This window comes from Patella vulgata, chromosome 1 (assembly GCF_932274485.2).
Source record: "Patella vulgata chromosome 1, xgPatVulg1.2, whole genome shotgun sequence".
Classification (NCBI taxonomy): domain Eukaryota; kingdom Metazoa; phylum Mollusca; class Gastropoda; family Patellidae; genus Patella; species Patella vulgata.
This window is the reverse complement of record NC_065879.2, coordinates 84,559,472-84,847,829: the sequence shown is the minus strand read 5'-3', so window position 1 is coordinate 84,847,829 and position 288,358 is coordinate 84,559,472. Positions and strand designations below refer to the sequence as shown.

Here is a 288,358-nt window from a genome sequence, read left to right as displayed (position 1 = left end):
CTGGAGCAGCAACTTCCATACACAAACTTGTTGTGATGACATCAAACAAGGGGAAGTAACTCGTTCCAAATATATCATCTTTTAACAGATCACAAGGAAATATTCCACAGACTTTGCCTTTGAAGTCATCAGAAGGTTTTGACCAGGGTTGACTGAATAAAAAAAAATATAATACAGTATGAGGAAGGCACTGACTAAGTAACCGCGGTGGGGGCGAGGGCGGGGGTTGTTGGTTCAATCTCAGGGTTTGCTGAGAAAATTCCTTGGAATCGGCGCAGGATTTAGATGAGCGGAAATGAAATGGGGTTTAACGTCCTACAGTGATAACTACCTGTGGATCTTTTACGTGCATGCCAATATGTACACGGGACCTCGGTTTTTCGTCCCATCTGAACGACTAGACAGCTGCCCTTGCCCTGCACCTCTGATATTTAAAAAAAAAACCAGATAAAATATTTTAAAAGATAGATAAAATAAAAAAAGAGATAAAATATTTTAAAAGATAGATAAAATAAAAAAAGAGATAAAATAAATTAAATATAGATAAAATACATATAGGGTGGGGGGTGCAAATCTATCAACTATTACAGCTGTAAAACATCTATTGTTGACGATTCTGAATACCAGTAATATTTAGCTTATTGGCTATTACAGCAGCTTTAGAAATTACGTTTGTTTTATTTTTTTAAATTGCTTTATCATTAACTGTACCATTAGGAGCGGCATCTTTTGGTTTAGTACAAATAATATCTATGAAATACTTGCGTTTGGCAAGAACATGATACTAGCAGTAGTTTCATTTTACTTTTACAAGGTTCTTATAACAATTGTTGAGTTGCCCAACGTGCGTGTTTCTAAATTCAATTTATTGGTCCAGCTTTCTGTTATGTTTCGTAAAAAAGTAGTCTTGATTATCCCGGCCTGTTAATCAAACATAGAATGGTCGGTAGACTGGATAAGCGAGACTACTTTCAAAACAAGGGCACGTAGCCTATTTTTTACTCACATGTGCTAGGATGTTATGGCCGACATTCGGAACCATCTTTCAGTGTAATATTTATGGATGATTAGTGACTATTAATGTTTGAAACTGATTTAAGGCTTGGTGTATATATAGATATTGTGGTGTAATTGTCGAGATATTTGGAGATATTTATTTATGGTGGGGCACCCTTACCCTTGATAGTAGGAATTTCGTTAAAAATTTATTCGTAATCTTACCTTTTATCGCTTAACTTTGCCAAAAATTTAAAAATACTGGAATACTCTTGTTCACCAGATCCAAACAAAGCATCATACAGATATTTTCTATTAACCGTTGAGAAGTCTGTTAGGTATATATCTTGAACAAACGGAACTGCAGGAATTACAGAATGTGGAACAGGACCAGTTCCAATGTCCAGTAGTCGTGTACCCTTCACATTACCTAAATATTCAACATTAAATTTCAGCGCCAAATGATATCATTACCTTTACAAGTTTAAAATATAGCCACATATAGGGCGTGGAAATATGCCCACACAGCAGCAATGTCTCTACACCAGCCTCTCCGAAAGGAAAACTTGGATGTTGATCAAATTTGATATTTCGGCAAAAGGAGGATAACCCTGGAACTGAAAGCCGCAGAATATTGAATATTAATAGGGTTCGTCTGCTAACGGCCACAGTGCTTCACATGAAATTTGAAAAGAATCATTTAAAAAATGTAGCCTCTAATGCGTTCACAAGGTTTTCGACAAAGGGTGGAATAACTTCAGATGGAAAAGTCATAATGCTTCACACCAAATTTGAAAGGAATCTTGCCAAATATGAAGTCTACTCTATATCGCGTCCACAAGCCCATTGTTGACGGACGGACGGACAAACAGATAGGGTCACGACATAAAACGCCCTCAATGATATGTGGGCGTATAAAAAGAGAGAGAGAGAGAGAGAGAGAGAGAGAGAGAGAGAAATGGGGTATAATGTCCACTCCACACAAACTAGGTCATTTCGGTACTAACATATGGTTTTAATTTTATTTCAATAATATGCTTGCGCGTAGGGGTCTTTAGCAGTGGGAGGAAACCGTAGGACCCGGAGAAAACCCACGAGGTTAGACAGGCGATCCTACTCCTTGTCACGTACAATCGGGGATTCGAAACCACGCCAGTTGACTTAATGACAGACCTTATGATACAGCGCGCGTGTGCTAACCATTCAGCCATCCAACCCTCCATGTCGAATGAAATGGGTTTAACGTTCTATGTCTTATAAAAATTGACTATAATTTCATAGTTTTTAATTACATGTTGTTAACCAACCACCCACAGATCTTTTAATGACAATAAATCATATACTTTATTCAGCTCGACGCAGTACTTAAAATGAATAGATACAGTTCGTTTAACTTGAATGTAGATATTATATATCTATGTTGCATATAATATATAGGATCTTTCGGTTGAATCATATCATAGAAGTATCTTATTTCACAGTTTTACGTATTTCTCGACATATAAGATGTCCTTGTTATATTGTTCCATTTAGCCTTTTCTTGTTTCACTTGACTAAACAAAACATTTTGAAGAAATGTAAGCTATTATGGATTGAACAAAAAGCTGATAAATGTTGATGTGTGGAACATGCTCGAACAAATCTCAGACACGATATATGTTTGATACTAGTTGAGCATCAGAACAACATGGTTATTTCATTGGAAATGGGGCGCAAATACCCAAAGGAGTCGGACAAACTCTAAACCAACTGCATTTCCTTCACTGTGCCCCTTCAATGCCCGTCTATCTGTGGAATAACATGTACATTATTTGTATCCGTTAAATTTGTGCGGTTTATATATTTGATTAATATTATTATTCACCCACACATGGGTGGGGAGTGATAATGTCTTACCTCAAACAAATTGCAAAAGAAACCGATATCTCGTATCACATGTGACTGATGAAACATATGCCCGAAACACATGTCACGCTAGACACCTTTTATATAAATTACACTGATTGTACACTGATTTTAACTTACCCTGACTTTAAATGTTTTATCTATTAGTGAATTTAAAGAAATTTCCGTTTTTACGAAAAATAGATGATATAATTAATGATCGATGAACGAAAACTGACACACAATCCGGAATGGCTCTAGACCAAAAAAATATGGAATGTCAGGCATTTATTTTGCTGACTAGAAGGCAAAAAGGTTTTATCTCCCAAATTACTATTTAAATTTTAATTTTTCACTTTACCCGTCTGCACAAAAAGATGGCGTCTTTGTACACTTGGCGTCATATTTTCATGACGTCATATGAAATTTCTTGCTTCACAGTGTTGTCGCAACTTTATCTATATACGGCCTTGGAGGCTAGATGTAGGGTATTGGAATCTGCTCAGGTTAGCCGAGTGGGGAAAACATAATTACCTGTTTTAAAGACATCGTGTAGACCCTTTAATACAAAGGGTGTTAATCCATCCTCGATTGTATCGTCTAAAACAGTATAATACGAGTTAATAAACGTATCAGGATCAAAATGAGTATTATAATGTTCATCTCTCAGTAGATTGCTCTCCTCCATAGTAGTCAGTTGGTTATGAAGCCTCTGTTAAATCAGGTCACTACATTAACTATCAAATATCAACTTGACTTTTTCCCCCATCAATAGATGCCTTACAAACATTAACTATGTCATATGGAGCACACTGGTTTATGGATGTTGTAGTTACACAACTGTGCTATCCTTCAGTAGGTCGATTATAAGTGGTTAAATGAAATGAAATGAAATGTGGTTTAAAGTCACACTGGGCTAATGAAGACGGGCAAATGTCATTCAGTGTGCTATGATATAGCGGAAGCCCAGGGGGTCAACCCAGCTGAAAAGTGTACCAATTGTCTCTTATTTGGTATAAATGCATATGCATATCTGATATCATCAGGGGTACCCCACCACTAGAAATGTCTGTGGGATTATTTTTGTATTGCCTGAAGATGTACGGTACACTGCTGTACGATTTTCATGTGGTACACTTTTGAGCTTATCTAGCCTAGTTGGGGGTGGGGGGATGACATTTTGGGCGTGGAATACCACACCCACCACCAGATACCCGGGGCAGACTTACATTCTGATGATACCAGATATGCATGCCTTGATACCATATAGGAGACAATTGGTACACTTTTCAGCTAGGTTGACCCCTTGGGATCCTGGTCTATTAAGTGCAGAGGGACTGCACCACACATAATTTACACAAAAGCAGATATACGGACAAAACATATTACGCAGAACTCACAAAGAAACTTACAATTCAAATAAAGTGAATGGATCCGGGGGTTAGCCGGAAGCGTCCACTGCGCTGTACAGCCCCGGGCCTGTACTGTAGTGACACAGACTTCACTCAAATTTGAAAACAATCAGGAATAAAACCCAGAGAAACCATTGTGTAATGTCAGCATGAGTCATGAAATGTGCTATATGTTACAAGAAATATGAATGTAAGCATACTGTAGTAAAATTTAACTATACAAGTAACCACATAGGTGAAATGTATAAAAAAAAACCAGATAGTCTAAAACTAATTAATGTTCTAAGTCAATTAAGAAATGTTTTATATACAGCACCACTACGGCCTGATCTTATTTCAATGTCCAACTGCAAAGGTTCCGTCACGTGCACACCATTGTGTACTTGGAGTTTCGTCTCATCTGAACGACTGGGCAGTCTTCCTTGGCGCGCCATCCGTCTCGACTTTCATTGATACCGATGTTACTATAATAAACAAAGTCTTGATTATCCATTTTTTAAAATTAAATAATAATTAAATTATTAACTGCAAATCCTGTTTAAATCCGTTAAAAATCAAAAACATTCAATGGCCTAGAGAGTTGATTATGGGCTTGACATGTGAATAAATGTCTGATTAAAAATTTATAGAAAATTTGTGCCCAAACGAAAGAACTGCAATAGGCAGATTTAGATCTTGACATTGCATGGCGTATAGGGGCGCCGGATCCCGGGTACCAGGATATACAAATGGGGTCTACATGTATACCCATGCCCTAATGATGAAATTTTCAACCTTTTTACTAGTCAATTCATTTGTGAATAATCAGGCCTTTGTCTCTTTCATTATCATGTATTTTAAAGGGTGTTGGAATTTGGAATGCTAGAGGCGCTCTAAACAGCGTTCTTGGAACTGAAAAATTTCTAAATTTCTAGAGGCCGGGGGGAGAGACCCCCCCCCCCCCAATCTTTTGGTATCCGGCCCGCCCGCCGTTCCGGAGCCCCTGGTATGCCCGTCTTCATTAATCCAGTTTTTGCAAGGCGGGGGCGAGCGATTTACCAAAAATCTGTTACCTTCTTAGTAATGAAATGAAATGAAATGAAATGGAGTTTAACGTCCTACTGTTCTGCGCCTAACCTGGGCTAATGAAGACGGGCATACGCCATACAGTGTGCTATGAGGGAAATTTTGCCCGGACAGCGGCACTACGGCCTACTCTTATATCGAATTCCAACTGCCAAGGGATCTTTTACGTGCACGCCAATGTGTACACGGGACCTCGGTTTTTCGTCCCATCCGAACGACTAGACAGGTTTCCTTGTCAGCCCCTCCGTCCTGCATCATTGACAAGGGAGAACCACGCCGGAAAATCTGGATGAACTTTCTCGGCCAATGCAGGGATCGAACACCCGACCTCCAGGCTAGCGAGCTAGCGTCTTACCCACTTAGCCACGTGATCCCCACCTTCTTAGTACTCCGGAGAAGTGGCAAACGAAGATTATTCATATAATACAAAGTTATTATTTGAAAGCTATCAAAAAAGGTTTTAAAATATAAAATTAAATAAAAAATGATTCATGGTCGAATATATTCTGGTTCACGATTATCTTTAGAACAATATCTTTAAAATCCTTCTATTAAAAATGTATGTCTTGAAAACAGAAATTGATAATAAAAATTGTGCTGTGTTCAAGGCAGCTGTATAGAATTGAATTACACGTGCATATTGAATGAAATGAAATGAAATGAGGTTTAACGTCCTACTGTAGCGTTCTGCTCCTAAACTGGGCTAATGAAAACGGGCATACGCCATACAGTGTGCTATGAGGGAAATTTGACCGGGCAGTGGCGCTACGGCCTACTCTTATATCGAATTCCAGCTGCCAAGGGATCTTTTACGTGCACGCCAATATGTACTCGGTTTTTCGTCCCATCCGAACGGATTGTCAGGCCCTCCTCCCTGCATCACTGACAAGGGGAAACAACACCGGAAAATCTGGATGAACTTTCTCGGCCAGTGCAAGGATCGAACACCCGACTTCCAGGCTAGCGAGCCAGCGTCTTACTCGCTTAGCCACGTGATCCCCCGCATATTACTGGCCAATAGAAGAGCATAACATCAATCTGATTAAAACACAGATCCTATTTCAATTTGTTTTATATAGTTCAAAATTTCGTTGTTATATAATAGGTGATGTGAGATATTAGCCAATGAAATGATCTGTTACGACGAGCTTTTGGTGTGAGATGCACGGAACTGTGGGTAACTCACTAGAATCATCAACGCTTGCTGGTTAATCAATATTTGACGTCAAAGGTCAAAAGTCGCTCGTATGACCCCTGACGCGACCTTACACTACAACCGGTCAGATCTTCATGTAGTAGAGGCCGTCGAAAGTATAAAAAACGAAACGAAATATAGATCTGTATTTTAATCAGAATGAACCCGCAGTTAAAAATTAAATAAAGTATAAATTGAATTGGATTTGACAGATATATGTATATGTATGTGTGGTTATACTGAAACAACACAAGTGCCATCGAAACCCCCATAGGTACAGAAGATTACATTTTAAATTGATGCTGGTAACAGGAGGCAGACAATTTGCACTGTCCGGTGATAAATTACCTAGCCCCATTTTGAATACCTACACAGTCGACGCATATTCCTACCTATGCCAGCTTAGCCAATTTCATGGTGGGGGTTTGATTCAGAAGCTGATTTCCATCAAATTTAACAATGCACAATTACATCGCATGTGAACTCGAACTCTTTAAACCAAGAGCGAGAGCCACGGTGGCCAAGCCTGGAGGTAGCTGGTTCGCTCCCGGCGATGGCCGAGAAAGTTAATCGAGATTTTCTGGCGTGTTTTTCCCTTGCCAGTGGGTCAGGACAGAGGGCCTGATAAGGACAGCTGTCTAAACGTTCGGATGGGACGAAAACGGACGCGAACATTGGAGTGCGCGTAAAAGATCCCTTGGCATTTAACTTTAAATCAAGAGTGGTATTTGAATGTTTGAATGGTTTTCAGAATTGTTAGCAGTCGTATATACGAGAAATGAAATGAAATGAAATGAAATGGTGTTTAACGTCCTACTGTTCTGCTCCTAACCTGGGCTAATGAAGACGGGCATACGTCATACAGTGTGCTATGAGGGAAATTTTGCCCGGGCAGCGGCACTATCGCCTACTCTTATATCGAATTCCAACTGCCAAGGGATCTTTTACGTGCACGCCAATGTATACACGGGATCTCGGTTTTTCGTCCCATCCGAACGACTAGACAGCTGTCCTTGTCAGGCCCTCCATCCTGCATCACTGCCACGCCGGAAAATCTGGATGAACTTTCTCGGTCAATGCAGGGATCGAACACCCGACTTCCAGGCTAGCGAGCCAGCGTCTTACCCACTTAGTCACGTGATCCCACGTATATACGAGAAGATATGATTTAAATAAATAACGTCATATCTTTCCATAATTAAGATAGTTCACCCGGGAGAGAGAGAAATGGGATTTAACATCTTTAGCAGTGGGAGGAAACCGGTGGACCCGGAGAAAACTCACAAGGTTGAACAGGCGACCCTACTCCTTGTGACGTACAACCGGGGAATCGAGACCACGCCAGTTGACTCAATGGCAGATCTTATGATGAAGCGTACACGTGCTAACCATTCTGCCCCCCTCCATGTTAACCCAGATATGACCTAGTTTGTGTCAAGTGGACGTTAAACCCCATTTGTTTCTCTGTCTCTTTGACTTCCTCCCACCGTTAAACTAAAAAGATGACATATGTTAGTACCAAAACGATTTGAAAATAAATCGGGTTATTTATTTCACCAGGTACTACCGGCTTCCCCCTACTTACCCGAACCGACATAATATTAAAAAACAGGAGCCACGGTGGCTAAGCGGACAAGACGCTGGCTCGCTAGCCTGGAGGTCGCGTGTTCGATCCCTACATTGGCCGAGAAAGTTCATCGGGATTTTCCGATGTGGTTTCCCCTTGGCAGTGGTGCAGGACGGAGAGTCTGACAAGGCCAGCTTTATAGTCGTTCGGATGGGACGAAACATCGAGGTCCTGTATATGCATTGCTATGCACGTAAAAGATTCCTAACCCTTGGCGTGCACGTAAAAGATCCCTTGACAATTGAAATTCGATATAAGAGTAGGACATAGTGCCGCTGCCTGGGCAAAATTTCCCTTATAGCACACTGTATGGCATATGCCCATCTTCATTAGCCCAGTCGGAGCAGAACAGTAGGACGTTAAACCCCATGCCATTTCATTTATAATCCAAAACAATATTATTTACGATGGAAATAAACAAAACAAAAATTGTCTCAATAGTGAAACACAAACATATTGGATCTAAGACAAGAATAAAATAGACACATTTTGTTGCTGTGATTGAAGGAAAGTATTTAACACAAGTGTGTCTTTTACAACATTTTGCATTTATATTCAATAACATAAGGAACAATTTATATATATTTTCAATAGCATAAGGGACAATTTATATTCATATTCAAACAAGTGTGTCTCTAACAACAGGTGGGACATTCTATATTTATATTCAATAACGTAAGGGACAATTTATATCTATTTTCAATATTATAAGGGACAATTTATATTTATATTCAATAACACAAGGGACAATTAACATTTATTTTCAACAACATAGGGAACAGTTTTTATTTATATTCAACAACATAGGGGACAATGCATGTTTATTTTCAGTAACAAAATGGATAGTTTATATTTGTATTAAACAACATAGGAGACAATACATACATGCGCAATACCACACGGTACAATTGTATGGATACACAATTACTGAGTTTAATACTAAGCGACGTATATTAGATTATGCAACAATTTGACATTTTTAATATACTTATCTTTGTTGCATATTCTGTATATATTTGCCTACTAATCACATACGTGTATCTTTTGCTTGATAAAGACGAGAGTATCCTCCTCGAAACGTCGCTTAGTCTTAAACTCAGTAATTGTGTATCCACAAAATTGTACCTTGTGTTCAATTACTAAATGACAATCAAAGAAGATGTGCGCAATCCCATTACGCGATTATTCAGAATCCTTAGTCTCGATAATCCAGTCTTCGCGCTTGGCAAAGGTTTAATATATATATATTAAATATAACTACCAAAATGTTTATAGGCAATTGCTGTTTCAACATAAATATTGCAAATTTAAAAAAAGAGAACTGTAGACAGATAAAAGCGGCGTGGATTTTGAACTTATTACGTTAAAACCACGTTATATGAACGTCGTTTTGTTGTGCAGGTTCCATCTTGCAAATCGGGAAAATTTTCTAACATAATGTATCCGCACTTTAAGATTTTAATTTAAAATTCTGAAATTAATTTAAATCTTGAACCCCTTCTATTCACGCCACTGACAATACAATTACGCTGAAAAAACGTTATATTAACGTCGTGTGTTATGCGGGTATCTTCTGAGCAATCGTGTCCACACGTTTAGATATTAATGCAGAGTATAAACCGTTCAGTCAGCGGATAAGTTAACGTGTAACAAAAAAAAACATAGTAGGAAAATATTTCTAACGAAGACTGTGGAAAATAAACACCGAACTAAATCAAAATATGTAGTGTGGTCTATCTCGATACATAAAAAAACCTTTACTTCGAGGATCCCCCTCCTTGCTGACCCAATCTTCCTCGGTTTCTCAATACTCTTGACAATCTTCTCCTCAAACGACGATAAAATCGGCTCCTGAAACGTCGACTACGACATCGTCCACGGAGGAATCTGAATAGGGTGCAAGGCCTTCCAGGCGGGCCAGGCCTTCCAGGCGGGCCAGCTAGGCCAGGTGGGCCAGGTGTTTGGGCAGGTGTTGGGCTTGCAACCGCAGCTGTCAATGGGGTAGTAATCGGGCTAGTAGTTGGGCTTGTAGTTGGGCTTGTAGTCGGGCTAGTAGTCGGACTTGTAGTTGGGCTAGTTGTTGGGCTTGCAACCGCAGCGGTGGTTGGGCTTGTAGTTGGGCTAGTAGTCGGGCTAGTAGTTGGGCTTGTAGTTGGACTTGTGGTCGGGCTTGTAGTCGGGCTTGTATTCGGGCTAGTAGTTGGGCTTGTAATTGGACTTGTGGTCGGGCTAGTAGTCGGGCTAGTAGTTGGACTTGTAGTTGGGCTAGTAGTCGGGCTTGTATTTGGGCTTGTAGTTGGACTTGTGGTCGGGCTAGTAGTCGGGCTAGTAGTTGGACTTGTAGTTGGGCTAGTAGTCGGGCTTGTATTTGGGCTTGTAGTCGGGCTAGTAGTTGGGCTTGGAGTTGGACTTGTGGTCGGGCTAGTAGTCGGGCTTGTAGTCGGGCTTGTAGTCGGACTAGTTGTTGGACTTGCAACCGCAGCGGTTGATGGACTAGTAATCGGGCTAGTAGTTGGACTTGTAGTTGGACTAGTAGTTGGGCTTGTAGTTGGGCTATTAGTTGGGCTAGTAGTTGGACTAGTAGTAGGACTTGTCGTTGGACTAGTCAGTGGACTTGTAGTTGGACTTGTAGTTGGGCTAGTAGTTGGGCTAGTTGTTGGGCTTGTAGTTGGACTAGTAGTTGGACTAGTAGTTGGGCTTGTAGTTGGACTTGTAGTTGGACTTGTAGTCGGACTAGTAGTTGGGCTATTAGTTGGGCTAGTAGTTGGACTGGTAGTAGGACTTGTCGTTGGACTAGTCAGTGGACTTGTAGTTGGGCTAGTTGTTGGGCTTGTAGTTGGACTAGTAGTTGGGCTAGTAGTCGGGCTAGTAGTGGGGCTTGTTGTTGGGCTTGTAGTTGGACTAGTAGTTGGGCTTGTAGTTGGACTTGTAGTCGGACTAGTAGTTGGGCTATTAGTTGGGCTAGTAGTTGGACTGGTAGTAGGACTTGTCGTTGGACTAGTCAGTGGACTTGTAGTTGGGCTAGTTGTTGGGCTTGTAGTTGGACTAGTAGTTGGGCTAGTAGTCGGGCTAGTAGTGGGGCTTGTTGTTGGGCTTGTAGTTGGACTAGTAGTTGGGCTTGTAGTTGGACTTGTAGTCGGACTAGTAGTTGGGCTAGTAGTTGGACTTGTAGTTGGACTGGTAGTAGGACTTGTCGCTGGACTAGTCAATGGGCTTGTCGTTGATGTTGCGCAGAATGCACAACATCGATAGGTTTTGGTGAAAGAACTAGAACAGCTAGATGCTGTACATGATTCATCTGGGTCATCACCTTGTGGACATGTATCTGAAAGCAAAATAATATGCGATTAAAAAGACATTTTTTTAAAAGCCATATAAATATGTTAAAATAAACCTTAAAACACACGTAATCGAACTTGTTAAAGAATAACCCGTATTTCACTATTGGCAGTTGAGAAAATGGCAAATACAGCATCAAGTTGAAACTCATTATCCTTATCTTTTTAACCACAGGAACCACCGTGGCTAAGACGTAAGACGCGGGCTCGGTAGCCTGGACGTCGCAGGTTCGATGCCGGCGTTTTGTCGACAAAGTTCATCGGGATTTTCGGGCGTGGGTTTCTCTTGTCAGTGGTGCAGGGCTGATGGCCTGACAAGGACAGTTGTCTTAATGTTCGGACGGGACGAAAAACCGAGGTCCCGCGTACACATTGCACGTAAATGATCCCTTGGCCGTTGAATCCGATATAAGAGTAGGCCGTAGCGCCGCTGTACGTCCAGGCAAAATTTCCCTCACAGCACACTCTATAGCGTATGTCCGTCTTCATTAGCCCAGTCGGAACACACACAGAGAGAGAGAGAGAGAGAGAGAGAGAGAGAGAGAGAGAAATGGGGTTTCACGTCCACTCGACACAAACTAGGTCATTTCGGGACTAACATATGGTTTAATTTTATTTCAATAATTCGCATGCGCGTAGGGGTCTTTAGCAGTGGGAGGAAACCGGAGGACCCGGAGAAAACCCACGAGGTTGGACAGGCGACCCTACTCCTTGTCACGTACAACTGGGGATTCGAAACCACGCCAGTCGACTCAATGACAGACTTTATGATACAGCGCGTGCACGCTAACCATTCAGCCATCCAACCCCCCAAGTCGGAACAGAATAGTAGGACGTTAAATTCCATTTCATTTCTTTCATTTCATTTCTTTCATTTCATTTCTTTCATTTCATTTCTTTCATTTCATTTCTTCTCATTTCTTTAACCGCAAAACTTGACAATAGATACAACCCCTACTTCCATTAGTTAGACTTAGTTTTTAACTATAATAGTTATCTCTTTATCTAATCCCCCATATATTTAAGCAGCACATAGAGAAATAATTAAATTTTGATTTTCTTTAAAAAAATATGCAATGGTATCTTTTTACCTCACTTATAGTGGGTGGTTCGTGTAGTGGGTGCGTACGGTGTAGTGCTTCACAAAGAAAGTGTAAGAGTATAAAACTTTCGGTAAGGCGTGCAACTCCATTGCCCATGCGTAACCGGGAGTTATACCAACAAAATATGTTATCTAATACTAAAAATATCTAATACTAAAAATATGGTATCTAATACTACAACATGTTATCTAATACTATAAATATCTAATACTTAAAATATCTAATACTAAAAATATCTAATACTAAAAATATCTTATTCTAAAAATATGTTATCTAATACTAACCTAGATTGTCGGGAGTTACAGGAGCATTGACACTAGACACGCACAGGCCTTCCTCACACCACTAGAATAGAAATTCCATAGTTTACGTTAAATGACGTAGACATTTATCACTAGGTCTAATTAGGTCAGTGACGTTCCTTAGAAACCACCCACCATCCCCCATAAAAGAAAGAAGAAAGACAAATTAACAAGTGCGATGGACCAGGAACTGGCCTAGTCTAGGTCACCCAGAACCCCCTAGTCTTCAACGTACGGAGGGTCTGGGACCGTTGTCAATATTTGACGAAAAGTTCCAATGTCAATGCGTAACCTGGAGTTTGTTTTTTTATGTGGTTGATTATCCAGTAGCTTTGGCCAAGTCATGCAAGAGTTGTGGTTGATTATCCAGTAGCTTTGGCCAAGTCATGTAAGAGTTGCACCCCTTCCCGCAATAAATCCCATGATTCTTGCATTATTATAAACACACAAGAATCGTGACGACGAATTAGGATTAATTAAAAAAAAATAGATATGGCCCATGAAGAAAAAATTTACAATAAAAAAATTTAAGAGTGTTGGATATTGAACTGGCAATGCAATCAAATAGATTTTCTGAAAATTGCATTCTTAAATTATCTTGTTTTAGGACTAGTTACCTCCCTTAAACTTTGTTTATGATAATGTAAAAGACCGGATAATCTAGCCAATGACCTATTATTCTCAAATGTTGACAACGCACCCAGGCTAATATTCGTAGAACATTTTTATGGATGATAGAGACTACAACTGACCACGTTGTTAGATGAAATTCAAAAATCTAATTCACGAATAGATGCCGAATTGTTCAAAGAACATGCATGCAAATTGTCATGTCGATCGGCCTTGAATTGACGGAAATGAAATGAAATGAAATGGAGTTTAACGTCCAACTGTTCTGCTCCTAACCTGGGCTAATGAAGACGGGCATACGCCATACAGTGTGCTATGAGGGAAATTTTGCCCGGACAGCGGCACCACGGCCTACTCTTATATCGAATTCCAACTGCCAAGGGATATTTTACGTGCACGCCAATGTGTACACGGGACCTCGGTTTTTCGTCCCATCCGAACGACTAGACAGCTTTCCTTGTCAGCCCCTCCGTCCTGCATCACTGACAAGGGAGAACCACGCCGGAAAATCTGAATGAACTCTCTCGGCTAATGCAGGGATCGAACACCCGACCTCCAGGCTAGCGAGCTAGCGTCTTACCCACTTAGCCACGTGATCCCCTTGAATTGACGGAGATCTCCGGTTCGCTCCATGTGTTGGTCAAGAACGTTCCTCGGAGTTTTCCGATGCGGTTTCCACTGGTGCAGGTCTAAGCGCATGACAGGGAAGAGTGTTTAGTCATTCGGAGCGGATGAAAAACCGTGATCCCGAACTGTATTACTTCGACCCGATCTTGCCTGCAATGTACAGCGATTCTTCCACCCATCGGCAGTACTTTCAGTCAGGGGTGATTTTGTCACAGTCCTGGAGTTTATTTCATTTCAGTCTTTCGGATGGGACGAAAAACCAAGGTGCCGTGGACATATTGGCGTGCACATAAAAGATCCCTTGGCAGTTGGATTTCGATATAGCCATAGCGCCGTTGTCCGGGTAAAATGTCCCTTATAGCACACGACTGTATGGCGTACGATCGTCTTCATTAGTCCAGTTGGAGCAGAGCAGTAGGACGTTAAACCACATTTAATTTCTTTTCAATATACAAGTGCGCATGAGGAGCGAGCACCATCTGTCATTTGGAGTATCATAGGATTCTGTATTAGGAACGATCCTGTTTACCTACTTTGTAGTTGCCCGGGTGAAATTTCCTTCATAGCACGGCCGGTTCTTATTTCATTTTATTTCATTTTTGGATTTAGTAAATTTCAAAATTGCACTTACTTTCTTATTGCCACAAGTTGTGTGTCTTTTGGCAAATATAGCACCACAAGTGTTGGTCACGACCTTGGCACAGTATGTCAAGTAACACAACTGGTCGAAGCCTTCACCATCACTATATATAGTCTATAAACAAAACAGGCATAATAAAATTGAAGTTATAAATATAAAATCGTAGCTATAATATCAAATTTGTAGCTATAAGTAGATAATAAAGCAGATATAATTTGGATCGTCTGAACTCTGTTTAGTAAGGGGATTATTTAAAAGTCAAAATACGGGTCTGAATACGAAATTCCAGTTATCGTATACTGAATGCTTCACCGGAAAGTGTTTGTCTATCGCTCTTTGAGTATTAGCTATTTAACTGGCACATTCATGATTACATGATTTAGAAGAGATAATTAAAGTCCTCTTTCGTTTGTCCAAAGCAATATATCGCTATCAAATATTACCTAATTAAAGAAAATAGACTACTTTCAATTTATTTTATTTAATGCTAGATCTGATTAACCAATATATTATATAGAAACATAACACTAAATCCCGGTCATCGTGGAGCCACGGTGGCTAGGTGGTTAAGACGCTGGCTCGCTAACCTGGAGGTCGGGTGTTCATCGGGATTTTCCGACGTGGTTTCCTTTGGTCAGTGGTGCAGAACGGAGGGCCTGACAAGGACAGCTGTCAAGTTCTTCGGATGAGACGAAAAACCAAGGTCCTGTGTATATATTGGAATGCACGTAAAAGATCCCCTGGCAGTTGGAATTCGATATAAGAGTAGGCGATAGTGCCGCTGCCCGGGCAAAATTTCCCTCATAGCACACTGTATGGCGTATGCCCGTCTTCATTAGCCCAGTATAGGAGCAGAACAGTAGGACGTTAAACTCCATTTCATTTTTACGGTCATCGAGCGATTTTTCTTATTGTATATGTGCTTGCTCCATTCTCCATTATTGTATGCCAGGTTGATTTCCGCTCATGTCGAGTAATATTTGTGAAGAAATGTTTATGAAGAAATGTTTTGTATTTGGAGATTTGTATTTAGAAATTTGTTGCTCGAGATTTGTTTTTCGTTGTATGTCTATGATGAAATGTAAATGTAGATTATTTTTTTGATTTATATTAAAATACAAATAAATTAAACAAAAATACATTTTACAAATCTGATATGACCAATGTATTATTTGTAAAAAAATTATTGATTTTAAGATACAAATGTTAATATTAGTGTACAAATGTCAAAATTCGACAACAAATGAAGAAATAAAAATTAAGGAGTATGAATTTTAAAAGAACTAAGAATTAAGAACACTGAATAAAGAGCTATTTGGTCTTCCATAATCCACGGGCTGAAATAGCAGAAAAACGCGTTTCTGGCATTCAAATTTTCCAAATCTTCTTTGGTGGGGTGGGGGGTGCGTCCCTACACAGTAAGCTCCGCTCCTTCACCTCTCACAGAGGACCGGCGCCGACGTCTGTAACCCGAAATTTTTTCGGGCAATTCCGGTTCTGCCCCCTTACAGCCATCGAGCCCGTACGCTTATGACGACAGAAACTATGCAATTACTACAGTCGTGGCAATACAAAGCTTAGTAAGTCACTTTTAAAAAAAAAGAAAATACCGCATAGCTAGTGTTTGCGCAAAGAATCCGCCATAATGTAATGACTGACTACTGTTATAAGACGATAAACCACGGTAGGCCACTTTTTATTGGTTCTGGCTTGCCTGTTTGTAAAAGATGTGTTGATTGGTCAGCCATCTGGCAAATGGGGGAAGGAAGGAAAGAGCCAAAACCAGAGAGAGGGTGGGGGGGAGCTTCCACTCGACACCAACTAGGTCATTTCGGGACTACCATATGATTTAATTTTATTTCATTCGCTTGCGTGTAGGGGTCTTTAGCAGTGGGAGGAAACTGGAGGAGCCTGAGAAAACCCACGAGTTTGGATAGGGGCAACCCCACTCCTTCTCACGTACAAGCGGGGAATCGAAATCACTGAAAGACAGACCTTATGATACAGCGCGCAAGTACTAACCATTCGGTCACTCCCCAACCCCCACCCCACGCACACAGACAGACACTAAAGACTGGACCCACACTCTGACACTACAGACAATATAGTAGTCAAGAGAACCCTTATTTACTCACCCTACACAAAGAGGAAGCAGGCCCGTACACCATTCGACACTGTTCATCTGATTTATATTCCTGACCAGCATCGGTTGTTGGTACCAAGGTATTGGCAGCGCCGTATCGGTCGTCACCAACACATCCTAGGCTATTAAATAACAAACATATATTCTAATTAACCTTAATTCAAAACCAACTAGGTCATTTTGGGACAAACCGAGGATTGGTAGGCATCCTACCACTTGACATGTATTGGCAGATCTAATGATCAAAAGGGGACGCGATAGACCACTCAACCACACTAATCCCACGTTGGAACAGTGTGGGGGAGGGGGGCGAAGAGTTAGCACGTGCGCGCTGTATCATAAGGTCTGTCTTTGAGTCAACTTTTGTGGTTTCGATTCCCCGCTTGTACGTGAGAAGGAGTCGGGTCGCATGTCCAGATTCGTGGTTTTTCTCTGGGTCCTCCATCCCTGTGTTAATCCCGAATGACCTAGTTTGTGTCGAATGGACGTTAACCCCCGCCCCCCCTCTCTCTCTCTCTCTCTCTCTCTCTCTCTCTCTCTCTCGCGCGCTCTCTCTCTCTCTCTCGTTTCTGTTATTAAGCTTGTGTTTTAACTGGATAGCTCCAACTATACTTTACCCCCCCCCCCCATCAGCAGATCAGTCTAGCTGGGTTTAGCGGATATGATTTTAAAAGACGCTGCTCTGATTGAAAATAATTCGAGGAGACGGTCGTGGTCCTTCGCATCAGATTAAATAAATTACCTTCAAACATTTGCAGCCGAACTCAACATACTTGCAGTCGAATTAAGAATCTTTGCAACCGAAATCAAAATATTTGCTTCACATTATTTGAGAATATGAAACTTATACTCACGTGGCAAAGTAAAGCTTGAAAACTGCTATAGAACAGGAAGAAAAGGTCCAGGGACGATTTGCTACAGCGACTGAATCAGGGAAGCTGAGTGAATCAGACATTACAAAATTATCAGCATTATCGCATCCCTCGTCCGAGTCATGATCAACACTGAACCTGAAATTAAAGTAAATTAAAGTAAGTTATTGATAACCTAATCATTAAAACTGAAATTATACATCTAACCTGAAATTAAAACAAATTATAAATAACCTATCCATTTAACCTGAAATTAAAGTAAGTTATTGACAACTTATCCGTTTATCCTCAAATTAAAGTAAGCTATTAATAACCAATGAATCTAACCCGAAATTAGAGTAAGTTATTAATAACCTATCCAGCTAACCTGAAATTAAAGTAAGTTATTAATAACCTATCCATTCAACCTGAAATTAAAATAAGTTATTAATAACTTACTCATCTAACCTGTAATTAAAGTAAGTTATTAATAACTTATCCACCTAACCTGAAATTAAAGTAAGTTATTAATAATCTATCCGCCTAACCTGAATTAAAGTATGTTATTTATAAACCTATCAAATGCTTTTCAAACTCCATATTCATTTAAAAACGTACCATCTTGAGAAACCAGCAAAGAATAATTTAATGCGCATCTCTCACTGAACGGAGCTGTTACGTATTTTTTTGTATTCCTGATTGTTTTTAAATTTGAGTGAAGTCTGTGTCACTACAGGCCCGGGAATGTACAGCGCGGTGGACGCTTACGGCTGGCCCCCGGATCCATTCACTTGATTTGATATTTGTTTATTTGGTACAATGTCTATTCTCTGTTTTGTCCGCCGGTTTAACGTGTAGATTTGTTTTTTTCGTGTAGTGCGGTTATTTTGCACTTACTATTAGTGATCACGTGGGATTCTTCGGGGGAGGTGGGGGAGGTGGGGGAGGTGGGTGGGGGGGCGGGGTCTTGTACACGTCAGCCATTACAACGTCGCCCAGTGATAAATAATAGCCGTATTTCATACAACTTTTCAGTATATATCGTATGTAAGATCCAAATCGGCTTATTGTAGTTCTTTATTTTGACTTCAAATGTTATATAATCTTATCATTTAAACATTTATTAAAATGACGAGCCCATAATCAAGTTGGAAATAAAATGAAATAAAATGAAATGGGGTTTAACGCCCTACTGTTCTTCTCCGAACTGGGCTAATGAAGACATGCATACGCCATACAGTGTGCTATGAGGGGAAATTTTGCCCGGGTAGCGGCACTACGGTCCACTCTTATATCGAATTCCAACTGTCAGGGGATCTTTTACGTGCACGCCAATGTGTACACGGGACCTCGGTTTTTCGTCTAATCCGAATGACTAGACAGCTGTCCTTGTCAGGCCCTCCAATTCAAGTTGGAGCAAATGAAAAAAATAGTGGCACGCCTGGTTAAATATATATGAAAAATATTTGAATTTTGCAAAGCGAAAACATAGACGGCATACAACCGTAGATATAGGCTAGTCAATAGACACCTAGAATGACTCAGACTAAATAAAGTCAAACACGGCTATGAACTTCCTTTATCGCAGTATTTCGAATTTCATCAGTCAAATAGCTGGCTTCTTTATTTTATTAGAGAGAAATTTTCTTAGTGTGCTGTTCCAAATTTCGCGGCACACCCAGGAAGACCTCGCGGCACACTGGTTAAGACTTGTTGTTAGTTAGTTGTATTTTACGTCCGCTTCCACCGAGGTGATATCGCAGACTTACTGCTCCAGACCTTTTATAGCAAGAGTGGTCAACTCTTTATGTAGCGATGATATATTCAAACGATATTTAAAGTCGGATAAACAGTGTGACCTCTCGCGGGTTCACAAGATTAAATCGCGAATTTTTCGTACAATTAGGGGCCATAATCTAGGAACTTACAGTTCGATATATGCGAATATTGTCATTGTTAAAGGCTCAATACCACTCTTGTTGTAACTGAATAATATGTCCCAATCTTTATTCTGGTCAACAAATTGTACTATTTTACAGTATTCCAATTAATTGATGATACAAATTTCATCTTAACACACCTGATTTAAAAAATTGGAAAAATTCAACTAAATGATTTGAAAAGCCTAACGTAAACCTTTTCAAATGTGACTTGGATTTAAAAATATTTTCGAACCCTCTGGACAAGTAAAATAGGATGTAATGGATAATTTACACAACAGGTAGGACAATTAAACATCTAATACTTAGAATAAGGCTAATATTTATTTACTAGAGCTGTCAAGCCAGCAAGAGTGTTATTGTCCCTTTAACAAAGTCTCGGTTATCAACTTCTGCGGTTAATCATCAATTAGCGTTGAACAGCAGATCGGATACAAATCCAATGAAACTCGGACACATAAGATGGCATCGAGAGTTGATTGTGGTCTTTTCATGTTAATAAATGTCTAATTAATAGTTTTTATAACATTTCAGGCCCCAAGAAAGACCTGTAATAGGCAGATTTACCTCTTGCATAATGTATGTTAAAGTTAATATTACCCATATTAAAATGACCTGATATTCCTGACTAGAATTGATATGAATTGGCGTGTAACGTCCAACTTTTATGCACCAATGTCTAAATTAAAGATACATTATGGGAGATTCGGTAACGAGTTGGTAGTTCTGACTATAATAGTTAAGAACTAGATAATGTAAAGGCAATTTGCTGAAAATTTCATTTAAATTGATCCACTATGAACCGAGAACTAAGCGTTTAAAATTTCCGCCTAGCCTCGATCATCCTTACTAAAGTCAGTACGATAAACAGCATAGTTTCGATTATCCATTTAAACGTTAAATCGTGAAGGAAAGTTATGCAGTAAATCGGCTCATAATCCACTAAAGATCGTAGGCTAGGAATGCCATCTAGAGTTGATTACGGTCTGGATATGTTAATTAATGTCTAATTAATAAAACTAGATAACATTTCAGGCCTAAAGAAAGACCTGCAATAGACAGATTTAGATCTTGCATAATGTATGTTTAATTAGACCGATAATACTCACCCGTGACCGATTTCGTGAGCCATCGTGGCGCCTACACCTCCAGTATGGAAGTTCTCTACGATGGATGTAGCAATATTTCTATTAGAACGTGTTTCACACAGTGAACCCAGATTAGCTCGCCCTGTTAATAAAATTGAATGAATGAATGAATGAATGAATGAATGAAAAGTAGTTTGACCATTTTCAGGCTTACACATATTTTAAAACGTATATTTATGATCGATAACAAGATTGATGAAAAGTAGTTCGACTATTTTCAGAATAACAGATATATTTTATAACAAGCTTGATGAAAATCTTCTTGTTCCGGCGTGGTTCTCCCTTGTCAGTGATGCAGGACGGAGGGGCTGACAAGGAAAGCTGTCTAGTCGTTCGGATGGGACGAAAAACCGAGGTCCCGTGTACACATTGGCGTGCACGTAAAAGATCCCTTGGCAGTTGGAATTCGATATAAGAGTAGGCCGTAGTGCCGCTGTCCGGGCAAAATTTCCCTCATTGCACACTGTATGGCGTATGCCCGTCTTCATTAGCCCAGGTTAGGAGCAGAACAGTAGGACGTTAAACCCCATTTCATTTCATTTCATTTCTTGAACCTTGCTCAGGATTTTAACCGGGTAGAGTATATTTAAGAGTGCAGTCCCTTTACCACAGCCAGCCATTTCCCTCTTTACTTATTAATAGCATTAGGTCTATTCACCAAATATTAAAGGACAATATTGGCGTCAGTCATTATTACATATGTGATAGAACTGGGTAAATACATTCCAAATATAATTTTAACACAGAGATTATTGCTACGGGAGATGTGTAACAAGCACATGAAGAAACGGGAAGTGACGCCAAACATGACAAACACGAGTTGTCCTTCTATATAACTGACTGAAGTAACGAGCGACAATAGGCAAACGATCGAATTTCATTTCACTGATAATTCCGTTGAAGTTGAAAAGTTGTTATATGGGACGGTGAGAAGGTATCTCACAATTCAAAAATAGAATTGGCTGTCACTAGATAAGGGACACGAGAAAAATCGTTAGTTCAGTCAGTTATATAGAAGGACAACTCGTGTTTGTCATATTTGACGTCACTTCCCGTTTCTTCACGTGCTTGTTACACATGTCCCGTAGCAATGATCTCTGTGCTCACTGTAACAGACCGGTTCATCCAGAACACGTCAATGATAAGAACTCTTCCAGATCCTAGTGTAGTAAAGACAAGTAAAACGAAATTTTGATATATAAAAAACGAAACGAAATAGGATCTGTGTTTTAATCAGATTGAATGAAGACGGGCTATGAGGGAAATTTTGCCCAGACAGTGCCGCTACAACCTACTATTATATTAAATTCCAACTACCAAGGTATTTTTTTTACGTGCACACCAATGTATACACGGCACCTAGGTTTTCATCCATCCGAACGACTAGACATTTTCCCTGGCCAGTACCTCTGTCTTGCACCACTGACAAGGGGGGGGGGGGGCGCATCGGAAAGTCCCGCTGAACTTTCTCGGCCAACACCGGTATTGAACACAGACAGTACACTCACCTATATTCCCGGTTGAACCACCACTTGTTAAATCATATCTGAAAGAAAGAAAAGATAACTCTTCAGTGACAAAAGCAGTGCCTCGTATCATTCAAATTCGAAACTATATTGAACAAATCGTGATCATCAATTCGTTCAAATTTAGATTGGAGTAGATATTCTCCGAGTGATATGCTGTGTACTTACTTACAGCTACTATCTGTCAAATGATATAGAGTTACTTACCCTGTAAAGAACATATAATGATCACTAGGCGGCAGTACGACAGCACCAGGCGGATTAAAGGCGAAAAATTCAGTAGCATCTAAAGAACTTGAAGAGTCAAGATTAGTTCCGGATTTTAAAGGCTCGGAAAATGTAGAATCAGCAACCGTCTGAATACTAAAATACAACATACCATATATAAGTCTCTCTCTCTCTCTCTCTCGATCGATCGACATTTAACACAATAAAAGCGTGATTGAATTTAAACAGGTAAATACGACACATCAGGGGTTTTGGGTCCTATGGGTATGCATAAAATGGGCTAATGAAGGCAGACATACGCCATACAGTGCGCTATGCAGGAAGCTTTGCCCGGGCAGCGGCACTATGGTCACTCTTATATCAAATTTCGGCTGCCAAGGGTTGTTTTACGTGCCGCAAATGTGTACTCAGGACCTCGGGTTTTTGTCCGATACGAACGAATAGACACTGTCCAGTTAGCGAGCTAGTGCCTTACTCATGACTGAAGCAATGTTAACCTATATGCTAACTAAGGCCGAGATCTGAGCTCCCTTTTTGACCAAAGATAGATTTTTTTAAAAAAAACGAAAGACAGTGCGAAGCAGTGTTAACGGCTATCAGCCGTTATTATTTGTGCAGGAAACATTGTAATTCTCTTACCTTTAGAATGACAAAACCTGATATAACAATGTTGATGTCTATAGATGAATCCTGGTCATTTACACTATCATATCTTATCTTCATCTGAAACATAATATTAAATGGCATAAAGCAAACAGGCATAAACGTCTTTCGTAAATAATAAGAAAACAAAATCTGAGAGGTATGTTTATCAATCAATGAAAAATACCAATTTTGATTGATTAAGTCATAATAAATCTTTAGAAAATAATATATTTATTTATTTATAATTTATAAAAATGTTAGTAGTTACCATTGTTAATTTTGTTATTTAAATATTAATAATGGTACAGTATGAACTATTAATGGTTACCTGTTCTGCATAGTAGCTATAAATTAAGGTCATCTCCGCTACTGTATTGGCATCATTGTTACTGTTTCTCGCCATATAGCTGAAATAATTCAACATACGATAGAAATTGCAGAGATCGTCTATTTCGCATGATGAGGTTGCGTGTTTCATAGCAGGGTGCATAAATATATTGCTAAAAAACTTGGGATGAATTCGTGAATTTAGACGAAGTCTAACTAGCCTATTATAGATTTTGGTTTTTGTGATTTTCTTCGAAATGAAATTACAGAAGCAAGATAGAGGCGCACCCATGATCTCTTCTTCACTGAGTGTCCATTTGGTTTAATTAAAAGCTACATAAGGAATGTCTGAAGATGAGTTCATTTTTAATGCCTGGGGCCGCAGATTTTCGAACCATCTCAGACGCATGACGCTTTTCCTGGCCAGCCCCTCCGTCCAGCATCACTGACGAGGAAAAACCGGGTCCGAAAATCTAAAGACCCAGGAACATCTTGGTCAGAGTGGTCTACTCATAGATCCAACCCGGGACCTCCTTGTCAGTGTGTACGTGGATTGTCCGACCGTGTGAATATGTCTATGAATGAACTACCATGTATACACAGAGTGTACGTGGCCTACCCATCGATCCAACTCAAGAAGAGGATTGTCCGACCGTGTGAATATGTCTATGAATGAACTACCATACACAGAGCGTACGTGGCCTACCCATCGATCCAACCCAAGACGAGGATTGTCCGACCGTGTGAATATGTCTATGAATGAGCTACCATGTATACACAGAGTGTACGTGGCCTACCCAGCGAACCAACCCCAGACGAGGATTGTCCGACGTTGCGAATACGGCATATAACCCATGCATCGTTTCTTACTACATATTTTGGATCGTCTAGAGGTTGGTTGGCTCTGGACTGGCTACTGTTGTATCTTTCTTATTAAGGACTTCACCGTTGTCTTTTCTCATCATACCGAAATCAAATAAGTATCAAGAACAACGATAGTGTTTTCGCTAAAACTTTTTATGTCACAACAGTTACACAGTAGTCTACATTACAATATTTAAAATTAACACGTCTTTCTCTCCAACCCCAGTCCTGTAAAAGTCTAACCAGCGTGGCTAGACCCCGGAAACCACTACATCGTCAAATAGTCGTCTAAATAACCCAATGTGTGTCTGACTATTCTAGCCCCCACACCAACTTATTTATAGGTGCCTATTCTTTTGTCTGTGGTATTTACGTAAAAGACTGATAATAGCTAAATACCAAATATGGAATGGACATGCACCCCAACCTGGATATCGACAGGGTTTGTTACCTAATTTTGTCAACAAATATGATATATGTTTTATAAAAAAGAAACATGTAAATGACCAACATGCTAATTAATCTATAGCTCAGTTAAAATATCAAAATAACCAGCATATACTTTCTATATTTTTGGTTATGAACTTAGAATCAATAATATGAAAGATAACACTATTGTTTCAGCCATCATATTTCTCCATTCTATGTCTTTAGACCCCATGTTCTGTTATTGTCACAATATTTCATAAACAATTTAATTTGCTTTTCAGAATAAACTTATACCATAGCTAATATCTTGGCAATGGAGAATAATTAATCAAGACCATAATATTATTTTACATATGTAGTCTTTAGCACAAATCCCTGCCATCCATATTAAAACGTATGTCCATGACTGAACTACCATGTATACATGTAAATTTATACTTGACTTACTAATTGTAATCGGCTACATCAGTGATCAAGGCGACCTCTACAGTATATGATGCAGTCTGTCGTTTGACTCTTCTGTGTACGTCTCCTAACAACTCGTTGATTTTATTAGCTGCTCGTTTCTTTCTGTCATCATCTAGAAATAACAACAAAAGGCCAAATTGTTTCAATATTAGTTTATATGTCTTGTATTTCTGTACAGTTATAGTTCACGTGGAATAAATATTGCCATTTAGGTTTCTTGTCACAATTTCATTATTTATTCTACGAGATTAAACGATATACAATAACTTACATTTTAAAAATACATATATGCAGTAGTGTGTAGAGATCATTGCTACGATAGATGCATAATATAGATTTCAAAAAACGGAAGTGACGAAAGCGAAGGAAACACGAGTTATCCTTCTATATAACTGACAGAAGTGACGAGTGTTAACAGATACACAGGCGAATTTCTGCTCACTAATAATTCCTTCGAACTCATCGGGCTTACGTGTGGTTGTATGGCTATCCGCTGTAAAGACAAGATGATCAGTGTATTGGCCAGCTTTGAGAAGGGAGAGAGAGAGAGCGCACCCCTTTTAATTTGGACAACAATGACAAATATCAAAGAAATATCAAAGAAACTTATTATAATTATGATTTCACCATCATTTGATTGAACCTCCCTTCCCGGAAATAGAAAATGGATGTTCTGCCAGCCTTTGTTTGTAGACCGTTTGTAGTTTTAGGCCGTTTATGCTTAAAATCGAACTACTGACCAACATCGTCGCCGTATTTCATGGGGTGTACTTCCATGACCATGTGGTTACCATCGTCATTATTAGTTCCATTCGATGATGTATCTCTCTTGCTTCTGGGTTCAATATCTACCACGACATTACCTAACTGAATACTGCCACTCTGTTCCAAAAGAATCCCCCCAAAAACATTAAACATACATTTATGGAAGACCAAACAGCTCTTTATTCAGTGTTCTTAATTCGTAGTTTTTAAATCTTAGTCCTTAAATCTTATTTCTTCATTTGTCTTTATGTTAAAATACAATTAAAATACAATTAAAATACAATTAAAATACATTTTACAGATCTTGATTTTAAGATACAAATATTAATTTTAGTGTACAAATGTAGAACTACAACAACAAATGAAGAAATAAGAATTAAGGACTGTGGATTAAGAAAAAAGGACTAAGCACACTGAATAAAGAGCTGTTTGGTCTTCCATATACCTTATGCAAGAGCAAAATATAAACTATTATATAAACTATTAATTAGACATGTATTAATAATAATAATGTGAACATTTTGTATAGCGCTATTCCACACTGACTGTATGCTCAAAGCACATGCAAAGAGTTCAGTTTTCCACAATTCTAGCATCAATTCAAAGCACATTTCTAAACATAGCGTTGGAACAGATAAGTCTTCAATGATGATTTGAAAATTGATAGGATTAGGCAGATTATTCCAATGTGAAGCTGCCAGATATGAAAATGATTTTGCTCCAAAGGTTGTTTTAAATTGTACGTTGGTAACTGTAACTGAAAAGGCCACGAAAAGACCATAATCAAATCTCGATGTCATCTTATGTGTCGGATTTTCGCTGGATTTGAATCCAATCTGCTGCTCAACGCTCATTGATGATTAAATCCGAAGATAGATAACCGAGACGATGTTTTTTTTTTATCGTACCGACTTTAGTATTGATGATCGATGCTAGGCCTAAAATCAAACGCCAATATCTGGGTACAGAGTGGAGCAATTTGACTGAAATTTTCAGCATATTCCTTTTACATTATCTAGATTTTAACTATTATAGTGAGAATTGCCAGCTCTTAATCTAATCTTCCATGATTTACCTTTAAAGCATTCAGTTTTATATTAAAACGTAAGGGGCTCGCGGTGACTCGGTGAATAAGACAATATCTCGCTAACCTACAGGTCCCGTGTTCGATCCAAGTGTTGGTCGAGAAAGTTCATCGATATTTTCTGGTGTGGTTCGTCCTTGTCATGGATGTAGGACAGAGAAACTGGCAAGGACCAACACATAGTCGATCGAATGGAACAAGCAACTTCGGTTCCGTGTACACAATGCGTCCACGTAAAATACCCCTTGGCAATTGGAATTCGATATAAGACTAGACTCTAGTGCCGCTGTCCTGGCAAAATTTACCTCATAGCACACTGTATGACGTATGCCTGTCTTCATTAGTCCAGTCCAGGAAACTTTATGCACAGGGTCTTTCCTGTGGAAGGAAACCAGACTACCTGGAGTAAACCCACGGGGTTGAGAAGACACCCCTATCTCAAGCCACACACGCTCACGCCAGGGATCGAAATCACAACCGCAAGCCAGAGGTGACCAGTCAGCTAGATGTCGAAGCGTGACACTCTAGACCACTAGGCCATCCCAAACACTAAGCACACGTTCAGACTTTTGTTCAGTATTTATTCTGCTTTCAATTAATAAAATTTATTTTTATTCTTTATGTGTAAGACAGGTGTGAATCGGAGAAGAAACGCATTACAAAACAGCATACTAATTTTTGTATATGGCGGCCATTTAGGGCAGAGATCTATTCCGGAAGAATGAAGTAGATGGATCTCTGTGTGCAGAAAGGAACATGCTCCCATTAAAGTATGTCAAGAGCCCAGGCCCCAAGTTCACAAAGCATTCTCAGACTTAAGTTGAGAATTTACTCAACTTTCAATCACTGCTTATGAGAAATATCTTGGTTCCAGAAACACAGAACTTTGCACATAGTTTCTTATTGATGTATTTGATACATTGAAACAACACAAGTTTTATAAAGGGCTATAGATTAGTTAATATAATGAGAACAATTTTGAGTAAATTCTTAACTTAAGTCTGAGAATGTTTTGTGAACTCGGGGGCCAGAAGAAGAACGATCTAAGTCACATTTTTGTCTTTTCGAATAAAAGGCAAAACAGACTTTTAGACGAGAATGCTTGACGCGAACAGAACAACGAGTGGGTTTAATTACAACTTCAAAATGATGTTTAATACGAATCATAATTACCAGTACACCAACTGACTTCCACTTTTCAGCCAAATTAAGGTCAAATAAAGGGTACGATGGGCGTATTTGTCCGGTAGGTCATTTCAGAAGGGCCTTGGTTCGATGTAACTCCGGTCGTTTTTACCTGAAATCGATTGTTCCACAGAAAGCTTATACAATTTGCTAGCAGATGGCGCCATTAATTGGGGTTCCTTAAAAAAGTGACTTAGATCGTTCTTCCCCGGGGCTCATCGTGTGTTATTGGTTTCTTCTATAACAAAAACGGTAAATATACTTACAAGAGTGTATTTATCGGTTCCCGGAGCACTTCTATCAACCATAACAACAGCTCGTCGACTCCTATCAACGTATACAGCTGAATTCTAAATTAAAAACAAAATAAAACGTTTCAATATAAAAACAAAGCATGGGTAATTGCTTATGCATCTAGCTAATCAGATTTGTAATATAACAGCAACAGTTCAATCCAAAAGATAACTTTTAAAAATAAAATCAAATATTGTTTATTCATCTAGCAGCAAAACTTTTGTACAAACTTTAAAGTGAAATGATATGGGGTTTAACGTCCTTATGCTTTGCTTCGACTTGGCTAATTAACATAGACATATGCCATGCAGTGTGCTATGAGGAAATTTTGCTCGGGCAGCAACACTATGACCTATTCATACCGAATTCCAATTGCAAAGGATCTATTACGTGTACGCCAATGTGTACACGGGACCTCCGATTTTCGTTCCATTCGAACGACTAGACAGTCGTCCTGCACTATTGTTCTGCCCCGGCTGAGATAATGAAGATGGGCTTACGCCATACGGTGTGCTATGATGGACATTTTTGCTACGGCCTACACTTAGGGTTCTTTTACGTGCACACCAATATGTACACGGGGCCTCGGTTTATCGTCTCATCCGAATGACTATTCGATGTTCCTTGACAGACTCTCCATCCTCCACCAGTGACAAGTGAGGACCACACCGGAAAATCCCGATGAACTTTCTCGGGATTGAAATCTGGAGCAAATATCATACTAACTGAGCCACTGTGGCCCCCTTCAAACTCTAAATTACAAACATAGATCAAAATAAAGCATCCGTGAATTATCTGTAAACCCAACGCAATAGATGTGTACTAGACGACAACAGTAAGTCCACCCACAGAAAACTTATAAAAATCAAAACGAAACAAATGTTTATTATATCTCACTCATAAAATTTGCAATGGTTGCATCCAATATGAACTGGAGAAAATATATCTATATAACTAGACAGCCAGATTCAAGTGGCGTAATGAACCAGCCACCCATGACATCTAGAGTTTTATCTAGGACAAAGAAATCGCAACCTTCGATTTATCTGGGGTAACAGAGCTGCAAACGTCGACAACCAGGTGTATCTGGCACAAAGAACATCTTAAAAATTTCGAGAAATAGGCTTATCTGGGCTAACGGAGCTGTAACCTTCGATTTATCTGGGGTAACACAGAGATACAACCATTAATTTATCTGGAGTAACAGAGCTGCAACCGTCAACAACCAGGTGTATCTGGCACAAAGAACAACTTGAAAACTTCGACAACTAGGCTTATCTGGGATACCAGAGCTACAACCTTCGATTTATCTGGGGTAACAGAGTGGCAACCTTCGATTTATCTGGGTAACGAACACAAAACCCTCAACAACAATATTTATCTGGCGCAAAGAGCAACTTACAACCTTCGACAACTAGGCTTATCTGGGCTAACAGAGTGGCAACCTTCGATTTATCTGGGTAACGAACATAAAACCCTCAACAACCAGATTTATCTGGCGCAAAGAACAACTTACAACCTTCGACAACTAGGCTTATCTGGGCTAACGGAGCTGTAACCTTCGATTTATCTAGGGTAACAGAGATGCAACCTTCGATTTATCTGTGGTAACAGAGCTGCAAGCGTCAACAACCAGGTATATCTGGCACAAAGAACAACTTGAAAACTTCGAGAATTAGGCTTATCTGGGGTACCAGAGCTGCAACCTTCGATTTATCTCGGGTAACAGAATGGCAACCTTCGATTTATCTTGGTAACGAACATAAAATCCTCAACAACCAGATTTATCTGGCGCAAAGAACAACTTACAACCTTCGACAACTAGGCTTATCTGGGCTAACGGAGCTGTAACCTTCGATTTATCTAGGGTAACAGAGATGCAACCTTCGATTTATCTGTGGTAACAGAGCTGCAAGCGTCAACAACCAGGTATATCTGGCACAAAGAACAACTTGAAAACTTCGAGAATTAGGCTTATCTGGGGTACCAGAGCTGCAACCTTCGATTTATCTCGGGTAACAGAGTGGCAACCTTCGATTTATCTTGGTAACGAACATAAAATCCTCAACAACCAGATTTATCTGGCGCAAAGAACAACTTACAACCTTCGACAACTAGGCTTATCTGGGCTAACGGAGCTGTAACCTTCGATTTATCTGGGGTAACAGAGATGCAACCATTGATTTATCTGGACTAACAGATCCACAACCTTCGATTTATCTGCGGTAACAGAGCTGCAACCTAACCTTAAACCACCAGGTGTTTCAACCTTCGACAACTAGATTTAAATAGGCTAACGCACCAACTAGATTTATCTGGGAACCTATAACCATGGGGTTAGTTCCATGTATACCTACTCCATGGCGTCGATTACAACTAGTGGGGGTGGATGGCTGAATGGTTAGCGTGTGCGCGCTGTATCATAAAGTCTGTCATTGAGTCAACTGGTGTGGTTTTGATTCCCCGGTTGTACGTGACAAGGAGTAGGGTCGCCTGTCCAACCTCGTGGGTTTTCTCCGGGTCCTCCGGTTTCCTCCCACTGCTAAAGACCCCTACGCGCAAGCGAATTATTTAAATAAAATTAAACCATATGTTAGTCCCGAAATGACCTAGTTTGTGTCGAGTGGACGTTTAACCCCATTTCTCTCTCTCTCTCTCTCTCTCTCTCTCTCTCTCTCTCTCTCTCTCTCCAATTACAACTATCAAAATAACTTGGTCTAAATTACCTTAACATCGTTGGCTACTTCAACAGTCTTTCCATTTTCTACGACGTACGTCGTCAGTCCAGCACTTCGGGTAAGACGTAAAACATGTGCGTCCACTGGGGAGTCAACCTGGAAGGCCATATTCTCCGGCATGTGTCCAAGATCTCTTTTAGCTCTGTTGTAATCATGCTGCGAGGTTGACAAAAGGCTGATTTTCATAGAAGCTGTGCAATAGAATAAAGAAAATGAATTAGAAAGACTGAAATGAAATGAAATGGGGTTTAACGTCCTGCTGTTCTGTTCCGACTGGGCTAATGAAGACGAGCATACGCCATATAATATAAAATGTTAATAGGAATCTTTTGGATTCGCCTCAGTTTTCGATGATCAATATGATGTTTTACCTGTATATGATGAACTTAAAGTAGCTAAGTCTCTAACTCAATATCATCCAAAGTCTTACACGTTGAAAATACGAATTATTTGTCAATTTAAATCAACATTGATGTTGTGATCTTACCAGGAAAAGGCAGGCTTCTGATATCCAATATTTAAGACAAAAAATAAACATTTTACCATTGATACGCGAATCGTGTACCATCGTGCGTTTTAGCGTCATTTGCAACAAGTGACCAGAAAGAACGAGGCTAGACATATTCAACTGGAGAGCCTGTTCAATAGACTGGAATAACCAGACGCTAGAAATTTCTATAGGGTTGAGACACATGCCTTATTTCGCTGGACATAACTGATTTGAAATTAAGAGTCAAAACGGAAACAATTGAATGTAAATCAGTTTATATACAATCAGCTTACATTATTATATGCGTTGCGACCCACTTGGGTCAATTTCTAGGTCCCAAATATTAGCGATTTAGCTCCTTTAAACTTAGAATAAACAATTAGTATTTACAGGAATGGAATGCAGATCGGTCGAAATATTCAAAACTTAATTATCATAACCTTTTCACCATTGCCTTATCACAAAAAAGAATATTTTATCAAATATCTTAAATCATAATTACTGTGTATCTCTATCCAAATTTAGATGGGTATCACATAACTTGCTAAACGAAACAAGAACATACGAAAGAATTACCAGAGATGATAGAATTTGTAATTAATATGCAATTTAAATGACAATGAAGATGAATATCATTTTTTATTCCTTTATATTATATTATTCCTGTATATTATAACGTGACAAGGAGTAGGTTCGCCTGTCCAACCTCGTGGGTTTTCTCCGGGTCCTCCGGTTTCCCCCCACTGCTAAAGACCCTACGCGCAAGCGAATTATTGAAATAAAATTAAACCATATGTTAGTCCCGAAATGACCTAGTTTGTGTCGAGTGGACGTTAAACACCATTTCTCTCTCTCTCTCCTTTATATTATAGAAATCATCCTTTACTCCAAAAAATTATAGATATTATGTCCTCCACATCACCAGTTATTTTAAACTCATTAGCCAAATATATACATTTATCATTTATTAAACGTCAGTCTATTCTAGAAGCTACTCTTCCCTAGAATTGTACATACTTTTCTAACTTGTTTTGTATCATGAACACCTTTACAATACATATTTATTTATTTATTCATTGTATTTGCTATAAGTTATGTAACTTTCAGCAATAAAAAATTACTTACTTACTTAATTACAGTGTGCTATGGGGAAATTTTGCGAGGGAAGCGGCAATATGGCCTACTCGTATATCGAATTCCACCTGTCAAGGTATCTTTTACGTGCATGCCAATGTATACACGGAACCTTGGTTTTTCGGGCCATCCGAACGACTAGGCAGCTGTCCTTGTAAATTTTGACTCTATATTGGAAAGCATCAACAGATAATACCTTGCTCCGACTGGGCTAATGAAGACGGTTCAATATTAGAATAATCAACAAATAGTTTAGTTTTAATTTCTATTATAATATCAATTATTTCAGCTTATTTTTCAGAAGTTCTGAATTATAAATAATTATTTAATTATGTGCTTTATCCTTTATAAATATTCAGAAATGCGAAATATAATTTTTTTTTTTTTTAAAAGAATGAATGAATATTTTTTAAAATAATGAATGAATAAATATTTTTTAAAATGAAGAATAAATATTTTTTAAAATAACGAATATATATATATTTTAAATAATGAATAAACACTTTTCAAAATAATGAATAGATATATTTCTTTTAAAATAATGAATAGATATTTATTTTTTAAAATAATCAATGAATATTTTTTTAAAAAAATGAATAGATATATTTTTTTTAAAATTATAAACCTGTAACAGTAAATCTCTTTGATCTTTGGGGTATATTCTATGCCCGGAATAACTTGCGGTCTGAAAGTGGGAATTCTTGGATATTTTCATCTTGCGTACATGTAAACATAGACGGTTTATAAGTCCTCGACTTCGGTTATGCTGGAGAAGAAAGACTTCAGAAAAAAACCTCGATAGAAAAACCTCATCCTGCCGGCCTCGGTTTTTCTTTTTCTCGGGTTATTTTCTTCAGTCTTTCTTTCCCCAGCATAACCTCGGTCTCGTGCTTTATCCTACACATAATGAATGAATATTTTTTTTTAAAAATAATGAATAAATATTTTTTTAAAATAATGAATAAATATTTTTTTAAAATAATGAATAAATATTTTTTTAAAATAATGAATAAATATTTTTTTAAAATAATGAGTGAATATTTTGTTTGCAATCAACAAACAGTATAAATCAATCTTCATCTTATTATTCACAATTATGAATTTAAGAAAAAAAAATCATTTAGTAATATTTTAAATGAATACTACCTCTATCGTCAATGTCCGATGTCTGTCCTAAACAGACTAGTGTGGCTGATAGAAACGAAAACGTTAGCCAATTCATTTTGGCTGTAGAAGTTTTAAGATAGGTCTGACTGATTTAAAAACTGGCAAGAGTCCTTTTATAGCCTGACTGCTCGGATTTGACGTAATTGGCATTAGTCAAGGATGATTTCCTAAACTTATCGTATTCAACAATAAATAAAGTTTAGTCATTTAGATTAAATTTCCAATACTAATAATAGTAGATATTTAGATTAAATTTATAGGTTCGAGCGGAAAAGAAAATCCCAGATCTAGGTGTGAAGTAAAAACAAATATATCCCCAAGGGCATTTGCATATTTTGTGGGTGGTAAACAATTTTCCCATTTATGTATGGCTAAAGATTAATAAATGAAATGAAATGGACTTTAACGTCCTACTGTTCTGCTCCTAACCTGGGCTAATGAAGACGGGCATACGCCATACAGTGTGCTATGAGGGAAATTTTGCCCGGACAGCGGCACTATGGCCTACTCTTATATCGAATTCTAACTGCCAAGGGATCTTTTACGTGCACGCCAATGTGTACACGGGGCCTCGGTTTTTCGTCCCATCCGACAGCTTTCCTTGTCCGCCCCTCCGTCCTGCATCACTGACAAGGGAGAACCACGCCGGAAAATCTGAATGAACTTTCTCGGCCAATGCAGGGACCGAACACCCGACCTCCAGGCTAGCGAGCTAGCGTCTTACCCACTTAGCCACGTGATCCCCGATTAATAAATGAATGGAATGGCACGTCAGCTTCAACCGGGCTGTATTGTACCAAATATATTGTGAGATATAAGACAGGCTAAATCATATGAAAAACCAAAATAATAAATATCATAGATTATTTTTATGAAAAAAATAAACATTACAAAATGAAATGCATACAATGTCTTAAGATGAAATATTGAAACATAATGATATGGGCTAATGAAGAGAGCGAGAGAGAAATGGGGTTTAACGTCCACTCAACACAGACTAGGTTTAATTTTATTTCAATAATTCGCTTGCGCGTAGGGTCCTTTAGCAGTGGGAGGAAACCAGAGGACCTGGAGAAAACCCACGAGGTTGGACACGCGACCCTATTCCTTGTCACCTGCAACCGGGGATTAGAAACCAACGCCAGTTGAAAGTTGACTCAATGACAGGCCAATTATGATACAGCACGCACGTGCTAACCATATACCAACACCCACCCACCCCACCCCCGGACTAATGAAGACGGGCATACGCCTTACAGTGTGCTATGAGGGAAATTTTTACCCTACCCTTATATCGAATTCCAACTGCCAAGGGATCGTTAAGGTGCACGCCATTGTGTACACGGGACCTCGGGTTTTCGTCCCATCCAAACGACTAGATACCTTTCATCGTTGGGCTCTGCGTCTTGCCTCTGTTACAAGGGGAAACCACGCCGGAAAATTCCGATGAACTTTCTCGGCCATTAGGATATTAGACCCCATATTTCAATTCATATTATGTAAAGTGTGTGGGAAAATACTATGTGAATGTCAGCCACGTGTGACTCATTTGATCGAGGACACATTGGCCACATGACCACCATTCTGAACATCTGAGACACGCTACCTGCGGAGAAGTATCTCAGACACAGTCAGTAGCCATGATATCCATATCACGTGATCTACACATCACAGATCATGACATTGGCGTCAATGGGTCAAGAGGTCAACATTGTAAACAATAGGTTTATCTTCAGCATTGTGTCCGTTGCACCCATAAAGACTATATAATTCGTACAGTCCCAACATGTTCTCTCCAATGATTTTTCACAAAAATAACATCTACAACTCATAGAATTGACGTTGTCTTCAATGACAGCGTCTGCGAGGGTTGTTCATAGAGGCCGCCATATTGCACTATTTTGTGCGTCGGTCGGGTCTATTTCAGATATACACAATCAATTCTGTTGATGTTTTTAGCGTTGAGATTGACTAATAGTTAATGTGTTTCAGTTCTAAAACAAATATTTTAAACTTTTACGCAAATTTAGAAAATAGCCAAATTCTGGCTGGGATTACTGAGCAAAATGGCCATTCACTGTATACGTGCGAAACAAAAGCTAGCCACCAATTAATTTTCGTACGTTAGTTACGTACGCATGACCACATTACTAAGTCTACCAATCACAATACTTATAATAAGGTGCCGTAAGAAATTCAAACGCCTTCTATCTTAACCCTTGGACCTTAAAATCCGCTAGAATAAGACCCATGCTAAAATGAACAAGCTGAAAATTGGTATAATATAATACAAACAATTTACACACTTCAAATTTTTTCTGACGTAGACCTTTAATTTTATTTATGTAAGTCAGTCAGTGGTGTACTAATTGACAAATCCCCTTTCCATTCAACAAAACAGGTTTGTTTATTCTGTCCAGGATAATCGAGTCACGACACAGGTCACTCCAACGTTAGGGTGCCCCGTGGCCGAAACTTTTCCCTACTAAAAGTTGTACTCGACACGTTCAATGTGTACGCTTCAGTGAAGTAACTCTATTTGAATCACAGACGAGTCTCGGGCTCTTTGTGTGACACTTTGTGTCTATAAATAGCCACAGCACGTGAAATTCTCAACACTTGTAATAACTATTACAGACGTAAAAAATCTATTGTTGACGATTCTGAATAGCAGTAATATTTAGCTTTTTGGTTATTACTGCAGCTTTAGAAATTACGCTCGTTTTATTTTTTAAATTGCTTTATCATTAACTAAACCGTTAGGAGTGACATTATTTGGTTTAGTAGAAATAATATCTCTGAATAACTCGGGTTGGGCAGGAAAATGATACTAGCAGTAGTTTCATTTTACTTTTACAAGGTTCTTAAAACAATTGTTGTGTCGCCCAACGGGCGTTATTTGTAAATTCAATTTCTTGTTCTAGCTTTCTGTCATGTTTCGTAAAAAAGTAGTCTTGATTATCCCGGCCTGTCAATCAGACGGAGAATGGTCGGTAGACTGGTTAAGTGAGACTAATTTCAAAACAAGGGCACGTAACCTATTTTTTGCTCAAAAGTGTCTGGATGTCATGGACGACACTCCGAACCATTTTTCAGTGTATTATTTATAGATGGTTAAATGGTCATATCTTATTAAGTACAATCGGCGTCCTCCCAGAACGTCGACATTGTTTTTATAGGCCATAACCGATTATTCCGCACTGGGACCTATGAATATACTGATCAACCCCTATAGCATATAAACCATAAAGTCATTCAACTTTTTGTGGCGCTATGAACATATACTGCATGGAGTTTAGCGCGTTAAAAGTGCACTATTATTATTGTTGTTGTTGTTATTTGTTCTGGTGATCATTGCAGATTTCGTCATAGGTCATGAGGTTTAAGTAAATAGACTAGGTCACGTGATTGTTGACGAGATTGTGGGTTATCCCTACAGCTAGCCCTAACACTAAAACTAACCCAACCCGAGGTATCTTGTGACCTATGGCGAAATCTGCAATGGGCCTTAGTTTTTGGCCCTAGTCGGTGATCATTTGTTTGGGGACAAGTAGGGGTTCATATAGGTGAACACCCCAACATACTAGCCCGGTGATTGTGGATAATAGAAAATGCATTTCCACGCGTGCACTGTATTTAGAAATACATGTAACAAGAAACATCAGGTTAATTAAAAATGATAAATACACGTAGTTAACAATACATAAATAATTGTTTAAGAATTTGAGAGAGAGAAATGGGGGTTTAACGCCCACTCGGCACAAACCAGGTCATTTCGGGACTAACACATGGTTCAATTTTATTTCAACAATTTGCTTGTGTGTAGGGGTCTTTAGCAGTGGGGGGAAACCAGAGGACCGGAAGAAAAACCACAAGGTTGGACAGGCGATCCTACTCATTCTCACGTACAACCGGGGAATCGAAACCACGTCATTGACTCAATGACAGACCTTATGATACAACGCGCATGCGCTAACCATTCGGCCATCTAACCCAAATGAAATGAAATGAAATGGGGTTTAACGTCCTACTGTTCGCCATCCAACCCCCAAATTGGTAAAGCTATTTTGGGTGATACATAACTAATCGCCTTCTTTATCTTCTTTATACTGAAATGAAATGGGGTTTAACGTCCTACTGTTCGGCCCCGATTGACCCAATGAAGATGGGCAGTATGCCCGGACAGCGGCGCTATGGCCTACTTTTATATTCTTGGGTCATGGTGGCTCGCTTATCTGGAAGTCCCGTCTTCGATCCTTGCGTTGACCATGTAAGTTCATAAGGAATTTTCCGGCGTGTTTCCCCATGTTCAGTGGTGCAGGACAGAGGGCCTGGCAAAGGACAACGTATAGTCGTTCGGATTGGACAAAAAAACCCTAGATCCCGTGTACACATTGGTGTGAACAGTAATATATCCATATAAGTGTTTTTAATTTGTGAAATCTATAAGAAGCATGTTCATAAATTCAGAAGTAGTATATCCATAAGTGTTTTAAATATTATATTATATGTTAAAGAATTATAAAACTGTGGACAAACTAGAAAAATTGAAATTTCAAAGATAACAGAACCATAAAAACAGATAAAATGCTGTCAATATTTTACACAAGTTAAACATTTATTATTCAAGAGCTAAATCTGCCCATTGCATGTCTTTCATTACGCCTGAAAAGTTATATAAATTATGAATTAGACATTTATTAACATGAAAAGACATTTATTAACATGAAAAGACATGAAAAGACATTTATTAACATGAAAAGACATTTATTAACATAAAGAGACATTTATTAACATGAAAAGACCTTAATCGCCTCTCGATGGCATCGGATACTAGAGATTTTAATTAGATTAGAACGGTTCGCCATTTAAAAAAAATTAATTTAAAAATGGGAAAGCGTGGCTAAGTCTCGAATATACCGGTACCAGTGCCCTGATTACCACAATGCACATATCTTGACAAAACTACAAACAGTGATAACTTGGCTCAGAATGAAGTAATGTGAATGAAATTTTCAATATTTTCATTATTTTACATTATGTATTTTTGAGTTTTTATAGCAAGAATGGTTAGCTTTCTGTCTAAATCTTACATAATGTATCTTTACATTGACGAAAATATTGTTATTTGTTGTCAATTAAATTTTTGACGGATCATTTTAGCACTTTATAATCAGCAATCCAATTAAAATACAGATCTATATTTCGTTTCATATTTTTATACTTTCGATGGCCTACACTACATGAAGATCTGATCGGTTGTTGTGGAAGGTTGCTCTTCATCTAAATCTTACATTATGTATCTTTAATTCTTTTATCTCCTTATACAAATGGTTAGCGTGCGCGCGCTGTATCATAAAGTCTGTCATTGAGTCGACTGGCGTGGTTTCGAATCCCCGGTTGTACGTGGCAAGGTGTAGGGTCGCCTGTCCAACCTCGTGAGTTTTCTCCGGGTCCTCCGGTTTCCTCCCACTGCTAAAGACCCCTACGCGCAAGCGAATTATGTAAATAAAATTGACCATATGTTAGTCCCGAAATGACCTAGTTTGTGTCGAGTGGACGTTAAACCCCATCTCTCTCTTTCTCTCTCTCTCTCTCTCTCTTCTTATACAAATATTTTCGTTCTTATGTAAAACTGTGGACACATTATAGCAAAAGATTAACAGATAAAATCAGATAAAATGCGGTCAATGTTTTATATAAAGTTGATTATTTTATCTTTATCAATAATATTTTCGTTCTTATAATAAATACTACTAATAATATATTATATACTATTGTAAGGAATTATAAAACTGTGGACAAACTAGGAAAAATGAAATTTTAAAATAACAGAACCATAAAACCAGATAAAATGAGGTCAAAATTTTACATAAAGTTAATTCTGTATTCTTCTTATTAATAATAAAAATGAATGAAATGAAATGGTGTTTAACGTCCTACTGTTCTGATCCGACTGGGCTAATGAAAACGGGCATACACCATACAGTGTCCTATGAGGGAAATTTTGCCCGAGCAGCGGCACTATGATCCTCCTTCCTGCACCACTGACAAGGGGAAAACACATAGGAAAATCCCGATGAACTTTCTTGGCCAATGCAGGGATCGAACCCGCGATCTCCAGGCTAGCGAGCCAGCGGCCCACCCACTTAGCCACCATTATTAATAATATTTTTCTTCTTATAATAAATACTATATAAAATATATACTAAATATAAGTATATATACTCTTCAAAAAAAAAGTAGGGGATATTGAAATGCAAATACCTATGCAGGCTGTGATATGATAAATAGTCATGGACACTTGACATGCTTTGAGAGTGTGTTCACAGATGAAGAACTTATCGCCCCAACAGCACCACTGAGCTGCATCCTGGCACCGATAGTTCTGCCCTTTGCTCAACGTGCAGGTCGACGTTACATCTTTCAAGATGAAAATGCCCGTGCCCACCGCACTCGTGTCGTGAATGACTTCCTCCCTCCAGCGTCACCATATTGTCCATATGCCTTGGTCAGCCATGAGTCCTGACCTTTCCTCTATAGAGCATGCCTGGGACATGATCGGGAGACGAGTTCTCTAAGTCTCTAGCTTAATATTTTCCATAAAATATGGAGAGAGAGAGAGAGAGAGAGAGAGAGAGAGTTGGGGTTTAACGCCCACTCGACACAAACAAGGTCATTTCGGAACTAACACATCGTTCAATTTTATTTCAATAATTCGCTTGCGCGTAGGGGTCTTTAGCAGTGGGATGAAACCGGAGAACACGAGAATAACCCACCAGTTTGGACAGGCGACCCTACTCATTGTCGTACAACCGAGGAATCGAAACCACGCCAGTTGACTCAATGACAGACCTTATGATACAGCGCGTACGTACCAACCATTTGGCCATCCAATCCCCTAAATTGGAAATAAAAAAAAACGAATTATGGAATTGTTTTAGACGCCATTTGTATTGAACAAAGAAAACATATCCTATATAAAACAATGCAGAAGTAATTTGTATTGACTGATTCACAAGCGACAAAATACTAACAAAAATGTATAAAATGGACTTAACAGGTATATAAACACTGAGGTTTAATTGTGACTTTTGACGTAATTTGAAGATGAATTACTTTAGATATATTCATAAATACTTTAAATAGTGCTTTTAGGCCTATTTTCAACTTAAGGTTCGATAAAATAGAACCGTACGCCCTTTATGCCCCAGTCAGACCAGGGTGGCGTCCTTACTGCACTGCTAGGGGATCACGTGGCTAAGTGGGTAAGACGCTAACTCGCTAGCCTGGAGGTCGGATGTTCGATCCCTGCATTGGCCGAGAAAGTTCATCCAGATTTTCCGGCGTGGGTCTCCCTTGTCAGTGATGCAGGACGGAGGGGCTGACAAGGAAAGCTGTCTAGTCGTTCGGATGGGACGAAAAACCGAGATCCCGTGTACACATTGGCGTGCACGTAAAAGATCCCTTGGCAGTTGGAATTCGATATACGAGTAGGCCGTAGTGCCGCTGTCCGGGCAAAATTTCCCTCATAGCACAGTGTATGGCGTATGCCCGTCTTCATTAGCCCAGGTTAGGAGCAAAAAAGTAGGACGTTAAACTCCATTTCATTTCATTTCATTTACTGCACTGCTGCGACCGCATGGCGACCAGAAAATACACAAGGTCGCCGGCAAACGTGGACACAACACGAGAAAATGTTCCAAAAAATTATAAACTTGAAAACAGTCGAGTTCTTACAGCTTTCCAGGCCAGATCGCATAACCTTTGCGTTTGCTTTGAACATGCTCAAAACAAACGCCGTGACTCGGCGATCACTGGCGACCATGGAGACAATAGCACGATATTTGGCGTTTACAACACGCTTTTACCACGCATATGGCGATGTTGACGCGCTCTGGGACTATTTTCTGTCGCTGTAGCAGCACAGTAAGGACGACACCCAGGTCTGACGGGGGCATTACAGACGCTTTCTTCGTTCCACCACCAAGAACCAGTTTATCTTTGGGGTGATCTATAAAGCATGAAATGGCTTAAGAGATTAATTCTATTTCAGGTCATGTCAAATCACGTTTGTTTTTTTAAAAGATCCGTAAACAAAAACAAAATATCAGCGTGTAAATAATTGAGAGGGCTGTAAATCTGTCGAGATTCGTGACTCCCCGAAAGTGCGTTATCAATTTCGCCTCAATGATGTTTATTTACCCAAATCCACTAATATACCCATGCCTCATTTGATTAACTGAAGTGACATAGTGTTAATAAGTAAATTAGCCGTAGTGAGCTGATCCGACAGTTTACTGAACACGCCCCCTGAAATTATATGACATATTACACGTAGTTCAACTATGTTTTGATTATTAATTTCATGATAAATTCAGTTGTTTCACATGTACAGCAAAATAAATGTATTAATTAACACAAACAATCATCAATTTGATACTATTTTACCTATTTTATGACTATAATTTCTGCCATCAATATTAATGTAAATTAGAGAGAGAGAGAGAGAGAGAGAGAGAGAGGGAGAGACACACACACACATGGTTCAATTTTATTTCAACCTGTGTTTGTCTTGTGTAACTGTCCGTGTGTCTGTCTTGTGTAACTGTCCGTGTGTTTGTTTTGTGTAGCTGTCCATGTGTAGCTGTCCATGTGTTTGTCTTGTGTAACTGTTCATGTGTTTGTCTTGTGTAACTGTCCGTATGTTTGTCTTGTGTAATTGTCTGGGGTATCTGTATATTGTGTAACTGTCCACAGGTTTGTCTTGTGTAATTATCTGGGTATATTGTGTAACTGTCCACAAGTTTGTCTTGTGTAATTGTTGGGTGTATTGTGTCCTGTCCACAAGTTTGTCTTGGTAAAATTGTTTGGTATATTGTGTCCTGTCCATAAGTTTGTCTTGTATAATTGTCTGGGTATATTGTGTAACTGCCCGTGTGAAATGAAATGGGGTTTAACGTCCCACTGTTCTGCTCCTATACTGGGCTAATGAAGACGGGCATACGCCATACAGTGCGCTATGAGGGAAATTTTGCACCGGGCAGCGGCACTATCGCCTACTCTTATATCGAATTCCAACTGCCAGGGGATCTTTTACGTGCATTCCAATATATACACGGGACCTCGGTTTTTCGTCTCATCCGAAGGACTAGACAGTTGTCCTTGCCAGGCCCTCCGTTCTGCACCACTGACAAGGGGAAACCACGTCGGAAAATCCTGATGAACTTTCTCGGCCAATGCAGGGATCGAACACCCGACCTCCAGGCTAGCGAGCCAGCGTCTTAACCAACCCGTGTGCTTGTCTTGTGTAATTGTTTGTGGTAATTGTTTACAGTAGTTATCTAATAAATTTTGTTGTAGGCGAATATATTTACAGTAGTTATCTAGTAAATTCTATTGATCAAGGGGCATAACTCTGACAGTAATGAATTATATTGTAGGCGAATATCATATTATTAATTGTTAGATTTTTATAAAAAAATAAATAAACGAAAATGCATTTCTCAAGAGGCCAGTAAACATGTCTGTGGGAATTGTCTAAGATGCTGACAAGATATGAAGAGCCCAGAAGAAGAACGATCTAAGTCACATTTTTGTCTTTTCGCATAAAAGGCAAAATAGACTTTTGGACGAGAATGCTTGACGCGAACAGAACAACGAGTGGGTTTTATTACAACTTCAAAATGATGTTTAATGAGAATCAAAATGGCCAGAACAACAACTGACTTCTACTTTTCAGCCATTAAGGTCAAATTAAGGGTACGATTGACGTATTTGTCCGGGAGGCCATTTCAGAGGTTAGGGCACGCGGCGAGATTGTGGGTTAGGGGTAGGGTTACCGCTAGCCTTACCGCTAGCCCTGTTTATAGCTTGTGGCCTTTGAACAAATCTGCAGTCGACCTTAATGTTTAGACCCAACCACATGCAGACCAGTTAACTCAAAACATGAAATGAAATGAAATGGGGTTTAACGTCCTACTGTTCTGCTCCTATACTGGGCTAATGAAGACGGGCATACGCCATACAGTGTGCTATGAGGGAAATTTTGCCCAGGTAGCGGCACTTTCGCCTACTCGGCCAATGCAGGGATCGAACACCCGACCTCCAGGCTAGCGAGCCAGCGTCTTAACCACCTAGCCACCGTGGCTCCCTATCAAAACATATGAGAGGTTATTTACCCATTAAGATTGAAGACTGGTGGATAATCATCGTGCGATCAGATCCTATCATGGTCAAAACAATAATTGACATTCAAGTTGTTAGGATGACATTCCACGAAGGTTCCTCTGGGTGGTTTCCCTAGAACCCCAATGTCTGTCAGTGATGCAGGGCGGAGCATTCAAGTTGTTAGGATGACATTCCACGAAGGTTCCTCTGGGTGGTTTCCCTAGAACCCCAATGTCTGTCAGTGATGCAGGGCGGAGCATTCAAGTTGTTAGGATGACACAAAAAAACCAAGGCTAGAAAGGAGCATTCAAGTTGTTAGGATGACACAAAAAAAACAAGGCTAGAACGGAGCATTCAAGTCGATAAGATTGTAGAGAATGCTGAGGCTAGAACTCCTCCTGTCTGGACAAAGCTAATTTCACATTTCTACCCCACTGTTGATATAAGAATTAAAGTTTGTTTTTTTAACATATTTATTTTTTATTTCTCGTACAGCATAATTTGTTTTCTCTTCTTACATCAAATTATTTTATTTTTTTTATATTTACACAATTTTATCACATATTTATCCGAAAAACTGGAGTTTTTAAATCAAAACAAAAACACGCAGTAATATAGCTGCATTGTCATACATGACTCATACAAACCCGTACAAGTGAAGGAGGGGAGAGGGGAGGGGTAAAAACAAGCAGTGTTATAGTTAATTATACACTACTACGGGGGTGCATTCATACAAGTCAAGTTGACTGAGCGGGGCACTTATACAAGCCAAACGGAAGGGAGGGGAAGAGTGCATTCAATTAAGCCAAAAGAAAAATGGGGGGGGGGACGCTCATACAAGCAAAGATGAATGTGGGGGTTGGGCACTCATACAAGCCAGGATGAGAAAGGGTTGGGGCAATCATACAACCCAGGGTGAAGGGGGGGGGGACACTCATACAAACCAAGAATGAAAACAAAAAGTAAAAGTTACACATCACAATAAATTCTTGTTACAATAAAACAAAAAGAGTTGAATAGAGAGAAGGGGGTGGATGGCTGAATGGTTAGTGTGTGCGCGCTGTATCACAAAGTCTTTCATTGAGCCAACTGGCGTGGTTGCGATTCCCCGGTTGTACGTGACAAGGAGTAGGGTCGCCAGTCCAACCTCGTGGGTTTTCTCCGGGTCCTCCGGTTTCCTCCCACTGCTAAAGACCCTACTCCCAAACGAATTATTGAAATAAAATTAAACCATACGTTAGTCCCGAAATGACCTAGTTTGTGTCGAGTGGACGTTAAACCTCATCTTTTTCTCTCTCTCTCTCTCTCTCTCTCTCTCTCTCTCTCTCTCAAGATTACAGGTGGTGTTCGTTTGTTTCAACCATATCAAGATTACTGGTGGTGTTCGTTTGTTTCTACCATATAGATATTACAGGTGGCGCTAGCTTGTTTCCACCATATTAAGATTACAGGTGGTGTTCGCATGTTTCAACCATATCAAGATTACAGGTGGTGTTCGTTTGTCTCAACCATATAAGATTACTGGTGGTGTTCGTTTGTTTCTACCATATAGAGATTACAGGTGGCGCTAGCTTGTTTCCACCATATCAAGATTACAGGTGGTGTTCGCATGTTTCAACCATATCAAGATTACAGGTGATGCTCGTTTTTTTTCTACCATATCAAGATTACAGGTGATGCTAGCTTGTTACTACCATATCAAGATTACAGGCGATGCTCGGTTGTTTCCACCATATCAAGATTACAGGTGGTGTTCGCATGTTTCAACCATATCAAGATTACAGGTGATGCTCGTTTTTTTTCTACCATATCAAGATAACAGGTGCTGCTAGCTTGTTTCTACCATATCAAGATTATAGGTGATGCTCGGTTGTTTCTACCATATCAAGATTACATATCAAGATCACCATGTACACCATCATCACCATCATCATCACCATGTACATCATCATCATGATGTACATCATCATCATCATGTACATTATCATCATCATCATGTACATCATCATCATCATCATGTACATCATCATCATCATCATTACTATCACCATCATCATCATCATCATCATCATCATCATGTACACCATCATTACCATCACCATGTACACCATCATCACCATCATCTTCATGTACACCATCACCATGTACATCATCATCATCATCATCATCATCATCATAAAGACGACGACCATTAGGAAATAAGTTGTTTATTAAGGAATCTTGCCTTAATTCATGATCCGTATTGAGAGTAAAATACTGGTAGTTATACTGACTATAATCATCATCTCTATCTTCATCTATATCATAACCATCATAATCATCCTCATCCTCAAAATCATTACAACCATCATCAATATTATCTATGTTGTAATCTTTAGGATGCAGAATATCGTTTAACAGAAGAAAAACCCTTAATTCACGAGGCAATTCAAGATCCTTAACTTTGTCCTCTATTCCCAATTCAAGATTCTGTCTTATAGATCTTCTACACAGTGACTTGAGAGATATATTACTACAGAAACTAACGAATTCTGCTCTGTCTCGCGAGTGGATAATGTCTGTTCGTTCATATCTTTGGTCTTCCTTGTCAAAATTTAAAGTAGTCATAATCTCCTCCCCTTCGGCGCCACAAAGATATAACAGTTTTCTCAGTCCATCTCTTTCTTGGTGATTTAACTCAGTAAGATCAATTTGGTTATAGCTACTTTCAAGTGACGATGGTACGAGAATCTGAAGACAACAGTTTTCAGCAACTAAATATCTAATAAAACAGACAACGTGGTATGGTTTCCAGAAAAAGGGAAAACACAGGGCTGTTTGAATAATTGTGTTACCATCGATACAGGGTACATTGAGAAGACCAGTGCTACCATTAGATAGAAGTAGTTTAAAACAAGTCAAATCAAACACACTCTGATACATATTAAGATATTGTAGAGCAGATCTTCCTGAATGGTCTAACATGGTAACTATGGCACCAGCTTGAAGTAGTTTCCTTGTAAGAACTCTGTCGTTTTTCATTGCAGCCATCATTAAACTAGTTCTACCTCCATTGCCTTGAATATTTACATCTATTCCATCAACACAAAGTAAAATATCAATACAGGCCATGTATATTGGATATATATCTCTACAATAATTCTTAACAACATCATTTACCTGTCTCTTGTTCAAGCCATCTTTAAACATCGTAAAGCCAATGATACACAGATGAAGAGCTGTGTAACCCTGTTTATTTTGTGTATTGATATCTAGTCTAGGATGACGTGTCAACAGTTCTAAATATTTACTGTTTAATAAAAAGGCAGCTATCATAGTAGGTGTGTTGGCTTTAGAACAGAGATGGTTGATGTCTAGCTCGTTATTTAACAACCATTTAAACTTACTTACAGAATAATCATAGTTAACGCCAGCTAAAAGATGAAGCATGTTTTCTCCTTCAGCTGTAACGCCAATAACAATCAACTTTAGCCTAATGTAATAACGGAACACTCCCAACCGCTTACATTTTAAAATATCATGGAATAACTTAAATCCGTTGTTACGTGACATCAGATCTGAATCCGAATCTACTAAAAGTTTAAAGACGGGTGTAGAATTGAACATGTAATATTGAACGCAATAACTAATTGCTGTATTACCATTTTCATCAGTTAAGCTTAGATCAGAATGTGGAATTAACAGTTTTAATATACTGATATCATTTTGGTGTTTTATATGATGCATTAAAGCTGTTTGTCTTTCAGCGTTTTGATGGTTCGCATTACAACCGGCTTCTAATAAAATGTTAATCAATTTAAAATGCAATGGAACACAGATGTCCTGTCCTGTCTGTAATTTCAATTGTATTTCGTCCCAATCATTTCGATTAGACGAACGGTATAACACGACATAGAACAAAGGGGTATTACCTTCATAGTCAGGTTGGTTTATGTCTAATCCTGTTTCTATTAAAGTATTAACGAGTTGGGTACATTTATCTTCAAATTCAACATAGGAATGCGAATAACCTAAAACATAGTAAAGAATGCTGCGTTTAAACCCATCAACATAATGTACATCTGCCCCGTGTTCTAACAGATATATCACAACTTCATACAACCCTTCTCTAGCAGCGATAAATATAGGTTTATGTTTATCATAATTCACTTGATTGACATCTACATCTGCTTCAACTAAAATAACTACACATTGTAATAACAAATCCCGTCTATCTGTTTTATCATATTTGCCATAGTTATATAAAATTATGTGCATCAGGTTGTCCTGATGGTTATCAACATAATGTACATCTGCTCCGTGTTCTAACAGATATATCACAACTTCATATAACCCTCGTCTAGCAGATATAGATATAGGTGCATCTTCAACACTATTCAAATGGTTGACATCTACACCTGCATCAACTAATATAACTACACATTGTAATAACAAATCTGTTTTGTCATCACTATCATAGTCATATAGAAGTATGTGTAACAGGTTGTCCTGACGACTATTAACATAATATACATCTACTCCGTGTTCTATCAGATACATCACAACGTCATATAACCCTTGTCTAGCAGCTATAAATATAGGTGTAGCTTTGTTATATTTTAACTGGTTGACGTCTACACCTGCATCAACTAACTTAACTACACATTGTAATACCAAATCACGGCTATCTGATTTGTCGTATCTGGCATACTCATATAAAAGAATACACAGCAGGTCGTTTTGGTGGCTATCAACATAATGCACATCTGCTCCGTGTTCTAATAGACATATTACAACTTCATAAAATCCTTTTCTAGTAGCTATAGATATAGGTGTATCTTTAACGTCATTCAAATGGTTGACATCTATACCAGCATCAACTAAAATAACTACACATTGTAATAACAATTCACGTCTATCTGTTTTGTCATATTTGTCATAGTTATATAAAAGTATGTGCATTAGGTTGTTGTGATGGCTATCAACATAATTTGGATATACTCCTTGTTCTAACAGATACATCACAACTTTATATAACCCCCGTCTAGCAGCTATAAATATAGGTGTATCTTGAACATCCTTCAACCTGTTGACATCTACAACATTATCAACTAATTTAACTACACACTGCAATAATAAATCACGTCTATCTGTTTTGTCATATTTGCTATAGCTATATAAAAGTAAGTGCAACCGGTTGCTCTGGTGGCTATCAACATAATGTATATCTGCTCCGTGTTCTAAAAGATACACCACAACTTCACACAATCCTTTACTGGAAGCTATAACCATAGCTTGCTTTTTATCTTGTACTGATAATGTTTCTACCACTTCCTGTATATTTCCGACTGTTTGAGCTTGGTGTAGTTTTAACTCCAGCCTAAAATACATTAAACATGTTGTTTTAGTTTTAAAGATGATATAAATACAATTACAATGTAAAAGCTGAACGTGTTCTTTAACCGTTTAGTTAGAGTATTATTAGAATCTGTCCACCAGAGATACCTTAAAGTTGAACTCCGATTACCAAACTACAAAAATAATTAAATAAAAAAGACAACACCCTTAACAGTGGCCATACTTGCTTTCAATTTGTAGTACAAACATGATGACGGGTATAAGCAGGCCACGCCTACACCCAGTATATGCCTTGTCAAGCACAGTGTCCACATCCGGCTAGCTATATTTCAACAACCACACTCTCGACTGGTTGAGGTGTTTTTTCACTATCAACTTACTGAAAATATTATTGCTACACAATTATTATTATTAAATTATTTCTATAGTTTTGTAATGAGCGCCATGGAAACGCATCACTTTTTTTCCCAAATATTTTATTACTAGGTGGTTTTGTATGTATAATATTATGCAATACTATGCTTCCAATGCTTCCAAACGCAAAAAATATCGACCCGTGTGCACAAAAAAATTGCACGAGATGCACATGAAAAACCCAATATTCACGTGCAGCATTGTGTGTGAGCCCTTTAAAAGCATGTTTTCAACTTAATGTACAGTACATGAACTGTGAAACGTCAATCTGTCGTAATTTGTTGTTGGACGTGTGAAGGAATCGAGCTCGAGATGCCGAGACTTACTGAAAATCAACGGAATGAAGCCATGGAAATGTCCAGGGCTGGCATGTCTACACGTGCTATTGCCAGACACTTCAATTGTCATCAGTCCACTGTTGTAAGGTTGGTGGAACGTGATCGAGTTACTGGATCAACACGTGACCGTCAACGTCCTGGTCCACAACGCCTTACAACCCAGACTCAAGACCGCTACATCCGGGTCACTCATCTGTATGACAGATTCCGCCCAGCGACTCGAACAGGTGAGCAGTCGTCGGAAGACAAGGACCAGTAAGTGTCAACACCGTAAGACGTCGTCTAAGAGAAGTAGGACTCCGTGCACGACGACCTTATGTTGGAGCTATCCTCAGGGATCATCACCGTCAGCGGCGTTTGATATGGGCTCAAGGACACCAGACATGGAGAAGAGTAGACTGGCAAAGTGTGCTCTTCAGTGATGAGAGTCGCTTTCATCTTTATCACGCTGATGGCCGTCAACGTGTGTGGAGACGTCTTGGGAACGTCTTGCAGACTGTTGCGTCTTCGAAACGAATCGATGGGGTGGGGGAAGTGTAATGGTGTGGGGAGGCTTCACATTTCATCACCGGACCGCCCTACACATTTGCAGGGGTCGCGTTAATGCTGTAGCCTACCGTGATGATGTCTTGCAACCAATTGTTGTTCCGATGTTTCGAGCGCACCCACAACTTCAGCGCTTCCAACAGGATAATGCACTTCCGCATACCGCCCGTTTTAGTATGGACTACCTGGCTGCTAACAACATCAATGTCTTGGACTGGCCAGCCATGTCTCCGGACATGGCACCGATAGAACATGTCTGGGATGAGATTGGACGCCGTCTGTATCGGAGACCACAGATTCACACCATTGCTGCTTTAGAAGCTGCTCTTGTCCAAGAATGGAACAATTTGCCCCAGGCCTTCTTTCAAACATTGGTAAATTCCATGCGACGTCGCTGCACAGCGTGCGTAAGAGCCCGTGGTGGACACACGCGCTACTGACATTTGTGTTGTACTTTTGGTTTTGACCCCTCTGACTTTGTACCGTTGATTACAGATTAAACATCCATAAGTGTACAAATGTGTTGTTATTGATGTGTTCCCATTTGAATATTGTTCACAATAAGAAGCAAAATAAATAAGATATGTTTACAGGATCATTTTGTTATACGTCATACTAAGTGATGCGTTTTCCATGGCGCTCAGTATATTTAATATACGAACCTCGCTGCATCCATCGTGTTTTGTTGATGGTCTATATCCAGTAGCCGTTATTATGTCAACATCACTAAAATAAACAAATAAATATAGACTATTAGTTATGTATATATATAACATACTTCTGTTAAGACCATACCATACTCGAGATATCTACGACTGGGGTCTGTATGTTGGACAGATTCTACAGCATAACAGGAAACGTATTCTGTTTGATTATTCTCCTCGTTAAGACCATACTATACTGGGGGTTGAATGGTTAGCACATGCGCGCTGTATCATAAGGTCTATCATTGAGTGAACTGGCGTGGTTTCGATTCCCCGGTTGTACGTGACAAGGAGTTGGGTCGCCTGTCCAACCTCGTGGGTTTTCTCCTGGTACTCCGGTTTCCCCCCACTGCTAAAGACGCCTACGCGCAAGCGAATTATTGAACTAAAATTAAACCATGTTAGTTCCGAAATGACCTAGTTTTTGTCGAGTGGACGTTAAACCCTATTTCTCTCTCTCTCTCTCTCTCTATTAATCTTTAGCCATACATAAATGGGAAATTTGTTTACCACCCACAAAATATGCAAATGCCCTTGGGGATATATTTGTTTTTACTTCACACCTAGATCTGGGATTTTCTTTCTTTCGATATTCGCGTGTATTAAGGCCCCTGATTGTACGAAAAATCATGCCTTTAGCCTGTGGTACCTCTAGATGTTACAATTGTTATCCGATTTTAAAAACCGTTCAAATATACCACCTTTACATCATTGTTGAAATGATTTATATAGTAATGTTTTTGTTATCACAGGTTAAAGTTTACATGAATATAGTACGTAGTAAGCTCAAAATTCCCATCATGCTAACCTAAGTGACCTTATTTTTTTTGTAGAATTCCTTTGAATTTTTTTTTAAGTAGTCCCGAAAACTTCGTGGAATTTATAAGAATTAATGAATTGAAAAGGGTTGGAAATAGCACAATTAGTTGTGAGTAGATTTAGAGAATCATTTGTAAATCTTAACATATATTTTCATTTAATTTTTATTGAAAATAATGTTAATTACTAAATCAGTCGTAGTTTGTTGCTCTAATTGTCCATTATATGTTGCACCTTGTGTGTGTGTGTGTGTGTGTGTGGGGGGGGGGGGGGGGGGTCTGCGATAACCTGATTTGAGCTTACTTGGCGACTCACTCGGCAAACCTCAGCAGATTCCAGTACCCTACATCTAGCCTCGGCTGTATGACGAAGTCCGCCATTGAAACTACTTTCAAGTTCCTGGATTACCAACAGCGTTGCCCATGACGACGCCTTTGAAGAATGTTTTATCGTATGCAGATTTCAAAGTCTGAAGCAGTTTTCTCTCAAGTTTATCCGATTTTCTTTAGACAAGGACAAGTTTGCACTGAGAATTCTACACACTCTTCGAACGGCGCAATTGTGCGAACTTCTTTCTAAAAGCGACAAGTTTTCCTAATAATTAAACCGGTGTCGCATCGCAATTGTATAGGGTGTAGGTACATATCATCAACCGTCATACAGCCGAGGCTAGATGTAGGGTACTGGAATCTGCCGAGGTTTGCCGAGTGTTGCGACTGGAATTTATTCAAGGGAGACAACTACATTTAAAGCTGACACGTAACCAAATTGAAAGTAGAAGAAGGAATAGTTGAATATGTTATGTTATAATTATATGGTACATGTATGAATAGTTATTGTCGTGAATCACAGTTACGTAATTTGAATCGCAGTTTATCAGTTACTAGATTTGTAGAAATCAGATGGAATTGACATTTGAACTTATGAATTGATCGTATGAATAATAGGCCTATATAAATCTGTTTCGGTAGTTGTAGTATTAGAAAAATGACACCGATTTAGAAATTGTTCTACAAATTTAGGTTATACTTTCCCTAGTTGCCACGTGACAAATAGTGGGGTTGCCTGTCCAACCTCGTGGGTTTTCTCCGGTTTCCTCCCACTGCTAAAGACCCCTACGAAAATGCGAATTGTTGAAATAAAATTGATCCATGTGTTAGTACCGAAATGACCTAGTTTGTGTCGAGTGGTCGTTACACCCATCTCTCCCTCTCTCTCTCTTGTTGCCACCCACTTGTGTATGAGACAGGACATGCTTCCTTTCTTTGTATAACATCTGATACCACTTCTCTATTGAGCTCACATAGCTGATAAATTTGTTTGTGTGTTGTATTGATATATCATGACATTACTAATTAGGCCTATAATTTGACTAATCAATTACCAGAGCAAGTGAGAAACATACCGCAATATATCGTTATACCATATAATCTGTTTGGCGTCTTTACAGTCTTTTATTATAATAATAATTCTCCTATTTACTTGAACAATCTTCTAGTTGTCTTATGAAATATTTCTTTCCCTCTTTTAATGGCGATTTCAGATAGCTAACTTCCTTCCGTGTTTTTATTTGGGGTGGTGTCAGTTTAAGCAGGGGAGATAAATCTATTTTATAACTTATGGATTCAGACTAGTATTTCTTTTCCCATTGAATCAATCTATATGATGTTAATCTACAGACAGCCCTTCATGACAAAATCAATATAAAAAAATCGAAATAGTGAAAGGGGTGGGGGCAATGCCTGATCAAAGGAATATGTAGACTTTGACAACCATCCACCTAAAAATCATGGATATTTGTCAAAACCTGGCAAAAAATATCAATTCAAACTTTCTTATTCAAATCTATACCCCAAATCAAGGGCCAGGGCGTGTTCGATTGTCAGTCCGGAATGTCCCGAATTGACAGAACTGCAATCAAGTGATACGGAATTCTTAATTCAGCTCTGTCACAGCTCTGCCAGTCCCAACAGCTGAGGTGATGTGAGAAGAATCGTGACGTATTTTAAGAAATAAATATGTTTCAACTGGTTGATATGTTTTAATGGCACATACGCAGGGCTGTCGGTAATTTTTCACAGTTGATTAGCAGCACTGCTAATCAAAAAGTCCAATTTCACCAAATTTGATTAGCAAATTTAAAAATTGATTAGCAGTTTTTCAGTTTCAACATAAAACACCTAAATAACAAGAAATTACTTTAATTCATAACAAATATGATGATTAGATTTCATTCTTAGATTTTTTTTAGCACTGCCACATGCAGTTGTGACAGTTTGTAAATGTGAATGTCTGAAGCCAAATCTTGGCAGTGACTTCCGAAGCCCTACTCATTTTAATTGTTATTTCTTTGTTACGTTAGAAATCTTCTTTAGAAAACAATTTCGTCTGCTTTTTATCGTGTATTAAGTATTACTATTTTGGTTCAATCGCGCGCACCTTTATTATTATTAACTAGACACACGCGATATGAACAATATTTTACGGGAATTCTTACTTTGATTTATCATTTTACAATACGTTAACATGTATTTATTTCTTTCAAAATGTATACTGATATAATTACTTGAAATTGACCTGTCCCGCAACGTGAGTGGTACTACTTGATTCCCTATTTCCGGTTTAATAGTCGCTATTCATAGAGTTATGTCCCTTTATTATATACATGTAGTATAATGAATTGTGTCTGGGTAGTTCGAGAAGAAAATGTCACACGGAGAATTCAGTTTTGTTTATAAAATTTTATTCGGCATTTTATACACGTTGAAAGTGGATTATCCTTGTGTCAATATCCAAAATGACAGGCATATTAATGATTCGCAGTTACTGCGAATCAAAAACGTTAGATTTTAATTTTTGATTAGCAACGGACAAAATATGTATCGCAAATTGCGCTGCGATACTGGTTGTCGGCAGCCCTGCACATACGTTGTACTCCAAAATTTTCCTTTTCATTCGATTGACACTATTTTTGGAATTGAGAGAATATGATATTCTGAAGGGCGGTAAAACTCAACTTAAAACAACTTATTTGCGATGTTTTGGGCACGATAAAATAAAATGTAATAAAAGGCAAACATGACACAATAGAATATTGTTATCTTTATTTACACGTGAGTGGAAATCACTCCCCTCACCCCCTCCTCCTGCGGGTATCATCTTAAAACGAAACAGGAATGCTTATCGTTTAAGTCGTGTGCCGAATGGTCATGGTGCGGGTTGTAGTGTTGTCATGGTACGACCTGTTGCCATGGTTCGATCTGTCGTCATGGTACGATAAGATAACCTGGTTGGTATCTGCACGTTGGACTGTGTAGGGCGTGGCGGTTGAACGTTAGATTGTGTCGGGCGTCTGGATGTGAAAGGCTGAACGTTAGACTGAGTCGGCCTGGTTGGTCGAGTAGGAGTTGAGCGGCTCTGTCCGTTAGTTAAACCAGTACTGAAGTTGATTACACCAAAGTGAGTAGCTGGTCGCGTTTGTAAAGTTAATAATCCGTTAGGTACCGATGCTCCAGTGGAATTGCTCCCTTCCGGGCTACAGGTGAAGCAGCACGGTCCAAGAGCTAATGCAGGATTGAGACAGGACAATTGGGTGCATGCTGTATCAGGGTCATTACCCAGAGGACAGTTTTCTGTGGATATATTTAAAAAAAAACAGTTTACAAAATTTTCTATACTACACCTCTTTAAGATGGTGCTTCGCAGTTTAAAGGAAGCAGCTGACACAACCTTAACTGATGCAGAGGATATTGGAATGAAAGTTCCTACTTTTCTACACCAACAGGGATTTTGAAGATGGGCATACACGAATGGAACCTCGGGTGTGCGCCTCTCCGCTCTCCAATTAACAGCTAACTAGTGACAATAATTGGTATGATTAACAGCTGGCTAATGACAACAATTGACATGATTAACAGCTGCATTGGCGGAGAAAGTTCATCAGGGTTTCCGACGTGGTTCCCCCTTGTCAGTGGTGTAGGACGGAGGATCCGGTAAGCAACAACGCATAGTCGTTCGTAAGGTTCCGTGTACATATTGGCGTGCACGTAAAAGAGCCCTTGACACATGGAATTCGATATAAAATTAGACCGTAGCACATTGCATGGCAGAACAGTAGGACGTTAAACCTCGTTGCATTTCATTTGCTAAAAGGGCACACCTTACCTGGTGTAGATGGAGCCAGTACAGTTGTCACACATTGACCAGAAACACACCACTGGAATATAAATAAATTCAACAAATAATATATTAGTTAGACTGCAAATAAATGCATAAACAATGTCGAAACGTTTAAAGACAGACTGTGTATCTCTGGTGTCCTCGCAGACTGTGTATCTCTGGTGTCCTTGGGCCAACTGGATTTCATGGAAACACATCGCGGTGAAGACGACATGACATGGCGAGAAAACGAACCAGTTTGATTCACCTTTCTCGTACACAATTCATACATCGTTTTTCTCTTCGGAGAGAGTGAGAGAGAGAGAGAGAGAGAGAGAGAGAGAGAGCATTTTACACTCTATCTTATTCATTGTGGAAATCAAAATGTTAGGTTTATAAGGCGGCAAGGTGGAGACAGCAGTATATAACTTGCAGATTGAGATTGGGGGAGATGCTGTCACCCCCGTACAGAAGTGGATGGGGGAGAGAGAGAGAGAGAGAGAGAGAGGGGGGGGGGGGTATTGTTCATTCTATCTTATTGACTGTGGAAATCAAAATAGAATACATTCTCCTAAACTGTTAATATTATATTTGCCAAGTGCATTTTAAAAAGATTTTATCTCATGCAAAACTTAACTTGACATGCGCATACGATTAGAAATACCTGATTTAGTTTGTAATAGTAGTATGTTATGGTATTTGCGTACGCGTTACGTGCTGTATCATAAGGCCTGTCATTGAGTCAACTGGCGTGGTTTCGAATCCCCGGTTGTACGTGACAAGGAGTAGGGTCGCCTGACCAACCTCGTGGGTTTCCTCCGGGTCCTCCGATTTCCTCCCACTGCTAAAGTCCCCTACGCGCGAGCAAATTATTGAAATAAAATTATAACCATGTGTTAGTCCTGAAATGACCTAGTTTGTGTAGAGTGGACGTTTAATCCCATTTCGCTCTTTCGCGTACGTGTTAAATGTCGATGAACAAAATTGATATCAATGGGTTTTTTTTATTATCACTCACCTTTTTTTCGGAGGGCCTGACAAGGACATCTGTCTAGTCCTTCGGATGAGACGAAAAACCGAGGTCCCGTGTATACATTGGAATGCACGTAAAAGATCCCTTGGCAGTTGGAATTCTATATAAGAGTAGGCGATAGTGCCGCTGCCCGGGCAAAATTTCCCTCATAGCACACTGTATGGCGTACGCCCGTCTTCATTAGCCCAGTTTAGGAGCAGAACAGTAGGACGTTAAACCCCATTTCATTTCACTCACCTTTTTGTTTCCACAAGTAGTTCCGTCATGCGCGTAACTACCGAAACACCGACCACTAGCTCTATCAAAGCACCTCAGCTCATAGCACATGTCATCATACGTCAGCCCACTTCCCGACGTATAACTTCCCTGTGAAAATAGAAAACATGTCATCATACCTCAGACGTATAACTCCTCTGTGAAAAAATAACCAGGAAATCACGGTTTTGAAATATTTACGAATGGGAAGAAAACCAGAGTCCCTTTATACCACTGATTGTACGTTAAAGATAGCTAGGGCGGTGATTGCTGTATCTGTATATGGCCACAGATCACCAATGATTTCCCCATTGACTTTAATGTTAATTCTCGTCTCTTAGACCGGCTCTAACCTTTTCCCAAATTTTCGTTGGGTAGAACGCTTTCTACCACATATGGAGCAACACGTGGCAACCACTTGCTCAAATGCGCGTATGAGGTACATCATTGAAAACTTGAGATACAGAAACTGGAAGTAAAGAATAATAAACATGCAAATTTTCTGCGCTACATTTCAACGTAACCAACCTCCCGACTCTCGTATCATTCCGCTTCAATTCAAAATCGTGAATATTCATGTATTTTCAAACCCTTTTCTACGGATCTACACTAAAATGTCACCAAAATTCGCCATGCAAAAGGAAGAAAAGGGAAAGGGCGAGAAAGACTAAAAATAACTTTCACCTTACATTCGTGGATGACGGCTCAGAAATATTTGGTGAGCTGTGTTCATAACAGTTAACACATGAAATCATACGTTAGCACACCATCTGACGTATACCCCCCCTGGGAAAACAGAAAACCTCGAAGATATAGAAAATGCAGCATTCATATATCAACACAACAAGACACCTATGGGGTTAGGGTTAGGGTTAGGGTGGTGGGTTGGGTTGATATATTTTAATAAAATGAAAGGTTTTTTAGCACTAACCCGACACACTTTGGAGCCTGCACCTAGGAAGATCTCACACTGGATGTCTGCTGGATATTTCTGGCCTAATTCTACAGTAAGGAAGGAGTCTATAGGTATCGGCGTACCTTGTAATGCTAAGGTACAAATAGGCGACAATCTGTAAATATAGGTCAAATTACATCATATATGTACAAAGTGAGTTCTTTGTACAAGGTGATTAGCGAAACGAATGGGAAGGATTAGGAATTATTGATATATATGTACAGAACAAATAAAACAATAATTAATGGCGGGATGATTATAGTTATATAACAAGTGCTGTAAAAAAGTGCATTTTACAGACAGACACACATTGTGGTACAATGATAATACTAATCGTCTTATATAGCGTTGGAATTCCAACCAAATGGCTACTCATTGGCACAAATTACAGTGGCATTAAAGTCATTAATAGAATGACTGTCGGAATAATTCTGTATTTAAGTTCCTTTTAAATGACTGTATATTGTCACTGTCTTTCACACTTTGTGGAAAAGAGTTCCAAATAATGGGAGCAGCAGATCGGGAGAAGGCACGCTCAACACGATTTGGTTTTGTTGAACGTAGCACTAGTAGAACTATGATATTAAATTGCGAGAAGGGCAGTAATCGGTTAGAACTATGTAGTTAGCTAAATGTCTGAGCGACCTTTTGGGATTAATACATGGGGTAATGTTTGTTTCTGTGGTCACGTCCAGATCGCCGCTTTTCCGCTTATCCGTCTTTAAAATGCGACTGACTGCCGCGGAGTCGTTTATCCGTTTTCCTATTTTGTACCAGAGAAGCAATGATTTTTTTCCAATCTGATCAAAACAGAGATCCTATTTCGTTTCGTATTTTATAGTTCAAAATTTCTTTTTACTTGTCTTTACTACACTAGGATCTGGAAGAGTTGTTATATAACCGAGTTCTGGTTGATGTAAAGGATTAGCCAATGAAACGGTCTGTTGCAGCGAGTTCTTGGTGTGCGATGCAAGGAACTGTGGGTATCCTACTAGAAACATCAACGCTGATTGGTTAATTAAATGTCTGACGTCATAGGTCAAAAGACGCTCGTATGAGCCCTGACGCGACCCCCTACTACAACTGGTCAGAGAACAGACACTAAGCTTGTTGACCGACACTGTAAGTCCTAAATGGACGATTTTAGTCGAAAACACCAAGTATACTTCGGGAATTTTGTTAAGTATCTATTCTGCTTCCATTTAATAAAATTGAAAAAGTTTATTTTGTTTTTGTGTGCATGACAGATGTGAAACGTATTACAAAACAGTATACTATAAATTTTTGATATGGCAGCCATTTAGGGCAGATATCTATTCTCGTGAAATGAAGTAGATGGATCACTATGTGCAGAATGCACTATATTATTATGCCATTACCTTGCTAGATTATTTCTGATCATATCAACAGAACAGGTGGAAAAGGTCCAGGGATTAGCTCTGTTAGCTCTAGAAGGTATACCTAGACCGGAATCCATAACAAAACTATCAGAAGAAGAACAGGAATTACCGTCGCCATCGTGGAAGGAACCAAGACTTAAAAATAGAAACATAAAATATTTACCGAGAAAGGAAACATTGAGTTTCTGGGTTACAATTATCCTGGAGTTCGGGTGTTCGATCCCTGCATTGGCCGAGAAAGTTCATCCATATTTTCCGACGTGGTTTCCCCTTGTCAGTGATGCAGGGCGGGATGGGGGCTGACAAGGACAGCTGTCTAGTCGTTCGGATGGGACGAAAGACCGAGGTCCCGTGTACACATTGGCGTGCACGTAAAAGATCCCTTGGCAGTTGAAATTCAATATAACAGTAGGACGTAGTACCGCTGCCCGGGCAAAATTTCCCTCATAGCACACTGTATGGCGTATGCCCGTTTTCATTAGCCCAGTTTAGAAGCAGAACAGTAGGACGTTAAACCCCAATCCATTTCATTTCACAATTATCGTAAATTGAAATGTAATGAAATGAAATGTGGTGTTTAACGCCCTACTGTTCTGTTACGACTGGGCTAATTAAATGGAGATGGGCACACGCCATACAGTGTGCTATGAGGGAATTTTGTCCGGAAATCGGAGCTACGGTCGAATTCCAACTGCCAAGGGATCTTTTACGTACACACCAATGTGTACACGGGACTTCGGTGTTCCTCCCATTCAAACAACTAGACAAGAGTAAACCACGATAAACTTTCTCGGCCAACACTTGGAGCGATCATCGTAAATTAACAACACGGGCTAATGAATGTGGTCATACGCTTACTCTTTATCGAATTTCAACTGTCAACGGTTCTTGTACCATCACGCTAACGAGTATACACGTGGACCTAATTTGTTGAACCCATCCGAAGAACTAGACTCTATTTCCGTGTTGGGAAATACTGCACCATTGACCCAGTGAACCACTGTATCTCTTTTTTCGTATTTTCAAATAAGCAAAATTACGTTTGAGCACAAAGTTTGTGACAAAGGTAGTTTTAAGTCTTACCTGTGTCCTAACTCATGTGCCATGACAGTTGCTAGAGCCTGACTTCTTGTATCCTCAACGACAGATGCAGCGTTTGAAGTACACACACTCGGTGTAAAAGCCAATCCTATAAACAATATAACATTAATATACATTAAAGGAGCCAAGTCATTAACTCAATATCATCCACAGTCTTCCATATCGCAACCACAAGTTATTGGTCAATTTAAATCAACATTGATGTTATTATCTTACAGTGAAAAGTTGGACTTCTGATATCTAATATTTAAGACAAAATGAAATTTTTAAATTGGCACACGAATTGTGTGCCAGAATGCTTTCGGGCGTCAGTTGTATGAAGCGATTCAATGAACGAGGCTAACATATCCCGTGTAGGAGAATACTACCGGTGTAGGCTGGAATAACTAGACGTCAAGGACTGCCATTCAATTAAGACTCATCGCGTATTTCGCCGAACATAACTGAAATTACCGTAAAGTCAGAAACGACTGAATGTAAATCAGTTTATATACATTCAGTACATTCATATTACATTATTATATGGGTTGCGACCAGATTGTATCCATTTCTAGGTGCCAAAGCATAGCGTTTTAGCTCCTTTAATGCAGCTGGTCGTGATTTGATTTGAAATTCGAAACGAAATCGTTTGATTGTGACTAAATTGTAAATCCAAATGATCTGAGAGTTAAACATACATTATGCAAGAGCTAAATCTGCCTATTGTAGGTCTTTCTTTAGGCCTAAAATGTTATATAAACTATTAATTAGACATTTATTAACGAAACAAAACCACAATCAACTCTCGATGGCCTCGGATACTCGACATTTTAACTAGATTAGAACGTTCGCCATTTAAAAATTTAATTTAGATATGGGAAAGAGAGGCTAAGTCTCGAATATACCGGATCCCTGGTTACCACACTGCATACATCTTGTCAAAACTACCAACAGTGATAACTTGGCTCAGAATAGAGTAATTTGAATGAAATTTCAATATTATCATTTTACATTATCTAGTTTTGAGCTATTATAACAAGAATGGTAAGATCTTTATCTAAATCTTACATAATGTATCTTTAAGTCCTGGTAACGTATTAATATGAGCATATATCTTTGATGTCGTGAAGATAGTTTCTTTTTAACTTTAAAGATTAGGACCATATACGGACAACTGTTCCTTTTAGAATAGTTTACGTTACAATATCTCTTTTTGATCCATTGTCCTGCAAATGGTCACCTCGTTGCTAGATTTAAAACTCTGATCTTAATAATCAGTTGCAATGTAATGGTAGTAGCTGTTATGTAAATTAAAATACATGTCTTACGTCATTATTGTATGCATACGTTTTATAAAATGAAGTAGCATAAAACCAGTTCCGGACAGAAATGAGTCGGAAGTCATTGTTTTACAAGAAAAGTCTAAAGTGATCATTTCTGGTATTACATAAAAGGCAAAATTTTAGAATTAAACAAAAACCCAAAACATGTCACAAAACCGTTCAAACAGCTTCCGGCTTAATTTTATACTCCGGGTGGCTACATGATTAGATCTATTTGGTAAGGCAAACTTCAAGTTTGGTCAAAGGTCACGAGATGTAAACAGGGCTAGCGCTAATCCCAACCCTAACCTTAAACCTGGACCTAGCCTTCCCTGTGAAAATGGTTAGATCTATTTGATAAGGCTAACTTCAAGCGGCGCTAATATCAACCCTAAACCTAACGCTGAACCTAGCCTTACTGTTTACCTTAACTCGATCCTACAATCTCGCCAACAATCACGTGCCATAACCTTATTTACATTTCAGCGACCTTGTCAAAAATTGAGCTGACCTCAACAAATAGATTTAGCCGTGGCTACCTACCTGCATTAGCAGTACTGCCACCACGGGTTAGATCATATCTGTAATGGAAATTACACAAATAAAGCAAAAGTGTCACCGTCATTTCCAAAGATAGTTTCGAATCTTAACATGATTCAACGCATTTAGGCTTTAATTTGATATTTAAAATGCCAAAGCGTGAAGAATTCGTAATATTACATTACTATGAGGATAAAATGGGGCGTATGTAGAATACATATTGAAGACCAAACAGCTCTTTATTCAGTGTTCTTAGTCCTTATTTCTTAATTCATAGTCCTTAATGCTTATTTCCGCATTTGTTGTCTATGAATTAAGAACTAAGAATTACGAACACTGAATAAAGAGCTGTTTGGTCTTCCATAGATACAGTCAGAACAGAATAGAGTAATATGACTGGCATCTCATTATCTATGTTTTGACTAGCACGAACGATCCGCTCTTTAAAGCTTATTGATTAAGTCCGATAAAAGAGAAATTGGAAAGGTTTTAATTTGTTACCTTAAACAATTCTTTGTTCGGTTTCACCCTAGACATCGTCATTTTACCCGTACCATAATCTGCTCCAATTGCTACTTTCTTTTTTTTTATATTTAGATTAGAAGCATTTTGAAATTAGCCCTTGCAAAACTTTTATTTTTCTATTTATTTTTTTATTTATTTTTCCAAGAGGCATATTAAACATGACAATAGAGGTGGTAATATAAAGTTACATGAAAATAGAGAGAGAGAGAGAGAAATGGGGTTTAACGTCCACTCGACACAAACAAGGTCATTTCGGAACTAACATATGGTTTAATTTTATTTACATAATTCGCTTGCGCGTAGGGGTCTTTAGCAGTGGGAGGAAACCGGAGGACCCGGAGAAAACCCACGAGGTTGGACAGGCGACCCTACTCCTTGCCACGTACAACCGGGGATTCGAAACCACGCCAGTCGACTCAATGACAGACTTTATGATACAGCGCGCGCACGCTAACCATTCAGCTATCCAACCCCCCTACATGAAAATAAGATGAGAAAGTTTTGTTCAGAGTAAAAGTAATGATGTCATGAATGACAAGCCGCTTGAGGATAACCCATAAAAACCTGCTTAAATTAAAACTAAGTACCAATGAATGATTACGGATTTTAACACAATCCAATGTAAACCTACCCTGAAACAAGCTGGGCGTGGTCATAAGGGGGTAGTGCATTTCGATTGTCTCTCACAAAGTTCCTGAAAGAAGTTAAAGCTTGATCAGCATCGGCTCGTCCATTAGAAGCAATACTCTCGGTCCACGGGGAAGTACCTTTAGTCTGAAATAGTAACGGTTACAAATTGGAGGCCTCTTTTAGAAGCAATACTCTTGGTCCACGGGGAAGTATCCTTAGTCTGAAATAGTAACGGTTACAAAGAAGTATCTGAAATAATATCATTTACATGTTGTGACAAAGGTAGCGTTTAATATATTCGGACAGATATTTTAAATGTTTTCAGAGAACGGATGCGAAACCCGGGCCTTTTTCTCATATCGGATACATGTAAATGATTTTTGGACAGGTTAAAGGATAATATTAGTGACCATTTGTGACCCACCGTGTCTAATTGCGTCGCATGTTGCATAATGTCATTTTTCAGTATAGGTCAAAATAGGTAAGAAACTGCCATCTGACCGATATTGAGTTTTCACCAAAAATCAATAGTCAACGGCATAAATTTTTGTACAAACCTGTTTTTACAACATAATAATAATCCCATGGTTCATTAATATGCGATTTACGAAGACTGTCTGAAAAGAAATGCCTTAAAGCAAAGAATTTCAACCGCGTTTTTCTCAAATTAATGTATTTATGATTTTGCATCTTCAACATGCCCTTGCTCGGCCAATTTTCGTCCGATTTACACGAAACTTGTTTTATTTTGACGGGAATTATGTGTAGGTAGGATCACCTCATATCAATCTAAAATAACTAAATTTGTGACATGTGACTGGTTTTGCCATGGTGGGTCACATTTAGTCTCTGTGTGTATGCCTGATGTGAAACGGAGTAGGCTAACATTAAAGAGTAATATACTAATTTTTGGTTATGGCGGTCAATCAATACAGAGATTTATTCTGTGTGTGCAGAATGTCCAAATACAACAGAGATCTGTGCTACGGTTGATCCGTAAAAACAGATTTGAAGAATCAGGAAAGGAAAGGAAAGCAGTTATCATTACTGGCTGGACTAGAGAGTGATAACAGTTACCCAGATGATTTCAGCTCATGGATAACTCATGTCAAGATGAAGAGTTGCTACATGCGATTATGAGAGGATATCAGTTTGAGGCCAACTAACTATGTATGAAAAGAATTGAGTGCCACCAGATCAGGAGAAAGAGAGAGAGAGAGAGAGAAAGAGAGAGAGAGAGAGAGATACGCGCTCACGCTAACCATTCGGCACCCCCCCCCTCCTCCTCAGATCAGATCAAGTGAGACAAAAGATAGAAAAACTCCGCGCATTTCCTAGTTTCCATGTATTTTCTACTGAACATTTATAGAAAAACAAACCTAATAAAACTGATACATTATCATAAAATAAGTGTTATTGGCCATGGATTGGAGGCCATTTAAATCGAGTATAATTCGACCTCATATACAAATAAATAGGCATCTATGCCACCTTACCCCGTGCCCAACCCTAACCCACCATTTGTATACTCACCTCAGCAATAAATAGGCATCTACGCCACCTTACCCCGTGCCCAACCCTAACCCACCGATATTATACTCACCTCAGCAATAAATAGACCGGATAGAACCAATTGTATGGTAAAACCGGGTCGTATAGCTGTAAGATATCTTCTATTTATCTGGAAATATAATTCAAGTTTTCACATATACTCTAATTTCAAAAATTGTTATTATTAAAGAGATGTGCGTAGGTCTAGTAGAGGGAGAAATGGGGTTAACGTCCACTCGACATAAACTAGGTCATTTTGGGACTGAAATATGGTTCATTTCTATTTCAATAAAATATAATTCGCTTGCGCGTAGGGGTCTTGAGCAGTAGGAGAAAACCGGGGGACCCTGGGAAATCTCACGAGGTTGGACAGGCGACAATGCACCTTGTCACGTACAAGCGAAGAATCGAAACCACACAACTGGACTCAATGGCAGACCTTATGATGCAACACGCACGCATTAACCATACGATCACCCGAGGCCCAACCCCCGAGGACTACACATGTAATATAACCCTTTAAAGTTGGAGTTCTATGAAAAGCAGGCGGAAACGCCGCGGTGTCGGCAAACTTTTTAACATATTATTGGCTAACTATACGTGTCACAATACTAGTTGTTGTGTTTATTGCAACACATCACTTGACGACGTTTCAATCTCTTTATTAGCGATGCCGATGTATTTAAATCTAAATAAGAGACTTCACACTACAAGGCCACGGATCACCAATGATGCCCCCATTGACTTTAATGTTAATTCTCGTCTCTTAGTGCGGCCTTAACTTTTCCGCAACATGCGGCAACCACTTGCCCAACAGCACGTATGAGGTTCACCATGGAAAGCTTGAGATATACAAACTGGAAGTAAAGACCACTAAAATGAAATTTTCCTCCATACATTTTATTTCCACCTAACCAACCTCCCAGCTGTCGTATCCTTCCGTCTCAAAATCATGAATATTCACCGAAACCTGGCAGAAAAGGAATTTTCAAACCCTTTTCTTCGATCTAACCAAAAAGTCAACAAAAATCGCCATGCAAAAGAGGGAAAAGGGAAAAGGGGAGAAAGACTAAAAATAACTTTCGCCCTACATTCGTGGGGACGGCGCAGGAAAATTTGATGCGATGTGTCCATAAGGTGGGTTAAATACAAATTCCGGAATGAACAAAATGAAAATACAGAATGAAACGAAAATACAAAAATGAAACGAAACGAAAATATAATTTTCAAACTATCAAATAAAACAAAGTAAAATTCAGTTTTCATATCTATTCCACCAAAATAGAGCACCGTTTAATCGGCGATGTGCTTCAAATGAACTTACATGGTTAATGATGTTGGCGTAGTAATCTGAAATAACCGCTTTTGTTTCTGTTAGGTTCCCACCATTCCGTCCTAACCAGCTGCAAAATACAAACATGGCGTTTAATATTAAATCGTGTTATACACGTACATGTAAAATTCAAATTACTTACGTCACCCCCCCCCCCCCCTGAACCCAGAGCAAATAAAATATTTATTTAAAATTCAACCCTTTAAATCATCAAGTTTCACTGTTATTGAGATCCCAAAACAGATTCGAATTTAAAACAACATCGACAGTCCTAAAATACCGTGTCCATGTTAATAAGAGAACAAAATATCCCCTCACAAATTAAAGATTTCGTGATCCAGAAAGAGAAGAAACTCCACTAGATGATTGCCCACGGCCTGTCGTTTTCTTCTTCTATGTGAATGAGTTCTATTACTAGATTCTGAAATTAAAAAAAAAAAAAAAAAAAAAAAAACAATGAAAAGAAAAAACTATGGACTTTTTCATTTTGTAGCTTGAAAATTGTCTGAAATCCCTAAAGCATGTTGCGTTTATCTGATAAATGTAAAGAGGTAATCTCAGATTTCACAGGACAGTTTTACCAGGTAAATCAAAATGCAATATCATACCTTGATAGAAAATAAATTTTAATTGAAAATATGATATGTTTAAACATACATTATGCAAGGGCTAAATCTGCCAATTGCAGGTCTTTCTTTAGGCCTAAAATTTTATCTAAATTATTAATTAGACATTAATTAACTTATCCAGACCATAATCAACTTTCGATGGCATCGCTATAGCCTGCGTGATTCACTGGATTAGAACACGGTCTGCTTCTTCTGATTAAATAAAAAAAACTGGATAATCGAGACTATGTTTTTTATCCTACCGAATTTAGTAATGATGATCGAGACTGGGCCCAAATTTCAATCGCTTAATTCTCGGTTCATAGTGGATCAATTTGACTGAAATTTTCAGCAAATTGCCTTTACATTATCTAGTTTTTAACTATTATAGTGAGAACTACCAGCTCTTTGTCTAATCTCCCATAATGCATCTTTAAATGGTTTGCATTACCCGTTTGAACCCGTATTACGCAAGAGTTAAATCTCCATATGCCATGTCTTTCTTTAAGCCGTAAATGTTATATAAACTATAAATTAGGCATTTATTAAATTGACCCGACCATAATTAACTCTCGATGCCATCTGGTGGATAAGTGAGACTTTGTTTATTATAGTGACAACGGTAACAATGACAATCGAGGCTCCAGTGTTATTGAAATGAAGATTTCCTGGCTCAGAGTGAAGTGATTTAACTGAAATTTTCAGCATATTCCCTTTACATTATATATTTGTATTCATTATAGCGAGATTCGTCAGTTTTTTATCTAATCTTTCTTAAGGAATTTCATTACTCACTTGTATACCCCAGTCTCGGACAGACTGAACGACAAAGGGAGATACTAATTCGCTTCAGGCAGTTTAGTTATGAATGTCACCATTTCCAAAAAAAATTAACACCAACGCTGCTTTAAAAGGCCTGTTCATCGGTCAATCCAAAAAAATCATATCCTTCCTGAATGATAATTATTAACTTTCAAACTGCCAAATAAAGGTAATATGTGTGTTATAGGGGGCGTTTGAAAAATCCAATTACCTTTCATAATTATGTCTGAACACATCAATGGAAATCCTCCTTTTATTTTTACTACTGCGGATGCATCTTTATCACCCACAACCAGTTCAGTCGATGAAAATTGTTTCCGTGATTCCAAGTATTTAGCCATCCTATCGGCTCCACTTTCCTAAAATCAGAATGTATACCCATTTAGGGATTTCATAATTGTGCCCAAAACGCTATAATAGAAAGAAAGTTTAGTGATATGAGGATTCATGTGTCGAAGGTGATAACTTTTTTTTTTTTTTGAAAATTAAAATCCAAAGTGTGCATCATATTACTACTTGACAATCCTTTCGGCATCATATTAGTACATGACAATCCTTTCGGCACCAGGGGATCACGTGGCTAAGTGGGTAAGACGCTGGAGTTCGGATGTTCGATCCATGCATTGGCCGAGAAAGTTCACCCAGATTTTCCGGCGTGGTTCCCCCTTGTCAGTGATGCAGGACGGAGGGCCCGACAAGGACAGCTGTCTAGTCCTTCGGATGAGACGAAAAGCCAAGGTCCCGTGTATACATTGGAATGCACGTAAAAGACCACTTGGCAGTTGGAATTCGATATAAGAGTAGGCTATAGTGCCGCTGCCCGAGCAAAATTCCCTCATAGCACACTGTATGGCGTATGCCCGTCTTCATTAGCCCAGCATAGGAGCAGAACAGTAGGACGTTAAACCCCATTTCATTTCATTTCATTTCTTTCGGGACCATCAGAAATTTTAGTTGTGTTTATTTGTTTCTGTCAGAATGTATACCCGTTTACCTACTTCACACTGAATGTGTGTCCATCAAAGAAAGTTTAGATGATACATATATCGGAAGGTGATCAATACTCCTGGGATAAGAGTGAAATGTTAGAACGAGTATACGTTATTTCAGGAGTGTTAAAATAAATTTGACATCAAGAAGAAATAGTATATTTGTCTAACTGGTTTGAATATGCTGTTTCATTAATGTAAGCCATTTAAAAAAAATAAATAAATAAAATCCAAATATTCATTAATAATTCCTTTTTTGTTTAGTAGGGAACTAATATATATACCTGAAATATTTTATTTCAATGTTTAGAAAAAAATAATGATATGTTTGGTGTGTAGGAAACTTAGATCGACATGTGCAAAAGTTTAGAATACATTTATTCACAGATTTAGCGTGTAAAGCAAAGAACTCACATCTACATTGGAAACATGTTCCAGTTCAGCTCCACCGCCAGGTTTCAACACATATATTGGAGTACGGGCACCTACAGTTAAAAATAAACTTACATAAGAACAAAATTGTACCTAAAAATAATATATACTCTTAAAAAAAGTAGGGGATATTAAAATGCAAATACCTATGCAGGTTGCGATATGATAAATAGTCATGGACATTTGACATGCTATGAGAGTATGTTCACAGACGAAGAACTTATCGCCCCAACAGAACCACTGAGCTGCACATGCGACACGCAATAGCGCCATACACTGGGGGGGGGGGGTGTCACTTGTCAAATTTGACACTTCAAGGAAGAGTTGATGAAAACTGCCGCGTGCTAGTTTATCTATCCATGTTTGCTTTTCTATCGGTTCTTTGCATAATATTTACTGTTTAGAGTATCTTTGCTTTAGTGTGTTATGTTTAATTTGATCGTCAATGTCAACCGACAACACTGCAAGAATTGGCCGTGGCACTGCAAGAGGAGTGGGTCAGATTGCCCCAAATCGTGATTGGACGGTTGATTAGGAGCATGCCATGACGTATTGTTGAATGTCTGAGGATTGGTGGAGTAATTACTCATTATTAAGACAAAAATCAAAAAAGTCCATTTTCACACTTGACGGTGTATCTCTTCGCGAGTTAAATGGGACCGTCAGATAAGCCGCCCATATGGGTGGGGTGGGGTGGGGTGGGTGGGATGGCCTAGTGGTCTAGAGTGTCACCCTTCGACCTCTAGCTGGGCGGTCACCTCTGGCTTGCGGTTGTGGTTTCGATCCCTGGTGTGAGCGTATGTGGCTTGGAGATAGGGGGCGCCTTCTCAACCTCGTGGGTTTACTCCGGGTACTCCGGTTTCCTCCCACAGGAAAGACCCCTGCGCGTGCGCTAAGATAATGAAAATAAAAAAAAGACAACTTGTCTGCGATATCACCTTCGGTGGAAGCGGACGTTAAACACTAACAACAACAAGCCGCCCATATGAACTGTTTCTGTTCATGTGTAGACACTGGTTACCTCTAATAAAAACAGCAGTGCATTTTGTATTGTTTCTGAATATCCCCTACTTTTTTGAAAGAGTATATTATATGGAGTATTTATTCTCTATTGAAGTAGATTGTAATTTAGTAACCCTTAAAAGGAATTGTTTTAATAGTCCCAGCTAGACAGTTCCTGATACTTTATAGTTTACCACCGGTCCATAAAAATGACCTTATTGTGGATTTCGTCTTTCTAGAATAACCTTGACAAAAAAGTATCCCTGACGGAAGTTGTATAATATGAAATGAGGTATAACATCCCATTACTCTGCTCCGACTGGGCTACAGTGTGCTATGAGGGAAATTTTACCCGGACAGCGACGCTACGACCCACTCTTATATCAACTTCCAAGGGATCTTTTACGTGCATGCCAATATGTACACGGGACCTCGGTTTCTCGTCCCATCCGAACGACTAGACAGATGTACTTGTCATGCCCTCCGTCCTGCACCACTGACAGCACGTCGGAAAATCCCGGTGAACTTCCTCGGCCAACACCGGGATTGAACCATCGACCTTCAGGCTAGCGAGCCAACGTCTTAAGTCACTTAGCCATCGTGGCTCCCCGGAAGTTATAACTAACTCATGATGTACGTGACAAGGAGTAGGGTTGCCTGTCCAACCTCGTGGGTTTTCTCCGGGTCCTCCGGTTTCCTGCCACTGCTAACTCATGAAAACTAAACATACCTAAAGTCTTATCAAAAAGTATTCCGAAGAGACAATATATTAGTAATCCCATATTGTAAATCATGTAGGAACAGTAACGTCCAGTTAACACAATATTAAAATTTCAAAGTGGATACAAATCCGCGATACGCTTGATTGTGGTCACAATGGGTGGCCATACATTTAAACCTTGATTGAATCTTTTAAGTCGCATAATCTCGTAGTTTATCCTGGACATGGGGAGAATTGGTAACACGTTGTTTGTAATGGTCTGGATATTCATCTACGAGAAGATGGTCACGGCAATCTGAAAAACTTGTCGGGAGAGGTTTTGTCTAGATTAAAATTGTAGAGACGGCCCATTGGATGTACGGTTTAAAATTCAGAGGACGCCCAATTTAGTGTACGGTTTAAACTTTAAGAGACGCTCCATTGGGTGTACGGTGTAAAATTCAGGAGACGCTCAATTTAATATACGGTGTAAAATTCAGGAGACACTCAATTAGGTGTATGGTTTAAAATTGAGGTGACGCTCAATTGGGTGCATGGATTTAAATTGGTGTGCACGTAAAAGTACCCGTGAGAGTTGGAATTCGATATAAGAGTAGACCATAGCGCCGCTGTCCGGGCCAAATTCCCCCCATAGCACACTGCATTGCGTATGCCCGACTGCATTAGCCCTGTAAGAGCAGAACAGTAGTTCTCTAAACAGTAAAAACCTCTGCGGTTGTCTGCGACATGACCCTTGGTGGAAGCGCACGTTAAACACGCTAAAGGCTCTTCTCAACTCACGTCATGATTCTAGTCAAGACTCTCGTGTAAAACTGGGACACCCATACCAACCTACGTCATGAATCAACTCAAAAACTCCCGTGCATCACTGGGACACCCATACCAACCCACGCCATGATTCCACGCAATATTTTCGTGTACCACTGTGACACTTATATCAATAAAGGGATACCAACTCACAATTAGCTCAGTTGGTGCAGAAAAGTAGGATGTTGAACTCCATTTCATTTCATTTTGTTTCATTCATTGCCTGACACCCTATATTTTTTCAGATTTTTATTTCCAGATGTGACAGGCAGTAATGGGGTTGTTGGGATCAGCTGCTCCAATCACCATTAGAAGCAATCCCAAGTGGGTGGTTGCCAAGTGGACCCGGAGAAAACCTACGAGGTTGGAGAGAGAGAGAGAGAGAGAGAGAGGGAGAGAGAAAACGGGGTTTAATGTCTACTCGACACAAACTAGGTCATTTCGGGACTAACACATAATTCAATTTTATTTCAATAATTCGCTTGCGAGTAGGGGTCTTTAGCAGTGGGAGGAAACCGGAGAAAACCCACGAGGTTGGACAGACGGCCCTACTCTGCGTCACGTACAAGTGGGGAATAGAAACCACGTCACTTGATTCAATGACATACCTTGTGATCAAATACACACGCGTAAAACCATTCAGTGTACTGACCAAAGTTTCATAGACTATACGCCCTTTAAACATACATTATGCAAGAGCTAAATCTGCCTATTGCAGGCCTTTCATTAGGCCTGAAATGTTATCTAATTAGACATTCATGATTAAATCAAGAACTGGATAATCGAGACTATGTATTTTATCGTACCGACCTTAGTAATGATGATCGATTTTAGGCCCAAAATTCAATCGCTAAATTCTTGGTTCAGAGTGGATCAATTTGACTGAAATTTTCAGCAAATCCCCTTTACATTATCTATGTGTTTTTTTTAACTATTATAGTGGGAACTGCCAGCTCTTTATTTAATCTCCTATAATGCCGGTCATATCGTGCACATTTGATAATTAGCTAGGATTATTTCGAATATAATCACAGAAAATAGTTCCTGGTTAAAATAGCATAACAAATAGCTTATTATTTATATGGAACACCATCTACAAGTACCCTATTATGTAAGATGACACCTCGACCTTTCAAAACCTAAAGTATAAACCGAACAAATGACACCATTCCATCTATAGAAACAATTTGAATTCATAGATATTATTTTTCCTATCCATTAGAAATCAGAAAATCAACTGATATACCGCTTTCTCGCTCAACAAGGCATTTAAAGGTAATCACATTCTGCACGAAGCGTAAACATATATTTCCTAATGCGGTTGCTTTGTAATCTAATACAAACACGATTTCAGTTGTTGATTTAGCGTTATTACTAGTTTATAAAGTTAACGGTCATGATGACTATGGAAGCGTATCGGGGTCAGCAGCGCGATAGATACCGCAATATTAAGTTGGTATGTGATTGGATGATTTTATCTCTGAAAAGACAATTTTTGCCGAGTTAATTGAATAACTCGCTATGTTGTATATAGTCATTACGTTTTAAATGCACCAGTCGACATAGCGCATGACGATATTTTGCGAACAAGTCGATATTTTGCGAACATGTCGATATGTTGACAAAGCTTCAGAATAGCAATATGAATGACGACATATAACATAGCGCGCTGGTTCAATTAACTCTGCAAAAATTGTCTTTTCAGAGATAAAATTAAGAGAGAGGGGGCTTAACGTCCACTCGACACAAACTAGGTCATTTCGGGACTAACATGTGGTTCTATTTTATTTCAATAATTCGCTTGTGCGTACGGGTCTTTAGCAGTGGGAGGAAACCGGAGGAAACGGAGAAAACCCACAAGGTTGGACAGGCGACCTTACTCCTTGTCACGTATAACCGGGGAATCGAGACAATTTACCAACTTAAAATTGCGGTATCTATCGCGTTTTTGACCCCTATACGCTTCCATAGATGACAAACAGTATGGATTCGATTGCTTGATTATTTCTATTCAATCGATTTGAATGATTTGAATTACACGCAAGTTAATTGACTTGGTTTTTGAGGTTAATGGATGGGAATTGGATATTGTGATTCAGTGTTTGAAATGTATTACTGTTAGAAAGATAATGGTGTGATGCATTCGGACACGTTCAATATATAAGGATATATAATGTAAATACTGCTTAATCAAATACGGTCGTGATTCCCAGCCATTAGCGCCATTCATTTTAACGTGTATTATAAGCTCTATTGGGCCCTGTTTCGTAAAAACTTTAAAGGAGATTTATTTAAAAATCTCCTTAAAATCATCTTAAATTCAAATTTCATCCTTACTTCAGATAGATGCGTTTCACGAAACGATTTTAAGCAATCTATATAAAATTTGTAAAATTTTATCTTAATACCCCCGTCAGACCGGGGTGGCGTCCTTACTGCGCTGCTAAGGCGATGGGAAATGGTCTCAGAGCGCGTCAAATCGAAATAAGCGTGGTAAAAGCGTGGTGGAAACGCCAGATATCGTGCTTTGGTCACCATGGTCGCCGAGTCAAAACAAACGCCAAGGTTCCACCATCTGACCTGACGGGGGGCTTAACTTAAAATAGTGGCGTTTCACGAAACTATTTTAGGGACAATTTTAACTAAAATCAATTTTAACTTATATAGGACATCCGCCACCTTCTCCTAACTTAAAATCACGACATTAACAAACATTGATTATAGCTACGTTGTTAGATCTATTGCGACATATAGATATATTTGGAATAATGATAATATTGTCAATGGCCCGGGTCACATAATTTTAACATACTATTATTCACAAAAACAACTCTCATTCAATTTCTTTTCATTATAGCATGTGAAATATAGCTGCAATTTAAGCAATTAGATGACGCCCCCCCCCCCCCCAAAAAAAAAACCCCAGTAAACAAAACTCTTTGTTACTATTTTATATATTACCATATGATTCAAACATAAATTATACTATTTTCAAATAATTAATAGATGTACCCCCCCCCCCAAAAAAAAAACAAAAAAACCCAAAAAAACAAACAAGCTAAAATAAAATCTGAACTCACTTAATATCTAATGTCTTTGAAAGAAGAGCACTCTTATCTATAAAAAAATATCTTCGTGTAGGCCTAAAGTGGTTTTAAATTGTCAATTTCTTGATCTTGATATTAGAAGGCCCACAGGCCTATACTAGACATGTCACATGGATTGTATTTACTTATTTGGTTTTGGGATTATGACGATTGTAAAAAGATAAGTCTATAATCTCAAATATGTATATTGAAAAATGTTATAGGTCTATTTGAAATTAAATTTTAATTTCATGAATTTATTATTATTTCTTAATGAAGGCTTTCGTTAATAACACAGCATAAATTAGAGAAGCTTTAGGAGCCAAAGATATTTTATTTTGGGAAATAATCATTTTATTTGAATAAGATAAATAAGCATTATCCATTAAGGAGTGTTGCACTTTGGTAATTTCAAAGTATTCTTAAAACCGTATAGGATGGCATTTCAAATCTAGGCATCGGAACATTGGCTATTTGGTGGATTAGTTTCAAAGTTGTTAAATACTTTTAAAATTCGACAACAATTTACAGCCTAGATTAATCGTTCGAGTCACAAATAATATGTTTGTGACAATTCTCAATAGTTTCTGTTATCCAAAATACAATAAAACTACGAAATTCAAGCGATTTAATATAGTTTATCGATACACATTATTCACAATGAAGCCTGCAAGTAAATCAAATGCCAAGGTCACAAACATTGTTATACAACGTATGAAACCAACAGTTTTCAGTTTCGAAGCGTATTTGCTTACACTGTAAGTTCCCGCATCGGAAATGTGCACTGCACGGGCGCAAGCAATTTTAGCTAAAATCGATCTTCGTGAAACGCATAAAAAATTAAAATTTCATTTTGATTTTAGTTAAAATCTATTTTAGTTTACCTTAAGTTTTTGCGAATCACTAACAACAGTGTCCCGGGTATCACCCCGATTTTGGCTGAGAAAGTGTATTGAACCCTAATGTCCTGTAACTATGTAGCGGTTGGAACGTGTATGGTCAATTGAATGCAGCACAAATATCCTGTAAGCTGCAACGAAATGGCCTGTAACGGCGTTTTCTTTGTGAAATTAATGAAATGAAATGGGGTTTAACGCCCCCACCATTCTGCTCCGACTGGGCTAAAGAAGACGGGCATATGAGGGATATTTTTCCCGGGCAACAGTGCTATGGCCTAGTCTTATATCGAATTTCAACTGCCAAGGGATCTTTTACGTGCACGCCAATGTATACACGGGACCTCGGTATTTCGTCCAATCCGGACGACATGACAGCTATCCTGGCCCCACTGACAAGGGGAAACCGCGTCGAAAATTCCCGATGAACTTTCTTGCGTTTTCTTTGTAACCCATATCAACAAGCCAGTATGACCTATATTTTCAGGTAAACTCTTGTAATGGGTCTCTATTTTTAATGTGATTGAATACAAGCTTGGACATTATCTATCACTGATATTTTTATGGTGCTTTTTTTCTAAATTAAATTTTAAAAAATCAATTTTAGCTTTGATTTAATCTTTGGTTATTACAATCTAGCTCAGTGTCTAGCTCAATGTAAGCACTTCTTTGGTTATTACAATCTGGCTCAATGTAAGCACTTATTTGGTTATTACAATCTGGCTCAATGTAAGCACTTGCTTGGTTATTATGATCTAGGTCGAGGATGTAATTACCATAAATCCCTGGTTATTCTGACCTAAGTCCAGGATGTAACTACCATAAATCCTTGGTTATTATGATCTAGGTGGGTGTTGTAACGACGTCCCTGCTTATTATGATCTAGGTCATTTGCGGTTAATTTGACAGATGGATGATGATTGTTCAGAATGTTGAAAAACGTCAAAATTTCGTCTAGTGTGTACGTCCAGACTATGAAAACGTCATCTAAAAAACGTCCAAAGACATCTGGTTTTAATGGGCAGAGTGGCAAAACTTACCTTTCCCACTCCACCATGAAGAGATTTGCATAACTCCGGGCAAATCGTTTTACCATGGCAGTTTCGGAAGACTGGATGTATACTTGATCGTTGTATGTGAAGTCATTCCACCCCAGACAGGTCTTGATGTTTGCGGGTTCCTAAGAAATGCTTTCCTAACTGCTTCAACACCTGCGTTATTATCCTTGTTCGTATACATGCTCTGTACGTCAATGGATATTAAAATGGTGTGCTCAGGGACTCTTTAACTGTTTGATTTTGTGAATAAAATCGTTGGTGTCTTTAAGGTAGGATTCGCGTTTGCATGCTAGGGGCAATATGCAATGGTCTATATATTGTGATACGTTGTATGATTCGCTGCCACAGTCTGATATTATTGGGTGACATTTGGGTTATTTATTAGGTATACCATTCTGTTTCTGGATGTTTATGTATTTTTGGTAGCGTATAGAGAGATGTCGTTGTCGGCAGTCAGATTTAACGGATAGATAATCATATTTTATTGCTGTTATGTATTCCTTGGTTTGAAATTCATGTAAGATGTTATTTATTAAGGTTGCGGTGTCCTTAAAGATGGGTTGATCTAATTTAGTGTAATGTTTACTCTGAGATATAGTCTGTGCGATTCTTTATGACACAACACGAGCCTTTGTCACGTTTCTTTATTATTATGTTTTTGTCTTATTTTGAGGGTATTTAATGCTGTTTTTGCGGCCCAGTTGAGATTTGGTATTTGTGATCGTGGTTGAAGGGATAATATTTCTGTGTTCATTAAGTCGAAAGTGTTTGAAAGTGCTGGTGATAATGATTAATTGTTCGGTGGTTTCCATGTAGATGTGTCTGTGAATAACTTTTTAACCTCTGTTTTTTTAAGCGATCGGTTGCCTGAAACATGGGGTCTATGGATGTTATTGTTGGAGTTGGAATAAACTTCAGGACTTTGTCAAGTATAATAAGTTTTAGGGGGCTAATTGAAAACTGTCTGTCCTAAAGACGGTGTCTCATTCCCTTTCCCTGATTCTAGTTTAAATTTCCCATCCAGCAGTTGATGATCTCGTTCGCCGTGTCTGCGCTCCAGTGCATGGCGACGTTTTGCGAAGGTACAGTGGAGATCAATTGGTTGTAGCTGTTGATGTTTTGGTAGGCGATCTGGTTGTCTAGTCCGAATCGGGAAGAAGTGGGGATCTGTGTGGTAAAGAGCTTAGTTGATAGGAAAATTGCTCTAGCCACAGCGAGCAGATCTAGCATCTATCCTTAGTCCAGCTTCCTCCCTGTTGTTGAGTATATTGGATGTATCAATATACGTCGTCGGTCAGATATGGAAAAATCAAAACCTTCAAAGCGCTTACCAAATCGAACGTCTGCTTCTCTCCTGCCACATATCTTTGTTAGCTGTGATCATCTAGTTTTGTCTCATTTCGCCCCTTTAAAAGAAATAACGGTGTCTGCTTTTCCTGTTGGGAATTCAATCCTTTTTGAAGAGACTGTCCTAACACAGTTAGAGACGCCAACTAAAAAGCCCAGGAAAGTGCAAAAGAATATTTTGTAAATGATGAGTATTTTAATAGTTTGACTAACGAGGTAGAGGATAAAGAAAATTTTACACATGATTTTTTTTATAAATATGAAAGTGGTTCTTCCGAAATATATATAAAGGGAAGATTAGTTTAAAATTTCGATATTTGGAGGGGTATTGGATCTTCGGAGCATGTCTGTGAATGTATTAAATATGGATACAAAATCCCTTTCTATTCAGATCCGGGGATTATTTACGAAAGTAATAATAAATCTGCTTTGAAACACGGTGATTTTGTTAAACAGGCAATAATAGATCTTGAAGCTATAACCTTAATTAAGAGGTGTATCAACAAACCTAAGGCAATTAATCCCTTATCAGTTTCGATTCAAAGTAGCGGTAAAAACAAAACCCATTTGATTTTAGATTTGCGGTTGGTAAACAAGCATCTTTGGGAGCATTAAGTATGAGACTCTTAGACCTGCATTAATTTTTGTAAATTATAATTTGCAGTTAGTAAATAAGCATCTTTGGAAAAAGAGCATTAATTGTGAGGATATTAGAACTGCATTAATTTATGTAAATAATAATTCTTGGATGTTTAATTTGCGGATAATAAACAAGCATCTTTGGAAAAAGAGCATTAAGTATGAGGATATTAGAACTGCATTAATTATGTAAATAATAATTCCTGTATGTTTAATGTTGATATTCATTTGGCTTATCATCACATTGATATTTATTATCCTAATACAGAATATTTAGGTTTTTCATGGAAGTTTCATAATGAAATAAGATATTTTAAATTTACAGTGTTATACCATTTGGCCTTAGCAGCGCTCCTTTCGTTTTAACAAAATTAATTCGATCGTTGATTGCTAAATGGGGAGGTGAAGGAAAACAAGTTTTAATGTATTTAGACGATGGTTCAAGAGCTCATAGTTGTAGAGAAACTTTAATTGTGCTAGCTACAGAGGTTCAAAATGATTTGAATGTCATTTTGTTTTGTTTCGGCAACGAGAGTGACGTAAATTTAGCCAAAACTACAATTTTGACAGTTCGGTACCACTTTTTAAAACCCGTCATTACTGCGTCACAGTTCTAGTTTACTTTAAATTTTGTGGTTGAATTGGCCCTTTAAACCGCGATAGGTTTCAAATAGCTAGCGTGCGTTCCCTTCAGCCAATCCGTGAACTCACTCAACTTGCCGCACGTGCGCGGGATGGTAGGTGTTGTTCACCTTGTAATCTAGCATTGCAGCGCGTCTTTATGGGCCGGTCACACAGGCTTCCGCGAGTTGATCACGTGTAATTTTGCTATAAATTTTGCAAATTTTTTCTACACGCGGTGAAAATCAACCAATTTGTCTCAGACATGCTGGACACGCGAATGACAAGTGGACCACACGCGCGCGTGTGCATCGCGTGTCCACCACGAGTCCTCCGTGTGTGAGCGCTTGTGGTCAGAAAATGGGGTCACACGCAGCGCGTGTGTATCACTTGTGCTCCACATGTGCTCCGCGTGTGAATCACGTGCCGATCACTTGTGCTCCGCTTGCCGCCCGCGTGTATAAAAGCCGCCGCGTCCGGTGTTCTTGATCACAACTGATGAAAAATGGCCCACACGCGATCTTTTTATAGCAGAAATAACTAGTGGTACAAACGAGATTGGGTCGTGGACGACACGCGAATCAGTCGTGGTTCAATCGCGATTCAACGCGAAAACACGCGAATGGCCCGCGGATGACTCGTGACACAATCCCTGAGGAAGCCTTTTACACGTGGAGCACACGCTATCACAGGTGGTAGGAACGCTGTAGACACGCGGATCACAAGTGGATGACAAGTGCTACACACGCAGTCACACGAAGAAATTTTGCGTTTGCCCGCGAGTGACCACTTGTCGTCCACTTGTGATCCGCGAGTGTACCACGTGTTATCGCGTTTGGCCCGCGTTTGTACAGCGTTTACACCACGTGTGCGACACGCGGTGGCCGTTGCGCCTAATTTTTGTGCTGCTCAAAAATAAAATCGGACTCCGTGCGCGTGTAAAATTTTTCGCGCGTGTGCGCACTTGTTATTCGCGAGTCCACCACGTTTCATTCACGTGTCATTCACTTGTGACCGCGCTTACTTCGCGTTTGACAGTTCTTCCTCGCGATACACTCGTGATCAACTCGCGGAAGCCTGTGTGACCGGCCCTTTACCTGTGCCGGTATACTGCTGCGGGTGTGGTTGGCTGGCGACTTACCTCATAACAGCAGCCTTTTTTATATCCCACCCTCCCATTCCCTGTTTATTTGAATTTATGATTTACATTTTTAGTATGTGTTGTTATTGTATCTGTATTCATATATAACACCAGCTTGAAACTGGAACATTGTAAGATTACCCCTCTTTCAACATTTAATTTTAAGTCTTAAATATTGAGAGAATTTTATCCGCGAGGGGTAATCAATCTATTTTTACTTGCTAATTTTTAAGGTAAAGTCTTATAAAGCCCAAACTTAAGTCTTCAGTCTTATTCTTACATGAGAGAATAGAAATTAAATTGGAACTTTCATTCTATCGAAAAGAAACATCAGTGGTGTTAATTTTTTGTCTACATATGAAACACAAAAGCATATTTCTAGCTTTTCTGGCTTGCTGTACAAGAAAGAGTATTTATAGCCAAAGACCAACATAATTTTGGACTGAACAAGATACCTCGATATTTATAAGAGGACATGGTATCGATTTTTGTCAAACCGCCACTGTTCATTTCCTTTCACAATGCTGCCCATCCTAAATACAACTTTAGTTTTTTTAAAAGTTTACTTTCATGCCGAATGTTTTGTAGACGTCATTTATACAATCAATTTGTGACTAGCATGGGCACCGTATCTGCTATACATGAAATATCATCAGCATACATTAAAAATACAATATTATCTATAACTGGATCAACAAAAATTCCTTTACAACTGTAATTACCTAACACTTCTTTCAACTCATTGAGGTAACGTACAAACAATAGCGGGCTTAGCATGCAGCCCTGTCGGATTCCTACTGTATAATCAAAATAATCTGAAAGTCACATTTTGCTAGTATGTACACAATGTCTAAGATTTGAGTACATCGATCTTATGACATTTCCTCTGATTTCAATTTTGTATAATACATATAATATAAAATTAGTCATGATGGTGGACGCTATCGAAAGCTTTAGAAAAGTCTACAAATATAGACAATACCTACGACCTCCCTTTTTTGTAAGTTGTTTTTTGTATAAGGGATTGGATGGTAAAGATTACATCCACTGTGCTATAAAACCCTTTCTAAAACCACCTTGACATTCACAGTACTTTTGATTAACCTCACACCATGGGGTTAGACGACTATTAATGATTTTTGTGAAAAGCTTACTTATTTATGACACATGCGACACCCCCTATATTTATTTGGGTCCATAGGACTACCCTTTTTCAAACGGATCAGCAGTGAATATTCGCTTGGCCGCTACAATCTATGATAAGATGACATCGATGCGATTTAATGAGCCCCAAATATTAACTTTTTTCCACCGACCAATTAAATTCTAAAACATTTTTTTACATATATTGGAAAAATAAATAAAGGCGTTTGAAGTATTTGTAGATAAAAATTATTTCCTATTTAGTGTAAATGCAGGGGCGTAAATGTGGGGGTGGGGGGTGGTACACCCCCCCTCCCCTAGGAAGAAAAATAGTCGGTTGCAAAATCAGTGCAGTCGGTCGCAAAATAAGAGCAGTCGGTATCAAAATAAGTGCTCACTGCATACGTCACGCTACTCACGCAAAACTTTAGTATAAAATAACCTTGTCAACTTATCATGTTTGAAAAAATGTTGTGTTTCATTCTTATTCTGTTGTGAGTGTATGTTAGTCCAAAATTTCCCCCAGGGAGAAAAATAGTTGGTCTCCAAATAATTGCAGTCGGTCTCAAAATTATGCATCGGCGACTCAATGAATTAATGAGGTAAACAAACAATGCCAGAATAGATCCCAAATACTATGTATTTGCGTGAATCCGTGAGCCTAAATTGCACACGTCACACAAAACTATAGTATAAAATAACCATGTCTGCTTGTCATGTTTGAAAAAATGTTAGTTACTCTTATTCTGTTGTGAGTATGTTGTTCTATGAAATGTTTTTCCCCCAATGGCAAAAAAAATAGTCGGTCTCAAACAAAGTACACACCGCAGTCGGTCTCAGACTAAATGAATTAATGAGGTAAACAACCAATTACAAAACAGGCGAAATTGACAGATAGGCCACAAGATTCTGTCTCATTTCTTGTCCTCTCGTTAGCGAGAATTTGGTTCCATTTGCCATGACAATGACTAAAATTTCCAGGCTCAGTCCCGAAAAATTAAAAGCTCGGTTACATATCTGAAATTTTTTCGCGCCTGCGGCGCTCTATTCCATTATAACATCATTCTTCTATTCCTCTGTTTTCTTATACTGTCTCAGCACTATCATATTCACGGTTATAGTGAACTGCCCAGTTATACTGGTGTGTGGGTCGTGGGGCGTCAGACTATACAAATGTTATGTCAACTCTTGCAAAACAGGCGGAATTGACGGGCAGATCTCGAGATTATGTCCCATTGGCTCACATTTCTGGTCCTCTCGTCCATAAGACTTTCTCCCAGCAATTACCTAAAGTGCTAGGATATTGACTCAATTTTTCCAAAATTTTCTCAAGTTGCTCAGTGTTCTAGGCACAATCATCATATATGACATAAACTTTATGTCAACTTAAATAAAACTGCTTTCCGGCGAGACAACGATCGGCGAACAACTATAATTATACAATACTGTCAATGTTCTACTAGGACGCTTAATGTTATAGCCAGTATTTTGTTGACATTCATTGTGGGGTGGGATTGTGGATGACAACCTAGATTTGGAACCACCCCTACCTCACCCCCTATTCCCAGCTTCTAGACCCGCTCTACACATGGCCCCTAGAAAACTCGCACCTGTGGTGCGCGGCTCCTGACTGCGTCACTCGTACTGGGAGTATGTGCATCAGTCGGTCGCATTTTGGCTACCTCCCCCCCCCCCCAAACAAAATCGTTATGTACGCCCCTGTGTAAATGGTTATGGAAATGAGTAAAAGGCACCATTCTGCCCGAACCAGTAACATTTTATGTAAACAATGCACGCGCCATTGAGCTAATGATTGACGCCGCGAGATGTGACGTCACGTGTTGAAGGCAGTCATCTTTTACAGAGATGTTAGAAGACTTTCGTAATCCTCTGTGAAACAGATTGACCCTTTTTGTGGACTGGATGTATGATGGCATCCTCCCAGATATTTTGAAAAGTCCCACTACTTTAAATTTGATAGAAAATAACATGCATGCAAATAAGACAGTATTACGCCGATTGAATTTTTAATTATCTCATTTACAATTCTGTCCGGCCCTGGTGCTTTTGAATTTGGCAAACTGTTAACTGCTGAAAGGATTTCGTTTATGCTTATATCTATATCTAGGTATTCATTGTTTTGGTCCTTACAGTCATTCACAAGGTCAAACACGTCTCTCTCAAAATCATCGTCTGTCTCGAATTTCTTTTTATTTAACAGGTCTTCAAAGAAAGTGAAACACTGAGTCGCTGGTATGGTTTGTATACGACCCTTACTTTTCTCAAACATCTGTCGACTTTTTGCCAAAGGTTTGTTGTGTTGTCTGATCGGTTAAGAAGAGAATCCGACAAGAGTCATTGTCTCCACTCGGCACTTTTTATATTTCAACAAATCTTCCTTCTCACCAAACAAGTCTAATAGCTTATATTTTTCTATTTTTAGTTTTTCACATTGACTGTCCAACCAGATCGACTGAGTCTCCCTCAATCTTGTACAGTTTGGTCTTATGATGATCATGCACTTGGCTGCATCACACAATACAGAAATGAAATGAAATGGGGTTTAACGTGCTACTGTTCTGCTCCTATATTGGGCTAATGAAGACGGACATACGCCATGCAGTGTGCTATGAGGGAAATTTTGCCCGGCAGCGGCACTATCGCCTACTCTAATATCGAATTCCAACTGGCAAGGGATCTTTTACGTGCATTCCAATGTATACACGGGACCTCGGTTATTCGTGTCATCCGAAGGACTAGACAGCTGTCCTCGTCCTTGTCAGGCCCTCCGTTCTGCACCACTGACAAGGGGAAACCACGTCTGAAAATCCCGGTGAACTTTCTGGGCCAATGCAGGGATCGAACACCCGACCTCCATGCTAGCGAGTCGGCGTCTTAAGTCTTCACCACCTACCCACCGTGACTCCCACACACAATACAGAGGTTAACAAAGAGACAGAATTGTCAATATCACATTGATCAGTAAGCATCTCTAGATTGTGGAATTTAACTTGCGTTTGCGTCCTGGTTAAGTTTTTGACAAATTTTCCTGTATTAGATGAGTTGCTGAAGTGTGAAGTCAAGATGTTATTTAGATAATTACATGATCGGTTCATTAATCTACTGACACCTTTAGGTATTTCAACGAGTTAATTTTCAGTATAGATTTAAGTTTTGATTACATAAAAAATTTTTTTAAGTCTTGCAAGGGTGAATAGGTTCGTTAGTCGCTCATAAAATTCATCGTTTAGGTATGTAACGCCCCTTCTGGTGTAAAGTGGAAACACCTTGGTAATGAATGTGAAACGATTATAGATGACGTATGTTACTCTAACAATGGTCGAGGTAAAGCCCTGTTTTATTATACGCCCACATTTTCATGTGGACGTATATTGTCGTCGCCCAAAGATCTTGGTTCCTTTCAAAATTCGCGCATATCGGATTGTAACTTCCTGAATTATGGCACTTGATTGTACGAAAAATCACTTTTTGAGCTTGTGGTCCCTCTAGAGGTAACAATTTATTTTTTAAAAAACGTTACACCCTAATAATGGTCGAGTTCGAATTTCGTGAAAATCGGACCAAAATGGCCGTCCTCGTACGCAAATAGTGTAAATATATGGTATATAAAGGTTGTGGGTCCTATAGAGGTAACAATTTTGATGAAACTTTAAATATATCTTTATAATCCAAATATTTTGGTTCTTGTCAATATTTGCGAATATCCGATCGTGACTTCCTGAATTATGGCCCTAGATAGTACGAAAAATCGTTTTTTGTTTAGCTTGTTCTCTATCCATCTCTTGCAAAATGTGGGCGTATCCTGCCTTGCAGCCACTGGTTGAAATTAAGTCAGAATAAGTTGAGAAGCCGATTTAAAATAATTACCTTAGAAATATTTGATTAATATGAACACCATCCATTATCTCTCATTTCACTGCATATGATAAAGCCTCAGCCCCGTGTTTGACCTTTAGAGTAAGAAATGAAATATAATGTGGTTTTGTGGTACGTCAGCACCCATCGGGCTATATTGCACCAAACATATGATAATTTATGCGAGACAAGTTAAATACATATCACAGAAAAAGTATTATATGCATAAATAGAATTAAAAATGAAATAAACCTTTTATGCATATTAATATTTAAAATACAAAAATGAAATGATAAATATACAATTAAAATTTATTGTAAAAAAACATGTCTCTTTTAAAAAGTCTAGTATGTTACAATGTAAACCCGGTAAGGCAAATAGATGACGTAGAGACTGGCAACGGTAATATTTCGATCCTATGTTCTTGAGATGATTGCACTCAATCAAAATGTGCTTCACTGTCAAAGGAACATGTGTGTTAAAAAGGTATGGGCAATGCGAGAGCAACACAAAACAACCTCATACCTCCTGTTGGTTCTATAGGAGTTGGGCCAATCTCCCGAGAGAGGCTTAAAGGGACAATAACACTCTTGCTGGCTTGGCGGCTCCAGAAAATAAATAATAGCCTTATTCTAAGTATTATATGTTTAAGTGTCCTACCTGTTGTGTAAATTATCCATTACATCCTATTTTACTTGTCCAGAGGGTTCGAAAATATTTTTAAATCCAAGTCACATTTGAAAAGGTTTACGTTAGGCTTTTCAAATTATTTAGTTGAATTTTTCCAATTTTTTAAATTAGGTGTGTTAAGATGAAATTTGTATCATCAATTAATTGGAATATTGTAAAATAGTACAGATGAAATTTGTATCATCAATAAATTGAAATATTGTAAAATAGTACAATTTGTTGACCAGAATGAAGATTGGGACATATTATTCAGTTACAACAAGAGTGGTATTGAGCCGCCTTTCATGTGATGAAGTTTATTTGTGCCTGCAAGATCCCAAGACCGTAGCCAGCGGCCATAAATGAAATGATTAATGCAAGATTTAAAATCTGTGTATGGTATTAAAAAATAGGTTATGGGAAGGTCTAAGACAGACTGCTTGATCGTTCCCTTTTATATCCACGTGACTGGGAAGCCAGCAAAGGACAATGTCCTTGCTGCTGTTCAACTCGTATTATAGTAGCAGACGATAAATATCTGTTGCCAATGGGTGATCAAGCTGTTTGTTATTTATTGCTTGTAATGAGGACAAAGAATCAATAAAAAATTATATATTTTACTTTAGAGTAAGAAATAAGGTAGAGCCATATTGGCGTTTCGAGTAAGAATTTAGGTCGCATTTCATCATGGCATATGGATCTTAGAGTAAGGTTTTTAGCTCAATCCCGACATTCACCACTGGCTTTTAGACAAAAGACTTCGGGTAACGCCTGACCACCGCAAGTATGCCATTTAGAATAATACAGTAGGTAAAGGCGTTTAGAGTAAGACGTTAGGCATACTCCCCGCGTGTTTCGTTTAATTAGAACTAATCCCACTCAAACACTGCCGTAATCACCGCAAATTTCTGTCCCAAATCAACAACCTGATTATTATTGGTTAGAGAGTGACCATGCGGTTATGCACTATTGGGTGCGCCTTACGTCTGTATATTGTTTTCACCTGTTTTGTAGATGTAAACTTTGTTGTAAACTATTTTTGTAAGCTGTCCTGTATTGTGTACAACATGAGTTCGATCGACAATAAACCAGGGCCGTAACCAGCTCAGAGCAACGAGGGGGGGGGGGCGAGAAGCGTTCTCAGGGGTGCTATAAAGTTGATGGAAAATGTAAATCTATTATTTGCACTCGATTATCCAAAAAATAGACCACCAAGCCAAGTTTTCAACGAGGGTTATCATGTGTCTATTATTAATAGCCGGTGGTATAATAAGAGTATATAATAATAATAATAATAATGAAGTTTTATATAGCGTCTTCTCCATGTTGACACATGCTCAAAACGCTTTTTGTAATGGCTCTACTGGTAAAACTGTTGAAACAGGAAAGTCTTTAGTGCGGATTTAAATTGATTAAAAGTTTGTTGATTCTTGATCTGTTGTGGAAGTTCGTTCCATAATCTAGGACCAGCTGAACTGAAAGACCTATACCCATATGACTTCAAATTATATCTTGGAACAACTAGTGACTGTTTATTTTGAGAGCGAAGTGATCTAATAGGATTGTAGTCATATAAGAGTTCAGATAAGTATTGAGGAGCTGCATTATTGCGACATTTATACACTAATGTTAGTATTTTGTATTTGACTCGCGCCTCAGCAGGTAACCAATGTAAAGAAGCCAGCACATTCTGGATGTGATCAAACTTATGTGTCCTTGTTACTATTCGGGCTGCAGTATTAAGAACCTTTTGGATCTTGGCTAGAAATGCTTGTGGGATTCCATAGAGTAAACTATTACAATAATCAATCCTTGATAAAATAAGTGATCTCACAAGTAGTTTACAAGCGTCAGCAGTGAGATAGTTTCTGATGTTGCATATACAGCGTAGATGATAGTAGCATGTACGGCATACCATATCAACCTAAGCGTCCATTGTCAGAGAAGGATCAAATATCACTCCAAGGTTTCGAACATTTTTGGAGAAATTTATTTCTGAATTACCAATGGTGATTTTAAGATCAGGTAGTAACTTGAGTTGTTGTGATGAACCTACTAAAAGAGCCTCTGTTTTATCGTCGTTCAATTTTAGTTTGTTCGCTTTCATCCACTGTTTAACTGCCAGCGAACAGTCAGTAGTTTTTTGTAAGGCATTTCTGATTAGCATAGGACTAGACACACCAATGAGTTGAGTATCATCGGCGTAAGAGTAGTGCCTCTGATCATAGCCATCGATCACAGACCCTAAAGCGGTTGTATAAAGAACAAAGAAAATGGGTCCTAAAACACTGCCTTGCGGTACGCCACAGTCAAGTTTAAACGGTAGAGATTTAGCCTCACCAAGTAGAACTGTTTGATGTCTATTACTAAGATATGATGTGATCCATAAAAGCGGTGTACCGGAAATCCAAAACTGGTTTTTAAGTCTATTGTATAGAATCTGATGGTCCACAGTGTCGAACGCAGCAGATAAATCCAAAAGAGTCAAAGATGCTACGTTCCCTGTATCCACTGCACACTGTAGGTCGTTGAGGACCCTTAACACAGTGGTCTCGGTGCCATGGTGGGGTCTGTAAGCAGACTGAAACTTATCCAACAACTCATATTTCGAGATATGGGATTGAAGACGGAGACTTAAAGCTCTTTCCACAATTTTGGAGAGGAATGACAAGTTAGACACAGGTCTATAGTTTTTGAGAATATTGGGATCAAGAGACTCCTTTTTGATTAGTGGTCTCACCACCGCCTGTTTGAACACCGATGGGAAACATCCAGTACTTAAACTTAAGTTGACTAATAGAGTAATAACAGGAAGTAGAATGTCTAGCAGTTGAATGAGTAGCTTGGAAGGTATTGGATCAAGTGGACATGTCGTTTTGTTGGCGGATTTGATGATCTTTAAAATGTCATCCTGACTAAAACTCTCAAACTCGTTGAGTGGCACGACACCAGTCAAGTTCACGGGTATACACGTATTTGTATCACTAAGGACTCCATGATCAGTAAACTCCTTTCTAATTTTGTCAATCTTCGAGGCAAAGAAGTCAGAGAAAGAGTTTGCCAATTTCTCGCGATCATCTGAATGTGGCTGAGTGGCTGTGGATTTGGTACCAAGCAATGATTTCATGAAGGAATGACACTTATCAAGAGAGTTGGCATCTTCAGTCAGTTTTTCAAGACAGTAACGTGACTTGGCCTCTCTGATAGTTTTAGATACTCTGGCTCTTTCATCGTTATATAATTGCCGATGTACCTCAAGATGAGTAGACCTCCATTTCCGTTCAGCCAAACGACGACTTTTCTTTGCATCGCGTACCTAAAGTGCTAAAGTGTGACGTCAAGAGGAGGCTCTGAATGGGAAAACTCCCTCGTGGAACTCGACACCTTTAGATTCAGATCCGATGAGTCCTTAAAGGCTAAGTTATCAGTAAATCATCCCAGCAGGAAAATCTGCCGGTTAATAACAAAGCTGAAGGTGAAAGAAACACTCAGATATCGCACATTTAAGCCTATAAGGTGCAGCTATGGCTCAGACGTGTCTCCTACCCATATTCTAGTAGACTGTGCTCGCCTCTCAGCTGAAAGGAAACCTCTCACGGATAAACTGAGTTCCCTTAACACGGCTCTCAGTGTTCCGAACTTACTTTTTCCAAAAGTAAGCAAACACGAAATCTATGAGTTAATCTACGAATTCGTGTGTGAGATCGGTATCATTGATATGGTGATGTGACCCCGCAGAGACGAAAAGAGTGTTCTACTCTGTGAAGATTTGGGGGCCCACCCCAAGACCCAACGGACGGGATCCATAAGTGATCATCCCGAGGGCTACTGCTAGTCGGACGTCCCTAAGTGAAGGGATGTCGGGTATCCTGTGGGGGGCCGTTTTTTGTCTTGGTTCTGGTCCGGAAGCATCGCTGCACCCCTGAACCTAGGTCGGACAGGCGGCGGGGCCCTTGGGCCCGGCTGACAGTCCTACCTACCCCTACCCACCCAAAACAACGATCGAAACATTTATGGCCAAGCGGACCAGACTGCGCCCGCTCACCACCCCTTTTCTACCCCAAAACTTTCTCCGCTCCTTTCGATGAGATTTTTAACTTGGGCATTCCCTGCTAAGACACTATGTCTCAAATTAAACTGGACCAAAGCATAATCCATACGGCTTCCTCCAGTAAGTTTCTTAGGAAACATCCTTGTCTACGATATCACCTTAGGTGGAAGTGGACGTAAAACCCCAGAAACGAACGAACGACGTCAAGATGTTATTAAGATCAGTCTATGATCGGTTCATTAATTTACTGACGCCTTGGGTATTTCACTGAGTTGATTTGCAGTATAGATTAATATTTTGATTTCATAACGAAAAACTTTTGTTTAAAATCCTGCAAGGGTGAATAGGTTCGTAGTCGCTCATACAATTCATTGTCCAGGTTTGTAATGCCCCTTCGGGTCTAAAATGGAACGAACTTGGTAATGAATGTGAAATACAAACGAACATAGATGACGTATGTTACTCTGACAATGGTCAAGACAAAAAAAAAACAACAAAAAAAAAAAAAAAAAAAAAAACATGACTGTCTTACTGTAGTTAAAGCCATGTTTTATTGAAATTAAAGTCAGAATAAGTTGATTAGCCAATTTAAAATAATTATCTTACAGTGCTAGGACTAACTAGGAAAAAGTGCTAAATTTTGAATGTTTGGGTTTGGTCTGGTTCACTGATTTTAATTGCTTGGTATGCTGATCTAAACAACATGTCCATCTTGAGTAGCATTATTGCTCTGCTATAAATTACATAAGCGTTGACAACTATGAACCGGCCATTTGGAGTATCAAATGACAACATTTTAATTTCTAAAATAAAAAGCTCATTTTATATAAAGTCTTCAATATCATTTCTGGGGAATCAGTTTTTTAGTCTTCCAAAAACGAAGTTTTATCATGGTGAGCTATTTTTGTACGCCCACATTTTCAAGTGGACGTATATAAACGATTGAGTCGCCCCTGTCCGTCCACATATCGGGCCGTAACCTCGTGGATTATGGACCCTTGTACCAAAATTTCCATTTTTTCGCTTGTGGACCCTCAAGAAATCAAAGTTTATATCCGATTTTAAAACCGTTTAAATATATAACCGTTACACCCTGAGTTTAAATTTCGTGATAATCGGATCGAAGGTTGTGGTCCCTGTAGAGGTTACGATCTGTATCCGATTTTGAAAAAAACTTAATACATATGTTTACGTATTAAAGATCTCGGTTTGATGTTCGTGCATATCGGACCTAACTTCTTGTCTTGTGGCCCCCTATTGTACGAGAAATCGCGCTTTTATTTTTATCTTGTCCGGTTATATGTTCATATCCCAAAGTTCTGAGTTCCTGTCACTACTTTAGACCGTGTCTGCCTGGATTAGGACCCCTGGTTGTACGAAAAACGCATTTCTTAGCTTGTTTTCTGTCCATCTCTTGCAAAATGTTGGCGTCTCTTGCATGGCAACCGCTTGTTTTCAAATATAGTTCATATTCACACTGTATATCAAAGAAGCTAAGTCTTTAACTCAATATCATCCACAGTCTTCCAATATTGAAAACACGAATTATTTGTCAATTTAAATGAACACTGATGTTGTGATTTTACTTGGAAAGTATAGGCCTATGCTTATGATATCCAAATTGTAAGACAAAATAAACATTTTACGAATTCGTTTCAGGGCCATTTCTATCAAGGGACTCGAAGAACGAGGCTAGACATATTCCACAAGTCATGTCAAACGGTGACGTCATATTCCTATCTTGGGAGCATGCGCAATAAATACTAAAACACTTTATATACATTCATATTATATTATTATTTGTGTTGCGAACCATTTGTGTCAATTTCTAGGTCCTAAAATATCACCGATTTCGCTCCTTTAAATAACAAATACATGAAGATTGTTTTGGGGTGACCTTTCCCCGGTATGTAAATAATCAGTAAATGTTCATAGTTTTGCACCAACATAGATAATTTTGGATCAAATTTTATTGATAAGTTCGTAAATAGTATTGTAGAATGGCTCAATAGGCCATAAATATTGAACCCTTTCTATGGAAATAAATATATAATTGGCAAGAGTTATACAATCGTAATGTGCTCAACAACCCTTGTTTTACTTATGAATATAAATCCCCCCCCCCCCAGGAAAAAGTTTAAAAATCATTTAATTGGTTAACATCAAATTGGCCAATGTCAAAGTATATGAGTTAAATAGGTTAAGATATTTTATACCCTGGTGCTGTAGATATTACATCTAATTAATAAGCTTATTATTAAGTTATGTAATATTTGGATCATTTTTTTTTTATTATATTAAATTATTAAATTTGTTTATTTCTATGTTTAATTTGATTAGTTTTCCTTATTCTCTTATTCAATTTGAATTGAAACTCTCATGGTAACCAGTCTATGTTAATAACAGGTCAATTGCCTACACATGAACATAAACAGTTCATATGGGCGGCTTATCTCACAGAGATACACTGTCAAAAAGTGAAAATGGACGTTTTTGTTTTTTGTCTTAATAATGAGTAATTGCTCCGCCAATCCTCATACATTCGACAATTCGTCGTGGCATGCTCCTAATCAACCGTCCAATCACGATTTGGGGCGCCACGGCCAATTCTTACAGTGTTGTCCGTTGACGTCGAACAGCACGTCTCCCGATCAAATTAAACGTAACACACTAAAGCAAAGATATGCTAAACAGTAAATCTTATGCAAGAACCGATAGGAAAGCAAACATGCATTGGATAAACCAGCAAGCGGAAGTTTTCATGAACTTTTTCTTGAAGTGTCAAATTTGTCAATGAACCCCTCCCACGTGTATGGCGCTATTGCGTGTCGCACGTGCAGCTCACAGTGGTTCTGTTGGGGCGATAATTTCTTCATCTGTGAATATACTCTAAAAGCATGCCAAGTATCCATGACTATTTATCATATGATAACCTGCATAGGTATTTGCATTTCAATATCCCCTACTTTTTTTTAGGAGGATATATAAAGTTAGGCCACTGTGTGTGAAGACCACTGTGTGTGACGTTTAGAGTACTGCTTTAGGTAAAGTTCGACTACCGCCATTGACGTTATAGAGTAAGACATTATAGGTAACGTTATATCACCGTGTACAGCGTTTAAAGTAATGGTTTAGGAAAGGTTCGACCACCCTCATTGGCGTTTAGAATCAGACTCAAAAAGAAAAAAAAAAGGAACGAAATCGTAATGATTGCAGTCCCAAAAGAATACACGAAACGAAATTAACATCTTGAATTAATAATACTGTTTTAGTACACACTTACTCAAAATTTCAACAGCATAAATACGATACGAAATCTTAAATGGTGGCAGTTACGAAACCGTCTGGATGGCATTAGGTACACTAAAGCCTTGGGTACTCAATGAATAGATTATTGACAGAGATAACGACATAAGATAGACAATTTATTGATGCCTCAGGTATTAATACCAATAAAGCTTTGAATCAAACTACGTAGCAATTTGAAAGAAATGCATCTTCGCAAAATGTGTCCTATTCGGTATTTACATGCATATAATAACCGTGGTGTAGCGAGGATGTATTTCATCATATTATTATACAACTGGCGGTAGTTTCTTCTTTGATATGCATGTCAGTCATATCTCATATCAACCTGTCATGTCGTCATCGTAGGTTGATATGTTCAGTTCATATCAACGTCGTGACAGGTTGATTTGATATTTTATATCAACCTGTCATGACGTCATCATAGGTTGATATATTCGGTTGACGCTGTTGACGTTGAAGATCGAAATACTACAAACAACACAGAAATAAATTTTCATTCTTTTGACAATTAAACATTTTTATGGTACAGTTTGTAGCATTCAGCACCGATATAGACGGCGTACTTATCGGCATATTTAGATCAGTTATCCATGTCTAAGATATATTTCAGAATTTTCTGTTGGTCCACATTTCGATGATTTCTCCACACACTCCAAGACTTGAAAGTATTTATAGCCCAAGGGTTCCTTTTGTAAAGTATTTTTGGGTACAGTGAAAGATTAAAGATGTCAAATAAAGGTTTGCTAATTTCAAAGCAGGTGGATTTTAGGAATTTTCCACTGATGTTATCTGGGCCTGTAGCTTTTGAAATATCAATAATGGAAATCATGTCTTCAACCCCTTTCGGTGTTAATTTTAGGTGACAAAGTGAAAAAGGATTTTGTTCGAGTTTAGGAAGTTGTGCATTTATGTAGTCAAGCTGTGATTGGTTAATAAAATATTTGTTTAAACAATTTACTTTGTCCTACGGATTAATATATGGAACCACATTATTTATAAGAGGCGGAATATCCCCCTTTTCAGATTTGTGACCCCACAAACGAGTTGACTATATGCCACCAATCCTTTTTGCCAAAATTTTGATTATTATTTAATTGCTGGTTTAATTTTTCTTAATATTCTTTTTTATATTTTCTAATCAAGCTAATATAATCATTTCTCATATTTCTAAAATTTTGATTTACTGCTTTACGGTGAAATTTGTTTTTCTTTTTGCTCATTTTTCGAATAGTGTTGTTATCCAAAATTTGTCTTTGATCTAATGGTTGCAGTTTTGTTTGTAATATGTTTTCTTGCTTGTGAATAGAATGTCAATAGAATTTTTATCAATAGTGGAGTCCCATAAGATACTCCCAGCGTCACGTCGTAGTTGGTCAAAGTCAGCCTTATCATAATTCCATATAGTACGTGTGAATCTAACTGATTTCTGACGATGAAAATTTAACCGACAGTACACGGAGCAGTGATCACTACAGAAATTAACTAAGCCACCTGAATCAAAAATATAACCGGAACAATTTGTTAATATTAGGTCAATGAATGTATTGTTACCATTATTACAATATTTGGTTGAATCCTTGATTAAAATCGAAAATAAAATTTGCCGAATGAATAAAAGTATTGTATTTTATAAAGAGATTAATGTTAAAATCGCCTAATATAAAAAATATTATTTATGTCGTCTGCTGCTGCCAATAAAAAAAAAACGAATTGAAAATGAAGTTATTTAATTGGGAGGTCTATAAAAGGTGCCAATTAAAAAATGTGTATATGAATATTAATTTCTACCCAAATGCCTTCTGTATTGTCGGTTTCTAAATCAGACCTGCGTTTTGTTAAAATGTTGTTCCGAGAATACACTGCTACTCTCCCTCCCTGTTCTGCAGTCCCCACTTTGCGAATTGGTCCTTTGAAACCAGGGATAGAAAGGATGTCCGATGATATGCCTTTGTCTCAGTTAACAAGATCAATACGAAATTTTCAGAGAATTCTGCGGAAACAAGGTCAAGTTTATGGCGGAAGCTTCTTACATTCAGATGCACGAGACGAGGGGTATGGTGCCATTTGGTCTCGGGGATTCATCGACATCTCCACTATGTAACAAAAGTGTAATAATGACATATAAAGAAATAGCAAAGGAATAAAATACGGGATGTAGAATGACAAATAATGGGAGGTTTTCTCTAGCAGAAATGAAATGAAATGGGGTTTAACGTCCTACTCCTATACTGGGTTAATGAAGACGGGCATACGCCATACAGTGTGCTATGAGGGGAATTTTGCCCGTGCAGCGGCACTATCGCCTACTCTTATATCGAATTCCAACTGCCAAGGGATCTTTTACGTGCATTCCAATGTATACACGGGACCTCGGTTTATCGTCCCATCCGAAGGACTGGACAGCTGTCCTTGTCAGATCCTCCGTTCTGCACCACTGACAAGAAGAAACCACGTCGGAAAATCCAGATGAATTTTCTCGACCAATGCAGGGATCGAACACCCGACCCCTAGGCTAGCGAGCCAGCGTCTTAACCACCTAGCCACCGTGTGGCTCCCTTGCTCTAGCAGATTGTGGGCTTACGATAAGTATAACATATTTACCTTTGAATTAGAAACAGTGCAACGTATGTACAAAGTGACACAATGAAGTGTTTAGGTGCACAACTGTTATTGCCATGATGCCCATGGCTACACCCGTGGTTCAGACAGACATTATTATTGGATAATGGATTATGATCGTTTATAATACAGTTATGAATGCATGTACGAATTTTAATTAAATGTATTACTATGTAGTAATCATTGTTGGATTATGTTCGACAATGAATCCGTTATGAATGCATGTACGAATTTTAGTTAAGTGTATTACTATGTAATCATTGTAAGAAAATCCAGAATTGAACATAAAACATTATTATAACGTTAAATCAAAAGTAAAGTTAATCATAATACACTACTAAGAAACAATTGTATCTAAAGTATCAAGTACAGAGTCTATTATAATATACTATTATACAACGCAGAATTAGTCATATGTTTTAAGTGTATCTAGTGTACTAAGTTCGTTATCGTACAACAGTAATCAAAACAATATACCTTCAAGAGATATGTATCTAAGCAAGCCTAGAGTACCACCATCTCACAGTTATATTTAAAACCATAAATTAATATGAGTATTCTATATAGGTAGGACAACATTCAAAATGTTATTATTAGTTCTGTATCTTGGTTGGCTTGGAATCTAAGGTAAAGCACCGTTATCTTACAACAATGTTCAAACAATATGTTTATTATGACTGGTTAGTGATTCATTCACATAAATCCTAGTGTGATTAGTTATATTGTAGCCCCGCAAATTCTTTTTGTCTTTTAAATACAGCGGCTCTGTTTCTATAACTTATGAACCAAGCAATTATATTCCTATCATATCCATCATTGTTTCGACCAACTCTATGTGACCCGACCAATATGAGATAAGTTCGGGGAAGTCACTTTTTCAATGAACCCCAGTTAATGGCGCCATCTGGTAGCAAATTGTATAAGCTTTCTGTGGAACAATCAATTTCAGGTAAAAACAACCGGGCCCTTTTGAAATGGCCTCCCGGAAAAATACAAATCCATCGTATTTATTTGACCCTAATTTGGCTGAAAAGTGGAAGTCAGTTGTTGTACTGGTAATTATGATTTGTATTAAACATCATTTTGAAGTTGTAATTAAACCCACCCGTGTTGTGTTTGCGTCAAGCATTCTCGTCCAAAAGTCTGTTTTGCCTTTTTTGGGAAAAGACAAAAAATGTGACTGAGATCGTTCTTCCCCTGGACTCTTCATATGTGTTTACTAAGTCTAAAATTAACTTAACTGTATCTTCGTTGGATGTTTCTTTTATTGCACTAAATTTTAAACACGTTCTTCTTGAATACTGTTGTAATTCATGAAGGTCATTCGCTAATTGTATTATTCTATTTGTCTCTGGCTCATGATTTCATCTCATCTACATGTATATATTTCACGTATTAATGGCCTTAGCGGCTCATCATCTTTTACTATTGTATCAAGAAATTCAGAAATACTGCTGGTTCGCATTATGATCTATTTTAGTACGTTTTAGTACATTTTTTTTTTGGGGGGGGGGGAGGGGGGCATTTTTACAGACAGTAGTTGTTAAACCAGTCTAGTACAAGCTCGATTCGTTAATTTAGTCCATTAGGTTAACTTTGCTCACCTGAGCTCTTTTACAGTTTGCTATTGTTTCTTCTAAACACGTCAATTATCTCACCATCACAGACATGTCTTGGAAAAAAATATTACACCGTATTAAGAACTTTATCATTAGTAATTCACATACGAGAGTATACCATATGTCTGTCACTGAAAACTCGTCCATATATACCATTAAATCACCCAGTTTGTACGCGGGAACCCATCTTTAAGAACCTTGTAAAAGTAAAACGAAACAACTGCTAGTATCATGTTCTTGCCTAACGAAAGTGTTTCAGAGATATTATTTGTACTAAACCAAATTATCTAATTATCATTAGTAATTCACATACGAAAGTATACCATATTTCTGTCACTGAAAACTCATTAATTTTACGAAAAACTCTGACCAATCGACGAGATCCTACTCGTCCGCCATCTTGAGTTTTTAATACATGTTGTTTGTAATGCATCAACAATATCTTGTGTAAGCCTTAAATCAGTTTCGCACTTTTATAGTCACTAAACAAACGGTCGTGTTGTACTTAATAAGATATGACCATTTAACCATCTATAATTAATACACTGAAAAATGGTTACAGTTGTCGGTCATAACACCCGGGCACTTTTGAGTAAAAAAATAGGTTACGTGCCCTTGTTTTGAAATTAGTCTCGCTTAACCAGTCTACCGACCATTCTACGTCTGACTGACAGACTGGGATAATCAAGACTACTTTTGTATGAAACATAACAGAAAGCTGGAACAAGAAAATTAATGTAAAAACACGCACGTTAGGCAACTCAACAATTGGTTTAAGAACCTTGTTAAAGTAAAATGAAACTACTGCTAGTATCATGTTCTGGCCTATCGAAAGTGTTTCAGAGATATTATTTGTACTTAACCAAAAGATGCCGCTCCTAACGGTACAGTTAATGATAAAGCAATTTTTTAAAGAAATAAAAAGAAATTAATTTCTAAAGATGCTGTAATAACCAAAAAGCTAAATATTACTGATATTCAGAATCGTCAACAATAGATCTTTTTACGGCTGTAATAGTTGATAGATGTGTAGAGAATTTGAGTGTAAATTGCACTGCGTGATTAGTCAGAAACAAGCCACTGAAGCGTGCACATTCGTCGTGTCGAGTTCAACTCTCTGTAGGTGAAAATTTTCGCTGAACGGGACACCCTAACAAGTGTACACAGAGGGATATAAACTGTAATAGATAAGAACAAGCATAAAAGATCAAACAATTATTTAAGAGGTATAATGACCCACGAGCAATAGGTCCTGACAATAAAAACATGATATATATATAAAAATATATATATAAAATGTTATTAAACCAGTGTTGAAATCAGTTTGTGTCGGCATACCTTTTTTATATACAGTAATAAGTTATAGGTGAAGGTGAAAGTAATAAATAATACAATATGAAAACAACAGGTATTATAGAGGTGGACTGAAGCCATAAGCGAGAGAGAGATGGGGTTTAACATCCACTCGACACAAATTAGGTCATTTGGGACTAATATATAGTTTAATTTTCTATTTTAATGATCGCTTGTGCGTAGGGGCCTTTAGCAGTGGGAGGAAACCGGAGGACCCGGAGAAAACCCACGAGGTTGGACAAGCGACCTTACTCCTTGTCACGTACAACCGGGTATTCGAAACCACGCCAGTTGACTCAATGACAGGCCTTATGATACAGCGCGCGCGTGCTAACCATTCGGTCCCCCGCCCCGCCCCGCCGAAGCCATAAGCAGTTTTTTTATTTGTGTTCTATGCTTCATAACGACTTGTGACATGGTGTTGAAACGTCGCAGTGAAATAAACCATAGTAATTGTTATCCATAAATAGTCTTTTATTTGATTGCTTTGATATGCAAGACTGGAAATAAGGCACCTATCACAATGTTAGGCACGGATTCGGGCTTTGTCAGGCACACAACCTCTGGTGCCGGTCATTTTGTCCGGCACTGATTTGTCTTTTTATACGCCCACATTTTCATGTGGACGTATATGATCGTCGCCCCTGTTTGTCTGTCCGTCCGTCCGTCCACAATTTGTTTGTGGAGACTCTTACAGGTCACAATTTTTATCCAATTTCAACGAAACTTGAAATATAGCTTTATCTCCCTAAGATCGTTCGATATTGGCATGTATTGGTCCATAAAATCATGGATTATGGCCCCTGATTGTACGAAAAATCGCGTTTGTAGCTTGTGGACACTCTAGAGGTCACAATTTTAATCCAATTTTGATGAAACTTGAAATGCATGTTTATAACCCAAAGATCTTGGTTCTTTTCGATATTTGTGCGTATGGAATCGTAACTTACTGAATTATGGCCCCTGATTGTACGAAAAATCACCTTTTTTTTTAGCTTGTGGTTCCGCTGGAGGTTACAATTATTATCCGATTTAAAAAAAACCCGTTTGATTATATCACTGTTAAATCGCAATGAAGGTTAAGTTCGAAGTTCATGAAAATCGGAACAAAATGGCCGCCGCTTGTACGCGAATAGTGTAAAAATATGGTGTATCAAGGTCGTGGATCCTGTAGAGGTGACAATTTTAATCCGATTTTGATGAAACTTGACATGCATGTTGATAACCCAAAGATCTTGGTTCCTTTCAATATTTCCGCATATCGGATCGTAACTTCCTAAATTATGGCCCCCGATTGTACGAAAAATCGCCTTTTTTTGCTTGTGGTCCCTATGAAGGTCACAATTATTATCCGATTTCAAAAAACGTTTGATTATATCACCGTTACATCGTAATGAAGGTTGGGTTTGAATTTCGTAAAAATCGGACCAAAACTGACCGACAAAATGATTGCCCCTCGTACGCAAATAGTGTAAATATCTGGTTTGTGGACCCTCTGGAAGTCACAGTTTTGTGCCGATTTGATGAAACTTGAAATGCTTGTTTATAACCAAAGATCTTGGTTGTTTTTGATATTCACGCATATTGGATCGAAACTTTATGAATTATGGCCCCTGATTGTACGAAAAATCACATTTTTAGCTTCTGGACACTCTAGAGGTTACAATTTTGATCCGATTGTGATCAGACTTGAAATGCATGTTTATAATCCAAAGATCCCGGTTCATTTCGATATTCACGCATATCGGATCGTAACTTCCTGGATTATGGTCCCTGATTGGTCGAAAAATCACATTTTTAGCTTGTGGATTCTCTACAGGTCACAATTTTTTTTTAGATTTTAAAAACCCTTTAAATCACTATTCCACCATAATGAAGGTTGAATTGGAATTTTGGGAAAATCGAAATGAAACTGGCCGCTCTTTGTATGCAAATTGTATATAAGTATGTAATTCAAAGGTTATGGACCCTCTAGAGGTCACAATTTTTAGCCCAGGTTAGGAGCAGAAAAGTAGGACCTTAAACCCCATTTCATTTCATTTTATTTTCTTTATTTTTTAATGATCTACTATCTTGGTGCTTTTATTATTCTATGTCATTTTATAACTTTTGCAATAGTGCACATTTCTTTGGTTAGTTGTTCTGTGTTTGCTAGTTATTTCTAGATGTCTCACAAATCACTTGAAATATGACTTTAACTTAGACATTGTAAATATGTTGTAAATGTCTATTATATTTCATTTGTTTGTAGCGCTTTCCAGTTTGGGAAAGTATACACAAACTTGTGTGAAACAACACAAGTTTCAGAAATTCTAACACCCCAAATGTTGAAACAACAAAAACCTATGTTAAATTTGGTGAAAAAACACAAACTTGTAAATTGTGTTGAAACTTGTGTGAAAATCTACTCAATACTTGTGTTGAAATTTCTGAAACTTTTGTGGTTTCATACAAACTTGTGTTGTATTTTCCCCCAATTTATATCCAGTATAGCAACCTTTCCCATGCAGCACCCCTACTTTTGCCCTGTTTAACCAGTAAAGTTTGATAAATGAGGTAACAATAAATTTATTTGTTAAATTATTATTTATTCATAAAATGATTGGAAAAAGTTAATTAATACCACCAAATCAAAACTAAATAGACATTTGGAATGTTAACAGAAAAACAGAGTAATAATTCTAATAGTAATAAAATTATGTTATATAATGACATCCCCCTCCCCCCCCTTTCCCCAACACAAAATATAAGGTAGCTATTTAAATTTTTCTTTACCCTAAAACAAAAATATATAATTCAAATGTATCTAAATTTAAATAATGTCACTTTACTTTCTATATTAGACATAAATTTCTGAAGAGAATAAAAATATAATTGTGTTTGGGAAGAATATTTAACATTAAAAACAAAAAATAAATATTTAAAAATTGAGTCAAATGCATTCTTTTCCAGAAGTATAAAATAAATTGATGCTTGGGTTCTCTTGTTGTTATCATCCATCAAATACTCTTCCAAGGGTCTTCCGGCCTAAAAAATAAAAAGTAGGCAATAAGAATACTTTCTATGGTTCACAATGTTTAAATAAATAATTTATTTTGTCACATCGAGACTGAGTCTCTGTTTTGATTCAGCTTTGCGTAACACTTACCGTGTCTTGTCCAGTTACAGACCCAGGCAGATTATTATGTTCAAATCAAATGGGTTAGAAGTCAGAAAAAAGTCTTTAGATTTGGGACTGAAGTCTCATAATAGGTAAACTATTCACCCGGTTCATACATGTATTGTGTCTCCAAATCCAGATTCCCTACTACATCATGGCGGTGCCTATTTACTTGGCAATGTCTAGTTATTTTTGGTCCCATTCATATTTTATTTCCATCGACAACAAATTGGATATTACCTATTAAAATCTATTGATATTAATCCTTTAGTGGCATTTAGCAATTGGAGACATAACAAAACTATACAGTTATATGGGACAACAATCACTGGTTTATTATACACAAGCACGACGTTTCGATAAGTATTCTCTTATCGTTATCAAGCACAATGACATTTAGTGATGATGATGATGATGAGTTAGTTGTATTTTACGTCCGCTTCCACCGAGGTGATATCGCAGACAATGACATATTATGTATACAAGGTGCATTAATTTACAATGTGATTAAAAAAAAAAAAAAAAAAAAAAAATTAGGATAATTAGGTTTTCATATATATGTACATAGGACAATAGACATGTGCAAAGTTCGTTCGTTCGTTTCTGGGGTTTTACGTCCACTTCCACCTAAGGTGATATATGTGCAAAGTAAACTTGAGGGTCTATATATATGTACAATGCGAAACCATTCATATTACTAATCATTAGAAGAGTTCAACCAATTAACAGACATATTTAACATCAAAGACCTGAAAAGCACCGTGTGATGACAAGGATATAGTTGTACATGAACCTTAAAACCACCCTGATATTGAAAAAGAAAAATGATTAGGGGGAAACCATACATTAAACAAACAGTATATAACAGATAGAGCTTATAAACACACGATCTTGTAAATAAAACCACATTCACAAAATGTTATGAAAACAAAGCATAATAGCACTAAGATAACACAATAAACTGATCCAAGGGTTTGAAGGATCTAATATAGGCTAATAATAATATACTAAGTTAACATAGTAATCACGATTCAAGGTGTTAAAGTTCAGAGAATATATGTTATTAAAAGTTAATAACTGGGGGGGGGGGGGAAATCAAAAATATACATAATTAAAAGTGATAACTGGGGGGGGGGGAGAAAAACCTATCGAAACGTCGTGCTTGTGTATAATAAACCAGTGATTGTTGTCCCATATAACTGTATAGTTCTATTGATATTATTTGAAAAGTAAAATATTGTCCACCATGTTTATACTGCTATTTACTGTAAAAAGACACATATTACAACTTGAAGAAAATCAATGGATGTGATTGTCAAAAATCAAGCATGCCAAGTACTTGAAATAGCAGAGCCCTAGGCATTGCCTCAAGAATAATAACTAGATTACCAAGCAACTGTATAGAACTAGTTCCTGATTAAAAATACAAATATGTATGTGACTTACATTTTGCCTGATTATCAAGCTCTGTGAGAAAAAGTATCCACGATATCAATAGCCATTTCCAACTGTCTTGATCTTTCTGAAGAAGTTAACTGAGAACAAAACCATACTATGTATTAGTTGACTTAAATTGACTCACAGTTAAAAGATGAAAGTTTTAATTTAATTGTATTGTATGTGTAATGTGTTGGTTTGCTTTGTCACAGATGAGACGAAATGAAAAAAAAATGTAATGAAATGGGGTTTAGCGTCCTACTGTTCAGCTCCGACTGGGCTAATGAAGTTGGGCATATGCCATACAGTGTGCCATGAGGGAAATTTTGCCCGATACAGCGACACTAAGGCCTACTCTTATATCAAATTCTAAATGCCAGCGGATCTTATATATGCGCGACTATGTGTACACGGGACCACGTTTTTTGTTCAATCTGAACGACTAGTCCTTGTGAAGCCCTCCGTCCTGAATTTTTTTAGCCAACATCGGGAGCGAACCCGCGACCTTAAAATATGCGAGCCTGTGTCTTACTCACTTGGCTGCTGTGGCTCCTAACAGATTGGACAGACATATTTGTTAACTATGTCGTCTGCTAGTGGTGTGTGAGTCGGGTACAGTGAGAGTGAGTGCATGTCAATCCAGGTGTGTGCTGTGAATACACAGGTCAGGTGAGGAGTGAAGCATGATGGGCAGTGTGTGTGTAGGAGTGAAGGTGATATGAAGGTGGACTAAAGTTGATACTGATGATTGAATAAAGAATATTATAAATCTACTTAACAATATCTACATGTATCTAGACATAAGTAAGATTCTGTCTGTGCACATACATGTACGTGTACAGTTTTACTATACTAAACGGATTTTTAAATTTCAAAATAATAAAATTAAATGGAGAGAGAGAGAGAGAGAGTGTGTACTAAAACAGTATAATTAATTCAAGATGTTAATTTCGTTTCGTGTATTCTTTCGGGACTGCAATCATTGCGATTTCGTTTCTTTTCTTTTTTTCTGGTGCTGTTTAGATTTACACTAAATTTTAATTATTATTGAATGAGTTATGTACTTAAGGCAAAGGTGCAATCTAATAAGAGAGAGAGAGAGACAGACGGGGTTTAACGTCCACTCGACACAAACTAGGTCATTTCGGGAATAACATGGTTTAATTTTATTTCAATAATTCGCTTGCGCGTAGGTGTTTTAGCAGTGGGAGGTAACCGGAGGACCCAGAGAAAACCCACGTGGTTGGATAGGCGAGCCTACTCCTCGTCACGCACAACCTGGGATTCGAAACCCCGCCAGTTAACTCAATGACAGACTTTATGGGGGGACCACGTGGCTAAGTGGGTAAGACGCTGGCTCGCTAGCCTGGAGATCGGGTGTTCGATCCCTGCATTGGCCGAGAAAGTTCATCCAGATTTTCCGGCGTTGTTCCCCCTTGTCAGTGATGCAGGACGGAGGGCCTGACAAGGACAGCTGTCTAGTCCTTCGGATGATACGAAAAACCGAGGTCCCGTGTATACATTGGAATGCACGTAAAAGATCCCTTGGCAGTTGGAATTCGATATAAGAGTAGGCGATAGTGCCGCTGCTCGGGCAAAATTTCCCTCATAGCACACCGTATGGCTTATGCCCGTCTTCATTAGCCCAGCATAGGAGCAGAACAGTAGGACGTTAAACCCCATTTCATTTCATTTCAGACTTTATGATACTATTCACCCTTGGAAGTTTTTTTAAAAAAATATTTTTTTATGTAATCAAAATTTTCACCTAGATTGGAAATCAACTCGTTGAAATACTCAAAGGTGTCAGCAGATTAATGAACCGATCATAGATTGATCTAAATAACATCTTGACGCCACACAGTATTATACCACCGGCAATTAATAACAGTCACCTGATAACCTTCGTGGAAAACTTGGCTTATTTTTTGGTTAAATAGAGCGCGAAAAAAAAGTTCAGTGTGGTTCACTTCCATATGTTTTCTCTTGTTAAATCCAAGAACAGCAACCCAAGAGGCGACTTGATTCCATCACCTAATTTACCTGTTGCGAGTTCTAAGTATGTGGTCGCAGCTGTAGCGTACCTAATGGCACCCTGACGGTTTTGTGACTGCCATCATTTAAGATTTCGTATCGTATTTACGCTGTTTTCATTTACATACAAGTGTATATACTTTGAGTGCGTGTGTATTGAAACAGTATGATTAATTCAAGATGTTAATTTCGTTTCGTGTATTCTTTTGGGACTGTAATCATTGCGATTTCGTTTATTTTTTTTTTGTTTTTTTGTTTGGTGCTGTTTAGATTGACACTGAATTTTAATTATTATTGAATGAGTTAATGTACTTAAGGCAAAGGTGCAATCTAATAAGGCACTGCCATCAGATTAATACTGAATGTTGATTGCGTTCTGTTGAATCTAAATAGACACTACCATCCGATTGCGTTCTGCTGAATCGGGGGTGGGGGGGGGTGGTGGATGGCTGAATGGTTAGCGTGCGCGCGCTGTATCATAAAGCCTGTCATTGAGTCGACTGCCGTGGTTTCGAATCCCCGGTTGTACGTGGTAAGGAGTAGGGTCGCCTGTCCAACCTCGTTGGTTTTCTCCGGGTCCTCCGGTTTCCTCCCACTGCTAAAGACCCCTACGCGCAAGCGAATTATGTAAATAAAATTAAACCATATGTTAGTCCCGAAATGACCTAGTTTGTGTCGAGTGGGCGTTAAACCCCATTCTCTCTCTCTCTCTCTCTCTCTCTGCTGAATCGGTACGAATTTTCATTAACATTTAACATGTTTCAGAAGGGCCCGTGACGACATAATATTAGTATCATTGGATTTGATTAAATGGTTAATCATGTCTTAATAATCAAAACTTTTGAAAAAATTAACCGGACTCGGAATAACCTGTATTTATGCCAATTAAAGTGAGTGGTCGAGTCGCGTTACATCATTGAGTCAAGTCACGTGGTTTTGGAGTCACGTGGAGTAGGGTCGCCTGTGCTACATGTGATGACTTTAGATTTAGTTGTATGGTACACGTTAAAAGAGAAAGAGAAATGGGGTTTAACGTCCACTCCGACACAAACTAGGTCATTTCGGGACTAACATGGTTTAATTTTATTTCAATAATTCAATAATGCTAACCACTCGGCCATACACCCCCACCCCCCTCAAAATAAAAATGAAATGGAGATTCATGTCACATTAGTTCCAACTGGGCTATATTGTGCCAAACACATTATGGTGGGATTCCAAAATACTGTAACATCAATCTTTTCTATTAGAATTGAACACTCACCCTCAAAAAACACCTGTGAGAAATCATAGAGGCTCTAATTATCATTTCTTCTGCTCTTTCTTCTCCCATTTTTTTGTTTTTTTGACTTATTTTATTATATGATCTTTGATTTGCTATGGCATCTAATGTTGAAACTGAAAAAATGAATACATGACATGTAAGTAACTGTTAAAGATACCTAACCATATATAAACTGTCTCGAAATTACTTAGCGCCAGTAAGTATAAAGGATCTATCCAACAAACACCAACAACTCTAGGTTTATGCAGAATTAATATAACGGAAGAAGACTATCTTCCCTACTTAATTCTAGGACATACATATAGCATGGACCTACTTGATCGACCAATTTAATACAAGGACATGTATGGCATAGTTTGTGTCAAGTGAACTTTAAACCCCATCTCTCTCTACTGGATATTACTACCTGATAAATACTTTTCGTGGAACTATATCTTTACATACAATAACAATTATTGCGCATTATTAAACAAAATTAAATTAAATTAAAAGAAAATGAATTTGTTGCCAGTTTTTCTTTGGGGAGTACATGCTAACACCAATGACTGAAAAAAATAATAACGAAACTATAGTATAGAGAAACTTCAGAAGACAGGTGCTAGTTCTGAATAAGTGAAAGTCTAATTTACACATTGTTATTTTTTTTTTCTATTACAGAAATAAGATAACATTTCAACTAAACAACTAACACAAAAGTTAGTATCTAGCTATAGTCCATGCCTGGATTTGCATGTATTTCTCATTTTGCTCGAAAGTCAAAGATGGCAGCCAATTATCCCCGGGTATGAAATCGATACAGATTCATACTTGCTGGTCGTAGTCGGTTTCTTGCAATTAATTATAAGTATTTGAACAACGGTGTAGCGCCGAATAACTAATAATAATTAAGCACGGTTTCAGAAAAATTAAGACTGATTCATTAGATTGCTGAATTACCGGAACGCTTATACATATAGGACGCATCAAACAAATTTCCCTGTCCGCCATTATAAAAAAAAACACACTTCCGGTGCAATGGTTCTGAATTTGACTTGTTTGTTTAAAACGACACAAATTATTAATACATGTATACATAGAAGCAATATATCGATGCTAAATTTAATACACTGTTTTATTTTTTGTAAAAATTTACAAACCTGCGGTATGGTGTTCTATGTAAGCATTATCATTTTAAAAAATATCACGGCTAAAGCACTCTGTTCAAGCACAGAATAAAGTATAGATCATTTAGAGAACCATTATATCAATAAATCGTTTATGAGATACATCTGGACGATCAATTAAATTTGATTGGTTACTTTACAGTTAACCAATACTGTCCAATTTCGATTACATCAACCAATTACAATATTTGGAGTTTTACTCATTTTTTTCAAATGCAAATTGAATCAATTTTCGAAAACAACAGGGTGCTGAAAATCACATATACACTATATATTCCTTTGATCTACCAGTTTATCGGGCCAATAAAAAAGACAACCAGACATTTTAACTATACAGACAACTTAACACCAATTAACATTCAAATCTGTCTGACAATTGTCTGATTAATTAATACTCACACCCTTCCAGTGAAGAACAGCACTTAATTTGCGGGATTTGAATTAAGCCTTTTATTACTTTTCTTAAACTTGTGGACTCCCGAATTCAGATTTTTTATGGAGTTTATTTTTAAAAGAAAAAAAAATTCGTTGACGGTACACATTACTTATGTTAATGATATGACTAAACACACAAGATTTTATAAATCGACACAAACTTGTGTTATTGCAATGCAAAACAACACAAGTTTTTTTTTCAGTGTGTTGGAGAGTATGGTTGGGGAGATATTACGATAAATTATAAATATAGCCTGGAGTACAGAATCGTTTAAGAAACAGGTACATATATTGCAAGATTAAACCAAGATATCGATATTAAAAAAAACCTAATTTACCATCAAATTTGTCGATTTGTCTAAGACTAATTGTCTCGGGGACATGTGTCGAAACCTTTTCAGAAAACGTATAAATACTCTACAAATAGCTAAATTTCACAGATGTTCTGACAGCGTTTCCATAAGCTTCCCGAAAAATCACTTTCTATCAAGTGACTAGGGTAAGTTTCTTTACTTATGTAAATTTGTTATATCCAGACTTGGGATGGCTCAGTGAATGGTGTAGGACAGAGGGCCTGGCAAAGAACAACGTATAAACTCAACATTAGGGGGGGGGGGCTGACCGAATGGTTAGCGCTTGTTTGCTGTATCATAAGATCTGCCATTGAGTCAACTGGCGTGGTTTCCTTTACCCGATTGTACGTGACAGGGAGTAGGGTCGCGTGTCCAACCTCGTTGATTTTCTCCGGATCCCCCGGTTTCCTCCCAATGCTAAAGAAGTAGGGTCGCCTGTCCAACCTCGTGGGTTTTCTCCGGGTTCTCTTGTTTCCCCCCCCCACTGCTAAAGCCCCCTACGCACAAGCGGATTGTTGAAATAACATTGAACCATGTGTTAGTCCAGAAATGACCTATTTTGTGTAGAGTGGACGTTAAACCCCCATTCCCCTCTCTCTCCCTCTAAAAGTTTGTGTTTGGTGTTTGATCTGGTATATTGTATGTTTATATGTACCGAGCTGCACATATTGTGTCTTTCTCAAATTCAATTTGGGTGGATCAAGAAAATTACGATTATATTTTCATTTCGAAATATTAATTAGATGTCGGTTAGTTAACCCAACTGGTAGTATTTCAACAAGGGCCGTGGGAATACAAGTATAAAATTAATATTATCAGATTACCAAATCAAAGAGATCTATTAATTTAAATTTGTTGTCTGTTCTCGATTTGTATAATTTTATGTTAAGGTAAACTGACTTGGTTCCATCCATCACCACCCACCCGAACCCCTCCCTATACCTATCCTGCAATCAGTCTTTTAAAGTATGGATAATACATCGCCACCCACCCGAAGCACTTCCTGGTTTTTTTTAAAGAATGGATATTACATCCCCACCCACCCGAAGCCTCCCTGGTTTGTTTAAAGAATGAATATTAGATGTACCAGGGCAATAATTATAATTAATTGTCAAAAAACACCTTGATAACTACCTTTATGACTCTGGAACGACTAGTAAGGTGTTGACGACTAGGGAACGGTTGTTGAAAACATGGGACCAACTGGTGTTGACGAATAGGGAATGACTAGTAAGATGTTTACTGCTTGTAAGATGTTTACGACTAGTAAAATAAGATGTTTATGACTAGGGAACGACTAGTAAGTTGTTCACGACCAGAGAACGACTTGTAAACCAACCAATATACCATTTTCCGACGTCCATATTGTTTTGGTGTGGTTGTATTGCTTGATTTTCGTATTTTTATTTTAAATTCAAGGACGATAGAAAATCAGAATGAACAAGCTTTTACTGGTTGCCGTGGTTGCTGCAGTTATTGTATCAGGTAGGACAAAATCATTTTTCAGATCATTACCTTACCGCACCCCTCCCGGTCCACACATATACACTGTTAAAAACGAAAGAAAAAAACTAATAGAATGCCTTTAACTTTTAATCGTATTAAAGGACCTTTAACTAAGTTTTAATCAAAATGAAATGAAATGGGATTTAACGTCCTACTGTTCTTCTCCTATGCTGGGCTAATGAAGACTGGCATACGCCATACAGTGTGCTATGAGGGAAATTTTACCCGGGCAGCGGCACTATCGCCTACTCTTATATCGAATTCCAACTGCCGAGGGATCTTTTACGTGCATTCCAATGTATACACGGGACCTCGGTTTTTCGTCTCATCCGAAGGACCAGACAGCTGTCCTTGTCAGGCCCTCCGTCCTGCATCCCTGACAAGAGGGAACCACGCCGGAAAATCTGAATGAACTTTCTCGGCCAATGCAGGGATCGAACACCCGACCTCAAGGCTAGCGAGCCAGCGTCTTACCCACTTAGCCACGTGATCCCCCAAGTTTTAATCATATGGAACTTATTGGACGAACAGTTTTAATATATAAATAATCCACTGGTCCAGCTATGTGGTGTTACTGCGAGCACTTCGCTTTTCTACATTAACGCGAGCAGATTCTTATTCCCACGGTGGTGGGGATTTCGGGGGTCTACACTGTTTGTTTAAAAGTGGGTGTAATTAATTAAAAACTATAAGCAGTGTTAATTAAGGGTAAACTTTACACCACAGCTAGCGTTTTGTTTTTAAATGTAATACCTTGCCATGGGTAACCAACTAAAAGAACTACACCTAACAAGTGTACCGATATTCGTGACTACTGAACACCTGAATAGGTGTAATTGTGGAGTGTTTTGGATAAGCTACACCACTACCCGTGTTATACTGCATTTACACCAAAGGGTGTAACTATTATTGGGGAATAAATCATAGAAAAGCGTTTTACAGCGTTTATTGGATTGCAAAAGTGTAAACTACCATATTACTGTGTACCTTTCTGACTGCATTCTCTCCCCCCCACCCCACGACCCCAGATGCCTGTCTGACTACATATATAGGACTACATATGGTATTAAACTTAATACAAGGGTAAGAGAGAGTGAGAGATAGAGAGAGACAAAGAGGGGGAGGGTTTACTTCCAATGATACAAAGTAGGTCTTTTTCGGGAAGAACACAGGGTTCAATCTTAGTTCATTGCGCGTATGGGTCTTTTACCGGTGCCAGGAAACCCGGGTGGGAGGACGCGGACAAAACCCACCAGGTTGGTCAAGTTTGATACTTAAACCACACCACTTGGCCTTGCGTCAGAGTTTACGACCTATCCCCGCACAATCATTACCATTACTATTTGCAATTGAATATTTGTATTGACTATTTTGCAGTAAACAGTCGAGCAACTATCAGAGTCGACCATGAATGGAGAGTAACAGAGACAAACGACATGTGGGAATCGGAACCGGAACCGGAACCGGAGGTGCAAATATCGGGATCAGAGGACTGTGAAGGCTGCAAGAAACTTTTACAGTACAAGTCTATGAAACTAAGGAACCTGCGGACCCTCGTATCTAGATTGTTACACAAAATTGACTGTCTAAAACTGTAAGTCAAGGTTTATTAACAGATCCTTTTGGTTTTAAACAAATTCGACATTTTGGTATATTTATTATTTCAATGACATTTTAGTATTTGAATTGGACATAATTATTTAGTTAGTTATTAGTCCTCATCATTCCTTGTAGCTAGGTGGGGAAGGGGGGGGGGGCAAGAGGGGCAGCTGCCTCCCCTGGAACAAATCGGGCACCAAATGTGTGCCAATGGGTGCCTTTACCCAATGGGGAAAGAATCGGTTACCCCAATGGGCACCTTTGGCGCCCTTTCCATTGGACGCAATACGAAATCAACGACCAACATACCCCTCTTGTCCCCCCCGCCCTTCCCCACCCCGCTAGCTACGGACCTACATCAGTTTGAATCCTCTTTCAGTGTTTTTTTTAGAACAATGTCAAAGCAGTTTATCAAACCACAAAGTCACTCGAGTCCAAAAACGCAACACAAATAGGACGTAAAAAAACAAAAAAAAACAAAACAATTATTTTAAAAATCACACTTTAGTTAATTAATGTTAAAAAGAAACCTTTGTTTAATGGAGGCAACAAAATGATCATGTTATGGTAATATACGTTCAGCACAAAACCGACACAGTGAGTTTGGTGGCCAAATTATAGAGACTGTCAGTGGGCAAAGTAATATGGTTTCGATTCCAAACTTGTACGTGACAAGCCGAAGGGCCGCCTGTCAGACCTGTTTCATCTGAGTTCCTCGGTTTCCTCCAACTGCTAAAGAAACTAAGCGAATGAAGAGACTAAATTTGAACCATATGTTAATCCCGGAATGACTGATTATGTATCGAGTGGATGTTAAGATGCCCTTATCTTTAGCAGAACCGTAGCATGTTCAAACCCATTTCACATGTCAGAGAGAGAGAGAGAGAGAGAGAGAGAGAGATGGGGTTTAACGTCCATTCGACACAAACTAGATAATTTCGGGACTAACATATGGTTCAATTTTATTTCAATGATTCGCTTGCTCGTAGGGGTCTTTAGCAGCGACACGAGGTTGGACAGGCAACCCTACTCCTTGTCACGTACAACCGGGGAATCGAAACCACACCAGTTAACTCAATGACAGACCTTATGATACAGCGCGCACATGCTAACAATTCGGCCATCCAATCTCCCTTAGCAGAATAGTGAGTGGGGCGCTAAACCCCATTTGCTTCCGGTTTACCTCTCTGATCTATTAAAACTGAATACACCTTGTCGAAAATTGCGTACATCAGATCAACTAGTTTTAAAGCCCAAAACTGTTCAACTGATCTCTTATGGTTAGCGCTCATTCAGTTTCCAAGCCCCTGTGTTATGGAATAATCTACCATTTAGTTTAAGATGTTGTCTACGATATCACCCTAGGTGGAACTGGACGTAAAACTCTAGAAACGAACGAACGAACGAACTTCTCTATAGGCATTATGGAAGATTAGATAAAGAGCAGGCAGTTCACACTATATAGTTAAAAAATAGATAATGTAAAGGGAATTTACTGATAATTTAGGTCAAATTGATCCATTCTGAACCGAGATGTTAGTTTTTGAATTTAAGGCCTAGCCTCGATTATCATTACTAAAGTCGGTACGGTAAATACATAGTCTCGATTATCAACATTTTTGGATTGAGTCATCAATGAGCGTTGAGCAGCAAATCGGATTCAAATCCAGTAAATCCAGTTGATTATTGTATGGATAATTTAGATAACATTTCAGACCTAAAGAAAGACCTGCAATATAGACAGATTTAGCTCTTGTATAATGTATGTTTAATTTATTTAAATCAACAGTTAACATGACGTACTAATCCTAATGTATTTTGTTTCTGTGTGTGTGTGTGTGTGGGGGGGGGGGGTATGATGATTATATTGACACTTTTTGAAGTACTCTTGAACAGGTGATATGAAGTGAAATGAAATGAAATGGGGTTTAACGTCCTACTGTTCTGCTCCTAAACTGGGCTAATGAAGACGGGCATACGCCATACAGTGAGCTATGAGGGAAATTTTGCCCGGGCAGCGGCGCTACGGCCTACTCTTATATCGAATTCCAAATGTCAAGGGATCTTTTACGTGCACGCGGGACCTCGGTTTTGTCCCATCCGAACGACTAGACAGCTGTCCTTGCCAGGCCCTCCGTCCTGCATCACTGACAAGGGGAAACCACGCCGAAAAATCTGGATGAACTTTCTCGGCCAATGCAGGGATCGAACACCCGACCTCAAGGCTAGCGTCTTACCCAAAAAGCCACGTGATCCCCCAGGTGATATGAAAGGGCGCACTATAAATATGCCATAATAATAATAATCATCATGTCACATGCTAGATGCAGTATGTCTGTTCTCTTTGCAAATTTAATTTTTATCTTTTTTTCTTTTTTATAGCCAAGGTTACCAGAGTAAAGAAGGTGGAAACGGCAATGGGGAAAAGGGAAACGGAGAAGATAAAGAAGGCGGAAACGGCAATGGGGAAAAAGGAGACGGAGAAGGTAAAGAAGGCGGAAACGGAAATGGAGAAAAGGGAAACGGAGAAGGTAAAGAAGGCGGAAACGGAAATGGAGAAAAGGGAAACGGAGAAGGTAAAGAAGGCGGAAACGGCAATGGGGAAAAAGGAGACGAAGGAGGTAAAGAAGGCGGAAACGGCAATGGAGAAAATGGAAACGGCAATGGAGGTAAAGAAGGCGGAAACGGCAATGGAGAAAAAGGAGGCGAAGGAGGTAAAGAAGGCGAAAACGGCAATGGAGAAAAAGGAGGCGAAGTAGGTAAAGAAGGCGGAAACGGCAATGGAGAAAAGGGAGGCGAAGGAGGTAAAGAAGGCGGAAACGGCAATGGAGAAAAGGGAAACGGAGAAGGTAAAGAAGGCGGAAACGGCAATGGGGAACAGGGAAACGGAGAAGGTAAAGAAGGCGGAAACGGCAATGGAGAAAAAGAAGGCGAAGGAGGTAAAGAAGGCGGAAACGGCAATGGAGAAAAGGGAAACGGAGAAGGTAAAGAAGGCGGAAACGGCAATGGGGAACAGGGAAACGGAGAAGGTAAAGAAGGCGGAAACGGCAATGGGGAAAAAGGAGACGAAGGAGGTAAAGAAGGTGGAAACGGCAATGGAGAAAAAGGAGGCGAAGGAGGTAAAGAAGGCGGAAACGGCAATGGGGAAAAGGGAAACGGAGAAGGTAAAGAAGGCGGAAACGGCAATGGGGAAAAGGGAAACGGAGAAGTTAAAGAAGGCGGAAACGGCAATGGGGAAAAGGGAAACGGAGAAGATAAAGAAGGCGGAAACGGCAATGGAGAAAAAGAAGGCGAAGGAGGTAAAGAAGGCGGAAACGGCAATGGAGAAAAGGGAAACGGAGAAGATAAAGAAGGCGGAAACGGCAATGGAGAAAAGGGAAACGGAGAAGATAAAGAAGGCGGAAACGGCAATGGGGAAAAGGGAAACGGAGAAAGTAAAGAAGGCGGAAACGGTAATGGAGAAAAAGGAGGCGAAGGAGGTAAAGAAGGCGGAGACGGCAATGGAGAAAAAGGAAACGGAGAAGGTAAAGAAGGCGGAAACGGCAATGGAGAAAAGGGAAACGGAGAAGATAAAGAAGGCGGAAACGGTAATGGAGAAAAAGGAGGCGAAGGAAGTAAAGAAGGCGGAAACGGGAATGGAGAAAAGGGAAACGGAGAAGGTAAAGAAGGTGGAAACGGCAATGGAGAAAAGGGAAACGGAGAAGGTAAAGAAGGTGGAAACGGCAATGGAGAAAAGGGAAACGGAGAAGGTAAAGAAGGCGGAAACGGCAATGGGGAAAAAGGAGACGAAGGAGGTAAAGAAGGTGGAAACGGCAATGGAGAAAAAGGAGGCGAAGGAGGTAAAGAAGGTGGAAACGGCAATGGAGAAAAAGGAGGCGAAGGAGGTAAAGAAGGTGGAAACGGCAATGGAGAAAAAGGAGGCGAAGGAGGTAAAGAAGGCGGAAACGGAAATGGAGAAAAGGGAGGCGAAGTAGGTAAAGAAGGCGGAAACGGCAATGGAGAAAAGGGAGGCGAAGGAGGTAAAGAAGGCGGAAACGGCAATGGAGAAAAGGGAAACGGAGAAGGTAAAGAAGGCGGAAACGGCAATGGGGAAAAGGGAAACGGAGAAGATAAAGAAGGCGGAAACGGCAATGGAGAAAAGGGAAACGGAGAAGGTAAAGAAGGCGGAAACGGCAATGGGGAACAGGTAAACGGAGAAGGTAAAGAAGGCGGAAACGGCAATGGGGAAAAAGGAGACGAAGGAGGTAAAGAAGGTGGAAACGGCAATGGAGAAAAAGGAGGCGAAGGAGGTAAAGAAGGCGGAAACGGCAATGGGGAAAAGGGAAACGGAGAAGGTAAAGAAGGCGGAAACGGCAATGGGGAAAAGGGAAACGGAGAAGATAAAGAAGGCGGAAACGGCAATGGAGAAAAAGGAGGCGAAGGAGGTAAAGAAGGCGGAAACGGCAATGGAGAAAAGGGAAACGGAGAAGATAAAGAAGGCGGAAACGGCAATGGAGAAAAGGGAAACGGAGAAGATAAAGAAGGCGGAAACGGCAATGAGGAAAAGGGAAACGGAGAAAGTAAAGAAGGCGGAAACGGTAATGGAGAAAAAGGAGGCGAAGGAAGTAAAGAAGGCGGAAACGGGAATGGAGAAAAGGGAAACGGAGAAGGTAAAGAAGGCGGAAACGGGAATGGAGAAAAAGGAGGCGAAGGAAGTAAAGAAGGCGGAAACGGGAATGGAGAAAAGGGAAACGGAGAAGGTAAAGAAGGCGGAAACGGGAATGGAGAAAAGGGAAACGGAGAAGATAAAGAAGGCGGAAACGGCAATGGAGAAAAGGGAAACGGAGAAAGTAAAGAAGGCGGAAACGGTAATGGAGAAAAAGGAGGCGAAGGAAGTAAAGAAGGCGGAAACGGGAATGGAGAAAAGGGAAACGGAGAAGGTAAAGAAGGTGGAAACGGCAATGGAGAAAAGGGAAACGGAGAAGGTAAAGAAGGTGGAAACGGCAATGGAGAAAAGGGAAACGGAGAAGGTAAAGAAGGCGGAAACGGCAATGGGGAAAAAGGAGACGAAGGAGGTAAAGAAGGTGGAAACGGCAATGGAGAAAAAGGAGGCGAAGGAGGTAAAGAAGGTGGAAACGGCAATGGAGAAAAAGGAGGCGAAGGAGGTAAAGAAGGCGGAAACGGAAATGGAGAAAAGGGAAACGGAGAAGGTAAAGAAGGCGGAAACGACAATGGGGAAAAGGGAAACGGAGAAGGTAAAGAAGGCGGAAACGGTAATGGAGAAAATGGAAACGGAGAAGGTAAAGAAGGCGGAAACGGCAATGGAGAAAAAGGAGGCGAAGGAGGTAAAGAAGGCGGAAACGGCGATGGGGAAAAGGGAAACGGAGAAGGTAAAGAAGGCGGAAACGGCAATGGAGAACAAGGAGGCGAAGGAGGTCAAAAAGGCGGAAACGGCAATGGGGAAAAGGGAAACGGCGAAGGTAAAGAAGGCGGAAACGGCAATGGAGAAAAAGGAGGCGAAGGAGGTCAAAAAGGCGGAAACGGCAATGGGGAAAAGGGAAACGGAGAAGGTAAAGAAGGCGGAAACGGCAATGGAGAAAAAGGAGGCGAAGGAGGTCAAAAAGGCGGAAACGGCAATGGAGAAAAGGGAAACGGAGAAGGTAAAGAAGGCGCAAACGGCAATGGGGAAAAGGGAAACGGAGAAGATAAAGAAGGCGGAAACGGCAATGGAGAAAAGGGAAACGGAGAAGGTAAAGAAGGCGGAAACGGCAATGGAGAAAAAGGAGGCGAAGGAGGTCAAAAAGGCGGAAACGGCAATGGAGAAAAGGGAAACGGAGAAGGTAAAGAAGGCGGAAACGGCAATGGGGAAAAGGGAAACGGAGAAGATAAAGAAGGCGGAAACGGCAATGGGGAAAAGGGAAACGGAGAAGATAAAGAAGGCGGAAACGGCAATGGAGAAAAGGGAAACGGAGAAGATAAAGAAGGCGGAAACGGCAATGGGAAAAAGGGAAACGGAGAGGGTAAAGAAGGCGGAAACGGCAATGGGGAAAAAGGAGACGAAGGAGGTAAAGAAAGTGGAAACGGCAATGGAGAAAAGGGAAACGGAGAAGGTAAAGAAGGCGGAAACGGCAATGGAGGAAAGGGAAACGGAGAAGGTAAAGAAGGTGGAAACGGCAATGGTGAAAAAGGAAACGGAGAAGATAAAGAAGGCGGAAACGGCAATGGAGAAAAGGGAAACGAAGGAGGTAAAGAAGGTGGAAACGGCAATGTTGAAAAGGGAAACGAAGGAGGTAAAGAAGGTGGAAACGGCAATGTTGAAAAGGGAAACGGAGAAGGTAAAGAAGGCGGAAACGGCAATGGAGAAAAGGGAAACGGAGAAGGTAAAGAAGGCGGAAACGGCAATGAAGGAAACGGAGAAGATAAAGAAGGCGGAAACGGCAATGGAGAAAAGGGAAACGGAGAAGGTAAAGAAGGCGGAAACGGCAATGGAGAAAAGGGAAACGGAGAAGGTAAAGAAGGCGGAAATGGCAATGGGGAAAAGGGAAACGGAGAAGGTAAAGAAGGCGGAAACGGCAATGGAGAAAATGGAAACGGCAATGGAGGAAAAGAAGGCGGAAACGGCAATGGAGAAAATGGAAACGGAGAAGGTAAAGAAGGCGGAAACGGCAATGGAGAAAAAGGAGGCGAAGGAGGTAAAGAAGGCGGAAACGGCAATGGGGAAAAGGGAAACGGAGAAGGTAAAGAAGGCGGAAACGGCAATGGAGAAAAAGGAGGCGAAGGAGGTCAAAAAGGCGGAAACGGCAATGGGGAAAAGGGAAACGGAGAAGGTAAAGAAGGCGGAAACGGCAATGGAGAAAAAGGAGGTGAAGGAGGTAAAGAAGGCGGAAACGGCAATGGAGAAATGGGAAACGGAGAAGGTAAAGAAGGCGGAAACGGCAATGGGGAAAAGGGAAACGGAGAAGATAAAGAAGGCGGAAAGGGCAATGAAGTAAAGGGAAACGGAAAAGGTAAAGAAGGCGGAAACGGCAATGGAGAAAAAGGAGGCGAAGGAGGTCAAAAAGGCGGAAACGGCAATGGGGAAAAGGGAAACGGAGAAGGTAAAGAAGGCGGAAACGGCAATGGAGAAAAGGGAAACGGAGAAGGTAAAGAAGGCGGAAACGGCAATGGGGAAAAGGGAAACGGAGAAGATAAAGAAGGCGGAAAGGGCAATGGAGAAAAGGGAAACGGAGAAGGTAAAGAAGGCGGAAACGGCAATGGAGAAAAGGGAAACGGAGAAGTTAAAGAAGGCGGAAACGGCAATGGAGAAAAAGGAGGCGAGGGAGGTAAAGAAGGCGGAAACGGCAATGGAGAAATGGGAAACGGAGAAGGTAAAGAAGGCGGAAACGGCAATGGGGAAAAGGGAAACGGAGAAGATAAAGAAGGCGGAAAGGGCAATGGAGAAAAGGGAAACGGCAATGGAGGTAAAGAAGGCGGAAACGGCAATGGAGAAAATGGAAACGGAGAAGTTAAAGAAGGCGGAAACGGCAATGGAGAAAATGGAAACGGCAATGGAGGTAAAGAAGGCGGAAACGGCAATGGAGAAAAGGGAAACGGAGAGGATAAAGAAGGCGGAAACGGCAATGGAGAAAATGGAAACGGCAATGGAGGTAAAGAAGGCGGAAACGGCAATGGAGAAAATGGAAACGGAGAAGTTAAAGAAGGCGGAAACGGCAATGGAGAAAAAGGAGGCGAGGGAGGTAAAGAAGGCGGAAACGGCAATGGAGAAAATGGAAACGGAGAAGGTAAAGAAGGCGGAAACGGCAATGGAGAAAAAGGAGGCGAAGGAGGTAAAGAAGGCGGAAACGGCAATGGGGAAAAGGGAAACGGAGAAGGTAAAGAAGGCGGAAACGGCAATGGAGAAAAAGGAGGCGAAGGAGGTCAAAAAGGCGGAAACGGCAATGGGGAAAAGGGAAACGGAGAAGGTAAAGAAGGCGGAAACGGCAATGGAGAAAAAGGAGGCGAAGGAGGTCAAAAAGGCGGAAACGGCAATGGGGAAAAGGGAAACGGAGAAGGTAAAGAAGGCGGAAACGGCAATGGAGAAATGGGAAACGGAGAAGGTAAAGAAGGCGGAAACGGCAATGGGGAAAAGGGAAACGGAGAAGATAAAGAAGGCGGAAAGGGCAATGGAGAAAAGGGAAACGGAGAAGGTAAAGAAGGCGGAAACGGCAATGGAGAAAAGGGAAACGGAGAAGGTAAAGAAGGCGGAAACGGCAATGGAGAAAAAGGAAACGGAGAAGATAAAGAAGGCGGAAACGGCAATGGAGAAAAGGGAAATGGAGAAGGTAAAGAAGGCGGAAACGGCAATGGAGAAAAAGGAGGCGAAGGAGGTCAAAAAGGCGGAAACGGCAATGGGGAAAAGGGAAACGGAGAAGGTAAAGAAGGCGGAAACGGCAATGCAGAAAAGGGAAACGGAGAAGGTAAAGAAGGCGGAAACGGCAATGGGGAAAAGGGAAACGGAGAAGATAAAGAAGGCGGAAACGGCAATGGAGAAAAGGGAAACGGAGAAGGTAAAGAAGGCGGAAACGGCAATGGAGAAAAGGGAAACGGAGAAGGTAAAGAAGGCGGAAACGGCAATGGGGAAAAGGGAAACGGAAAAGGTAAAGAAGGCGGAAACGGCAATGGAGAAAAGGGAAACGGAGAAGATAAAGAAGGCGGAAACGGCAATGGAGAAAATGGAAACGGCAAAGGTAAAGAAGGCGGATATGGGAATGGGGAAAAGGGAAACGGAGAAGGTAAAGAAGGCGGAAACGGCAATGGAGAAAATGGAAACGGCAATGGAGGTAAAGAAGGCGGAAACGGCAATGGAGAAAATGGAAACGGAGAAGGTAAAGAAGGCGGAAACGGCAATGGAGAAAAAGGAGGCGAAGGAGGTAAAGAAGGCGGAAACGGCAATGGGGAAAAGGGAAACGGAGAAGGTAAAGAAGGCGGAAATGGCAATGGGGAAAAGGGAAACGGAGAAGGTAAAGAAGGCGGAAACGGCAATGGAGAAAATGGAAACGGAGAAGGTAAAGAAGGCGGAAACGGCAATGGAGAAAAAGGAGGCGAAGGAGGTAAAGAAGGCGGAAACGGCAATGGAGAAAAAGGAGGCGAAGGAGGTAAAGAAGGCGGAAACGGCAATGGGGAAAAGGGAAACGAAGAAGGTAAAGAAGGCGGAAACGGCAATGGGGAAAAGGGAAACGGAGAAGATAAAGAAGGCGGAAACGGCAATGGAGAAAAGGGAAACGGAGAAGGTAAAGAAGGCGGAAACGGCAATGGAGAAAAAGGAAACGGAGAAGATAAAGAAGGCGGAAACGGCAATGGAGAAAAGGGAAACGGAGAAGGTAAAGAAGGCGGAAACGGCAATGGAGAAAAAGGAGGCGAAGGAGGTCAAAAAGGCGGAAACGGCAATGGAGAAAAGGGAAACGGAGAAGGTAAAGAAGGCGGAAATGGCAATGGGGAAAAGGGAAACGGAGAAGGTAAAGAAGGCGGAAACGGCAATGGAGAAAATGGAAACGGCAATGGAGGTAAAGAAGGCGGAAACGGCACTGGAGAAAATGGAAACGGAGAAGGTAAAGAAGGCGGAAACGGCAATGGAGAAAATGGAAACGGCAATGGAGGTAAAGAAGGCGGAAACGGCAATGGAGAAATTGGAAACGGAGAAGGTAAAGAAGGCGGAAACGGCAATGGGGAAAAAGGAGACGGAGAAAAGGGAGACGGTAAAGGCAAAGAAAGAGGAAAGGGAGGCGGAAAAGATAAAGAAAGCGAAGACGGTAATAGAGATAAGGGAAAAGGGAAAGAAAGCGGAAAGGGGGGCGGAGAAGGCAAAGAAAGCGGAAACAGTAATGGAGAAAAAGGAGGCGGTAAAGGCAAAGAAAGCGGAAAGGGAGACGGAAAAGGCAAAGAAAGCGCAGTCGGTAATGGAGAAAAGGGAAACGGAAAAGGCAAAGAAAGCGGAAAGGGAGACGGAAAAGGCAAAGAAAGCGGAAACGGTAATGGAGGAAAGGGAGACGGAAAAGGCAAAGAAAGAGGAAAGGGAGGCGAAAAAGGCAAAGAAAGCGGAAACAGTAATGGAGAAAAGGTAGACGGAAAGGGCAAAGAAAGAGGAAAGGGAAACGGAAAAGGCAAAGAAAGCGAAGACGGTAATAGAGAAAAGGGAGACGGAAAAGGCAAAGAAAGCGGGGACGGTAATGGAGAAAAGGGAGACGGAAAAGGCAAAAAAAGCGGAACGGGAGACGGAAAAGGCAAAGAAATCGGAAATAGTAATAGAGAAAAGGGAGATGGAAAAGGCAAAGAAAATGGAAACGGTCATGGAGAAAAGGGAGCCGGTAAAGGCAAAGAAAGCGGAAAGGGAGACGGAAAAAGCAAAGAAAGGGGAAAGGGAGGCGGAAAAGGCAAAAAAAGTGGAAAGGGAGGCGGAAAAGACAACGAAAGCGGAGACGGAGGAAAGGGAGGCGGAAAAGACAAAGAAAGTGGAAACAGTAATGGAAAAAAGAGAGATGGTAAAGGCAAAGAAAGCGGAAAAGGAGACGGAAAAGGCAAAGAAAGAGGAAAGGGAAGCGGAAAAGACAAAGAAATCGGAAACGGTAATAGAGAAAAGGGAGACGAAAAAGGCAAAGAAAGCGGAAAGGGAGACGGAAAAGGCAAAGAAAGCGGAAACGGTAATGGAGGAAAGGGAGACGGAAAAGGCAAAGAAAGCGGAAAGGGAGACGGAAAAGGCAAAGAAATTGGAAACGGTAATAGAGAAAAAGGGGATGGAAGAGGCAAAGAAAACGGAAATGGTCATGGAGAAAGGGGAGACGGTAAAGGCAAAGAAAGCGGAAAGGGAGGCGGAAAAAGCAAAGAAAGGGGAAAGGGGGGCGGAAAAGGCAAAAAAAAGTGGAAGGGGAGGCGGAAAAGACGATGAAAGCGGAGACGGTAATGCAGAAAAGGGAGGCGGAAAAGGCAAAGAAAGAGGAAAGGGAGGCGGAAAAGACAAAGAAATCGGAAACGGTAATAGAGAAAAGGGAGGCAAAAAAGGCGGTGACGATAAGGAAGCTAAGAGGGGCAGAGGAGGCAAAGAAGACGGGGACGATAAGGGAGATAAGGGAGATGGAGGAGATAAAAAGGGCGGAGACAATAAAGGAAATAAGGGAGATGGAAGAGGTAAAAAGGGGGGAGACAATAAAGGAGTTAAGGGAGACGGAGGAAACAATGAAGGTTGGGGCGATAAGGGTGATAACGGTGACGGAGGAGGCAAAAAAGGCGGAGACGATAAGGGAGATAAAGTGGTCGGAGGGGGCAAAAAAGGCAGTGTCGATAAGGGAGACCACGGAGACGGGGGAGTCAAAGAAAGTGGGAGACCACGGAGACAAAGAAAGCGTCTAATATATATCTAATAAATATCTAATAAATGTACATTCAATATCTGTCAAATGTCTAATTTAAGAATTATTATATTCTTTCGTTTGCCACAAATAAAATTAAACGAATGTTAATCTCAGAATGATTGTAGTTGTGTTTTTGACAGAAAGATAATCCCCATTCTAAAGTCTCCATGTAATTAAATATACATTATGGGAGATTCGATAACGAGTTGGCAATTCTCACTATAATAGTTAAAAGCTAGATAATCTAAAGGCAATTTGCTGAAAATTTCATTCAAATTGATCCACTGTGAACCGAGAACTAAGCGGTTGAAATTTCCGACTAGCCTCGATCATCATTACTAAACTCAGTACGATAAACATCATAGTCTCGATTATCCATTTAATCATTAAATCGTCAAGGAAATTTATGCAGTAAATATACATAGACTACATATACATTTACTGGGGCGGGGGGGGGGGGGGCGGGGTCGAATGGTTAGCACGTGCGCGCTGTATCATTATCATAAAGCCTGTCATTGAGTCAACTGGCGTGGTTTCGATCCCCGGTTGTACATGACAAGGAGTGGGGTCGCCTGTCCAACCCCGTGGGTTTTCTCCGGGTCCTCCGCTTTCCTCCCGCTGCTAAAGACCCCTACGCGCAAGCGAATTATGTAAATATAATTAAAACCATATGTTAGTCCCGAAATGACATAGTTTGTGTCGAGTGGACGTTAAACCTCATCTCTCTCTCTCTACGCAAGCGAATTATGTAAATAAAATTAAAACCATATGTTAGTCCCGAAATGACATAGTTTGTGTCGAGTGGACGTTAAACCCCTCTCTCTCTCTCACTCTCTCTTTCTCTCTCTCGGCCTGGTTTCTCGAAACCATATGTAAATAAAATTAAAACCATATGATAGTCCCGAAATGACATAGTTTGTGTCGAGTGGACGTTAAACCCCTCTCTCTCTCTCACTCTCACGAGCGATATGTTTCCCACCCGAAAATGTCCATTTTGGATAAGAATTTTCTCTTTTGCTTTTTATTTTCTACTTTCTACTGCAGATCGCATTTTGAACCTGATACCCCGCCATACATTGTTACCAAATACCATCGCGTGTACCATTGTTGAGAGAGAGAGACAGAGGGAGAGACTGCACACATTCCAGTTTGTCCGTGTGCAAAATCTGATAATATTGTACAAGTGTAATTCTTGTGTATTGAATGCTCGTGGTTGAATAAATGAACACAGGAATCTTGTTGATAGTTAATATTTCTATATTCTTTGGTTATCTCTCTCTCTCTCTCTTTCTCTCTCTCTCGGCCTGGTTTCTCGAAATCTTAACTAAAGATAAAATCCAAATTTTAGTAGATACTTCAATTCTGATTGGCTAAGCACTAAAATCAACCTATACTATTCAAAAAAAGTAGGGGATATTTGATTTTGGGTGCATAATACTAAAATATGCAAATGACTACGAAAAAAGTCACTATAGAACCTAACAGAAGAAACATTTCCAGTTACATGTGACGCCCAAACGCACCAATAGCTACCGCATGGAATGCAGGCGATGCTTGGGATCATCATGGGGGTCCAACCCAAGATTTGCACGACTCTGACTTTGAATGTTACAGTCATTGTGGCATTGAATTCCAGGGTGGAAACATCAGTGTAATTGTTTTAGTGACCAGAAAACAAATTTTGATATGCGTCGGCTTACCCAAAATGAAAGGTTACGTGCCCTTGGCATGCTACAGATCGGCACAACACAGGCGGTTGTGGCGCGGACGATGAATGTTTCTCAGTCTGTCATAAGCAGGCTATGGTCCAGATACCGTGATACACAATCTGTACAGGACAGACCACGCTCAGGTCGACCAAGGGCGACAACTCAAGCCCAGGATCGATTTATCCGTACCTTGGCCTTGAGAAATCGTGTCATCACAGCAAATCAGATCAGCGCTCGTCTTCAAACAGACACTGGTGTGAGAATGAGTGGCCAGACGATTCGGAATCGACTGCATAGGGGTCACCTTCGCGCCCGACGTCCTCGCGTGATCCCTTGTTTGAGAGATCATCACATTCAGGCAAGACGTCGTTGGTGTAGGGATCGTCAACACTGGGATAATCGACGCTGGAGCAATGTGATGTTTTCAGATGAGTCAAGGTTCACTGTTGATTTTTTGGACAGACGTAGGAGGGTGTGGCGTCGTCGAAACGAGCGCTTCCAAGACGTTAACGTCATCAGACATGATCGATTTGGGGGTGGTTCTGTTATGGTGTGGGGAGGCATCACTGTTGCTGGAAGAACGGCTTTACATGTTGTTGCAGGGCGTGTTACAGGCCAGTACTACCGGGACAACATCTTGGCAGTCCATGTTGTGCCGTTCGCACGACGTCATGGCCGCCGTTTCATCTTCCAGGATGACAACGCAAGATGTCACAGGGCCAGGATCGTTACAGGTTACCTCCAACAACAGAACATCACCACATTACCTTGGCCAGCACTGAGTCCCGACCTCTCCCCCATCGAGCATGTCTGGGACATGCTTGGACAGAGGTTACGTCAACGTCAACAACGTCCTGCCAATGTCCAAGAACTTGGTGCTGCGTTGCAACAGGAATGGGACAATCTGGACCAAAATGACCTTAGACGTCTCATTAGGAGTATGCCACGTCGGATCAATGCTTGTTTGGCAAACAGAGGAGGATTTACCCGTTACTGACTTGGTTGTGATGCTGTGGTAACTTTGCTGTTTGACCCCGGGTATCATTTTACCCTTATAATGGTCAGTCTGTGCCTTACTTAGTCTAACGATCATTTGGAATAAATCGATGAATGTGAACTTCATTTCATTTTGTCATTTGTTTCTTCGTCAGTTTCATTAGGTGACTTTAATAACACTTAAAAATCAAATATCCCCTACTTTTTTTGAATAGTATATTTCCAGCACAATACGTTTTAACAGTAAATTATAAACTTGGTTTTAATTCTTCATTGATTAATGTACATCCTCACAAGCACTCACTTATATTTATAATATTGTTTAGATACAAACATATTTATGATTATAGTTTATATTAGATGCTTAATTTATTAAAATGATAATGATCTAATTTACTCTTTTATATATCAAAACAATAAATAGATGATAGATAATTATAAATACGTGTCCATATTGTATATAGCTGTCTCTACTGTATGTTAAATCCCGGGGGTTTGGATGGCTGAATGGTTAGCGTGTGCACGCTGTATCATAAAGTCTGTCATTGAGTCAACTGGCGTTGTTTCGAATCCCCGGTTGTACGTGACAAGGAGAAGTGTCTCCTGTCCAACCCCTTGGTTTTCATCGGGTCCTCCGGTTTCCTTCCACTGCTAAAGACCCCTACGCGCAAGCGAATTATGGAAATAAAATTAAACCATATGTTAGTCCCGAATATATATATATAGTTTGTGTCAAGTTGACGTTAAACTCCATCTCTCTCTCTCTCTCTCTCTGTTAAATCCCCGAACACGAATCGTATGGTGTGGTGTGGACTGGCCTTTATTCATTGATAACTTAATCCTTTATCGTTCTATAGTATTTAATGTTATTTCAACACATTGGAGTTTTTTCTATAAGTAATTGTAAATATAATCTTGCTGACTGTATTGACATTACGTCTCTGGGTAATATATAAACGGACATCCATTTTGAAACCAATCATAGATCTTTATTGCAGATGGGCGTTGAATGCATCAAGTTGACGTCGTGCTTGGAACTGTCAGTGCTTAGACATACGCAAAACGCCGGCAGCACTTGTACGTGTTTTGAAATGCTTCAATTGCATTTTTTCTTCGCTGTACTACTCTTTTGGATCCATTTAGCAACAACTGAAAGCTTAAATTATGATCTCTTTATTAAGCTTCATAAAGGGGAAGGCGAAACAATAGAAACCGTTGGCAAAGTTTTATTGCAGACGTCAACCAGAAGTCGACTAGCGTGTGCTCGCCAATGTCTTGAGAACGATACATGCTTATCATATACGTATGGGCACAATGATTGTCACTTGTTCGATGGTAAATATACTGCATCACCGGTTGTCATGACAACAGGAAGTCCACCAAAGGAAACAGATAAAGCTTACTACAATCGTGTAAGTACTGAAACCAGTTTTAGTAATACTCTTCTGTTGGTTCTTTGAACGACCCAATTTAAAGAAAAGGCCCAAAATCCCGCTAATTCAAGAAGGCCTTCGATCGACATAAAACTTGGCACGCGCGCTTCTTTTAGAAAATAGCGCATCGATTGGCGTTTTTTTTTTAAATTTTGAATGACGTCACCATTCATGTATTGCTGCGATATTGCAAATGTCCCTAAATCAAAAGAGGGGGACATGAAGCTTGGTAATTCCAAGATGGCTTCAATTACGTCACGAATCAGAAGTTCCTCGTGGTTCATATCAATATGACCATACTTTTATAATGGCGGTAATTAGAATCGCCAATGTGCACTGCCAGTGCCTATGTGTTAAAGTCGAGTCATTTTAAATATACCCCAACCGTAATTGAGACTTTAAGGCAAAGGACCTTTGGCTAAAAAGTCCCAGATTCGCTGGGTACCCAGTTTGACCGGAGAAATTACATATACAACAGGATCTTTGTTTTCACATGGGACCTGTTTTAAATGGTATTTTACTTTGTTATTGCAAAGCGCACCTGGAACACTTCGGTGAAAGAGGTGCTATACAGATTTAGTAAATAATAATAATAATAATATCAAATATCGAAATCCGTCAACCGATGCACAAGCATGCCAAGTTTTAAGTTCAAACTTTGATTCTGTATTATATTGTGTTAGTTAACGTATCGTTAAATCTTTGATTTTGTGTCGTATTGTGTTAGTTAACGTATCTTTAAATCTTGTGTTAGTTGACGTATCTTTAAATCTTTGATTCTGTGTTGTATTGTTTTAGTTAACGTATCTTTAAATCTTTGATACTATGTTATATTGTGTTAGTTAACGTATCTGTAAACGTTTGATTCTGGGTTATATTGTGTTAGTTAACGTATCTTTAATTCCGTGCTGTATTGCGTTATTTCACATATCGTTAATTCTTCCATTCTGTGCTTTATTGTGTTATATTCATTTCTGTATTAAAGACAGTTCGTCCCGTGTTGTAACCTGGCGTTTTATAGTCTGATATTCCGTTTGCATTAGTACAGGACGGAGGGTCTGGTAAGGAAAGGTGGACAGGGCGAACAAATCAGGGTCCTGTGCATACACTGGCTCGAATACCCCTGTCCGTCAAAATGTCACCCCCCCCCCCATAGCACACGGCATTAACGAGGTTTGTACAGAAGGGCAAGATGCTAAACCAATTTCATCCATGTTAGTCAGAGAGCTTAGGAGCTGATTTGAGATGGATATGGTCATGTAATAGTCTGATATTCCGTTTGCATTAGTACAGGACGGAGGGTCTGGTAAGGAAAGGTGGACAGGGCGAACAAATCAGGGTCCTGTGCATACACTGGCTCGAATACCCCTGTCCGTCAAAATGTCCCCCCCCCCGCCCATAGCACACGGCATTAACGAGGTTTGTACAGAAGGGCAAGATGCTAAACCAATTTCATCCATGTTAGTCAGAGAGCTTAGGAGCAGATTTGAGATGGATATGGTCATGTAATAGTGGCGATTCTGCAAAAATATCAAAAAGATCGTAGAGAATTTGGAAAAGCTACGAAGCAGTTACGAATAGTTTACGAATGAGTTACTATAATTCGTAGGTAATAGGAAGACAAATATGCCCGAATCGAATAGGAAGCTATTACAGACGATAAGAAGAGGCTAAGACAGGTTTACGATGAATCTACGAATTCCGAACTGCTACGAACAATACGAATGCGTAAAAACCAAATAAGAATCACTCACGAACTTCAAGAACCGTCTACGATTTATCTACGAATCGTTTGGATTCGAGACGATTCGTGGCATTCGTAGCAGATATCGTGGTGAGGCACAAAGGGTTTTGTTTCAAGAACCGTCCACGATTTATCAGCTAATCGGAAAAAGTTTGGATTCGGGGCGGTTCTTGGCATTCTTTGCCCACGTGAAGGCCGGACATTAGTGAGAGAGCTTAGGAGCAGATTTGAGCTGGATGTAAATAGTCCGGGGAAAGCATCAAATTTTCAACAAATTTAATGCTATTTATTACCGAATAAACTTCTCATTTTTGATAGGCACCACATCATCCGAAAATGGTATGGTGGCAATTTTGGATCTTCAAGAGTGCAGCAAGGCACAAAATTGTCTGAGCTTTATAGGTGGTTTAATGGTTGAGAGCAACACGTTAATTGAAACGAACAGCTTGAGACCATTAAACAACTTAAAATACAGACACTCGTACGTGCTTTCCAATGAATACGTCTCACGAGTCCAAAATTTTCACTAGTATAAATAATGTACGCTTGGCACATTTGAAATAATGATACGCCAACATCAAAGGATGACGTCGCATCTGTATTTTAAAACTAGTACTGTTGGACGGCTATGATGCTCTCCCCGTTAACCCTAATTGTATTAAGGGATACACTGAGAATGGCGGTAGTTACTCTCTGTTAACCCTAATTGTATTAAGGAATACATTGAGAATGGTGGTAGCTTTTTAAAGATACGGTCTCGCGATAGATTAATTAGGTTGAATAAGTTTTTGGTCCAAACATATCTTAAGCTTACTCTTCCGGACACCTGTTACCACTGTTTGTCGTGTAATTTGTACACGAGGAGCAGTCCATTTGCTGATTACACTATTTTGCTTGAATACACTATTTTGCCTATAACGTTTTTTAGGACTTCGAATTCTGTCTTATGGTTTGGATTGTTCGTACTTGGTTTTATTTTATTTCAAATCACACAGTTTGTACGCGATTCTTTAAGTATGTTTTGAAAATGGCGGAGTAAGAACTCTAATTTCATTTGTTTTTCAGATGTTTTTGTGAAAGTGGCGGAATAATAACCCTTTTCATTTGTTTTTCATTTATTTTTCAGATCTTTTGTGAAAATGGTGGAATAAGAACCCATCTTATTTGTTTTTCCAGGTGTTTTTTCAGCTATTTTATAAATTGACCGAATAAAGAAACCCATTTCATTTATTTTTCAGGTGTTTTGTGAAAATGGTGGAATAAGAAACACGACCAGTAATAAATGTGTATGTTTTAATAGTTATGTTGGCGAGCATTGTGAGAGATTAATGACAGGTAAAATGAATATGAATGTACTACGAACTGAAATGAAATGAAATGGGGTTTAACGTCCCACTGTTCTGCTCCAACTGGGCTAATGAAGACGGGCATACGCCATACAATGAGCTAATAGGGAGATTTTGCCCGGACATCGGCGCTACGGCCTACTCAAATCGAATTCCAACTGTCAAGGGATTTTTACGTGCACCCCAATGTGTACACGCGATCTCGGTCTTCCGTGCCACCCGAACGACTAGACATCTATCCTTGTCAGGCCCTCCACCCTGCACCACTGACAAGGGGAAACCACGCTGAAAATCCCGAAGAACTTTCTAGGCGAACACCTGGAGCTCCCTGTACTTAGCCATCGTGGCTCCCTGTTCTACGACGCCGCATGCGAGTATGGTATGCTCGGGGGATCCCGGTAGACGTTAATGTTATCGCGTAGTCTAGTTCTATATTTACGTCGTGTTTGATGAAACGGTGGGACATTGCCACACGCGACATTGGTGCATGAACTAGAAACATCAGGATATACTCTAGAAAGCACCATTGAGAGTTTTTCAAACAGAAATTCTCGTTCCCGGGGTTAGAGATCCGCTCCAGTACTCACTAAATAGGTGGCCCTGAAGGGTATAGGCCCAGGTACAGGTAACTCTGATCCTATAGTCTATGGTAAAAAGTATGCGATAAAATCTGATAAATGTGCTATGTTGAAATAGTGCCCGGACAGCCGTGTAACGGTCTACGAATTCCAACTGTCAAGGGTTCCTTTATGTGCATGTGAATCTGTACACCAGTCCAACGCCACTGACAAGGGTAACCATGCTGGAAAATGACAATGAACATGGGACGTCCAGGTTAGCGAGCCAACGTCTTGCTCACCGAGCCACCACGGACCTCCTGATAAAATCGACCTCTGCTTTCAAACCTCTTAAAGTTAACTTCACTGGTTTTGTTCTAAAAACACGACGTTTCGACAAGAATCCTCTGAACGTTATCAAAGCTCGACGTTTCGACAAGTATCCCCTTAACGTTATCAAAGCACGACGTTTCGACAAGTATTCTCTTAACGTTATCAAAACACGACGTTTCGACAAGTATCCTCTGAACGTTATCAAAAGACGACGTTTTGACAAGTATCATCTTAACATTATCAGAGCACGACGTTTCTCTTAACGTCATCAAAGCACGACGTTTCGACAAGTATTCTCTTAACGTTATCAAAGCATGACGTTTCGACAAGTATTCTCTTAACGTCATCAGAGCACGACGTCTCGACAAGTATCCTCTTAACATTATCAAAGCATGACGTTTCGCCAAGCATCCTCTGAACGTTATCAAAACACGACGTTTCGACAAGTATCCTCTTAACGTCATCAGAGATCGACGTTTCGACAAGTAATCTCTTAACGTTATTAGAGCATGACGTTTCGACAAGCATCCTCTTATAGTCGTGCTTTTGAAATAAACCCTGTGATTGTTTCCCATAAAAATTGTGTTCCGTTAAGGCAGTGATTCTCAACCAGTATCCCGGGGCACACAGGTGAACCGGGAGATCTTCTTAAGTGTGCCGCGAAATTTTGAACTGCACACTAAGACGATTTCTCACTAAAGAAGTCAGCTATTTGACTGATGAAATTCGAAACACTGCAATAAAGTAAGTTCATAGCTGTGTTTGACTTTTGATTCATTCTATGTATCTATGACTAGTCTGTGTCTACGGCTGTATACCGTCTATGACTTGTCATGTTTTTATTTTCCAAAATTCAAATATTTTTCATATATATTTAGCCAGGTGTGCCGCTATTTCTTCATGTGGCCCAGGGTGTGCCGTTGGCACAAAACGGTTGAGAACCACTGTGTAAATGTGACGAATGTGGTGTGCCAGTTCTTTTTGGGCAACCCGAAACAAGTTTCCACGTTTTTTGGAATGTATACATAGCTAACACCCATACTTGTATATTCTCTATATTTTGTCAGATTGTAGTGATGGATATTTAGCAGGACAATACTACGGACAAGATGCCGTATTTACAGTTAAACCTGATGCTGCACCCAACCCATTCGAGGTAAGGCTGCTCTGTTATTCCTGTGCATCCAATTTTGAATACCATTGGGTAGCTTCTGTACAACTGCCCAATCAGACAAAGGAAGCATCTGGCCAATTTCCCGGGGGACGTACATGACTCAGGCACGTATAATCTTTATAAGGAACGTGTGGGGTTTAAGTTTGGAGATATCATTCGGAGTTCCTAGGGGATCGTCATAACTCCTCAGCTTAGAGGCCGAGATAGAGACAACATGTTTCAGTCGTTAGGTCAGAGCACTTGGCTGGTCAAACTCAGGAGGTAGATATTATGACTCTCAATGTACTATCCTAATGTTGTATTTTATATATAAACTTAGTTATAACAAAACAGGGTGTTCCAGAATTATTTGATCATTGAAATAGTTTATATACAGCGTGAAAGTTCAAGACGATAGGGTCACAGCATTACAAATGAATGTATAACAAATGTGGTTTTTTTTCTATTTCAGGTGCGTTGTATTATGAAGACACACGGTCGATTGGTTTTCCAACGGCAGAAAGACGGTAACGTGAGTTTCAACCGAACATGGTCGGAATATAAAGAAGGATTTGGTAATGTAAGGGGAGATCACTGGTTAGGAAATGACAAGATTTACTACTTGACAAACAATAAGCATATGATAATGGCCGCCGCGTTTAACACGACGAACGTAACAAAGATGGTTTATTATAGAGATTTCCAGATCAGAAGCGAAGAACTGGATTACCAATTGTACTTTGCTGAGGCGATAACTATGCTGGACTCCACCCGATACGCTGGCGACTGTCTGAAACCATACAATGGTAGTTCTTTTACTACCAATAATAAACCCGAGTTGTCACCCACTTGTCCACAAAGGTTCAACGGGTGGTGGCGCCTCAACTGTTCTTCTTCGTGTAATCTGAATGGGGCTATACGAACCAATAAGAGCAGTTCTGCTTGCTTAAATCATAATGCCACTGATTCGTATGAGGCTATTTGGAATGCGTCTGCCGTGGTCGGATATGCGTTATTTGAAACGGTGATGCAGTTGTACACCGTTAACACCAACGAGAGCATTTTTCTGTAAAACCATACTAATGACGGAAAATAAACAACAACAAAAAACTTTTATTGTGTAGCTCTAATTCAAATCTGATTAAACTCTGATTCTATTTCGTTTCGTTTTCTATAATCAAGAATTTCATTAAAACTTCATTACACCAAGATCCAGGTGAGCAATCTGTTTCACAGAGGATTACGAAAGTCTTCTAATATCTCTGTAACATGACTGTTTCGACACGTGATGTCACATTACGCGGCGTCAATCATTGGCTCAATGGCGCGTGCATTGTTTACATAAGACGTTACTGATTCTAGGGAAATGGTGAATTTTACTTATTTTATTACCCATTTACACTAAATAAGAAATGATTTTTAGCTACAAATAATACAAACGCCTTTATTTATTTTTCTAATACATGAAAAAAATGTTTTAGAATTTGATTTGACGGGAAAAAAAAGTTAATACTATTAGTGATAATATTTATCCTTATCAATGATTGTAGCGGCCTAGCGAATATTCACTGCTGATCAGTGTGCCAGGTGAGTTGTTAAATAACCCGCGCTTTGATTGCTGTTAGGGATTAGCAAATCAAATGGTACGTTGAGTCGAAAAATGAATGTATTGAAAATTTGATTCAAATTTCTTTATCCTGAGCGAAGTTATGACTGTTTAAAGATGTAGCGTAGCTCGTTTATTATATAGTAGCTACTGAAATGAAATGGGGTTTAACGTCCTACTGTTCTACTCCGATTGGGTTATTATTTTTTGTTCGAGATTTGTTTTCGCTGTATGTTTCTAATGAAATGTAAATTCTGTAGGAGAACAAAATCAAAGGTAGATAATCTGCGGCTTGGATTCCATCGGATTAAAAATAGACACATCAAAAGCGCTGTTACCATAGATTGCAAATGAAAATGAAATGAAATGGGGGTTTAGCGTCCTACTGTTCTGCTCCGACTGGGCGGATGATGACTATGGCCTACTCTTATATCGAATTCCAACTGCCAAGGGATCGTCCAATCCGAACGACTAGACAGCTGTCCTTGTCAGGCCCTCCGTCCGGAACCACTGACAATGTCCCAGCCACGTCTGAAATTCCCGATGAACTTTCTCGGTCAATGCAGGGATGGAACACCCGACCTCCAGGCTAGCGAACCAACGTCTTACCCACTTGTGGCTGCAGCATAGATTCCAGGTAGCGCTCTGTCTTCATTAGAACGGTTCGTGAAGAAAAGGTGGAAGTTACATTCCCTTTTATTCCTTTCTTCCATTACAGGTAGTGCTTCCTATTGACCATATCCCGTTTATATCGCCCGGGGTCGGTGGGCTGGGGTGTGTCTAGTGGTTTAACGCGTGCGCCTGAAATCATAAGGTCTGTCATTGAGTCAAGTGGCGTGTTTGGTTTCGATTTCAAGCTTGTAGGTGAAAAGGGGTAGGGTCCCTTAAATGAGGTCCAGTGGCTTAAATGAGGTCCAGTGGCTTAAATGACGTCCAATGGCTTAAATGAGGTCCAGTGGCTTAAATGACATCCAGTGGCTTAAATGAGGTCCAGTGGCTTAAATGACGGCTAGTGGCTTAAATATGACGTCCAGCGGCTTAAATGATGTCCAGTGGCTTAAATGAGGTCCAGTGGCTTAAATGACGTGCAGTGGCTTAAATGACGTCCAGTGGCTTAAATATGACGTTCAGCGGCTTAAATGACGTCCAGAGGGTTTATTGACGAGACACAGTCTGTAAATATAAAACACTTAATAACCCCAAAAAAATTATTTTTATTATAAACTTTTACAATCAAGGCGAATTGTGAACAGCTACAGATACAAGGGAGATAATAACATTAGAAACCGGTAACAAGCATTGTAGAATTGATACGTTAGCACGCATAACTGCAAAAGATACAAGAAACGAGTTAAAAATAATATGCGTCTATACGTGGAAGTCAACATGATCGACTGCACATGCGTGTGTCTCCGTAGCAGAGTGAGTTTTCCATAGGTATGACACTCTCCCTGATCTGAGGTAACCCTAGATTATCATGGTTGACACATGCGCATATTAGATAATGACTTCTTTGTATATTCGCAAATTTTAAAATCTAAATAAATAAATAATAAAATAAAATCAAGACACATTCTGTTAATTTGTTAATGTGTAGAAAACAAATGTTTAAAATACAAACGTTCCGGGGTCGGAATTCATGCAATCTGATTAAAACACCGATCCTATTTCGTTCCGTTATTTTTATAGTTTAAAAATGTCGTTTTAATTGTCTTCACCCACCAGGATCTGGAAGAGTTGTTAAATAACCCGGGTTCTGGTTAACCCTTGCTCTGGGTGATATCAAGGATTAGCGCCAATCAAATGGTATGTTAAGTCGAGTTCCTATCGTGTGGCCGACGTGGTCTAGAGTGCCGCGCTTCGACCTCTAGCTGGCCGGTCACCTCTGGCTTGCGGCTGTGGTTTCGATCCCTGGTGTGAGCTTATGTGGCTGGAGATAGGGGCGCCTTCTCAACCTCTTGGGTTTACTCCGGGTACTCCAGTTTTCCCCCACAAGAAAGACGCCTGCGCGTGCGCTAAGATAATAAGAAAAACTGAAAAAGAAGACTTGTCTGCGATATCACCTTCGGTGGATGCGAACATTACACGCTAAAGACAGAACGGATCTTAATGTAGTGCGGGCCATCAAAAGTATAAATAAAGGACCCGAAATGTAGATCCGTATTTTAATCAGATTGGAATTCATGCGGTATTGCCATTAAGAAAGCATACTGATTTAATTGTTGACCTACTCAGAAGGATAAAGGTCACTAAAATTTTATATTTTCATATTAAAAGACACATATGTACAAGGCGATCACATATTTCGAGATTTACACAAAATTTTATAACACAAAATGCATAGCTTGGGGGTTGAGGTTGGGATGAATGCATAATTAAAGGGAGATTATGGCATTTTTTAAAATCTCTAAAATTAAAAGGAATATTACTTGTTTAATATTTTTTTCAGTGGCAATCCGGGGGGTTTGTTAATTCCAAAATAAAAGAATAAAAGAAACATAAACACAGATTGACCACATAAATTATAATACACAAAGCATAGCTTATGGGATTGAATACACATTTTAAGGGGGGATAACTGGAATTTAAACATCTCTATATTAAAAGTATTGTTTCTATGGCATTTAATAAATAAAAGGAATTTACACAATTCTATACAGGGACTATGGAATATAAATAACATTTTCATATCAAGCCACGCTCCTTTAGTGATTATTAAACTACACAAAAGCCATTTGGCCAAATCTAGAAAACCTCCGTAGCTCATCTCTCTATTGTGAGTGGTCAGTAAGTTGTAATAATATGCGCATGTCTGGCGTCGATCACGCATTTCAGTCTTAAAGCTGCAGTACAGGTACACTTCTAGGTACTGTTCTGCTACAACTGGGCCAATGAAGACGGACATACGCCATGCAGTGTGCTTTGGGGGAAATATTGCCCAGACAGCGGCGTTACGGTCTACTGTCATATCGAATTTCAACAGCCATGGGATCTGTTACGTGCACCCCAATGTATACAATGGACCTTGGTTTTTCGTACAACGTCTAAAGTTTTCCTTTAAATAACACATTGTGAAACATTGAGCTCTCAAAAATTCAAAATATCACCGTTTGTATAAGAAGTATCCGGACCCAGCTCACTGATACGTGACCGCCATTTCTGTCCCGTGATTTAACACAGCAATAGGGTTAGTGCTAAATGATAAGGTCAGCTTAGTGCTTGGTCAAAGGTCACCATATGTAAACAGGACTAGCGCTAATCCCAACCCTAACCCTGGACCTAGTCCCAATGCTTACCCTTACCTAAAATCTACCCAACAATAACGTGCCCTAACCTTATTTACATCTCAGCGACCTTGACAAAAATTGAGCTGGCCTTAACAAATAGATTTAACACAGCAATAGGAAGATTAGATACATCAGCTAGTAATCTACAAATAGCAATAAATTAAATTTACATGAAGGCACCCATAATATTAGTCTTATATATGCATAATAACTTATCTCCTATATATGGGTATGTTTTGCATATCGTTATATTGACCAATCAGTGTTTGTTTTGCATCTGACTATGCATCGGATCATATCATCAAAAATAACAAAATTATCCCAGACAAAATCTTAATCATTCATCATACCTCAACCAAAGCAAATATTATTAAGCGTGACCCAACACCTGGAGGATTTACATGTAACGCCATAAAAAATAACAAAATCATTAATACAATTGTTTTAATCATCATGCCCCTATTGACGTCAAAAGAAAATTCGATACGGACATGCGATAGGGACCAGGGATTTCCGCTTACCATAAGTCTCTATTACTAATCGCGAATTACTTAAAGGGTCAATAATCTAAATCGCATTCATTCAAATGTACCAATCTGACGGCATACTAAACACGCTGTCTGTCCACATTTAGCCCCGCTTAAGAACAGACACTAAGCTATTTGACCGACATTTTAAGACCTAAATGACCAATTTTAGTATATTTCGAGGATTTTGAGAAGTATATATTCTGCTTTCAGTTAATAAAATTGAAAAGTTTTTGTGCACTAATTGTTGAATATGGCGGCCATTTATGGTAGAGATGTATTCTCCTTGGTATCAAAGGGTCAAAGTTCTCAATTTTTATTTTCTTGTTAAAAGGAATTTGATTTTATAATTTAGGCCAAACCAACTGAAGTTTTAGTTCTTCGGGGTTGTGGTCAATAAATAAATACTACAGCCAATTCCTGTGTACGATGTTTTGTTAAAAGGTTAAAACTGAAATATTTGAAATTAAAACTTTTTTAAATTAGTTTTTATTTCCTGAAGAAATTGGGGGCAGAATTTTTAATAGGATTTCCCGAAGAACAGAAATTTAAAGTGATGTAGCCTAAGGATATTTTCGTTTAGCTGTGCAATGTCACTTACAGGCAATATAACTATGTATATTAATTATAAAACTTGAACTAGGACCTATACATTACTATTCACGAAAACAAAATAAAACAAACATAAACACAGAAGCAAGAGTTAATGTGGAACCAGAGTAACCTCCCTTGGAGACTCCATTCATACATCTGAAAGGCAAGCTGCAGTTATTTTCATGCTCCAACACATCTTGACATATTTTCGCTTTTTGTTTCATATTTAAGCTAAAGTTCACTTCCGTTTGGTTTTCATCACTGAAATTAAGTTCGGCGTCGTCAATTTGCCACATATGGTTCGAGAAGGTTTTGCTCATGGTGAACTGGGTGTTGTTTCTGAAGTATTCTTGACTTCCGGGTGACACGAGCTGCAATGTTATGGTGCATGTTTGTGTTCGACTGTAAGGGTCGGTGGGACACAGGGTGGTGATGATCTCTCGACGGTGCCACAGGATATAACCCTCAGAACGGATTGTTACCGTGGCAGGAAACATGGCCTTTGGTGGTAAAACACTGAAATATATATACATTTTAAATGTGGGGTTATTAAATTCATTTACCCCCCCCCCTTTTTTTTGCTGTAGTGGCTTAGTATACATTATGTATTGGAGCAGGTCTAAACACTAAAGCGACCTGCAGATTTCGTCAAGGTCACAAGATGTAAACAGGATTGGGGCTCAAGAATTTTGCCCAGGATTGTTGGTTAGGGTAAAGGTTAGCGCTAGGTCTAGACTTAGGGTTGGGGTTGGTGCTAGCCCTGGATAGATAAGTCACGATTCTCCTCACACCACCTCAGTTGACGGAATTGCAATCGTGTAACGCGGAATACAGTCCCTTCACAGTTCTGTCAGTCACAACTGATGTTGTGTTGAGTAGAATCGTGGCGTAATTAAACACAACAAATATGCTTCAGCTGTCATGGTTGGTTGAGATATTTTCTCAGGCAGTCGGCACAAGCGTTCTTGTCCCAAATTCCCATTTTCACTCGATTGTCACTCTTTTTGGGTTTGACAGAATTCAGTTCCGCAACCTTCAATCGATCATCCCCTATAACGGTACTGAATTCCGAGTCACGTGATTCCTATTGCGTTGATTCAGAACGTTCTGGGCGACAACCTATCAACCAAAATTTCCAATTAAAGGGAGACAACTCAGTCAATTCTCAGAGATACAATGTCTACACTCTGTTATGCTATATTAGACCCGATTTAGCGTCTCGGAAATATGAAATGAAATGAAATGGAGTTTAACGTCCCACTGTTCTGTACCGACTGGGCTAATGAAGACTGGCATAGGCCATACAGTTTGCTAAGAGGAAGATTTTGCCAGGACAACATTACATCTTGCAGTTATACATCGTCTTCAGTACGTCCAGGCGGCGGCGAAGCCCCATCAAATATTTTTTTGGATGACATTATAGATCAACAGGGAAAAAGACTTACGCATTAGAATAAGTGAGTTCCGGAGACCAAACTGTAGAAACGTTGGTTGAGATCTGGCGAACATTATTAGGATACCAGGCCAATCTTTTATCGGTCCAAGTCTAAAAAATAAAACATACAATAATATAAACTTTGTAAATCTTCCAATGTTAAAACAATCGGGCTATCGAAGACGGGCATACGTCATACAGTGCTCTATGGGGGGGGGGGGGTGATGATTCCCGGACAGCTGCGATACGGCCCATTCTTATTTCAAATTGCAACTGTCAAGGGTTATTTTATGTGCACCTCAAAGTGTACACCGGACCTCGTTTTTTTTGGTACCATCTGAACGATGGTTATTTTTCGTGAAAGTCAATGTAACTGCCCGGTCCGAGTTATTTTATATGCACGTCAATGTGTACACGGGGTCTCGTTCTATTTTCTCCCATCCGAACGACTAGATACTGTTCTTGCAACTGCCAAGGGTTATTCTACGTGAAAGTCAATGTGTATACAAGACAATAATATAAACTTTGTAAATCTTCCAATGTTAAAACAATCGGGCTATCGAAGACGGGCATACGTCATACAGTGCTCTATGGGGGGGGGGGGGTTAATGATTCCCGGACAGCTGCGATACGGCCCATTCTTATTTCAAATTGCAACTGTCAAGGGTTATTTTATGTGCACCTCAAAGTGTACACCGGACCTCGTTTTTTTTGGTACCATCTGAACGATGGTTATTTTTCGTGAAAGTCAATGTTGCTGCCCGGTCCGAGTTATTTTATATGCACGTCAATGTGTACACGGGGTCTCGTTCTATTTTCTCCCATCCGAACGACTAGATACTGTTCTTGCAACTGCCAAGGGTTATTCTACGTGAAAGTCAATGTGTATACAAGACCTCGGTTTTCCGTACTATCCGAGCGATTAGATACTATATTACTGCCCGGTCCGAGCTACCCCTACTGTGGTCTACTGTTATTTCGAATTCCAACTGTCAAGGGTTCTTTTACGTGCACCCCAATGTGTACACGGGACCTCAGTTTCCGTCCCAGCCGAACGACTACACCACTGGCAAGGATGAACCACGCCGGAACAATCCGATGAAACACGGGGCCTCCTGGTAAGCGATCCAACATCTTATTCAATGAGCCACCGTGGCTCCCAATAAAATAATGACTTTTAATTTAAAGATACATTATGGGAGATAAGATAAAAAGCTGCCAGTTCTCACTATAATAGTTAAACACTAGATAATGTAAAGTCAATTTGCTGAAAATGTCAGTCAAATTGATCCACTATGAACCGAGAACTATGCGATTAAAATTTCCGCCTAGCCAGTACTAAAGTCAGTACGATAAACAGCAGTCTTGATTATCCATTTAATCGATAAATCGCGAAGGAAAGTTAATAATTGATAATTTAGATAACATTTCAGGCCTAAAGAAAGACCTGCGATAGACAGATTTAGCACTTGCATAATGTATGTTTAAGAAATTGTGAAATATTAAAAATAATAATGACATTCTTTTTTAACATAATGATGATATTCCATTTTAAGTACTTAAACATACTATATTTACCAGTTAAATAACCGATATATTAATGACTTGTGATATGTTTAATATAATAATGACTCAATATTTGAAATAATAATCACTTCCCATTTTACGTATCGGTGAAATATTTGAAATAGTGATATGTTTAAAACAATGATGACCCAATCTTTGAAATAAATCGAAATCGAAAACTAAATAGATGCCACATATTAATTAATTGCATATTTATCTTTTTCAAAAGTATCGAGTAATTAACTGATTATCTATATTTCGTTTAAGCATAAAATGTTCACGATCAAACTCAGTCAAGGTTTTGAAGTACCTGGTAGTGAAACTATAATATGCTTATCTCTGCTTAGTTTTAGTGGAAAATGTACATGATTGAACTCTGTCATAATAATGACTCAACATTTGAAATAATAATGACTCAACATTTGAATTAATAATGACTCAATATTTGAATTAATAATGACTCAATATTTAAAATAACAATGACTTAATATTTGAAATAATAATGACTCAATATTTAAAATAGTATGACTCGATATTTGAAATAATGACTCAATATTTGAATTAATAACGATTCAATATTTGAATTAATAATAACTCAATATTTGAAATAATAATGACTCAATATCTGAATTAATAATGACTCAATATTGAAAATAATAATGACTCAATATTGAAAATAATAATGACTCAATATTTTAAATAATAATGACTCAGTATTTTAAATAATAATGATTTTCCATTTTAAACATCTGTGAAATATTTGTAATATACTATTCAAAAAAAGTAGGGGATATTTGATTTTTAAGTGTTATTAAAGTCACCTAATGAAACTGACGAAGAAACAAATGACAAAATGAAATGAAGTTCACATTCATCGATTTATTCCAAATGATCGTTAGACTAAGTAAGGCACAGACTGACCATTATAAGGGTAAAATGATACCCGGGGTCAAACAGCAAAGTTACCACAGCATCACAACCAAGTCAGTAACGGGTAAATCCTCCTCTGTTTGCCAAACAAGCATTGATCCGACGTGGCATACTCCTAATGAGACGTCTAAGGTCATTTTGGTCCAGATTGTCCCATTCCTGTTGCAACGCAGCAGCAAGTTCTTGGACATTGGCAGGACGTTGTTGACGTTGACGTAACCTCTGTCCAAGCATGTCCCAGACATGCTCGATGGGGGAGAGGTCGGGACTCAGTGCTGGCCAAGGTAATGTGGTGATGTTCTGTTGTTGGAGGTAACCTGTAACGATCCTGGCCCTGTGACATCTTGCGTTGTCATCCTGGAAGATGAAACGGCGGCCATGACGTCGTGCGAACGGCACAACATGGACTGCCAAGATATTGTCCCGGTAGTACTGGCCTGTAACACGCCCTGCAACAACATGTAAAGCCGTTCTTCCAGCAACAGTGATGCCTCCCCACACCATAACAGAACCACCCCCGAATCGATCATGTCTGATGACGTTAACGTCGTGGAAGCGCTCGTTTCGACGACGCCACACCCTCTTACGTCTGTCCAAAAAATCAACAGTGAACCTTGACTCATCTGAAAACATCACATTGCTCCAGCGTCGATTATCCCAGTGTTGACGATCCCTACACCAACGACGTCTTGCCTGAATGTGATGATCTCTCAAACAAGGGATCACGCGAGGACGTCGGGCGCGAAGGTGACCCCTATGCAGTCGATTCCGAATCGTCTGGCCACTCACTCTCACACCAGTGTCTGTTTGAAGACGAGCGCTGATCTGATTTGCTGTGATGACACGATTTCTCAAGGCCAAGGTACGGATAAATCTATCCTGGGCTTGAGTTGTCGCCCTTGGTCGACCTGAGCGTGGTCTGTCCTGTACAGATTGTGTATCACGGTATCTGGACCATAGCCTGCTTATGACAGACTGAGAAACATTCATCGTCTGCGCCACAACCGCCTGTGTTGTGCCGATCTGTAGCATGCCAAGGGCACGTAACCTTTCATTTTTGGTAAGCCGACGCATATCAAAATTTGTTTTCTGGTCACTAAAACAATTAAACTGATTTTTCCACCCTGGAATTCAATGCCACAATGACAGTAACATTCAAAGTCAGAGTCGTGCAAATCTTGGATTGGACCCCCATGATGATCCCAAGCATCACCTGCATTCCATGCGGTAGCTATTGGTGCGTTTGGGCGTCACATGTAACTGGGAATGTTTCTTCTGTTAGGTTCTATAGTGACTTTTTTCGTAGTCATTTGCATATTTTAGTATTATGCCCCCAAAATCATATATCCCCTACTTTTTTTGAATAGTATATTAATGACTTTTCATTCTAAGTACTTGTTAAATATTTGAAGTAATAATGACTCAAATATTTGAAATAATGATGACTTTCCATTTTAGTCATATTTAAAATATTGAAATATTTAAAATATTTTACTCTAATAGTTGGAATAATAATAACTTTCCATTTTAAGTACCTTTAAATATTTGAAATAATAATTACTGGAATATTTGAAATAATAATTACTTTCCATTTCAAGAACCTGTGAAATTTCTGAAATAATAATGACTTACTATTTTAAGATCTATTAAGCTCTCCATCTCCTGTTTCATCAAATCAATATCTCTAATGTGCCATAAAGTACCGGTTAACGTCACGGAAACTTGATTCGGCCATTTTTCAGGTGGACGAACTTTAGCGTTATATTTATGTAAAATGGTGCTGTAAATTTGACTGGCTTCTTCTAAATATGCATCCGGGTCATTACTCTGACTTGATACACTGGAAATAGAAAGTGGAGAGATTAGCTGTTAAATTAAAATTTATTATAATGAGAACAGTTGACCATGGTGATTTCAGGATTTAATTCCTTGCAGTATCAACAATCGACGTTTAGTAATTTTAAACAACCGTCATCCTCGCCTTGGCTCAGTATAAAACATATTTGTATCTTTCTGTCGTCGCGGGGGTCGGAGGGGCCTCATAAGTGGAATAGCTTAGGGCCTCACTTTATGGTCAGATATAAATATTAAGGCGATCTGCAGATTTCGTGAAGGTTACAAGATATAAACAGGATTAAGGCACGTGATTGTTGCCGAGAATTGTTAGGGTAAAGGTAAGGGTTAGGGATAGAGCTAGGTCTAGGGTTATGGCTAGCCCTGTTTACAGCTCGTGACCGTGACGAAATCTAACACTGGTTGCAACACAATATCTCAAAACATAGTCACAGCAATCAAATAATAGTATAGGTTTTAAACATACACAATATTATGTTTTATTTATGTTGATTAGTCTATAATATAAATTTGAAATTACTTTGCCGGAAGCTTTCCCTGAATTACCACAATGAAATTTCTCATAATATTAAATATCTCATAAACCACAACGAAATTAAATTATTATTGGAATCATTGTAAAACTGAGACACATTTTATGAAATACCACACAGTATCTCTTGGTGGTAGTAAGTTTCTTGGCATCCTATATTTATATTTAAAGGACCCTGTTTGCTATCCAGTTTGTGTTTTCTTCTGGTGCATGTGTAGCTAGATGTAGTCATAAAATGTTGATATAAACTTGCTGCAAGTACAGGGCATTGTCAATGGGACCTGCTGGTGGTAATGTATTTCCTGGCAACCTATATTTATATGTAACGGATCCTCTTTGCTATTTAGTTTGTGTTTTACTTTTAGCTACATTAATAGTTAGATATTGTCAAATGATGTTGTAGAATTCCTACAACTAAAATTGTCAATGGAACTATTGACAAATATTGAGCATTTTACCCAAATCTCACAAAGCACCTTGATGGTAGTAGTATGTTTTTTGGCAACCCCTATGTATATCTAAGGGATATCTTTTTTTCTTTTTGGTACATATATAGTTAGATTTTGTCATTAAATTTTGATAGTAACTTGCTGCAGCTAAAATATAGGACATTTAGTCCATGGAACTATAGCAAATGTTTGTCGTATTTTACCAATAGCCGAATATTTCCTGGCAACCCAGGTTTTTTAACAGGATCTAATTTGCTATAAAGTTAGTGTTTTTCTTTTCGGTACATGTTGATATAAACTTACTGCAACCTAGCTAAATACAGGTCTAACAAATCCTTGTGATTTTTACCATATTGATGATAACAAGGTCTATTTTGGAATGTTATCAACAACGGCTTACTAGTGTTACAGTGTTTAAACACGGGATTTAACATGACACTGTTGTTTGTATTACACCTACTGAGTCATGTACCTCCATCAGAGAAGGTATCTTTAAGAGAGAGAGAGAGAGAGAGTCGGTCTTAGGTTCAGTACACACATAGGCGGGAACGTTTACGATCCCTTGGCAGTTGGAATTTCACATATTTAGCAGGCCGTACCGCTGCTGTCCGGGCAGATTTTTCCCCATAGCACACGCCGAAGTAGAACAGTTAGCTAGTTAACTCCTTGTCTTTTCATTTCATTTTTAAATAAAACAAGATAATTAGAAGGGACGTCTATCTATTCCCTCCATTTCTACTGCCTCGACCCTGTCTCCCTGTGTAGCTAAACTGTTAAACACATTCTGCACACACAGAACTATCTACTTTGATAATAGATCTCTGCCCTGATTGGACGCCATATTGAAAAATGAGCGTACTATTTTGTGACGCCTTTCTAACCCGCTTTACACCTTTCATACACATATAGACTAATAAAGATTTCATTCAATGGAAGCGGAAAAAATACTTTTAAATATTCTCGAAGTATACTTAGTGATTGCGACTAAAATCGATTAAATTAAGAATAATGTCCGTGAACAAGCGTAACTTTCGTATGTGCTTAACATTGCCTTCAAAACGGCAATACTATATACCGGAAACACCGGAGAACACAGGAAAACACCATTTTATACTGAATACCGGAAAACACCGGAAAAACACTAAATACCGGAAAACACACTAAATACCGGAAAATACCCTAAATAGATAACCCGGAGACTGGCACCCTAAATAGGTAACCGGGAGCCTGGTCATCTGTGTGCCTGGGTTAGGGTTAGGGTTAGTTTTAGTCTTAGTTTCCGTTTTATAGTATAGCCCTTCTCCGGGTTACCTATTTAGGGTGGTTTCCGGTATTTAGTGTGTTTTCCGGTATTAAGTGTTTTTCCGGTGTTTTCCGGTATTCAGTATAACATTTTTTTTCCGGTAGTTTTCCGGTTGTTTTCCGGTGTTTTCCGGTATATAGTATAGCCCCTTCAAAACATGTAATTTAGTGTTTCCGACCAAAAACGTCGAATTAGGAATTGAAAATGTCGGTAAACTAGCTTCGTGTCTGTTCTCAAACGGAGCTAGTTGTAGACAGACAATGTAACTTTCGTATGTGCTAAACACTGTCTGCAAAACATATGATTTATGTAATTTAGTGTTTTCGACTAGAATCGTAGAAATAAAAATAATGTCAGTCAACGAGCTTCGAGTCTGTTCACAAGCGGACCTAGTTGTAGACAGACAGCGTATATTCGTATGTGCTAAACATTGTCTGCAAAACATATGATTTATGTTATTGAGCATTCGGTAATTATCGTTGTTTCTTTTAGAAGTAAAACATCAAAGGTTACAAAATTAATCCATCATAACACGCGTGCGTCATGACACCATAACTAAAACATTAGACTAATTTCAGCCTCATTTGCTTAATTACATTTTCTGGTATAAAAAATCGTTCTACTTATGAATAATAACGGTTGGGTATGTCTATACATACGATGTGTTTATAATATGTTTATTCTGTTTTGTTACGGTTGTTGAAACGTCAAAAAAAGAGCGCCGATGAGTCATTCGGGTTGGGTATCGGTTTCTCTGTGAACAAGTGTTGTTAGATTTAATAGATTTAATAATGTGAATTATTTGAGAAATTCGCGTGCATGTAAAAGATCCGTTGTCTGTAAGATTTCGATATAAGAGTAGGCCGTGACGCGGCTGTCCGGGCAAAATTTCGTATGCCCGTCTTCATTAGCCCTGTCGGAACAGAACAGTAGGACGTCAAACACTATTTTATTTCATTTTCATTTGAGAAATTTATCTTTAGTCTTGTATAGTTTAGCCTTCTTACGTGTGGCATGCTTCACTGACAAAATGATATAATTTGTTTAAAAGGTGATTATATCTCCAAAGAACACGAATTACTGTAAGCTTAAAATAATCAACAATTATACACCCCCTTTCCATTGCGCATCTTTGCCATGTTTTACCAGAGGCACTAAATAGTCTAGGATTTCTGAAAGCAATGTCTGATGTGTTAAAACGCATGCGTTCACTGTAGCCTATTGCACATTAAAGTTCATATTCTGCAGGGGTGTTTATTTTTAAATACCCCAAACAATATAGCTGAACAACCAACATTTTAACTTCACGACTTCGTATTTGTAGCAGCTCGTTAGGTTGAAGCGAAGATGACAGTTGGATTTTGTTGTCCTACTACCAACCAGCGCACCACCTAACTGTATATCAATTAATCCTGTATTTCTTGCATAGTTTTTAAGTTTTGGAATATTAAAATGACAATATTCGCCATATTGTATTTTAAACTAACAAATTATATGGATGTAAAGTTATTTAATCTGACACTTATCTTTATTAAAGGTCGCGATGTGCATTCGTTGGGATGTTCTTGGGAAGGTTTAGAGACATGTATGACATGGGCACCCCTATCAATCTGTTTCACAGGGTATTACGAAAATCTTCTAATAGCTCTGTAAAAGATGACTGCCTTCACCAAATGACGTCATATCACGCGGCGTCAATCATTGGCTCAATGGAGCGTGCATTGTTTACATAAGACGTTACTGATTCGAGCAGAATGGCGCCTTTTACTCATTTTAATACCCATTTACACTAAAATAGGAAATAATTTTTACCTAAAAATACTTCAAACATCTTTATTTATTTTTCTAATATCTAAAAAAAATGTTTTAGAATTCAATTTGTCCGAGGAAAAAAGTTAATATTTGTGACTCATTCAGTCGCATCGATGACATCCTATCAGTGATTGTCGCGGCCTAGCGATTCACTGCGGATCAGTGTGTCCCCCTATATATTAAATGCTGTTAGTTTCAAATACATGGACAAACATTGTCATTTTAATATTCTAAATATTATGTCATCTGAACTTTAACTTTTTTAAAGGTCGCGATGCGCATGCGTGGGGGTGTTCTTGGGAAGGCTTTCGTTCTGTATGACATGGGTCCCCTATGTTAAATGCTGTTAGTTTCAAATATAGATGGACAAATATTGTCATTCTATAACTAACAAATTATTTAATCTGACCCTTAACTTTATTAAAGGTCGTGATGCGCATGTGTTGGGATGTTCTTGGGGAAGGTTTGAGACCTGTATGACATGGGTCTCCTCCTATGTTAAATGTTAAATGCCGTTAGTAAAATGCTTTGTCGTGGTTGATATGTTTTCACATCTAGGCATGTATTACCCAAAATATGTACATGTAGTTAGACACTAATACACATAATTGCCTCTAAATACCCCGTAAGTATCCTGAACTATAATTATAGATGAATATAGGTAATTATTAGTTATTAAATATTCAACCATGACACTGTAAATCATACTAAAATGCTTATAATATTACACATGGATATTATGTCACAGCAGTAGAATATTCCCAAATTTCAATTCCTAGACAGCTGATTGTAATTAGCAACAATTTCAATAGGTTGCCAGACAACCAGACAGAAAGGCCGAGAGAGAGAGAGAGAGAGTCTACCCAAATCCTGTGTAGGGGTCTTCAAAAATGAGAGAAATAAGTTAAGGACTACGCGGAGAACAGCCACGAAATTAGGTAGGACAATACTCCACGTCACCTTGATATCCCAGATATCCCAGATATAAACAACAGCGCATTCGTAAGACCCCCTAATAATACGTTGCATACGACACAATGCTGAAACTATATACGACCACGCCTTCTAGAAATTTGTACCATGCCCTATAAGTAACACAACGTTAAAGAATCCTAGTTTAATTAAATCACTCGTGCAATGACAAATGGACGCTTACGACTAGGCTAGCTCCCCGGATCAATCCACGTTGCAACGACAAAATGCTGAAACTATATACGACCACGCCTTCTAGAAAATTGTACCATGCCCTATAAGTAACACAACGTTAAAGAATCCTAGTTTAATTAAATCACTCGTGCAACGACAAATGGACGCTTACGACTAGGCTAGCTCCCCGGATCCATTCACCTGATCTGATATATACGTTCGTTGTTCGAGGTGTCTGTGTCCGTAGGTTTGTCTTTTGGGCTTACTATTAAATGAGAAGTGAATATAAAACAATTTGGATAAATAAAAATGGTTGTGTTTCTGGATTTAGGCTGCAAGGATAACTGGGATGATAGATCAAGATTAGGGGCAATGTAAATAAGTTCGACTGTCACCGCGTATAACGGCCAAGAAAATAATTATCTCCACCATCAGCATTGTGAATGGGGAAAGGGGGGGGGGGGGGTCAAGAATAAAATTTAACCATATGTTAGTCCCGAAATGACCTAGTAGGTCCCGAGTTTGATCCTGTATTAGCTGAGCGCGTTCCAGGTCATTATCCCTTGAAAAGCCGTTAGTCGTTTTGGTGGGACTATTCGTTGAAGGAATCCTTCATAGGAATTCGATGACGACTAGGTGGAAAGACCACGGTCCGGCAACTAATTAGTTACACAGCAAACCTCGGCAAAATCCGGTACCCTACTTATAACTCCGACCGTATCCATACAACTGTGAGGCGGCTACTGGTTTATTTATTAGGAAATCTTTAGAAAGAAGTTCTCAAAATGGCGTCGTTCGAAGAGTGTGTAGAGCTGTCATTGCAAAGGTGTCCTTTGTTTAAAAAATCGGATATACGTGTAAGGACAACAGCTTCAGGCATTGAAAGCTTTGTTTGATAAAACTTTCTTCACGGGTGTCTTCATGGGCGCCGTCATTTTTAATCCGTGAACTTGAAAGTAGTTCCACTGGAGGAATTCGTCATACAGTCGAGATTAGGTGTAGAGTACCGGAATCTGCCGAGTGATAATTAAACATACATTATGTAAGAGCTAAATCTGTCTATTGCAGGTCTTTCTTCAGGCCTGAAATGTTGTCTAAAGTATTAATTAGACATTTATTAACCTATCCAGACCATAATCAACTCTGAATGGCATCGCTAGCCTGTGATCATCAGTGGATTATGAGCCGATATACTGCATAACTTTCCATCACGATTTAACGATTAAATGGATAATCGAGACTATGTTGTTTATCGTACTGACTTTAGCAATGATGATCGAGGCTAGGCGGAAATTTCAATCGCTTAGTTCTCGGTTCATAGTGGATCAATTTGAATGAAATTTTCAGCAAATTCCCTTTACATTATGTAGTTTTTAACTATTATAGTGAGAACTGCCAACTCGTTATAGAATCTCCCATAATGTATCTTTAAGTATTTTATCTGAAACTAGAGATTATTAATCTGCATGGGTCTTGATACTAAATTAACAACCTAGCACTAATTTTTCGCTTTCAATAATATTTATACACGTTTTTTTTACATTGTTCAATTTGAACCGAGCCTTTTTAATAGCTGCGTTTATCTCACGCCAATTATTGGACCTGGGTTTGTAAAAGACACAGTTAGTCTGTTTGGATATAGTTTTTATTCGACATATTATGTAGAATAGTTTATTGGGCAGTTTTTTCTACTTGTCCTTAATTGCTGCGTTTAATTCACACCAAAGATTGGGGCTAGTTTCGTAATTGACCTACATTTAGTAGTTAGCCAATTTGGACATCGTTTCGTATCCAACATAATATGTGGAAGACAGGTTAATCTATTGGGCAGTTTATTTAATACTAGTTGTATTTGACCTATTTTTGTGTGAGAATTGGAGTAGTCTATATATCACAGTGAATAGAACACGTGTTATAACATATAGACAGTTTAATGAGTATTTATACTAATCATAATATCATAATATCTAATATGACATTTATCTACTTCTATTATACAGTATGTCAGTAGACAGGGTTCAGACCACTCGTTAGTTTTACAATTTTAGCAAGTATATAAGTCAACAGAAGATCAGCAGACAGGTTCAGATCACGAGTTAGAAACGAAATGGGGTTTAACGTCCTTTGGCAAACAAAGACGGGATTACGCTTTACATTGTGTAATGGGGAAAATTATACCCAGATAACGGCGCTACGGCCTACTATTATTTCGAATTCCAATTTTCAAGAGTTATTTTACGTGCACATTAATGAAGTAAACTTGTACAATATGTAGGTCCCTAATTTGTTTTGAGTGGATGTTATCGCCCCCCCCCACCCCACACACACAGACACTTTCTCTCTCCTGAATACTTTGTTGTTGAAAATTTCCATTAACTAATTATAGGCTTCTGAATGTTAGAGAGATGACACAAGAAACGAGTAACAGAATGTCAAGTGATAATAGCGACCTTTGACCAAAGGAAATTGTTTGGGTAATATTTAGGTAATATTTTATGATAATGGCGCGTGTCAAACTTTTTTATGTGTTTTTTATGTATTTAAATTGGTAAACAATTTACCCCAAAGCAACAGCACAACAATTCCAATTTGTCATGAACTGATGTGTGGCTTAGATTAAAGATACCTTGCCGCGTACAAAATGGATGAATTGATGATATATTTGGACTAAAAGCATAATTCAAACTAATTAATTTATCATAATTTTGCTTCAATCCTTCTGAAAACATTGTAATTGTCAGGGAATACACCTGCTATAAAAAATCGAACAAAAGAGGTGATGTTTGTTTCACGTGGCTTATCTCTCTTTGTACCTAGCAACGGGTGCGAAGCCTGGGGAGAATTCATTGCAGACACAAGACGATGTTGTCTTTAATCGCTAACTATTTATTACAAATGTCGAAGCCCAATAAATCCTGGGAGTATCCACTGCCTAAGTTTATTTCCATGGTTTTTAACCCAGAAACTGTGGCACCATCAAGTTTATCAACATATACATCAAGCGCCCACTAACACTGGGAGATTAGGCAATCTTCTCGTGCTACCTTTGACGTTACTCGAGCGGATATCACTAATCGTCGGGTTGCTGGTTAAGGAAACCCTTACGTTTTTGCCCTGTATGCACTCCGTGGAATCCAGTTTGGATATTTCTACTTTCCATATATACCAAAATTGCCATACTGAACGAATTATTCGGCTTGTAGTCGTCGCGCGTAAGACATGGGGACTTTCACAAAAACCCATTCGCGTTTAATGCGGTTTTATATAATTTATTTATATAAATGAAATGAAGTTTTCCCTCCCACTTTTCTGCTCCGATTGGGCTAACGAAGACGGGTGTAAACCCGATACAGTGTGTCATATGGGACAGAGTTCTATAATGGAATTCCAAGTGCCAATGTATCCTTTACGTGCACGCCAATCTGTACACGGGACCTCGGTTGTTCTTCCCATCCGAACGTTAATGCATTGTCTCTTGCCAGGATCTCATATCTGCACCACTGACAAGGGGGAACCACGCCGGAAAATCCCACTGACCTTTCTTAGGATCGAACACAGGACCTGCAGGTTAGCGAGCCAACGTCTTACCCTCTGAGCCACCGTGGCTTCCCTAATTATATACGGAGGTACTAATGTTGATCTTTTTATATTTTAGTTTGTTACATAAAAACAACCAGAAAAATTGCAGTGTTCGTACACCTGGAAATGCTAGTGTCGTTTTATATTACAACGAAAATACACAAGTATCTCTTGTATCAGACAAAAACAGATTTTATAAAGACAAAATAACATAGGAAACATTCAGTTGTTACTTTGATAGAAAAGCGGAAGAAATAGTATACAGCACCTGACTCATTCTGCCCACAGAGATCCATCAACTTCATACTTCGAGAATAGATCTCTGCCCTAAATGACCGCCATATCCAAAAACTAGTATGTCGTTTCGTAATGTGTTTCTATTCCGTTTCATATCTGTCATACACACAAAGACTGAATAAGCTTTTTGAATTTTATTAAATGGAAGCAGAATAACTACTTAACAAAATTCTCGAAGTATATATACTTAGTGTTTTGGACTAAAATCGTTTATTTAGGACTTGAAATGTCAGTTAACTAGCTTAGTGTCTGTTCTCAAGCAGAGCTAACTGTAGACAGACAGTCTAAGTTTAGTATGCACCTTGGCTAACAAATTTGTTAGTGTTTGTTGGTAGCGAGAAAGAGAACTTGGTTTTAACGTCCACTCGACACGGATAGGGTCATTTCGGGACTAACAGGTGATTTAATGTCCAACCCAACCTCCCGGTTTCCTCCCACTGCTATAGACCCCTACGCACAGCGAATTATTGAAATAAAATTGAACCATATATTAGTCCCGAAATGACCTAGTTTGTGTGGAGTGGACGTTAACCCCTCCCTCCCCCTCCCCCCCCCCTCTCTCTCTCTCTCTCGCTCGCGGTTGGGGAATTTTGCCACATCGTACAGTGGAGCCATGTCTTAAGCCTAGCACACAACACGCCGTATACGTGCTACTAAGAGCAGTGTTAGGGAGAAATTTATTTTAGTAAACCCTCTCGCTCTCTAACTCTCTCTCTCTCTCTCTCTCTCTCTCTCCCCCCCACCCAGTACCCACTGAACATCCGTACCTCCTGCGAATGTAATAACTGTAATAATGCCACTGAATTAGTATTAGTGAGTCAGACGGATTATATTTTTTATTTTATATTCTGAATCTGATAAAATAGTCTCGTGATTTGTTTATGTTACAATTTATCACTGTACAGTTTTGATCAGTTTTTCTATATCTAAAATAACTAAATGTCACTCAAAGCTTACAAAGATTAACAGTTAATATTAGAAGCTGTCTATTCTCTTTTTACCACATACATTTTGCCAAACAGTGAGATTCTTTTATATATCTTGTCTTTCATAGCATATATACATTTAAATCTTAAAATATGCCCAGTAATTACGAGTATTTCTTGTTCTGGGTTATACATTAGAAGCTTTACTCTATAAACCTGGGAGTTCTCTTTTTACTACATAATATTTTGCCAAACAGAATAGTGTGATATACATAGTATATATATGCAATTACATCTGAAAATATATTTTCTACATATGACGTCATGTATTTCTTCTTTTGGGTAATGAATTCTTAAGGCGACAGCATTATGGAAGATTAGATAAAGAGCTGACAGTTCTCGCTAAAATAGTTAAAAATAATAGATAATGCTGAAAATTTCAGTAAAATTACTTCACTCTGAGCCTAGATATTAGAGATACAATTTTGGCCTGCCCTCGATCGTCATTACTACCGTTGTTACGATAATAAACAAAGTCTCGATTATCTCGGTAAAATAGTTAAAAAAATAGATAATGCTGAAAATTTCAGTTAAATTACTTTACTCCGAGTCTAGATATTAGCGATACAATTTGGGCACACCCTCGATCGCCAATACGAAACTACATGTAAGTCTCGGTTATCCAATTGTACGAACCGCCGTTAATCCGTTAATTTCAATATGTTGAAAATCGGACACAACAGATGGAATCGAGGGTTGATTATGATCTTGTCATGTTAATAAATGTCTAATTAGTAGTGTATATAACATCTAATGCCAAACGAAAGACTTTTTATAGGCAGATTTAACTCTTGCATAATGTCTGTTTAAGTAACAAATTCAGATTTACTGTAAAATAAAGAATGTAAGAATTAGGTTTGTATTATGAACTATATTCTACAAATATTATTTCATGTTATGGGTATAAAATCTATTTTATTATCGGCAAGACAAGGGTATACGTAATATATACAAGTATATTTATAGTATACATAGATAGTTAAACAAATTTTGATAACAACAAAGTATGCCCTCTGCTATAACTATATTACGCAATCAAATATATAACCCAATCTACTATAACTATATAATACAATCAAATATACAACCTAATCTACTATAACTATAATGCACAATCCCAAATTTACATTAACTATATGACGCAATCAAATATACAACCCAATCTACTATAACTATATAACAATCAAATATATAACTTTACAACACACGAACCTATTCTAACTATATAACACAATCAAATATAGACACCGCCCTATACTAACTATATTACATAAGCTATCATTCATTATGCAACCCAATTTACTTTAACTATATTAATATATGACACAATCAAATATACAGTCCTACATAAGTTGAACTATATTACACAATCCCAAATTAGTATGACTATATTACACAGCCCCAACGTAGTATAACTATATTACACAATCCCAAATTAGTATGACTATATTACACAGCCCCAACTTAGTATAACTATATTACACAGCCACAACTTAGTATAACTATATTACACAGCCCCAACTTAGTATAACTATATTACACAGCCCCAACTTAGTATAACTATATTACACAGCCACAACTTAGTATAACTATATTACACAGCCACAACTTAGTATAACTATATTACACAGCCCCAACTTAGTATAACTATATTACATAATCCTAAGTTATTCTAACTAAACATGTATTACACAATCCGACTTTGGTATAACTATATTATACAAGCAAATACACAACCCAACCTTAGTTTAACTAGCTGGTATAGTTTTTGTATATATTTTTATATAACAAATAACAATTATCGTCAATTAGTGTGCACGATTGCCTGTAATATCGCTTGACTGGTGAAAAAATACAAATTACTGTCGGATGTATTTTTAGTTATAATGAATACACTAGCTGTTTAAGTTGTAAAAACTTGATTAAATTGCTTAAACAGAAAAACCGTCTGTTTATTTAGGCCTACAACTAATATAAAACAATTAAAAAGTTTGACGAATGGTTTTATTTACGAAGAACGGCATATCTTCATAATCCCCAAATTTGGATTCGACTATTTTGTATTGAGACATCAAGTGATAAAACTAAAACTAGTAATCAAGAGCGCATTTGTAAACCAGCTGGCGACGATGGTATAATAGTATATATTTATATTTGTAAGTTGGTGTGTGTGCGTGCGCGTGTGTGTGGAGAGGGGGGGGGGGTCATAAGGTATGTTATTAGGTTAAGTGGTGAGGTTTTCTCTGGCCTAGTTTGTGTCGAAGCTCATTCTTTCTCTCACATTGGCAGAGAAAGTTCATCGAGATTTTCCGACGTGGTTTCCCCTTGTCAGAGGTGCAGGACGGAGGACCTGGCAAGGACAGCTGTCTAGCCATTCGGATGATACGAAACACCGAGGTCCCGTGTACACATTGGCATGCACGTAAAAGATCCCTTGACAGTTGGAATTCGATATAAGTGTAGGCCGTAGTGCCGCTGTCCGGGCAAAATGTCCCTCATAGCACACTGTACGACGTATGCCTGTCTTCATTAACCCAGTTCGGAGCAGAACCATATGACGTTAAACCACATTTCATTCCATTAGCCCAGTCGAAGCAGAACAGAAGGACGTTAAAACCCATTTCATTTCAGTTCCCTCTCCCTCTCTCTTAAACAGATGGCGATGATGGTGCATGATGTAGTTCGGAGCAGAACAATATGACGTTAAACTCCAATTCATTTCATGTCATTCCATTAGCCCAGTCGAAGCAGAACAGCGGGACATTAAAGCCCATTTCATTTCAGTGCCCCCGCTCTCTCTCTCTCTCTCTCTCTCTCTCTCACTGTTAAACAGCTGGCGATGATGGTGCATGTAGTAATATATATTTATATTTGTTAAGTACAACATGTGTACGTGTTTATAATATTTAACATATTAACCAGGTGTTTATGATTATAGATTAACAGGCTTCAAAGAAAAAAAATGAAATAAACCTAATTATAGGGAGGGAAGCAATCAAAATGATCTCGACCTTTGACCAGAATATGTAATTCTAAACCAACTAATTTAAAGTAGAATGTCCTAGGTATGAATGGCAGTGAAAATCATCGTTTAAAATGGGGTTTAACGTTCTACTGTCCTAATGAAGATGAGCATACACCAAACAGTGTGTTACGGCCTACTCTCCAACTGCTAATGGATCTTTTACGTGCACCACAATGTGTACACGTGACCTCGAATTTTCGTCCCATCAGAATGTTGTCACTTGCCACGCCTCGGTCCTGCATCACTGACATGAGAAATCCACGCCGGAAAATTCCCGATAAACTTTATCAGCAAACATCGGGAGCGAAACCGAGACGTCATACAAAAAAAATTTACCATAAATTAGTCACAAAATTATCGGGGCATTGCATTGACGAGAGTATAGAGAGAGAGAGAGAAATGGGGTTTAACGTCCACTTGACACAAACTATGTCATTTCGGGACTAACATATGGTTTAATTTTTTTTATTTCAATAATTTGCTTGCGCGTAGGGGTCTTTAGCAGTGGGAGGAAACCGGAGGACCCGGAGAAAACCCACGAGGTTGGACAGGCGACCCTACTCCTTGTCACGTACAACCGGGGAATCGAAACCCCGCCAGTTGACTCACTGACAGACCATATGATACAGCGCGCGCGTGCTAACCATTCGGCCATCCAACCCCCCGACGAGAGTATAAACCTCGAAACATCGATCATAACCATTTCTTTCATAATTCATAGTATTATCCCCATCTTCATTAGCCCGGTCATATTGGACTTTCGGAATAATCTTTTCAATAGAAGCTAGTAATTCATAGTATGATACCCATCTTCATTAGCCCGATCATATTGAACTTTCGTAATAATCTTTTCAATAGAAGCTAGTCAAGTTTGTCAATCCAAAACACCGACCAGTAGGCTAGTACACGGCAAAACAAATGTAGCACAGATTTCGATATCAAATATGGTAATGGAATCTTTGTTCTAGAACAAATTTACAGTCCAAAACACAGACCAGTAGGCTAGTACAAGGCAAAATAGATGTAGCACTGAATACAGTATCAAATATGGTAATTGAATTTTAGTTCCCCCCCCCCCCCCGGAACATATTTACAGTACTTTTTTCATTAAATACATTGTCTTGAGGTAAAATTTCATCATGGAGGTGATGGCGGCCATGTTTCGTTGCCTGGCAACCCATGTTTTCATTATAATTTTAGCTAAAATCAAGACTCTATATCTCTTTAAAAACGACTTTACTTGACGTATATATATTGGTTTAATCATCATAAACTTTCTCTCCGACACACCTGTTCTTAATACTGTAGTTTACTTACTGCAGGTCTACAGAAACACTATAACACAGGTGATACTATATATATTTACCTACCAATACATACATACATACATGGATACTATATTAGAGCAACCTACGTATCCAGCTGGCCTCTAGTGTTCAGACTATACTAGTATACTATAGAAACAAAGATACTATAGAAATTATGTTCGGAGAGAGAGAGAGAGAGTTTAACGTCCACTCCACACAAATTAGGTCATTTCGTGACCAATACATGGTTCCATTTTATTTCAATAATTCGCTTGCGTGTAGGTGTCTCTAGCAGTGGGAGGAAACCGGAGGACCCGGAGAAAACCTACAAGGTTGGACAGGCGACCCTACTCCTTATCACGTACAACCGTACAACTATACATCTAGCTTCAGGGGTCTCTAATTTTCGGGCTATAGTAATATAGATACCTATAAATACTATACTACACCATGCGCTATCGCCTACTCGTATTTTGAATTTCAACTATATTAAGGGGTCCTTACGTGTACACATAACCTCGGTATAAGCTATGTTAAAACAAGCTACGTATACACCTGGCTTCAATGGTCTTTTAGTGTTCGGGATATACTAATTTATATAAACTTAGTTGGCTAAATACTATATTAAAGTCTAGCTATTGTCAGGATATATTAATATATAATATCAAATGGGGTTTAACGTCGTATGTGTCTTCACCAACCGGGCTAATGAATACAGTAATACGCCATGGAGTGTGCAATGCCCGGTCTACTTTTATTTCGAATTTCAACTGCCAAGGGTTCTTTTACGTGCATGCTAATGTGTACATGGGACCTGGGTTTATATTTAAAATATATAGATACTTAGATAATATACTAGAATATGGAGGGTTGGGTGGCCTAGTGGACTACGGTGTTGTAATAAAATAAAATAAAACCAAGTACGAACAATCCAAACCATAAGACATAATTCGAAGTCCTAAAAAAACGTTATAGGCAAAATAGTGTATTCAGCAAATGGACTGCTCCTCGTGTACAAAATACACGACAAACAGTGGTAACAGGTGTCCGGGTGTACTTCGAGTTCTAAGCTGGCCGGTAACCTCTGGTTTGCGGTCGTGGCTTCCTATGTGTAAGCATGTGTGGTTTTGAGATAGAGTGTCTTCTCCTTCTCAATATCGTGAGATTACTCTTGGTACCACCCCCACACCCCCAGCACGTGCGCTAAGCATAATGGAATAAGGTAACTTGTCTGCGATATCACCATAGGTCCGTACTATTAAGGCTTCCATCTTCAGGTTTCAGGTGTCATTGCTTATAGATAGTAACATGGCATGTTTGTTTAAAGAAGAAATATGTTTTGTTTTATGCACGTTTTATTGTCTAAAATATCTTAGAAGCCAATCCACTCCATTTGGACTATGAAATGCCCCATCCACTTACTACTGGTTAATTTGTACGTTACTACTCTAATTCACATATTCATTAATCATTAGTACAAAATACTTAAAATTGTGAGCAATATTCAAATCAAGTCGAATTCATATGTATTACTCAAATTATTAGTACAAAATGCTTATAAATAAGTGTAACGTTCAAATAACGAATTAGTGTAATTATGTTACGTTAATTTACATAAATCGCACCTGGGGCCAATTTAAAAATGTATGTTACCGCACTATGTCATACACGTATAAATTTTGCAGCTACGGCTTTTCTATGAGCAAACCGCCGACACGCTAATCCGAGGAATTTTAACATGTTTTTGAATATCCTGATCGAACATGACCATTATAACATGGAACATGTTCGTGTAGGTTCTGAGTTGAGCAATATACGAATCATTTAGAATTTCATGTTGTATTCAGGAAGACACACGTAGGGTGACCCACCATAAATAAATATCTCCATATATCTCGACAATTACGCCACAATACTTATATATATGCCAAGCCTCAAATCAGTTCCACACAATTATAGTCACTAAATAAACGATCATGTTGTACTTAATAAGCTATGGCCATTAATCACGTACAAATAATAGACTGAAAACTGGTTCCAAGAGTCGTCCATAACATCCAGACACTTTTGAGTAAAAGATAGGTTACGTGCCCTTGTTTTGAAATTAGTCTCGCTTAACCAGTCTATCGACCATTCTACGTCTGATTGACAGGTCGGGATAATCAAGACTACTTTTTTTACGAAACATAACAGAAAGCTAGAACAAGAAATTGAATTTAGAAATAAGCACGTTAGGTAGCTCAACAATCGTTTTAAGAAGCTTGTAAAAGTAAAATGAAACTACTGCTAGTATCATGTTCTTGCCTAACCTGAGTGTTTCAGAGATATTATTTGTACTAAACCAAAAGATGCCGCTCTTAACGGTACAGTTAATGATAAAGCGATTTAAAAAATGAAACGAACGTAATTTCTAAATCTGCTGTAATAACCAAGAAGCTTAATTTTACTGCTATTCAAAATCGTCAACAATAAATTTTTTACGGCTGTAATAGTTGATAGATTTGTAGAGAATTGCACGTGCCATGGCTATTTATAGTATCATACTGTCAGAAAGTTGGTCTCGGCACGGCGAATGTGCACGCTTCAGTGGTAGTCTCGAACTATCAGCGGTGGACTGTATTTCTGTGAGTACATGGGCCACCCTAACACACGGACAGCCCATTGTGAAGGTGTATGTGTGGAATGAGGGAAGGGGTGACATGAGAAGAAACGTTTGACCGGATATCAGCGCTTCCGCCTTCGCTTCATTGAATTTCATCCGTGCATACCTACACGGACTTTGTTTTCGATGTACTAGATAAACATACGAACTAACAGATACAAGTTTTGTTCCTGTTTAGAAGTGAAATGAAATGAAATGAAATGTGGTTTTACGGCACTTCAGCACCAACCGGACTATATTGTGCCAAATATATGATGGTTCTATATAATATATATCACAGAAAAGTATTATATGCATAAATAAAAACAATATCACAGTAAATAGAATTAAAGATAAACTAAATCTTTTATGCTTATAAATATTTAAAATGAAATGATAAATATACAATTAAAATTTATGATAAAAACATGCCTCTTTTAAAAAGTCTATTATGTTACAATATAAATCCTTTTTAGAAGAAATTAATATTTTTTTGACGCGTTTTAACAAACATAAATATATACCTAAAAAATTGGGATGAAACGGTCTTCAAATGAGATTCTTACTCCTTACAATTCTACCTTCCTGGGGTCCATTGATTATAGTCTTAACAATTGTATGAGGGGTCTATAAATGGCAACGAAGGGGTCTTCAAAAGATATTTTTCCTCCGTATAATTCTACCTTTTAGGAATACATTGCTTATGGGCAGCATTTTTCTTGACAGCCCCGCTGGCCACGAAACGTCTCGTTCTTTTTAGAGCTATTGGTATTTCATTGTTGCGGTTAAAATATACATATACTATTTATTAGAGACCTAAAAATGGGAATGAAACGGTCTTCAAAGGATAATTTTACTCCGTACAATTCTGCCTTCCTGGATTCCATTGCTTATAGTCTGAACATATGTTATTACAAGTAGTTTATGAGGTATATTTACTATAAAGATAAATGTCTTAATGTTCAAAGATAAACAATATTCATTACGCCTTGGCAACCAGACGGTTCCAGATGGCACCAACCATCATAACATATGGACTGATTGGAGCTGAAAATAACATGTTTTATTGCATGCCAACCAATACTGGCCACTTTTGATCACTAGATTTGGTTACATTTTTTCTTTGTTTAGTTTCCATCTGGTTCTAATAGCAAAGTGGTTCTATATGCTTGCCTATACTACAATTAGCTTCTATATAGTAGGGGAGGGGGTGATGGTTAACGCGTGCGCGTAGCATCATAAGGTCTGTCACTGAGTCAAGTGGCGTGGTTTCGATTCCCCGCGTGTACATGACAAGGAGTAGCGTCGCCTGTCCAACGTCGTGGGATTTCTCTGTGTTCTCCAGTTTCCTCCCACTGCTAAAGATCCCTAAGCGCAAGCGAATTAATGAAATAAAACTGAACCATATGTGAGTCCCAAAATGACTTAGTTTGTGTCGAGTCCCCGGGGCTTAAACTCCATCTCGTAAAAGAATCCTTGGTAGTTGGGATTCGAAATAAGAGTGGGCACTGTAGGCCGTAGCGCAGATGTCCGGGAAAAATTTTCCTCATAGCACACTGCTTGCTATGGTGTCGTGTTGGAGGCAATATATGCGTATTCTTTTGTTTTAGGCAAAATTATACTTAAAACGGTTAATGAAAAGCTTATCGGACTAAAATTATTCTCACCGCCGTCTTGGAAACCTTCTCTAAATTGCAAGCATTAGTAACTGAGGTAAATTGATGGGGTACAAATAGCCTAATAACAGTTGTTGAGCCATAAAAAAAAATCATATTTTCTTTAATAATATAACGGTTTTAAAAACCTTTGATTATATTCACAGCCGCCTTTAAATCATTCTCTAAATCACAAGCATAGTAATTTAGATAAACTTGATAGGGTAAAAATAGCACAATAATAGTCGTTCATTTTTTGTCTTCTATGACTGTCGACGAATAATTTTTAAAATCTTGAATACCAGACTAAAAAACTTTCTCTAAATCACAAGCAAACGAAATTTAGGTTTACTTGATGGGGTAAAAATAACACAATAATAGTTGCTCTGCCATCAAATAATTCATATTTTTTAAAATAATATAACGATTTTAAAAAGAAAACCTTGATTATATTCACAGCCGCCTTGAAACATTCTCTAAATCACAAGCATAGGCAATTTAGATAAACTTGATGGGGTAAAAATAGCACAATAAGTTGTTATACCATAAAAAATAATTATTCATTCTTTGTCTTGAATATATACTGAACATGATTTACGACGAACAATTTTAAAAACCTTGAATACCAGACTAAAATATATTCACAGCCGCCTTGAAAACAAGTTCTAAATCACAAGCATAAGTAATTTAGGTAAACTTGATGGGGTAAAAATAGCACAATAATAGTTGTTGTAGCATAAAATAATAATTATTCATTCTTTGTCTTGTATAAACATGTACAATGAATATGATCTACGGTGGACGATTTTTAAAACCTACAACAGCGAAATAAAAACACATTCAGGGCTACCTTGAGAACATTCTTGAAATCACAAGCATAAGTAATTTAGGGAAGCTTGGAGTAAAAATAGCCCAATAATAGTTGTTGTACCATAAAATAATAATTATTCATTTTTTTCTTGTATAAAATACACTGAACATGACTTACGAGACAGCTGTGTATTATAGTAAATCATGTTTATGTGGGTATAATGTGATGATTATGTTAAGTACATACTTGAGTCAGTCAGTACATAAATCACGATGAATCCATGTTTCAACTTGATTGGTTTTTAGAGTGTTAGTTGCTGTGTATATATTACAACTATTATAACTTATAAGTTATATTTTTGTTTGCGATATTACTATTGTTCACGCGGGCGTTAAACTAAAAGTGTTGGTGTATATATTAGAACTATTACAAGTAACATTTAGCTAGAAACAGGTTTAAATCAAATGGAAAGCGCAACAGCAGATCTAAAAGCGGGGGTTTGTGAGTGGTTTAGAACTATTACAAAATAACATAAAATAAAATAACATGAAAATGTCTATCCATTTTAACAGAAATAGCGTTCTGGAATTAAACAACTCTCAAAATAATTACTAAAGATTCAATAGATATGTCCCAAATTTGATTATCCAACGTATACAATCGTGCGTTTAAACGGCTAGATTTCTTTTAAGGGGTGCGGGGGGGGGGGCAAAATAGTTGATCGGTCAAGGCTCTAGACTGTCGAATGGAACGTCCCTGGTGGTACAGCGGCGTGGAGTAACAAGTAACGTGTTACCTAATCCTTCGTATAGGACAAAAAACCAAAGTCCACTCGAGTAAACCACATGAGTGTGTATACAATAATAACCCATGATAGTTGAAATTGAACAGGTGGTCAAAGAAAACCATCGTTGATCAAACATTAAATTCCTTTCCAATAATTATTTTCAAATATTCTCCCACAAGAAAATAAACCAAATCTAGCATAGATTCGAATTATATTTCTTCATATCATTTCTTTAAAGCGAGAATTTCATATTTTCTAACAAAGTCAAAACATAATTATTTCTATGTCTTTGGCTCAATAGGTTATCAACTCACTATTATATGACCATGGGCATTATTTCCCCACCCTTAAAAATCATTGACACAGGAAATAATAACACAATTACCTCCCTTGTTTTCCTATTGCCTCTATGCATTAGCTACCTTCAAACGTTGGAATTTGAAGTTGAAAAGGATATTTTTGCCAATTTCTCAGATGGCAATAGTGAATTATAGGATTATTCTTTAACAAGGTAGGACGGTTTATAGATACCATCTATTTCAAGGCTTTATTTTAATAAATTTTAAAAATATAACTTAAAAATATGAAATTGTGGCTTTAAATTAAGAAGAAAAATGAATGACCGAATATTGACATTACAACAAATGGGACATGACAGGTCATTCTGGCGTTGTCTATCCGATTGAAAAGATATTTCTCGACCTTTCGCTTTCCCACACTTGCTAACAAAAAGCCGTGTATGTCATAGCATATATTTATATATCAATATTCCAAATAAAGACTTCACACTTTCCTTCTCTTAGTTTACAAAGATTCTGTCACAGTACAATTGTTAAGTAAAGGTACTTATTGTTTTCACAAAGGTAGAGTTGCCCTTGGCGTGTTTGTTAGGTCGTTTCAGATTATTCATATTCACATTTCAAGTTGTTGGTGATTTGTTTTCGGGTCCTTGGATAAAAATTGAGGTCAAGTGGAAACTAAACATTGCATTAAAACATCCCACAAAACGACCAGTGATGATAATATGGCCTTAAGAACGTTTTTCTACTTCGGATAAAGCATAGCCAACTACGGCCATTTTGTTACCTTATCTTTAAGTTTAACAGATCAACATCAAAACAAAACAACTAGTTATGCATATTATAAGTTATAGAGGATCGAAACCAATGCGCTCCCGGTGTTAGCCGAGAAAGTTCATGGGGGTTTTCCGGCGTGATTTCCCCTTGTCAGTGGTGGTCTAATCTTTCGGATGGTGCGAAAAACCGAGGTCCCGTGTACACATTGGTGTGCAAGAAAAAGATCCCTTGGCAGCTGGAATTCGGTATAAGAGTAGGTCGTAGCACCGCTGTCCAGGCAGAATTTCGCTCATAGCACACTGTATGGCGTATACACGTCTTCATTAGCCCAGTCGGAACAGAACAGTTGGGCGTTTAACCCGATTTCATTTCATTTCGTTATGTATGCTTCTCGACTTGTATCCCGTCATTGAATGTCTTGGACGACAGCGGTATCCGCTCCCTTGATTTTCTAGACATAGCTGTTACCTAACAATAAGAATAATAGTATCTTAAACTTTGCGAACAGGCTGAACTTTGACCCGAAATCGGCATTTCCGTTTATTCTTCTTCGAATTCCATCTACCAATGGATCATGTACACTTCACGTTGGGAAATCTTGGACCGTAATGGTATTCGAGCCCTGGCATGGAATAATAGCGAATAGAGAGAAATGGGGTTTAACGTCCACTTGACACAAACTAGATCATTTCGGGACTAACATAGGGTTCAATTTTATTTCACTAATTCGCTTGCGCGTAGGAATCTTTAGCAGTGGGAGGAAACCGGAGGACCCGGAGAAAACCCACGAGGTTAGACAAGTGACCTACACTTTTCAAGTACAAGCAGGGAATCGAAACCACGCCACTTGACCTTCTGGTGCAACGCGCACGCGCTAACCATTCGGCAACCCAACCCCCCTGGAATAACAGTACCTTAAACTATGACCAATAAAATTATGTCTGTGGACGATGAACCTGGGAAGATAGTGTTTGAGTAAATGGCAACTCGACAACCTTTAATAATTTGATTGAATTACTGAGAGGAAATGAGCGTGTTTAAGATCTAATCGAGACTAATTATAGATAATATCATATTGATTATTATACGGTAAAATATCTTCTACTTTCTTTTATTATTAATAACAGTCATTGCAAATATAACCCAATCCATCTTCTACAGTTAATAAGAAACACTAAATTCGTAAAACCTTTTGTTCTTTCGGTAACTTCATTAAACAAAGGTTGCCAGGCAAAATATTCACCCACTAGTCGCTTATGGGTATATCTGCTATTAATTCTAATTACAACACAGTCCATCTTCTAAAGGGGGAGGGGGTTGGATGATCGAATGGTTAACGCGTGTGCGTTGTATTATAAGGTCTTTAATGGAGTCATCAAGTGGGGTGGTTTCGATTCCCCGCTTTTACGTGACAAGGAGTAGGGTCGCCGGTCTAACCTCGTGGGTTTTCTCCTGGTCCTCCGGTTTCCGCCCACTGCTAAAGACCCCTACGCGCAAGCAAATTATTGAAATAAAAGTGAACCATTAAACCGCATTTATCTATCTCTCTCTCTCCCTCTCTCTCTCACACAAACACACCTCTCTCCTAATTATCCCTTTTCGTCATTTTTGGGTCACTTTAACCTGTGACCTTTTATGACAGTTATTATATTATTAAAAATGGTGGCTAGTCTAGCCTATTAAAATATATGTTTAGTTGTTCTAAATTTCATTAGCAATGGTCATTACTCGTCAAAAATAATAGAAGTCTGTCCTTTATGCAGCTTAACAACACATTAAAATTTCACAAAATCAAATGGATCGGTGGAGACACATTTACGGTAGCAAAGACGGTCTGTCATCTGCCAATAAAATGATATCAACTATAATTTCGACCAAATCGAACCGAAAATAAAACGAAACGGATCTTGAGTATAATCTTTTAAAAGCATTTAGTAACTGGATAGAACAATAACTATAACACATATTTATGGAATAAAACTACTAATTTATTTGGGCGACGTTTTGAGGAGTATCCTCTCAACGTTATCGTAAATATACATTATACAAGAGCTAAATCTGCCTATTGCAAGTCTTTCTTTAGGCCTGAAATGTTATCTAAATAATTAATTAGACATTAGTTAACTTATCCAGACCATAATCAACTCACGATGTCATCGCTAGCCTGCGATGTTTATTGGATTAGGTTCCTATTTGCTGTTCGACTTCCATTCATGATTTAATCATGAACTGGATAATCGAGACTATGTTTTTTTTTATCGTACCGACTTTAGTAATGATGATCGAGGCTAGGCCGAACATTCAGTCGCTAAAATCTCGCTCCAGAGTGGATCAATTTGACTGACATTTTCAGCGAATTCCCTTTACATTATCTTGTTTTTAACTATTATAGTGAGAACTGACAGCTCTTTATCTAATCTCCCATGATATATGTTTAAGTAGTGAAGGAATTTTCTAATCCATTAGTTTATTTCCAATTTCTTTCAAATTTCTTTCCAATTTCTTGCTATATCGTTATATGGGTAACCGTTCGTTAAGTAGGAGAGAGAGAGAGAGAGAGAGAGAGAGAGAGAGAGAAATGGGGTTTAACGTCCACTCGACACAAACTAGGTCATGGTTTAATTTTATTTACATAATTCGCTTGCGCGTAGGGGTCTTTAGTAGTGGGAGGAAACCGGAGGACCCGGAGAAAACCCACGAGGTTGGATAGGCGACCCTACTCCTTGCCACGTACAACCGGGGATTCGAAACCACGCCAGTCGACTCAATGACAGACTTTATGATACAGCGCGCACGCTAACCATTCAGCCATCCAACCCCCCTCGTTAAGCAGGAGGAATGTTAGATAGTATCTCTAATTAATATGATTAAGGGGTTAAATTATCTGTTGCAATTTGACTGATAAATTTGAAACCCAGTGGGAGGCATCGACATTAATATCTCATACCTGGCGCGTTTGGAACTACGAAAAGTTTATACACGAGAGTTTATAGGATGACTGTGGAATTAATATCGTTTTGACTGTAATAGAGAAATGAAATACATCAAATAAACTAATGAAGATGGACATACGCCATGTGGGAGCCACGGTGGCTACCTGAGTTAGACGTTGGCTCACTAGTTGGGACGTCGCGGGTTCGATTCCGGTATTAGCAAAGAAAGTTCATCGTGGCTCCCACTTGTCAGTGGTGCAGGACAGACGGCCTGACTAGTAAAGCTGTCTAGTCATTCGGATCGGACGAAAAACCGAGGTCCCGTGTACGTAAAAGATCTCTTGGCAGTTGAAATCCGGGCAAAATTTCCCTCATAGCACACTGCATGGCGTATGCCCGTCTTCATTAACCCAGTCGAAGCAGAATAGAAGGACGTTAGACCCCATTTCATTTTATTTTATACGCCACGTGCTACTGGGTGGATTTTTTCCTGGATACCGGTATTTCCATCGACTTTTCACCGAATAACAACTGCCAAGGTTTCTCTTACGTGTATGCCAACGTGTACACTAGATTTCGTACTACCTGCACGCCTAGACACCATTCCTTGCCACGTCCTCCTTACTACGGCGCTGACAAGAACATATAACTCCTTGTTATTGTGCCAGCGCCCCACACACAGGCAGAGCAATAATGGCGCCAAAACCCCTTACCCCTCGTATGTAATTTAGAAACTGTAGGCCAGACCCTCTTTACTACACCACTGACAGATGCCCTACACAGGCAGAGCAATAATGGAGCCAAAACACCTAACCCCTCGTATGTAATTGAGAAACTGTAGGTCAGACCCTCTTTACTACACCATTGGCAGGTGCCCTGCACACTGAGACTCAATGGCTCCAAAAACCCTAACCCCATATGTAATTGAGAAACTGTAGGTCAGACCCTCTTTACTACACCACTGGCAGGTGCCCCACACATTGAGCCTCAATGGCCCCAAAAACCCAAACCTCGCATGTAACTGAAAAACTATAAATCCCTTTCGATAATTCAACGCCCTTTAGTCATACATTTATAAAAAATTAATGGATTTAATCTATATAAATTTATAATTGTTTCACCAGGGTACACAAAGGTCAGATGAGCCATTATCTCATCCACAATCAATGAATTGACGAGTTAATTGCTAACTACCTGATGATTAATTCGGCGCCATATTGAAAGGTGGAAACGACCTTTCTGAAGGTGTCGTAAATATTGATGCACACAGAGAAGACAAAGTAACTTAATGAAAATGTTCCTTTAGGTTAAACACGTCATCGTGTAAAATGATTTAGAAAAATCATTACATTATCTCGAAATTGTGACCTTTTATGCTAGTTATTTCATTATTAAAAATTGGAGGCTATCCTAGCCGACCGATTAAACATATATTATGCAAGAGCTAAATCTGCTCAATGCAGGTCTTTTCTTTAGGCCTGAAATGTTATCTAAATTATTAATTGGACATTACTTAACTTATCCAGACCATAATCAACTCTCGATGGCATCATTAGCCTGTGATATTTACTGGATTTGAATACATTTTGAGAAGGATAATGTGAAATAAAAATGGATAATCGAGACTTTGTTATCATACCAACGTTAGTAATGACGACCGAGACTAGCTTAAATTTGAATGGCTAATATCTCGGTTCAGAATGAAGCAATTTTCAGCATATTTTGTTTTCATTGTCTATTTTTAACAATTATAGCGAGAACTGCCAGCTCTTTGCTTAATCTTACTTTAAACTCTCTGTTTGGCTTTAACGGAGTTGGATAACAAATGTAGCTGACAATCACTACCATAGATTAGTGATGCATCAAAACCTCATACTCCCAATGACAGAGAGAGAGAGAGATCGAGAAAGAGAGAGGGGGAGGGGGGGTAACGTCCACTCGACACAAACTATGTCATTTCGGGACTAAAATATATGCTTCAATTTTATTTCTTTAATTCGCATGCAAGTAGGGGTCTTTAGTAGTCGAAGGAAACCGGAGGACACCGAGAAAATCCACGAGGTTGGACAGGTGATCCTAATCCTTGTCATGTACAACCGTGGAATCGAAACCACGCCAAACACCAAACGACTCCAACGCACTAATTCCAGACGAGCTACCATGATTTTCCGGCGTAGTTTCCCCTTATCAGTGGTGCAGGGTGGGGGACTGACAAGGACAGCTGTCTAGTCGCTCGGATGGGACAAAAACCGAGGTCCTGTGTACATATTGGCGTGCACGTAAAACATCCATTGGCAGTTGTAATTCGATAATTGCCACTGTCTGGGAAAAATTTCCCTCATAGCACACTGCATGTCGTATGCCCGTGTTTATTAGCCCAGCCGGTTGGGAATATTACCACGTTAAACCCCATTTCATTTACTGATTCCAGGGGCCTGTTTCACGAAATTTTAACTAAGATAAAATCCAAATTTTAGTTATTTGATTGGATAATAATAGATAGATTAGTATCTACTAAAATTTGGATTTTATATTTAATTAAGATTTCGAGAAACAAGGCCCGGAACTCTAAACATAAAACATGGTCAACGTGAGGGACGTACTCTGTCACGATACATCCTGTATAAGTGCAACCTAGATAAATTGTCGACGTAACTCTAAACAACATTCATTTTTCCCCGTGATTAATGTCTTCAAACAATGCTGAGAATATATGATGTGGATCTTTACATCGTCCTTGAACACGTACTAAAATAGAATCAACACTTTTGGTGACAAAGGGTCCTTGTTAATATTGTACAAAAAGTAAAGTAAAACCATTGAAAAATGCTAAGCAATTGGTTTATGGAAAGGTGTGTTATCTATCTGGCCGAAGAGTGAATGATGGTGATACGTGGCGTATCACGAACAGTTAGTTAATTGTGTCTAATAGAAAAGTGGCAGATTCAAATGATTACGTGTATTCAGATACTTGATTTGGAACAAACCTGCATGGTCCACCTCAGGTATTTAGATGTAACTGGATATAAATTCGACTTTGAAATTCTGCAAAAAAAGTGTGAAAAAAAGTGGTCTCTAGTTTGGCGAGGTTGAATTTTTGTTTTGAATAGATGAATTTTATAAAACCAAGATTATCGTCTAGCCCGAAAACATCCCAAACTTAGGCTGTCTGTCTACAGCTAGCTCCGCCTGAGAACAGGCCCTAAGCTAATTAACCGACATTTTAATTCCTACATCGACGATTTTAGTCGAAAACACTGAGTATGGTTTTAGAAATTTTTAGAAGTAATTATTTCTCTTCTATTTTCATACTGAATGAAATTAAATATGATTATTTAGCCGTTGTGTGTATGATAGACGGCAAACTGATCAGAGCGGAATCACGAAATAGTCCACTAATTATTCAATATGGCGGCGCCCATGAAAGATAATTTCACAGAAGCGGTTTTGTTTGCGAAGTCAAATTTAGGAGTATCTTACCATGTTTTGAAAGATAAACAGATTGAAACTGTAAAGACAGTTTACAATGGCAAAGAATGTATTGCAATATTACTCACTAGCACATATTATATATCGCTTTTACCGGAGTGGCAAAAGTTGACATTTTCGCTAACTTGACATTTGTTTACATAAACCATGTGCTTCGGGTGTACAAAGTCCCGCCCCAAAATGATCACGTGAGCGTTTTAAATGGACGTCATTTAGGGTAGTGATGTTATTCTCGAAGTATGACGTAGATGGATCGCTGCGTGCAGTATGGCCCGAAAAGAAGGTTTGCAATAAAAGATAAATCTGTCAAGGACAGGTATAACGCTTAGAGTTTGGCATCTCATTGACCAAAACGTTGGCCGAGAAACTTTCTTAGGGTTTTTTTAACCAAGATTCCTCTTGTCAGGGGTGCGGGACGGAGAACCTGGCAACGAAGAATCTCTAATCGTTCGGATGGGACGAAAAACAGACTTACTTGTACACATGACCGCGCACATAAAAGAATCCATGGCAGATAATAAGTAGGACATGGCGCCACTGTTTCACCGTACAGGCAAACTGTCCATCACAGCATACTACAGGAGGGATGGGGTGGCCTAGTAGTCTAGAGTGTTGAGCATTGACCTCTAGCTGACTGGTCAACTCTGGCTTGCGGTCGTGGTTTCGATCCTTGGTGTAAGCGTATGTGGCTTGGAGATAGGGGCGCCTTCTCAACCTCATGGGTTTACTCTGGGTACTCCGGTTTCCTATAATAGGAAAGAGCCCAACTCGTGCGCTGAGCATAGTAAAATAAGACAACTTGCCTGCGATATCACCCTTGGTGGAAGCGGGCATTAAACACGTATGCAGATCTTTGATAGCTCGATTTGGTGTACAAAAAAGTAAGACATTGTACCTCGCTCCAGTTTACAAGAAAGAAAGGTTTTCAAGTACTTTCCTTTCATTTTACTCTTGAGCATTTTAATTAAAGAATACCACATAGTTAAAAAGAGAATTAATACATTAATGTTTGCTCAAAATAGCTACACAATCTCGAGTGCTTTTAGTTCACTTTAGTTTCATGGCATTGAAATAGTCAGACAGTTATAGTTATTATTAACATACAAAATTGGTATCAGACATTTTAATATGTCGAACATATTTCGAGTGAGAGAGAGAACTGGGGTTTAACGCGCAATCGACACAAATTAGGTCATTTCGGGACTAAATTATGGTTCAATTTTATTTCAATAATTCGGGGTCTTTAGCATTGGGAGGAAACCGGACGACCAGGAGAAAACCCACGAGGTTAGACAGGCGACCTTACTCCTTGTCACGTACAACCAGGGAATCGACACCACGCCAGTTGACTCAATGACAAACCTTGTAATACAGCGCGCGCACGCGCTAACCATTAGGCCATCCAATCACCCACATTCAAGTGGAGGTTTCTTTGTTGAACACATAGAGGTTTATGGACCTGATGCTTGGTGGTTATTCATTTGATATTGAAAAATATATTGTTATTTATGGTAGAGTTTGCGATGATATAATTAACCAAAGTTTGCGACGATAAGGTGGTACGTGAAGATGGTGGTTGTATAATATTAATTTTATATTTGAGGAAAACCAGGTGGGTGTGGCCCTGACTTATTCACCAGAATGTCCCGGATTAAATCCCGGCGCCGAGTTCACAAACCATTCTCAGATTTTACTCAAATTTGTTCGACTTATTTAAACTAAAATATAGACCTTTTATTAAACTTTTTGTTATTATAATGTATCAAGTACACCAATAAGAAACCCTATGCAAAGACATTTCTCATAAACAGTGATTGAAAGTTGAGTAAATCTTTTAACGTAAATCTGTAAATGCTTTGTGAACTCAGGGACTGGTGTTCCTGTGGATTTCCCAGTCCAGTTTCCTGTAGAAAAATCGTCTAGTCGCAACGAAAACCCGAGGTCCTGTGTATAAAGTGAGATGCACGTAAAGGAACCCTTGACAAAGTTTCCCTCATAGAATGGTGCAATAAGAAGAACCTTAAAAGCATTTTATTTATTTGAAAACTACACGTGCATGTTTCTTATTTATTTGTTATTAACTGATAATATAATGTACTACTGGGCCATTTTCTAATGCCAAATTACCTTTCAACCGTTCCCTAATATTAACATATTCCTTTCTGTAACATCGGTACACAATATCATAAATGATCTATTTTCTCTTTATTTACGGAAGAGCTAAAGGCATCGGTAATGAGAGGATAGTTTTGGCAACATTGGTACCTAATGTAACCGAGTAGGTCAGGAAATGTGGGATGTTAGATCCCATTTCATTCCTTTTAATTTAGAAAACACACGTCGTCGGCGAAGTGTCAAAAGGGTGTATCTCGGGAAATTTGGCATTTTTAAAATTTCCCAATTAATATGCACATTTCTGTCTAAGCTGTATATCTCTACCCCAATTAGAATTGTCCTGGGTATCATGTGTCCAAATGTTGTATCTTGATTTGTGGAAATTTTGAAATGCAAAAGGTTCTATTTCTTAATCTTTAGCAATTCTTAGATACACCCTTTTGACACTTCACCGGCAACATGCATGTTTTTTTTTATTTATCTGATATTTTTTATTAGCGGATATTATATGCTAAATGATCTATTGTAAGAGATGGCCGTAGTGCCGCTGACCGGGCAAAATTTCCCTCATAGCACACTGTATGGCGTATGCCCGTCTTCATTAACCCAGGTTAGGAGCAGAACAGTAGGACGTTAAACCCCATTTCATTTCATTTCTTTATATGTGGAAAAGCTATAAGGCTTCTGTAACGCTAGAATAGTTATTGTAACATCGGTACCCAGTATCATAAAGTATTTATATCATATATTTCTCTTTATTTATGAAAGCGCTACAAGGCCGTGGCGCTGTTTCCTGTGAAAAGCGCACTGTATGACGTGTGCCCATCTTCATTAGCCGAGTCGAAGCACAACAGTAAGGCGTTAAGCCCCGTTTCATTTCATTTACAATTCTCTTTACTTTTGGAAGAGCTAAAATGTTTTGGTAATGAGAGACTAATAAGTTGATATCCTATTTAAATAACATAAAAGCCTATTTAAATAACATAATAAGCATGAAATCTTTTATACCAGCAGTGGCAAATTACATAGCTAATGTTATCGTTACTCGATATTCTGCTAATGAAAACAATCAACACTGATAAGTCATTAAAGAGATGTTACTTATTAGTGAAGTTTTTATTCTAAACACGATTGGTGCGGCATGTAAATGAAGTGTGATGCAATATCCCATTTTTCTTTATGTAGGTGGTTTTTGTTCTGCATACGATTGGTGCGGGGTGTAACACCCTATTTTTATTTATCAACGAGTGCAAGAATTGTTTCTTATTAGTGGAGTGTTTGTTCTACATACAATTGGTGCGGTATGTAAATGAAATGGAATGTATATTCCTTCTTTCCGGAACCAACTGAACGCGCATACGTTGGTGTACATTTCAGCCTACACGTCGAATTCCATCACCTAAATTCACAAGATTTCTCAAGTGATCAAGGGCCATAACTCTGGTAGTAATTATCGGAAACAGTGTGTATAAATTTAAAGTCAATCGGCTTCTGTGTCTCATGACCGTAAACTCCGTGTATACATTTAACTTTAGTCAATCTGATGTCAACTTTAGCGTTTAGACCACCCACAAGATTTTTCAAAGTGACCAAGGACCATAATTCTGACAGTAATTATCAGAAACTGTTGAAAATCAAAAGGCTTCTTTGTCTTATGACCTTAACACTGTGCATAAATTTACAGTCAATCGGATATTAACTTTAGCCTCTAGAGCGTCCACAAGCCAGACTGATAGACGGACATCCTGGCAGACTGTCGGACGGGGGCGACGGCAATATACGGCCATATTTCAATGCGGGCATATAAAAACAATCTGTTCCGGCAACAAGAATGTCTGATAATCAGAATACTGAACTTTTTATGACCACTAAACATGAATATAATTAACAAAACAAGATTAAACGACGATGACGTAAAATATTACTTTTTATTACTACGCGGCACCTAGTAAAATTCTGCACCAAGAATTGGCATGGGACACGACTCATAATTTACAGCATACCTTATAATTTACAACTTTATGTCTGCACCAAGTGTGTGGAAACCTAGAATAAACTGGTTAGGGGATTGAAATGAAATGAAATGAAATGGGGTTTAACGTCCTATACTGTTCTGCTCCTACTGGGCTAATGGAGACGGGCATACGCCTAGAATTAACTGGTTAGGGGATTGAAATGAAATAAAATGGAACGGGGTTAACGTCCTTTACTGTTCTGCTCCTACTGGGCTAATGAAGAGGGGCATACGCCATGCAGTGTATGAGGGTTCTTTACGTACACGGGACCTTGGGTTTTCGTCCCATCCGAACGACAATACTGACAAGGGGGACCCATGCTGGAAAATCCCTTGGAAATTTCTTGGCCAACGCATAATACATCAAATGATCCCGTACTCCTTCTTCGTCGTTGGCCGAATGGTTAAAGCGTACGTGTATGATCATAGGTGGAGTGGTTTCGATTCCCAGCCTGTACCTTGACTCAATGACAAACCTTATGATGCAGATCGTACGCGTTAACTCAGTCGGCCACCCAACCCCCTGGTTCCGAGACTTCATCATTCGCCAATCAACGTACACAGTGACTTCTGTCTGGTTTCAATGAACCGATCTATATAGTTCAGCTTACCCCAGAGGCGATGAGAGAAATGAAAAGAGTCGACGGTTTATCGGAGAATGGTAAACAAATTATAAACCGACCATTGTTTTATTTACTCGCGGATGCTAATTTAGTGAAGAAGACGCCAATTATTGTTTTGACTCAGTGGCTTGTTAGTTGATACACCGATAGAAACACTGTATCGAGTTAAATTCTAGTGGCTATATTTAACCTCTCGTGGCCCAATGATAGCAGGTACAAGGCTATTAGCCATGATAACTACTACCATCCTCACCCCGTTAACGCTGTTTTTGATTTAGCATCCTGCAAGCAGAATTCGTCAGTTACATTTAAAGGTGCCGTCTCAGATAGTTTTGGGATGGCCCAGTGATCTAGAGTGTCGAGCTTCGAGCTCAAGCTGGTCATTCATCTCTGGCTTGAGGTCGTGGTTTGGAGATTGTGGCGATTTCTCAACCTCGCGGTTTACTTCGGGGACTCCAGTTATCTCCCACAACGTGTCTGCGATATCACCCTCGGTTGAAGCGGACGTTAAACACCAAGATCAACAACATACTTTGGGGGGCTCATGGAGTATGGCGCTGGCTCACAAAGGGGCTTCTCATTGTCAGTGGTGCCGGATGAAGGGGCTTGCTGGACAGGCACAGTGTCTAGTTCTCCAGTGTACGCTTTAGTGTGAACGTAAACGTACCCATGAAGGAATTCCACGAAGAGTCGATGGAATTCGTTGGCGTGGACGTAAAAGAACCCTTAGCAGTTGGAATTCAATGGCGAATATTGGAATGTAAAACCGAAGTCCCTTGTACACATTAGCGTGCACGTAAAAGACCCCTTAGCAGTTGGAATTCGATGACGAATAGACGGAAACGCTAAATGTCCACTATAACACAGTGTATTGCGTATATCCGTCTTCATCAATCTGGTTGGTGCATAAAATTGGGACGTTAAATCCCATTCATTTCATCATGTGTAATTGAGGACTGCTTCTTTAAAACTACCACGCTTCATGAGATGATGGATTACAGCAGTCCTGTAGTTGATACCCTGAAGAATCCAAGCCACAAACTATCGGTAACACAATCTTTCACCAAGTTGTTATAAATAATGATTACTAATTTCTTCTTTCTGTCGGGCGTTTTGTGTATCCCTCTTCGATGTACAGGTGTAGAAAATAATTATCATTTATGGCACACGTGAAAGTGTTGAAACATTTAGTATATTTTAAACTTTGTTATTCTCAAAATGACTCAGACAACGACATTTGATACATTTCAGTTTGTATTAGTTAGAAGATGATACGGTTTATCAAATTATTTGCTGCTTGGGGTACTACACGGTAAACATACTTATGAAACAAACATTTTACAGTCCATACAGAAAAACAACCTTTTCTTCTATGAAGTAGACCAAAAGTGCAACCCCGGCTGAATTGGCCTACCACCGCCTCTGGTCATGGGTATATCTAATGAATCGTACATGGAGTGGTGTTCTCAAAACTAATTGAAATTGAAATGAAATGAAATAAAATGGGGTTTTATGTCTTACTGTTCTGCTCCGACTGGACTAGTGAAGACGGGAATACGCCATACAGTGTACTACGAGGGCAATTTTGCCCAGACTACAGCCTACTCTTATATAAAATTCCAACTGCCAGGGATCTTTTACGTGCACGCCAATGTGTACATCCGAACGACTAGACAGCTGTCCTTGTCAGGCCCTCCGTCCTGCATCACTGACAAGGGGAAACCACACCGGAAAATCGCGATGAACTTTCTCGGCCATTACCGGGATCGGACCCGCGATCTCCAGGATAGCGAGACAGCGTCCACTCACCTAGCCACCGCGGCTAACTAATAGAGAGTGAAACACTGTCAAACAAACACGCAGAACAACACAAATTATTCATTATGTTAAAGTTTAGCTGTTGGGTTGGGACAAAAAAATGAGGTCCCGTGTATGTTAAAGATCCCTTGACAGTTGGAATTCGATAGAAAAGTGGGTCGTAGCACCGCTGTCCGGGAACAATTATACTCATAGCACATTGTTTGACGCATCCCCGTCTTCATTAGCCCAAACGGACGTTAAACCCCATTCCATTACATTTCATTTCACGTGAAAGTGATTGACAAAGAGATTCATAAAGTGAGTTAGACAAAAAGATCTGCGTGAACAAGGAACTTCTCATTAACAATATCAAACTATTTATTTTTATTAAATTATTCATTTATGTAGTTACACAAACGTAGCTCATGAAAATGCGTGGTCTGGTGATACCTTAGTGGATACATCATGATGATTGGAAGTTCTATGGGAATCATTTGACCCCTTTATAATTAATTGGACAACCAAAAGTTAATATTATGCATGTATTTGTATATCTCTAAACCACACTCTCTCTCTCTCTCTCTCTCCCGCTCTCTCTGTGTCCTGTGTGAGGAATCAGCAGAAGTAATTGCACCTTAACATTGATCAGAAAACACGCAAATTGGCCCATGGAGCATGCATATGGCTAGCTTCGAATGAAAGTATATTCATTAATTTTTGAATGGGTGTGATTGTTCATTTTTTCAACAGCCAAAACACCCTGATCGTTTTTATACATCTCTGACTTCCGTTTTCCCAACGTCATCTAATATATTTGATTAAAGAGCAACATTCCTACTTGATAACTTAATCACGTGATACCATCTTCTATTGCATGTATTTCACATATTGATGACGCCGGACTACTTTTTCTCTATCCTATTAAATTTCATAATGATTTATTATTTTTCATATCGTGAAACTTTTTGATGGCGACTTCCGTTATGTTTAGCATCAAACGAAGTCCTGCTGATGTGTTGACATTTAAATATTAGCGAAGATATATATACGTATATATGAATACTGAGGGATGAAATGGCGAATTAAGGATCATGATAGGCGTATTAACACCTTTTTATAATGATATGGTTATTATCATTGACTCAATTTCCATGACATAAATATTGAGTAATGAGGCAGGGTTAATACCTAGGTCAATGTGGGGTCAAAAACCAATAGCCCTAATACACTATTGTAAAGTACATTCAATTGATAGTTGTCTCGATCCTTAAATTAAAGGAGCTAAATCTCTATTTTTTGGCACCTAGAAATGGCGAATAACCAATAGAGATTAATACACTAATGTAAAGTACATTCAATTGTCTCGATCCTTATATTAAAGGAGCTAAATCTCTATTTTTGGCACCTAGAAATGGCGAATAACCAATAGAGATTAATACACTAATGTAAAGTACATTCAATTGTCTTGATTATTATATCAAAGGAGCTAAATCTCTATTTGTTTGCACCTAGAAATGGACACAATTGGCTCGCAACTCATATAGTAATGTAATATAAATGTATATAAACTGATTTACATTCTAAAGTTTGGCGTTTGGTTAATCCAGTCTACGCTGGTAGTATTCTCCAGCGAACTCTGTCCATAGAAAATGGGCAGAGTTCGCTGGAAGATGAAAACAAAACCAAGTAGGGTAGATATAAAGATAGATAGACTAAATGATATAATTTATAATTAAGTTACGAAATCCACGGTTTATATGAAGAAAATTATATAAAATAAGCAGAGTTCACTGAAAATAAAGTCCATAACCAAATCCAGGTTACATATGAAGACAATTATAAAAAAAACCAAGTAGGTAGATAGATAGATAGACTAAATGATATAATTTATAATTCAATTACAAAATCCACGATTTATATGAAGAAAATTATATAAAATGGGCAGAGTTCACTGAAAAGAAAGTCCCAACAGATAATAAGGATAATCGTGAACTAAGTTTGAACGATATCAAAACCAGACACCTCTTTCAACAGATAATTCCTCCATTTTCAACCCGTTCTACCTCCTCATAGATAAACTACTGCATTAAAACAAGTTGCAGGAATTAAACCAGAAACTTTACGATAAGATAACGGCATAGAGAATATAACAGTGCCACCAATAGCACACTGATCTGCAGTGAATATTTGCGCCATTGAAATAATGATTGACGCCGCGTGATATGACCGCAGGCAGTCATCTTTTACAGATATATTAGAAGACTTTCGTAACACTCAACACTCTGTGAAACAGATTGCCAACATAGATCGAGAATAAAAGGTTTTTTTATAAAAGTTAAAGTGTTAATGTTTATTACGATAAACAACACAAGACATCCTTGTATAAACCACGGATAGACTGATTTGTAGAAGACTGAAAGGGTTAATAGATATTTAGATACTTCTAATTTGAACATAGCTCTCATTGTGTTGTGTGTGACATTCGGGGGTTAGAATGGCATGGGCGTTCCAAGATTGATACATGTTGGAGAGTGAGAGAGAGAGAAAGAGAGAGAGAGAGAGGTGGGGCTAACGTCCACTCGACACAAACTAGGTCATTTCGGAACTAACAGATGGTTCAATTTTATTTCAATAATTCGCTTGCGCGTAGGGGTCTTTAGCAATGGGGAACACCGTAGAGAGAGAGACAGAGCGAGAGACTTTAACGCCCACTCGACACAAACTAGGTAATACTAACATATGATTCAATTTCATTTCAATAATTCGCTTGAGCGTAGGGGTCTTTAGCAGTGGGAGGAAACCGGAGGAAACCCACGAGGTTGGACAGGCGACCCGACGCCTTGTCACGTAAAACCGGGGAATCGAAACCACGCCAGTTGACTCAATGGCAGACATGCGCTAACCAATCGGTGAAAGAAATATCAACCCCGAGCTTGTTAATGCCATTTAAACTTTATTTTTGTACCCAATAGCTCTAGGTGTTTCTATGGCATGTTTTAAATGACATCTAAATAGTAGCGGTGCGTATGCCGTTCACGAGTAAATATGTATAATTACCCTTCTATAAAAATTAGGGGTCAATCAAGTATCATTATGTATGATTTAGATAAAGAGCTGGCCGTTCTCGTTATTATATTTCAAAAATAGATAATGCAAAATGAATATATTTGAAAACTGCACGTCCAATGCACCGCAATTACACACACACACACATATATATATATACACTAAGCAGCAAAAGAAATGTCAAGTTGGTAGATTACTCTGAATAGATGCATTGTATAATACTAGCCAAATGTTTTTATTGTATATTTGTGACCACATCTCCAACGTTACCTGAGCAATAAGGCTCCTTCCCAAACACAGAATGGAACTCAGGAAATGTTCTCAAAAACGCAACCTGACTTTTGAGATGGTAATGTGTTCTCCATGATTTTCATGTAACTTATGCTGCACGTGCTGTTCACCGGGACCAGTCCTATCAAATGCAACCCCATACCTGGTTGAATCATTCACACTTCAACGTCAGCAGCATACCACGACTCACGACAGCTTAAAGGAACCAGGCGCTTGGAAGACTCGACACTGGCCACACTGCCCATGCCGTTGCCAATCACTTCCAGGTCAATATTCGGATCATCTACAGGCTTCAGCAACGCGTTCGGGCCACCAACACCACAGACGATCGACCCGGAACTGGTAGACCAAAGGGTTACCACAAGGCGACAAGACCGCCATGTTGTGCAACAGCACATGCAGAATCCCTTCACACAGGCATCTGAGATAGCACGTCAGACAGTGGGAACACACAGAAGACCCATCAGTACCGATACAGTGCGCCAACGTCTCACCAGAGAGAACATCCATTACCGTGGACCGATCCTCTCCCCTCACCATCGACGTGAACGTCTACAGTTTGCCCAACAACACCAGAACTGGCGACACGGGCAATGGAGAACTTTCTGTTCACAGATGAGAGTCGGCATTGCGTATCAACTGTAGATGGCAGGACCAGAATATGGCGTCGACGTGGCCAGCGTTATTCTGACCAATGTGTCATGTCATGGAACGTACGGAGACCAAAAACAGCCGATGGATTGCGTTAGGCATTTCTGAGAGTGTGGTTCCCGGTGCCAATTGCGTTCATCAATCGTCTAGTCCACTCCATGTACAGACGCTACGCTGCTGTTGTTATTGACACACCAGATACTGATGTATAGATTGTGCAAAGATTATAAACCTTCTCGTAATGTCTTGGAATTGTGATGAACTAATCACTAATGTGTCAACATACTGTTCACAAAAAATTGCGTTGATCCATTTAGTAAGTCGTTTTCTAGAAAGATTTGATTAAAGTGCCTCTCTGATTTTGAAATCGTACTGACGTTTGTTTTTGCTGTTTAGTATATATTATATAATATGGGTCTATAGTACACCCTATACCCAAACATATCTACAATAAATATTACATAATCTAGCCTAGTTGTTTGCTTACAAAAAGATGCAGCAGTTTTATGATTTATATTTATCATCTTTAGATTCGTTGATATAAATGTTACCGGTAAACTGATAACTTCTAAAACAAACAACACAAAAAGTCTTTCAAGATGAACAGAAATTTGATGTTTTAACAGTCAAACGTGCGGTTTATTCAAGGGGTTTCTTTCAGATTATCGCAATATTTAGTATCACCAGACACACCATGTGTAATTGCTTCTAAAATAATAAACACTAATCTATAAGCTAAGAATTGTAATAAATGAAATAAAATGAATGGGGTTTAACGTCCTACTGTTCTGCTCCGACTGGGCTAATGAAGACGGGCAAACGCAGCCATACAGTGTGCAATGATGGAAATTTTGCCAGGACAGCGGGACCTCGGTTTTTCGTCCCATCGGAAAGATTAGACAGCTGTCCTTGTCAGGCCCTCCGTCCTGCATCACTGACAAGGGGAAACCACGCCGGAAAATCTGGATGAACTTTCTCGGCCAATGAACCCGACCTCCAGAAAAAATTAGGAAAGAGCTGAAAAGAATATTATCAATTGAGTGGAATATTTGGTGGTCTGAATCCTTGTGTATTGTTCAGGTATCATGGCGTACGTGCTAAGATCAAACCTTTTTCCCCGTGTATATCTATATAGGATTACCAAATATTGCATTGTTCAAATTGTACTAAGTATATGGACCACCGTGTATAGAAAAATGTTCTAACTTTCTGGGTATTATCCACAAACAATATCGGTTTACAGACAATCTGATTAAAACACAGATCCAATTTCGTTTCGTTTTTATAGTTAAAAATTTCGTTTTACTTGTCTTTACTACACTAGGTAGTGTAGGCCATCGAAAGTATAAAAAAACCGAAACGAAATATAGATCTATATTTTCATCAGATTGGTTTACGGACAACCAAGAATTCGTATTATATGGACTGATAACATATTGTACAATTTATGACTCTTGATCGTGCCTACTCATTTCAATACATGAAATAGGGTTTAAGACGGGAATAGGTCATACAGTGTGCCATGAGGGAAATTGTGCCTGGACAGCGGCACTACGGCCTACTGTTATATCTTATATTATGATACATTTCTATCGTATTTTATTTTCTAATCTGTGAACCGTTGTTTGTATTGGTCACGGGATTCATCAACATTCAGGTTCCCTATTCTGATCACCAATACTTTAATCCACTTTGGACCATAAGACAGACTAAAAAATGTAGTCGAATTTATTCTTAGTCAATAAAATTGTGACAAATATAACCATATTTTCTTCGAACAGATCATTCATTTTATTTCAGTTTACTTTTATTTATTACTATGATAAGGGGGTCCCAGACAGAACATAATGTGGTGTAATTTCCACCCAAAAAGCAGTCAGTCTATCTACAAGGCGCGGGTAAAAGAGGATCAGTCTATCTACAAGGCGCGGGTAAAAGAGGATCCCAAACAGAACATAAAGTTGTGTAAATCTCACCCAAAAAGCAGTCAGTCTATCTAAACGGCGCACGTAAATGGATACCTCCAAAACAACCGATAACCAAAGAACCATGTTGCCAAGTAGTTTAACCACACCCTTTCAGTTCTATTCTAAGACACTTTGATATGCATATCAGGATTTTGAAATATTATGAATAAAAGAACTTTTTGTCTGGTAAACATTAAATCGCTTTTTTTTCCTGTTATTTAGACGGACGAGAACTTAGAGACATAAAACCACCACAAACTAGATTCACGACCAAAAGAATTGTCCCAACCTTGTTCTATTCTAAGACACTTTGATATGCATATCAGGATTTTAAAACAACTACAAAAATAGATTCACGGCCAAAAGAATTGTCCAAACCTCGTTTAGCTAAAAGTGACCTTTTCACGATCAAAGCTGTCAATTTTCTTTGCAATGGAATTGCACCGGGTAGCAAGATAGATTTATTCTGACATTACCATAATGGGACAAACACACTTTTTGGCGTTTCCTTTAATAAATCAACAATCTGCACTGCTGTATAAACAGGTAAAGGCTGCCTCTAATTAGCTGCAAACAACCCACGGTGGTAGCAATTCTACGCTAGCTAATCGAGAGGGGTTCATTAGTCCGCGGGTTCACTAGTCCGCCACTATCAGAAATACTATAAATATGGGTATCAATAAACCTAAGCCTAACCCCAACCCTAATAATAGATATCGGTGGACTAATGAACCCTAACCCTAACCCAAACCCTAATAATATATATCGGTGGACTAATGAACCCACGGATTAGTGAGCATTCCCTAGCTATAATCAAGTCATTCAATCGAAAACGTGTACAGGGTTCTTCGGTTTGTCGTCCCATCCAAACGATTAGACGCGGGTTCTTGTCAGACCTCGCGTCCTTAACCACTGAACTCATGATGAATGCTGAAAAGTCTGAAAGAACTAGCTCGGCCAACACCGGGATCAAACCCGTGACCTCCAGGTTCCGTTTCTTAAAATTATAGCAATGATCTCTGTGTTAATGTGTTAAAATTATATTTGGAATGTATTTAAAACCAGTTCTATCACATATGTGATAATGGCTAACACCAATAATGTCCTTTAAGATAGTGCTACAGATAAGCCGCATGATGTGCAACCAGCAACATGAAACCCCGAGATAAACTTTGTAGTTACCATTGTATAAGCTACAAGGTGAAATAACGCCGAAAACTCCGGGACAACCCACTCGAAAAACATCCGGCACTACGTGGTTTGTTGAGCCAGCGCCCCGTTCACTGAGTCACCGTGACTCCCTTCGACGAATATAGACAAACGTGCCATAAAATATATTTGTTTTTTTCTGAGTTTCTATTTATGCGTCTATAATAGTACTACAGACAAGCCGCATGATATACAACCAGCAACAAGGCGCCCTGAAGTGAAAGTCTGAGTTAGTACTTCATAAGGCCACAGATCACCAATGATTTTCCTATTGACTGTAATGTTCAATATCGTCTCATAGACCCTACTCTAACTTTTTCCCAAATTTTCGTTGGCAAGAGCGCCTTCTACCACAGATGGAGCAACATGTGGCAACCTCTTGCCCAAAAGGACGTATGAGGTTCACCTAGAACGACCCGAGATACAGAAACTGGATGTAGAGGCAATTTTCCGCCCTACATTTCAACCTAACCAACCTCTGAACTCCTGTATCCTTCTGCCTCAAAATCATAAATATTCACCAAAACCTGGCAGGAAATGTATATTCAACCCCTTGTTTCGTGGGTGACGGCGTAGCAATAATTAGTGAGCTGTGTCAACCACGCCGAAAAATCCGGGAGAACCCACTGGAACAACGCCCGGCACTAGGTGGTTATTGAGCCAGCACCCTATTCACTGAGTCACCGTGACTCCCTTCGACGAATATAGACAAACGCACCATAAGATATATTTGTTTTTTTTCTGGGTTTCTATTTATGCGTCTATAACAGTAGTTATTTACGGCGGTAAGATAGTACTACAGATAAGCCGCGTGATATACAACCAGCAACATGGCGCACTGAAATATCGAGATTAACTCTTAAGATAGCACTTCATAAGCCACTTATTCAATTGCACTTTTTATGGGCCTTTTTATACGTCCACATTCATAATGTGAACGTATTATGCCGTCGCCCCTGTCTGTGTGTGTGTGTGTGTGTGTGTATGTATGTATGTGTGTGTGTCTGTGGTTCGCCTACAGGGCGCAATTCTTCATGGATTTTCTTCAAACTTGGTATACTTATTCCTTATACCCCAAGGAAGATCCCTATTGTTTTTGGTGCATGCCCGACCCCCCGGGGCAGAGCCACGCCCATTTCTAGTATTTGTTTGTTTGTCGTCTACAGGCCACATTTCTTAACTAATAATCTTGAAACTTTGCATACACATTCTTTGTACCCTAAGGAACATCCCTATCGTTTGGGGTGCATGCCCAACCCCCAGGGGCAGAGCCACGCCCATTTTCTTTTCGTGTGTCTTTGTGTCGCCTACAGGGCGCAATTCTTACTGGATTTTCTTCAAACTTGGTATACTTATTCCTTATACCCCAAGGAAGATCCCCATTGTTTTTGGTGCATGCCCGACCCCCAGGGGCAGAGTCACGCCCATTTCTAGTATTTGTTTGTTTGTCGTCTACAGGCCACATTTCTTAACTTATAATCTTGCATACACATTCTTTGTACCCTAAGGAACATCCCTATCGTTTGGGGTACATGCCCAACCCCCAGGGGCAGAGCCACGCCCATTTCCCATTTTCTTTTCGTGTGTCTTTGTGTCGCCTACAGGGCGCAATTCTTACTGGATTTTCTTCAAACTTGGTATACTTATTCCTTATACCCCAAGGAAGATCCCTATTGTTTTTGGTGCATGCCCGACCCCCAGGGGCAGAGCCACGCCCATTCCTTATATTTATTTATTTGTTTGTCATCTACAGACCGCATTTCTTAACGTATCAACTTTACATATTTATTCCTTATACCCTAAGGATGATCCCTATTGTTTTTAGTGCATGCTCGCCTCCCCGGGGCAGAGCCACGCCCATTTTTGTATTTGTTTGTTTGTCGTCTACAGGCCGCATTTCTTAACGTATCATCTTGAAACTTTGCATACTTATTCTTTGTACCCTCAGGAACATCCCTATCGTTTTGGGTGCATGCCCACCCCCCAGGGGCAAAGCCACGCCCATTTTCTTTTTCTATGTGTGTGTGTCGCCTACAGACCACAATTCTTAATCAATTGTCTTGAAATTTTTTCATATGAATTGCTTATACCCTAACGATGACCCCTATTGTTTTTTTACCCCCAGGGGCAGAGCCACGCCCATTTTCTTTTCTTTTTATGTCTGTGTGTCACCTACAGGCCACAATTCTTAATCAATCGTCTTGAAAATTGTTCATATGAATTGCTTATACCCTAAGTATGATCCCTATTGTTTTTGGTGCATGCCCGACCACCAGGGGTAGAGCCACGCCCATCCCTTATATTTATTTATTTGTTTGTCATCTACAGATCGCATTTCTTATCGTATCACCTTGAAACTTAGCATACATATTCCTTCTATCCTAAGGAACATCCCTATTAGTTGTGGTGAATACCCAACCCCCAGGGGCAGAGCTACGCCCATTTTCTTTTTTTATGTCTGTGTGTCACTTGCAGACCGCATTTCTTAATCGATCATCTTGAAATTTTTTTTAGACTTATTCCTTATAGCCTAAGGCTACGTTTTTACACTTATTCCTTAATCCTAAGGCTGGCCTCTATTATTATTTTTGGTGCATGCTCAACCCCTTGGGACAGAGTCACGCCTAATGTTTGTGTGTCTTGTGTTTTGCCTACAGGCCGCAATTCTTAACCGATCCTTTTGAAATGGGGATACCTATTCTAAACGTCATGCTTTTAGAATAAAGACATCGATTGTTTTAAAATAAAAATTGTGTTCTGTTAATGTGAACGAAACGTTAAACTGATAGCAGTCCTACAACCCAGTTTTATTTCACAGACCCTCAATGCAAACTGGACCATATCAAACAAAACAGGAATGTGGACGTATATTGCTGCGTTAGCGATGCTCTTGTTATCATTTGATGTATGTTTCATACGAACCGTAAGTAGCGCGATGATGTAAGCAGGCGTGCTGAAACGTTGCCAAACGCTATGTTAAACCGAATGGGAAAAAGTTGTGCTGCCCCAGTTAGCGATGATAAATTACCTGGTGAGTGTATTTACAACTAAATCACGATTTTGAACTTACTACTATCAGATCTGTAGTGGTTTCTTCACCTCATCCGTGCCAAATTGCTTCTATAGTGCCATATATACGCGCAGCCTGCGGTCAACTTGATTTCAACAGCGCGCCAAAAAATTTCGTTACGATATTTTCTATTTTTTTTTAAATAAAAGTTCACAACTACGTCGTAAAATCTGGCATATCAAAACTGGGGAAGCAGACGAGAATCCTCTAAGTACCCCTCTTCTTGAAATCTCGGCATTTGCGACCAACTTGATGTTAACAGGGTGCCGAAATAATCCACCACGATTTAGGCTATTTTTGAATAAAAGTTCATGTGATATCACTACTGTGAAAGCAGGCGTGGAATCTCCAGATACGGCTACAGCTACTAAACGATTTAAGTTAATCAACTTGCATTGATTACCCGATCAGTTTTCCTATTTACTTAAAGAGTCTCTTTTCAACTTTTAAATACATTAATGGTATAAATGTTATTTAACCGAACTTTGTTATATATATATATATTCTAAATTGTACCCATATACAACAGATTAACACACGTATATACATGCTTTCTGTTAGTTGCCTATGTAGTCATAGACGATGAAAACAATGATAACTATAGACTATAGACAATTAAAACCAAGGTTTTACTATATTAATATATATAAATTATTCTATGTTGTCCATCTCTATGGGGAGGGGGGAGATGGCTGAATGGTTAGCGTGTGCGCGTTGTATCATAAAGTCTGTCATTGAGTCGACTGGCGTGGTTTCGAATCCCTGGTTGTACGTGACAAGGAGTAGGGTCGCCTGTCCAACCTCGTGGGTTTTCTCCGGGTCCTCCGGTTTCCTCCCACTGCTAAAGACCCCTACGCGCAAGCGAATTATTGAAATAAAATTAAACCATATGTTAGTCCCGAAATGACCTAGTTTGTGTCGAGTGGACGTTAAACCCCATTTCTCTCTCTCTCTCTCTCTCTCCCATCTCTATGGAATGACATTATTTATGAATAGTCCCAAGACGGACGAAAAGTACTTTAAAATGTTATTAAACCAGTGTTGAAATCAGTTTGTCTCGGCATACCTTTTTTATCTTTTTATCGTTTCTCATGCAACAAAGTAGTACAGCTTTACGGTTGTGTCATGTCAATAGTTACGTGTGGAATGTGAGAAGAAGGATTTGGCCCGGACAGCGCCGTTTCTGCCTACTCTTCATCGAATTCCAACTGTCAATGGTTCATTGACGTGAACAATACAAAGGACAACGAGCCAACTTTCTTTGTCAGCCTCACAAGGGAGAACTGGGAAAATGAAATGAAATGAAATGGGTTTTAACGTCCTACTGTTTTGTTCCGAACTGGGCTAATGAAGACGGGCATACGCCATACAGTGTGCAATGAGGAAAATTTTGCCCTTGCAGCGGCACTACGGCCTACTGTTATATCGAATTTCCAACTGTTAAGGGATCTTTACGTAACGTCAATATGTACACGGTATTTCGGTTTTTCGTCTCATCCGAACGAAGACTGAACCACTTCGGAAAATCTGGATGCAGTTTCTCGGCCAATGCAGGGATGGATCACCCGACCTCCAGGCTAGCGAGCCAGCGTCTTACTCATCGTGACCCCCCGAACTGGGAATATCTAATCATCCCGAAGGTGCTTTTGTGCCAACACCAGCGGCCATATTCATGAAAACTTAAAACTAAAATATTTGAAGGGTGCAACCTTTTCATTGGTTGGAGTTTAAAATCCTAATACAAATTTGAGCTCTAAGCCAATATAAAGGCTGCATTCTTTAAAACTTGTAGTTTAGTCGACCAATGTCGGGTCGTTTCTTTGATTAACGTCTTACAGAAAAGTCTTAAACACTGAACTCCAGCAACTAAAGATACGGCGTGGTTTCTAGTGCTTAATAGTCTTTATTGCTTCACTGCATTTGAGCCTGGGTTTTAAAATATTTATGCAATAGTCTAAAATACTGGTCTGACCCCAGCAATTAAAGATAAAGCACGATTTCTGGTGGTAATAGAATTTACACCTTTACTGTATTTTAATAAAATTGTAATGCTATACATGTAATCTTAAACACTGCCTTGGCTCAAGCAACCAAAGATACGACATGGTTTATGGCGCCTGTTTCACGAAATTTTAACTAAGATAAAATCCAATTTTTAGTAATTTGATTGGATAATATTAGATTGATTTTAGTGCTTAGCCAATCAAAATTGAAATATACTGAGCGCCATGGAAAACGCATCACTTAGTTTTTCGTATAACAAAATGATCCTGTAAACATATCTTATTTATTTTGCTTCTTATTGTGAACAATATTCAAATGGGAACACATCAATAACAACACATTTGTACACTTACGGATGTTTAATCTGTAATCAAGGCTACAAAGTCAGAGGGGTCAAAACCAAAAGTACGACACAGATGTCAGTAGCGCGTGTGTCCTCCACGGGCCATCATCACGGTAGGCTACAGCATTAACGCGACCCCTGCAAATGTGTAGGGCGGTCCGGTGATGAAATGTGAAGCCTCCCCACACCATTACACTTCCCCCACCCCATGGATTCGTTTCGAAGACGCAGCAGTCTGCAAGACGTTCCCCAAGACGTCTCCACACCCGTTGATGGCCATCAGCGTGAAAAAGATGAAAGTCTACTCTTCTCCATGTCTGGTGTCCTTAAGCCCATATCAAACGCCGCTGACGGTGATGATCCCTGAGGATAGCTCCAATATAAGGTCGTCGTGCACGGAGTCCTACTTCTCTTAAACGACGTCTTACGGTGTTGGCACTTACTGGTCCTTGTCTTCCGACGACTGCTGTACCTGTTCGAGTCGCTGGGCGGAATCTGTCACGCTGATGAGTGACCCGGATGTAGCGGTCTTGAGCCTGGGTTGTAACGCGTTGTGGACCAGGACGTTGACGGTCACGTGTTGATCCAGAAACTCGACCACGTTCCACCAACCTTACAATAGTGGACTGATGACAATTGAAGTGTCTGGCAATAGCACGTGTAGACATGCCAGCCCTGGACATTCCCATGGCTTCATTCCGTTGATTTTCAGTTAGTCTCGGCACGATTCCTTCACACGTCCAACAACAAATTACGACAGATTGACGTTTCACAGTTCATGTACTGCACATTAAGTTGAAAACATGCTTTTAAAGGGCTCACACACAATGCTGCACGTGAATATTGGGTTTTTCATGTGCATCTCGTGCAATCTTTTTTTTTTGGACACGGGCTGATATTTTTTGCGTTTGGGAGCATTGTGTGAAACAATAGTTCATAGTATTGCATAATATTATACATACAAAACCACCTAGTAATAAAATATTTGGGAAAAAAAGTGATGCGTTTTCCATAGCGCTCAGTATATTTACTAAAATTTGATTTTATCTTTGGTTAAGACTTCGAGAAACGGGGCCCAGGTGCTTAACCGTCTTTATTACTTCACTTCCCATACATTTTAATAAAATAATTGTAATGCTATAATTTTAAACACTGGTCTGACTCCAGCAATCAAAGATACGCCACGGTCTTTGATGCTTAGTAGTATTTATTACTGCAATTTAATGGAACACTGGTCTGACTCCAGTAACAAAAAGATACGGCACGGTCTTTGATGCTTAATAGTCTTAACATCTTTATTCAACCCTGTATTTTAACCCACATATATTGCTGTTTGTTTTCAGTCAAAACACGTCAGCCGTATAACAGCGTATTTTTTATACTCCTCTATGTGGCTTCCTCGCACGTTTTAACTCTTAAAATAAATAACTGGTAAGCTAATCGCCGCTAATTCTCCGTCTTATGGAATAATTACAATGTTTTCAAGCGGAAGTGATATCGATTTGAACGGAGGCCATGCCTTACTTTTAGTTTTTAAAATAAATAAATGCGGAGTGTTTTGTCGACTAATTGTGACGCTTGAAGATGAAAATGTTAGGAACTGTCATTCACATTTGAATTTTAAACCATGTCGATTCAATCTGATTAAAACACAGATCCCGTTTTATTTCGTTTTTTATAGTTCAAAATTTCGTTTTACTTGCCTTCACTACTCAAGGATCTGGAACAGTTGTTATTTAACCCGCGTACTGGTTGATGTGAGGGATTAGCTAAAGATACAGTTCTTGGTGTGCGGTGCAGCCATTCACAGCGAACGAAGCAAAGGTTGGATTTCCAAATATTCTTTTGAAACATCAACGCTGATTGGTTAATCAAATGTTTGACCTCATCGGCTAAAAGACGTTCGTATGACCCCTGACGCTACCTCCCCACCCACCCTTGTACTTGTTTTTACCATAAGCTGTGATATGTTTACCATCATGTAATCTAGTTTATTTTATGAAGATCACCAGATGTTTGGCATAATGAAGCACCAACCAATCCCTCTCCCTCTCTAAAGATCCCTACGCGCAAGCCAGTTGAAATACAACTGAAAAATGTGTTAGTCCCCAAATGACCCTGTTTGAGTTGAGTGAACGATAAACCCTAATACTTTGAAACAAAACGATTTAATCGTATATAGCTTTCCTTCACCAACTAATAAAGCCTCACCTCTCCTCTACCTCCATCCCACGCCACCAAGTAATGTACTAGTGGAAAAGTTGTACTCATACTCTTCATTGAATTCCAACTGTCAAGGGTTATTTTCCAAGCATGCCTCGGGATTTTGTTCCACCCGAAGGACTACGCAAAAAAAAAACCCTTTTCACCACCAACATGTAGGCTACGCAGGATCTCGGTTATTTCATAATGTCCTAACGACTTCAAGCTGTTCCTTACAAAGCTCTCCGTCGCGAAATATCTCCAGGAACGTTCTCGACCAACAACGGGATCGGGATTTTCCGGTGTGGTTTCTCCTTGTCAGTGGTGCAGAACGGGGCCTAATAAGAACAGCTGTTTAGTCGTTCAGATGGGACGGAAAGCCGAGGACCCGTGTATACATTGGCGTGCACGTGAAAGATCCCTGGCAATTGGAATTCGATATAAGAGTAGGCCATAGTGCCGCTGCCCGGGCAAGATTCCCCTCATAGCACACTGCCGGAGCAGAGCAGTAAGGGGGGGGGGTAATTTCATTTCATTTCGAACCCGGGACATCATGATTATTGAACTAGCGCCTCATTTACTGAGCCACCGCGACACCCGTTATTCGAAATAAGACATGAAATCAACCGAATACATTGTTTTGACTTAAAACAGAGAGGTTAAGAAAGAATCAAAATCATGACGAATTGTTTTGAAATTTATTCCTCAGTAATTCCTGACAATCCATGGAATGCCAGACGTTATAAATCTATCACCAGAAAATAATCAAGATTTTATCAAGAAGTCGTTAATATAACTGAAACTTCATCATGGGAAAATTAGTTTTCATTTATGTAATGCTTTCTTTACCGGGCACCAATAAAGCACTTACAGAATTTAAAATTGTTATTTTATATATTGGACGCATTATATCCCGGGTGGAGCTGACGTGTCATAAAACCACAGTATAGATGTTTTTGAAAATACCAATAAAGCACTTACAGAATTCAAAATTGTTATTTTATATATTTGGCGCAAAATAGCCCGGCTGGAGCTGACGTGCCATAAAACCACATTATAGATGATTTTGAAAACAATAATAATTCAATACTGTTATTTCGTATATTATAAAAAATAATTCAGACATGACAAGAAAATAACTAAAAATTTACCAAGAAGTCGTAATAATAATAATCAAAATTTCAGTGAAAGATAAATTTAAATTTATTATACCCATCCATACCCTTTTCTACAACCAGAATATAATTAAACTTTTATCGAAAAGTCGTCATCATAATGCAGACTACGTTTAGAAATAAGTTCTCTGTTATAATTTAAAGATTAGCTTACACAAGGTAGTGATTTCGTTATTCTAGATGATTTCTGGAACACCAACAAAGTTCATTAAAATCCACAATCTGTATACTATTATGTTATATAAAACTATCTACAACCAACAAATAACTACGGTTTTAATTATAATTTAAACATTGCCATGAGAAGATTAGTTTCCTTATTACAGAAGATTTTGAGAACATCAACACAGCTCTTTATAAAATCCAGTACATTCATTGATACATGATTCTTTAACCAGAAAATAACTCCGATTTAATCAAAAGGCCGTAATTATAATCTAAACTTCTTCACGGGAAGATTAGTTTGCATATATTTAATTATTTATTTAAAGATACATAATGGGAGATTAGATAAGGATCACGATCTTCTTTTATTTTGAATTCAAACTTTCAAATGTTCTTGTACGTGCACACCAATGTGTACACGGGACCTAGTTTTTCGTCCCACCCAAACGACTATACTTTAACCCTTGTCATGCCCTCGCATATATGTAGTACTGTTTTTAGCATAGACGATTTTGAAAACACCAATACAGTTCTTATAAAATAATTAAGATTTTAACGAAACGTCGAAATTATGATTGGCATATCTTCCTGAGAAGATTGAGTAGCATTTCTTTTCATAAATTCACTTATAAAATACAATAATCTTATAATTATTGGAATACTAGTTTGTATTCAGGTAATATTTTCTTTATCATCGATTATTTGAAGAACACCAATAAAGCCTTTATAAAATCCAACACTGTTAAGTTATATAAAAAAAACGTAGCAGGGTATACTAAAAGACCAAACGGTATAACATTCTACACAACACCTGGTATAACTGTTCAATAGACCAAAAGATATAAGTAAAAAAGAGTACTTACCTAGCTAATATATTGAAAAAACACAATAAAATAATTCCTTGTAACATTGTGAATATAAATACTGTTTATGGGTTCTGTGCTATAAATCCTATAGTAGTTCTATTATATATTCCAGCTTACGTCTTTTACGTATATACATACATATATATCACTCCGAAGTCTCCGATGTATATATGTACATATATTTGTATCAAGTCGTACACACCATCTGCCTGCCTATATAACTAGCCGAATGAATGTACAGATTTCAAGTATATACACTCAACACATTCATAATCATTCGCGGAGGCCCCCCAATTATCAACCGGCTAACTTCGTCTATTTACGAAATTCAATATTTTGTTCAGCTATATGCGGTACTGAACCATGCGTACTTAAATTTCTTTCGTTTTTATGGGTTGGAACTTTGTTTTTCAACGTTCTAAGAAATCGTTTGGTCAGCATTGGTCCTGTATCAAGAAATATCGCTAATGTGTATAATACAGAGGAAATAGATACTCGATAAAACATTCAACACGAAAAAAAGGAAACTGGACGTACACGTGTGGAAGATGAGTCTTCTCGCAACTGTTCAAAAATAGAAACGTTAATCCACAGGGTTCCGAGGCCAAACTCACGCTTAATTTAGCCCTAAGTAGATTTGTGTTCCAGAAGTTCATGCAGCTAATACAACTATTTGTTATAATTTTGTAATGTATAAGCTTTTGAATGGAAATGAAATGAAATGAGATGACATTTAACGTCCAACTGCTCCGACTTGGATAAGGAAGACGACCATACGCCATGCAGTGTACTAGGAGGGAAATTTTGCCCAGACAGCGGCACTACGGCCTACTACTTTTATATCGAATTCCATCTGCAAAGGTATCTCGAACCCGCGACCTCCAGGCTAGCGAGCCAGCGTCTTGCCCAGCTTTTGAATGTAATGTGATTTGGGGCTATACAATACTCCGGTCATTTTTCACTTGACTGTTTACATGTGCTGTACGGAGCTCTGATAGTTTTGTTTCCTGCATACTCTTCCTCGCATTGCAACGGTCAAAGATTCGATTACGTATACCTGTTGTGTGGGTAAGCTGTTTTAACTTTTAAAATTATAATTAAAAAGGGTTAGTATTTATGATCAGATGAAGAAGATATTTTTGCTCCAAACATTACCACAGACAACTTGGCATTTAAACTGTAAGTTTCAAGAATAACCTCATACTAATTATTTCGGAAGTCGGGGGGGGGGGGGGGGTCTTGTGGTTTAGTCCTTGGGTGTAGTTTCGATTTCCCGCTTGTAAGTGACAATCAGTAGGCTCACCTGTCCAACACAGTTTCCTAGGGTTTCCTCCCACTGCTAAAGACCCATAATTAAATTGAACCATTCTAGTCCCGAAATGACCTATCTATAGTTTGTGCCGAGTGGACGTTAAACCCCATCTCTCTTTCTATTTGGGAAGACAACATGGCTAACATTTTATTAAAATGATCTATATAATTCTGGAATATTTGTCACAATTTTGAAACGTGATAGCAACAAACCTCAACTAAAGCCCAGCCAAACAAACGAATGCACAGCGAGACAAACACAGGGGTATTGCAAGCCACAACAAAATTAACCTATCAAACCATGTGAATGTATCCGGAAGCCGGTCTTTGACAAGCTCACCGTCCTGCGCCACTGGCAAGGGGGGGGGGGGGGGAGAGAGAGAAATGGGGTTTAACGTCCACTCAACACAAACTAGGTTATTTCAGTAAATCGCTTGAGCGTGGGTGTCTTTAGCAGTGGAAGGTTTCAGGAGGACCCGGAGAAAAACCACGAGGTTGGACAGGCAACCCTACTCCTTGTCACGAACAACTGGGGAATCGAAACCACGCCAGTTGACTCAATGACAGACTTTATGATACAGCGCGCACACGCTAACCATTCAGTAACCCCCCACACACACACATACTGACAAGGGAAGTCACGCCGTATAATCTTGAGAAGTGTGTGGGCCAACAACGAGGGTGAACATGAGTCACCCTGGTTAGTAAGCAACCGTCTTACTCATTGGGCCACGGCGTCTACCATCCCACAAAACAAACCAACGCATAAAGCCCAATAAAATCGACAAATTTTATTTTTGACATAATAAAAGCTGTGTTAATGATTTATTATACCTACTGATGGATACTACATGGTAACCAACTCGAAATAAGAGTAGGCGTTAGTAATGATGTCCAGGAAATACGTCCCTCTTAGCATACAATATGGCATATATCTGTCTTAAACCACCGTCAGACCGGGGTGGCGCCCTTACTGCGCTGCTGCGAGCGTACGACGACCAGAAAATGCGTAAGGTCGCCGGCAAACGTGAACACAACGCAAGAAAATGTCCGCAAAAATTACAAACTTGAAAAAAGTCGCATTCTCACAGCTTTCCAGGTCATATCGCAGAACCTTGGCGTTTGTTTTGAATATGCTCAAAACAAACGCCATGACTCGGCGATCATTGGCGACCATGGAGACCACAGCACGATATCTGGCGTTTCCACTACGCTTTTACCACGCTTATGACGATCTTGACGCGCTCTGAGACCATTTTCTGTCGTCGTACCAGCGCAGGAAGGACGCCACCCCGGTCTGACGGGGGTTTTAGGGCGTTATAACAGTAGGGCATTAAACCCCATTCCATTAATTCATGGTTGCTAACTCGCCAAGGCAAATATGGCCTCGGTTTGTCGATTGATGTAATAATTATGACAGCTATCAAACTGGATCTCATTTGCTTTCATCATTGTATTATATTATTATCATATTATATTCTTGGGTATTGACAAGAGCCGGAATATCAGGGGTTTGGATCCCGACGTGTTCAGAGAAGAATTTTCAATATTTCTCTGGACCGTCTCATACTTGACACGTAAACTGTTTCCAACCGTACTGCTGACAGAAATGAAATGAAATGAACTGTGGTTTAACGTCCTACCGTTCTGCTCGGACTAAGCTATTGGAGGTGAGCATACGACATACATTTTGCTATGAGATAAATTTTGCCCGGGCAGCGGCACTATGGCCTACTCTTAGTTATATCGAATTCCAACTGCCAAGGGGTTTTTTACGTGCACGCCAATGTATACACAGGACCTCGGTTTTTTGGTCCCATCCGAACGACTAGACAGCTGTCTCTGTCATGCCCTCCGTCTTCCACAAATGACAACGGGAAGTCACATCTGAAAATTCCCGACGAATTTTCTCGGCCAACTTTTGATAACAGTCCTTAGCGCCCTAATGAAATGCAATGGGGTCTAACGTCCTATGCCAAAGAGTGTGCTATGAGAGAAATGTTGTCCGGACAACGACACTTATTTAGAATTCCAACCGTCAAGGTTTCTTTTACCTTCACGTCAATGTGTAGGCATACAAGGGGAAAACGACGGAAAATCCCGAGGAACTGTGCCAGTCAATAGTGGAATCGAAACCGTCTTACTCACCGAGCCAGTGTGGCTCCTTCAAATTATAGAAGAAGCTTTACAATGATGCAACACTCACACTACTTAAACAGAGTTTTATCAGAAAAAGCTAGCAGTCGTAATATGAGGTTTTAATTTCTGTAATTAGAATATAGTTTGTTGCTGTCAAACTTCATTAACTAAAACAGGAAACGGGGGGTTGGGTGGTCGAATGGTTTAACGCGCGCGCGTGCAATCATAAGATCTGTCATTGAGTCAGGTAGCGGGGTTTCGATTCCCTGCTTGAACGTGGCAAACAGTAGGGTCGCTGGTCTTTCCCGTTTGTACGTGACAAGAAGCAGGTTCGCGTGTCCAACCTCGTGGGTTTACTCCGGGTCCTCCGGTTTCCACCCACTGCTAAAGGTCACTACATGCAAGCGAATTATTGAAATAAAATTGAACCATATGTTAGTCCCGTAATCCCTCTCTCTCTCTCTCTCTCTCTCTCTCTCTCTCGCTCTCTCTCTCTGTTAAACAGATTCTATTTTTAAGTGTCGTTTCCTTCATCTTATTTCTTCTTTAAGTATAGTTGGATTTTTTTTAAATGTTTTGGTGTAATTCACCGCCAATTAATATAAACAATTAATATAAACAATTAATAAAACAATTATTACAATAATTACTATTATCTCACCATTTTTTTTAAAGTAATATTTCCCTTCCTTGAATGAACAAAACCTACCCTTTAGATTTTAAAACTAGATAAAAAAAACATCTGTTAAGTACATAATGCAATGTTAACAACCGCTTTTTTTAAAGGGGTAACCCCTTTTATTTATTTATTTTTTTAAAGATATATTCCAATTGCTGGAATAAAGATATCGTTATTCAAGTATACTAATTAAAGATACATTATGGGAGATTCGATAACGAGTTGGCAGTTCTCATTATAATAGTTAAAAACTAGATAATGTAAAGGGAATTTGCTGAAAATATCATTCAAATTGATCCACTATGAACCGAGAACTAAGCTGTTGAAATTTCCGACTAGCCTTGATCATCATTACTAAAGTCAGTAAGATAAACAGCATAGTCTCAATTATCCATTTAATCGTGAAGGAAAGTTATGCAGTAAATCGGCTCATAATCCACTAATTAATGTCTAATTAATAATTTAGATAACATTTTAGGCCTAAAGAAAGACCTGCAATAGGCAGATTTAGTTCTCGCATTTTTAATGCATGTTTAAAACGATAATTACTAATAGTATCTGGTCATTTTTTTTAATACATACAGTTTTAATCTTTTAATAATTCTAAGTCAGCAAAAAAAATTAAAAAAAAAAAAAAAAATCTGTTATCTTGATTTTCCCAATGTCATTGACATGTCTCTTTCTCACGCTCTGTCTCACTTTTTGATTGGTTAAAACTAAGAATATTCACTGGCTTCGAACCAGCTAGCAGTTAAGATCCTTTTAGTCAAGTTAAAAATACGACAAAAAAATATAAGTTATATTAATCTACGAAAAAAAAGGAAGTTACATTAATCTACGAAAAAAAATGTAAGTTATATTAATCTACGAAAAAACTGTAAGTTACATTAATCTACGAAAATTAAAAGTAAGCTATATTAATCTACGAACAAAAAAATATAAGTTATATTAATCTACGAAAAATAAAAGTAAACTATATTAATCTACGAACAAAAAAATGTAAGTTATATTAATCTACGAAAAATAAAAGTAAACTATATTAATCTACGAAAAGAAAATGTAAGTTAGAATAATCTACGAACCAGCTAGCAGTTAAGATCATTTTAGTCAAGTTAAAAATACGACAAAAAAATATAAGTTATATTAATCTACGAAAAAAAAGGAAGTTACATTAATCTACGAAAAAAAATGTAAGTTATATTAATCTACGAAAAAACTGTAAGTTACATTAATCTACGAAAAATAAAAGTAAACTATATTAATCTACGAAAATAAAAGTAAACTATATTAATCTACGAAAAAAAATGTAAGTTATATTAATCTACGAAAAATAAAAGTAAGCTATATTAATCTACGAACAAAAAAATGTAAGTTATATTAATCTACGAAAAATAAAAGTAAACTATATTAATCTACGAACAAAAAAATGTAAGTTATATTAATCTACGAAAAATAAAAGTAAACTATATTAATCTACGAAAAGAAAATGTAAGTTATAATAATCTACGAACCAGCTAGAAGTTAAGATCATTTTAGTCAAGTTAAAAATACGACAATAAAATATAAGTTATATTAATCTACGAAAAAAATGTAAGTTATATCAATCTACGAAAAAAAATGTAAGTTATATTAATCTACGAAAAATAAAAGTAAGCTATATTAATCTACAAAAAAAAAGAAGTTTATTAATCTACGACAATTATTTCAACAATATTATAATTTATAAGATCTTATATATCGACAAATTTTTAGTGATTATCATGCATCTTTTATTTTATTCAGGAATATTGCCCAAGTTCGAGAGTTTCTGTACGCCACAGCATCATCGATGATTTACGCAACGTCAATGACCAGTCTGGAAACGGGCAATGACATCATTGGTATTTGCGATGAGGCTGATAGACTGTTGGATGTTGTAGGCCCTGTCGTGGAGATACCTAGCGCATGGCATGGAGAGAAAACTGGATATGTCAGTTAAAGATAAATTTGTTTACACTCAAAAAATAAAAAGAAGAGATACCTTAGAACTTTTATGATAGAACCTGGTCGCAATTTAGCTCTAGAAGTTCAGCCATCTGTGTCAAATAGATATTTTAATAGTTGATATGCATCACATGATTATTTTAAACAACTCAATCATGAAGGAAAAAATGATATTAAATTCGTCTTTGAAAAGCAATAATGTCTCTTTAAAATTTTAAAATGTGGAGGTGGGATGTATGGCTTCTAATATCATGTGGGAAATTAATTTTTGTTAAGAAAAGAAACAATCACAAATTTATTTATTTCTGTCGAAAAGAACTAGTTTCGCTTTGAAATTGTAAAACGTGGAGACGGACCGTATAGTTTCTAATGTATTACGTGGGAAATTAACGTGGAGGAACGAGCACTAATGTCTCTTTAAAGTGTTTAAATATGGAATCGTGCCATATGACGTCTGATATAACATATGGGAATTTATTTATTTTGTTTTTGCTAAGAAGAGGAATAATTTCAAATTTATTTATTTCTGTTGAAATGCTCTAATGCCCCTTTTAAAATTTAAATTAGGGAGACGTTCCATATGTCGTCTAAAATGTCATATGGGAATGTATTTTTTTTTTAAGACGGTAATATAAGGTCAAATTTATTTTTCCAAGAAGGAAAAAAAACCCATTATATAGCGCTATGACACATGCACTTTTGGATGTAACCTGCGACGTATAAATATATAATATTAATGGCTATATATAGTGGTTATTGAATTTCAACGGTTTCCATGAATTACTTCTAGAGTTATGGCTCATTGTTTCACTTTGTTGAGCCTTGTGAACGCTTTATCATTTATATGAATCATTTAGATCAGTAAAGGAAAATGCCTATTGAATTTCTACATGAAGATCTGACCAGTTGTAGCGGAAGGTCGCGTCAGAGGTCATACAAGCGGGGTTTCACCCTATGACGCCAGACATTTGATTAACCAGTCAGCGTTGCTGTCTCTAGTGGGTTACCCACAGTTCCGTGCACCTCACACCAAAACGCGCCGTAACAGTCTGTTTTATTGGTTACTCCCTTACATCTTAACGTGGGTCAACTCAAGTGTAGTAAGACAAGTAAAACGAAATTTTGAACTATAAATAACGAAACGAAATAGGAGCTGTTTTTTAATCAGATTGGACAGAACTCAGAAGTTAGTATCGCCTGTAGACAAATTTCGCGATATATAAGCTTTCAGATATCGTATCATTGAAAGAAAAGCATCGCAGTCTATAGCGGTATTTTGTTCTCTGTAATATCATTACGTATCGCACTCTGGTTGTCTTTCTACTTAATAACAGCATGCTGTATCATACTTGGCTGAAAGCATTTACAGATTTTACATTAAAAAAAATAAAACGAGAAGTGGCTTAAAATTAAAAACTAATCCGTATTTTAAATATACAAACCGGTTTTTGAATTAAGAAAACAAATATAATATTTAAATTTATCGTCGTGACGTCATATAGTGCATGTTCACTTCATTTGAATTTTACTTTGTTCATTGAGGAGCCGCCGTGGCTACGTGAGTAACTAAGTGTTTTTTTGTCCAATCCGAACGACTAGACAGCCTGTCCTTGTCAGGTCCCCATCCTGCGCCATTGGCAAGGGGAAAGCACGCCGGGAAATTCCGATGAACCTTTTCGGCTAATACCGTGAGCAAAACGCGACCTCCAGACCAGCGAGCCAGCGTCTTACTCACTTAGCCACCGTGGCTCCGTGCAGAAATGAGGGACGTTAAACACCAAATCATTTAATTTTACAGGATTGGAATATATTGACTATATAATTCATTGAAACTTCGAATTATTTCCATCGTTTTGCTGGGAGCCACGGTGGCTAAGTGGCTCGCTAACCTGGAGTTCGCGCGCTCGATCCCTGCATTGGCCGAGAAAGTTCATCGGGACTTTCCGACGTATTTTCCCCTTGTCAATGGTGCAGGACGGGGGTCTGACAAGGAGAGTTGTCTAATCGTTCGGATCGGACGAAAACCGAGACTCCATGTATATATTGGCGTGAACGTAAAAGATGTAAGTTGGAATTCGATATAAGAGTAGGCCATAGTGCCGCTGCCCGGGCAAAATTTCACTCATTGGAAACTGTATTGCGTATGCACGTCTTCATTAGCTCAGTAAAGGAGCAGAACAGTCGGGCGTTAAACCCCATTTCATTTCATTTCCTTCATTTAGCTTGATACCCAATGTTCCCAATCAGAGCACAGTCTTTATCTCGACCTAGCGAACGGTCGACCTTTGATGACCTTGCTCCTCGTTTATTGCCCCCTCTATCGGCATGTTTTATGATAAAACTACAACGTGTATTATATATCAAACTGAATAACAGGCTATTTAAATAGATTAATCAGCAATAATAATTAACATGATTAATATATTAACATAGAATAACTCCAACATTTTGGCAAAGATAACCTGAATATTAAAATTCTTTACACTGGTTGACATTATAGATTTTATACTAGTTACTTTCAGTCATTCTTTAAAGGTCAACTTCCTCAGTTAGTTACGTATATAGAACATGGGGTGTGGAGCCAGGCAGGGTAACCTTACTCTTCCGGACACCTGTTACCACTGTTTGTCGTGTATTTTGCACACGGTGAACAGTCCATTTGCTGATTACACTATTTTGCCTTTACTGTTTTTTTTAGGACTTCGAATTTTGTCTAATGGTTTGGATTGTTCGGACTTGGTTTTATTTTATACCAGAAGTTCAATTTTACTTCAATAATTTAACGTCCACTCGTTACAAACTGGCCATTTCGGGACTAACATATAGTTCAATGTTACTTACATAATTCGCTTGCGCGTAGGGGTCTTTAGCAGTGGGAGGAAAGCGGGGGGCCTGGAGAAAACTCATGAGGTGGGACAGACGATCCTACTTCCTTGTCTTTATTCCAGAATAGACTCGAGTAATACATTACTAGCTGGTTCACCACCTGCTCTTGTTTCTCAACTGCAACGAGATTGTTGCCTGGACAGTGGCGTTTCGCCTATAATCTTTGTCGGATTCCCACAACCAAGGGTTCTTTTCAGTGCCCGAGTAGGTGTACATAGGACATCGGTATTTCCCCCAATTCGAACAAATAATAGACGCCGTTCTTTAACGTTCTGTGTCACTGGATGGATTGGATGGGGTGGGGTCGGGGACGGGGGTAGCGCTGTAACATCCCGATGAACTTTCTCGACCAATACCAGACTTGAACTAGGGACCCGTTCGAACCACTTGGCCAGTGAGCCTGTGCCTTTTTAACTTCGTAACTGATCCAGATCACAAGAGCAAGTATATAGTATCTATTGGTCATCGTTACAGTTACATAACACCAACTTTTAAAGAACTTGAATTTCTACCTGTTAGTTATAGAATCCATTTTGGTGCTATACATTCCAGTGTTTTAGTGGCCTTGGCATACTTAAATGTATGGTGGCTGATTGGTATCATGTCGTGATGTCGTGGTGTCGCCCTTCATAAGGCGACAATCCGACATCACGACATTTTAACCCGAAACTACGACAACCCGACAACTCGACATCACGACACCATATAAGTGTGCTCTAACTATCTTATATTCCTGTGAGTGACTTCAGGTCTGTAAATAACAAAGTCCTTAAAGGTACATTAGATCAAATCCCCTTTTACTTTTCAGCCCCAACAGAGTGGAACGATCTGCCACTAGAAAAAAAAAGAACTAGATGAAGTTAAAGTTAGACTGTTCTTGTTTTTGATTTTTGTTTTAAATGCTGTAGATATTCATTATTGTTTTAGATCAGGACATTTCTGGGGATTGTTTTGTATATTGGATGTGTTAAAGTGCTGGAGTTAAGCATGCTTAGCCACTATGAAACGAAAGCAGAATATTTTAAACCTGTTATGTTTGCATTTCTATGAGAGGGGGTCACGTTGGCTAAGTGGGTAAGACGCTGTTCGATCCTTGCATTGGCCGAGAATGTTTATCCAGATTTACCCACGTGGTTCCCCCTTGTCAGCGATGCAGGACGGAGGGCCTGAGAAGGCCAGCTGTCTAATCTTTCGGATGGTACGAAAAACCGAGGTCCCGTGTACACATTGGCGTTCACGTAAAAGATCCCTTGGCAGTTCGAATCCGATAAAGAGTAGGCCGTAGTGCCGCTATCCGTCACACTGTATGGCGTATGCCCGTCTTCATTATCCCAGTTCGGAGTAGGACAGTAAGAAGTTAAGCCCCATTTCATTTCATTTCTATGAGGCGTCACCTTTTATTTTGATGCTTGACTTATTTTATATAAAGTTTAAGTATTATATCCTATCATTTCCTATAATGTTTCCGATATATCGCAAGTACTTTATACGTGTCTGTCACTAAAAACAACCATTTATAGGAAAACAATCACCTGTTTGTTATCGCTTCGATAAATATTTGAGAGAGAAAGAGAGAGACTTACATATGGTTCAATATTATTTCAACAATTCGCTTGCGCGTACGGGTCTTTAGCAGTGGGAGGAAACCTGAGGACCCGGAGAAAACTCACGGGGTTGGACACGCGACCCTACTCCTTGTCACATACAACCGGGGAATCGAAACCACGCCACTGGACTCAATGACAGACCTTATGATGCAAACCGCATGCGTTAACCATTCTGGTATATCAGTTAGTTAAACATACATTATGCAAGAGCTAAATCTGTCTATTGCCGGTCTTTCTTAGGGCCTGGAATGTTATCTAAATTATTAATTAGACATTAATTAACCTATCCAGAACATGATCAACTCTAGATGGCATCACTAGCCTGCGATCTTTAGTGGATTGTGAGCCGATTTACTGCATAACTTTCGTTCACGATTTAACGATTAAATGGATAATCGAGACTATGCTTTTCGTCGTACTGACTTTAGTAATGATGATCGAGGCTAGGCGGAAATTTCAACCGCTTAGTTCTCGGTTCATAGTGGATAAATTTGAATGAAATTTACAGCAAATTGCCTTAACATTATCTAGTTTTTAAACTATTATAGTGAGAACTGTCAACTAGTTATCGAATCTCCTATAGTGTATCCTTAAGCCAGTCTAGTTGACTATTTATTCATCAACTTGTGGACGTTGATCTTGGTCTAGTGTTCATAGGAAGTCAAGCGGTAAGTCGGACAGAATCAGACGTATTACATCCCTCTACATTCACAAGAAAACGCAGAGGAGGTGAGCAATGTCACCCCCCGCCGAGCACATCTTTAATAAGTGCCACCTTTTCCACAATCAACCCTCTCATTCAATCGTGCGGTGACAGTTCAACCACATTATTAATATTGTTTGGTTTGGTTTTATTTGGTTTTATGTATTTTTTTATATGGTCTTGGTAGCCGTTCTTATCTGCTGGCTACCTCTGAGGAAACAGTGATGTATAGTGGGACCTTTAAGCGTTCTATCTATCCTAATTAAAACCTCATGTGTAGTTGGACCTTTAATTTTTCTATGTACTTACTTATATGTAATAATTGTTCTAATTCAAACCTCATATAATTTTTTCTTGCAGACTGGGGAGAGTGTTCTACTTAAATGAGTTTTACAGACTACGTTTATCAGGCAGGCTATACTCTAGAGATGTGACACCGTTCTTTTTGATGACGTATCTTACTTATCTGTTGAACGTATCACAGTACATTTAACTGTTATATAAAGAACTTATATAAAATTGAATGCCGTAATTACGACATGGATGTACGGTTAAAGACACATTATGGTAGATTAGATAAAGAGGTGGCATTTCTCACTATAATAGTTAAAAACAAGATACTGTAAAGGGAATTTGCTGAAAATTTCAATCAAATTGATCCACTATGAACCGCGATTTTAGCGATTGAATTTTCCGCCTAGCCTCGATCATCAGTTCTTAAGTCGGTAGGATAAAAAAAACATAGTCTCGATTATCCATTTAATGATTAAATTATGAATGGAAGTCGAACAGCAAATCGGAACCTAATCCAATAAACATTGCAGGCTAGCGATGCCATCGAGAGTTGATTATGGTCTGGATAAGTTAATTAATGTCTAATTAATAATTTAGATAACATGTCAGACCTAAAGAAAGACCTGCAATAGGCAGATTTAGCTCTTGCATAATGTATGTTTAAATTGACTAAATCTCTAATTCAATAGTATCCATAATCGTCGACATTAATTAGAATTTAACTTTCGTCTATTTCTATTAATATTTGATGATGTTATCTTATCGTGAAAATATGGGTTCCTCATATCCAATCTTTAGGAATTACAATATACATATCCATAATTGTCGAAGTTAAAAACACAATTCATAATCTAATATTGGTCAGTAAACGCCAATAAGAGCTACGACATCGATTTCGAGACCCCTGCTGCTTCGTAACTATTAGTGGCCATACTCCAAACCGGTGATTCTTAACCAAGTGTGCCGCGAGATCTTACTTAGTGTTCCACGAAATTATGAACGGCACACTAAGAAAATGCGAAAAACCACGTGATCCCAATTGAGTATTCATTGGTGACTACTTGTAAGTTCATAGCTGTGTTTTTCTTTATTTAGTTTGAGTTATTCTATGTGTCTATCACTAGTCTGTGTCTACAGTTGTATACCTAATGACTTACCATGTTTTTATTTTGCAAAATTAAAATATTTTTCATATATATTTATCCAGGTGTGCCGCTATTTTTTCATGCGTTCCAATGTGTGCCGTTGGCAAAAAAGGGTTGAGAACCACTGCTCCAAACGTACATTGGAGGGGGGGGGGCATCACCGAGAGAACTAACAGGGACTAACTGGTTAGGGTTAGCATGTCGAAAAAGTATATCGAGACTTCCGAAATTCCATTTTGGGACTTCTACCGCTTCGTAATCCCTAGTGTTCATAGTTCAAACATATATTGGGAGGGGGTCGATCAACTCATTGGTTAGGATAGCCTAGTAGTCTAGAGTTTAGCGCTTCAAGCTCTAGGTGGCCCGTAACCTCTGGCTTGCGTTCGTTGTTTCGATGCCTGGTGTGAGCGTATGTGGCTTGGAGATAGAGGTGCCTTCTCAACATCTGGGCTTACACCGGTTTTCTCCCACAGGAAAGAGCCTTCTCAACCACTGTACATGCGCTAAGATGAGAACAAGTGTCTGCGATATCTCACCTTCGGTGGAAGCGGACGTTAAATACCAAGTAGAAGAAGAACAACAACAATCCGTCGCTTAGGGAACTCAAATTCTGAATTGGGCGGTTTGGGGATTAAGGTTAAAAACAGATATGATCTAGACGTCATACTTTTGTTTTCGTGACCTCTGCTGCTTCTTAATCAGTAGTGGCCATAATCCAAACGAAGAATGGCGGAGGGGATCAATCACCTAATTATTTGTCAAAGTAAAGGGTCTGAACTGGGCGGATTTAGGGTTATGGTTTTAAAAAAAAATGAGACGTCATACATTCATTTTCGAGACCCCTGTTGCTTTGTGATGAGTAATAGCCATACTCCAAACGTACCTTGGAGGTGGGAGCACCTCATCAGTTTGTGAACTAAAATATCTGAATTGGGCGGTTTTAGATTCCGTTCAAAAGGCGGGTCCTGGTTAATTTAAGGTTAATTTTGATATTATATAACACGAATTAAAATTTATTTGTGAAAGTTTAACCAGCCCAACCCTTGTAAAATCTGTCCTCTGTACAGTTTAAAGGAGCTAAATCACTAATATTTGGGACCTAGAAATTGACACTAATGGGTCGCTACGCATATAATAATAATGTAATATGAATATATATAAATTGATTTACATTCAATGGTTTCTGTTTTCACTTTAATTTCAAATCAGTTATGTTCGGCGAAATACGCGAGAAGTCTCAATTGAATGGTAATCTCTAACGTCCGGATATTCAAGTCTACACCTTTAGTATTTATTGCGCATTTTCTCCAGATAAGAATATCGCGCCACCGTTTAACATGACTTGTGGAATATGTCTAGCCTCTTTCTTAGAGTCCCTTATTACAAATGGCGCAGAAACGCATATCGTGTACCAGTGGTAAAATGTTTATTTTGTCTTAAATATTGGATATCAGAAGCCCATCATTTTCCGGAAAGATCAAGGCATCAATGTTGATTTAAAATGACAAATAATTCGTGTTTTCAATGTCGAAGACTTTGGACGATAATGAGTTAGAGACCTAGCTACTTTAAATGTTAATAGCGCTATGGATAATACTAAAGAAAAAAATATTATACAGTAGACTACATAATTATAATAACTATTAACTCTCATGTTAAAATCCTCAATTACTTGTACAGTCAATCTCATAGGTTGCTTAAGTAATTAACAATAATTATTGAAATTAACTTTGAGTGCGTTTCGGTACAGATGTTAATATCATTAGTACTAATCAGGTGTATTTGGGTAGATATGACATATCGGCACAGATGTGAAAAAATGGAGAGAGAGAGAGAGGGGGGAGAGAAATGGGGTTTAACGTCCACTCGACACAAACTAGGTCATTTCGGGACTAACATATGGTTCAATTTTATTTCAATAATTCGATTGTGCGTAGGGGTCTTTAGCAGTGGGAGGAAACCGGAGGACACGAGAGAAATGGGGTTTAACGTCCACGCGACACAAACCAGGTTATTTCGGGACTAACATATGGTTTAATTTTATTTCAATAATTCGATTGTGCGTAGGGGTCTTTAGCAGTGGGGGGAAACCGGAGGACACGAGGTTGGACAGGCGACTATACTCGACCCAATGACAGACCTTATGATACAGCGCGTAGGTGCTAACCATTCGGCCATCCACCCCCCTTCCCCAACCGCAGACGAATTGACTTATACCCGCCTTCATTCAACTCTATTCGCTTTCTTTACTTCAATAAAAAAAACTGTTTTTCTTTCATCAATAGACATGTTGGAATAATAAAATAATCAAGTTATGTGTGAAAAGTATATATAGCTACAAATGTCATTTGCATGGAATTAATGTCAACCTCGTATCTAATGCCAAATAGGAGCGACAAGTCCGGATCGTAGTTTTACTGGGGTGGGTCCATTAATTCACTTATGTATTTTAAATGATTTAATACCCAAATATTTATAATACCCCCATAGAGTGAAAGGCGTGGTTTCACCTTGAAAAGTGTCTAGTCGTTAGGATGGGACCAAAACCCGAGCTCCCCTGTGCACGTCCGCGTGCACGTAAAAGAACCCTTGATAGTTGGAATTCTTAATAAGAGTAGACCGTAGTGCCGATATCCGGACCAAATTTACCTAATAGCACACTGTATGGCGTATGTTCGTCCTCATAAAACCAGTCTCTGCGGAAGTAGTACGTTAAATCCCATTATATTTTACTTAAAGATACATTATGGGAGATTCGATAACGAATTGGCAGAGCTCACTATAATAGTTCAAAACTAGATAATGTAAAGGCAATTTGCTGAAAATTTCAGTCAAATTGATCCACTATGAACCGAGAAATAAGTGATCGAAAGTTCCGCATAGCCTCGGTCATCATTACTAAAGTCGGTACGACAAAAATCATAGTCTCGATTATCCATTTAATCGTTAAATCGAGAAGGAAAGTTATGCAGCAAATCGGATCATAATCCAACAATTATCGCAGGCTAGCGTTGACATCGAGAGTTGATTATGGTCTGGATACGTTAATTAATGTCTAATTAATAGTTTATATAACATTTCATGCCTAAAGAAAGACCTACAAAAGGCAGATTTAGCTCTTGCATAATGTATGTTTTATAATAATAATAATAATAATATCGTTATTGATATAGCGCGTTAATACTAAAAAACAGTTTCTAAGGCGCTGATGGTTTTAATATTCATATTCACAGATCAGGGTTGTGAAACAAGAATGTCTTGGGATTTAAAATGGCCCACAGTTGGTAAAATTGACTGTGGTAGTCCATTCCACAGTAAAAGACCAATATAAGAAAGGGCATGTTTTCAAAGTTGTAAGTTAATAACTGGAGATTTTAGAAGATATTTTTCTCTGAGAACGGAAATTTCTGCTGGTAGTATAGAGTTCTACAAGATAATTTATACATGCATTCTAAATGTTAATTACCCCATCTCAGTCAGAATAAGACCACCCCCTTGTATTTATTGGAAACAGACCACTGACTAATAACCTACAACCTATTACAAATACTTATACAAATATAAACAAAGCTTTTAGTACGTGTAGTAATTACTAACGTGGTATTAAGCAATATACTCATACCATATGGTATACGTTAAATTATAGGTTATTTTACTCTCTAACCTCGGGGGGGGGGGGGGAATGGATGGCCGAATGGTTAGCACGTGCGTGCTGTATCATAAGGCCTGTCATTGAGTCAACTGGCGTGGTTTCGAATCCCCGGTTGTACGTGACAACCTCGTACCTCTACCCATCCACCGGTTTCCTCCCACTGCTAAAGACCCTACGCGCAAGCGAATTATTGAAATAAAATTAAACCATATGTTAGTCCCGAAATGACCTAGTTTTTGGATGTTAAACCCGATTTCTCTCTCTCTCTCTCTCTCTCTCTCTCTCTCTCTAACCTCTGGTCATATTCTCTCCAGTTTACTTTCAAATTCTTATTTGGTCTAAACAATCATTCAAATCCCTCGATTAACCAACATCATAATTATTTTAAACATACATTATGTAAGAGCTAAATCTGCCCATTGCAGGTCTTTCTTTAGACCTTAAATTTTATATAAACTATTATTCAGACATTAATTAACTTACCATGACTATAATCGTTTATTGATGCCATCGGATGTCTGCGAGATAAGTATATTTAAATACTTTTTGTGGTCGATTCGGTTACTGTATAAATGGGTTGGATAATCAAGACTTTGTTTCTTATTGTAACAATGGTAGTAATGATAACCGAGGCTAGACTATAATTTTATCACAGATAGGGAGGTAATTTGACACGGAAATTTTCAGTATATTCTCTTGCCAGTATCTATTTTGTAACTATTATAGCGAGAACATTTCGCTCTGTAACTGAATGTATAAATGACAATCGCGACAAAAAAGGTGTTTCAAGCGAGGCTACAGACAGAAAACCCCTCTGCGAATATCTGGTATTTCTAAATGCACGACTTGATAACGAATATTGCTCAGTTTGTCACTATTTGAATGAACCCTTCATTAAAGCTCGCCACGTAACTTTATATGCGATATGCCATGGTAATGATTTCATTAATTCTGTATGAATTGGTGTAATGTCTTATTCAGCAAATCAGTGATTATTCTACAGTCTAGAAATTACCCCAAATTTGAACAGTTAAATTCTATTTCATTTTATGTAAAATTTTAAAGTGACAATGTTCTTACCCAATGGATATGCCACAAGATATTAAAAGGCAGTACGTTTATAGCTTTATCGATGTATTGCAAATTTCAATCCTTGAGTGTCACTGGCATGTTGAGGATGGTGTATCTTTCTTCATTTACGAGTAGCAAATTTATTTTGAAATTGTCAGCAACCCGATTTGATGTTTCAGTGGTAGATGTGGGATCTAGCCACTTTAAGATATTGAATAATGGCTACGGATGGATGGTCCGGTATAGGAGCTGAATATTCTACTATGCCATTTGGACTTGGGCTCCATGACAGATTAATCCCTCTCTTTAGAGCAAGCCTATATCCCTGTCCACCACTCGCACCCACCCCTCGCCCGATACCCACTCTGCAATCACAATTTGTGTTGACTTTTCGGTCTGGAATTAAACGTAAACAGTCACGGACATACGCCATACAGTGTACTAAAAGAGAAATTTTGTCGGAAAGAGCTACTGCGTTAAAAAAAAATCGAAAATGCTAACCTCCATCAATATTTGTAATAAGTGATTGTCACATTGAGCTCTTTGTGGTTATGAAATGTTAAATAAAATTTCTATAGGCCAAAACAGTTCATGGAATTGATTCAATAGGGATACATTTACTGGTCTGATCCCTGTTAGTAGTAAGATATTAAGAGTTGTCTCCCTTGAGTCCCTTATAGTACACGAACAGTTACTGTACGAGTATCAGTAAAACTGAGAACAATTGACGGTTTAAATTCACAATTCTAAACCACTAATTGAAATGATTTCTCCAACTAAAGATTTATCTGTATTTTAAAAAAGCTTAAAGGTGACAATAGCCACGAGTGTGTTATAATTGTTAGAATTTCATTAAGTGATTAAGCTATAGTATTAGTATAGACTTAAAAAGGCTGTGTGTGCATTTATTTATCGTCATACTTTTAAGATACATTTCTGTGTATAATACCCTTGTTTCCTAAGTTATTGGCATGTTTAAGAAAATTATTTACGTATATTTAACCTCGAGCAATAATAGCCTACACTTTGATTATCGTCTCGAGACAACACACACGCTGCTCTAACTCAGACATGCGCACTAGCATTGATGTGTTAATAATATTTGTAAACATTCTGTTACCGTGTTGAGCCAAATGGGTTTTGAATGTCATGGATATTATAAGTATAATTTAAGATCGCTGTTCAGTGACAAAACAACTTGTATTTTGTGAAAATGCAACTAATAATACTACATCAAGGAATGGCTCGATAAATTTTCCAGCTGATGTAACCCGACGATAGCTCAGTTGGTAGAGCGGAGGACTGTAGTGGTTATCGAAATCTGTCATCCTTAGGTCGATGGTTCAAATCCGTCTCGTCGGAATTTTTTTTTTTTTTTCTTTCATTTTTTTTTCTTATTCTGTAACGAGTTTCTGTAAAATAAATTAATGAAACATAATGATATTCAAATTCATTACATATTATATAGCAAGTGCAGGGGGCCACACCACACACAAACAATTACACAAGACAAGCGTATAGCATAAGTTCGATCCCTGCATTGACCGAGAAAGTTCATCCAGATTTTCCGGCGTGGTTCCCCCTTGTCAGTGATGCAGGGTTGAGGGCCTGACAAGGACAGCTGTCTAGTCGTTCGGATGGGACGAAAAACCGAGGTCCCGTGAACACATTGGCGTGCACGTAAAAGATCCCTTGGCAGTTGGAATTCGATATAAGACTTAAAAGAGTAGGCCGTAGCGCCGCTGCCCGGGCAAAATTTCCCTCATAGCTCACTGTATGGTGTATTCCCGTCTTCATTAGCCCAGGTTAGGAACAGAACAGTAGGACGTTAAACCCCATTTCATTTCATTTCTGTATAGCATAAGCTACATTTCGCTCATTTAGGCAAACGTTAGATGTTTTCCACAGTCTGTAATATTATTCTACACGGCATTGTCGGAACTGAATTTTGTAAGTCAAGTAATGCACACAGGCCAGTAACTAGGGGTGGGGTGGGGGCGCAGGGTGGGCGAACCCCCCCCCACCCCCCATGTACAAATTATGATCCCCCTCCTCCTTGTTAAAATATCGTCGACCATAAAAACAATAGATATACATTGTCCGTCAAGTTTACGGCACCCCTGAGAACACCTCCCGCCCTCCTCGTTGCTCTGAGCTAGTTATGGCCCTGGATGCACAATCTTCTGTTTAAATGAAACGAGGTTTAACGCCCTACTTTTGTTAACCGACTGGGGAAATGAGGCCTGTTTCGAATTCTAACTGTCAATGTTTATATGGAACCTCGGGTTTACGTCCCATCCGAACGACTATACGTCAACCCTTTACCACTGACAACACTCGGCAACTGCAGCTTAATTTTAGTAATGATACCATATTCAGAACAACACTATATGGAGGTCAAGTGCACCGTTAACGTGCACGTAAAAAAAATCCGTGACAGTTGGAATTCGATATAGGCCTCGAATCTGCTGCCCAGACACAATATCCCCTATAGCACTGAATGACATACGCCCGTCTCGGTGTAGGATAGTGGGACCTTTATCATAGCCTATACTATACTATAGTTGTCGTAGAGGCGGTACCAGATGACGATAATGTGACTTTGGTGTAAAAGTAATAATGGAACACATGAAGTTTTTTCATATTAATTAACATCATTTCCCTTATTGGCGAAATAAATGAAATGAAATGGGGTTTAACGTCCTACTGTTCTGCTCCGAACTGGGTTAATAAAGACGGGCATCTGCCATAGTGTGCTATCGGGGAAATTTTGCCCGGACAGCGGCACTACTTACTCTTATGTCGAATTCCAACTGCCAATGGATCTTTTACGTGCACGCCAATGTGTACACCTGACATCGGTTTTTCGTCCCATCCGAACGACTAAATAGCTGTCCTTGTCAGGCCCTCCGTCCTACATCACTGACAAGGGGGAGCCACGCCGGAAAATCTGGATGAACTTTCTCAGCCAATGCATGGATCGAACACCCGACCTCCAGTCTAGCGAGCCAGCGCCTTGCCCAATTAGCCACTCTTATTGACGAACAAGATAATTGGAATCAATCAAAACAGTAGGCCGTCCACATTTCCTAACCCTTTCTTTAACAGCTTAATCATATTGAAACAGGGTGATGTTCATTTGACAATTATCATCGGGATTTTCCGGCGTGGTTTCCACTTATCAGTGGTGCAGGATGAAGGGCCTGGCAAGGACAGCATTCTAGTCGTTCGGATTGTACGAACAGCCGAGGTCCTGAGTAAATACTGGCGTGTACGCAAAAGATCTCTTTGCAGTTGGAATTCGATATAAAAATCGGTCATAGCGCCGCTGTCCGGGCAAAATTTCCATCATAGCACACTGTATGGCGATGCATTAATAATTAAGCAGTAATTACAGTATATTCCATAGAATTGTGACCCGTATATTCCAGTTCAATTACTTAATGCCATTCAAACAATTTATAAGACATCAGGGCCCTGTTTCACGAAATTTTAACTAAAGATAAAATCCAAATTTTAGTAGATACTTCAATTTTGATTGGCTAAGGACTAATATCAATCTAATATTATCCAATCAAATTACTAAAATTTGGATTTTATCTTAGTTAAAATTTCGTGAAACAGGCCCCCGTATGGAGATGTGGCAGTTAAACTCATCGGTCAAATACGGAAAAGAGAAGGAATATATACTTAATTATATTGCAACTGGATGATGCTTGTTTCACAAATCAACTCCTAAATCCATGGTGGAAATACAGTGCTTATTACTGCTAATATTATACGTTACGTGTCCTGTGTGAATTAGCTGTATTCTTATGTAACCTACCATGAAGGAATCCAAGTCTTCTGTTCGATAGAGCTTGAGAAATATTAGGCCACAATAAAACATACCCATGCTTACGGTTACCAGGGCGACCATATTTTTTAGCAGACATCGCCGACCGTAAACTTTGTTTCCACAATTCCCAACCCTACGACTAATTTCAACACTGACATTTCTGTATTATATTGAAGAACCGTACTCAGTAATTAAGCCCAAAATACCAATAATACGTAATACAAACGTCACAAAAAAAAAGATACAAATAAATTCCGACCGAACGGCACCATTTTGCCTGGCCAAATAGACCTACATGTAACCATAAACACAGGTATATTTTTCTAGGCCTTTGTATTTGTTAGACCTGTTGGTCGAATATGATAATATGATATTGATAAATCGCAACAGCTGTGCATCAAACACATAACTCTATAATTTGGTGCAGGAATGTTAACGTAAATAGCACAATATATTATTTGATTTCAACGATCCTGGTCATATCAAATATCTAATGTCTTTATCCACTCAAAAATGTACCGAAACTGATTATTTAAACATACATTATGCAAGAGCTAAATCTGCCAATTGCAGGTCTTTCTCTAAGCCTGAAATGTTATCTAAATTATTAATTAGACCTTAATTAACTTTTCCAGACCATAATCAACTCTCGATGGCATCGCTAGCCTGTGATATTTACTGGATTATGATCCCATTTGCTGCTTGACTTCCATTGATAATTTAATCATGAAATGGATGACCGAGACTTTAGTAATGATGATCAAGTCTAGGTCGAAATTTCAATCGCTTAATTCTCGGTTCATAGTGGATATATTTGACTGAATTTTTTTCAGCAAATTGCCTTTACATTATCTAGTTTTTAGCTATTATAGTGAGAACTTCCAGCTCTTTATCTTATCTTCTATAATGTATCTTTAATAAATGAAATAAAATGAAATAGGGTTTAACGTCCTACTGTTTTGCTCCGAACTGGGCTAATGAAGACGGGCATACACCATACAGTGTGCTATGAGGGAAATTATGCCCGGACAGCGGCACTACGGCCTACTCTTAAATCGAATACCAACCGTCAAGGGATCTTTTACGTGCACGCCAATGTGTACACGGGACCTCGGTTTTTCGTCTCATCCGAATGACTAGACAGCTGTCATTGTCAGGCCCTCCGTCCTGCAACACTGACAAGGGGGAACCACGCCGGAAAATCTGGATGAACTTTCTCGGCCAATGCAGGGATCGAACACCGTATCTTTAATAAGAAAATAAAATAAAATTTTAGTAGATAGTTTTCCTGTTTGAATTCAATCGGATTAAAAAGAGGCCCATCAAATGATTTGATTACATGTTTATACTAACGGTTGACCCGGCGTAGCACGTGTATAGACATGAACCGGAAGCAGCATAACTCCGAAACCGGAAGTGATAGTCCATCGCCACTATCGTTTGTTTGTCTGTCTGTCAGTCTGCCCAGGGTTGGCGGCTACACTAGGGCTGTCCCGAGGCTGAAATTTAGTATAGATAATAATGATGAAGAACTTTCAATCTTTGTGCGTATTGAGCAGAATGGTAAACATTTAACCGATATACTTTTCACAATAAGAACACTGAATAAAGAGCTGTTTTGTCTTCCATAGCCAGCAGCTTAACAAACGTGATCCTATTTTCGTCCAGGTCGGAGCAGAACAGTAGGACGTTAAACTCCATTTCATTTCATCTTTCCGTTTAAATCTACGTGGGCGAATGGTAAACGTGTGCGCGTTGCATCATAAGGTCCAATTGAGTCAAGTGGCATGGCTTCGATTCCCTGCTTCTACGGTCGTCCGGTTTCCTCTCACTGTTAAAGACCAGTACGCTCAAGTAGATTATCGAAATAAAACTAAACCATATGTAAGTTCCGAAATGATGTTTGTGTCGAGTGTACGTTAAACCTCATCTCTCTCTCTCTCTCTCTCATTATATCTATGCGACTGGACACCGTGCCTTGCCCGGCTTCCTTACCACACGAATGACAAGAAGGAAACCGCGCTGGAAACAACTTCGGTTTACGACTGTCTTTCCTGAGAGACCATTTCCACCGATATGTTCGTTTGATTTCATAGCTATATACTGATCGAGTTTTGTGACTAGGTGATTCCAAATTGTGTCAGTTGATTAGCCGAATCTTTTCAGTTCTTTTAGTGGTAAGGTTGGTTTGTATTGACGGCAGCAATGTTACTTGTTAATCAAGAATCAGCCTAGCTTCTCCATTTTCAAATTAAATCATTAAATGATTATCGTATTTTAATCCGTTTACATCTATTATGACAGGAATTCTTTACATTGGATCAAAAATAAAATTGTCGATTTGAATTAATCCAGAATCTGACTATGGTTCTGTAGGAAAGTTTGAGCAGGGAGAATCTTTTTGAAGAAATGTTTAGTGGGTGCCGAAGACGGCCATGGTCTACTCTTATGTTGAGTTTCAATTTCCAAGAGATCTTTTACGTGCACGCCAATGTGTACATTGTTATCTCGGTGTTTCGTCCCATCCGAACAACTAGACAGCTGTCCTTGTCAGGCCCCTCAGCTTTCACAGCCAACACCGGGATCGAACCAGCGACTCCCAGGATAGGAAATGCATTGCGGTTTGCGGACTAATGATGTCGCGGATACGCCATACAGAAATGTGCTATGAGGAACATTTTGCCCGGACAGCCTTCTCTTCGTTGATTTCCTGCTGCAAAGTTCTTTAACCATCCGAACGACTAGACGTTGTTTCTTGGCAGCCCCTCAGTCTATCCTGCACCAGTTACAAGAAGTACCCCGATGAACTTTCTGGGCCAACACGGGGATCTCACTATGGACACCCTTGATCAGTGATTCTCAACCTGTGTGCAGATGTGCCGCGAGATCTTCCTAAGTATGCCGCGAAATGTTTAATGGCACACTAAGAAAATGCGAAAAACCAGGTGATCCTAATTGAGTATTCACTGGTGTCTACTGATCAGTTCATAGCTGTGTTTTTCTTTATTCAGTTTGAGTCATTCTATGTGTTTATGACTAGTCTGTGTCTACGGTTGTATGCCGTCTATGACTTGCCATGTTTTAATTTTGCAAAATTCAAATATTTTTCATATATATTTAGCCAGGTGTGCCTCTATTTTGTCATGTGTTCCAAGGTGTGCCGTTGGCAAAAAAGGGTTGAGAACCAATGCCCTAGATAGTGAACAACCACCGCCTTACTCACACGTGCAGTTTATCTGGAACATAGACCATGTTGGTCAAATAGAAACTTACGACAAACCTTGAATTCTGTACAAAGTACCGAGAAAGGTCTGTCCGACTTTTATAGTTTTAGGAAATTCTAAGACATTCCAAGATAGAAAATGAATTAAACGAAACCTTAGTAAATAAATGGGATTATACAATATGATTATTGTATGCATACCTCTTGTATTCCTTTCATACCTCTAGCTATCTTAATGCTTTGTTTTGTTTTTGTTTAGTTTTTTGGGGTTTTTTTTTTTTTTTTGCTTTTACTTTTTTGTGTTTCCGTTTGTTATACTAAATGAATTATAGAAAAAAATATAGTACAACTTTCAATATTAAATCAGTGTTTTGTATGATAATTGTTTTGAAATTTTAATGTGATTCTAAGATATGATGTTACACACTTTGAATGTAATGCTAAGATATGATGTTACACGCTGTGAATGTAATGTGAACCATGTACTATGTCGTTTTATTGATTATTAAACAAGGACTTTATCTTCATCTTTTTTTTTAAAAAAAAGAAAATTTTTCTGGAACCCTCCAGAACCTTCCAATTATTTCTGAACACGGTTTCCAGAAAGTTTCGTGAAAGAAGTTTTCAAATGACGATTCTAGAAAGTTCGTCCATCTAAAAGGGTAATAAACGATATATTTCGATGCATTACCAAGACCTCATCACATTCTGGAAAACTTTTATCATTCAGGGCCCATGTCATCATCACCGGAAGTAATAATACATCATCAGATCAACACAGGACACCATTAATTCCTACAAATTTGGGGAGCCACGTTGGCTCAGTGAGTAGGACTTGAAGATCCCGTGTTCCTATCCCTGCGTTGGCCGAGAAAGTTCATCGGGCTTTTCGGCGCTGTGTCCACTTGTCAGTATAGTCGTTCGGATGGGACACAATATCGAGGTTCTGTGTACACATTAGTGTGTACGTCAAAGAGCCCTTGACAGTTGGTATTCGAAATAAGAGTAGGGCATAGCGCCGTTGTCCTGACAAAAATGCCATCATTGCACACTGCATGGCGTATGCCCGTCTTCATTAGCCCAGTAGGAGCAGAACAGTAGGACGTTAAGTCCCATTTCATTTCATTTCCTACAAATTTGAGAGTTTAACGTCCACCCGACACAAACTAGGTCATTTCGGGACTAACATAAAGTTCAATTGAATTTCAATAAGTCACTTGCGCGTTGGGATCTTTAGCAGTGGGATGAAACCGGAGGACCCGGACAAAAAGGGGGGCTTGATGGCCGGTCATTGAGTTAACTGCCGTGGTTTCGAATCCCCGGTTGTACGTGACAAGGAGTGGGGTTGCCTGTCCAAGCCAGTCATAGAGACGCGAATTTACATTAAAGTCAATGGAGAAATCAGTTGTGTACTGTGGACAAATACTTTATTTTGACCTAATTCAAGAGGTTCTGACCTAATTCAAGAGGTTCAGCTTTATCCTTGAATTAGTGACACATTTCATGACCATCCTCAAATTTCCCAGTATGTGCGACCGCTATAAATATGCATAATATGAAAATCTTGTATCTATGGGTTTCGCTTATTCGTCTCCATGACAATAAAACAAATAGCTAGTGTGATTTTAAAGCATTGTTCGTTTAGATATCTTGATCACCAAAAATACATAAATAGCCGTTTGAAAGGTGAATCCTTAGACAACAATGAAGGCCACTCTTGCTCAGTTAATGCGAGGGCGTACAGCGGGCAACCTGATTTCAATGGCAATTTGAACTCCGTACAGCGCACGCAATCACTGTCTGTGTTTTATTGCAATAAGCTATCCCATGTAACTGTTAATTAATCCCGTTACCTGACATCGTCATTTTGTGTCTAACATATGGTTCAATTTCATTTCAATAATTTACTTGCGCGTAGAGGTCTTTGGCAGTGGGAGGAAACTGGGGGACCCAGAGAAAACACGCGATGTTGGACAGGCGATCCTAATTCTGGTCACGTACACGCGCAAAATCAAGCCACACCACCTGACTCCACGTGTTAATCATTCGGCCACCCAATCTCCTCTGTAGAGTAAATACATTTGGCATGGACATCCGAATAAACAAACAATGCATGGATACTGTCTTGACACTGCAAATGTGAACCACAATTATGCACATGATGTCGACTCTGAAAACCAAGACGAATCGACTGTAATGCGAGATGACAAGAACTTATACTGTTAGCCTCACCACAAGACAATGTTTTGGACTGTTAGCATGTACGCCACAAAACAGCGAATAGGACTTAGTCACACTAGACGACATCGAATTGGACTGTTAGCCATGGCAATGTTTTGAACTGTTAGCCATGGCAATGTTTTGAACTGATACCCACGCCACAAGACAAGGTCTTGAACTGTTATCCAACGCCTTAAGACAGAGCCTTGAACTGTTACCCACGCCACAAGACAGAGCCTTGAACTGTTACCCACGCAACAAGACAAGGTCTTGAACTGTTGCCCAACGCCTTAAGACAGAGCCTTGAACTGTTACCCACGCAACAAGACAAGGTCTTGAACTGTTAGAATCTTTTGTCATTTCAATACGGTCTCCCACGGCTGATTCCTTGGTATGTGTTTTGTCGTGAGAATAAATGATTTGGAGTAATTAATATTTCATAAACTTTGGCCCGGGTTCGATCCCAGTGTTGGACAAGCATGCTACTAGGGCGACTATCCTTTGTCAGTGGTGCGGAACGACAGGTCTGGAAATGAAATGAATTGAAATGGGGTTTTTCGTCCTACTCCGACTGGGCTAATGAAGACGAGAATACGCCATACATATGAGGGAAATTTTGCTCGTACAGTGGCGCTACGACCTATTCTTATCCTTGGCAGTTGGAATTCGAAGAGGAGGATGAGGTATGACGTGCTTGCGGAAATTTCTAGCAAAACACGGATATTCTGAATGGCCACATTCCCCGGTTGTACGTGACAAGGAGTAGGGTCGCCTGTCCAACCTCGTGGGTTTTCTCCGTTTTCCTCCCACTGCTAAAGACGCCTACGCGCAAGTGAATCATTGAAATAAAATTGTTGAAGCATATGTTAGTCCCGAAATGACCTAGTTTGTGTCGAATGGAGAGAGAGAGAGAGAGAGAGAGAGAGAGAGCGATGAATGGCCACCATATTCAAAAATTGGTATACTTTTTTGTAATGCAGTTCTACTAAATAAACATTCTCAGATTTATTAAATGGAAGAGGAATAAATATTTCAAGGACATCTCGAAGTATACTTTATCGTCGATTTAGAACTAAAAATGTCGGTCAACCGGCTTAGTTTGGCTACAACGAGACATGCTGACTGTTAAGGAGCATGGCATGTTGGCCAAACAAACATGTACACTAAACATAGGCTGGCCACCATCAAAGGTCAGATTCTCCAGTTGGCATGGTTGACCGCAGATGACCTTTCTCATATGGTCACTACACGTGTTGATTTAGCCGTCTGTTCGTATTTATTGAAAATTTGCAGAGGCTATTGGCCATGTCTGAACATGCACGAGACATTCCATAATGGTTGAAATATAGCCTAACCGAAATTCTCATCCTCTCTCTCTCTCTCTCTCTCCATACTACTCCGCATAGCATAATATGCCATCTTCAACGTTCCAGCTGTTGCATCAAAACCGTATTTCGTTTCGGTTAGGGGGGCGTTTGTGTTTCTGCTTCGATTTATCCTACACATTATTAAATGTTGGTACCACGAACCTCAACGTCTCAGGAAACAACGATTTGTTCTCGGCAATGTTGCGCACATTTTAATGGCTGGTTGATACACTCACAGTAATATGAGAGAGTCGTTTAAACCAGCGTGAAGGGAATCGATGGCAATAAACAGGATTAACGGGAGAAACACAACACTTAATATTATTGGGAGAGAGAGGGATGGGATTTAACGTCCACTCGACACGAACTAAGTCCATCTATTAGAGAGAGAAATGGAGTTTAACGTCCACTCGGCACAAAATAAGTCATTTCGGGACTAACATATGGTTCAATTTTATTCCTAGCAGTGGGAGGAAACCGGAGGGCCTGAAGAAAACCCACGAGGCTGGTCAGGCGACACTACTCCTTGTCACGTACAAGCGGTGAATCGAAACCAGGCCTTTGACTCAATAACAGACCTTCCGTTGACCATTCGGCCACCCATATTATGGCCGGGCAGCAGTTTTGTTATAAAAGAATCCGATTTAACATTATTGGTTAATATGTCAGTTTAATATGCTAATCACCTTCATACTGCCAAGGGATGGCCATAAATGAGAGCACGACGACCTCGCTGGTTGAATTTACTGAATGCGGGTTGTTCACTGCATCTGACACATCAATAACAGCGTTGTTACAAATCAATCAATACGTGTTAGTAAATAATGTAGTCGTTACAACCTTTGTTGATATTCTCTTTGGGGTTTCCCGAAAGAGTTCATCGGCATTTTCCAATCTGATTAAAACACAGATCCCATTTCGTTTCGTTTTTTTATAGTTTAAAATTTCGGGTTTTTTGTCTGTACTACACTAGGATCTTAAAGACCTGTTATGTAACCTGCGTTCTGGATGATGTGAGGGATTAGCCAATGAAAGGTGTGTTACGGCGACTTCTTGGCGTGTGATATACGGAACTGTGGGTAAACCACTAAACACGTCAACGCTGATTGATTAATCAAAGTCTGACGTCATAGGGTCAAAAGCCGTTCGTACGACCTCTGAGGCGACCTTTTACTACAACCGGTCAGATCTTTATGTAGTGTAGGCCATCGAAAGTATAAAAAAACGAAACGAAATATAGATCTGTATTTTAATCAGATTGTGGCATTTTGCAGCGTGGTTTACCCTTGTCAGTGGTGCATGACGGAAAGCATGGCACAGACAGCTGTCTAGTCGTTCGGATAAGAAAAAAACCGAGGCCCAATGTATAGATTTTCGTGCACGTTGGCAGTGGGAATTTCATATAACAGTAAGCCGTAGTGCCGCTGTCCGAGAAAAATTACTCTCATAGCACACTGTATGGCGTATATGCCTGTCTTCTTTAGGCTAATCGAAGCAGAACAGTAGGACGTTAAAAGGCATTTCATTTCAGATATTGTCTTAGTGATAACTTGTTGGTTTGTATTGACGGTATGAAAGGCCTAATTGCCACATGGCAGCCAACTGAGTTGCCACGTCTAATTTCTATCATAATACCGGTGCTATTTGAAAATCTTAATTGTTATAGGTAGCGCCGTTCTGTAACTACGCCAGGAAAACCATCGCTAATTACCATATTACGACGTCATTTCCCTTTATGGTAGCGTTACGTCATCATCTGATGTCACCACTTATTACTAATCAAGCTTGTTTAAATATAGCTGTCGTCTGCGATGACGTCCGACGTTACGTAACTAATCCGGTTAACGAATCACATCACTTAAAAGGGCATTTGACGACCGATCGACACTCGGTCAATGAAAGAAATCTCCACTAAAGCAATCCATTGGCCATTAACCACAAATGGACATATTGCAAAATCATATTCTAACATACAGGAAGGAGTATCAGTTTCTTCTAGTTCTGCGAGGGGATCACGTGGCTAAGTGGGTAAGACGCTGGCTCGCTAGCATGGAGGTCGGGTATTCGAACCCTGCTTTGGCCGAGAAAGTTCATCGAGATTTTCCGGCGTGGTTCCCTCTTGTCAGTGTATACATTAGAATGCACGTAAAAGATCCCTTGGCAGTTGTAATTCGATATAAGAGTAGGCGATAGTGCCGATGCCCGGGCAAAATTTCCCTCATAGCACACTGTATGGCGTATGCCCGTCTTCATTAGCCCAGCATAGGAGCAGAACAGTAGGACGTTAAACCCCATTTCATTTCATTTCTTGTTTGCGATATCTTTCCTGTGAAAGCAGACGTTAAAACACTAGATCGACACAGACAGGTCGGCACGCAATACCAGTTAGTGCCAACCGTTCAAAGGGAAATAAAGGATGATAAATGTATTTGCACTTAATTGCCATCCATCAGAATGTGCATTTAATTATTATCACGACCAATGCCAATATCCACATTAACCAAGCTGTCCTTAGCAGGAGCCACGCTAACAAAGGGTGTGTTGCGCATGCTCATTAACCAGGGTATCCTGGTGTTGGTGGAGAAAATTCCTCGGGATTTTTTATGCTGGATTTCCCCTTCCCTTGTCAGTTATGCCGAGCGGAAATGAAATGAAATGGTGTTTAACGTCCTACTTTTCCGCTCCTGCTGGGCTGATGAAGACGGGCATACACCATATACTGTGCTATAAGGGAAATTTTGGCCGGACATCGGCGCTACGGCCTATTATTATATCGATTTCCAACTGCCAAGGGATCTTTTATGTGCACGCAAATGACTACACGGGACCTCTGTTTTTGTCCTTGTCAGTCCCTCCATCCTGCACCACTGACAAGAGAAAACTAAGCCGGAAAAAGGCTGGGTGCAGCTGGTTCAGAAGAGCAAGACGTTAAATCTGATTTTACGTCTTTTTATTTTTATTTGGCCTAAAGAATTCGCCAATTGCAAACAAAAATATAATTAAATGTTGCTGTTAATTTTAGGATTTCTTTTTTTCCTGTGAATAAAGGAATGTGGCTATATTCATTGGAATTTTTTATCCTAGGTTTCCCCTTGCCGGTTGTGCAGGACAGAGGGCCTGGTGCAGGAAACCCCATGGCCGGTTATATAGAAAATTCGGGGCCCAATTTAGGAGGCTCGAAGTCAGAGGATATGAATACATTGCAGGATACGAATAACTTTAACTAGGCCTATATATTCATTCATATTTTAGGCCAACTGTGCTTTACATCACAATTAGGAATTGATTAATACACCACCCGGTAGCCCTGCTGCCAGATTGCCTGGAAAACTTTTAAGTTGGTGACTTGGAGGGTCCCCTTTTTATTGCGTGGAAATTGGTCAAAATGTGCCAAAAACCGGCCCTGCACTTCATTTTATTTCTATTTGACTTAAAATATTTACTAATTACATACTAAAATGTTCATTAATTTTTCAAAACAGCTGTTAGTTCTGAGATTTGTTCTCTCCTTTGAATAGAGGCTGTTCGTTATATTACGTCATGTAAATAGCTACTTGGGGCTAAATTAATGCTAAATGTCTAGTCGCATACACTGAGAAACAACCAGGACTGTAAACTCATGACCCCAATACACCCGTCTGTCGCCATGTCGCAAGTTAGCTAGCGTTCACCCTTAATTGACACTATTTCTCTGATATTTAGATGCTCTTATACAATCGTATGGCTTCAAATCTTATATAAATTATTATTTAAGCTGGCTCGCTAGCCTGGGGTCGCGTGTTCGATTCCTGCATAGCACTCTGTATGGCGTATGCACGTCTTCATTAGCCCAGTCGGGGCAGAACAGTAGGACATAATACCCTATTTCATTTCATTCCACCTCTCTTCTCGTCTCTTAATTTGTAACCAGTCCCTACAATAGTTAACAACAACCATTTGACCGCGGCCTAGACAGGTAAATTTGACGATCGATATTGAAGAACAAATAAATATCATGATATTACAGATATACGTTCAACTTATTTCTGGCACTCTCTTTGCTTGCTTTCGTTGGAGATTTTGTTCCAGATTGGGAATGCTCACATACTGATGACGTATTACGCAATATGGCGTAACTACTAACCGTTTCAAATAACAAAACTGTTTACATCTGAAATTTGATCTCATTTTAGATGACTTAGAATAAAACCACTCTCTTAATCTTTTTGACACACGGGTGCCCCTTGTTATCCAATCAAAATCTGTGTTACATTAATAGTTTTGGTATTATCTAACCTCTTGATAATGACTATCACAACAACGCTAAGTTCATGACCCCCGTCTGATGTCTGAAGCAGACGGCCTCGTGTAAGTCATCGATTAACATGGCCGCTGGCTAATAATAACTTAACGGTAAATGCTCAACAAATGCGCAGGTCACCATGCATAAAACATGAACGAGAAGGAATCCCCTTTGACCCCATGTAACCAAACGTGATTCCGCGGTTTCCATGGCGTAAAATCTACTCCATTCGGTCATTACGTCAGACTGACCATGTCACGTGATTTAGATTGATGCCGGGTTCAAAAGTTCAGATGCATGAACGTGTCGTATAGACAATTAACATGATATGCCATTTAGCGAAATTTTGTCCGTGTGTTCGATACAAAACGAAACTAACTACAGACAAAAATCCTATTAAAGCACGTTTTTTTTCGTCACTTTTAAAAATTTAACCCGGAAACCTAGGTGTAAGAATATGGTGACTAAAAATCTAGCAGCTCTTGATAAACTGTAGCCGACCAGTCAGAATATCAGGTTGCTCCAAATTACGGAGCGGATAATATTTGAACTGTGGATATGGTGAAACGGAGTTCTTAGGGTCATTCAGAGGTCCAGTCTATAATAGAGGCTGCCGGGAAAGAATGAATCACAAATGGGCACGAAACGGTCAGTGGACACTATACCCCGCAAGACTTTGGACACACTGCATAATTTATGGAGAACAGTTTTCAAAAATGGAAAATGACTACGGAACATGAATATGCACTTAAGCAAAACACAAAATTCTGGACAAAAATTGCAAAGCTTTGCAAAATTATAAAAAGCCAAGATCTGTTGTCTTATTTCACCCGCCAGTTTGCGCGTGGTTTGCGCGCGGGGTCAAATCTGGTCACGGCCGTTGGTCAAAGCTGAGTACGAGAACAAGACAGTTTGCAACAGTCAGTGTAGATGCATGTTTCATTTCACCAGAGAAAAACGTAAGTAACATTTTATTTAATCTAAAGACTTACAAAAACTTTTAACATATTTGTTTGAAAACTTTTAACATATTGATTTATGTAATGGTGACAAATTCAAATGGACGATAATCCAAATACCAAAAATGGATTTTTAAATCCAATTATTAATTAATAATAACAAATTGCGTTTGCGTATAAATTAGTTTGATAATAAATTTTGAATAATTTCTATTTGCGTTACAGAATGAAAGAAAACTTATCTGAGATGTATTTTCATAACTTTTAGTGGTACTTTTAATGAAGTTGAAACATTTTTTTTGTGAATAAGTGTTTGTCATCAACAAACCATATATTTGAATTAATTAAGACGTCATGTTGGTATTTTTTATACGTGGATCTGCTGAAAAATTTAATATCGGTAATGCAGTTATCAATATGTTCAGTCTTGTAGATATGACCATATGTTCGGCACGATGTTGCCCGGATGGTGCTGACGTGCCATTAAACGGCATTTGATGGCCCTACCTCATTGGTTGTCTGATTCCACATACTATATATTACTCTTGCGTAACAAAATAATTGTTTCTACCGTCCAAATTTGGACTTGCTGTCGTGGACTTCTTTCTTCTGATAGAGAGAGAGGGGTGTGTGTGTTAATGTCCACTCGACACAAACTAAGTCATTTCGGGACTAACATATGGTTCAATTTTATATCAATAATTCGCTTGCGCGTAGAGGTCGTTTTAGCAGTGGGGGAATCCGGGGGACCCGCAGAAAACCCACGAGGTTGGACAGGCAACCCTAGTCCTTGTCACGTAGAACTGGGAAATCGAAACCCACCACTGAAATTCAATGGCGAACCAAGAGAAGAGTCTTAAACATTAGATTATTTCCTTGATTTAAACAAATGTAAGGTTGTTATTTATTATTGATCATTGCTTGATAAAGATACCTGTAAGAGTATTGAAACGTTGCATGTAATAAGCCAAGAAGTAGTAAATCCATAAAGTTGTGTTATTATGAAAATTTTAAATTTGTTTAATTTTAACTTTAATAAACCCAAATAATTTTTCTCGGCAAAATTGAAATATAACCCTTTATTAGAATAGGGTGGGGTGGTTAGGTAGATGTGGGGGAATATTTTAACACTGTGCGAAAAAGTTTCAGACATTTCAATTTCACGTCAGAAAAGCGATCTTCAAATAAAATCCATTTATCGAATTTTCCATCTTTCTATGTAAACTGAGCTTGGGAGTGGTAGCCTTGGATATCAGGTTTTTTTGTTCTATGTTAGTGAACAATGAACTTCACATATAGCCCGAACGGAAATTTCTTTGAATTATGGCTTTATAATGCCCAGAGAGTTGGGGTGAAAAGTTCAGTAGCCATATCTCAATCGATTTAACGTGACCGTAGCGTACGAGGTTTGTGAAGCCTTAGGTTTATGGCCGTGAATAAATAATATGGCAGCATTTATTAATACCATTAGTTGTTATTACTAAAATCAATAGATGTTTGTATATTGATTATTTATTCGCAAAACATATCACATTATACTCTAAGGCACAATTTTTTACATATTATGAAATAATTGCGATTCGTACATGGACTAATATTAGAACAATTCAGTATGTGTCCAAGTTAATGCGATCATGTTAAAAACATTTCCAGTTACAAATTACGACATAAATTAATGCGACCAGGTCCAAGTAACAAATTACGACATAAATTAATGCGATTAAGTCCAATTACGACATAAATTATTGCGACTAAAGTCCAAGTAACAAATTACGACATAAATTAATGCGACCAAGACCAAGTTTAAAACCAGAGAAGTTACAAAATACACCAAGAAGGTGTTAATGCAAACTTTAACATTTTGTGTATAAGTAAAACAAAAACTAAAGAGAGAGAGGTGGGGGGGAGGACCAGGTTATTTCGGGACTAACATACGGTTCAATTATATTTCAATAACTCGCTTGCATGTAGGGTTATTTTGCAGTGGGAGAAAACCGGAGGACCCGGAGAAAACCCACTAGGTTGGAAGATAATTAAAGTCTTAGGAAAAAAATCAGTTGAGTGACAAAATACTAGTAATGATTAACATAAACTATGCATAGTTCATATTCAAATAACCGAATTATATAAGACCCCTGTGTAACTCCATACCCAAATATAGATATAAGAATAGGTCATAGTTCAATAGTTCAATAGTTCAGGAAACGTTATAATCGATTCATCTATAATTAATTATTAACTCAACTCGCCATGTGATCGATTGTTAAGATAAACTGAAGAAAATTTAATCAAGAATTTAGGCAAAATAAATAAATAGGAAGAAAACTATTAAAATCAATCTGATCGATTGTTAAGATAAACGGAGAAAATTCAATCAAGAATTTAGGCAAAATAAATAAATAGGAAGAAAACTATTAAAAACAATCTGGTCGATTGTTAAGATAAACGGAGAAAATTCAATCAAGAATTTAGGCAAAATAAATAAATAGGAAGAAAACTATTAAAAACAATCTGGTCGATTGTTAAGATAAACGGAGAAAATTCAATCAAAAATTTAGGCAAAATAAATAAATAGGAAGAAAACTATTAAAAACAATCTGGTCGATTGTTAAGATAAACGGAGAAAATTCAATCAAAAATTTAGGCAAAATAAATAAATAGGAACAAAATGCTAAAAAAAACCTGTCTGATGCGTATTTAACCGTTTATAGATTGTTGCAAGTTAAGATACACTGACGAAAAAAACAATCAAAAACTTGAATTCTCCTTCACCGATACCAGAATATTAAGAATTTAAGAAAACATTTTGCATTGTCCTTCACCGATGCCAGAATATTATATGGGATATAAACTGAAGAGAAAAACCATCAGTCAAAAATTTAAGAAAATTTGAATTCTCATTTACCGATGCCAGAATATTATATGAAATATAATCAATCAAGAATTTAAGAATACATTTTGAATTCTCCTTCACCGATGCCAGAATATTATATGAAATATAAACTGAAGAGAGAAAACATAAGTCAAAAATTTAAGAAAATTTGAATTCTCCTTCACCGATGGCAGAATATTATATGAAATATAATCAATCAAGAATTTAAGAAAATATTGTGCATTCTCCTTCACCGATGCCAGAATATTATATGGGATATAAACTAAAGAGAGAAAAAAATCAGTAATTTCAGAAAACATTTTGAATTCTCCTTTACCGATGCTAGAATATTATATGGGATATAAACTTCTGTGGTGTAATCTTTGCATATTTCTTGGCTAAAGATATTATTAAGCCCCGTTCTTCCGTTGTAGTTAAGTGTGGACTGTTCATCCACTTGAAACTGACAAGTATTGCAGATCGTTTAAAGCGCCTGTTTCACGAAATTTTTACTAAGATAAAATCCAAATTTTTGTAATTTGATTGGATAATATTAGATTGATTTTAGAGCTTAACCAATCAAAATTAAAGTATGTACTAAAATTTGGATTTTATCTTTAGTTAAGATTTCGAGAAACAAGGCCCTGTAATCTGCGATATTATTCGAGATGAATAAGGACGTCACGCCATTATGTTGAAATCATCCAGGAAGTAAGCGAATCTTCCCGTTGGATATGACCTTGAACTAATCAATAACACAGATCCTCACAGCGCATGGTTATCATTAATATTAATGTTTTGATGAAGAAGGGGTATTATTATCGGTCACTGTCAGTTGTATTGTTGTTGCTAATTAGCTCAAATATATTGGTTCATTTGTGGTAAAAAATCAATGAATCAAAAGACTGTTAAGGACCTGTTTCCTTTGCAGGGACAATGCCTAGTCGTTCGGATCGGACGAAAATCCGGGGTACACGTGTGAGAACGATCCCGGTGTTGGCCGAGAAAGTTTATTGGGGTTTTCCGGCGGGGGGGTAACCTTGGCAGTGGTACAGGAAAGGGGGCATGACAAGGTCAGCTGTCTAGTCGTTCGGTTGGGACAAAAAAACGAGGTCCAGTGTTGAAGTACACGCAAAAGAATGGATTTATGTACAGCTTTTCAAAAATTGACAGAATGAATGAAACAAAATGGAATGGGGTTTAACGTCCTAACCGGGCTAAGGAGAGAGAGAGAATGGGGTTTAACGTCCACTCGACATAGACTAGGTCATTTCGGGACTAACACATGGTTCAATTTAATTTCAATAATTCGCTTGCGCGTAGGTTTTTTTTAGCAGTATGAGGAAACCGGGGGACCCGGAACAAACCCATGAAGTTGGACAAGCGATCCTATTCCTTGTCACGTACAAGAGGGGAATCGAAACCCTTCCAGTTGATTCAATGACAGGATAAGGAAGACGGGCATCCGCCAGATAGTGTCTTATGAAGACATTTTTTTGCACGGATGGCAATTGAATTCAAATTGACAAAGGTTATTTTAAGATTAATTCAACCTGGCCCCATGTTCACAAAAAATTTTCAGACTTAAGTTAAGAATTTACTCAAAATTGTCCGCCTTATTTTAACTAATATGTAGTCCTTTATAAAACGTTTATTGTTTTAATGTATCAAATACATCAATAAGAAAATATGTGCAAAGTTTTGTGTTTCTGGATCAAAGATATTTCTCATAAACAGTGATAGAAAGTTGAGCAAATTCTTAATTGAAGTCTGCGAATGCTTTGTGAACTCGGGGCCTGGTTAACGTACCATCCGAATGACTAGAAGCTGTTACATCGTCATAATATAAAATTTATCGAATTTTACTTTTAACCCAATTCAAAGATATGTCCATTTAAAATCGTGAACCATTATCGTTCTCGTAAACCCCAAGAGAGCTAAACGTCAGTGAATAGAATTGATATTTCTTGAAATTCCATAAAATTTTGTGAACCAAAAAAAGAAAAGAAAACCCCCCAAAAAACAATGACCATTTTTTTTTCAAGAGAGCTAAACGTCAATGAATAAAAACTAAAAAAACACAATCTATGTTATATTAAGACCGCTAAACGCCAGCCAGTGAACAACAACTAATAAAAAGAAGTCTGCGTTGTTTTAAGACAGTTTAAAAGACGGTTTGTCAAACTTGACCGCTGGTTGAAACCCTGTATTTTCATTTGCATACCTGCTTCCTTTATTGACGTTCATTATCAATAGGGGTAGCAAAAGTTCAACGCTCTGGCAACTGCACAGTTTTAGACACGATTATCCAGGTGCAATGTTTTGATGCTCGAGCGACTGCACTGTTTTAGACATGTTTATCCAGTTGCTGTGTTTTCGTGGTTTATCGATTCTCGATACCCCCAAGGGTATTTATGTGAACAGCAACATTTATGATAAAAAATATCTTTTGCGATTAATATACTTGTATGCCCAAATGGCGTACAAACACCAAGATGATTAGAAATAGCTCATTTATTAAAATGAAAAATGCAGAATAATCATCATTTAAACTATATTGGAAATCAAGGAGAAATTGTATACGAGGCAAAAGACGGGTGTCTAAAACGGCCAAAAGAATTGTTTGGAAAACAAGAGAGAGAGAGAGAAATGGGGTTCGGGACTAACATAATATGGTTCAATTTTATTTCAATAATTCGCTTACGCGTAGCGGTCTTTAGCAGTGGAAGGAAACCGGTGGATAACAATGCCTTAACTTAGGACTATTCTGAACCCGGCCTAGTGAAAACAGAGATAACTATAACAGTATTTAGTTTTAAAATTCGCGATAGTGTTCATGTAATGATTTTAATTGAAGATTTCGCGTATATTCTAGATATAGTAGTGCAAAATTAATAGTCTATCACCCCCATCCCCAACATTTTGCATTGTGATTTTTGTTGACAGTTTGGTGTAGAATCAAAGAAACGGGTTGACAAATATATTTTCTGACAGTTTTTGGTGAATATTCATGATTTTTATGTGGAAGGATAAGAGGTTGGTTAGGTTCAAATGTAGGGCAGACAGTTGTATATTTATAAGTATGCTACTTCCAGTTTGTGTATCTAAAGATTCCCAAGATGAATCTAATACATGCCACGTGTTGCTCCATCTGTGGTAGAAAGCGTTCAACCCCACGAAAATTTGAGAAAAAGTTAGTCGGTCAAAGAGAAGAGAATTAACATTAAGAGTAAATGGGGAAATTATTGGTGTACTGTGGCCATTTTGAAATATTGTGTTTGGATGACTATTTCCTGTCTTTTCAATGCCCAATTCCTTTGTAATGGACATCTGCCTAATACATTCAGAGTTCACATGAAATATCTAAGAGCTGTCGTTCAGTGAGGATAAATATATTTTAATTTGCTGTAAATACAGTGAACAGAAAATTGAGTAGAATATTCCACAATCAATAAAAATTGAGTAGAATATTCCGCGATCAATAAAAATTGAGTAGAATATTCCGCCGCAAGCAATACAAAATTCATATTAAAATAAAATTATAGGTGCATGTGTTGTTTACTTTCAATTGCATTCAAATGTCCAATATGATATTGCCCCTGGTCAGTGGTGTAGGATGAAGGACCTGGCAATGGACAGTTTCTGGTAGTACGGATGGGACGGAAAAACAGAGACCCCATATGCACGTTGGCGTGCACGTAAAAGATCCCTCAGCAGTAACAATTCGAAAGAAGAGACGACCTTCATTATCCAGGTTGGCGCATGATCATTGGGTTGATAAGCCATAATTTCATTTCCAATATCTTGTGCTGATCGGGTTGCAAAAAGTTAGTATATTATTATTTCATCGTAATTCCCGATTGGTGTAGAAAGAAGAGTAGAAAGGTAAATGCCCATATTGTCGCCAATATCCAATATGGTGGGCTGGTGTCGGGTCGCAAAGGGTTAATACATATTTCATTCGTTTGGCCTTGAGAGTGTATTCGGAATGAAGACGTAAACAGATGATAGATGAGAGATTTAAAAATAGCAGCTCTGATTGATGTATCAGTAAGCTAATCTGTATACCGGTTCGCGGTGTGGCATTTTAATACAGTAAGCCTTTCATCTCCAGAGATAGATGAGTCACATGACCAGGTCAGGAGGTTACAAGACAAAAAGGTGCATCGCGCGGAATGATATATCTTACACACGGCGGCAAATGGGTATGTGTATTCTTGAACTATGAGCCACGTGGCTAGATCAGGGGGGTGCCGAACGGAAAGTGCACCCTGCGGAATGATATATCTTACGTATGGCGGCAAATTGGCATAAAGTCAGTCGTAACCTACAATGTGTATTCTTGAACTATGAGCCACGTGGCCAGATCAGGAGGTTGCCGAACAGAAAGGTGCACCGTGCGGAATGATATATCTTACGCATGGCGGCAAATGGGTATAAAGTCAGCCATGTGTATTCTTGAACCACGGGTCAAGGAGGGGTCAACACACCTTTGTTATGGAAACGAATGTGTCTTATCAAAGGTGTAAAGTCGGCATTTATTATGATATATTTCGATGGATGTTTAACATATAGTACCCGTTCAGTCAGAGCGGAAAATAAAATACTGAGAAATTGGATTTTAGAAGTATTTAAAAATGATCTGCATTTTCCAGAAATTATCAGATTCCAATTGGGTTATTTCGCGCTAATATGTACGTACACTCACATTGTTTATTTAACATTTAATTCAGAAAACAAAATCAAAAAAGCAACGTTATCTTCCAACATGGATTCAATCAGGTTCATCAAATAGATTTTCCGGAAAAATAAAGATGGCGGTGGCCTTGTTGACATAAGGAGCAGCGCGGATCGATGGAATTTCAGTTCATCTTATTTGTGTTCATCTCTCTCTCTCTCTCTCTCTCTCTCTCTCTCCCCACTCGACACAACTAGGTCATTTCTGGAATACAATATAGGGTTCAATTTTACTTCAAAAATTCGTTTGCGTGTAGGGGTCTTTGGCAGTGGGAGGAAACGGGGGACCCGGAGAAAACCCACGAGGTTGGACAGGCGATCCTACTTCTTGTCACGTACAACCGATGAATCGAAACCACGTCAGTTGACTCATTCGGCCATTCAGCCCCAAACCCATCCTTCTATTAGAGCTTCAACTCGGGATTCCTTTAATATAGTGAGTAATATATCTTAACAAATTTCAGAGTCAAAGTCAGTTATCTTATGTGATACATCTGAGTTGACTTTACAGCTATATTACCACTTTACGTCTGAGAGAAAAATAAAACTGTGACGCTAAATATAACTTGGGCTTTAAAACTCACGAATTTAATAGTGGGGAATATATATCTTAAAGACTCAAAAGAATAATTTGCAAACTTCCATGTCGACCGTACTTTAATTGGTGCGGAATTTGACTCCATTTTAAAGCGCTTCGACACAAGTAGAAGAAGGGGGGTTACTAACGCATTGATAATAGAGTTCTGTCGTTAAGAAGGTTTTATTAATCACGTGATCATGTAAAATGACACCAAGGAACCTAAACGTTAAGCCGTAAAAACGATATTATGTGGTTCCACTTTCGGACACCGTACGATGTCACGGCTTAATGCATCCTTACTGGCGATTCGTTCCGAGTGATCTACTTTGAAATATAAGGACGAGTTAAGTCGGGGTTAAGGGTCACGTACGTCATATTTATTGTCGATCTTGTAGATAAATTAGTACAATAGGTAATTCTAACTGGGGTTGGGTGACTTTAAAATCTATTTGTAACGAGTCGTGAACTTTTAAAGATTAGTATTTTCACCTCCGACATATCGGGTCGACTTGGGCTCAGTGATTAAAACGATGGCACGTCAAGCGGGACAACTTGTTTGCGTTTATTATAAGCTTATGAATCGCTTTAAGATGTAGTCTTCGTGTATAAAAGGGATATTTCAGTCTAAAATAAGTTGCAACATAAATAAGCACCAGGTAATACATCTTTAAATATTATATATACAATAATGTTAAAAATCCAAATATGGCCTCATGTTACGTTAAGACCTTAGAAATGATGCAATCAGTGCTCTAACTACGCTTAACTGTTAAGGTAATATATATTTAAACATAATATAAACAACAGTGTCCATAATAAACATCCAAATATGGTCTCCTATAACGCTTAGAAATGATGTTACATATAAGATGCAATTAATGCGCTAACTACGCTTAAGGTAATATATCTTTAAATATAATATAAACAATAGTGTTCCAAATAAAAATCTAAATATGGTCTCCTATAACGCTAAGAGCTTAGAAATGATGTTACGAATAAGATGCAATTAATACTCTAACTACGCTTAATGTAATATATCTTTAAATATATTATAAATAACAGTGTCCATAATAAACATCCAAATATGGTCTCCTATAACGCTAAGAGCTTAGAAATGATGTTACGAATAAGATGCAATTAAAACTCTAACTACGCTTAGGGTAATATATCTTTAAATATAATATAAACAATAGTGTTCACAATAAAAATCCAAATATGGCCTCCTATAACGTTAAGAAATGACGTTACAAAAAAATAAGATGCAATAAGTACGCTAAAGGTACATTTTGTAATATATCTTTAAATTTAATATTTAGCGTCTACACTAAAAATCCAAATATGGTCTCCTATTACGTTATGAATTCCAAATATGGCTTCCTATCACGTTATGAAATCCAAATATGGCCTCCTATGATGTAAGATATCATAGTTTTGCACGTATTTACATTTATGTTTAAAAAATGAATAGATATTTTATATTCGGTCAGTCTTTAAATAGATTGCAACTGTTGTTAACGAAATCTTAAATAATGTGTTCTCCTTGTTACGTTTCGGATCACGAGAACGCAAGACAAAATATTTTCCTAATATAAACGTAGTTCCGGTTGGAAAATACCTCGTATAGGAGTCAAGAACACGATTTCAGATGTTCCAAACGTACCCGTAACCTCGATCTTAAAGCAGGAAAGTGTCACGGGGCGATTACCAATTCATCAAAATGTAACAAATTCTCGCCTACAGACACGTATAATTAATGCAAACAAAAACAGCCCATATACTTTGACCTCTTAGCAATAAATGTTGACACGCGTTTTAACGGAAATAAGAACTTTGTACTTTTAAAAAATCTCGTGATCTTGGTTTTAGTAAGAGGAAAAGAATACTCTTTATTTTAAAATTTAAAAGTACATTAATTTCTTTGTTTTCTGGGTTCGAAGATGCCGTGGCATTTTATGTTGGAGACCACGTGACCAGGGTGGGCCAGAGAATAAATAACACCCAACCCAGATGATGTTTCGCCATGTTTTTTCAATTTTGTCTTTTTCTCGATACACCATTTTACTCGGATAGATCTATTTCATAAGGCCAGCTTCAAGTTTGGTCAAAGGTCCCGATATGTAAACAAGGCTAGCGCTAAGCCCAACACTAACCCTGGACCTAGCCCTAACGCTTACAGTAACCGTAACGAACAATCTCGCCAAAAATCACGTGCTCTAACCTTATTATATTTCAACGACCTTGACGAAATCTTGAGTTGGCCTTAAGAAATAGATCTACCAGCGGGACATTGCTGTCTGTATCTTTCTGAGGAATCCTGTTTCATTGAGGGTGTCGAGTGGACGTTAACCCCTCCCTCCCCCTCTCTATCTCTCTCTCTCTCTCTCTCCTCTGGTCGTATTCTCTCCAGTTAACTTTCAAATTCTTATTTGGTCTTAACAATCATTCAAATTCGATTGACCAGCATCATAATTATGTTAAACATGCATTATGCAAGATCTCAATCTCTCTATTGCAGGTCTTTCTTTAGAACTTAAATGTTATATAAACTATTCATTAGACATTTTCTAACTTACCAAGACCATAATCAACTCTTGATGCCCTCGGATGGCTGCAATATAAGTGTATTTAAATCTCTCTGTTTCATTTTACTCGTTAACTGTTAATATTTATAACAAATGGCAACCATCCCGTGTTCTAAGTCTCGGTATTATGTACACGTGGGTAGATATATAAGATTTAGAAAGCGAAATCAGAGCGACCGAAAGTCTAGAAAATAAATATATATTTTGTGGCGATTTTTTAATTGATAACGGTAAAATGATATTTGACTTTGAGACTCATCCCAAACACACCTCTCCTCATTCGCCCTGTACCACTGACACAAGGGAAATCCAGAAGAATTTTCTCGGGCAACACCCGAGACCTCCGGACTAGCGAGTCAGTGTCTTTCTCACTGAGTCACCGTGGCTCCTATACAATAATATAAACGAAGGCGAAACAACTCCTGAAAATCCCCAGGAACGTTGTCGGTCAACACCGGGAGCGAACTGGAGACCCACAGCCTTGCGCAGCTACTATGTTCGCGTTTCTGGCGAACCGATGATATTATTTTATGTGCACAGATATAACAACAGAAAGCAAATTTCAAACGCATAATTCTCAATACTTAAATATATTTGGCCCCAAATTCACAAAGAATTCTCAGACTTAAGTTAAGAATTTACTCAAAATTGTTCGCTTTATTTTAACTAATATAAAACTTTTGTTGTTTTAATGTATCAAATACATCAATAAGAAACTATGTGCAAAGTTTTGTGATTCTACATCAAAGATATTTCTTATAACCAGTGATTGAAAGTTGAGTAAATTCTTAGATTTAAGTCTGAGAATACTTTGTGAACTCGGGGTCAGATTCGTCGGTTCTCCGGAAACACGACGATATAATAATATATACAAAAATAATCAGTTGAATGTATGAATGTACATTCGTGCTACTATTGAAATAGACCTCAACAGCGTCAAGTTCACACAGAGTTCACGGCCTTTAGAAACCTATTCACGGTATAATAATCTATATCGTAGTTCACGCCACTGTCGTTAAGCGTCGTGTTTTGTTATTATAAATAGGAAAGAGAAAAAAAAATTATGATCTGAATTGAGACTATATAATAATACCCTCTGGACGAAGCTAATGAGCTGTGATTTTATGGCCAAAGTTATTTCGAGGGGTATAAAGGTTAATAATTAGAAATACTAAAAATTGTTAGTAAACAGTGTTAAAAACATGAATTTTAATATTTTAAAATCGTCGACCAGGACCCGGTTTCACAAAACATTCCCAGAAATTGATTTACAATTAATACAATGAAATGGAATGGGATTTAATGTCTTACTTTTGTGCATACGTTGTGCCATTTACCCAGACAGCAGCACTACGGCCTACTTTTATTTTCAATTCCAACTGTCAACTGCACGTCACGGGACTTTGGTTTTTCATACCATCTGAACAACTAGACGCTATTCTTGCTAGGACCTCCTTCCTGGGCACTGACAAGGGGGGGGGGGGACAATGCCGGAACTTTCTCGGCCAAAACCGTCAACGGCTCGAGACCTGGCCTCGAGTTCACAAAGTATTTTCAGACTTCAGTTAAGAATTTACTCAAACTTTTTTGCCTTATTTTAACTAAAATATAGCCCTTTATAAAACTTATGTTGTTTTAATGTAGCAAATACATCAATAAGAATATGTGTTCCTAGATCAAAGATATTTCTTATAAACAGTGACTTGAAAGTTGAGTAAATGCTTAACTTATGTCTGAGAATGATTTGTGAAAGTAGGGCCTGGGTTGAACTATTACAACCTTATGCAGGATAGTACCGCGCCATATAGGAGAAAGGATTCGGTGTTTATACGTCCGCCGTGCAATGTAGTCGTATATTGCTGTCGTTTCTGTTCACAATTTCCGTTAATTTCTTCAAGAGTTATGGAAATAAAATGAAACGTCCTACTTTTCTGTGCCAACTTGGCTATTAAAGACGGGCATGAAATGAAATGGGGTTTAATGAAGACGGGAAAGACGGCCATACATGTAATGCTAGTTTTATTTTCCCAACGAACCACAATGCGACAAACTTCATGAAACATCGGGCTATTTGGCTGAACTGTGTGTGTATGATTCGTTCGTTGCCTGGCAATATATCTTGCATAAAGTTTTAAAAAATGATATGTCGTACCAACATAACAACGCCAACAATTTAACAAATTGTTTCATAAAATTGATGTGATTAATAATAACCCTTCTATGGCTGTCTTTATTAAAGAAAAAACATATAGTTCACGAAGGGTTCATCAAAGATTTATACCCTTTTGAATGTGAGTTTTTTTTCTCTTTTCTCTTTTGATGATCCGATTACCTGTTAGACGGCTTTTATGGTTATGTCCATTTTTATTTGGACTGACTGCAATAACCAGTGTTATTTAAAAGTCGTTGTGGTATGGCCACCGTTAGACTGTATGGCGTGTGGCTTAGGCTTAACCATCCTATCTGTATCTTTTATTTTAAAAGCTTATGTTTTTGTTTTATTTCTGCAGAATATGGCGAACAAACAACCACAGCAGAGAAGTTGACAAAACATAAGAACGTCCCATAGCGAATGACATGGTGTAGGGGAGGGGAAGTAACTCCATTTTGCTAAAGGTGGGTAATCTCCCTTTAACTGTTTTCTTCATCCCGTCCAATCGGCTATTCGTTTTTTCCATGGAATAATTTCTTAAATCTTAATTTCCAATTAAATCATTTATAATTCAGATTTCATTTACGAGAGACGTAACATAGTAGTGACCTTTTCCTGAATCATTTTCTGAGAATAAAATATTGTTTACATAAAAAAAAACATACTTCCATCACGTCGATTAAATCTTAATACGATTTTTGTTTATCTTTTTTCAGATTCGACTTAAAAGATATAAAAAGACGTTTACACAGGTAGGTAAGTAATCTAAAATATATTTTCTCTAACTTAGAAACAAAAAATATGTTTTCCACATCACAACCAAGTCTTTTAAATATATTGAATAATTAATACAAATACATATGTATTATAGGACATGCTTTAGTCTGTTAAATGTATTAAATACAAATACGTGTGAATTATCGGACATGCTAGTCTTTTAAAGATATTAAAATACAAATGCGTATGCATTATCGGACATGCTAATCTATTATATGCATTAAACTACAAATGCATGCGCATTATCGGACATGCTGTAGTTTATTAAATATATTAAAATGCGATTGATGCGCATTATCGGACATGCTATAGTTATTAAAATACAAAGTCTTGACCAATCCAGTCTATATTGTTCTCCGCTTGGAGAACATTGAATTGAATATTAGTCCGGAAAATTAGAAACCGTTGTTTCTGCAAGGTAACTTGCCTTTTAGATACACATCACGGCCATATACAGAACATTATATATGGCTCTGATAGACATATAGAAAATGTTTCTCTGTCACCCAGTTACCAATGCATTCTGCATATTTCAAATTTCGTCCAGACTGTATTCCTTGATGTCCAAGCAGAGATAACATAGACTAGAATGCTCTAGACCAGGGACATGTACAGAAGAAATAAATTTAAAATCTCGCCTTTCGAAGAAATACAAAAGGATATGTAATATGGTGACAAAGATTTGTTTGCCGAGCGAAATTTCCAACTAAGCGTAAAATGATCCATCAATGTTTGTCAACTGATGAATTTCAAGGTTGTGAAATAAAGGGAGATAACTCGTCAGAGCTTAGTGATAATTTAACTCAGAACTTTCTTCGAGTCTTAAATTTGAATCCATTAAGGCGTAGTTATAGATATATTTCAAAGATAAATATGTTTAAGAACACCGGTTTTGCAAGAATATATTTTATATATTGTATAATATGTTTTGTGCTCGCAAATCTTGTGTCATACTTTATAAGGGGAGATAAGCGTTTTGAGCGATTTACTTCGACATTAAAATAAATCAACATTTATCTGGTAACAGCGAAAAATCTATTAGTTGAGAGAGAACTATTTTTAAAAAAACCCACCAAAAATGGCTTAGCGCCAGTAAAATATATGTGTTTGGTTTTACGCAGTATAAACATATTAACAACTATTGTGTTAATATCTTTCTCAAGCAAAATAAAAAAAATTCTCTATCCATTATACCTCGTCTTTACATATATACATACAATGAGTAAAGCACTCATGCATCACTATTGAAGTACACGGTTACTGCACACAATAAACATATCCTTCTTTAACCTGACAAACATTAAAAATGTGATTAACTTCTGAAATGGACGAAATAAATATGGCTGCCATAAAAACCAAATAACAATCAAGTTCGTCAATTGTTATTCATTCGGTACTCATCACTCCGTGTCGCAGTTATTTTTCTACTCGGTCAACCGAGAAACTATATTTCTCATACATAAATTATCAATTGTTTAGCACGTCTTTTATGAATTTCGGAACCATATTTAAGTCTAACCCACAATTTAAAATGAAGTTTAGAAATTGAAATTTTTGGCGACCACGTAGAATTAGCGTGGGCTAAAATCTTTTATTAAACGAAGCTTTGACGGGTCGGTAATATTGAAAAGACCTATTATAACTTTTCGATGTTTTGTTCCCATCATCGTTTCGCTTAGTTTGCCATCAACATCTTCTTTAAGTGTCAAAATAAAGTAATGGCTTCCTTTCAATGATATTGCCAAGTTTTGTCAATAGAATCCATCAAGCGTGTCGTCTGCTTCTGTATTGACACTCCCATTATTAGACGGTTGAATGCAAAAAATATGGGCGTCGATATTAATGCGAAACAAATTCCTAGTTGTACCTTGATATATCTCAGATTTAATAGAACACCATTAAATATAGTATTTGTGGAGATTTGGAAATGTAATTAAATGGGGTTTAACGTCCTATTGTTCTGCTCCGACTGGGCTAATGAAGACGGACATACGCCATATAGTGTGCTGCAAGAGAATTATTGACAGGATAGCGACTCTACTGCCTACTCTTATATCGAATTCCAACTATCAAGGGTTCTTAAACGTGCCCGCCAATTTCTACCTGTGACCTCCATTTTTTGTCCCATCCGATCGACTATACATTGTCCCTTGCCAGGGACTGGGGGTTGGCGGAGATTGAACTATACCACGCAAAAATATAAATGTCAAAAATGTAAATAAGATTCGCTTCTCTGTCATATCCATTCTTTAAGAATTTGATACGACGTGCCCCTACTACTTCTTATAATAATAATAATAATAAAAAAAACTGTATTTAATGAGTCAATTTATTTAGTTTGCAATAATTAATAATCTTCCATAAGTCACTCCAAAGCTACAAAACATATATGCATGTAATTTTAGGGATTAGTATAATCATTTATAAATAAAACCATTTGAATTGCAATAACATTTTAAAGAGGGAAGTTTGGGTTAATAAGTCCCTGTTAAACTACAAAATAGATATACATGTAAAATAGAAGAAGAATAATTCATAAACAAAATAAGATAGAATGCAGTAGCAATTTAGATATATATGTAGATTGAATATTATGGTTTCTTCAGTACTGAATATAATCCCTTGACATGGCAAACAAACTTTTGCGCTATTTTCGTATCCAAAATGGGTCAATGCGCTGAATACAAAACTTTGTCAAGTTTAATAGAATCATTTATTCGAGCTCAATTGATATTATTTAATCAAGCTTGTCGGTTATGTTATTGAATAACTGCTTTATACCTTACGACATTAAGACAATATTTTAGTTAATATAATACAAGACCATAAATAAAGTAATCCTAATATGCCTAGACGTGTCAAACTTTGTATCAATGGTTACCATATTAAGTTAATGTTAGTAAATACACAACGTACATTTAGCACAGTGGTCGTCTTATACAAAACCTTTGAAGTTATAGAATTTCTCCTTTAAAAAGTGAATGTAGATCATTTCTTTCATGAAAAACCCTATTCACTGTTGTTAGGCACTTGTCATACAACGAAAATCGACAATCTGAACCGTGCTTTCAAGTACATGTTTAAGCTGCATATTATATGATGGCTATTTATTGTTGATAAAACCGATATTAATAATGTCTTTTCAAAAATCCACAAATGAAGAACAGTGTCAGGTTTTAGCATGCAACAACAATAAAAGAATTTCAAACAGAGGGTTATGCAGGGAGAATGTCCGGGGCCTTTAAGATGAATAACTTTGAAATAAAACAATGTATATATTAATGGTAATTCCGAAATCTGGGTAGTACCTTAGGAAATAGCTATGTGCTTTCTAAATAAAAGAGTGAGAATATGTCAATTCTTTGGCTTATTACAAAAAATAAGTTTATATTCAAGAAGTGGCTATGTGCTTTCTAAATGAAAGGGGGAGAATATGTCAATATTTTGGCTTATTACAAAAATCAGTCGATATTCAAATGGGGTGGTATGCAGGGAGAACGTTTGGGGCCTTCACGATTTGGTGTAAATATTAATGACTTTTAAATTGAACAATTTATGATTTAATATCACTAGGTTAAATTGAATTTAAATTTTAAAATCATTGTACCCTCTAACATTTAAATTCAATTTATATTCTAAAGGTATTCATGTACTCGAACATTTAAATTCAATTTAAATTTTAAAATCATTATACACTCTAACATATAAATTCAATTAAAATTTGTAATGTCATTATATCCCTCTAGCATTCAAATTAAATTTTAAATCAAAGTATGCACTGAATGTATGTCATGCAAAAAACTATACACTGCAAACTGTGATTCATGATGTATTATGGTTGAAATATGAACCCTTTTATTAACACCTTTATTATTTAAATTAGATACAGAAAAAATTCACATGGAGGATGGGTGTGAAGTTGTGTTATGTAAAGTGTATTATGCATCTTTTTATATAATATCATATCATATAACTTTCTATGGGTGGCAGGTAGCGTCTTATTCAGCCCTTATATTATATCACCGGTTTCCTCCCACTGCTAAAGACCCCTACGCGCAAGCGAATTATTGAAATAAAATTAAACCATATGTTAGTCCCGAAATGACCTAGTCTGTGTCGAGTGGACGTTAAACCCCCATCTCTCTCTCTCTCTCAATCGTAGTTTGGATATTATATCACCGGTTTCCTCCCACTGCTAAAGACCCCTACGCGCAAGCGAATTATTGAAATAAAATTAAACCCTATGTTAGTCCCGAAATGACCTAGTCTGTGTCGAGTGGACGTTAAACCCCATCTCTCTCTCTCCCTCTCTCAATCGTAGTTCGGATATTATATCACCGGTTTCCTCCCACTGCTAAAGACCCCTACGCGCAAGCGAATTATTGAAATAAAATTAAACCATATGTTAGTCCCGAAATGACCTAGTCTGTGTCGAGTGGACGTTAAACCCAATATCTCTCTCCCTCTCCTCTCTCTCTCTCTCTCTCTCTAACTCTCTCTCTCTCTTCATTCGGACTGTACGAAAAACCGAGGTCCCGTGTACACATTGGTGCGCGTAAAAGAACCTTTGACAGTTGGAATTCGATATAAGAGTAGGTCTTAGCACCGCTGTCCGAGCAAAATTTTCGTCTTAGCACACTGCATGGCGTATACCCGTCTTCCTTTTAACCCAGTCAGAGCAGAAAAGTAGGACATAATTTCAGCACAATGATATGTTTTAAAATAGGCTGAAACAAATGTAAATCTAAACCTAATTTCTAGACATTGTACTCCCAAAGGAATTCGTTCTTGTTTTCAGGGACATTAATTTGTTAATTACGTAATCGATGCGAATAATTTTAGGACAACTCCCATGCAATATCACTGGACCTGATCTTTGATCATTCATAGCATGGTTTTCCATCCTTACAACACTGAAACTAAAATTAGCTATTAACCCTTTGAAGTTGAAAGTAATTTGCACGTCTATTGAAATTTCCACCATTTTCCTATGGCTTTTATGATTTACAAATAGTTAGTTTGGGCTTGTAATGAGGCCTTTATAAAATGAAGTAATTTCGACAAATTACCCCAAAAGAGAATACGTAAATTTCTCTACAAATTGGATAATATCGTTAATGCGAAGATTATCTTCTGGCTAAAGCGATAAAGCTGATAATCTTTTTGTAGGGGGGTAAGAATGGGGCTACTTATGAATTAACAAATCTAACACAAAAGTCAAATAAGCGAAAGACAAGCATGTCAATACATGCATTACCCAGAGGCCACAAATATTGTTCACATTAAGTTTCTAAATATCATTTACTTAAACCTTTATGTCTGTTTTGATTAAACCATTTCCTTCAATTGCGAACAAAGTCTTTTTTAAATTTTCAAACGAGAGCATATCCACGAACGATTGGTGGCGGTGGGGTGGGGGCTCATTTATTTAAATGGCTTCATGAAATCATTTTTTTGTTAAATTCTAAAAATACAGCATACAAATTAAAAAAAAAAAACATCCGTTTTACTTCCCTTTCGAAATTTAAAACACTTATATAATGTCGACATTCCGCGTGCAAACAACGTAATCCCTCTATCAACACTCACAAAAACGAACAATGGCAGACTAATTTGATTCTAATTTGTTAATTTCATCAATTGAAGACTTTACAAGGGGTAATTAGCGATGTAATTAACACTCTTCTTGTTCACGGAAAGCCTTCAAATTCCAGCTACCAAAACAATGCTCCCGGAGTCATGATTAAGGCAATCTTATTTTCTCGCTAGCCACCTTAATCATCGGATCACTTTTGAAATTTTAGGACGTCTTGTTAGTTTTTGACACTGATCGGCCACTCGAACCTGTCAGAAGCCGATTGAATGAATGAAATAGGGTTTAACATCCTACTTTTCTGCTCAACAGGGCTAATGAAGACAGGTCAGAACGCAAAGGATCCGACATGAATAGAACGCTTAAAACAATAAAGGTGGAATGAAATGGGGTTTAACGCCCCAATGTTCAGCTACGACTCGGTTAATGAAGTGTAGGGAATTTAAAGTTATTCGTCTTTTAATATATATTTTTCAACTTTTTACATTTTACTCAAATAAAGTATTGGTATACTTAAGATATGAGTATGGTTTCGACACAATTCTGAAAAGGCGTGTACTTACAAATGTTTTAAGTGAGAATTTTTATTTACCTCTGATAGTGATATCATATCCAAATATTTACCCCCCCCCCCCTTCCAATGCTTGACTGTTGGATAGAATGACTGATATCAAATAAGGCTGAAATAATACAAATTGCCTAAATACATATATTATTCTTAATATGATTATCATTTTTAAATATTATTTAGTCCATACATTATATTATTTTTTTCTTTGTATATTTTGTCATATCAATATATATATATATATTTTTTTATGTCGTGAAAATTTAATCCATGTAATGAATAACCCCCACCATGTTCATGGGAATTGAAACTCAATGAGTAAAATGTAATTTATGCATTTAATGAATAAACCCCGTCATATTGTACTTATTGGAAGCAGTCATAGCGATTGTTTCTCGGTGAGTAAAATGTAATTTATGCATTTAATGAATAAACCCCGCCATGTTATACTCATTGGAAACAGTCATAGCGATTGTTTCTCGATGAGTAAAATGTAATTTATGCATTTAATTTATAACCTCCACCATATTCATAGGGTTTGTTGCTTAATGAGTAAAATGTAATTTATGCATTCAATGAATAAACCCCGCCACTTTATACTCATTGGAAACAGTCATAGGAAATGTTTCTCAGTGAGTAAAATGTAAATTTATGCATATAATGAAAAAACCCGCCATGTTATACTCATTGGAAACAGTCATAGGGATCGTTTCTCAGTGAGTAAAATGTAATTTATGCATTTAATGAATAAACCCCGCCATGTTATACTCGTTGGAAACAGTCATAGCGATTGTTTCTCAATGAGTCAAATGTAATTTATGAGTAAACCATAGCTTTTATACAATGACCAAACACCAAACACGAGGACACACATATTTATTTACACATGCACTTTTAGAGCGTATTTTTGGATAATGTTTTAAGATCCTGGTTGAAACGTGAAAACCAACAAATTCAGATAAGAGACCGGACGATATTGAATGACTGATGCAATAAACAAAGTATGCATTAGTTTGATGTGATTTCGAGCTTTGATAACGGGAGGCATGGAGGTTGGATGTGTGAAAACACACGTTCGCCTGCACATCACGATTCTTCAAAGGCCAATATACTCCCACGCCAGTTGATTTAAATTCAAAACAGTATGTCTGAGTCCATTTGAATTACTGTGATTTATATAGATGCAGAGATCTACTCAGATACACGTCGACACGAGAATATGTGTACAAATAAGACAGTGATAATATTAAAAGAAGGGCGTTTCCTTGATTTTCTGAAACGTGAAATGTGAGCATGGGCTGGAATTAGTTTCAGAAGAAGCAGAGAAGAGGGATATTAAACGGAACATACTATGATGCATATAATGAATGACTCAAATTTGGTTGAGTAAGACGAAATATTGTACGACAAAGGATAGACTATTCTGGATTTTGCCCGAAAGAGTCGAAGATCTACATGTCAAAGATAGTTTTGAGCTTAATATATGCAAATTAATGGTTGTATACAGAAATCTGACCCCGATCGCGACAAGCTAGTCGAATAAGTGGTGGTTATTCGTCCGTATATAATATCAGATATACAGTAAGCCACGTCAACAATTTAGACGAGGGTTGATTATAACTGATATTGAATAGGTGACATGAAGCGAAGACAATGTCCTCTGGTTTACATTTATACAGTTAGAAACCACCAACCGTAACGATGACACTTCTGTCAACCTCTTCGTTTGTATATATGGTGGGCACATTGGGATAATTTGATCCACTCCAAGAAAATACGTCTTCATCACGTGGTATGAACACGTTGCCCGAATCACAGCGAGATTCAGTAGTTATTTCAACCCAAAAGGCCACACAGATTATGAATAAGAAATGAGTAGCTAATGGGGCTATTGCCTATACTGTTTTATGATATGTAGTGATTTTGAAAATCAGAATTAAAATATTTGCAAACGTATATTTGTGCAGATTTTGATAGGAGAACCTTATGGCCCCGATCTACCTGCTTGAACACAGAGTTATTATGTCTTCGGTGACTGAGTCTAACCAGTTCCCATGACTTGTTTGCAACGCGGCAACGGCTCTTTCGGTAGATCTCACTTCTACTATGTATAGTTCTCGACCCCTGTGTTTGAATGCGACGGGTTCTATTGTACGGGCTAAATCAGCTTTTAAATATATGGAAATATGAGATCTGGTACATTCCTTTGTTCAGCTCGCATTCCTTTGTTCCCAAATTCAATAGAAATCCAGCACACCTAGTCCTATTTCATTGGAAACCGGTCTTAACAACTGTACCCCTACCTTATCGGTATGCAGTGTCCAGATCATCCAGTGACAAGTTAATAGATGAGATCGGTCAACCGTATTGAAACTGGACAGTCGAGATAACTACTATTTTTGGCGCCATTGTACAGAAGCGGTGAAGCGAACTTACCTCGGACAACCAGAATTTTAAATGGGAATGTAATTGTTGATGAGGTGTGAGCTGTCTTGATGACAGAGACTATTTGTCCTATTGTCACCCACCTTGAAGTAACGCTGTGGAAGATATTAAACACGATAGTATTCATACTGTGATTTCTACACGCTAGTTGATTGTATTCTACACAATTTGGATTGTGAATATGTTAATGGGAAAGAGGTCTCAAGTTATGAAATATGATTTTAAAAATTGTATCTTAGATGATTTTGCAGTAAGTAAGCATTAAATACAGAGTAAGGCTTGAGTCAATTTAAGTTTATCATTTGCTTACTGATTAATTCGAACAATTGAAGATAAATCTAAACGAAATACATCAACTTATTTCTTTAAAAGATAAATTTACCGATAGTTTGGCCATATAATGTAATATTCTCGATAAGAAATAGTGAATTTCCTGTTTAATTAGACGCTTTTACCTTCATCTGTTATTCAAGAATAAGATCAATGCTGTTAAGTTATCCCACCAGATTATTCATATGTAATACAAGACCAAATGCTTTTATTCGGATAAAATTCCATATTCTAAATATATTCTCTAAATAGATAAATGTACAAATATACAGAGTTTAGCTCTACTTTGTTACTTTGATTGACGCCGTAGGTCACCGAGTTGAGCACTTTTATTGTCTCATTCGTCTCTTTTCTTGGCTTCCCGACTGACATAAGTGTGAATTGTTACACATAGTCCGTACTAGGGCATTCTCAAAATGTATACATTTATGAATTACGCATAGATGCAAGGATCTGATAAACATTTATCTGGATGACTCAAAACCGTGATGGTATTTCTCCTGTAAAGTTAGCCCTACATATTCGGATATTAATTAATAAAATTTGTAGTCATATTTGTTACGCTACTTTTACCCGAAGAATCTTAATATCTAAAAATTGTGAATTAAACTTTAAATTTTTTGAACAAACCACACAAGATATCTTCGCTATATTGTGAACTAAATATATGACCACTTTATCACGTTGACGGCCCTTTTAATGTATTATCAGTTATAATGACAAAGATAGATTTTTGTAGGTCGCGTTCCTATATTCTATTAGATTATGATTCACGGAAGCTAAGATTAAATTTGTCCATGTTACCAATGGAAAATAATCGCATTTAACAAATAAGTTATAGGCCTAGGTTACAACAAAGGCAATCAAAAATTATTAGGTAAAACTATAATCTTTTGGTAACCTAAAATGCAAACAAAATATGTCTACCAACAATTCAGTAAGTAATGAATAACTTAGCGATATAATCACCAATGACAGCGACGACTTGCTTGTCGACAAGATTTCAATAGCTTTACCTCTATTCAATCAGCTGACGCATGCGCTGTCGAGCCACTCTTAATCCATTGAGAATAGAATGGGGGTATTCTAAAGCCTTTTATGTCAGATAGGATATAAGCGGGTAGTGGCCAGCATTCCTCCACGAGACAGTAGCGTGGGCAGGGAGTTCGCAGTATAACGCAGGCGGCGTAGGACAGGGAGACGCTCTTAGCCTATATATCTCTGCAGTTGCTATCAACGATATTGAGGACTCTCAACCAACTACTTATGGATTCCAACTTATATTCATTTAACGAACAAGAGGAAACTTTTAAAAACACCGAATACTTGTATGTATAACGAAGAACTTTACGTATCATTGATGGATTTAATTAGCCATGGTAGGTGAACTCTATTTTGACTTAAAATGGTACCGGATCCATCTGTGATTGAGGATTTTCGCCAGACGTTTTCAATCGTATTGAGAAACTGGTTAGCCCAGGGACACAAATTCGTCTATGGGTACGTGTTGGAACTTGTAAAACTTTCATCGCTTTACTTTCTTTGACCACAGTCAGCCCGATTAGTCATGCATATTTATTGAAACTAAGATATTGATATGTACGAAGACCTCATTTCGCACTTATCAACCACCAGGTATTGCCTATCAGTATATTTCACATACCTTTGTTGTTAACCCGGGAGTCACTTAACATTAAAAATTTAAAAATTGTATCTTAAAGTATTGTCATTTTCAAAAATATAATAGGTATCGGACATGTTCACCAAGAGATGAACTAAATCAATATACAACTATGCTTTTAAGATTTTAAATTAATGGTATGAGCAGGCATATCAACAAACTTTATTCTAAAAGCACTGACAGGTTTAGAAAGTTTAATAGGCACCGAACATGTCCTTTGAGAGAAAGATAAAATCAATTTGCAACTATGCTTTTAAGATTTTAATTAATAATATGAGAAGGCATATCAACAAACTTTATTCTAAAAGCATTGGCAGGTTTAGAAAGTTTAATAGGCATCGAACATGTCCTTTCCTTTTGAGAGATCAGTTCACTGTATTTGGAACTATGTTTTTAAGATTTTATATTATTAGTATCAACAATATTTGTTCTGAAAATATTATATTGACATCTTTAGACGTTTAATCGATATGCAACTATGCTCCCAAACGATATATATATAATATATTAATATTACCCCAAAGATAATTAGAACTATTTAAGATCTAAAATTAAATTTATTATCATGCGATATATAGTATACTATCCACATGTGTTGACGAGCATAACTTGAAATGTCTGTCTAGTGCATTAATAAGAACTATATTTATAAATTCATATTTATTTTCGTACGATTTAAGATCTAAAATTAAATTTATTATCATGCGTTATATAGTATACTATCCACAAAAGTTGACGGGCATCGATTGAAATGTCTTTTTATTGCAATAATTAGAAATATATTTATAAATATATTTATTATCGCACGGTGTATGATACATGATCAAGGAAGTTGAGCCGTTTGTAAAATATGAATAGAATAAAAATTTCTTCCTTATTGCCTTTTGGTGATTAAAATAAATACATTGTTCCCCGGAAACATCAATAAACACCATAACTAATTCTTTACTGAAACTTAAATTCAACTTTTGATAAAATCGAAATGGTACGTTTTCATAACTAACAACTAAGGTATGTGAATTACAACGACTATTCGCCCTGTGGTTTATCTGAAAACATCATCTTCTCGACACAAGATAAGCTAAGAAGGTTTAGCCCCAGGCGAATCACCCGACTATGAAATCTACTTCTACATCACCAATGTACCACAGCAAAAACTTTCAAAGCACTTAACCGTTATCACCGAAGGAAATCAATCTATTATCGAAAACAAACGTGTAAAATAAAAGTCGACGAATGCGAAAGAAGAATTGCTGTTATCCATAGAAGATGTTACTACTATTGGATGTGTTGGTAGCACACGACGGCAGAAGTACCGAAGAACCATTCAGATGAAGCACCAGTTGATGGCAGATCTATATCCGTGTCTAATAACTAGAATTGTATTGGACACTCATAAATATACTCGTTATGTTTGGCAATTGGTTATCACTCCCAGGACAAATAAATCCTGTATAAAAAGAAGAGGGTGCTTTCTAGTGGGAAAGTCATATAGTTAATTCAGAGATGTGTTGATATGAAACTGATGGATATGCGACAATAAAACCAGACCAGGATGTCAGTTATAGGATAGACATGGCCATATATATCCCATTTGTCAGTCATTCAGTTCATGTTCTAATATCTGACGTTATCGCCACAAAAACTATAGTATCCATTTTCTTAAATGACGCTACAGGGAATCACTTTTACATCAAACCGATGTAAATATAAAATGAAATAGGGCTTAACGTCCTACTGTTCTGCACCGCCTGGACCAATGAAGACGGGACCGATGAAAATAACAATATAAAACACTATACACAAACATTGACAATATCAGCTGTGGTTTACTTGTAAAGACAATCGAGAAAGCATCCAATTTGACTTCTCGATTGAAAACTAATATGGCGGAGGTTAACCCGATAAATGGGTGATTGTGGTGTCTGGTGCATGTTCTAATGACGTCATGACTAGATCCACACTCATCCACCGAGACGGGAAAATTCATCAAATATAATTGCGTAATGTTAAAGACAACTGTGTTCCAAGGAGTTCGAAGATACCTTTAAAATTATTTAAATTATCAGTAATAACGCCTTTTAGCCTAAATAGTGTATCTTATTAATCCCTATAACTCTTCTTATCTGCCTTATTTATTGATATATTGCAGGTGTGTCACTTTAAAGAGACGCTTCGTATCTTTATTTCTTACTTTTAACAAATACTAATAATATTTTTCTTACTTATAACCAATTTACTATTAAATATTTCAGAGTTTCATTGTCCAGGAAGAATGTTTCTTAACAGGTGTGTCACCTTAAAAAGAAGCTTCATATCTTCGTACTGTTAACAAATATTATTAATATTTTTCTTACTTATAACCAATTTACTATTAAATATTTCAGTGCTTTATTGTCCAGGATGATTCTTTCTTAACAGGTGTGTCACCTTAAAGAGAAGCTTCATATCTTTGTACTGTTAAGAGGAACTATTAATATATATATTTTTTTTTACTAATAACCAATTTATTAACTATTAAATATTTGAGTGTTTGATTGTCCAGGAAGAATTTTATTTTTCTTAACAGGTGAAGAGAAGCCTCATATATTTATTCTTGTCTGTAACAGATGCTATTTGTTTTTCTTAACAGGTGATCAGGAAATATTACTAGAAAATTCTTTTCAGGTTTCGAATCAAGACACCTTCCCTTTAACACGAGTTATTCTTAGTCAGGATATTTCAACTTACTATTAAAATATTTCTGTGTCTCATTGATCGATCAGGAATAATTTTTGAAAATTTTTATATTTATCATCTGATTCAAAAACATGACCAGAATATTATGTTCGGGTTTCGAATCAATGCACCTTCCCTTTAACACGAGATATTCTTAGTCAGGATATTTCACCATCTTAAACTTGATAAATGAACATTGAACTTTACTTAAGGTATTCAAATCACTACTGCTGTACAGCCACGCTCATTCGATATAATATTTATGAAACGCAGTCCTTTTATTATGCCGTGACCCCTAGCTCTAAAAGGTCGGGCCATAAATTGAGTATACAGCAAGGTAAATATTGAAATAAGTGAAGTAGAGGGTATAGTGAGGAGTTTTAACTGCTATATTATAGTCCTACATCATGGAGCTTTATTACTTTTAGAATGTTGTTAAACTTTAGGTGACACCGTTACTACGCCGGATACCCAGCGTTATTCATATATTCATGCCACTGCCACATGGTCGATTAATGCCATAAAATTTAAATTTATGAACAGAACACTAGTAAATCACTGAAAAAGAATCCAGTACCACTGAGATAAATATTGTACTTATTTATGATAATCTATGATTAAAGATCAAGCCCATTTTTAAACACACATTCAAAATGGACGACAATCGTTAACGGATGTCATGGACATGAAGCCCTAGACTTATGCCTTTCAGTGCAGTACAGTGGTACTTAACTAGGCCATTTCGGGACTAACACATGGTTCAATTTCATTTCAATAATTCGCTTGCGCATAGGGGTCTTTAGCACTGGGAGGAAACCGAAGGACCCGGAGAAAACCCACGGGGTTGGACAGGCGACCCTTCTCCTTGTCACGTACAACCGGGGAATCGAAACCAGGATGTCAGGGACATGAAGTTATAGACGTATGTCTTTCAGTGCACTACAGGGGTATTTCCACAATAAATTTATATCATATGATTACTGTTCAAAAGATAGGCTATTATTGTGGTATCTAATGGACGATAATGCGAATACAGGTGTGTTGTATTAAATGACTTTCCTGGTTTTAACTAACTTTCCTTGCAATGTACAAAACGATATCTAAAGCGACCGCGGACAAAATTTACCAAGCGAATTTATAGCATTATTCTAAGACTATTGTTCAAAAAATGAGATATTCTTGTGGTAATCAATAAAATATAATGGAAGATAATGCGAATATCGGAATATTAAATATATTTATTCCGACCCAAAAAGATATCTAAGGCGACCGAGGGCTAAATTTTCAAACGATAAATACGTATGCCCCGAACTGAGGTTTTTGGAATCTGGTTTTGAAATTGATTGCTTGATATTCATGAAAGTGGACGTCAAGAACACGAGACATCCGGTAATATCTAGTGCGATATAAAAATAAAATGAATTTGTATTATCTCGGCTACAATTTGCATAACCCTATCTGATCGTGAAATAAGACATATCTCAGCAACAGAGGTCATCCTTTATTGAAAAAGAACGTAGACCCCAAAATGGCTTGTTTAATTCAAGTTGAAAACTTATTTGTTAGACATCTAAGCATAAAGATTATTGTATGATTTAAATAACACCTTTATCAGTTTTATCACCGGAATATCAAAGATCCCAAAACTTGGTATGTATACAAATGCATATTAAATACTTTAAAATATACCATCGTGAGGTACTTATTGAACTTGATATCTTTTGGAAATATATACAGATTAGAAATATAGCTCTCAAAATGAATGCAAATCAACAAAAGCTATTACTTGACAAAGAGAGAGAAAAAAAGTTTCAACGGTCCTTTGCTCTGAACTAACTTTTAGAAAATTAAAAGCAAGAACCTCTGCATGAGAAACTTCACTAATGATGAAGTTTCAAATAACTTGCATCAATGAATCCAGGATGTATCTGCACAATGGCCCGTTTATTTTAAAATTCAAAAGACGCGAACGCAACAAGATACAGTTTCTATGGGGTATTCACAAGAGATAATATTCAGGGTTAATAGCTGGAAAAAATATTAGGCACCCCCATTTGGTTTATGTAATGCACATGTAACGTTTTTATAGTTTATAATTATAATTCTTTAATACAAACGTGTTCAAGTTACCAATATAACGCGTCTTAAATTTCTCAACAACAATTAACATTCTAACGCTCTAGTGTTGGATTATCACATTTTAATATTGCGAAATCTTTTCGGAAATTGGGTAAATGGCCTAACACACAAAAACTCGAGATTATTATTTTTAAAAAAAAAATCGCAATTGTTGATGTTTTATTTACTCAGCAATGCATCGTCTGAAAATCTAGTCTACTGGAAATCTAAACTGCAAGTCAGCTGTCTTGTATAAGACAACAAGAAATAGGCTTACGAAGATGATTGTTGAATATACCTTGGTAGATCATTGGTGATTACAACCCGAGACCTATACACAAGCTTGTCAAACAAGTTTGGTAGTGTACGATTAACATTGTATTATATGTTAGGGACTTCGTCTCGCACTGCCGATTTTGAATGGATACACAGGAAACCTTATATTCTCTTGAACAATGGGGAATCGCTACAGGCTTTTATCATATACTGATTACTGACTCGTAGGATATTTGGGGGGTAAATTCAACCTTCTTACTGGAGCATAGAAACTTGATATAAAAGAAGTTTATTTTTTGTGGTATGTGTGTCATACATGAATACCATATACAAAAGAAGAATAAAAAGTCGCTTGCTTGTTTGCTTAAATAAACGTTAACTTAAGATTTTATGATACGAGATAAAATATATAAGGTATCACACGTTATTAAACAACAGTCTTGGTCTTATATTAATGTTTATTCACGAAACCATTAAAGTATTGTTTATTGTTCTAATATCTTCACAATTTATTATAATTTTTCAAGTAATTTTATGAGATAACCTACTTCAAAATTCAAATTTCCTTTGACAATATCAAATAATGAATTAGCAACGTAACCTTACTGGGAATATAGGGCCACACGCGTAACTTTAATCGTAAAACTAGAATCACTAACTTGTTAATTAAGCATTCACTCACGTGAGGTATAAGGCAATATATTTTGTATCACGTAAAGTAGCGACAGTCTCAGTTAAGGTGGGGATCACGGTGTCATAAGTGGGTAAGACACTGCGCTGGCTCGCTAGCCTGGAGGTCGGGTGTTCGATCCCTGCATTGGCCGAGAAAGTTCATCCAGATTTTCCGGCGTGGTTTCCCCTTGTCGGTGATGCAGGACGGGAGGCCTGAAAGGGACAGTTGTCTAGTCGTTCGGATGGGACAAAAACCGAGGTCCCGTGTTCACATTGGCGTGTACGTAAAAGATTCCTTGGCAGATGGAATTCGATGGAAAAGTAGGCCGTAGTGCCGCTGTCCGGGCAAATTTTCCCTCATCGCACACTGTATGGCGTATCCCCGTCTTCATTAGCCCAGTTCGGGGCAGAACAGTAGGACGTTAAACTCCCATTTCATTTCATTTCATTTCTCTGTTAAGATGATTTTTATTTCCAAACAAAATCCCCTAAGGGTATCTTGTACAGTATCCCCAAGGTGTCACATTTACGACGAACAATTCATGTTTTTGCACCAGCCGCAAGGGTTATGTTACATTTCTTACACAACAACCATGGATAAACGAACATTGCAAGCTGCTTAGAGGCTCGACACTTCTCTAATACAACCCTTAGTAATTAGCCCCTAGGGTCTTCGATAATAGCTTGTTAGAAGAATAGATAGTTATACTTAGATTACACTCAGAACTGTAAGGTTTTTACATCAGAGGTCACACCCCCGTAATAGGAAGAGATTGTCTTAAACAATAGGTAGCGACAATCTTTTGTTCATTGAGAACACATCTCCTGTACGATAAAGTAAAATGAAATTTGCCCTGTGGCTCAGCGAGTAAGATGTTGTCTTGGCAAAATGTCCCTAAAAACACTGTCTGGCGTATGTCCGTTATCATTATCCCAGTCGGTGCAGAACGTTTGGACGTTTAATCCCATTGCATTTAGGGGATCTAGGTGGCTAAGTGGGTAAGGCGCTGGCTCGCTAGCCTGGAGGTCGGGTGTTCGATCCCTGCATTGGCCTAGAAAGTTCATCCAGATTTTCCGGCGTGGTTTCCCCTTGTCAGTGATGCATTACGGATGCCTGACCAGGACAGATGTCTAGTCGTTCGGATAGGACGAAAAACCGAGATCCCGTGTACATATTGGCGTGCACGTATACGATCCCTTGACAGTTGGAATTCGATATAGGAGTAGGTCGTAGTGCCGCTGTCCAGGCAAAATTTTCCTCATAGCACACTGTATGGCGTATGCCTGTCTTCATTAGCCCAGTTCGGTGCAGAACAGTAGGACGATAAACAACATTTCATTTCATTATCCCAATCGGTGCAGAACGTTTGGACGTTTAATCCCATTGCATTTAAAGTTGGGGAATAAGATTGAGAAAGCAGCATATGGTCATCACTCGTCTAATATAATCTTATCCGTGATCTAATTCCAACATTAAGCGCCAGGGTAATTTCAATCGACCTTCGAGATCACACTTGTGTAATTATTCTATGAACTTCAAAGCGGAATTACACCTTTCCGCTTGTCAGGTGCCCTCCATTAGGATATTTACTCACCCTTACTTTATGGCTAATTGTTGTAGTTTTATCTCCGAACCCTGTGATTATCCGTTTGTAGGGTCACGGTTGCCCAGACCAAACCATGTGGCTAAAACTGCAATTGCCCATAATTAAGACCAACATGCGTTTCGACAATGCTTGAAGTCTTTTGAAGACCCACTGATAATTGATAGGCGCATGTTAGATTGTGATTTGCGCATGTGGGTCTACAAAATGTTGGGTTAATGGGTGAGAAGGATGTCAGAATTTTGATCAATGGACAGAGGGGTGAGCGATTAGAACTGAGGTGGAACACATACGATAGATTATTGGGCTTTAAGACAAAACGAGGAAATGGTCAGCAATAGCAGTATTGTTCTAGGAAAACAGGGGTAGATGTATTCTGCACACAGAGATCCATCTACGTCATTCTTCGCGAACAGACCCCTGCCCTAAAAGGCCGACATATCTATAAATTAGTATACTATTTTGTAATGCGTTTCTACTCCGTGTGGGGGGTTGGATGCCGAATGATTAGCACGTGCGCACTGTATCATAAGGCCTGTTATTGAGTCAACTGGCGTGGTTTCGAATCCCCGGTTGTACGTGACAAGGAGTAGGGTCGCCTGTCCAACCTCGTGGCTTTTCTCCGGGTCCTCCTGTTTCCTCACACTGCTAAAAGACCCCTACGCGCAAGCGAATTATTGAAATAAAATTAAACCATATGTTAGTCCCGAAATGACCTAGTCGAGTGGACGTTAAACCCCATCTCTCTCTCTCTCTCTCTCTCTCTCTCTCTCTCTCTCTCTACTCCGCGCCACACCTGTCATACACACAATTTTTTAAATGGAAGACGAATAAATACTCAAACAAAATTCTCGAAGTATACTTAGTGTTTCCGATTAAAATCGTCGATTTAGGACTTAAAATGTCGGTCAACTAGCTTAGTGTCTGTTCTCAAGCCTGAGTTTAGTATGGGGTAGATGCCAATAAAAGTGCAATAAGCTGACACAATTGTCCCTTGAAGTCTCGACGAATAACAACACTATGAAAATAAACTGATCAAAGCCTCACCAGGTGTCATGTCCTTCTGACGTAATGTTATAACTGGCATTCAGACATAACGTACGCAAGAATTGCTGATGTCACATAGTGCTGGTGTCGTATGGCTAATCAGGCATGATGATCAAATTAACGTCATCGAATCACGCGGGTGACAGATTAATCAATGAATAATAGTAGTATTACAAAGGTGTGTCGCGTCCTATCCCCTCCAATAATTTAACATTAAAATACACATGAAATGGAATGGGGTTTAACGTCCTATTTTCTGCATCAACCGGGCTAATGAAGAACAGCATATACACCATGCAGTATGCTATGGGCGAACAACTTTCTTCCCGCCTAATCTTCAACTGTCAAGGGTTCTTTTACGTGCACGCCAATGCACACACGGGACCTCGGGTTTTCGGCCCATCTGAATGAATAGACGTCGTTCCTTTTTAGACTCTTAAGTCCAACACCACCGAACAAAATAATATCAATAAAGGTATTGATCTATCCAGTTTCATCGGGAATTATCAGATTAACGCGTTTCAAATGTACAAGGAGGAACTGGTACTAAATAAGAAACCGGGGAAGCATTTGCGTCCTGTTTATTTTCTTATCAGCCCTTAATCTCGCTAGCCTGGAGGTCGGGTGTACGATCCCTGCATTGGCCTCGAAAATTCATCGGGATTTTCCGGCGTGGTTTCCCCTTTCAGGGCTTGACAAGGACAGATGTCTAGTCGCTCAGATGGGGCGAAAAACCGAGGTTCTTTGTATACATTGGCGTGCACGTAAAATATCCCTTGGCAGTTGGAATTCGATATAAGAGTTGTCCTGGGCAAAATTTCTCCCATAGCCTATTGTATGGCGTATGCCCGTCTTCATTCGCCAAATCGGAGCAGAACAGTAGGACGTTAAACCCCATTTCACTTCCTTTCATTTCCTTAATCTTTTAGTTCTCTGGAGTAGGATTGAACCAACAAGATTAAACATAAATAGACGTGGACGTAATGCTTGTTTTTTTTCTGGAGAAACCTATCCTGCATTTTTGTGCTGTGACGCTTTTGTCTTTTTAAGATCCGCAAAGATTAATATAAATATTTAGCTATATATATTAGGCTATCAAACGCCTTGACTTCCCACGCATTTTGTCGAATTTCTATTACGCACGTTACATACGTGTATGAAATATTAAAAGCTGCAATATGACTGTCCGTCTAGAAACTTCTAAATGCATATTTAAGAAAGACCGAAATAGCACGACAGTGTATTTAAAACGGCTTTTGTAAACTCTTATTGAAGCGTAAGAGCAAACATTTAGTTTTTTTGATTATGACATTTATTGCAAACGTGCTATTTAGAAAATGCGAGCAAGCGTGCAACACCGAAATTCTTTTAGATAAACACGTATATTTATATCATCTTGTATGTTTAATAAAATTAACGGCCCTGGGACAGTTTCGAGCAGTAAACACAATTTTGTGTTCTCTTTATGCTAAGGTCTCACTGTTGTGCGATGCGTTACGATAGGATTGTCCCCATTGAGTCGATTATCTGGTAAGTGTAGATACGTTCGGATACGTTTCGATACGATCAACACGATTGCTACCACTGACCACAATATATAAGACCCTGATAGGATCCCCACGATTACTCCACGATTAAAACCACGATTTTAATCTTAGCGTGAATCGTGATAGTGGGACCCTAGCATTATTGGATAAGCTTATTGATGCTTAAACCGACAAAATACCCAGGAGACTGAAGTATCGTGTGATTATGAATCAGACCTTAAAGTGTATAATTTGCAGGGGCTTTTTTTAAAGTAACTGTGCGTGAATTGCATTTTGCTGGAAACATCAAACTTCTTACTGCTTGACCCATGCTAATATCTATTCAGTTGATAAGCGCGTTCGCGTTGTATCATAAGGTCTGTCATTGAGTCAGCTGGGGTGGTTTCGATTACCCTGCTGTACGTGACAAGAAGTAGGGTCGCCTGTCTAACCTACGGACAAGCGAATTCTTATAATAAAATTGACCATATGTTAGTCCCGAAATGACCTAGTTTGTGTCGGGTGGACGTTAAATATCTCTCTCTCTCTCTCTCTCTCTCTCATCGATTTGGAGTCTTAGATTCGATTTATTTGAGGACCGCAGTAATTGGCATGCGCATTGCATCATAACGTTTGTCATTGAGTCTAGTGGCATGGTTAATGTTTTATAACTGTTTTTTTTTAAACACATGGATTCAATCGAATTAAAAACAAGTCCATCAATTACATTTCCCGAGAAAAAGATGGCGGTGGTCTTGTTTACATTGGGAGCAGCATACATTGGGAGCAGATATCTGGATTCAACTTTTACAATATCGATCAAATCTCACGCCTAGAGACTTTAAGTAGTTGAATAATATCTTATTGGCCGTAATACATAATAGTAAGTCCAATGCTTACACACCCACATTTATTATTTTGAGTTCACCTATTTCAATAGATCCGCCTCTCACCTCCACACACACACACACACACACCCTAAAACCCGATATGATTTGGAATACTTTACATAATACCCCGATATATTGACTTACGTTCACAAGCTTATAAATCTAATGTCGCGCCCACAAAAAAGGCAACCTTTAATGACCCTTTTTAACTCCCACACGGAAATTATTTTTTTAGGCATATTCGATTGTGATAGCCCGACGACCCACAGGAAGAAAAACATGATTACAGATCCATCATTTCAGAAGTAAAGAGAAACAGCTCCGTGATTCCGTGTCATAGGTTTCGGATAATTCAGGTCATTTTCGATAGCAAAAATGAAATAAAACGAAAAACCTAGATCAAGTTTCTCGTAAAATATGGATGAATTTTTGGAAAGCCATTGGGACTGTATATTATGATATTCGCGGATATCCCTGCTGCCCAGGGCCAAATTCTCACAGTCTTGCATATAGACATGTGAGAATATAAATCCAAGTCATATTCTATTTCATTATAAACAACCAAGCAGGATATTGAAAATACCAGAGCTTTTGTATTCATGTTCATGGAGAGTCCGGTCTTCATTAGCCCAATACGAGCAGAACCGTAGTACTTAAACCCCATTTCATTTCATTTCCATGGAGAATAGACATCAAATTCGTCCCATTTTAGTACTATTTGCATTGAAATAACCCCTCAAACCTGTATATTTGAACGGAATGTGACTCCAGACAGATATCGGTAAGAGTTTTAAATGAAGATATAACCACGTGTAAAACCTTCTTATTTCGTTATCATTTCTCACAATTTAAGGAGGACAGTTTCAATATTGAAGTAACCTAATTTTTAGAGTAAATGTAAACAAAGAGATATGTGTAGTAAGACTATAGGGTTATCGTGCTATCGTAAGTATTAGTATATATACACGATACATGCAATATAATACATCTATAAGATGTTGTCCTTACAGTTGACGCTTTCGAGAGTTCATCAGTTAACCACGTTTATGGTGTAAGGTTTTTAATGCGAGTCCCTTGTCTATTCCAATAAAATACGTCTTTAAGTCTTCATGTTGTCCCTACAGTTGATGCCTCCGAGAGTTCATCAGTTAACTACGTTTACGGTTGCTATTCCAATGGGAGTCTTTTGCCCATTCCAATAAAATACGACTTTAAGTCTTCATGTTGTCCCCACAGTTGACGCTTTCGCGAGTTCATCAGTTAACCACTGGCTGATTTGAACCCTATCCTATATATCGTCGGTTTGTAAGGGATCTAAAATCCCTCAATTAACCATTTCCCTACTCTATAACTCACTATGGCGTAACAAAGGTTCACGAGATGGTATCGAGGCCCAAACGGTATTAGCAGGTAATGGCATATACACAAGTGGGTATAACTGGTCATAATTAACCACTCAATAGGGTTTTAAAATAAAGGGACCTATTACCAGACTAGCAAAGCAAACAAGCACCTGTTGCATATTATGAGGGGAAATTTCCTCGTTTACCACACTGATCTATTTATTAGGCCATAATTAGCCACTCAGTGGTGTTTAAAATAAGGGGATCTATTAGGACCTATTTACAGCAAGCAACTGTAATGGAAGTTATTGTTAAAACGTATGCGGGGAAATTCGTCCAATATTTAAGACCACAATTATCCACTTAACTTAGTAGTGTTAAAAAATAAGGGTACCTAAAAATAAGGGGATCTGTTAAGACCTATATCTACTACCAAACAATCCAGCACACATAAAGGAAGAAGCCGTTAAATATTAAAGAGGGGAAATTATCTAAAATTAAGGGGATCTGTTAAGACCTATCTACTACCCAACTAAACCAACACACATAAATGCAGTAGAGTGGAAATTTCCTCATATATCGCATTGATCTATTATTAAACACACTCAATTCTCATGACTCCTTATTAAAACATCTTCTGTATGAATATGCTCATATTTAAAAGCATGTCACCCTATTGAAGGAGGACCGTAGGAGTATGTTGACGGCTTTATAAAAATAAAAAAGCGACTATTCTTCTTTATTTCTACTGAATTGTTTGCCCTCTTATACTAAACCAACATAACCAAGTAAATACAAGGCTCCATGTATTAAACACCTTTGTTCTCAATGGACAACCTACATTTAATAGAAATTTTACTATTGTACACATAGCAATAATATATTTTATAGCAATTCAAGAATAAATTATATAGTCCCCGCAAAACAATCCTATGACCGCTAATCCTTATTGTGTTTTCGAATGATTTGCACTATGCCTATTTAATTTGCCCTTGGGCTTATTGTGTTGTGTGTGTGTAAGGTTAGTATTTAATACATTCTCAAATTAATACTTCGTTTTGAATCGCATACTCGAAACAACTACAACGTTACCTTGGTAGCTCGTTTTATTCAATACAAGGGTTGCGTGTGTAATCATGTCTGGAACGTAAACCCCAGACGAAATATTTGAGCTACCATATAGTCATTTAGACACATTAAATTGCGATTGAGTTATTATATACATTTTATAGATTGGTATTATTGTCAAGCGATAAGCCGTAGTTTGGCATTTTCTTTGGTTGACTTATCTTCGTGTTCAGACGACATTTAATACCTGCCTTTTGTTTTGATGTCTTTTGCACGCACAGCAAAAAATAAAAAAATAAAATAAAGAACAAACACACAAACAAACAAAATAAATACTGGAATGTCAATCTGATTAAAACATGATCCAATTTCGTTTCGTTTTTTATAGTTCAAAATTTCGTTTTACTTGTCTTGACCTTCGTCACATTATGTAGGGCCATCCATGGACAGTATGAAAGTTAAAACGGAACGAAATATAGATCTGTATTTTATTAAGTTGGCCGGAATTTTGTCAGTTGTGTTTCTATACATGTCCCATTATAAATCCAACCTCGTGGGTTTTCTCTGGTTTCCTCCCACTTCTAAAGACCCCTACGCGCAAGCGAATAATTGAAATAAAATTAAACCTAATGTTAGTCCCGAAATGACCTAGTTTGTGTCGAGTGGACGTTAAACCCCATCTCTCTCTCTCTCTCTCTGTCTCTCTCTCTCTCCCATTATAAATATTCGCCTCTTAATGTAATATTTTGTTGATATCGATATTCTGTTAAAAGCTCACGTGGGTCATCTTTCCTTTTCAGGCATTGTACCCGACTCACCTTATACACAATACGAAGATGCGGCTGTTTTGAATAGTGGGCGTGACGTTTATCGGTATGTCCATAATGGGCGTAAACTCGCCACCTACAAAATACAATAAGGTTTGTATATTATCGCGGTCTGTAAAAATGCATTAAGATCATATTATGCACAAGTTTCGCCCACTTCAATACCACGACAAGGTGTTAATCTCGCCTATTTTTATTTCCCTTGAAGAACTAGCTTGGGGTCGCAACACCCCTTTAAAAAAACTGGTTTCAAGAGCAGATAACTGATCTGTTTAATATCACCAATGCCGCCCCCAGAGGTCGTTTTCTTGAATAATATCAAGAGCCAACGTGTTTAAATTAACAACACCAAAAAATACCCCAAAATCTATAGCCTTACCCATGCAATGTAAATATGGGTCTCGGTTATAGCATAACGACATTCACAGCCCAAACAAATAACTGGCTTGGTTTCGATTCCCCAGTTGTACGTGACAAGGAGTAGGGTCGCATGCCCAACCTCATGGGTTTCCTCCGGTTTCCTCCCACTGCTAAAGACCCCTACGCGCAAGCGAATTGTTGAAATAAAATTAAACCATATGTTAGTCCCGAAATGACCTAGTTTGTGTCGAGTGGACGTTACCCTTCTCTCTGTCTCTCTCTCTCTCTCCCTCTCTCTCTGTCTCTCGGATATTGCATAAGATATTTTTGGGCCATCTTTTAAAACGCAGAATCAAGTTTGCTATAGCTTTGTAACGCGACACTACAATTTGCTGCAGCCGTAACTTTATTATTAGGCTACCTATAATTAACGTGCACCCATGCATAATATCCCAGGGCTCTGTAGATCGAGGGATGCTACCCATCACCACGTAGCGTAGCCTTTGGCGACCTTGCGTTTGGCAATTTTTGTGCACAGATCGACAGGTAGTCATCGTTTATCGCGAATTTGTGGCATTAATGGATGTTTGCAAATCTTGTTTCGGGGTTGGAAGCCATAATAGTAAGTGCAGGAGAACCGCACTACACGAAAAACAAACATGCGGACACAAGATCAGACAAGAGAGAGAGATAGCTAGACAGAGAGGCGGAGAGAGAGAGCGAGACAGAGAGAGGGTTTAATAACCAGGACACAGACTAGGTCATTTTGGGACTAACATCTGGTTCAATTTTATTTCACTAATTTGCTTGCGCATAGGGGTCTTTAGCTGGTGGAGGAAACCGGAAGACCCGGTGAAAACCCACGAGGTTGAACAGGACAAAACAAGAAAAAAACACTAATACATGTAAGAAAGACGATTCCCCTTGCACGTATTTCACCCGTGACAAGGCTACAAACCCTCAAAACGTTATTTGGTTCTCACGATCCGTGAAAGGAACTCTCCAAGCGGAACCTCACTGAATTTCGGGTGTCGTCTTGTCGATACAGAAAAGACTTGTCAACTGAAGGTTAACGGCCATTCTTTGTTATTATGATTACATTATTTACCGTATAAAAACCTACACAAAGCCAGGCCTTTCAATGATGGGACTTTATATGCTTCAGTAAGCGGAATTTAAGAGCTTTACGATCAGGTTATAAAAGAAAAACATAACCAAAAAAAAAACAAAAAAATATAGTGGGGAATCACGAGACCAACAACATTCGGGACGTAGAGGATAAAAATCTTGATAGTTATCAATAAAATGGACTCGACTTGTTTCAAACAAAATTACTTTATGAACTCGGCTACTTTCAAATAAATTTAAGATATGGACCCGGCTAGTTTTAGAAACTTTTACGTTACGTACTCGGTTAGTTTCAAAAACCTTTACGTTATGGACTCGACTAGTTACAAACAAATTTACGTTGCGGACTCGGCTAGTTTCAGACAAATTTACGTTATGGACTCGGCTAGTTCCAAACAAATTGACGTTATGGACTCATCTACTTTCAGACAAATTGACGTTATGGACTCATCTAATTTCAGACAAATTGACGTTATATGTACTCGCCTAGTTTCAAACAAAATGAAGGGTCGGACTATTTTAAAAAAAAAAATAAAATAATTAATTCATCCGGCCGGTTTCATCAAAGAAATAAAGAATATTTATGAGAGCGTTGGAGATGCTCTTTTAAAGACCATCGCTGTTTTCTATTTATCACTGATTTGCTCCGATAATTCTTTATAATACATGTTTCGCTTTTCGTTGGTGAAGTGAAACGTAATTACCCGCGAAAAAAATAGAGTTATCCGAATGCATGAATCATGTACCCATTAAAGGGACATTATTTGTAGTTTTATGTAAGTCACTTGAACTGAAATCAAACACTTCTGGCTGAAAATGTTAACAATAAAACTTCCGTCTGCTCGTAACCCCACCAGACAAATGATTCCCATTTACCCGAGGAATCAACAAAGAGTAGATATATCAAAAAAAGAAAAACGTACATTTGAAAACATATTATATTCTATGACTATTCCATTAATGCTAGGTTCCCAATATCACGATTCACGCTAAGATTAAAATCGTGGAGTAATCTTGATGATCCTATCAAGTCTTATCATATATTGAGGTCAGTCGTAGTAATCGGGTTGATCGTATCGAAACGTATCCGAACGCATCTGCACGTAGCAGATCGTGGACTCAATAGGGACAATGCTATTATAACGCATTGCACGGCAGTGAGAACCTGGCATAAGCAATGCACGGCATTATTATTACTTTTGAAAATTAACCCGAAGAGTAATAATTAAACACATGTATGTCTGCCGTCTGGGAACATAGCAAGAATTTGGATAACACCATATCAGGTTCTCCTTATCCATAAGTAAGCCAAAAAATACAGTTCGAAATATCACAACTAGGGATTCGTGTTGCGATTATCACTATTCCTACTCCAAATAGTTTATAGGGTCCTCAATTTTCTCCCCACTAACAGCCTAACGCGGCATGCGGTTCCAACTAGGGTTTCATAGTGCGATTACCACTATTCCTACCCAAAATAGTTTATAGGGGTTCTCAATTTTGTCCCCACTAAGAGCCTTATGCGGCATGCGGTTCCAATTCCAACTGTCAAGGATTCTTTAACGTGTACACCAATGACAGGATCAAGGGTTCCAGATTGAAAGATACCGTAGTCAGGGAATCATGTCTTCCAACTACCTTGAAACAAAATTCCCATCACTTATTTATAAACGTACTCCACCCTATTGTCCTCGACCCTGTTCAGTGACATTCAGTATATATTTTCTTTCTTGGGGAGTTATCAATGTCATTAAAATGTATTATCATCAGTTTGATGATTTTTAAACCAAATTTACGTCAAATCTAATATTAATATCAATGTACAACATTTTCCCAAGTAGAGGGGGCTTACGAAGCACATTGTCTGGTCTGAAGAGACGATAAAGCTGATGAAGATAAGAGGTACAGGTACTGCATATCCTGGGTAGCGGTGCTGAAGAAGCACATTCTCTGGTCTGAAGTGAAGATAAAGCTGATGAGGATAGAAGGTATTGTATATCCTGGGTAGCGGTGCTGAGGAAGCACATTCTCTGGTCTGAAGAGAAGATAAAGCTGATGAAGATAGAAGGTATTGTATATCCTGGGTAGCGGTGCTGAAGAAGCACATTGTCTGGTCTGAAGAGTAGATCAAGCTGACGAAATTAAAAGGTATTGTATATCCTGGGTAAAGGTGCCGAGGAAGCACATTCTGTGGTCTGGAGAGAAGATGAAGCTGATGAAGAAAGGAGGAATATATGTGGTGACTGCATATCCTGGTTGATGGTTAAATAGACTCATCACCGGGTATACATTCATCCGCCAATATTTACTCTGTCCACATGTTCCGGTTCCAATGTGAAGGTTTTTAAAAAGATACAGAACAGATTGATAGAATCCACCGTGTTTAACGCATACTTTGCCAGAATTGATGTAGCTTAATTCATAAGGTGCATATTTGAGATTTCAGTTCGTCAGCAGTAAAGGTTAAAGGTTGTTTCAAAGAGATACTAGCAGAATAGAATGAAATGGGTTTAACCCCCGAATTTGCAATAATAATAGTCGTTTAAATTGGCTGCTGTATATTTGTGAGATTATATGACCAAGGGCAACAACCCACACTGTAATTAACACTTAAGAGTTTTGATTTTAAAGCGGACATAAACAAAACAATAATACCTGAAATCAGGTGAAAACTTTTAATAAGGTCCTTCGTTTTATAAACATAATTCAATCAGCTGATAAGTCAGCCCTCCTTTTCCTCTCACTACTAAAGTCCCCACAACAAAATTATTGAAAATGCATATACCAAATACTACTCCCAATAACTTATTTTACGTTTTGTGATGATATCGTGGTAAGGAGGTATGAAGTGTTCATAAATAATACTCATCATGCACCGTATACGACACCAATCACATGCAAGCTCTTCTCGGGGAGGCAACAGCGACCATCTAGTTTCAACCTCATCGCCGGCGATCATTCCCATTATTGGGGAAGCGTTACTATGCATTCCATTCCCGAGCCCGAGGAACTCCCTCAAAATTGTGCAAGTATTCCTAGTCATTCAGATATGGCAAAAAGGGAGACTCACAGGTGTACACGTTTGCTTGTAATGTATAGCGCATCCTTTATTAGAAGAAGTGAACGCGGAACTTCCACTATCAGGACAAAAACGGATTGTCGACCTCCGTGTGCACGTTGCTTATATATAGCATCATTTATTAGAGGACGACGTCGGGGAACATCCACTGGACAATAACGGTTTGTCCACCTCTGTGTACACGTTGCTTGTATATAGCATCCTTTAATAAAAGAAGCGAACGCGGAACTTCCACTGTCACGACAAAAACGAAGTATCCACCTCCGTCACAATGTACACATAGTTATAATAAATATATAAAATGAGCGAAACCACTCAAATAGCCCAGTATTGTAAATACAAGCTTGCCAAATGACGTATAGCCGAATGCTACCAAACATTATATAATATGCATGGAAGGGTACGTTTGGATTTGCTTATGACAGGATATATAGGGTACTCAGTTGTTGAAACACGTGTATAGTAAGTGCAGGGGGGGGGGGCACCACACACAAACAATTACGCAAGACAAACCTACGGACAGGACACAATATACAGACAATTCAAAAGAATGGTCACCTTGAACAGAAACACAGACTAAAGATAATACCGTCCAAAACGAATAAGGGGAGACAATTCCAATTAAGCTCTTCCACTCGCGTCTCCACTACACTAAACAGGTTGGGGGTGGATGGCCGAATGGTTAGCACGTGCGCAATGCGCCCTGTGTCATAAGGCCTGTCATTGAGTCAACTGGCGTGGTTTCGAATCCCCGGTTTACGTGGCAAGGAGTAGGGTCGCCTGTCCAACCTCCGGTTTCCTCCCACTGCTAAAGACCCCTACGCGCAAGCGAATTATTGAAATAAAATTAAACCATATGTTAGTCCCGAAATGACCTAGTTTGTGTCGAGTGGACGTTAAACCCCAATGTTAGTGCCGAATTGACCTAGTTTGTGTCGAGTGGACGTTAAACCCCATTTCTCTCTCTCTCTCTCTCTCACTACACAGGTCCCCTCTGACTTAAATCCGATTCGATTCAATAGTAACTATAGCTGATATAGATACTTTAAACCCTGGGTTTCATGAAAATCATATGAATCTAACACCTCTTGCCAAAATGCCAATCTTTTATAAAGGTGTAAAAATGTGAACAATAAGTTGTCAAATAAGTAAAACAAAAATAAATGTAAATAATGATGATGTTTCATAGTAAAACTTTGTTCTTCGAGGGGTCGCGATCAGATGCTGATTTCTGGAATGGGGTCGCAACTATCAAAAGGAAATAAATGAAATGAAATGGGGTTTAACGTCCTACTGTTCTGCTCCGACTGGGCTAATGAAGACGGGCATACGCCATACAGTGTGCTATCAGGGACATTTTGCCCGGACAGCGGCCTACTCTTATATCGAATTCCAACTGTCAAGGGATCTTTTACGTGCACGCCAATGTGTACACGGGACCTCGGTTTTTCGACCCATCCGAACGACTAGATAGCTGTCCTTGTCAGGCCCTCCGCCCTGCATCACTGACAAGAGAGAACCACGCCGGAAAATTTGGATGAATTTTCTAGGCCAATGCAGGGATCGAACACAAACAAAAGAGGGGGAACCACTACTTTGAACTAAAGAACACACATATTCGAAGTGCTTCGCAAATAATCTCGATTATACCAAGCAAATCTCCAGAAGTGTATTTTCGGATCGGACGTACATTGAAGAGTTTAACTAGTCTAGAATAGCAAGTACCATTAACAGGACTTTAAGAGATGTAAATTTCAAAGAGATCAAATTAACACAAAGGGCAATAATTGTCACTGAAAGTCAACGGACTTATATTTTATATTTCATGAATGACGTCTTTAAACTGTAGACAAACAATTGTGTGCAAAGAGAGCGAGAGAGAGAGAGAGAGAGAGAGAGAGGGAGAGGGGAGATTTTAACATCCTCTCGTCACAAACTAGGTCATTTCGGGACTAACATATGGTTCAATTTTATTTCAATAATTCGCAACCGCGTAGGGGTCGCTAGCAGTGAGAGGAAACCGGAGCACACGGAGAAAACCCACGAGGTCAGACAGGCAACCCTACGTCCAACCGCGGGATCGAAACCACGCCAGTTGACTCAATGACAGACCTTATGATACAGCGCGCACGCGCTAACCATTCGCCCCCTCCCCCACGCTGACGTATCTCCAAGACAAGGAAAGGTGAAACAGAGGCGTATGCGTGGATGTATAAAAACGAATGCGCAGTTCCTTCTCTGTTGTGCAAAATTCTATTCGGGGTTATTACGTACTTCCACCCCTCCCGCCCATCGTATATTCCTTTATTCTTAATATTGGGTTCTTAAATCTTCTTACAAAATCAATTTACTACCGTCACAGAAATAAAATGCAATGAAATAGGGTTTAACGTCCTACTTTTCTGCACCGACTGGGAAAATAAAGATGGGCATACGCCATGCGGTGTGCTATGAGGGAATTTTTTCCCGGACAAGGGTTCTGTTACATGCACTCATATGAGAAAACGGGACCTCGGATTTTCGTCCGTTGTCATCCTTGTCAGCCCCACCACCCTGCACCACTGACAAGGGGAAACTGCGCCACACCGTCACAACCTCCTATGGATGCTTTAACTAGGCGTAGAAAAACATCGAAACAATAATCCCTTTAATATTGTTATCAGCCATAACCATTAGGATTATCGCGGAATGTTCAATAAAATGTTATAGGTCAACAACTGTCATAGATTTAAAATTGATTCAAAGTACTGGGCCCTTATTCACGAAAACTTAAACTAAGATACAATCGAAATTTTAAGAAATACTGCAATTCGATTGGCTGACCAGTAAAATCAATTTGCATATATCCAATGAAGTTGCAGTATTTCTTAAAATTTCGGTTGTAACTTAGTTTCTGTTTTCGTGAATAAAGGCCCTGGTCTGACTCCTGATATTTACGATCACATGACTGTCACCTGATCAGCACAGCGACTGTACCACACAGTGAACAAGTAGGTTGTGTTGTGTACATACACACATGTGTACTGTATAGTATAGCGTATATAAGATTTGCTTATATAGGACACACATGTATTACTGTTATCTGATCATATATCATTTACATGTAGGTATAGTTGTGGTATATATTGAGGGTATTGCTATAATATTTCGATGCTTGTATCCTCAAAAAGGTATGTTTCTACCGATCTCTGTGAACATAAATTGATTATTCTCAGGTTTTGTATTGGATGTATATTACAGTGTTACTTGTGTATAGGCCCTATGCTATGTAGGTTACTGTGCTAATTAGATCCTAAATAAAACGGTGTCAAGATTGGGTTGTACGGGTAGCAAAACAAGTCAGAACTATATGTTATGATAATTTTATAAAAACACAGTGTGTTAGTATGTCTTCGTACCTGTCATAGAACAGCGCCTAGAAATGAACACATGTTCATCTCTCCATTAACCCTTGACCTAGCCCCAATGCATACCCTAACCCTAACTTACAATCTTGCCAGCAATCACGTGCCCTAACTTTATTTACATCTCAGCGACCTTGAGTTGGCCTTAACAAATAGATCTAGCCCCCCCCCCCAACTCCACACCTGCCCTTACATTTACCTCTACAGCAATCAGCCCTTACCTCGCTGTTCTCTACTACTATGCCTAGTACGGGAATTGAATTTTATTACATAGATTTTGTGGTGAATAGGCTAGTGCATCGGGTTCGGAACAACTGATATCACTTGCCCTGGTACCCACATGTAATACTTGGAAGTTCTTTCTTAAATAAACTATCTAATACATTTCATTGCTTTGATGTTTGACTTGAGTGTTGGTGTTTAGAGTTTAACGTCCACTGGACACAAATGGAGTTTATGGTCCACTCAACACAAACTAGGTCATTTCGGGACTAACATATGGTTCAGTTTTATTTCAATAATTCGCTTGCGCGTAGGGGTCTTTAGCAGTGGGAGGAAACCGGAGGACCCGGGTAAAACCCACGAGGTTGGACAAGCGACCCTTCTCCTTGTCACTACAACTGAGGAATCGAAACCAATGACCCAATGACAGACCTTGTGATACAGCGCGCATACGCTAACCATTCGATCACCCCCCCCCCCCACTGACGTTTAGAACACACTTTTCTGTTTCAGTTGGGTAACTGTGCCGTATCTCCATGTCCGCCGATCCGTCCGTGAGTCCGGCGTCAACAATTGGCTGTGAACCCTCTAGAGGCTAAAGTTACTATTCGATTGACTGTAAATTTATGTTCATGAGACGAAGAAGCCTATTGATTTTCAGCGATTTCTGATAAATACTGCCAGAGGTATAGCCACCTATCGTTTGACGCGTTGAGGCCCTTAAATGTTGTTCTAATTTTGCAGAAGAATAAGATGGAAGCACAAGCAGCATACCTCACCTTAGAGGAAATGGCATCGGCTAAAACAGAAATAATGAAGAGTGGGCTGGTCGGAGAGACTCCATTACTCAGCCACATGCAGTATCTATTTGATGACGTAGCAGCCAGTGGCGTCGATCTTTATCTTAAATTGGAGAGCATGCAGAACACTGGGTCTTTTAAAATTCGTGGTGTTGTGAATCAAATTAGTAAAATAATACAGCGAAATCGGGAGACAAAGTTGATAACAATGTCAGCAGGGAACTACGGACGGGCCTTTGCTTATTTTCTTCACCAGGAAGGGCTTACCGGTTTGTGCATCATGCCCGATTCTGCGCAGCAAAGTAAAGTAGAAATCATTAAAGGGTATGGAATTACGGTGGAGCAAGTGCCCGTATCTGAATTACAACCAGCAGTTGATAAATATGTCCGGGAACAGGGATTTCACTTTTGTCATTCCTTTGATGATCGCGACCTAATTGCCGGTTATGGAAGCATCGGCATGGAGATTTTAGATAAAGTTCCGGATTTGGATATTTTGGTCATTTGTTGCGGTGGAGGTGGACTGTCATCGGGTATTTCCGCCGCCGTTCGTGCAAAGCTCGGCATGGCGTGTAGAATCTATACCGTGGAGCCTGAAGGTTCTCCCACCATGTACGAAAGTTTTAAGAGCAACAAAGCGGTGTCGATTCCTACCGTGAAATCTGTCGCTTCTGGGTTATCACCCCCATACGCCGGAAAAATGACCTTTGACTATTGCAGGAAATTCCTTGATAAAGTGATATTAGTTACAGATGCTGAAATTCTGGATACTATGAAAAAAATGTTTCATGCTGGACTAGTAGTTGAACCTTCCGGTTGTGCTGCAATGGCCGCTCTCCTTAGCAACAAGATCCCGGATGTCACGGATAAGAAAGTTGCTATAATTGTTTCCGGGGGAAATATTTCTGTTGATGAATTAAAAGATTTAATGCCTTAATATTAATTCAATTCCCAATCCTAGCATCCAATTGATAAATGTTTATATAAAAAAATATATTAAAATAATATTGATCACGAATATGTATTTAATATTTTAATTTATTCAGCAATTTTAAATGTTAGAATTTTGATTGATCATCCAGTTTTGAAATGTACAAATGCATCATTGTGAAAGAATTCAACAATGTTTTCACCATCATCGAGGTGTGTTGGATGGCCGAATGATTAGCGTGTGCGCGCTGTATCATAAGGTCTGTCATTGAGTCAACTGGCGTGGTTTCGATTCCCCGGTTGTATGTTACAAGGAGTAGGGTCGCCTGTCCAATCTCGTGGGTTTTGTCTGGGTTCTCCGGCTTCCTCCCACTGCTAAAGACCCCTACGCACAAGCGAATTATTGAAATAAAATTTAACAATATGTTAGTCCCGAAATGACCTAATCTATGTCGAATGGACGTTATCTCTCTCTCTCTCTCTCTCATCGATTTGGAGTCTTAGATTCGATTTATTTGAGGACCGCAGTAATTTGCATGCGCTTTGCATCATAATGTTTGTCATTGAGTCTAGTGGTATGGTTAATGTTTTATAACTGTTTTTAAACACATTGCTAAACACATCCATTAGTGATGAGCCAAGGAGTAGGGTCGCCAGTCTAACCTCGTAGCGTTTCTGTGTGGCCTTAAGTTTCAACAATGACTAAAGACCCCAACGCACCAGCGAATTATTGAAATAAAATTATATCGGAATATCGGTGAAGTATGGACAATTCTATTCAAACTTCTGATATCTGAGAGTTTGAACTAGATAAGAAACTCTTTAAATTTCATGTAATCTTAACAAAGCACTTTAAAACGGCCAATATGAAACCCACTCCTTTGGCATTTAAACTCATCGGCAAATAAAACCCTTTAGCTCTCGAGAAAAAATAATACAACATTTTTATTTTTGTTTTTCGTGTAATTACATCTACTTCATACGGCAGTGAAGCCGAACCGTTTCACCTTTCATCACTTAATACCCGATCTACAAAAATAATACACAATAGCATAAGACAACAATGATAATTACTTCGCTTAAAGATACATTTAATTTCATTTCTTTTAAAGATACGTTATTCATCTATCGTAGCAATGATCTCTGTGATACAATAATATTTGGAACGTGTTTAAACAGTTCTATCACATATATGATAATGACTGGAACCAATATTGTCCTTTAATAAACACATTTGTCATATGCCATCTTGATGGTCAAGAATGGAATGTGTCTGTTGACCAAATTTGGTAATGAGTCCCTGCTGGTATGCAAGGCACGAGGCATGACCAACCACACGATTAAAATTACGTCAAATTTAACCAATTAAAATATGGGTAGCGAAAATACAAAAACACTCCGAGATATGCGCGATTGTTAGACAACCATGTTGTTCTTAAAGGGAGAAGATGTAGCAATTTCCACCAGCAGACTCGCCGAGTCTGTATGGGAGCGGGATAGAGAAAATGACTTTATTTTAATCTATGCTTGTATCCTATGTATCGGAGCTTAATATGAAACTCGGGCCTGTTTCACGAAATTTTAACTAAGATAAAATCCAAATGTCCGCGTCCCATGGTACTACACCAACCTGGCCAATGAAGACGACCACGTGGCATACAGTGCATGGGCTGTGAAGTACACCAATCCTCAGCATGTCAATTCCTCCAGCTTCCAGAAGTATTAAGTATTGGGGAGCAATAATGCGATAATTCTGAATGCAAGAGGATCAAAACAACTGAAAGACCGTGGGTGAGAAAAATCGACTAAAAAGAGGGACATAGTGTGCATATCTCATGTCCACCCGTACAACTGACTACCGCTCTCGCTGTCTTAATGAAGAATGAATTGAATACATCATACTACGTCATCATCGGAAATGTCACGTGAGGATCGAAAGTCTCCCAGGACAGCGTGGTTTCTGCTTACTCTTTATTGTGAGCGTCAACGGATAGATAGACAGACTTCAGTATATCCCCTAATACAAAACAAAAGACTAGATGCCGTGGAACATCTCCAGTTTTAAAAGCTTTAAAAATATACTATTAAAAAAAAGTAGGGGATATTTGATTTTTAAGTGTTATTAAAGTCACCTAATGAAACTGACGAAGAAACAAATGACAAAATGAAATGAAGTTCACATTCATCGATTTATTCCAAATGATCGTTAGATTAAGTAAGGCACAGACTGACCATTATAAGGGTAAAATGATACCCGGGGTCAAACAGCAAAGTTACCACAGCATCACAACCAAGTCAGTAACGGGTAAATCCTCCTCTGTTTGCCAAACAAGCATTGATCCGACGTGGCATACTCCTAATGAGACGTCTAAGGTCATTTTGGTCCAGATTGTCCCATTCCTGTTGCAACGCAGCAGCAAGTTCTTGGACATTGGCAGGACGTTGTTGACGTTGACGTAACCTCTGTCCAAGCATGTCCCAGACATGCTCGATGGGGGAGAGGTCGGGACTCAGTGCTGGCCAAGGTAATGTGGTGATGTTGTTGTTGGAGGTAACCTGTAACGATCCTGGCCCTGTGACATCTTGCGTTGTCATCCTGGAAGATGAAACGGAGGCCATGACGTCGTGCGAACGGCACAACATGGACTGCCAAGATGTTGTCCCGGTAGTACTGGCCTGTAACACGCCCTGCAACAACATGTAAAGCCGTTCTTCCAGCAACAGTGATGCCTCCCCACACCATAACAGAACCACCCCCAAATCGATCATGTCTGATGACGTTAACGTCTTGGAAGCGCTCGTTTCGACAACGCCACACACTCCTACGTCTGTCCAAAAAATCAACAGTGAACCTTGACTCATCTGAAAACATCACATTGCTCCAGCGTCGATTATCCCAGTGTTGACGATCCTTACACCAACGACGTCTTGCCTGAATGTGATGATCTCTCAAACAAGGGATCACGCGAGGACGTCGGGCGCGAAGGTGACCCCTATGCAGTCGATTCCGAATCGTCTGGCCACTCACTCTCACACCAGTGTCTGTTTGAAGACGAGCGCTGATCTGATTTGCTGTGATGACACGATTTCTCAAGGCCAAGGTACGGATAAATCGATCCTGGGCTTGAGTTGTCGCCCTTGGTCGACCTGAGCGTGGTCTGTCCTGTACAGATTGTGTATCACGGTATCTGGACCATAGCCTGCTTATGACAGACTGAGAAACATTCATCGTCCGCGCCACAACCGCCTGTGTTGTGCCGATCTGTAGCATGCCAAGGGCAAGTAACCTTTCATTTTGGGTAAGCCGACGCATATCAAAATTTGTTTTCTGGTCACTAAAACAATTAAACTGATGTTTCCACCCTGGAATTCAATGCCACAATGACTGTAACATTCAAAGTCAGAGTCGTGCAAATCTTGGGTTGGACCCCCATGATGATCCCAAGCATCACCTGCATTCCATGCGGTAGCTATTGGTGCGTTTGGGCGTCACATGTAACTGGAAATGTTTCTTCTGTTAGGTTCTATAGTGACTTTTTTCGTAGTCATTTGCATATTTTAGTATTATGCCCCCAAAATCAAATATCCCCTACTTTTTTTGAATAGTATATTGTAAATGACGCATAAATGCTACAACAACATCATAATTTTAAATAAAATTTTAAACATCAAGTTATTTCACAGGCGCTTGAAGGGATTAAAATTTCTTACTACAACATATACAAGGCATATCACGCGCTATAAGCTGGTAATCACAAAGCTGCAGCGCTGAAAGTTGAATTTGTAAATACTATCGCTATGACATGATCGAGTCAGTGACATTTGTAAGAATTAAAGAAAGTACATGTAGTGAGTATTGTGAGATAATCGAGAAAGAAATGTCTTCAACGAGTCAAAAGAATACAGCGCGTGATATACGTTGTTGTATATATGGTGGTATGCTAGACAAGATAGTATAAGAAATTTTAATCGTTTCAAATGCATGTGAATTATATTTAACTAACTTTTCAATTTTAAATCCATGACGAATCTTAAATTATCTGAACCCAATATGTCACAATCATTTGATGTGAACGTTGAAATGAGAGATTTTTATTAGGGCAGCTATCGGGTCTTCTATTTTATTTATTAAAGTTTAACCGAATCTCTGAGATCTTTGACAAGTAAACCTTACTTGTTATTCGTCCCAGAGACCAGTTTTATTTTAAATTTTTAGCGACAGCTATCCGCGTTATATATGTCATCTGCATATATATAACCTATAAATAGATTAAGGGGATTATTTGTTAAAATACAGAGAAATAAAATCGTCTGAATAAAAATGAGGTTTTAGTTAAATCTAATTGTAGTAAATTTTTTCAATTTCTAAGTATTAAGTACATATTTTAGTTAGTACAATAATCCAAATTACACTATTGATTCTTCTATATATAGCAGGATTCAATGGCATACTGCACAAATTATAAAGGTAAGTAATCAATGGCTGGTCAGGTTTCAGACCACTAAGTATAATAAAACTAGTTCTACTCTGTTCTTGGTGATAACAGAGAACAGTTTTGATTGACGTTTAACGGCCTACACTTCTGCACCAACCAGGCTACTGAATACTTACATACGCCACACAGTTAATTATGATTGTCTGGGCAGCGGTGTGTGTGCTTTCTCTTCGTCCAATTACACTGTCACGCCAAAAAATACACGGATGAGCCTATTTGGACGGCTAGATACTTTTCCATCATACTCAACTTAGGCTGCCTGTCTACGGGTAGCCCCGCTTCAGAACAGACACTAAACTAGTTGTCCTAAATCGACGATTTTAATCGAAAACACTAAGTATTCTTCGATAAGTTTTGAGAAGTATTTATTCTGCTTCGATTTAATAGAACTGAACAGGTTTATCTAATCTTTGAGTGTATGTCAGATGTGAAACGGAAAAGAACCGCATTGCTATTTGTCCTAAATCGACGATTTTAGTCGAAAACACTAAGTATTCTTCGATAAATTTTGAGAAGTATTTATTCTGCTCCCATTTAATAAAATTGAAAAGGTTTATTTAGTCTTTGTGTGTATGCCAGATGTGAAACGGAGTAGAACCGCATTACAAAACAATATACTAATTTTTTTGGATATGGCGGCCATTCAGGAGAGAGAGAGAGAGAGAGAGAGAGAGGAATGGGGTTTCACGTCCACTCGACACAAACTAGGTCACTTCAGAACTAACATAATATGGTTTAATTTTATTTCAATAATTCGCTTGCGCGTAGGGGTCTTTAGCAGTGGGAGGAAACCGGAGGGCCCGGAGAAAACCCACGAGGTTGGACAGGCGACCATAATCCTTGTCACGTACAACCGGGGATTCGAAACCACGCCAGTTGACTCAATGACAGGCCCTATGATACAGCGCGCACATGCTAACCATTTGGCCATTCAAAACCCCTATGTAATATAGGGGGTGCTATGTAATATGGAACTGACTTATGGATCACAATAACGTTCGGCAGCCGAAGGATTTAACGCTTGCGCTTTAGGTCATAAAGTCTGTCATTTTGTCAGGTGGCGTCATTCCGATTCCCAGCTTGTACGCGACAATGATTAGGGTCGCTTGTCCAACCATGTGGGTTTTTTTCGGGCCTCCGGATTCCTCCCACTGCTAAAGATATCTATATGCTAGCAAATTATTGATATAAAATGGAATTAAAATGTATATCCCGAAATGACATGGTTTGCTTCGACTGGGCGTTAAATCCCATCTCTCGTTTATACATCTCAAATGTAAGTAGCGGAGATTGCCGAGACTACAGCGTGACAAAACGCTATCTACGATACTTGGGTTTTCTTTTAAGATCTCAATGAGCATCACTTATAAAAATTGTAATGGTAGATTAGAACAGTAGTTATTACTTGTTTATTGGTATGATAGTTTAGAACAGTAGTAATTATTTATATATTGTTACCCAATTTAATGAGATCAACATCGGAAATGAAATGAAATAAGGTTTAATGGTCTACATCTCTGCACCGACTAGGTTAACGCAATCTCCCAAAGAGAGTTGTCTTCCCTTGCAGTCCAAACTATCTGGATAGTGAGACTTGTGTGGAGAGTGTGGCCAATGAAGACGACCATACGCCATAACAGTGGACTTCGTTTCGCTGACTCGTCCTAGAATTCCAACTGTCAATGGTTCTTTAACGTGCACGTCAATGACTAGATGGACAGACCTCAGTTTTTCGTCCAATACAAAAGACTAGATGCTGCGGGACATCTCTTTTTAAATATATAATAGATTATAAATTATTAAAGTACATGTATATATATATATATACAGAGAATATAAAAAAAATGTTTATCACTCAACCCTTTATAACACGCACAAATAAATAAATATAATTCTTTAGTATAGATTTTATTTCATGTAAGGAGATATCGCACAGTAGATTATGAATGTTATCACACACGCTATATCTACTGTAGTATGTGTTGTTGGGTGTTAAAATACAGATGTGACGTCACCCTTTTATGTTGGCGTACCATAATTTCAAATAATCGTACGAGCAACTTGCCAATCGCACATTATTTATACTAGTGAAATATTGGACTCGCGTGGTGCATTTCACTATAAAAGCAGGTGCGGAGTGTCTGTATTTTAAGTCGTTTAATGGTCTCGAGCTTTTAAGACATTGCGTAACACTCGGGCCTATGACCCTCTTGTTGTTATAATATATTACTTACACATACATTATGCAAGAGCAAAATCTGCCTATGTTAGGTCTTTCTTTAGGCCTGAAATGTTATAAAAACTATTAATTAGACATTAATTAACTTATCCAGACCATAATCAGCTCTCGATGTCAAGGTAAGCCTGCGATATTTGTTGGATTATAGTCCGATTTGCTGCAAAACTTTCCTTCGTGATTAACGATTAAATGGATAATCGAGACTATTAGTTTTGTCTTACTGACTTCAGTAATGATGATCGAGACTAAGCAGAACTTTCATCCGCTTAGTTCTCGTTTCATAGTGGATCAATTTGACTGAAATTTTCAGCAAATTGCCTTTACATTATGTAATTTTTAACTATTATGAGAACTGCCAACTCGTTATTTCATCTCCCAAAATGTATCTTTAATATCTCGCTCTCGACTATTAAACAATACATACAATCCGAATATGTTATTTTACAGAATATAGTTGTTTGAAGATTGTGTTTTACCATCTTGGTTCTCCTCTTTAAAAAAAAACAACAACCTTCTTTGGGTATGTGAACTGTTACTCATGTAATACATATAATATAAACTTAAGGCATATTTAATATATTTGTAAATTATTGGTATATTTTATTATTAAATATGCATGTTGTATTGTATTTTATATTACTCCAAGTATATGTAAATATCTTCAGGGTTTTTTCTAATAAAGGTGGTTTAAAAACTAAACACATTAGTTTTTATTGTGAAATTCCCCCCCCCCCCACCATTGATCGGCAATACCATTTTGTCTAATAAAGGTGGTTTAAAAACTAATCACATTTAGTTTTACACTTTGCAATTTCCATTGCTCCACAATACCATTACCACAGTGTTAAAATGCAGAGTACACTTTTCAATAACACAAAATACAGTATAATAGTTATTTTGCACATTACACTTCTCCATTCTGCATTTTGCATAATAGAACTTAGCATATTAGAACGTATACCTTATATGGGATCTACGACAAAGCTCATTTGCATACGGAAAAAAGTCCGGACTAGGACAGAAATTAATAATTTACGCGATTGACCTTGTCAGTAGAAGGGGGCGGTACTCATATTTAAAGACCTTCGGAAAATGATCAATGAAATGAAATTAAATGGGGTTTAACGTACTTCTGTTCTGTCATGACTGGGCTAATGAAATCGGGCATACGTCATGCAGTGTACTATGAAGGAAAATTTGTCCGCACAGCGGGGCTGTATACGGCCTACTCGAATTCCATCAGCCAAGAGATCTTTTACGTGCACGCTAATGTGTACACGGGACCTCGTTTTTTCGTCCCATACGAACGATTAAACAGTTGTCCTCGTCAGGCACTTCTGCATCACTGACAAGAGAAAAGAAAAATGATCATAGTTGGGTGGTACAAAACTATTAAATGACGGGGGTGAGGGTATTTTAAGTAAACATAGGCATACCTGTCTTAATATGAATTCCAGATATCATGTTCATTTCTCTTTTCAAATATTTAAATAATTTTCTGGCACATTTATATTTACATACTTTGAAAAAATGAAATGAAATGAAATGGGGTTTAACGTAAAAGATCCCTTGACAGTTGGAATTCGATATAAGAGTAGGCCGTAGTGCCACTGTCCGGGCAAAATTTCCCTCATAGCACACTGTATGGCATATGCCCGTCTTCATTAGCCCAGTTGCTTGGTAAGCCGACTTATTGTATGGTGACTTATTGAATGATAGCTTGGTCTCGGCTCTGCCCTTTCTACTAACGGGTAAATTATTAATTTCCGTCCTAGTCCGGATTTGTTTATGCATTTGTCTATTGTGCAAAATGCAGAAGTGCAATATAACTATGATACTATATTTTGTATTATTGAAAAGCGTATAACACCGTGACATTGGCATAGCGGAAATTGTTTACCTAAATTACGTACAGAATTTTGGCAACGTTATTCTTCTATACCAGCCTTCTTTTCAATTTAGTGTATAATGCCCGAAGCTGGGGGGGGGGGGGGTCTTTTACAAGTACTAAGTACTTGTAACGCACCCCACAGATTTAAAGGCAAAGTAGCCAAACCGAAATAAGTTCTTGTCTGAATATATATAGCTTCTAAATAAATTAAGGGGAATATTTTTTAAAATATATGGAAACAAAATTGTCTAAATAAAACAAAAGTTTTGCTTATAGCAAATTATAGTAATAATTTTCAATTTCTGAGTATTGGTGACATATTTTAGTTAATATAATACTCCACATTAATCTGTTGTTTCTTCAATGAATGGCAGGATTTAATGGAATACCACTAAATTTATAAAGGGAAGTAATCAATGGCTGATCAGGTTTCAGACCACTAAGTATTAATAAAAATAGTTCTACTCTGTTCTTGGTGATAACAGAGAACAGTTTTGATTGATGGTAAACGTCCTACTTTTCTGCGCCAACCAGGTTAATGAAAACATGCATACGCCACACAGTTAATGTGCCTGGATAGCCGTGTGTGTGCTTTCTCATAGTCCAATTCCATGTCACGCCAAAAAACACAGGGATGAGCGGTTGGATGGCCGAATGGTTAGCACATGCGCGCTGTATCATAAGGTGTGTCATAGAGTCAAATGGCGTGGTTTCGATTCCCAGCTTGTACGTGACAAGGGGTAGGGTCGCTTGTCCAACCTCGTGTGTTTTCTCCGGGTCCTCCAATTTGCCCCCACTGCTAAAGACACCTACGCGCAAGCCAATTATTGAAATAAGATTGAAACATATGTTAGTCCTGAAATGACCTAGTTTGTGTCAAGCGAATGTTAAACCCCATTTCTCTTTCTCTTTCGTCCTGCTCCACTCTCAAGGGTCAAATGGACTGATGTATTAGTTTTTGATGTATTAGTTTAAAACTTGAGTGGGTTAGATATAGAATTGGCCGCTTTTTGCTAGAATAACTCAAAAATAGATAATAAAAAATGAATAAATTCAAAAGTTAAAGATGCATTATGTATGAAAAGGA

At 38.5% G+C, this 288,358-nt stretch overlaps 2 protein-coding genes, 4 long non-coding RNA genes, 1 other non-coding gene and 1 pseudogene across 10 annotated transcripts in view; 4 read left to right on the top strand and 4 right to left on the bottom strand.

The window, feature by feature from the left end:
- The window catches only part of LOC130011730 (uncharacterized), a 4,440-nt gene extending 710 nt beyond the window's left edge, over window positions 1-3,730 (bottom strand). Inside the window, exons 1-3 of the long non-coding RNA XR_008787090.1 lie at window positions 3,415-3,730; window positions 1,222-1,426; window positions 1-152 (exon numbers count right to left, since the gene is read on the bottom strand). The exon at window positions 1-152 is cut by the window's left edge and continues 710 nt beyond it. This is a non-coding gene — a long non-coding RNA (uncharacterized LOC130011730). The remainder of the gene's footprint in view (window positions 153-1,221; window positions 1,427-3,414) is intronic.
- A 41,175-nt stretch (window positions 3,731-44,905) lies between these two features.
- LOC126821032 (ankyrin repeat domain-containing protein 50) lies at window positions 44,906-54,146 on the bottom strand. 2 transcript variants are annotated; one of them, XM_050549323.1, is made up of 3 exons: window positions 54,056-54,146; window positions 51,713-51,776; window positions 44,906-49,774 (listed from the first exon to the last, which is right to left on the bottom strand). In XM_050549323.1, the coding sequence occupies exons 2-3, from the start codon at window positions 51,724-51,726 to the stop codon at window positions 46,306-46,308; spliced, it is 3,483 nt and encodes a 1,160-aa protein (XP_050405280.1). In that variant the 5' UTR covers window positions 51,727-51,776; window positions 54,056-54,146; the 3' UTR covers window positions 44,906-46,305. The 2 variants fall into 2 exon arrangements, with proteins under 2 accessions (XP_050405280.1, XP_050405269.1); XM_050549312.2 differs by having other exon boundaries at window positions 53,979-54,117.
- A 62,579-nt stretch (window positions 54,147-116,725) lies between these two features.
- Window positions 116,726-123,869, top strand: LOC126808460 (histone-lysine N-methyltransferase, H3 lysine-79 specific-like; annotated as a pseudogene).
- A 4,444-nt stretch (window positions 123,870-128,313) lies between these two features.
- LOC126821096 (uncharacterized) lies at window positions 128,314-134,380 on the top strand. The gene is made up of 4 exons (XR_008787396.1): window positions 128,314-128,615; window positions 131,619-131,715; window positions 133,684-133,772; window positions 134,242-134,380. It is a non-coding gene; the product is annotated as an uncharacterized LOC126821096 (long non-coding RNA).
- Window positions 134,381-136,569: 2,189 nt separating this feature from the next.
- LOC126821165 (uncharacterized) lies at window positions 136,570-197,197 on the bottom strand. Its single transcript, XR_007680279.2, has 4 exons — window positions 196,955-197,197; window positions 145,347-145,554; window positions 141,229-141,329; window positions 136,570-140,299 (listed from the first exon to the last, which is right to left on the bottom strand). It is a non-coding gene; the product is annotated as an uncharacterized LOC126821165 (long non-coding RNA).
- Window positions 197,198-215,608: 18,411 nt separating this feature from the next.
- Window positions 215,609-218,256, bottom strand: LOC126821192 (uncharacterized). Its single transcript, XR_007680296.2, has 2 exons — window positions 218,118-218,256; window positions 215,609-215,839 (listed from the first exon to the last, which is right to left on the bottom strand). It is a non-coding gene; the product is annotated as an uncharacterized LOC126821192 (long non-coding RNA).
- Trnay-gua (transfer RNA tyrosine (anticodon GUA)) lies at window positions 215,699-215,789 on the top strand. Its single transcript is given in 2 exon segments — window positions 215,699-215,735; window positions 215,754-215,789. It is a non-coding gene; the product is annotated as a tRNA-Tyr (tRNA).
- Window positions 218,257-276,178: 57,922 nt separating the features above from the next.
- Window positions 276,179-278,675, top strand: LOC126821112 (uncharacterized). 3 transcript variants are annotated; one of them, XM_050549458.2, is made up of 2 exons: window positions 276,179-276,279; window positions 277,660-278,675. In XM_050549458.2, the coding sequence occupies exon 2, from the start codon at window positions 277,669-277,671 to the stop codon at window positions 278,650-278,652; it is 984 nt and encodes a 327-aa protein (XP_050405415.1). In that variant the 5' UTR covers window positions 276,179-276,279; window positions 277,660-277,668; the 3' UTR covers window positions 278,653-278,675. The 3 variants fall into 3 exon arrangements, with proteins under 3 accessions (XP_050405415.1, XP_050405398.1, XP_050405407.1); XM_050549441.1 differs by having other exon boundaries at window positions 276,279-276,392; XM_050549450.2 differs by lacking the exon at window positions 276,179-276,279 and adding an exon at window positions 276,300-276,459.
- Window positions 278,676-288,358: the final 9,683 nt, after the last annotated feature.

Excerpts from the sequence above, each read along its gene's own strand:
- LOC126821112 (XM_050549441.1), top strand. The coding sequence starts at position 276,357 with ATGTATTACTGTTATCTGATCATATATCATTTACAT. Across the intron at positions 276,393-277,659 it reads TGATCATATATCATTTACAT|AAGAATAAGATGGAAGCACA; the intron begins GTAGGTATAGTT and ends CTAATTTTGCAG.